Raw genomic sequence first — 288,358 nt, 5'->3', positions numbered from 1 at the left:
CAGCTGAGGGACATGACTGTTAGAAGGAAAACTAACAAACAGAAAGGAATAGCATCAACATCAACAAAAAGGACATTCACACCAAAACCCCATCTGTAGGTCACCAACATCAAAGACCAAACGTAGATAAAACCACAAAGATGGGGAGAAACCAGAACAGAAAAGCCAAAAATTCTAAAAATCTGAGTGCCCCTTCTCCTCCAAAGGATCGCAGCTCCTCGCCAGCAATGGAACAAAGCTGGATGGAGAATGACTTTGACAAGTTGACAGAAGTAGGCTTCAGAAGATCAGTAATAACAAACTTCTCCGAGCTGAAAGAGAATGTTCCAACCCATTGCAAGGAAGCTAAAAACCTTGAAAAAAAGATTAGACAAATGGCTAACTAGAATAAACAGTGTAAAGAAGACCTTAAATGACCTGATGGAGCTGAAAATCATGGCATTAGAACTACATGATGCATGTACAGCTTCAGTAGTGGATTCAATCAAGTGGAAGAAAGGGTATAAGTGATTGAAGATCAAATAAATGAAATGAAGCGAGAAGAGAAGTTTAGAGAAAAAAGAGTAAAATAAACGAACAAAGCCCCCAAGAAATATGGGACTAGGTGAAAAGACCAAATCTATGTTTGGTGTACCTGAAAGTGATGGGGAGAATAGAACCAAGCTGGAAAACTCTCTTCAGGATATTATCCAGGAGAACTTTCCCAACCTAGCAAGGAAGGCCAACATTCAATTCCAGAAATACAGAGAACACCACAAAGATACTCCTCGAGAAGAGCAACTCCAAGACACATAATTGTCAGATTCACAAAGGTTGAAATGAAGGAAAAAATGTTAAGGGCAGCCAAAGAGAAAGGTTAGTTTACCCACAAAGGGAAGCCCATCAGACTAACAGCAGATCTCTCGGCAGAAACTCTACAAGCCAGAAGAGAGTGGGGGCCAATATTCAACATTCTTAAAGAAAAGAATTTTCAACCCAGAATCTCATATTCATCCAAACTAAGCTTCACAAGTGAAGGAAAAATAAAATCCTTTACAGACAAGCAAATGCTAAGAGATTTTGTCACCACCAGGCCTGCCTTACAAGAGCTCCTGAAGGAAGCAATAGACATGGAAAGGAACAACTGGTACCAACCATTGCAAAAACATGACAAATTGTAAAGACTATCGAGGCTAGGAAGAAACTGCATCAACAAACGGACTAAATAACCAGCTAACATCATAATGACAGGATCAAATTCACACATAACAATATTAACCTTAAATGTAGCTGGGCTAAATGCCCCAATTAAAAGATATAGACTGAGAAAATTGGATAAAGAGTCAAGAGCCATCAGTGTGTTGTATTCAGGAGACCCATCTCACGTGCAGAGACACAAAGACGCTCAAAATACAGTGATGGAGGAAGGTCTACCAAGCAAATAGAAAGCAAAAAAAAGCAGGGGTTGCAATCCTAGTCTCTGATAAAACTGACTTCACACCAACAAAGATCAAAAGAGACAAAAAGGCCTTTACATTATGGTAAAGGGATCAATTCAACAAGAAGACCTAACTATCCCAAATACATATGCACCCAATACAGGAGCACCCAGATTCATAAAGCAAGTCCTTAGGGACGTACAAAGAGACTTAGACTCCCACACAATAATATTGAGAGACTTTATCACCTCACTGTCAATATTAGACAGATCAATGAGACAGAAGGTTAACAAGGATATCCAGGACTTGAACTCAGCTCTGCACCAAGCGGACCTAATAGACATCTACAGAACTCTCTATCCCAAATCAACAGAATATGCATTCTTCTCAGCACCACATTGCACTTATTCTGAAATTGACCACATAGTGGGAAGTAAAGCACTCCTCAGCAAATGTAAAAGAACAGAAATCACAACAAACTGTTTCTCAGACCACAGTGCAATTAAATTAGGACTCAGGATTAAGAAACTCACTCAAAACTGCACAACTACATAAAAACTGAACAACTACATAAAAACTGAACAACATGATCCAGAATGACTACTGGGTAAATAATGAAATGAAGGCAGAAATAAAGATGTTCTTTGAAACCAATGAGAACAAACACACAATGTACCAGAATCTCTGCAGCACAGCTAAAGCAGTGTGTAGAGGGAAATTTATAGCACGAAATGCCCACAAGAGAAAGCAGGAATGATCTAAAATTAAAACTGTAAAATAATAATTAAAAGAACTAGAGAAGCAAGAGCAAGAAAATTCAAAAGCTAGCAGAAAGCAAGAAATAACTAAGCAGAACTGAAGGAGGTAGAGACACAAAAAAAACCCTTCAAAAAAATCAATGAACTCAGGAGCTGGTTTTTTGAAAAGATCAACAAAATTGATAAACTGCTAGCAAGACTAATAAAGAAGAAAAGAGAGAAGAATCAAATAGACACAATACAAAATGATAAAGGGGATATCACCACTGATCCCACAGAAATACAAACTACCATCAGAGAATGCTACAAATACCTCTATGCAAATAAACTAGAAAATCTAGAAGAAATGGATACATTCCTGGAAGCGTACACGCTCCCAAGACTAAACCACGAAGAAGTTGAATCCCTGAATAGACCAATAACAGCAGACCCAATCCAGCAGCACATCAAAAAGGTTATCCACCACAATCAAGTTGGCTTCATGCCTGGGATACAAGGCTGGTTCAACATACAAAAATCAATAAACGTAATCCAGCATATAAACAGAACCAAAGACAAAAATCACATGATTATCTCGATAGATGCAAAAAAGGCCTTTGACAAAATTCAACAACCCTTCATGCTAAAAACTCTCAATAAACTAGGTAGTGATGGAACATATCTGAAAATAATAAGAGCTATTTATGACAAACCCACAGCCAATATCATACTGAATGGGCAAAAACTGGAAGCATTCCCTTTGAAAACTGGCACGAGACAGGGATGCCCTCTCTTGCCACTCCTATTCAACATAGTGTTGGAAGTTCTGGCCAGGCAATCAGGTAGAAGAAAGAAATAAAGGGTATTCAATTAGGAAAAGAGGAAGTCAAGTTGTCCCTGTTTGCAGATGACATGATTGTATATTTAGAAAATCCCATCATCTCAGCCCAAAATCTCCTTAAGCTGATAAGTAACTTCAGCAAAGTCTCAGGATACAAAATCAATGTGCAAAAATCACAAGCATTTATATACACCAATAACAGAGAACCAAATCATGAGTGAACTCCCATTCACAACTGCTTTAAAGAGAATAAAATACCTATGATTCCAACTTACAAGGGATGTAAAGGACCTCTTCAAGGAGAACTGCAAACCACTGCTCAATGAGATAAAAGAGGACACAAACATATGGAAGAACATTCCATCCTCATGGATAGGAAGAATCAATACTGTGAAAATGGCCACACTGCCCAAGGTAATTTATAATTTTAATGCCATCCCCATCAAGCTACCAATGACTTTCCTCACAGAATTGGAAAAAAATAATTTAAAGTTCATATGGAACCAAAAAAGAGCCCACATTGCCAAGACAATCCTAAGCAAAAAGAACAAAGCTGGAAGCATCACGCTACCTGACTTCAAACTATACTACAAGGCTACAGTAACCAAAACAGCATGGTTCTGGTACCAAAAGAGAGATGTAAACCAATGGAACAGAAACAGACCTCAGAAATAACACCACACATCTACAACTATCTGATCTTTGACAAACCTGGCAAAAACAAAAGGAGAAAGGATTCCCTATTTAATAAATGGTGCTGGAAAAACTGGCTGGACACATGTAGAAAGCTGAAACTGCATGCCTTCCTTACACTTTATACAAAAATTAATTCAATATGGGTTAAAGATTTAAATGTTAGACCTAAAACCACAAAAACCCTAGAAGAAAACCTAGGCAATACCATTCAGGACATAGGCATGTGCAAGTACTTTATGACTAAAACACCAAAAGCAATGGCAACAAAAGCCAAAACAGACAAATTGGATCTAATTAAACTAAAGAGTTTCTGCACTATAAAAGAAACTACCATCAGAGTGAACACGCAACCTACAGAATGGGAGAAAATATTTGCAATCTACCAATCTGACGAAGGGCTAATACCCAGAATCTACCAAGAACTTAAACAAATTTACAAGAAAAAATCAACCCCATCGAAACATCGGCAAAGGATATGAAGAGACACTTTTCAAAAGAAGACATTTATGCAGCCAACAGACACATGACAAAATGCTCATCATTACTGGTCATCAGAGAAATGCAAATCAAAACCACAATGACATACCATTTCACATCAGTTAGAATGGCGATCATTAAAAAGTCAGGAAACAACAGGTGCTGGAGAGGATGTGGAGAAATAGGAAGGTTTTTACACTGTTGGTGGGAGTGTAAACTAGTTCAACCATTGTGGAAGACAGTGTGGCAATTCCTCAAGGATCTAGAACTAGAAATACCATTTGACCCAGCCATCCCATTACTGGGTATATACCCAAAAGATTATAAATCGTGCTACTATAAAGACTCATGCACATGTATGTTTATTGCGTCACTATTCACAATAGCAAAGACTTGGAACCAACCCAAATGTCCATCAATGATAGACTGGATTAAGAAAATGTGGCACATATAAACCATGGAATACTATGCAGCCATAAAAAAAGGATAAGTTCTCTTTGCAGGGACATGGATGAAGCTGGAAACCATAATTCTGAGCAAACTATCACAAGGACAGAAATCCAATCACTACATGTTCTCACTTATAGGTGGGAATTGAACAATGAGAATTCTTGGACACAGGGTGGGGAACATCACACACTGGGGCCTGTTGTGGGGTTGAGGGAAGGAGGAGAGATAGCATTAGGAGGAATACTTAATGTAAATGACGAGTTAATGGGTGCAGCACACCAACATGGCACATGTATACATGTGTAACAAACCTGCACGTTGTGCACATGTACCCTAGAACTTAAAGTATAATAATAATAAAAAAAATGAATTTTATCTAAATAGAAGTGATGTGAGGAAGAAGTTGGAGGCAAGACTGGATTGTTAGTACCAACTTTATATGGAAAATATTTCATGAGATAAAATACCATAGAAGTTAGCAAATGAAGTGAATATTTAGTATAATATTTAATTTCACAGGATTTTTTTCCTTTGCCTTAACTACAGACTTTACTTGCAGCAATGTAACGAGCCTCAGATGAACATTCACCAAGCTAGCAAACTTTGTGAATCCAGCCTTTAACAGATTACTTTCCACCTCCACCTCTGCCCCAAGAGCTGCACTTTTCAGGAGCTTCAATTCAATTCGCTGGTTAATGTCAGTGGTTGACTTTCTTAGTGGCAATGCTAAGGTTTTAATGTTATAAAGTCTTTAACAGGAATTAGTGAAAATACATGACAGAATAAGCTATAAGTGGACAAAGAGAAAGAGGATCTTCTAAAGTTAGTAAGGGGGCACCAAAAATAGGTTTTCAAATTTCTCGGTTTTGCCATAATTAACTTAAATTAATACTGGTAAATGTTATGAAGACCCATAAAGTTCAATGTGTTATTTATCAATTAGTTATTTTTTAAGTTTTAGATGAATCCTCTAAATAGAACATTAGTGTTGGAAGTGAGTTTTTAAGGTCACCCAGTCCAGTAATTACCAAATGCCAGACTTGTCCTGGTCTATGCAAATTTTCCACCAAAAAATAAGGATATATTGAATTGTTCATAAAGCTGAATTTAATTAATTGCAATACCTATTTTTCCTATAGTTAAATATGTTTAAATTATCTGTTAAAATATATTTATGTACTGAATTAATAATAATGGTAGTAATATCAATAACATAAATGAAATATTCACTATGTATCAGGAAGTATTCCAGACACTTTACATATATTAACTCATTTAATCCTCACAACAAATCTGTCAGGTAAGTACCATTTTATCTTCAGTTAACAGATTATGGTAATAGTAGATGGTAGGCGATTTTTTAAGGTATCTCTTAAAGTATCGTTATTGCTAAAATAAAAATCAGGAAACCCCATATTGCCCCCCATCTTTTCATTTGGTCTGAAAAATACTAATAGAGAGGAAATCAATTATTTTAAAATTGAGGAAACTGAAGCCCAGAAAGGGGAAGTAAATTGTCCAAGAACACATAACTAACCAATAGCAGATGCTAGAACTAGAACTCAAACATTCTTTCACCTAGACTAGCTTTTTCTCCTGATACCCTATGCTGCCTTGCAAGTAAAGTTGTCAACTTTGTTCATAAGCATGTTTAAAATGCTAACATTTGACTTTTTCCTACTGCACAGCTCTGAGATGCCTGTCTCTTCCTCCTATAACAGTTAATTTAAATTCAGGCACGTAAGTAAAATGTCATAATGGAACCCTTTGGACTCTCAGCCAATTGTCATCTCCCTGTGGGTGAATTAAGAACCTCTCATTCTTTCTGCCTCCCTTAACACACACAGCTGCTCAGCGGGTATTTCTAATCATGTTGTCACCCAAATTGTATACCTGTCATCACTCAGGTTGTGAAAATGCTCTGTTCTTGAGCCAAAATAGCACATCTACCTTTGGAATTCCCTACTACAAAAAGGACTCTTCCTGGGGTCTGACCTTCAGAGAACTGTATAGGAAATATATTTTTAGTTCAGCTTCTGCCTGAGCCTGGTAAGTAAAGACACTTATTTGAGAGTACTCTGTCTTTGGCTTTCTAAACACCTACATACTTTACATATACACTCCTGCATGTATTTCTGATTTGGGGGAAAGTCAGGACAACCTTGTCATCAGTTTGATTTTGACCCCCCTGCTTCCTAAAAATGCTTGTCTTGGTTATATTTATTTCCTATAGTTAATAATTAAAGATAATTTCCTTTTGCAGAATGTCATACCGTCCCTGGAGAAAATTTGCCTCCCCAGGGCTAAGAAGCCCAAGGCTGTCTTTGAACCTATTACAGGAACTGTAGAAAAGAATGAGTAACATATTGACTATAGTGCTGTTTATTTGAAGTGGCTTCCAGTTTCTAATTTTCCATCTCAAATACTGTTTTTTAGCCAAGATATAAAGCAGGAAATTATATTCTTATGATAACAGTTGAATTATGAAGACATTCCCTGGCTCAGAATGGCTAGAACTGTCTACAAAGCAGCTACATAAGATAAAGATTAAAAGTCACATACCTTGTTAGTACTCTTGCTATTTAATTATCAGATGGTATCCATCCATAAAGACAGCTAATTAGCAGCATCCAGATTGGGGTGGGAATGAGCAAGATAGATAATAAATGATCCATGAGAGGCTATTTCAGCAATCCTAGAGGAAGTAGCAGGGAGATATGTGTGTTGGAAGGATGGGGGTAATTCAAGAAAAACTCAAATTAGTAACCTTCTTCTCAGTGAAACTACCACATCTAAAGCAAATCAGCTTTAGATGTTTATGCTCTGCATTATTAACTTATTAGACTATATCTATGGAGTACATAGTAGGAAGCTGTTTAGAGCATCTTTGCTGTTACCACTATTCAAGTGGTGCTCTATTACACCAGGCCAACCTTACCCATAGGGTGAAATATATGGCCAGTTTCATGTGGTGATGTGAAGAGCAATCAGACACATTCCATCCCCAAAATGTAACACCTTTCCTAGTTTACTACTTCCTTTAATAAAGGATTAAAGGGCGTTATCTGAGAGGGGAACATATTACACAGTCATCAGTCTCAACCAAGTCATCTAGTTCTTCCTCTAGGAGGTCCTGAGAAAATGGGACAGAGGACAAGCAACAGTTGGTGGTAGGAGAGGAAGGAGCAGATAGTAGTAGGAAGTAGGAAGAGGTAATTGAAATCGAGAGTATCACTCCCTAAGCCTTTTTGCCAATGGGGAAGAACTGAAATACGGGACATGGAAAACTTGGAGACAACGTGTCAAAAATAAGAAAGGTAACAGGCAACTATAATCTTGACCTCTTTCACTATATCTTATTTGGACACAATAATTTTGGGGATACATATAAGCATATCACTCTATAAGTCAAGACTTCCTGATACTCTGTTTGTGATTCTAATCATAACAGCAGCTGCTCCTAAATGTGAGAGTTACAGAGCTAGCTGCTTTCTTTTAATGACTTATTAACAATGGAAGACAGTGTTTCTTTTGCTGAAAAGCCACAAAGTCTTGCTTCCATCCTCATCATTTCTTTGTGCTTTGTGCTTTTATCATTGTTATTCATGGCCAGTCTGGTTACTTGGGTTCAAATTTAAATGAATTTAACCTTGGTTTAGGGCATGACAGGGGCTATTTCTGCTGCAATGGGAATCATAAGATTTACCGGCAAAGTGCTTAGATTTACAAAGGGATCTCTAGATCTCCCTTTGACCCTGCAGATCTAGGGAGCAGTGAGGTGAGAAGACTTCTAAGTTCCCCCTGCCTCCCTCTCACAATTGCTTATGCTACATGCATAAATCTTTTCTACATCAACACAGATGAGAGAGTGATATATTGAGAAAATATAAAGTTTTTGTTTGTTTGCCTGTTTATTTGTTTAGCAAGGAACAAATTGTCAGATACATGCTTTCAGAATGGATACAATCAGTTAGTTGTGTAAGGAGTAGAAATAATTCATCCCTAGCCTCCAACCTGACTCCCTCATTCTCCCTCATAAGTGCCCTGGCCTGGCTTCATGCTTTCTGGGGACATTATTCTTTCAGCAAATGCATTTTAAAATTATCTTTTAATTTTTTTAAGAGACAAGGTATTGCTATGTTGCTCAGGCTAGAGTGTAGAGGATATTTACAGGCATGATCATAGCCCACTGCAGCCTCGAACTCATGGACTCAAGTGATTTCTTCACCCATGTCAACCTCCCGAGTAGCTGGCAATAAAGGCACGCCACTGTGTGCTGCTGCATTTCTAGAATTTATAAGTCCTTTGTTCCAAAAGGAAAGCATTTGATTCTGAGGGAAAGGTGTGTAGGATGGTTATGAAGACTTTACCTGAAGAGATACAATGACAAGATAATTTGGCTTTTCTGTTGACGGTTTTGTTTCAGATTAAAGAATGATTCATCAGCCAATTACAGGCAGAAGAAAGGAGCTTATGAGTGGGTTTACTAGAATAGAACTTTAGTCCCATCAAAGTTAGCTAATAAATAACTGGCTACTTGCTGGCTGTCACAGAGTGCCTTGAAACTGTGCCTCTACCCATCTTCAATGTAAAACTTTATAATGAATATAGGAGGGGCACAGGGAAAGGAGAGCAGAATTGCAGTACAACTAAATTCTAGGAAGATAGGAGTCTGAAGAAGCCAGTATGAAGACTCCTGTGTCTGCAGTAATGTGCCTGACTGACATTACAATGCTTATTTAAAAGTTTTACAATGTTAGAGTAGATAAAGCACTAAACTGGGAGATAAGAGCTCTGTGTTTTGGCCCTACTGCTGCTGTGAACTTTGTGAGACCTTAGAAGAGCCTCTTCATTTTTTCCAGCAGCAAGATGAGGTGGTTGGGTAAGATCTCTAAGGCACCTTTCAAATTGAGTGGTTTGTGGGAATGAGTCTTCAGTTTAATGAACAATAATAATTTATAATAATCAAATTATAGCCCAATAATATGGCCTGTAACAAGATGTACAAATGTGCTCTATTGGGACATTTGGGGAGGGTGGTCTTTCATTTTTTTTTCTCCTCCGAGATTTATTCATGTTATTCTCTTAGCTTTCTATACCTGTTACCTCAAATTGTACTTGTGAAAATCCTACCATCCTTCAAATCCTAGCCTGAAAATTAATTTTTCAATGGCATTTTCCCTAACACTTCAAAGCAGGAACTAAACTTTTTTTGAGTGCCTGTAACACACTATCTGCCCCTCTCTTACAACACTGATCACAGCTGTTCATCTTAGTTGGGTACGTCTTTTATCACTGTTACAGAGACCTGAGTAGAGGTCTTTACTCATTTTAGTGTCTTCCACATCTTTTCATAGCTAGCATGTGAGATGGGTTCAATACAAAATGTACTGAATTTCCCCAAGCCAGTATTAGGAAGCAGTGTGAGAGCAAGTTAATAAAAGAGCAAACACATCTGTTGTGTTGAAAAATACAAGCCAGTATTTACATTTGTTTTTACTTTTTTGACTTTGTATCTTACAGTTTCAAGCTTATAAAAAAGTTGCAAAAATTATACAACCAATTCTTAAGTACCTTTCATCAAATTCTCCAATCATTATTAGCTTATGTAACCATGGTATGATTATCAACAAGAGGAAATTAATGATATAATAGTAGTATCTAAACTGCAGACCTTAAATTTCACCAATAGTTCCACTAATAGGCTTTTTCTGATCCGGAAAATAATGCAGGATCATATGTTACATTTAGTGTCATGTCTCCTTACTCTCCTTTAGACTAGAACAGTATCTTAGTCTTTCTTTGTCACCTTGACGCCTTTAAAGAGTACTGGCAGCTATTTTGTAGAATATTCCTCAACTTGGATTGCTATAAGATTATTTTGGTAGAAATACCATGGAAATAAAAATCTGTGCTTCTCAGTGCATCATTTCAGAAAACATACAATGTCCATTTTCCCCATTACTAGTGATATTAACTTTGATCATTGCGTTAAGGAATTCTACACTCTAAAGTCAGTATTTTTTCTCTTGACAATTATCTAATGGGTAAATACTTTGAGACTATGCAAATATCCTGATTTTCATAATACTTTTGTCCACTGATTTTAGCATATGTGAATGATTCTTATCTGAAAAAATTATTACTGTGGTATTTGTCAAATAGTGATTTTCTATTTTCATCAATTTTTTTTTCTACATTTACTACCTGTGTAGTATACTTTTCCTTACATTTACAGGTAGCTATAAACTTTCTCTTTTCTCTCGTGTATTTACCTAGTCAATAATTTCTTCATTTCAATATGGGCTCACGGATTCTTATTTTATATGTACAATGAGTTATAATCCAACATTTTCATTATTTATTTTGTTTAAGCCAAATTTTAAAGAGTAATTTTTAATTCTAGTTTTATTCAGTTCTGTGTTTTCTGATTTATGAGCACCCATGTGCAGCTCAAACACTTAATTGGAGGTTCTCTACTCAAAGAACAGGCGGCCTATTTTCCCTAAACAGCATCAAATCATAGAAACATTTAGCATAATGCCATGAACCCAGTGAGAACTGAAGAAGTGTTTTTTGTTATGGAATCAAGCAGCTCTGAAGCCGTGACAGAAAGAAAGCCCAAATTTCATTTACTACAAGTAATTTTCTTTGGGAACATATGTTCATGCATTATTCTGTTTGAAATTTTAGATATTGAGTTTTTTTTTTTTTTTTTCATTTAAAATTGTCTAGAGGCATTGCTCACAGGACTAAGGGTAAATAACTTCGTCATTGCTACAAGATGAGATTTGAACACTGGTGTGTTATTGTGCTAAATTGAGACTTGCATGAAGGCTACTTAATGCATTCATTTCAACTTAGGTCTTGATTAAATACTGTTAACTAGGACAGAAGAGAAAACAGAATTTGGGTATGGGTCATGACAGTTCCTTATGGTAGGGACGGAACTTAGAAACTGGAAGACCGGTGAAATAGAGTGCTATTTGCATGAGCCAGTTCTCTCCCTGTGACTCCAAAAGGAAGAAAATAACCAACAATTCCCATCAAAACAGTAAAATGAAGAAAATCATTCTTAAGATTAAACAAGGAGGAAGAAAATAGTTTCTTTCCTTTGCATTCTGGCCTGACCTCAAAGCTGCAGACTTGAAAATCACACTTCACGTAACTAAGGTTATTTAAGAAAATATGGTATAAAAAGTTTGTCTATTTAGAGCCTAGTCCATAGGTTCCTAATTACCTAAGAACTAAAAGATGTTTATGATATAGCAGACTTAGAACTAAATCCAGGTTTTTTAGGGCCTGAAATTTGTAAAATATGGCATGCCATTTTTAATAAAAATAATATGAATACTTTACTTTTGCACATTTTATACAAGCATGTATGTGTCCATGTGAAGACATTGCTAGGGTGACTCTCAGAGCCTTGGAAGGCACATATGCAAATCAGGGGCCCTGAAGCTTTAACTTTATTAATTTCACAGTAAATCTGCCTCTGGATGGATCCATAACATGGTCGCCAAGAACAATCTGATATGGGGCTCCAACAGCTTTTCTAGCCCGCTAAAAACCTGTAGCTTGACTGATAGAGCTGTAACTGGATCCAGAGATACTGAGAGAAGGCTATCTTATTTCTGTTGGGATTGTAGTACCATTGGATGGCTTTGGTAAAAGCTGACTACTCTGTGGAAGCTGCTGCTGCAAAACAATGATGTTGCAGATTTTCTGTGACAACGGAGTGGTGGGGGAGAAAAAGATATATAAGTCAATGATACAAACTAATTATATTTAAAAGTGTACTAACAAATACAATTCTTTGTGGTTGGTGTGTTTAGGGTACTAGCTACCTGAAGATTAAACAGGGAAAGTTTGCATCTCACAATTTTTGAATCTTAACCCTGCCTAAATCATGTATCTCTGTCTTCATAATCCTGAGTTTTGCATTCTTCTGAAACTACTGCCATTACAAATCTATTATAGGTTTTAGGAAAAATGCTGAAAGTTAGGGTGTGAACTCTGCTGGTTTTAACAGATTGTTAGCATTTAGCAGTTACTCACAGTCCTCATAAAATGACTGAAAACAACAGCATTTTATTTTACTTCATTTGAAGGCTACAAAGAGCTTTGGGAAAAAGAAATGAATAGACTTTGGCTTTCTGGGAAAAAATGAGTATTTCTGATAGAATCACATTCTTCCTGGTTGAAGGATGAGGACTGATAGACCTGCGATACCTGATATTTTCATATATTTAAGAAACTAAAAGGAGCACTGTTTCACATTGGGAAGTCTGGCTTGAGATAGGTGACCAGACTATGTCCACATATTTCTTAAATTGAGAGAACAAACCTAACCACTAGATAACCAGGGAGTGCCAACATATTTCTCAAATTGAGGAATCACTTAGAACATTTGTGTAACAACTGATTTACAGGTCCCAATCCTAAGATTCTGGTGTGTAAGGTTGGCTTGGGCCCAGGAAGCTTCATTTTTTAAAACCATCTTGGGTGATTCTGATACAAGTGATCCTTAGACAATACTGTAACAAACAATAGAGTGCCGTGGAGGGTTTGTTTGCCATGGGTAGCACCCTCTTTATAGCTGAAGAATTTCTTTTTCTCCCCAGTATGCTTTACTATAGTAAGACAGTGTAAAATAGTGGTCGAGTGCTAACAATGGTGTCAAAGTGACCTATGCTCCCATTCCTGCTGTGTGACCTTGAGCATATTATTTAACTCTCTTAGACTTCATTCCTTATCTGCAAAATGAAAAGAAAATATTATAGTCTTACATTTTGGGGGATTACTGTGAAAATTAAATGAGATATTGCATATAGAACATTTAGCAGAGTACCTTACATAGGTAATCTTATGTGTTGGCTTGTTAGTTGTTATTGATATTATTGCTGGTAGGTTGATTACTATATTTGATGACTGAGAGAGCAAAGAACTCCCCTAAATTGTTTTCCTGCGAAACCAGAAAGGGACTTGCTAATTGCTCCACTGGATGTAAAGGAGAGAATAGAGTTCATATCACATGGGACATTTGTCTATGTGAATTCATACAGTCAGGATGAAAACCTCATTCCCAATCTTGTTTTCCTACACTATATTTTAAAGTAAATCAGTAAATCATTCTTTTCCTTATCAATCGTACTCATAAAAATCATCTATACAATATAATAGAAAGTTCACAAATAGGCTGAAAGTGCTTTATGTATGTACTAACTAGGATTATAGATAAAAAGAACCAGGCTTCATACTGTCAGAGAAAAGTTACAAATAGGAAAAGAGGGAGGGCTAAAATTAATCTCATTGTGCTGAATTGGAATTAGAGATGAAAGTCAAAAACATCAGTATGAACTCTTGCTTAATGTAATATATATGCAGATGAATAAATACAGAAATCATGGATGTGTGTATATATCTGTTAGCATATATACATATACAGATGGTACCTGACTTATGATGGTTCAGCTTACAATTTTTTAACTTTACAATGGGCTTATCAGGGTATTGAAGGCATTTTCAACTTACGATGGGTTAACTGGAATGTGGCCCCATCATAAGTCTCAGAGCATCAGTACTTCTTATTTCAGTTCACCAAGAGAGCCTAGAAACAGTGACAACTTTGTAACAGTGAGTATACCTAGTATTCAGATGTTAGTTTCTAATTATCATTACCTTATAAAAGGAACCAAGACTCCATGATAAAATGTCTGATTCTAGGGCTAGGGTAGATAATATAAAAATGAGTCTGGGGCATCTTATTGTCCCAGAGAGTAATGAAGTGCTCAAAAAAGGAGGGAACATGTTAGAGGGATGAAGGAGTCAACCTGAAGGTGATCTCGATGACCAAAGCTGGAACAATTTGAACAAAAAAATTAAATAATGATAGTACTGGATTATAATCCATAGAATAAAATAAACATCTCTGTGTCCATACTTACAGAAATAATTGACTGAATATATAAATATATGGGAGAGAAGAAATAACTCTTTTTTATAAAAAAATTTCAATGAATATGAGTAGAAAGAATGAGGAAAACAGGAAACCACCTTTAGACAGTTGTAGAGTAATAACTGTTTCAGATAAAAATCATAGATGGATGTTAAAACTATTGGGCAAAATATGATAAGAAATATGATATTTGCAAAACCCCAAAGTATCTCCCCAACAATATATATGGTAATTACAGGGGTGAAATTATAACTTTAGAGTGTAAAAATCTAGCAGATGTTACCTTAACCAAATGATTAAAATTAACATGACCAACCATTATATATATTATATATATAACCATTATATATGTATATATATGGTGCACTGTGAAGGCTATGCCATCTCTGTGGTATTCATGCAACAAATTGATAATCTCAGTCTAATCATGACTACGTCATGAAAGACAAGGAAATAATAAGGAACTGTCACAGATCAGAGGAGACATAGAAGACATGACAACTAAATGGAAAGTTGGAATCATGGAGAGGAAAAAGGATATTCCTGAGAAAACTGGTGGAATTCGAATGAGGTCTATAGAATAGTCAATGGTATTGTACCAATGTTAATTAATTAGTTTCTCTAAAGAAATAACACTCTTTCAATAAAAATCAAAGCCATTTGCTTGGTTTCCTATGTGAACATTTGAAAGAAATCTGTTTAACTACTGTTTGAATAGTAGCCCCGGAGTATTATTGGTATCACTGCCTATTGGTTTCAGGAATATTATATAAAATACTGGCAAAACCAATGTAGGTCCCTGTGGAACTGTAGATGCCAACAACATATAATCAGTGATCTTTGAACTTATACAATGTGGTTCTCAAAAAAAATATATATATATACATATATATATATATATATATATATATATATATATATACACACACACACACACACACTCTAGGTAATTCTTTTCAGGAATTAGAAACAAATGAGTCCTGGAAAAAAAAACCCTTATAAGCAATGACAAACTATTTTTCTGCTCTCTTATGCTCAAAACAAGAGTGCTAAATCAGTTACATGCTAACAATATGGGTAGATATTGACTTACTGAATTAAATTTTATGTACCTTAAATGAATGCAATTCCTATTCCATAATCATTCCAAAGCTTTAAGTAATGAAATAAAACCTAAATATAAAATATTACTCTTTGCAGGATAATTTTATTCCACAACTAAAAAGGGTACTAGTTGGTCAAAAGCTCCAATCACCTATATTGAACTAGCTAATTGGAGCTGTAAATCAAACATATTAACAGTGCCATTAGCATCGCACTTGAGAAACCAGAAAAATCTGTTTCTGCTGTCTGAACCTTTTCTTCTCTTGGTGGTATCCTTTTTCTCATTCACCTTTCCCGTACTTTCTCCTGTACCATCTTCCACTACTAGTGCCTGGCACATGGTAGACACAGGTGTCTTTTGAATTAATGAATGACAGATATTTGGGAATTAGCAGTTTAGCAGAGGAAGATGTTTTGGAAGAATGGTACTTGAAATCACACCCTGAAATGACATTATATAGGATTATCCTTATCCTTTTACTTGCTGTACAGCTCCTGAAATCAGGAGAAACCTAAATGGATTTAAAGTCCCTTAATTTTATTTTGATTTTCCAATGGTTACTTCCTTTCAGAACATAGATTAGACCAAATATAGTTTTGTAGAGGAAAACGATACATTGCTATTCTTGGTTCTTGGTTCAGGTGCAAAATTTAAACTCATTGTGGAAAAATGGTGAAATGGTAACAGATAATACATCTTCATAGTCTCTCAGTCTATTTGTTGGTATGCCCATTCCACTGGGCTGGGTTTTTTTGTCACTCTGCCTAAAATAAGACAGTGAAAGACTTGGTTATACAAATCCACCTGACAAAAATGTCAGTTATAGAAGGAACTGCAATTTCCAACTTTCAGGGAAAGTCACACCTTGCTGGAATGACTAAAGCAATGAGAAACAGGCAGACAGGCTGTCCTCTGGCAGAAGTATCCAGTGACAAAATATATACTCAACACTCTTCTACTTCTGCATACAACAAATACCAAATCCCAGAGTGAGGCTTATTCATAGGCAGATGCCTGAGTGATATTATTTGACAGGTGCTAGGAAAATTCCTTCTTTTTAATGGGACTCTTTGATACCTCTAAAAATGATGAAAATGAATGCTATCAACCTAAAGAGGAATCAGAAACGTTATGCAAAGGAAGTAAAAGGATGTCTCACAGGACATAGGACTCCCAGTACTCCATATAAGATTCCCAATCCAATTAACTGTATTATGTGATGGAAACCCACAGGAGCTTCCCTCTTTTCCACATGTAGTTTTCACTACACTCTACACTCTGCTGGTGATGTTTGTACTCAGCTTCCACCCCTACATCAGAATTAGAGAAACTGGAGGTTAGAACTCTCCCTTACTTTTACTGTTATACCTACCTAGATTTTCCAGAGAATTCCAGTTCCACATATTGGGATTCATTTTAAGATTGTACCAAGGTCCATCTGGTTGTTAAAACAAACAAGCAAACAAAACAAAACAAAAACTTTAAGAAGAGTATTTGAGGTCAGGCATGATGGCTCAAGCCTGTAATCCCAGCACTTTGGGAGGCCAGTATGGGTGGATCATTTGAACCCAGGAGTTCAAGACCAGCCTTGAACTCCTTGGCAACATGGAGAAGCCCCATCTCTACAAAAAATATAAAATTAGCTGGGCACAGTGATGCACACCTGCATTCCCAGCTACTCAGGAGGCTGAGGTGGGAGGATCGCTTGAGTCTGGGAGGTTAAGGCTGCAGTGAGCTGTGATCGCGCCACTGCACTCATCCTGGGAGACAGAGTGAGACCATGACAAAAAACAAAAACAAACAAAAACAAACAAACAAAAAAACTCAAAGAAAAAGAAAGAAAGAAGAGGACAGAGGATTTGCTAAATAAGGTACAGTTATGCTCCTTGGAAGGGCAACACATTAAACAACCTACACCTTAGGGATGATTGGTTTGTTAAATGCTCAGAGGGGAGTTGGTATTAAAAGCAGTAAGAATTCTTTGGGGGAAAGAGTACAAGTGTTGCTTTAGACAAGCCACAGCTTTGCCTAAGGCTGGATTTGCTCTCCACCTCTCCACCCTTCTTAATTCCCTCCCTTTGTTTTACTAACCCCCACCCCTGCCCCATGGAGATGCCCTACACATCTTCCTTAATCACTGTGTTATGCTGTTTCTTGCCATGTGAACTAGAGATTATCCTCACAAGAGTTCCACAGGTAAGTATTAAAACTCTCATTTTATAGATGAGAAAAAACAAAACCAAGGCTCAGGGATATTTAGTAAATAATTTGAGGTCACACAGTCAGGAGGTGGTAGTTTTCGTCTTCAATCACACATTTTCGGTTCTAAAGTCCACACTTTTACCATGATGGCACACTGTCCCTGTTGGCAATCAGAAGACCTGCTTTGTATCTAGGCTTTGCTTCTACACACTGTGGTGCCCTGTTCAAGTCACTTTGTCACTTTTAGAATGAGAGGGTTGGGCTGAATGATCTCTGATAATTTTCTAATTCTGAAAGTCTATAGGATTCATCAGGTCATCTTTGTAGATACAGTAGTCTCCCCACTTTTCCTCAGGGGATTTGTTCCAAGACTCTCAATGGACCCCTGAAACCATGGATAGTACAGAACCTTATAGATACTATGTTATTTCCTATGCTGTATATTCAAGCCTATGATAAAATTTAATTTATAAATTAGGCACAGTACTTTTGCATTTGAGGCCATTATTAGGTAAAATAAGGTTTACTATGACACAAGCACTGCTATACTAACTGGTTATCAGACATTTGCCCCAGATGGCTAAGAAGTGACTAATGTAATCTAATGTAAGTGACTAATGTAGTAAGTGTATACAGTGTGGGTATACTTGAGGACTGAGTTCTATTTTTTTACCTCACCCAAATTCCTATCTAAGGGGTCTGGAGAGTCATGCCTTACAAACCATAAATTCTATATATTGTGACTTACTTTCCAATCTGACTCTGGTATAACATTATGTGACAAAGAAGAAAGTCAAAATGTTTTACCCCAAAACATGTTTATTTGCCATATATTGAAATGGCCCTGGAAAGTTGTCCTTTGTGTGGGAAAATTTTCATCTGCAAAGAATCTCTATTAACATAGCTAGATCTTTTTCTTCCAGGCCCTCCCAATTCTAAAGAGATTAACTAAGGGTCTAGCACCATTTAAAGATCTGAATAGGAAACATTTGTCATATATTGTCTCTAAGGGCAGTCACTATAAGACTTCAGAATTGTCAGTTAGCAAATATTTAAATTTACCTATAGCCTGGAAGCACCACTTCTCCCCACACCTTTGAGTTGTCATGCCTTTCTGGACCAAACCAATGTATTTCTTAAATGTATTTGATTGATGTCTTATGCCTCTCAAAATGTATAAAACCAAGCTGTGCCCCAACCACTTTGGGCACATGTTCTCAGGACCTCCTGAGGGCTATGTCACAGACCATAATCACTCATATTTGACTCACAATAAATCTTTTAAAATATTTTACAGAGTTTGACTCTTTTCGTTGACCCACTGGACAAAGTCATGATTTATATCTAGGGCAGGATGGAGCAGGACAGTGTGGGATAGTGAGAGATTTTAACTACACTACTCAGAATGGTGCACAATTTAAAACTTAAGAATTGTTTATTTTAGGAAGTTTCCATTTAATATTTTTGGGCCATGATTGACCTCGGGTAACTGAAACCTTGGGAGGTAAAACCATAGAGAAGGGGACTACTGTAATCGACCTTTGACCTTCATGTTGAAACATAAGATTTAAAGTTATTAAGTTTCTGCTTATTTTTCATGAACTTAGTGAAGAGCATCCTATTTAGGTACAAACATATGTTCCTTTTTCAGATAAGTAGCTATAAGGGCTGAGAGGGTTTTAATGAACATTAAGTTCTAAATATGTATATGTATATAAAGTTTATTGAAAATGGGGCTATCTGTCCTATGATACCTCTTTCATATAGTGGCTAAGATATTTCTTGAGTTTAGTGGAACTTGGTGACTCATCATTAGACTGAAATTTAGTGAACCTTTTCTTGACTGCCTACACAGGGATCAATATTATTGCTCACCCATCCCATTCTCTGCAAGAAAGTTGAAACTGCAAAAATTCTTTATACTTTTCTTTCAGTTATTCAACCCTATACATAAGCATTTAGATCCTGTGAGAATGAAATTCCTTTACTACTTCAGAACCAATGGGTGATTTATTGAACATTTATCATCAGATAGAACAGCTAAGAAGTCATTATCTAAATTTTTCCCTTGTCTCACATTTCCAATCAGAGTGCTTGCTAACAGCCAGTGTACTAGGAACTCAACTTTACCAGGAATTCAAGGCCTCAGGTCATATTGTGAAGCAAAAATGCTAGAATGTTAGCCTCTGAATAAATTTTGATATTATCTAGTCCATCCACCATATCTTAACCAATGAGAAAACTTAGCACCAGAGATATTATACCAAGAGTTATGGAAAATATAAACAAAGTGAAGTGACAATCCACAGAGTGGGAGAATATATTTGCAAACTACCCAGCTGAAAAGGAATTAATAACCAGAATATAAAAGGAGCTCAAAGGACTCTGTGGAAAAAATTATTGGTCAGTTATGGTGGCTCATGCCTGTAATCCCAGCTCTTTGGAAGGCTGAGGCAGGCAGATCACTTGAGGCCAGGAGTTTGAGACCAGCCTGGCCAACACAGCAAAATCACGTCTCTACTAAAAACACAAAAAATTAGCCAGGTGTGCCAGCACATGCCCATAATCCCAGCTACTCAGGATGCTGAGGCATAAGAATTGCTTGAATCTGGGAGGCAGAGGTTGCAGTGAGCCGAGACCATGCCGCTGCACTCCAGCCTGGGCAACAGACTGAGACTCTGTCTCAAAAAAATAAAAAAAATAAAAAATTTAAAAAATAAAAAAAAAGAAAAGAAGAAAAAAGAAAGAAAGAAAATATTGATTTGATTAAAAACTGGCAAAAATTTTGAATAGACATTTCTCAAAAGAAGACATACAAATGGCAAACAGGCACATGAAAAGGTGCTCAACATCACTGATCATAAGAAAAATACAAGTCAAAACTACAATGAGATACCTTCTCACCTCAATTAAAATGGCTTATATACAAAAGATAAGCAGTAATAAATACTGGACAGGATGCAAAAAAAAAGGGAACCCTTGTACACTGTTGATGGGAATGTTAACTAATAAAACCACTGTGAAAAACAGTTTGGAGGTTCCTCAAAAAAACTAAAAATTGAGCTACCATATGTTCAGCAATCCCACTGCTGGGTATATATGCAAAATAAAGGAAATCAGTATATTGAAGAAATATCTGCCCTCCTATGCTTATTGCAGCACTATTCACAGTAGCTAAGATTTGGAAGCAACCTAAGTGTCCATCAACAGATGAACGGATAAAGAAAATGTGGCACTTATACACAATGGAGTACTATTCAGTCATAAAAAACAATGAGATGCTGTCATTTGCAGCAACATGGATGGGACTGGAAGTCATTGTGTTACATGAAATAACCCAGGCACAGAAAGACAAACATCATATGTTCTTACTTATTTGTGGGATCTAAAAATCAAAACAATTGAACTCATGGAGATAGAAAGTAGAAAGATGATTACCAGAGGCTGGAATAGACAGCAGGGACTCTGGTGGGGGAGGGAGGGGTAGGTGGAAGTGAAGATGGTTAATGAACAGAAAAATAACAATTCGAAGGAATGAATAAGACTTTACCTTTGATAGAAAAACAGGGTGACTACAGTCAAAATAATTTAATTGTACACTTTAACTAAAAGTGTATAATTGGATTGTTTGTAACACAAAAGAAAAATGCTTGAGTGGATGGACACCCCTTTTTCCATGATGTGATTATTTCACATTGCATGCCTGTATGAAAATATCCTATGTACTCCATAAACTTATAAACCCACCTATAAAAATTAAAAATTAAAAGTTTTTTTAAAAAAATAAATGCAAAAAATTGTTTCAATAAACGAATTGTAGTGGCTCACATCTTGAAAGTAAAATAGCATAGAGCAGTACTCTGTAATTGAATTTAATTGGAAATAGTGATAATCTGAATCAAAATTTGGATTTTCAACAGCCTAACCATAAATCTTCCAGAGACTACACAAGTAAATATAAATAATTGCTGCCTCTCAAGCTTCCATATATCTTCTGGAGTCTAAGTTATGATCATGATCAACCTTTCCATCAGAAAGACTTTTTGTCTGTTTTTGTTGTTAGAGATGTTCAGCTCAACATAATCTCTGTGAAAATATATTAAATTACACCTATTTATTTTAATCTAATTTTGGTAAGTGTATACAACAAAATGCTCATCACTCTGCTAGGTACTGTTGGGGGGGGAAGACAACCTATAAAATATTCACCCTCATTTACACTGGTATAGCATTTTATCATTTATAATGTACTGTAACAGCTACTATCTCATCGGACCCTCTGATGATCTCCCTTATTCCAAGCTTTTAAGTTTAACAAAACACGTTTTGCCTTTATTTTACAGATATAAAAAGGGAGGCTATGAGAAGAAATGAGACTAGAGTCCAATAGCATTAAATGTTTGTTTCCCAGGGATATTTGAGTTTCTTAGAGGTCTCAAGATATCCTAAAAACAAAACAAAACAAAAAACTTTCCAGATCCTACAGAATTAATATTTAATGGTGTGATTTCCAGTTAACAGAAAAGACAGGTTCTGAGACAGAAGCTGTCTTTAGATTGCCATACTTGGGCCCAAGACCTAGCTTCACACCCTAACTATCAGTGACCTATGTGTCCTCACCTCAGACTCAGCGCTGCTCTCCTGTTGTTTTCCATCTGTTTAGGAGCCCCTTGTAATATACATTCTGGTTCAGCTTGTTCTCTAAACTTTGTTTGCTCCCTTTTCCTACCTAATCAATATTGCTCTGTCCTGTGCCTGTGACCTAGTCCCCTAGGGCACTTTGTTTTTTGATAATGTATCTCTCTAAGGTGTTAAGAAATGCTAACAAACTAATGCATCAGCGTCCCAGGGAAAGTAATTTTCATTTTAACTGGAGCTTTTTAGAGGATTGCTTTATACTGTTAATGTCACTCTCTGGGCAAAATCTTCAAAGGCTCTTCATTGTTAATCAAGTTAATTCCAAATGCTTCAATCCTAGGGAATAAGGCCCCCATGATCTCATCCCATTCTAAACTTTCTAGGCCAGTTCTCCCAGAAATCTACCCTGTGTGTTCAACGAATTAAACCATTCCCTTTGCCCTATATGTTTCCACTTCAAATGGTATCCTGTCTTCTCCATAAATACTTCCCTAATCTCTGACCACTGTCCCACTATCAGTATTTAAACTTTTATCAACTAACCTTTGAAGGACTTTAGATTAGCTGTTGAAGGATTGAGGGAGGAATTGAAACAAGCAGCAAGATGAGGAGTGCCCACCAAACTAGAAAGGTAGAAGGGTTTCAGAGATAAACTTTGCCAGTCATACTCTTGCCAGGGACTTTGCCTGGAAATGGATGTCTAGTAGTCACTACTTGGAAAACTTTGTCTAGATTCAGCTGACCCTGAAAAAGTAGGCCTATGGGTATCAGACTCAGTAATATAAAAAGTATGAAGAATATCCTTAGAGTGAGGAAAACTGAGGCCTCTTGAGAGGAAATGACATGTCTAGAATCATATAGCTAGCAAAGTGCCAGAATTGTCGCATAGTTCACTGCTCTTGAAGCTCCCTATTGGAAGAACTTTACCCTGTGAAAATATGCCTTGTCTGTGTACTTAGAGCCTTTGATCATGTCAACCTGGCCCCTCAACCTTTTGGTTTTCACCTATGCCTTAGAGTTTACCTTGTAACTACCTCTTAATCATTCTACTGCCAGCAATTCTTTTAAAGTAGTATTCCCTTTCATTCAATAACATCTTCTCAAATCACCTCCCTGATAGGTGGTAGTGCCACTAAAAACCCTTTTATTTATTGCTTTAGTGCACTGAAACATCTATTGAGTCAGATTTTTTACTTTTGTCCCTACTTTCCAGGGCCTGGTGAACTTATCAAGTTTTAGGAATACTTAGTAGTGGAAGCTGACGAATCAATAGCTGACCTTGACTCAGAAATCCACATATCTTACCTCTGTCTTCCAGTGCATATTCTTCCTTTGCTTTTCAGGTTGTGGATTGGTGACTGTCATAATCACACCATCAGTTGGGGAGGTGGGACTATGCATAGAATGTTTTATGAACAGCCAATATAAGAGAATTAAAAATAATGAGATTTTTGATTCAGAAATTGTTGAGCTTTATGCTTTAATTTTACATAATATGTATTGATTCTCTGTCTTGAAAGATGAAGAAAACAGCACTCTTATACTCCCTATACTGTCTTCCACCACTTCCTGATTTTTATGAGATTTATATTACTCATGTACATTATATTTTTATTGACACGAATTTAATATTTATCTTTTATGTGTCCATTAACATAGATTTATGATTATTGCTTTATGCATTTGTCTTTCATGTTATATAAGAAACAAAAAGAGGAGTTACAAACCAAAATATAATAATACTAGCCTTTACATTTACTTGCATAGTTACCTTTACCAGAGACCTTTTTTTTTGTATATTACTTTGAGTTATCATATAGCTTCCTTTCATTTCAGTCTAAAGGACTCTCCTTAGCATTTCTTGTAGGAGATATCCAGAGACAAATTCCCTTGCTTTTGTTTATCTGGGATTTTCTTAATTTCTGCTTCATTTTTGAAGGATGGCTTTTCCAGGTGTGGCATTTTTGGTGACATATGACCTAGTAATTCTTCCCCTAGATATATACCTAAATGAACTGAAAACAGGTATGTGATTTGCACAAAGTGAAGGAAACAAACTGAGAACAACAACAACTTCACTATTTAAAAATGAATAAACTAGAAATATCAAGGAATAGAGGAGAATTGCTTAAAATCAAATTAATAAAAGATAAAAATTTTGAGATAATCACAGTAAATGCAGAGGATAAAGACAAATTAGATTCAGGAGAAAATAGTAAAGATGGATAACAAAGATGATCTAGTAAGGAGAATGCTAACAGAGAATAACCTCTATTCTACAAATAGAATAAAGGAATTATTAGAAGGTATAACAGCAGGAAAATTCCTTGAACTGATGAAAAAATTAAATATGCAAATCTAAAGACTATACTTTGTGTTTCAGGTGAATCTGATAAAGATTGAAATTAAGTTGTATCCTGATTACATCCTTAAACTTTAAGGATAAAGAAGGCAAGTCATGTACATGTGGAAAAATAACTGGCTCACGTGAAACTTCTTCTAAGATATATGTGACGTCAGAAGACAATGGAAAAATATAATGTTCTAAAAAACAGTGTGATCCAAGAATACTAGCCAAGTTTACAGTGAGATCCAAGAATACTAGCCAAGTTTTAGATCAAATATGAAATTGACAGGCAGATATTCTAAAGCATTAAAGAACTCAGAATATATAACAACCATGAGTCTTCTTTGGGGGAGAAAAAAAAACTACTGAATAATAAAGTATTTAACATTTTTAAAAAACTGTGGGCCAGGTGCGGTGGCTCACACCTATAATCCCAGCACTTTGTGAGGCTGAGGCTGGTGAATCACTTGAGCTCAGGAGTTTGAGAACAGCCTGGGCAACATGGCGAAACTCTGTCTCTGCGGAGAAAATATTAAAAAATTAACTGAGCATGGTGGCATACGACTGTAGTCCCACCTACTTGGGAGGCTGAGGCATCTGAATCACTTGAACCTGGGAGGCAGAGGTTGCAGCGAGTCTAGATCGCACCACTGCATTCCAGCCTGGGACACGAGAGTGAGACTCTGTCTCAAAAAAAAAAATAAATAATAAATAAATAACTGTAAATGATGAATGACTGACTACCCAAAAAGAAAAATGGAGACATTGTAGAAAAACTGTTGTGAATATTTATCCCATTTATTCATAGCCTCAAGAATAAACTGGGGAGATTATGATTACATAATAGAGTATGAATATCACATACTCTGATAAAGTTGTAAATGTTATAAATTGTGATTATTATATATTTACACAAACTAAATCTTGCCTCACCAGTGTTCCATGTCTTTTGGTATGTTAACCAAAGGAATGAATTTCCCTTCTGGAATGTTACTCCCTGGAGGTAATTCATCATTTATGACACTGAAATTAATATACCAATTCTTTCTTTACTTGAAATTCAAGCCTTGTTGAATTATCCTGAGAAGATTCAGAGGTTTTTTCCTACATTGTTATTGGTTGCCAATCTGTGCGGGGCTCATCTTCTCTACTCTTTGAAGAGAACAATTATTTTTTCCTAATAGATTCCTGAACCGAGAAGCTGGAGATTTCTCTCAGATCTTTAGTTTCCTGACGGAAGTGTTATGCTTTTCTCTCCCATTGACTTAGTAACTCAAAACCTTATTGATGCTACACACTCCTGCTTCTTCCCAACATCATTAAGAAAAAGCAATGGCATGATAGATCTCTTTCCACGTGATGTGAGGGGAACAATTGATGCCTGGTTTTTGGCTCTTATTTGCCATTTCAGCTACTACTGGAGATCTCAATATTCCTTTGACATTAGACTCAATCTGTTAGAGCTAAAAGGTACTTCGGAGATCAATAGAACATCTTCATTTTTGTAGATGTGGGAACTAAGGATCAATAGAATGTGGTAAAGCAACAGCATTTCATATTGTTTAAAAGTGTGATCTCTGGAGTCAGACAGACCTGAGGTTGAGTACCAGTCTTGACTCTTATTAACTGCTTGGCCTTCAGTTCTGAAGCCTGCACAGCCCTTTGGCTATGTACAACATTGGGCATATTTTTTTTTTTGCCCGCTCTGAGCTGCACACCTAATCTATAAAGTGTTGATTATAATAGTTTCTACCATGTAGGGATGTTTTAAAGGTTATATGTTATATAAAGTACTCCTTAATCGCTCGGTTCATAGTAAATATATAATATACATTTACTATTGTTGTTGTTGTTTTACTGGGGAAGGAGAGTAACTTGTCTAAAGTTACACCAGAGTTAAATGAAATATTTGGGATTCAAATGTATTTCTCAACTCCTAGTTCAGTAATCTTTCTTCTACACTAGGCTGCTTCTCCATGAAGTACTTATTGAAAAAATATCTAAGCCCTCCACAACACAACTGAATTATAGTATTTTATGTTTGATATTGTTATTTAGAACGTTCTGAATAGATCTATCTTGCCACATAGTGCATAAAATACAGAAGAAGAAATGTCCTTCACATCTCCATAGTCCACAATTAGAATAAAGAAAAACACCATTAAGAAACTAGAAAAATATAAGATGAGCAGGAAAATTTTTCTCAACATTTGGATTTGATTTTCTTTCTGCTTAGTTTTTCCTGTCAAATTGGTATTTATGGGATTACAAATGAGCTATGAGCCAAGGACACTGAAAGATCCACGTTTAAAATGGCTTTAAAGAAACTGTCCATACCTCTGCAAGTCCAACACATTTCAGGGAGCCAAAAAAAAGGGCAATAAATTGAGTGGGGGTAGGGTGGGCAGAGAGGGCAGAAACACAGTAAAACAGTCAGTGGAAGAGGAACTGGGGCATGGAAAAAGCAGCAAACTTGGAAAAATAAAAAGAATGGATTCAGCAAAGAGATAGACCCCAAAAGTTGATACTAATATACAGGAGACTTTTAAGTGACTATTATTTTACACTTAGAGCAGGGACCAGATTAAAATAGAGAGGAGTGAGTCTACCATCTCTCTCCCTGGCTCTCTGATAATGGCAGAATACGCGTATAGGCTTTTTAATTTCTTTTAACTGTGATCCACACCTGTACAACCACACCCAGATAGTAGGTTAAAATCAAGCAGAACCAAATAGCTGCTGCCTTCATACTAAAACTAATTAGAACTGTACGTCCGTGATCCTCTTGATAACCTTCAGGCCTCTAAGTCTCTGGACCCTGCTTGCCTCCAGAACAAGGCTATACCTTAATTTAGGCCTGTACATTTACCCAGCAATCTTTTACTTCATCTAGCAGGGTATATTAAAGAATTAGAATGCCATAGACTGGAAACTGAAAATTTTCCTGCCCGTATTATATCTTTCTATAATTTGAATTGAATCATATCAAGGGGGTTTAGAAAAATAATTGTTGACTGGATAAATCCATGAGTATGTTTATTTTAAATTTTTTTAGCTATTGCTTTTTTCAAGAACAAATTTTATAGTCACATTAATGAGATGAGGGATAGTTCTCTCCCACTCTAACATGCTTGGATTCCTTCCTACCTTTCACTGGTTGCCTTCCAATTTCCTCCACCTCCCTCTAATCTTACTGGGTCTTAGATAATTTTCCCGATTACACCTAAGGAAATAGTTGTACAAAGCTGAGGCCTTAAAATCCTGACAGGAAAAATAAAACTTCAGCTAAGAAAACGTATTTATCAAAGTAGTTAATTCAATACACAGGGAATGTTACTACAATTTACATCCTTTTAACAGCTATGATTAAAGAGCTTGAAAAGTTTTGCCTGACTGTTTTAGTGTGTAATTTGTGATTCATTCAATCAACCACCATTTATTGACTGCCTACTATGTGCCAGGCTCTGTGCTAGGTAGGCACTGTGCCAGTTAATACAAGGAAAACTTCATGTGGGTATTATTATTATTGAATTTATTTCAACAGCTTTTGGGGAACAAGGGGCTTTTGGTTACATGGATAAGTTCTTTAGTGATGATTTCTGAGATTTTGGTGCACCTGTCACCTGAGCAGTGTACACTATACCCAATATGTAGTCTTTTATCCTTTATCCCATTCCCATCCTTCCCCTGAGTCCCCAGATTCCATTATACATTCTTATGCCTTTGCATCCTCATAGCTTGTCTCCCACTAATAATTGAGAACATATGATATTTGGTTTTCCATTCCTGAGTTACTTCACTTAGAATAATGGTCTCCAAGTCTATGCAAGTTGCTGCAAATGCCATTATTTCATTGCATTCTATGGCTGAGTAGTATTCCCTGTTGTATATATACCACATTTTCTTTATCCACTCATTGGTTGATGGGCATTTAGGTTGTGTGGTATGTAGGCATTATTTTAAATGGAGCTACTTGAGGAAAGATTTAGTTCTTTTCCTGTGATCCTCTTTACACAATCTATTGCAACATCTGGTCACCATTTCATACCTTTTGCCTTTGGCACAGTGTCTTGCTACCACCTGGGTCCTACTTTGTGAAATGTCTTTCATCTGTTCCTGTTTCTATGGACAACCAGGGATGCTTATTGTTGTTTTTATGAATGAGAATTATGTTCTACAGTGGATGTAGTCCCAAGACACCTCCAGTAGGGACTGGCTTAGTATGGGAAGTTCTGCCAAAAGTTAATGCCTTTTTATCCTGCAATTCTCATCCCCTTTGGCCAATTACATGTGGTGGGGAGTAGACTAACAGTAGCAGACCTCTTTCGTGGTATACTAATCCAAGCCCTGAGTTATATTTTGGGACGAATAAACCTGAAGTTGGAGTAAGTAATAAGGTAAATGAGCAAGAAGCAGTAGAGAGCATGAAGGGACAAAGAGAGAACTATTTTGCCTACCAGCCATGTCTCAAAGACAGAATATGAAATGAGATATCCCAATCTTCAAATCAGAAAGGCACACCCTATATTCTATTCCAATAGAGCATTTGCCTGAAGATTTAGTTAGATCCAGAAAAGTATCCCAGAATCCTGTACATTGCTTTAACTTCAGTTTTGATCCCTGTATAGTCTTACTCTCTTCTCTAAGGTTCTTGTTTTTTCATACCAGGTGAGGTGCTGAAAATTGGAAATCTTGGTCTAAGAATTTCAGACATATGAAATCCTCCTACTGTGGAGGCTTATCTGGGTGCATCAGAGCTTAGGGTACTATTCTTAGGCTCAGTTTCTACCCTCCGTTTGCCCCATGTCTTATCTATAGACCCCACTTTTGTCCATGACAGTTAGGATGTCAAGTTAACAAATTAAGCTTGCATGTTAGGACCCTGCTTTGGTATGTAGTCTTGTGCCAAGCCTGAATTAAACTCACTGCTTATTTTAACTCTGCCCATATCTCGTTTCCTCTGTTTTACTATGACACCGGGGTCTTTGACCTTGGTTTTTCCCTTTGGATCCATTATACACTTGAGCTCATTCTGTAGGACTTGATTTCTTTTTCTCCATTCTCCTCATGTTGCCTGTAAGATTTACTCTCCAGGGTATTCTTTCTGCCTTACTGACACACAGAGTTGTCTATTGGAATTGGGGAAGGCAGGTCCAGGGTCTGGACAGCAGGCACAAGACAGCAGCTTCTTGATTTTTGAGGCTAAGTCCTTCCCTCAGCTAGAAAGCTGACATCTTAGACAAGGTTAAATCAGAAATGGCCAAGAATTTGGGAGTTCTGACTTATGATTGGTGAGGACAGAGATTCCTGGAGTCCTGCCATTCTTATTAGGGTATAAATGGGCAGCACTGAATTAAAACCTTCACATGTGGTAGAGAGAAGACAGAGTGGCCACCATAGGCTCAGGAGCAAAGAGCAAGTATCAGGTAAGTCTTCTGATTGCTGTAGTATATAGACTGGCCTGAGTCTTTCATTAAGAGAATGTGGGAGGGAGGAAGGGAGAGAGAGAGAGAGAGAGAATTCTGGGCACAGAAAGCTCATCAAGAAAGTCTCACTGAAATCACAGATTTCTCTCCTGGAGCTGTATATTGCTTCCTTTTCCTTTCCCCCATGCATCACGCCTGCCACATGAGTATGTTGTGCCTGAAGAGTTGGTGTTTATAGAAAGGTGGATTCTTTTCCTGAGGAAGACTGGGTCTCTCTAGGAGAAATTAGAACTGATAAAGAATAATTACATTCAGCAGGCCCCATTAAGGAGAAAGCTGACAAAAGAAGGGAGGGTGAAAACTTCTGTTCCCAAGTCAGGAAGGAGCAACCAGAGAATTGAAAACCTTGTGCCAAAGCTGAAGAAGACTTGAGGGTGACACCAAGAAGGTTGGCAAGAAACCTACTTGGATAATAATCCCTTATACTTCTACAGTGCTCCATGCTTTGCAAAGTGTTTTTACATTCATTATTTCACTGAGTTCTTGAAGCACATTTGTGAGGTAGTTAGATGTGGTGTTAGAGGTATAGGAACTTTTGCAACGTCACAAAACAAGTCAGTGGCAGAGGTGTAACTAAAAAGCAGGGCTCCTGATTTCTGGCCCTATGCCCTCCCACTGCAGCAGGCTGCCTGCCTCTGGATGAAGGTGAAGGGCCAGCTTCTCTGTGGAGTAGGTTTTCAAGAATATTCTTAAAACATGCATGAAAGCAGCAGAATGAAAAACTAATTTGTCACTGGTTATTCTTGGGGGCTCGGGCTACTTTGTCTCAGTACACTTGATTAGCTTTCCAGAATTGAACTTTGCTTTCTTTTTATTTATTTATTTATTTATTTATTTATTTATTTATTTGTTATTATACTTTGAGTTCTAGGGTACATGTGCATAACGTGCAGGTTTGTTACATATGTATACTTGTGCCATGTTGCTGTGTTGCACCCATCAACTCGTCAGCACCCATTAACTCGTCATTTACATCAGGTATAACTCCCAATGCAATCCCTCCCCCCTTCCCCCTCCCCATGATAGGCCCAGGTGTGTGAGGCTCCCCTTCCCGAGTCCAAGTGATCGCATTGTTCAGTTCCCACCTATGAGTGAGAACATGCAGTGTTTGGTTTTCTGTTCTTGTGATAGTTTGCTAAGAATGATGGTTTCCAGCTGCATCCCTGTTCCTACAAAGGGCACAAACTCATCCTTTTTTATGGCTACATAGTATTCCATGGTGTATATGTGCCACATTTTCTTAATCCAGTCTGTCACTGATGGACAGACACATGAAAAAATGCTCATCATCACTGGCCATCAGAGAAATGCAAATCAAAACCACAATGAGATACCATCTCACACCAGTTAGAATGGCAATCATTAAAAAGTCAGGAAACAACAGGTGCTGGAGAGGATGTGGAGAAATAGGAACACTTTTTCACTGTTGGTGGGATTGTAAACTAGTTCAACCATTATGGAAAACAGTATGGCGATTCCTCAAGGATCTAGAACTAGATGTACCATATGACCCAGCCATCCCATTACTGGGTATATACCCAAAGGATTATAAACTTTGCTTTCTTTAGCAACAAATCTATCCTTTTTTTCCTAACAGATAGCTACTAGTTATCGGTTTCTTAAATTAGAAAATGCCCATTTCTGCTGTTCGAGCTGATAACCTTGCTAAACTCACACAGTTTTCTTCTTGCAGAGTTTTGGCAGTGAACAGAAGTCTCACACCCTTGTCAGGGCCACTAGGCTGGTTTCTGATCACAGCCAGTCATTTGAAGCATGGTTGCAATTTCTAGGGGACACAAGGATTGGCACTCAGAAACTCAGAGACTCAGATTGAGCCAATAATCTCTCTTCAAATAATTATCTTTAAGCTCTGCTCTGGTTGTTAAGATGAGCTGTAAAATGGGCACTTTCTCTCTCCAAGTCAATGGGCAGAGCTGTTCCTAGAATATAGCAAGTGGGACCGATCTCCCTGGGGTTCTAACTTTCAGGCACCTCTATGGGAGGATAGGGAGTGAAGAAGACATTTCATCAACCAATATTAAAAGACCCAAAGCTCATATATATTATATGAATTAAACTCACTGCTTATTTTAACTCTGTCCTTATCCCGTTCTCTGTTTTACTATGACATCTGGATCTTTGACCTTAGTTTTTCTCTTTTGCATACACGCACACACACACACACACACATATATGCAAACACATAAACATCCCATTCTTCTTCTGCAGCCATGCCTATCCTCTGTTCCAAAGCAAAACAGCCAGGGGTGGCCTTGTCTTTTCTCTATTTCATGCATGTACCATCAAGCTGACCTCTAAGTGATTCTTCTACTCTCAGACTTTCCATGTTATTCCCTATAATTCAAATGTTGAGAAAGAGAGAACACAGTGTGATTTCTCTCAGGTCTTCAACCTCCTAGAGATGACCCAGCCTTTAGGCAACTTACTGAGAACATACATACCTGAACAGACTCCGTCTACCCACTCTTCCCATTTACAGTTGTAATGTGGCCCTTCAATTTACCCACAACTGCAGGAATAGCTCAGATTCTCTCCAGAATCAAGCAACTGCCTGACTGAATGCAATTTGGCAGTTGCCCTAACTTGGACTTCCTCTAGCTCCTGAGATATATCACTATTGTGTAAAACTAAATGAGAGCATATTATCATAGTGCCTGAAAGAATAAGTGAAATTTCTTAAAAAGTGTATCATGTATAGTCGGGTAGTGACTTACACTCCAGGAAAACTGATTACATTACTTTATCCAACATGGGCTTCTTAGTTTAGTTAATGAAAACACTCAGTGCTATTAATTGAGATTTAGATACGTGCCTTATCAAAATGAGAATGAACCCAGTCTTCATTTTGCAGACTAAAAGTTTTGAAAGTTGCTACTGGGTCCTGTGTAACCCAACAGTCTCTTCCAAAAGGATGGTTTTCTGCCTTCCTTCACATACCAGTTTGTCAACGTCCTTCTTCAAATGTGCCCCTACTTCCAGATATTCGCACTCTGAATATGATATGTTACATTAAGAAAAATGTGTAACAATTTCATCTAGACACTGTACTGTTTTAAATGGCATTATCCTGGTTTTAAAATTTCATTGGCTTTGCTTTTTGGTGGTGGTGTTTTCCATTTTTGGGTTTTGCTTTTCAGCAGCTACCTTTCACTACTGACGTTCTGTGCTCGTGATCAACAAGAAAAGCTCCAGTGATCTCTTTATACATACTGTTGCTAAGACAGGTATCTTTCTATAATTAGTTTTTCAAACTAAATTCAGGTATTTTGTATTAATTACTTCTTAGAGTTCATGTGGCTATATTTTACCTATCTTTAGAGATTGGCATCAGACGAAGTTTCTCTCCCCTGCAGTTTTGTCATCTGCCAATTTAAAAAATGATTCTTTTTCTATTTTTATTTGAGACTGTAATAACAATGTGAATAAAATAGGAGAGGCTTATAATTTTCCACTGTTGTCAACACAGAATTAATTAATATATTTGGTGAGAATGGTTAGTCACCTAACTATAAATTCTCCTATTCCCTCAAGCCACATTTTGTCTATCCTAACAACAAGGAGATTACATTTTGTTCAATTCAGATATACTAGCAATTAGGCATTCATCTGCTCTTTTAGGCTATTCATGCTATCAAAAAAGGAAATGAAGTTAGTTTGGCCTGACTTGTTGTCTGTGAACCCATGCTAGTGTATTGAAGATGAAATAGTCTCTGGGTTGCCAGTTTAAGTTATTTGAATTTAACCAGGAGTAATTACATGTCCTCAGACTTCAGAGTGCTTGTACTTTCATGACCATACACAGAAGTGGAACTCAAATTCCAACAGGCAGAGCTCATGTTTCAGAAACAGTCATTTTTAACACAGAACTGACCCAGAAGTCAGTATAGAAGTCAGTATGATAGACAGAAATAAAAACTGGAAAATTGAGAGAATATAACCTTAGTCTGTTAGGAAAGAAAATGAGATGGACAAGAATTACATTAGTCTGTCATTTTTTCCTATTCCTTTAGAATTATCTTGTTTCTTTCTTTTCTGAAGTTTGAGTTAGAGACCAGGCAGAAATTTAAAGAATGTGCATTGATAGAATAACTGAAACAGTCTTAAAAACCAAAGGAGTCAAAAGGATTTAAGGCACCTGTGGTCTAGCTAAAAGAATATAACTCTAGGTCAAGACTTGGGCTCAAATCCGAGCTCTAGCACATACTAGCTGAGTGACCTTGGGCAAGTAATTTAATTCTTTCGAGCCTTGGTTTCCAGGTTTTTGCATCTTTTCTTCAGATGGATAATACTTCACAAAGTTGTTGTGAAGGTTAAAAGGGAATATGCCTCACTCTCAAATGCTTCCTTCACAAAATATAAAAGCCAAGAGAAATTGCTCAACAGGGACTCACTTTCCTGCTGTTCTTTTTTTGGAGCCTGTCTTTTGGGGGGAGTCTTAGCTTGCTATTTTGTAAGGTTTTATTAGTATAAGATGCCCATGTGAACCCAATCAAGTTTGTGGAAATCTCCCTGCCTTTTGAATTGATGCCAAAGTTTGAAAGATTGAGCATTATTAATGATGGAGATAGATAGATAGATAGATAGATAGATAGATAGATAGATACACACACACACACACATATATATATATAAAACCTAAGAAATGCAACATACGCTTTTTCCTATAATGTGGATTCCTTATCACTAACTTGGGTTAGGCAAATCAATATTGTTCTTCTGTGTTGCAAGTTGAAAAGCAAAGGTATAGCTAAATTGTTTAGTGATCTATGTGAACTATGCAAAACAAGCTATTGGAGTGTGGATATAAAAATAGCATAAAACTGTTGTTAGTTTTAACTTGTGTTTTACATTTTCTAATTTTGTAGATAGATACACACACACACACACACACACACACACACATATATATATATAACCTAAGAAATGCAACATACGCTTTTTCCTATAATGTGGATTCCTTATCACTAACTTGGGTTAGGCAAATCAATATAGTTCTTCTGTGTTGCAAGTTGAAAAGCAAAGGTACAGCTAAATTGTTTAGTGATCTATGTGAACTATGCAAAACAAGCTATTGGAGTGTGGATATAAAAATAGCATAAAACTGTTGTTAGTTTTAACTTGTGTTTTACATTTTCTAATTTTGTAGATAGATAGATAGATACACACACACACACACACACACACACACACACACACATATATATATAAAACCTAAGAAATGCAACATACGCTTTTCCCTATAATGTGGATTCCTTATCACTAACTTGGGTTAGGCAAATCAATATTGTTCTTCTGTGTTGCAAGTTGAAAAGCAAAGGTATAGCTAAATTGTTTAGTGATCTATGTGAACTATGCAAAACAAGCTATTGGAGTGTGGATATAAAAATAGCATAAAACTGTTGTTAGTTTTAACTTGTGTTTTACATTTTCTAATTTTGTAGATAGATAGATAGATACACACACACACACACACACACACACATATATATATATATATAACCTAAGAAATGCAACATACGCTTTTTCCTATAATGTGGATTCCTTATCACTAACTTGGGTTAGGCAAATCAATATTGTTCTTCTGTGTTGCAAGTTGAAAAGCAAAGGTACAGCTAAATTGTTTAGTGATCTATGTGAACTATGCAAAACAAGCTATTGGAGTGTGGATATAAAAATAGCATAAAACTGTTGTTAGTTTTAACTTGTGTTTTACATTTTCTAATTTTGTAGATAGATAGATAGATAGATAGATAGATAGATAGATAGATAGATAGATTAATATAATTGACCTACAAATTTGGAGGGTGAATACCCAACATGTATTGATGGGGTACACAAAATATAGAGATCACTGGTTTGAGGATGACAGAAACAAGATTAGAGAACTTTTGTTAGAAATTCATCATGCCAGGGCCGGGCGCGGTGGCTCAAGCCTGTAATCCCAGCACTTTGGGAGGCCAAGAAGGATGGATCACAAGTCAGGAGATCGAGACCATCCTGGCCAACATGGTGAAATCCCGTCTCTACTAAAAAATACAAAAAACTAGCCGGGCGAGGTGGCGGGCGCCTGTAGTCCCAGCTACTCGGGAGGCTGAGGCCGGAGAATGGCGTGAACCCGGGAGGCGGAGCTTGCAGTGAGCTGAGATCTGGCCACTGCACTCCAGCCTGGGCGACAGAGCGAGACTGTCTCGGAAAAAAAAAAAAAAAAAAAAAAAATTCATCATGCCTAAAATCAAATGCCTTTGTCTCCCCTATGAATCTGTTCCTCCCCTTGACCCAGCTATTTCTATCAGTGATTTGATCATTCTCTTAGTCACCCAAACTAGGAACTTGGGAGTCATCTTTTCCTCCTCCTTTCTCATATATCACATAAAATTAGTTGCCAAGTCTATTTCTGAAACATCTTTTATATGTGCCTCTTCCTTTCAAATTCTATTGCCACCACTCTAGTTCATGTTTTAATTAGTTTTTTTTTTTTAATAAAACATGGGTTACTGCAATATTGTAACAGCCTTCTAAGTGCCTCCTGTCTCTTGACCCAGTTTAACCTATCCATTATGTGTTATCCCTTCTATTAGAGTATGGGCTACTTAAAAACAAGCAGGCATGGGCAGTTTCTTTTATCTCTTCCTCCACAGTGCCCTTGCACATGGTAGGCATGCAAATGTGTCTAAATGGATAAAATTATATTGGGATTTGATTTTCTGTCTAGAATTGAGAGGATTATGGCCTTGGGGTTTGAAACTCACATAACCCTTCTCAATTTACACAATCAAGAAAGGTTAAAGTTAGACTAGCAGTCAACAAAAAGCAATGTTTTCTAAATTCATATTCAGATATTTATTGTTGTTAGTTACTCTGCAAATCTCACTTTACCTAAAAAAATTTTTATAAAGAAAATATTGTATTATGGATGAAATGCTACTTCTCTCTCCTAATACATGCCCATAGAGAGCATTTGCTCTCATTCTTTGTCTTTATCTGGAGAGTCAGAGTTGAATTCTTGGCTATTCTTTCTTACTAACTTATGATTACCTGGCTGAATTATTACAAATTATATAAACTTGCTGTGTTTATACAGAAATAATTGGGTTTTCCTTCCTTCTTATCCTTCCCCACTTTCCTCTAGCTAGTTAATAGGGATGGAAGAAATGTGATTCTACATCTGACATGACAGAAGTCTCAGAAGAAAAACTATAAATTCAGAGCAATGTGATGAAGCTGCATTTTGGGAAGAAAAAAAGAATGAAAATAAAATATAACAGGTTCATTCCTGTATAACTATGAACTTTTGTTGTTAGTTTGTTCAATGACTTTGAGAAATAGTGTATATCAAGTGGTCTCAATGTAAAAAATTTATTAAATAAATAATAATTCTTATATTCTTTCCCATTTATATTACAAGTACACTTGGTGAATTCTACCAAGTACTTACTATAAAAATAATTTTCTCCTTCTCCCATTTTCCTTCCCACCTGTAGTTTAAGGGAGCATATGGACCTCCCTTACATTCACAATTCTTCCAAATACCTATTACAGAAATATTCTTTATTGAACATTATCCCTTCACCTCACTGGCCACAAGCTCTAACATTTCCCTTTGAGTTTCTCTTAATAATTCCAATTCATTTCCGTATATTATTTAGAATATAAACCCATGTTCATTCTATAAACCTCTCTTGTTTTCATTTTGAGAACCAATTCACTAACGTATTTAATATATATGGTCTTTATTTCTAGCTGTGTGTTTCAAGGACTGAGGCTTCTTCCTTTTGTTTTTATCAGATTATTTCAACACCAAAAAAAAAAAAAAAAAAAAAAAAATCTGAGCTGAGTAGCTAATGCTGATATATTGGCAGCAGTGGATGCTTTTTTTTTTTTTTTTTTGCTTCAGACTGATTATAGCCAGCTCCTTTAGGTCAGCATGACAAAAAGGCTGCTGATATCATCATTGATTGCTCTGTTTTTCTCATGCCAAAGCGATCTGTTAAATCAGTGCAAAATTGATTTCTGCAACTTGAAGCTACAAGGATACAATTGCTTTCTAAGCTGCCACATCAATAGGATATCTTAAAAATCATTAGTGAACTTGAGTATAATGCATGAGTGTGCCCACCCATGTGATTAGATGATGTATTCTAACTACGTTCATTTTCCCTTGACGATCATTTAATATGTGCAGAAATTATAACACACTGTGTGGGCTACTTAATATAGGTTACTTGGTGTGAATAATCTCAGAGCAGTTACTGTAGCAAATTTCCAGGCAATACTTAACTGTTGAAAAGGATGTGTTCATTTGGTCATTTCAAGCTGATAAAATTCCAGAGGCACTTCTTTCACCGGCTTCTAATTTATGGGAATTAAGATTTTCCTTTGTTCTACTGCTTTGTATTGCCAGTTGAGTAAAGTATTCTCTGGAGTTGTGATGGTCTGTATAGTTATTACCATTCCATACTTTCTATTGAAGCTTATTATTTTAACAGGTTGCCTAAATTTTAACTCAGTCAAATGTACTTCAACACGGAATTAGCTTAGCTTTTTTACAAAGATGTATGAACAAATTTCTTTTTTTATATATACCTTAAGTTCTTGGGTACATGTACACAATGTACCGGTTTGTTACATAGTTATATATGTGCCATGGTAGTTTGCTGCACCCAACAACTCGTCATTTACATTACATATTTCTCCTAATGCTATCTCTCCCACAGCCCCCCAACCCCCGACAGGCCCCAGTGTGTGATGTTCCCCTCTCTGTGTCCATGTGTTCCCATTGATGAACAAATTTCTACAAGTGTAGTGTTTGTTAAGAAGTTTTAGGCCTTGAAGAGCACAAATAACTTCATAGTAGTAAGATGGGATCTTGGTTTCATTACTGAGATTTTATCAAACTTCTATGCATGTTGGAAATAGGAACTTGTTGCTTTTTAGATATTTTCCTGTGTATATAGAGAAGGAATTAGAAAGTAAACAACAACAACAACAAAAACAAAAACAACTTTGAACAACTAGTGAGTGAAGTTAATTTATTCCAAATTTTGGACCTCAAAATATTATGAGAATAGATCTACCTTTTGTGGCTGGTTTTGGAAAACAATAAACAAAACAAAAACCTAATGAAAGGCAGGTACATAAATTCGTTCTGATTGATACATTTTCCTGCTGGCTGCCTCATGGTTTCTGTATGGGTTCTTAACAGCAGAGTCCCAAATATAAGAGGACTAACACTTCATGTTATTTTAAGGCCAATTATATTCAATTCTGCTATGCTCACAATGAGAGGAAATGTCTTACTTCTACCCTCTTCTATCTCTTGTTTACAGTCAAGATGGTGTCTCTTTTCTGATCCACACACTAGTAAAAGAATTAATTTTATAAAAATGACATATTACATGCAAGGTATTTTCATATAACCTATAACCATTCATCCCCACTACAATCCCCATTTCACAACTGAGAGAAGTAAAGTTTACAGACATGAAGTCACTCATCTATGGTCACAAATTAGTAAAGGGCAGACTTGTTATTGGAGCACCTACTCCTCTTGAATTATCAATGATGAAAATGGAAGAATTTACCTTTACCTGGACCCAAATAGAAGTACCCAAGAAGAAGCTATCTCACAAAAGGGTGCAGTATTGCTCTCTATTTAACTAGAATGGAAAAAATTGGTGTTCTTTGATTTATGTTATTGTTGTTATGGTGACCAACACATAATCAAAACCCCTCAGATTAACCTGGTATAAATTTTTCATAACATAAAATCGGTTTCCCAATATTATTACAGTGATTTGTTTTTTGGACTAGAAATACCCTAATAAGATGAAAATATATCAATAATTGCCACGTTTTAGATTGTCAGTAAGGACAATGATTTGTTACCAGGATTTGTGAATCCTCTCTAGTTACCAAGGTAAGGTCTAGAAATGTATCCATCTTTTTGCCAAAGTTATATACTTAATTATTTGTTTTATAAGAGTTTTTTTTTTAATGTATCTATTGAGAGACACCTATAAAACATCAGAGTGAGAGGAACTTGGAGTCTGAAGGTCAGGTTTTATGTTCTAGCTCTGTTGCTGCGACCTTGTGTACACTACTTAACTCATGGGAAACCAATCTTAAACCAATGAACAGAGATGATGTTTGTGAAAGTGCTTTGCAGACTGTGAAAGTACTGTATAAAGTTTAGATACTAAGTGACGCAGCTACATCTGATTATTTCACTGTGTTAGAGATTGTGCTTAATGGCAAAATCCTTTGTCTCCTGACCAAACTTTATTGGTTTGTTGTTATAGTTTCTTCTCAGTGAATCATATGGTGATGATCAGACACAGTCATAGAATTCTTTTGTCAGCTTTGAAAGCTAATTGCTGGTGAACCAAATTTCGTGAGGTCTTGCCTCTTTTTTTAAATCAACCCTGTGTTTCTCATGTGTCATTCTTTCTTAATTTGCTGATGAATCTTAGGACCACTACCCTTATTTTGGCCAAATATAATTTAGAAATTTTCACATGTATATTTCAGTTAAATATGTGCCTCAATTATTTTACCTTTTGAAAGTAAAATGTAATCCTTTAGTTTTTCTAAAGAGTATAGATATTTTTCATGAATGTCTAAAGAATTTGGTCTTAGTGTAATTTTTAATGACTATCACTATTTTAACTCACCAAATCCTTCAGTGTCACTTAGCAATCTATCTGTTTTTAGCCTTAAGATAATTTGATGTTGTTTTACATTTAAAATCTTGGTTGAGTTGATATAATTCAGAACAGTGAAACTCAGTTTTCAAGGCTGATTTTGCTATTAGTTTGTTATAGTGTAATCAAGGAACTAATACATCATCTCCTGCTCTTTGTTTTAGTCATGTAGAACTAATCATTTTCCTAACATCCTCATACAGATTATAACCACACTTTCTTTAAAAGGTTTGCTTCAAGTGTGACAATTTGGGGAAAATTAAATTCTCAATATTATCTCTTTTCTGCCTTCATGTGAAAAACCATTGGTTCAATTACAGCTTTCGGGTGAAACATAATATATTTTGTCATTAGTAGACTGATTCTCTTGTATGTTTTCTCCATTCCTATATATAGGCAGTCAAGGGTCACCAGAAGAAGTTCAGATTCTTTGTAAACCTCTATCACATTTCCAAACAATTTCTAGTATCCTTTTCCTGTTTATAAAAGTAAGTGCAGCTCAGTGCCAGTGCTCATTTAATTTTACATAAACACCCTCTTTGAGGCTGAAGCAAATCTGCCTAATTTTCAATGTGAAAATAAAATATAAAACCTCTTCTTGGAGTTATTTCTAAACAGAACTAACATCAGCATTGTCTGAATCATCAGAATCATCCATTTCGGAAAAATCAGATTGATTAAATGGATCTTCGGCCAACAAATATTTGAGAACGATGTTAACATCATGTGTTAAAAATGCTACATTTTCTAGGATTTGACATTTTCAGTGACTGTGAATTACTATATTTTGTAAATGGAAATATCACCACTAAAACCAGAATGCTATAAATAGAATTATGTCTTTTGTTTCCAAAGTCCATATACTAGAAAGATGCGAAAATAATAATAAAAGTTAGATATTTTGTGACAAAGTTATCTCAGGGTAAACGATGCAGCCTCAAGTGCTGCCAGCGCATATTCTAAGGTCAAATGGGAAAAGGGTTAAGTCCCAAACTCCAATCTTATCCTTGTCATGTGTCCTCTCAGTAGTGCTTACATTGACATTGAGAAGAAGACGTTTGTATAAATGAGACACTTCAAATATTTATTCTCTCCACTCAAATCTCTATCTTTTCACCAAGTACCATTTCTACATTATCTTCTATGGAGTAAGTGTTCTTTTTTTAATTACAATGCTAATTCGTATACCACATCCTTAGTTCTACTCTTACTCTGCATTTACAAGAATTTTGCTTTATCTGTCGTCCATATCTATAAGCAGGACCAACTTTGGGCAAAATGACAAAGGAAGTAAGCAAAGTTTTCTTTCTCTCTTTTTCATTTTAATATCATTTCCAGTTGTAATCTTGCCCTAGGGGCACTTTCCAACATAGAATGAAGATCTCTTAACTAGTGGTCATATTTGTGAGTATTTCTGGTAAAGTACTACATATTAATAACTAATGACTGCAAAAAGATCAGCCCTTGGCCCTCCGTGGCAACAATTATATTTTAATTTAGGGCTAAGGGAAGTTTGGAAACATACCAGCTTTGAAATCCTTAAATTAAGGAATCGGTAAGATGAGACTTCAACCATTAGTGAAGGATGTAGTTTGGGTCATGTGCCTTTCCCAATGTCTCTTAAATCATAACACACAAGCAAGTGCCTATTTTGGCTACTTTAAAATGTCCCTTGTTTATCATTCATAATGTTAGTCTTGTCACAGTTTGAGGGGGTATTCTCTAGAATTCTTTGCTGGATGGTAAGTGTACACATGGTGAAATTTGAAGCAGTGCTGTCTAGCGCTGGTTTTTACAATATTACCAAGAAATATTTTGCTGTAACTCTGGGTATTGGCATAAGCACCTTGTATTACAAATTATACAGCAATTCAGAGCTCAATACTTTCAGATGGCTAGTGGGTTTGGATAGTAAACTCTTGTTCACATTCTCTAGTAGGTAATGTTTGAATAATTGTTAAATAACTTTCTATTTTGCTTAAAGCACATTGTTTCAGCACTATACTATTTTGCTGTTTCCCAAATTCTTGTCCTAAATTCCAAGATCTTATAATCAAGTGTATGTCCCCCCAATACTCAACTTGGAACAGTCGTAATCAGGATAGCTTTTATTTTGAGTCTTCTAGAGATCCTTATTGGAATTTCCATGTGAATAATATTTTAAAAAGATGGTTTGTTTTCCCCTTATTCCTAGTTTAGCTCCTGCCCTTTGAGGCTGGAGCTTGTGTAAAATCCCAATTTTTATTTAAAAGAATGATGTGTTAGGTTGGTGCAAAAGTAATGGCGGTTTCTGCCATACTTTTAATGGCAAAAACCGCAAATATTTTTGCACCAACCTATAAGAGTGGGGCAGTACAGGCCGGTGTGCTCTGCATGTGGCTGCTTGCCTTTCCCTGGGGCTTTTCACATCAGGGTAACTAAAATCTGTGTTCTAGTTAGCAATTAACCTTTGTTCAGACCCGAGGGAACCTGCTTCCAGGAATCAGTTATATCTGAGACCATTCAGATGTTGTGGACATTAACTTAAAAGAAACAGTCTATTCAAGACTCTTATAGAGACAGGAGGCAGAGCAAGATGGCCAATAGACTCCACCAGCGATCATCCTCCCCTTCTACCCCGACAGGAATACCTAATCAAAAAATCTATCCACACGGGAAAGCACCTAAGCACCTTCATGAGAACCAAAAATCAGGTGAGTGATCACAGTACCTGGTTTTAACATCATATGAAGGAAAGAGGCACTGAAGAGGGCAGGAAAGACAGTCTTGAGTTGCTGATGCCACCCCTCCCTCATCCGCCAACAGCAGCCAGCTCCTTGGTGCAGAGAGAGAATCTAGGTACTTGTGGGACTTCTCATTGGAACTCAGTGCTGCCCTGTCCAGCGGAAAGCAACACAGGGCAGGATTCAGCTGGTGTCCATGGAGGGAGCATTTAGAACAGTGATAGCCAGAGGGAAGTCATCTATCCCAGCAGTTGGGTTCCAACTAGCCTCACCAACGCTAGCTAAAGAGTTGTGAAGTCCTAAATAAATTTGAAAGGCAGCCTAAGTCACAGACTACAATTCCTTGGCAAATCCTGGTGCTGTGCTTAGCTCAGAGCCAGTGGACTTGGGGTACACGTGACCTAGTGAGACACCAGCTGGAGTGGCCAAAGGAGTACTTGTGTCACCCATACACCTACCCCAGGCAGCCTAGCTCACAACTCTGGGAGAAACTCCTTTCCCTTGATGACAGGAGAGGGAGGAGTAAAGAGGACTTGGTCTTACAACTTGGATACCAGCTTAGCCACAATATAATAAAGCATCAAGCAGAGTCCTGAAGCCCCCATGACAGTCCCTAACTCCTGGACAACATTTCTAGACCTGCCCTGGGTCAGAAGGGAATCTGCTGCCCTGAAGGGAAGGACCCAGTTCTGGTAGGATTCATCACCTGCTGTCTAAAGAGCCCTTGGGCCTTGAATAAACGTCAGTGATAGGAAGGCAGTACTCTCCACAGGCCTTGGGTGAAATCCAGTACCATGCTGGCTTCAGGTGTGACCCAGTGTGTTCCTGGCCATGGTGATCATGGAGAGAGACTCTTGCTTAAGGAAAAAAGAGGGAAGAGTAGAAATGACTTTGTCTTGCAACCTGGGTGCCAGTTCAGTCACAGTAAAATAAAACACCAAGTAGGTTCCTAAAGTTCCTGACTCCATACCCTAGCTCCCAGGCAGCATTTCTAGACCCACTCCGGGCCAGAAGTGAACCCACTGTCCTGAAGGGAACGACATGAGCCTGGGTAGATTCATCACCTGCTGACTAAAGAGCACTTGGGCCTTGAATAAACATCAGTGGGAGCCAGGTAATAATTACCATGGGCCTTGGGCAAGACCCAGTATTGTGCTGGCTTCAGGTCTGACCCAGCACCATCCTAGTGGTGGTGGCCACAGGGGTGTTTGCATCACCCCCAGATTTAGGTGACTCAAGATAAAGAGAGAGACTTCCTTTGTTTGGGACAATGTGAGGGAAGAATACAAGAGACACTGCTTGGTAATCCAGGGAATTCTCCCAGATTTTACCCAAGACCACCAACGTACCTCTAATAACCTGCAAGAGTCATAGAGTCATCAATAGGCTTGGGATGCTCCTTAATGCAGTATCAGCTGCAGTGACCAAAAATTTAGATCATAGCACTCATTTCCCTTTGTATACTTGGAAAGTATTCTCAAAAAGGATGAGTACAAATAAACCCAAACTGTGAAAATGACAATAAATACCCAACTATTCAATGCTCAGACATCAACAAACATCTACAAGCATCGAAACCATTCAGGAAAACATTATCTCACTAAATGATTTAAATAAGACACCAGGGTCCAATCCCGGAGAAATAGAGATGTATGACCTTTCAGATAGATAATTTAAAATAGCTGTGTTGAGGAAATTCAACAAAATACAAGGTAACACAAAGAAGGAATTCAGAATTCTATTAGACAAATTTAACAAAGACATTGAAAGAATTTAAAAGAATCAAACAGAAATGCTGGAGTTGAAACATGCAATTGGCATAATGAAGAATGCATCAGAACAGAAGAAAGAATTAGCAAGCTTGAAGATAAGCTATTCGAAAATACACAGGCAGAGGAGACAAAAGAAAAGAGAATAAAAAACAACGAAGCACACCTACAAGATCTGGAAAATAGCCTCAAAATAGCAAACTAAGAGTTACAGGCTTTAAAGAGAAAATAGAGAGACAGAGATATAAAGTTAATTCAAAGGGATAGTAGCAGATAACCTAGAGAAAGATACCAATATCCAAGTACAAGAAGGTTATACAACAACAAACAGATTTAACCCAAAGAAGACTACCTCAAGGCATTTAATAATCAAACTCCAAAATGTAAAGGATAAAGAAAGGATCCTAAAAGCATCAAGTAAAAAGAAACAACTAACATGCAATGGAGCTCCAATACACCCGGCAGCAGACTTTTCAGTGTAAACCTTACAGGACAGAAGAGAGTGGTATGACATATTTAAAGTGCTAAAGGAAAAACAATTTTACCCTAGAATAAAATATCCTGTGAAAATATCTTTCAAACATGAAGGAGAAATAAAAACTTTCCCAGACAAACAAAAGCTGAGTGATTTTATCAATACCAGACCTGTCCTACAAGAAATGTTTCAATCTGAAAGAAATGAACTTTAACAAGCAATAACAAATCATCAGAAGATACAAAACTCATTGCTAATAGTAAGTAGATAGAGAAGTGCAGAATATCATAATGTTGTAATTGTGTGTAAACTACTCATATCTTGAGCAGGAAAACTAAATTTGAACCAATCAAAAAATAATAATGACAGCAATTTTTCAAGATATAGACAGTATAAGATATAAATACCTTATACTGGCTGTGGTGACCCATACCTTTAATTCCAGCACTTTGGGAGGCTGAGGCAGAAGTATGGCTTGAGCCCAGGAGTTTGAGACCAGCCAGACCCCATCTCTACAAAAAATAAAGAAACTAGTCAGGCATGGTGGCATGTGTCTGTGGTCCCAGCTACTTGGGAGGCTGAGGTGAGAGAATCACTTATGCCTGGGAGGTTGAGGCTGCAGTGAGCCATGACCACACCACTGCAATCAAGCCCAGGCAACAGACCAAGACCCTGTCTCAAAAAATTATTTAAGGTTATTTATTAACACTTGTGGATAGTGCTGTGATATCCATAATCTCTACTAATATGGGACACAACATTCTGTTTGTAGGCTTTAGGCTAACCTGTACTTTCAAATTTCTGAACATAACCCTTAAATAAGTACTTAAACAGAGAATAACTAGAGTTTAAAATAGATTCATTGTGGTCTCTTTGGAAGTCTTTTCTTTTTTAATTTTTTTTTTTTTAAGTGGAAACAGGGTCTCTGTATGTTTCCCAGGCTGGTCTCGAACTCCGGGCCTCAAACGATCTTCCCTCCTTGGGCTCCCAAAATGCTGGGATTACAGGCATGAGCCACCGTGCCTGGCCTTGGAATACTTCTAATACTTGACAAATTTTTATCATATGTAGCTTTTGGAGGTTTATATCACAGGAATTGTTTCCAATGGAGCTTTAGTATCCCTAAATAAGTTCATGGTAAGATTAATATGGTTTTCCATTATGTCAAACATTTATATATTCTTTCTTTCACAGGAACTACTGGCTCTTTTCTTCCATCATTCCAAGCAGTAACTCCATCTTCTGATTAATCAGCTTTAGGAGCTTCTTTATTTACTGTTTGGTTAAATCCTCATTCTTCTGCAACCGCCTGTTTAATAGCATTGATTTTTCGCTGTAGTTAGCAAGTTTCCTTCTTCAGTGGCCTGCTGCCAACTGCAGCATTTTGTTCATTTTATCTAATTTTCTCTTCTTAATAGGGATGCAAAGAGGGTATTGAGGGAAGTTGTGGGGATCCTTTGCTGGCTTATCTTTTATTTTGCCATTTTCTACTTGAGTGGCTTAATAAGAATAGCATAATTCCATTCCTCTTGTCTATTTAATGTGAATCCTGGGAAATGTCACTGGGTGATTGGGTGACTTGTATTTCCCAAACCTCTTTGAGACTATTGTTGTGGTGGCACTTGAATTTTTTTGTGGTGCCTAATGACTGGATAGTAATGCTTATTTCACTGTCAACAATGTCAGATTGACTTTTGATTAAAGCAACAATTTTAATTTTTGCTTTGCCTTTTCTTATTTTGGTCACAGTAATCAAGACTTCCAACACATTCATTTTATTTTCTTGCTTTGGGGATTGTAAAATCATCTTAAAGGGAATAAAATGGCAACCATTCTATGATGAAGAGCCATGAGTATTTCACTAAAGTTTTGTGATAATTGCAGGAGTTCAGGGGAATATGAGTTGCTATGTTAAATGAGTACCTCCCTCCAACCAGATTGTTGCTTGCAGCCTCCCTCCACTGAGCCTATCTGTAAGCATTAGAGAGGACCATGTGATTGAGGAAACTGCCCTACATGTCAGTCCTTCACCCTTGATCTACGTGGCTTGGAGACCATCCAGGTGAGGCTTTGAAATCTAATGGTAGATATTATCTAACTGTGGGGGAGCGGTGAGCTGACCTAGGACAAGTGAACTACAGGATGTCATATTTTGAGAGGATGGTTATTATTAGTGTTATTATTAGCTTTATTAATGAGTAAGAACTCCATTAAGAAAGGAAAAGCAAAAGGGGAAAAGCTGTAGGAAAACAAAATAGCTCACTGACCCCTCCTGTTCTATTCTACCAGCTGTTATCTATAAGGGATTGTGAATGATGATGCAAGGTGAATAATATATCAGCCCCCCACCATAAAAGTTGACTAAGATAATATATCCAGAAATCTTTACCATCATTTTCCTTTAAAAAAAGGGTTCAGTCAAAACTTATACGGACAAAAGCATACTATTAAAAATTACTAGAAAGATTGTCTTTGTCTTCTTATTTTTAAATTGGTTCTCATTTTAACCAAACCAGTTTGCCTAGATTGAACATGTCAGCAAAGGAGACATGAAACTCTTGATTGGTAAACCATTAAAGCCTGAAGTTATAGGTTGCAAAATTGGTTAAAGTGATAGGATGGTTTTAAGAGTAGGACAAAAGGATAATAAGAGATAGAAGGGATTGTTGGAGAAATTGTAAAACTAAATAATATAAATTCCAAGAATAAAAAAGAAAATGATGGTCTATACAAGAAATGGAGATAAAAATTTATTACCAGGAGAGTTAGAAATTTATAATAGATAGATAGATAGATAGATAGATAGATAGATAGATAGATAGATAGATACATAGATAGATAGATAGACAGATAACCAAGAATAGAAAAGAAATAAAATATTGATGCTTCCTCTCTACCTACCTTTACTATCCAAAATAATTTTTTCTGGAAGAAAATAAAGAAAAAATACCTTCATAAAGAGGGGAAAAAGGAAATGAAGCATCTAAAAGCTCTAGGATTGCAGAGGAGATTGCAAAGGGACTTGAACGAGAAGACATTAAAATAAAAAGAGTATGGGGATGGGGGGAGATGTGAAAATGAAGGGACACGGAATGGAGTGGATGGAAAGCAGTATGTTAGGCAACACCATCTGGGTAAAAGTGAGTGAGGAAGAAGTTACAGCTTTGAAGTTACTGTTAGGTAAGATGGATTATTAAAACATCTGAAATCTTTGGGCTGAATTTCAAACTTTATACTACAAAAAAAGATTGATCAAAATTAACTACTGTTGAAGTTTTTGAGCTCTTGGTTTGAATTCACAGAAAAATAAACTCTCAATCTTATTTAACAGCAACCACCCACTCCAATCCAGCATTCATTTAGTACAGCAGAGTAGAGCAAGCACTGAATATGGATTGAGTAGTTTAGGTTTTCTAATGATTCAAACCACTGTTAATGAAAATGTGTCCCTTTTTAAGACTGCCTCAAGTGATGAATAATGAACTGCTTTATCTTCCTCCCTCTATACCTTCATATCTGGACACAGTGAATTGAGCATTTATGCACATTCAGAAACAAGGGTTTCTGGTTTGTGGACAGCTTTATCTTTAGATACTTTTGTTATTACTGCTTTACAAGTATGATCCCTTTGATTTTTCCCTACAGCTTTAGGGGATAGACCCCATTTGTAACTTGAGAAGACAAAGCCAGAGGAACAAAATGGCTATATGAGGATTCAGCTTGGAGTTTGTCATTTCCTTTGAAAATTGACACTCTTTTCAACAAGTATTTATTGATTATATAATGCATATTGGATATGTAAAAGTATCTAATTAAGATGTGGAGCACTTCTTTGGCCACTTTTATAGAGTGTGAAGTAGTAGGCACAGTGTAGTTAAGTGATTGTCTTCTCTCAGTCTGCAAGTAGGGGAAAGGAGGTAGGAGGTAGGGATTGTGCAAGAACTAGGTGTCTCTATTTTCAATCCAGTATTTCCTCTGAAACCTCTCTGCTTCTTACTTCAGAGTCCACCATTTAAGTCAGTCCAGGGACTATAGTCATGGAAACAATAAAATCTAGCGACTAATTAAACATTACATTTATCTCCAAAACAACTGTTGCTCCTAAAACCACAGCAGTTTCTGCCAGGCTGGATACCCAAAGCCTCCAACTAAAATGAAAGCTGAACTTCATCCGTTACCAAATAGAGAAGCCCTTGGAACACACGTTTGTGTTCTCACTGAGCTTATTGGTATTAAAAACTGAGCCAGGCAATTTGTATGTTTTCTAATTTAATTGTCAAATCAGGGATGACACCAGATTTATTTTTGTTTGGTTTTGTTTTTGTTTTTGAGATGAAGTCTCACTCTGTCACCCAGGCTGGAGTGCAGTAGTATGATCTTGGCTCACTGCAACCTCCAACTCCCAGGCTCAAGCGATTCTCTCACCTCAGCCTCACCAGTAGCTGGGACACAGGTGTGCGCCACCACATCTAGCTAATTTTTGTATTTTTGGTAGAGATAGGGTTTCCCCATGTTGCCCAGGCTGATCTTGAACTCCTGAGCTCAAGCAATCCACCTGCCTCTGCCTCCCAAAGTGCTGGGATTACAGGCGTGAGCCACCATGACCAGCCAGATTTCTAATTTGATTGCAAATCTAAGAAATTTTGCCAATTGTTGGAATATTTCTTCAAGGAAGATAATAACATAGCTTCATGGCCATATCATAATCTTCCTCAGGAATGTTGATGGATTATTAACTTTAAAGGAGTTTTCGGTTTAAATCAGTACATCCATCAGTAAATGATTCCACATATCCTGAGTTGGTATATACCACTCGGAGGAGAAAAACATTATTCCTGTGTGCATGAGCATTTTCATTTTTGCTGCAGCAGTGTATCGTTTCTTTTTTCTGGATTCTAAGAAATGCTGCAGCAAAATGCACCCCAGATTTCAGGTAAAAATCCGATGTCTGGCTTGTAAGAAGCTGCTCATTAAACATGTATATCAGCTAAAATCCAAAGGCAACATATTTCACAATCTCTGCCTATTTATTCACCCTCTCCTAAGAGAATTGACATTTTCTGTCTTCTATGTGATTACTTACTGCAATTTCTGATTCAGTGCTTGGTCAGTAATTAGGCAGATGGGCAGGAAGGGTTCTAGCACTTCTAGCTGACTCAGATGACTCAGCAGCTGCAAAGAATAATCATTTAGTCTCTGACAATGTGGACTGTGAATGAATGTGTAGGTGTGAATATGAAGGAGCAAAGAGACCTAGAGACAGAAAGGGAGATGGAGAGATAATAGTGATTCATGGCAAGTATAAAAACAGAAGTAATTTTTAAAGCAATGGGTGGCAGTCTATAAATAATTCCATTTAACTCGTCACTTGAGAAATTGTTGTGCTTGATGCTACCAAATATTTTTCCTTTAAAAACCCTGTTTGGAAGATCTGTATGACTTTTCATTTTAGAGTTTCTATGATTAGTGCTATGTCAATGAGATCTACAGCTAGAAAAATATAAGGTGAAGCAATAAAAATAATTATAAATATAATTTCCCATCCAGTATTAGAGTTAGCAACAGCAGATGGAAAATTGATTTTCTTCCCTTGAAATAAACAAAAAGAGCTTTCAGAATTATGTTTATGGGAAATAATTAAACATACTTTAAACTTTAGTGCTTTTAATAGTGCATTCGAGAAGTTCTCAAATGGCTTTGGATTTATCAGTGATATCAACATTTTAAAATGCCGTGTCTAGCATGTATGTAAGTTGTGGAGTGCAACCTAATGATCTGATTAGTGTAACTGTGAGTGGATCTCTGCAAGGGTTGTGCAGAGGCCTGACAAAACACATTCCCATTTGGTCTTTCTTTGCAATGCACATGCACTAATTGGGTATTTCCAGGAGTGTGGGATTGAAAGGGGCACTGAACCCAGAGTGTCTATTTGCCCCTAAGTGCTAACCAACATGATCCTTTTACTGGTTTACTTATTCTTTCAGTTTATTTTTTTTAAGCCCATTGCAGAGGCCCTTGAGTATACATACATAATTAATAACACAAGCCTCTTTGTTCAGGCACTTAAGCACTTGTCCAAACAGGGAGAATCACATTATTAGGGAGGGGAAGAAAGGGAGGAGAAGTCCTCGGGCAATATTTTATAAATTCTAAAGGTCCTTTTCTGTCATTGATCATATCTGACAGGGGATAGGGTTTGATAGGTAAAAATTAAAAGGGGAGAAAAATGAGAGTATGTGACTGCTATCAACCTGTAATAGAAGCTTAAGAGATTCCGGCTGCTGCTGCCTGTGGCATGTGATTTAAAGGGTACTGGAGCAAGCCCCAAATTTATCTCTCAAAATCTTCCATAGTGCCTGAAAGTGTCACACTCTGGAGTTAAGAAGATGTGGAAGGCTCCTGTAATGGTCCTCATTTGCTACCTCAGAACAGAAACTCATTAGGTCATTATCATTTATTAATATCTTAACCCGAGTTATTTTCTCAGATCAGTTTCAATCGCCTAGCAAGGCCTTGGGAGGAAAGAACACTATAATTGAGTGTTACTAATGAGATAGAGGAGGAGAAAGGTCCAGATTATAGATGGCTCTTTCAGCCAAATGGGTTTGGGAGGGAAACCTGGGCATTTGGGAGGATGATGCAAAGGCAATCTGGGCCCAGGCATCACAAGGGTAAGGTCCAGATGAGAAGAGGGAGAGAAAGAAGACACACACACAAGGCCAAAAAGCCTGTCTTCTTCATTTATAGCTTAGCTGAGCACACTAGCCTATTTCTAATGCACTGTCCTCTTATTTATGGTATCTATTTTTTTCAGCGCTTGTTGAGCAGAAGATGGTCATGATAGTAAAACACGCCATTTAGCTACCATATTCGCCTCCTCTCCCTTTTGAGTTCACTTCTTTTCAGGGTTATAGACAGGCAAAAAAGATAGAAAACAGCCTGGCTTACAGAAGGCAAAGATATTTGTCCTCTCCTGTGGGCACTGAATATAAATTCAAGGAGAAGTCTTGGGAATGAGTGGCGTATGATATAATATAAATTAATTGGAAACAATTTTATCAACCTTTTTGGGTTAGCAGACTGCTTAGTGAAAAGTCATGTGTAAGAGAGTTTATAAAGTGATGAGAAACTTTTGTCTTTACGGTCTAGGTAGCTATGGAAATTGAGGGGAAAATATCAGCCTCAACCAAGTACAGTGAATCAGCAGGATTAACTTGCAGAAATCTATTATTATTAAACTTTAAAATGTTGACTTTGCATGAAATCTGGCTGTGAAAAAGAGTGACATTGATTGACATTGATAAAGAGCTGGAAATTGTATACAGTGAGTAATTCACTGGTGTTTTTTAACCCCTGAACACCTCATTTTAGGCATGAATTAACAAGGAAAAAAGGACATTGCTTCTGTGTGGTCCTGAACAGAGGATTGAAAAAGAAAAAAGCATTCCTGGTGCTTTGTTAAAAGGCAGGTTCTCATCTTCTAAGCTGAATATGTCTTTTACTATTATGAAATGGCTCTTTAGTTTATTTACTTTTTGAAAATAGCATTCTATTTGGTTTAAGACTTGGAAAAACTGGAGGAACTTTCCTGAAAATGGACCCAAATACTCATCAAGAAGGAGACTAGCCCTAACATAATTAAGGCTATTCTGTTTGAGGAAGAGAAGGATAAGGAATTTCTGTCCACAGGAAAATGAAGGCAGTTTATGTAAAGAAAAGGGAGATACTCATCACTTGTCTTCTATGACCATGGAAAATTTGCAAAGGGAAAAAAAATCCTTAGTTTTATAGCAGGACAGATCTCGGTTGGCCAGAAACAACTTTTTAAACATTATGTTGAGAAAAAAGACACCCATGGGAATGAAAACTATGTGAGAAAGACTGTAGAGCCTCTAAGAGTTCTTTTTTTTCACAAACGAATATCACCTTTTATGCCAAGAGCCAGGAAAACCGCAATTTGAATGAGGTAACCACAAACAACTTAAGTTGACACCAGGAAAATTGAGACGTTGAAATTATCTGACAAGAATTTTAAAGCAGCCATCATAAATTGGATCCAAAAATCAATAACAAATTCTTTTTTTTTTTTTTTTTTTTTTTGAGATGGAGTCTCGCTGTGTCGCCCAGGCTGGAGTGCAGTGGCCGGATCTCAGCTCACTGCAAGCTCTGCCTCCCGGGTTTTTACGCCATTCTCCTGCCTCAGCCTCCCTAGTAGCCGGGACTACAGGCGCCCGCCACCTCGCCCGGCTAGTTTTTTGTATTTTTTAGTAGAGACGGGGTTTCACCGTGTTAGCCAGGATGGTCTCGAACTCCTGACCTCGTGATCCGCCCGTCTCGGCCTCCCAAAGTGCTGGGATTACAGGCTTGAGCCACCGCGCCCGGCCAACAAATTCTTTGAAACAAATTATAAAATAGAAAATCTCAGTAAAAAAATAGAAGTTATTTTTAAAATGACCAAATAGAAGCTACACAACTAAAAAGTGAATTTTTTTTTTTTTTTTTTTTTTTTTTTTTTTTTTTTTTAATTCACGGGATGAACTCAATAGCAGAGTGCAGATGAGAGGATGAAATCCTGGAGCTGCTGAGCGTGGCCATGCACCACCTGCTGTAATGGAAGCAGTGTCCATGTTCCAGGCAGGGAGCCACCTGTGCAGGTGTCAGTGTCAGCTCTGCCCATTCAAGTGTAAAATTATCATCCTTTACAATAGAACTGCATCACATTACTTCCAAGAATTAATTCACTAATTATAGGATCTTATCCAAATCCCTTCATTTGAATACGTGAAAACTAGAATTCAAAGAGGGGAGCTGATTTGCCTGAATTTGTACTGTAGCACTGGGCCTAAGCCAACATTCCACTATAATGTTGGCTTTGACACCCAATATGATTCCCCCACAATTTCATATGCTAATGCTTCTCATGTATGAGACACTGGGACACAACTTCACTGGGACAAAACTTCTTTTTGGGAAGAAATGAAAAAGGTATTTGAGGTGTTAACATGGTAACGCCATGAAGTTAAATCCTTCAGTAGGAGAACCAGATTTAGCTAAAATTTACCAGGATGCCCAGTTAATAAAGTTTGCCAGATAAAATACAAGATTCTCAGTTAAATTTAAATTTCATATAAAAATTATTTTAGTATAAATATGTCCAAAATATTTACTGTTGACATTGGATATACTTATACTAAAAATTACTCCTTTTATCTGAAATTCAAATTTAACTGGGAAGCCTCCATTTTTAAAAAAAATTAAAATTTTAATAAATTCATAAGAGTTGTGCATATTTATGGGGTACATGTGATATTTTGATACAAGCATACTATGTGTAATGAACATTCATCACCTCAAACATTTCTTATTTCTTTGTGTTGGAAACATTCCAAATCCACTCCTCAGTTATTTTGAAATATCCAATAAGTTATTGTTAACTTTAGTTGCCCTATTGTGCTACCAAACCACTAGATTATATTCCTCCTATTTAACTGTATTCTTGTACCCATTAACCACTGCCTCTTTATCCCTCCTCCTCAATACCCTTCCTAGCCTTTCTTTACCTCCATGATTCAAATATTTTACCTTCCACATATGAGTGAGAACATACAATATTTATCTTTCTGTACTTGGCTTATACTTCTTCCAGTTCCATCCATGTTGTTGCAAATGATAGAATTTCATTATTTTTTATAGATGAATAATATTTCATTGAGTGTATATACCATATTTTCTCTATCCATTTATCTGGTGATATACACATAGATTGATTCCATATCTTGGCAACTGTGAATAGTGCTGCAATAAACATGGGAATGCAGATATCTCTTCAATATACTGATTTCCCTTCTTTTGAATACATGTCTAGAAGTGGGATTGTTAAATTATATGGTAGTTCTACTTTTAGTTTTTCGAGGAACCTTCACACTGTACTGTATGAAGTGACTACACATCATGGCCGTACTAATTTACATTCCCACAAACAGTGTGCGAGAGTTCCTCTTTCTCCACATCTTCACCAGAATCCATTATTATTTATTTTTATGAAAAAAAAAAAACATTTTAACTGGGGTGAGATGATATCTCATTGTGGCTTTGATGCACATTATTCTGATGATTAGTGATGTTGACCTTTTTTCGTATACCTATGGGTTGTTTGAATGTTGTCTTTGAGAAATGTCTATTCAGATTTTTGGCCTACTTTTAATCGGATTATTTGTTTTTATTATTAATTTTTGTTCCTTTTATATTCTGGTTCATAATCCTTTGTCAGTTGAATAGTTTATAAATATTTTCTCCCACTTTGTAGGTTGTCTCTTTATTTATTGTTTCTTTGTTGTGAGAAGTTTTTTCAGCTTGATGGGATCTCATTTGTTCATTTTTGCTTTGACTGCTTGTGCTTTTGAGGTGTTACGCAAGAAGTCTTTGCCTAGGCCAATGTCATGAAACATTTCCCCAAATTTTAATTTAGGAACTTCATAGTTTCAGGTCTTACATTTAAGTCTTCAGCCCGTTTTCATTTGATTTTTGTATATGGTGTGAGATAGATGCCTAGTTTCATTCTTCTGCATATGAATATCCAGTTTTCCCAGCACTTTTTATTGAAGAGAGTGCCTTTTCCTCAAAGTATGTTCTTGGTGCTTTTGTCAAAAATGAATTGGTAACCCTCTTCTTCAGGTTCTACCTCCTTTGTTCCTGATCCCTGGTAGCAGGCAGACCAACTGTACAGGAAGATTTCCTTCACAAGTAACACAAGTATTTTACTTTTCCTTGTTATTATTTTTTCTGTTGTTGTTGTTGGGCTAATATCAAGATGGCAGCAGGTCTGTCTTTCATTCTAGAAGCTCTAGAGGAAAAACAGTTCCCTTGTTTTTTCCAACATATAGAGGCCTCCATAATCCTTGGTTCATGGTCCGTTTCCATCTTTAAAGCCAGTTACAGCAGGTTGAGTCTTTCTCACATTGCATCATTCTAACCTCCGCTTCTGACTTTCTCTTCCACTTTTCTAAGAGTTCTTGAGAAGTAATAATCATGGGATATACAGGAATTCGTTATAATATTCATCATAATTTTTCGTTATGAAGATATTTAAAAATAATCTGAAATGAATTATGATACCATTGTGGGACAATTTCTTTAAAGTTCATATGGAACTAAAACAGAGCCTGCATTGCCAAGACAATCCTAAATTAAAAGAACAAAGCTGGAGGCATCACACTACCTGACTTCAAACTATACTACAAGGCTACAGCAGCCAAAACAGCATGGTACTGGCACCAAAACAGAGATATAGACAAATGGAATAGAACGTAGACCTCAGAAATAACAACACGCATCACAACCATCTGGTCTTTGACCAACCTGACAAAAACAAGAAATAGGAAAAGGATTCCCTATCTAATAAATGGTGCTGGGAAAACAGGCTAGCCATATGCAGAAAGCTGAAACTGGATCCCTTCCTTACACCTTATACAAAAATTAATTCAAGATGGATTAAAGACTTAAATGTTACACCTAAAACCATAAAAACACTAGGAGAAAACCTAGGCAATACCATTCAGGACATAGGCATGGGCAAGGACTTCATGACTAAAACACCAAAAGCAATGGCAGCAAAAGCCAAAATAGATAAATTGGATCTAATTAAACTAAAGAGCTTCTGCACAGCAAAAGAAACTACCATCAGAGTGCACAGGCAACCTACAGAATGGGAGAAAATTTTTGCAATCTACCCATCTGACAAAGGGCTAATATGCAGAATCTACAAAGAACTTAAACAAATTTACAAGAAAAAATCAAGCAACCTCATCAAAAAGTGCTCAAAGGATATGAACAGACACTTTTCAAAAAAAGACATTTGCGCAGCCAACAGACACATGAAAAAATGCTCATCATTGCTGGTCATCGAGAAATGCAAATCAAAACCACAATTAGATACTATTTCACAGCAGTTAGAATGGCAATCATTAAAAAGTCAGGAAACAACAGGTGCTGGAGAGGATGTGGAGAAAGAGGAATGCTTTTACACTGTTGGTGGGAGTGTAAACTAGTTCAGCCATTGTGGAAGACAGTGTGGCGATTCCTCAAGGATCTAGAATTAGAAATACCATATGACCCAGCCATCCCATTACTGGGTATATACTCGAAGGATTATAAATCATGCTACTATAAAGACACATGTACGCGTATGTTTATTGTGGCACTACTCACAATAGCAAAGACTTGGAACCAACCCAAATGTCCATCAGTCATAGACTGGATTAAGAAAATGTGGCACATATACACCATGGAATACTATGCAGCCATAAAACGGATGAGTTCATGTCCTCTGTAGTGACATGGATGAAACTGGAAATCATCATTCTATGCAAACCATCGCAAGGACAGAAAACCAAACACCTCATGTTCTCACTCATAGGTGGGAATTGAACAATGAGAACACTTGGACACAGGGCGGGGAACATCACACACTGGGGCCTGTCATAGGGTGGGGGAATTGGGGAGGGATAGCAGTAGGAGAAATGCCTAATGTAAATGACGAGTTAATGGGTGCAGCAAACCAACATGGCACATGTATACATATGTAACAAACCTGCACATTGTGCACATGCACCCTACAACTTAAAGTATAATAATAAAAAAATTTATCTGTGTTTTCTGATAATCCTACAATTAGCACTATAGTTTAATAATTAGACTAAAATGTGATTAAAATGTGTTAATGTTGAGAGATGAAGAAAAAATCTCTGTTTTCCACAGATTGGACACTTCTACATCTTCTTACCAAAACCATTTTGATACTTTTCTCTAGTTTTTCTTTCTGTCTGCCTATTTTATTCTGATAAACCTTTAAAATGTTATTCAATAGCCCATTTTAAGTGTCAATGTTTTACCATATTAAGTGCATGGATACAAACATGACTAAAGCACAAGCCTCTACCTTCACATTACTTACAGTCTTATGGGGACCATAGAGAAGTGAAGAAAATCGGGTACATAGCACAGCAAAGTTTTGAGTAGGATGTTATGGAAACTCAGAAGAGTAAAGTCCTGGAGGGGTTCTTAATGTAAAGTCTTCAAGAAGAAATCTGGGTGAGATTAGTAGGAGGTGTCCTAGGTAAAGAGGAAGAAATTAGCGTATTTCAGGCAGAGAGGCATTATTTGCAAAAGGACTGTGTTGTGAAAGTGCTGACCATCTAGGATATGTTGAAAAGTTCAGTGAAGAAGAATAGTCAAAGTTGACATCTAGGTTTCTGGGTTAGGACAATGAGGTAGATGATGAGATCATTTACTGGCAATAGAAACAAAGTGGGAGGAGCAGTTCTGGAAATTTGAAGTTAAAGATAGAGGTTGACAAATGCAGTTTGGGATATGTTGAATGGAGTAGCCTGAGGGAAGTTTAAGTAGGACATATCTCATAGTTTAAAAGGGAGATTTGGGTCGGAGTTTAAATTTGTGATTTATTAGCATACGGGAATAGGACTACATAAGGAAGACAATGTAAAATGAAAAAAGTCAAGGACTGAGGATAGAACACTAAGAAACATCAACATTTAAAGGACTTTTGGGCCTGGTGCAGTGGCTTATGCCTGTAACCTCAGCACTTTGGGAGGCCGAGGCAGGTGGATCACTTGAGGTCAGCAGTTCGAGAGCAGCCCGGACAACATGGTGAAACCCCATCTCTACCAAAGAATACAGAAAATAGCTGGGCATTGTGGCATGTGCCTATAATCCCAGCGAGCCTGAGGCAGGAGAATAGCTTGAGCCCAGGAGGCAGAGGTTGCAGTGAGGCCACATGGCACCACTGCACTCCAGCTTGGGCAGTAGAGTGAGACTCCACCTCAAAAAATAAAAAAAGAAGGAAAAATAAGGACTGTTGAAGGAAGTAGAGATTCTCCCCTCAAAAAGACAGGGAAGCAGCAGCTACATAGCTAGGAGGAGAGGCAGGATAGTGTCTTAGAAACCAAAAGAATTTCAGTAAGAGGGAGAGGTCCATGTGACCACTGGATATTACATTGGTCATTACTGATTTTGGCAATGTCAATGAATCAATGGAGTGGATACAAAATTATAGTAAATTAAATAATAAATGATATGAGTGGACATTGAAACAATTAGGAGAGGCAACTCTTTAAAGAAACTTGGGTATTATGCATAATCAAAGATTGGTGCAGTAATTAGTGTGGGCATCAGATCAAGGGGAGTCATGTTCTTTTTTTTTTTTTTAAGATAGAGAGTTAAGTATATTTCAGTGCTGTTGGGAAGATATAGTAGGGAGGGAAAGGACAAAGATTCAGGAGAGAGAAAGAGAGCAGGCATACTTGGGGTGGGGGACTTGATGAAGTGATGGCAATCTGAGACATCAGGAAACAATAGGATCAAGAGTATATGTGGAAGTATTAGCCTTATATTAGAGTAGATCACCTTTTCTATTGTTACAGAAAAAGGAACAGAGACTGAGTGCTGAGCAGGGACGTTTATAGGTGGAGGGGCAGAACATTTGAAGGGTTCTCTTATGATAGTTTTTAATTTTTCCACATAGTAAGAGGTGAAATTATCTGAAGGGACTGTGGGGCAGAGGGGTAGTAGTGGTAGGAGAGTAGAAAAGGTTTGAAAGAGCTGTTATTAAGAGAGAACAATAGGAAGATTACTGGGTGGCATTGGAAGCAAGCTGAGATTAAAGACCAAGAACTTGCAATAGACTAATTTGTAATTTTCTCCAACAACATTCAGGAGCTCAGCATAGTAGGGCCAGAGAGGTGGACATTTGGATTGACACATGGCTTGAATTTTATCACGTGGATGCTACATAAGGACAATGAATAAGAAAGGTGAGGAAATGGTCAAAAGAATAATTGAAATATTTGATAGTGGGATTTACGCTGAATAGACAAGTTAAGACAGGAACAGTCTATTCCATTTTTCCCCTGATTGGGTTTCCAAGAGGGTTGTAGTTCAAGCAAGCAGGCAGGCAGTAGAATTACATAGTTTCTAGGTTCTTAAAACATGTCAAAACATCAGTAATTTTTATTACATGGCAGGGCCACTGGGTATGTTATACAGTCTTACCAGAAGGGAAAAGTTGGAAATCATGTCTTGGAAAGGAACAAATGTTAAATATAAAATGCTAAATCCTTGAAACTAATATTTTAGTAGAAGAGAACTGGGAGAGAAAAATGGCCAATATGCAAGTATCTAGGATGACAGAGCAAGTGGTAGAGCAAAAGCATGAGATCTAGACTTGGTAAATTCTGGAGCCATAATGCAAAGTGCCAGTAGTAGCTTTGTATTTTGGTCCAGCTCTAACTTGAACAGGTGTGTCCAATTGACTTAGAGGCATAAGAACAGTGAGAAAGAGAGAATTTGGTAGAACTTTGTAGCTGACTTGATGTAACAAGTGAAGAAAAGAGATAAATCATAGATGGGAGAATGTTACAAGTGATGAAGGTGACAGGGAAAAGATATTTACTTGGAAAATATGGTAAGTTCTATTTTGGACTTGACTAATCTATACTAATAATTAATAATCAAGTAAACATATTCAGCAGGAATTATGAGGCTGGAGGTAGTCTGAAGATTTAGCTTTGAGGAGGGAGGTCATTTCTCTTACTGTCTCCTGTCTCCAAAGAAAAGGAGGAAGTAAAAACTGAAAAATAACAGACTGATCAGCACCACTGGTCAGGCCTGTAGGTTAAAGATTAACCCCCACCCTAACCGCTTGTGCTATCTATAGATCACAGACAATGGTATGGAGAAATACTTGCCTTGCTCACCACCCTTACCTAGTCACATACTCCATGCTTGCTCAATCTATCACGACCCTTTCACGTGGACCCTTAGAGTTGTAAGCCCTTAAAAGGGCCAGGAACACTTTCTTCGGGAGCTTGGTTCTTGAGACGCAAGTCTGCTGATGCTCCCGGCCAAATAAAGCCACTTCCTTCTTTAACCTGGTGTCTGAGGGGTTTTGTCTGTGGCTCGTCCTGCTACATTTCAGCTGTCATCAACACAGATGTCATAGAAGTCATTAAAATGAATGAAATTTCTAGGGTAAAGAATGAAAAAAGAGCAAGAGCATTGGAAAATCAGTCCACAAAAAGGTGTAGAAGGAAGAGTAACCAGTGAAGTTAATAAAGAATAAGTATATGGGGAGAAAGGGAAAGAATAAAATTAGATAGTGGTATGGAGGTCAATGAAAAAAAATTCAAGGTGGAGGTGATGGGCAACATGCTGTGAAGCGAGAATGTGGATTTCTTAACAAGAAGGTCATTGGTAAACTGTGAGGAAGCAGTTGCCCTAGTGAGGTGGAGCAGAAATAAAACTGAAGTGGTATCTAGAGGGAGAGGTTATATAGAAAGAGGAGTAAGCTCATGTAGACTATTTGAGAAGTTTGACCATGAAACGAAAATAAAATAAGGTGATAGCTAGAGGGAGTAGTAAGATTAAATAATGGTTGTTTTTCAGGTTTGGAAAGACCTATGCCTCCAGGAAGTTGCTAAAGATTCAAATATTTGATTATTATTACATACATGCTCTGGCTGTAAAATTTTCTAGTTATTCACCAAATCCATCAAGTCATCAACCAATGTACAAAGCCAATAAAGACCTTTAGTCGATTGTGCATTGTGCATTGGTGTTAGGATACTAATGCTACATCCATGTCAGCTCATGTTTAATCATTTATAATTTACCCTCACAATGTTTTTCTTTAATTGTATTTTTTGGGAATAGGTTCCCAAGAGTTTATATGGCAGTATAAATGATTATATTACAAACACACAGGCTAGTTTGGGGACTTGAAATAGTAAAGATATTTAATGCTTTTAACTAACAGTCCTAAACCTCAGTACTTAGAATTCATTTTTTCAAACACTTATTTCTGAATGTGGACATGCAAAAATCTTCATCAATTTTTATAAACGCAATTCATTTAGAAGCAGTTCAGCTATGTAAATATACTTTGGCAGTTAATAGATAATCTATATTATTTTGTTTTATTGTTGGGGCAGAGTAGAAGAGCAGCAAGGAAAGGAATGAGTAGCCACTTTTATTGGAAATTAGTTTGTTTTTGTACCTCATTCTTCATTATGCTCTCCCTTTACCACAGTGGTGAGTAGTGATTAAGGGCACAACCTTAGAACTCAAACAGATTTCAATTCCACTTTGAGCTATGCCACTAAATAGTTGTGGGCAATTCACATTTTTGAACTTCAGTTTTCTTATCTGCAAAATGGGGATAATGATACCTATTTTATAGAATTTTCACGATTTAATTAGGTAACATATGAAGAATCTAGCATATTACCTAGACTAGATTTTTTCCTTTTCTTCCTGAATTTTATTTTTCTTCGAAATTAACCACTCTCATCTATAAAATTGGATGCTATTTTTATTGTTTTGATTCATATCAATCACAATGCTTATAGTCAACTATTAACTCAGTCAAGGGTGACTAACAATCGTGAGTTTGGAGTCTTGATAATTGATTCTAACAGCTAATGTGAAGAAATGTTTTCAAAGAGTACCTTTAAAAAATGAGAAAAAAAGGACATCATTATACAGTAGTAATGATTACTTACCTCTAATAGGAAGAACACTATTCTTCTATTACATTAAATTACATTACAAAATTGAAGAGAGTTGAAAAAGGAAAGAGATAGGGATACATTATTTTGATGGAGAAAAATGTTCTGTCACATATCCATTCCTTAGAACAAAGACCTGCCATTTCAGAAATATGCCTTGCGATTCCTCTCATCATTAAATGTTCCTTAAAAAAGATAAAAACTGTTTTTCAACCTAGCTATTTGGGGCATTTAAATAAAAATAGAAATGGTGCAAATATATTAGAGTCATTCATTTTTAAAATATTTGAATGAAATTATTTAATATATGATTGATTATAGCATACCTCCAATTCAATGCCAGCTGCATTGAATACTTTTTGGAATTAAGTATAAATTAGAAATGAATAAAATAAAAATTAAGTGTCAGGCTTCAGCTGTCCTCTGTCCCACACAAATCCAAGTGCTTAAGATTCCAAATTAACTTTGCTTACATCTATACTATGGAAATTAAAATTCCAAGTATCTTCTCAACACATAAATACTTTAATCTCCACAAACCCTAAATACTTTGATATAATCTATTTTTTTATTTTATCACAAACTTACACGGATATAATAATATACTAGTTTATTATTACTCAATATGTATTGAATGCTGTAAATTGGGTTCACAGTCCAAGTTAATTACTCATGTTGATATTTGTAGCATCTAAATGCTATATGATTAGGCACAATCTAATTATTGATAGAGGGGACATACACAATTGGCTGGTGGCCCAGAACATCCCGGCTGAGGTGGAAGGGTATATTTATGCTGATAACTGCCCAGGGATAGAGACAGTTCCAAGATGGAAATACCAGGAATTTAAGTAAGAAAGTATAAGTGAACATCCCAGGAGAAGATAGAGGAAGAGGGAATAAGTTGGCCTATTTTCCCTCCTGTGCCTGAGGGATATATAAGGCCTACACTTTGTAAGGGGTGAAGTCTCATTCACCCTTTCTTTTGCGTTTTCTTCCTCTTGTATATTACAGACAGCATAAAGCTATCTCTGAATCCCCAGAGAGCAAGAGTTAAGGTGATATCTCCTATTTTGGGAACTTGTTTCCCCATTCTGTCCCCTCCTTCCTCATGTACTCAGTTGCCTTGTTTCCCAGCTTTACCACTGTTCCGGCTGGAGTCACTTTTTTTTTTTTTTTTTTCCAGGTTGTACTCCAGGGGGAAAACACTTACAGATAGTAACTATTTTGAGGTGCAATAAGTTCTAGAAGAACACATTGTAGAGCATCTGGCTGTAGGGCTGACTCCAATTTAAGCCTGTGCTGTTGCATCCCATTCTTTGAACATTAGCAAAGACCTGGGAATCAGGTAAGAGCATCAATAAACAAGACTTTGGGTTTTATTAGGCAGTGAACAAGGGGCAGGAATGTTGAATGCCTTAGTGTCACGACTGTATGCAGACTCATCAAATAGGTATATCATTTTTGAGACTTTCTTTAAGGAATGCATACTCAAAGAATTCTGCTTTTGTCAGTATAGGGGTTAGGAGAAGTGAGATAAGATTGGGATGCTAAACAAGTTTGACAAGTTGAAACGGGTAAAAATAATCAAGACAAAGTCAATTAAAAGTAAGCCCACTGAGGGAGGAATACCAGATTTCAGAGGAGTACAAGATGGTCCTGGATTCATTATATATAAGTATAGCAAATAACTGCATTAGGCCTGTGGGAGTCATAGGTTTAAAAAAAAAATAGCCAGTAATGGAAAGCCCTATGGTTGTAAATGTGAACATTATCTTTTATATAGATATATTAATAGCATGAAGGAGCTGAGATGTAATCTTGGTATATTCTGTGTTAGGATTTTTTCATGTCTTCCAAGTGGAATAATGTATTCAGTTTCAGCATCTATGGTCTAACTGAGACGTGGAGTATTTATTTATCTTTTCACTTTAATCATTTCAACTTTTATTTTACATTCAGGGGGCATTTAGAGAAGGGCCAGGGTAAGCTAGCCAAAGTGATTCCTTTGAAAGTTTTAGAAAATTGCCCTTGTAAAAGAAGCCTAGGAGAACTGAAGGATTAGCTTAACCACAAGTCTTCATATAGTTGGAAAGGTATTAGGGGTAGAAGGGGTGGATCAGACAGCTGTTCAACATTTCCACCCAAGTCAGACTAGATGAGATAAGCTTTAATTATAGTGAGGCAAGTCAGAAGTTTATTTTTTATGTAACATTTCTCCTCACTCTATAATACTAAAAAAGTAGATGTATTTAAAAGTAAAGATAGGTTTAAAATTTTCCCCTTTGAGATTTCTCTGAATAATGTAAATAGCTAACTATGAAATGACTTTAGTACAGATTGGCCATATATATGGCTAAGTGGGTCTATTTGAATTTTGCAAAACCTTGTGAGTAATAGAAGGTTGTGAAATAAGGTTCATTCACCAGTTCAAAGGGGAAAATTGGACTCCTAAACGTTCATTTTGTTTCTCATAATTTCAACATCATTTGCCCTCAGGGATGTTTTTAAACCGTTTCAGAGATGTTAAGATTTCCGAGACCCTCTTTTACATTTGACATTATTTAACACCAACCTTTTTTTCCAGTTTTCAGTATGCCTATACATTTGTCATTTGTTTATCCTGACTTTCTAGGCTGTGTTCTAGCAAAATAGAAATGATATATGCGAAAATATTTCTAGTTAATCATCACATTTCAGATTTATTAGATTATTCTAGTTCTTGCTAAGTTTTCTACCTCTAGAGTCTTTCTTCATGTCCAAAGCAGATGTTTGTGAAAAATGACTCAAATAAAGTGAACTACTAAGCTGCTCTCAAGTCATTTTTTATTCTGTACTAACATAAATGTTGACAACATAAACTTACTTTAAGAAGTAAAATGAGAAATTGAAGAAAGGTATAATTTTGAATGTGCTACTAACTCTGAGTATATATGATTGAGCACTGTGGTAGGCATGCTAAAGGGATGTTTATTTTTCTTTCTTCCAATTTCACCATGGTTATATTTCAATAACCGAGACTGGTTAACTAAACAACTAGTGACTTCAGGCAATTACCTACTTGTTTGGGCTTGAAGATACTCAGCACTCATTTTTGACTATTTCTTTTCACTGAAATTTTCAGTGGAAATTTATCTCAGTTAATTACTTCATGCAAAGTAAACTGTAGAATTAGAGTAATTATCCACCTGATTTAACAAAAAGGTGACCTCTTTGGCCTCAATTATAGCACCTGGATATTTTAAGCAAAATTCAAATTTTGCTTGAAACTAGGAAAATATTGGTGTTAAACATTTACAAATGTAACGTTTGTTCAGAAAACTGCCTAAATCCTCAACTTCTATGTTGTCTGAACATTAACAGCCATAGTGCTAATTAATGAAAAACATAGTATACTGTAGATTTTTGAATAAATAAAAGGCATTGTTTGAAGACGATTGGCAAGGATAGTTTAGTATATCCTTGTGAAAGCAAGCTTATTAGGAAAGGGGAAAAGGTGACAGAAATTCTAAGCTGGTTTTTGTAGTTACTGATGTAAAATGGTACCAAAAAATGTGTAATAAGGAAAAAAAAGGACTCTAAAGTTAACATTTGAAATGTCAGCAAGTCAAATAATACAGAGCATATGAAAAAGTAGCTACAAACAGTGGTGGCTGAGTAATTAGAGGGGATTTTCTCAAATACAGACATGCATCTTTACTCCAACATCAGTGTATATTCCTTTGGGTATATACCCAAGAACGGGATTGCTGGATCAAGTGGTATTTCTGTTTTTAGGTCTTTGAGGAATTGCCACACTGTCTTCCACAATAGTTGAACTAGTTTACATTCCCACCAACATTGTATACATGCTCCTTTTTCTCCTCAATCTCGTCATTATTTGTTATTTTTTTGACTTTTTAGTAATAGCCACTCTGTTGTGAGATCGTATCTCATTGTAGTTTTGATTTGCATTATTCTAATGATCAATGGATTAAAAACATAAATATAAAATCCAAAACTATAAAAACCCTGGAAGACAACCTAGGTGATACCATTCTGAACATAGGAATAGGCAAATATTTCATGACAATGATACCAAAAGCAATTGAAACAAAAGCAAAAATTGACAAACGGAATCCATGTAAACTAAAGAGCTTCTGCACAAGAGAAACTATCAACAGAGTGAACAGACAACCCACAGAGTGGGAGAAAATATTTGCAAACTATCCACCTGACAAAGGTCTAATATCCAGCATCTATAAGGAGCTTCAACAAATATAGAAACAACAACAACAACAAACAACCCCATTAAAAAGTGAGCGAAGAACATGGACAGACACTTTTTAAAAGAAGATATACATGTGGCCAACAATCATATATGTAAAAAGCTCAGCATCATTGATTATTAGAGAAATGAAATGTGTCAATACTCGATATTTTAAAGCATTATCTCCAAGAAGAGTGCTGTAGTGACACACATTTAATAAAATTTACACCTGTCGGACTAGCACAGCACCCCCCAGTAGGGCAGTAGGGGCTAACGAGTATCAATTATGCAGGAAAGGCTCAGGTGAACACAGCAGAATCAAAATGAAGCTCTTAAGGATTCTTATACTCATGCACACTGAGGACATTGTGAAAGAAAGATCTCATAAACAATGGGGCTAAAACAAGGCTGTTAGCAGCTAACCTGTTGTTACACCGAATAACTATAGATATAACAGGGGCTTGCACCAGGATGGTTACTTGGATCTTTCCTGGTGGAGTTGGCACTAGGATAGTCAAGAAAGAGAATAATTTAAATGAATAATCAAAAGTAGTAGGCTTGATTAAGTCTGATAGAGATTATGTCTGGAGGCAACAGATAGTAAATAAATTCCCATGGCAATATGGTTTTCTCAGGAGAAATGGGCTGGAAGTGAAGGTAAAGGGATAGAAGGTGGGGTTTGGCAGAGGTATCTTTGCTCGACTGAGGTTTTTGCAAAAAGAGCAGATGATTCTGGACCAAATGTTGCAATAAGGGTATTTCCCAAATAGAAGAGTTATGCTGAAAGAACTTCGTAGCCAAATGTTGCTGGCAACAGGATGGTTAAGATCCTTTCCTTTATACACTATGCACCAAGTGAGCTGTTCTGGTTATAAAGAGTCCCAGCATTTGGGGACAAGAGTCCGTGCCTTCCTTAGTCCAGTAGTTCCTGCCTTGACCCTACCCTTAAATATGACATAGTGAAAAAAGATTCTGAAAATTCTAACAGGAACTGGACAGGAGTCAAAGCAGGTGGAAGTTGTCACTTTGTTATCCTTTTGAGTCAAGTCAAATTCCTTGCAGGATCACATCTGAGCATGACACTAACAACTCAGGCTCAATGGGGAAAAGTACTGACAATGTAAACTGAGTTTTATATTCTGATATTTTAATCATAATTTTGTTTCTATAAATTATACCTTTTCATTTTATTTAGTTAGCTCCAGAGCAGACTAAAGCATGAAATAATCATAAATATGTTAGCTATAAGCAAATTCTTCCTCCCAATGATTGAAAAAAAAAAAAAGATGTGCCAGAGCACGCATCAGTGATAATACAGAGTTCATTTATATAAGACTTATAAAGTCAGCTTAAGTAAATGTTTTCTGGCAGCTTGATTTTTATCTCTGAAAACAAGGTGGAATTATTTATCATGATGAATTAATATTTCTAAATCAGAATCTTTATTCAAGTAAGTGGGACACACTATATACAATGTATCTAACTCTCATCTGTTCATTAGGTGTGTAAATCAAAATGCAGATTATTTTCGAAGTACAAGTAGAAAAGTAAAATTGTTTTTAAAATTGCAAGCATATTAGCATCTATGCTAGATGAAAATCATCTAATCTAAACAGAGCCCTGTGCTCCCGATAAAAGTTTGAGTGTTGCTTCTGATTAAGGTGAGATCAACAGTGCATTGTTACCTTTCCATAGTACACATGCAATGAATGGGTGATATTAATCAAGCCTGAGTAGACAGATAGTCGTATCAGAGTAAGACAATTAGGAGTGATAAGTATCATTATTTGAGAAGTTAACAGAGATGCAAGGATTGAATAAATAAATTCTAATGACTCCATACAATATGTTCTAAATAATTCCTTAGCATTTTTATTAAACATACTCAGCTGTTCTAGCACCACATGTTTATATGATATTCTATTGTAAGGGAAATGACAATCAGCACATATGATTATCACTGTTTATGTAAGAATGTGAACTTAGTCAAAAGCACCACGGACCATATGCCATGAGAGGTGAGTAGTTGGAGGTTTAACATTCTCAGTAAAGTGAGATGGCCGCTTTGGAACAAACTTAGCTGCATATAATAAAAGACTGGAAGGCAGGTAAAACTGTCCAGAGGGCATAGTGGTAACTAGTAGGTGGTAATCCAAGTAGTATTAGGGAGGTAGTAGGTGAGTGTTCCCTGAAACCGAGGGTAGACTAAAAGTAGAAGGGCTGGGAGACAGGAGATCAGGGATGATATAAGGCATGAGTGAGAAGGGGACAAAGGGATGGGGGCTGGGCCTGGTATGAAGGGAATGAGGGTGTTAAGGAGAGGGTGCAAAGGAGGGAGAAGGGCAGTTTTATTGAGGGGGCAACAATGAGATAAGAGAGTCAATAGGGAGTGCAAAGGGGCTAATGGAGTCTGAATCCAGAGTGGGGAGAGAAGAAAGTGGGAAGGCAGAAGTGGGAGGGAATATGGAAAAGAATAAAGGGAGGTTGAAGGAGGTGGGATGTTGTGAAGGCAACCAGCTGGATATTACAATTAGATGTACTGCAAATAAAGGGAATGGATAGCATCTGTGGATAATTTAACTTCTATTAATTTAAGTCATTTATTTAATGCCCATTTCTTTGCTCCAGTGAATATAATCAATGTGGTGCCTCAAATTGTTTTTGGGTATAGGCAGGGTAAATAAATTATAAATGTAAAAATATATTAATAAATAATTCTCTTTCACTATTAATTTACTTTCCCCCCCTCAAAAAAGATGTATAATTAAGATTAAGCAACAGGATAACTTGCAATGGCATAAAGCCACCTGGTTGGTAGGGGTGTTCGTTACTGAACAGACTGGTATTATGGCTATCTTTTCTCTTTGAAGAAGTTTAAAATGTTGCTCTTTTTCTGAAACATGTTCATCTGCAAATTGTGATAATGTGAAAATGTAATAATGTAGTAATCAGAAACTCAGTAGCACAGACCCAAGTGATCATAAGGAACTCAAAATAGCAGCATTTGAGAAGCAGTATAACCTTTTACTTTAAGCAAGTGTTCTCAACATTAGTATTTGTTGTATCTACACATATGTTCATTTCTATGATACTGAACATGAATATTACATTTTAAATATATTACATTTCCCAAATATACGTTTTTATCACATATATTTTAAACACATTCCAAATAAAAGGAATCTAAGAGCACTCAAATAATGATTTCCACTCCTCTTGTATATGTTAACCGAATGTGAGTAAAATGTATTTAAGAAATGTAAGTCACTTTTCTGCCATTTACTAAAACAATCTAAGGTATGTTGTGGCCACCTCCAAATAACACATATAGATATTAAAATTTTCAAATTTGCATGTGCTTCTTTCTGAGAGTATTGATCAAAATCTGTTTAGGTGGAGCAATTGACCTTAGGGTATAGCATATCAAGACAATCACTCTGGACTCCCCATTTTCACAAGCTCTGCACTATTGCAGGGAATATGTTGCATAGATACTCTAGAATGACAGTACTCAGTATTTTCAAGGGAGGAAAAATCAGGTGAAATTATAGGCTATTGGTAAACAAGATATGAGATACTATTCTATAATTGGCACATAAACACTCCCACCCATAACAAAGGGAACCAGGGCTGGTTTGGTCACAAAGTTTCCTCACCTTTAAATATTCTCCTTGAACCTCGAAATGTCCTTTTGCAAAATCTACTATTTGTGCTTCTCCACCTTCAAGTCTTTTACCATTACCCTTCACTTTTGTTCATAATTTGTGCATTTATGTGTGTTTTTCCATACTTTTTGCTTGTTTGATGTCCTATTTTATAAGTGAGGTTTACTGAAGAATATTTTTTGTAGAATAAAACACATTTTTAGGATACAGTTATATGTTTTGATAAACACATACAATCATGTAACCACAACCACAGAACATTTGTATCAACCCCAAAACATGTGGCCCTTTGAACAAAACCCTTGCCTTTTATCTGCAACCCTTGACAACCACTAATCTGTTTTCTGGCCCTACAGTTTACATTTTCCTAAGATGTTATACAAATGATATCGTAGAATATCATAGAACACATGAAAAAAATAATACACCATTATAAAGTGGGATTTATCTCAGGGATTCAAGGATTTTTCAACATACGTAAATTTTTAAAAAGATACATCACATTAGCTGAATAAAGGACATAAACTATGTGATCATCTGCATTTTAGATGGAGAAAATGTATTTAACAAAATCCAATATTAATTCATGATAAAACCTTCCAACAAATTAGACATAGAAGGAACATAACATAACAAAGGCCCTATATGACAAACCCACAGCTAATATTATACTGAATGTGGAAGAGATGAAAGCCTTTTCTCCAAGAAATGTAACAAAACGAGGATGCCCACTTTTACCAGTCTTATTTAACAGAATATTATAAGTCCTAGACAGAGCATTCAGACAAGAGAAAGAAAGAAGGGGCATCAAAATTGGAAATGAGGAAGTCGAATTGTCTCTATTTGTAGTTGATATGATCATATATATAGAAAAGCCTAAAGGCTGGCTGGGAGCAGTGGCTCCCTCCTGTAATCCTAGCACTTTGGGAGGCCAAGGCGGCGGATCACCTGAGGTCGGGGGTTTGAGACCAGCCTGGCCAACATGGCGAAACCCCGTCTCTACTAAAAATACAAAAATTAGCCAGGCATGGTGGCGCATGCCTGTAATCCCAGCTACTCGGGAGGCTGAGGCAGGAGAATTGCGTGAACTTGGGAGGCAGAGGTTGCAGTGAGGCAAGATCATGCCACTGGACTCCAGCTTGGGGGACAGAGTGAGACTCTATCTCAATTGGGAAGGGGGGAAGCCTAAAGGCTTCATCAATAAAGTCTTAGAAATGATTAAAATTTCAGTAAAGTTGCAGAATACAAAATCAATATTAAGAAATCAGTAGCATTTCTATGCACCAATTGTGAACTATCTGAAAAAGAAATCAAGAAAGCAATTCCATTTATAATATCTACAAAAAAATAAAGTACCTAGCAATAAATTTAACAAGGAGGAGAAGGAGCTCTACAACAAAAGCTAGAAAACACTGATAAAGTAAACTGAAGAGGACACAAACAAATGAAAATACATCTCATGTTTACAAATTGCAAGAATTAATATTATTAAAATGACCATACTATTCAAAGCAAGCTACGGATTGAATGTAATCCTTATCGAAATACCAATGATATTATTCACAGACATAGAAAATAAAAACAATTCTAAAATTTATATGGAACCACTAAAGACCCCAAATAGCCAAAGCAATACTCAACAAGAACAAAGCTGAAGGCATCACAAAACCTGACTTCAAAGTATGCTGCAAAGCTATAGTAACCCAAACAGCATGTTATTGGTATAAAAACAAACAGTAGACCAATGGAATAGATCAGCAAGTGGAGAAATAAATTCACGTTTTAAAAATCAACTGATTTTTGACAAAGGTGCCAAGAGCATCCATTTAAAAAAGGACACTCTCTTCAAAAGAGGGTGCTGGAAATACTGTATATCCATAATCCATATACAGAAGAGTGAAACTAGATCCTTATATTTCACCACATACAAAATTCAACTCAAAATGTGTTACAGACTTAAAAATAAGACCAAAAACTATACAGCTACTAGAAAAAAATATAGAGGAAACACTTCATGACCTTGGTCAAGGCAAAGATTTTTATGGCAAAGACTTCAATAACACAGACAACAAAAACAAAAATAAAAAACAGGACTATAAAGCCTCTGCAAAGCAAAGGAAACAATTAACAGAGTGAAGAAACAAGCTTTAGAATGAGAGAAAACATTTTCAAGGTACTTATCCAACAAGGAATGAATATTTGCAATGTATAAGGAACTCAAGAGCAAACCGACAAACAGTCCCACTGAAAAATGGGCAAAGCATCTGAACGGACATTTTGCAAGAGAAGACATGCAAATGGCCAACTGGTATATGAAAAAAAAAAATGCTCAACGTCACTAATCATCAGGGAAATGTAAATGAAAACCATAATGAGATGTCATCTTACCCCAGTTAGAATGGCTATTACAAAAATATAAAAATTAACAGATGCTGGTGAGGATGGAGAGAAGAGGGAACTCTTATTCACTGTTAGTGGAAATATAAATTAGTGCAGTCATGGAAAACAGTATGGAGGTTTCTCAAAAAATAAAAATAGAACTACCTTATGATGCAGCAATCTTACTGCTGGGTACTTACCAATTGAAAGGAAATTAGTATATCAAAGGGATACATGCACCCCTATTGTATTTCTTATTGTAGCGCTATTCACAATAGCCAAAATACAGAACCAACAAAAGTGTCCATCGATGGATTAACAGATAAAGAAAATACGGTGCATATATACAAAGGAGTACTACTATTAAGCCATAAAAAGACAAAATCCTGTGATTTTCAGCAACATGATGGAATTGGAAGCCATTATGTTAAGTGAAATAAGCAAAGGACAGAAAGACAAATAGTGCACATTCTCATTCATATATGGGAGCTAAAATTTTTATTTCTTGGGGGTAGAGAGTCCAGTGATGGTTTTCAGAAGCTAGGAGGGGTGGTGGTGTGAAGGGGTGTTGGTTAATGGGTACAAATATGCAGATAGATAAAGGGTATAAGTTCTAGTGTTCAATAGCACAATAGTGTGACTATAGTTAGTAATTTGTTGTATACTTCAAAGTAGCTAGAAGATTTGAAATGTTCCCAGTGCAGAGAAATGATGAGTCTTTGAGGTGATGGATATCCTAAATATGCTGATTTGATAATTAAACACTTTATGCATGTATCAAAATATTGTATGTACTTTATAAATATGTACAATTGTTATGTATCAATAAAAGCAAGAAAACATTTTTAAGATAAGTAATGTCTTTGTTGGACCTTCAAATAAGGGTAGGTTTTAATTTTGTTTTAATTAAATTTCCATTTGAGTATACTAGATCATACTCAAAGATGTAAATAGCAGGCAAGTTAGGTAGAAGCTGTGTTGCCTTTGGATAATTTTCATGGTTATATAAGATCAAGGTTTTTGAAAATGTCAAGAGATTATAAGATTATTTTGAACAACATTTACTTTTGAAACTTTTTATATAACATTTACTTTTAAAACCTTTCAAACCTAGTAGGTTGACTCACAAAACAATTTAGTATCCAAATGAACTTTGAATTACTAAATGCAGAATGAAAATAATGAAAGTAATTCTGAGTTTTAGTATGGAAAACCAACACTTGGTTTTAAACATCTCGTTTTGTATAAGGACTCTATCGTAGGCCTACTTGGAGAATATGTATACTCCCACATTGCTCCAAACTAGGCCAAAATATGTGCCCCTTTTATGTAATGGAGGTCCAAATGTTACTTGGGATATTGAAATAACTCTCCATTTTCTATTTTTCAGAGACTCAAATTTACATAAATGTGTGGGCTCCCTTAATATTCAGAACCCTAGCAAGGGGTGGGACTCTAAGTCCAAAAAAGGCTCTCTTTTTGAAACCAGGCTTAGACTCAAATCATCTTATCTTCCAGGGAGCTATCCAGGGTACTAGACCATGTGTACCAAAGGTGTCATGACACCCTGGGCAAAAACTCTGCCTATTTCAATGTCTATCTATTTTCCTAATTTCAACCTGCTTATATCTGACTTATTGACCACACGTAACCTAGAAGTCTATCACCTGCCGCTTGTGTTCTCGGTCTAAACGAATACTCTGCCTCTCTGTTTCCCTTTCTCTGTCTCTCTTTCTCTCTATGGTACGTGTGAGATATATATATATATATATATATCTATATATATATATATTCTCTTATCGACACCTCCAAATTTACCCATTTTCATAGTCTGATTCCTTAACAGGGCATCAGAATAAAAGGCATTTTAATTATGTTCAACTATATAGACTAGTAATTTGTTATTGGCATGCCAACTTTTCTTTGTATATAATGAGGTTTTAAAGTGACATGCCCTAGGGACATTTTCCCCACTATCTTGGCGATTAACATTTGGCTTCTTGTTAATTATGCAAATTTCTGCAGCCAGCTTGAATTTCTTCTTAGAAAATTGGTTTTTCTATTCTATCACATCGTCAGGTTGCAAATTTTCCAAACTTTCATGCTCTGCTTCCCTTTTAAACATAAGTTCCAAATCCAAATCGTCTCTTTGTGAATGCATAAAATTAAATGTTTCCAAGGGCACCCAAGTCACCTCTTGAATTCTTTGTTTTTTAGAAATTTTTTCCACCAGGTACCCTAACATATCTCTCTCAAGTTCAAAGTTCCACAGATCTCTAGGGCAGTGGCAAAATGCCACCAGTCTCTTTGTTAAAGCATAGCAAGAGTTACCTTTATTCCAGTTCCCAACAATTACTCATCTCCATCTGAGACCACCTCAGCCTGGACTTCATTGTATCACTATCAGCATTTTGGTCAAAGCCATCTAACAAGTCTCTAGAAAGTTTCAAACATTCCCACGTCTTCCTGTCTTCTTCTGAGCCCTCCAAGCTGTTCCAACCTCTGCCTGTTACACAGTTTCAAAGTCGCTTCCACATTTTCAAGTATGTTTATAGCAGCACCCCACTACCTTGGTACCAATTTATTGTATTAGTCTGTTTTCATACTGCTACAAAGAACTGCTCAAGACTGGGTAATTTATTTAAAAAATAGAGGTTTAATTGACTCACAGTTCATCATGGCTGGGGAGCCCCAGGAAACTTACAATTAAGGCAAAGGAGAAGCAAGGTACCTTTTTCACCTGGCATCAGGAAGGAGAAGTGCCCAACAAAGGAAGAGCGCCTTATAAAACTGTCAGATCTTGTTAGAACTCACGCACTATCACAAGAACAGCATGGTGGAAACCATCCCCATGATTCACTTACCTCCACTTGGTCCCTCCCTTGACAAATGGGGATTATGGGGATTATGGGGATTACAATTCATAATGAGATTTGGGTGGGGACACGAAACCTAACCATATCAGGTCTGGATGGGATACGGGAATACCTAGAATGCTGAAAAAGAAAGAGGGTGGGACTGAACCTTGAAGTTCCAACAGGTAGCGATTGGGAAGAAGAGGGATGATCCAGTAAAGGAGACAGAAAGATGTATAAGAGAAACAATGATGTAGGAGAAAAACAAATATTAGTTTGTTCCAGAGGCCAAGTAAAGAAAATGTTTAAAGAAAGAGTGAGTCATGAACTTCCATCAAATACCACCAAGTGTTCAAGCAAGCTGTCAATAACATGTTTTTGCTGACGGGAGAGATTCAGTAGAGAGAAAAAAAAATACATGATGTTAGTGGGGGGCACGGGTTGCAGAACAAAGCCTTTGAGTAGGCAAGAGGAGCTGGAGGAGACCCAGCGCTCAAAAGGTTGGCCCTGCCGGGCGCAGCGGCTCACGCCTGTAATCCCAGCACTTTGAGAGGCTGAGGTGGGTGGATCACAAGGTCAGGAGTTCGATACCAGCCTGACCAACATGGTGAAAGCCCCTCTCTACTAAAAATACAAAAATTAGCCAGGCATGGTGGCACACGCTTGTAATCCCAGCTACTCGGGAGGCTGAGTCAGAAGAATCGCTTGAACCCGGGAGGTGGAGGTTGTAGTGAGCTAAGATCGCGTCACTGCACTCCAGCCTGGGCAACAGAGAGAGACTCCATTTCAAAAAGAAAAAAAAAAACAACAAAAAAACCCAACATTGGTTGGACCTAGTTAATACTGTCAGTTCAGCCAAATATGAGTTTATGCGTGTGTGCGTGCACACACACACTCTCACACATTTTTACGATTTATAGCCCCGTGCACCCACTACTTTCAAAGCTTTGGCTTTTAGAGAACCCTGTTCGTTAAGCTCACTTTCCCCTTGAGATTTTCAGCAGAGTAAGTGGGAGGACACTATCAGTTATCCTTGTTTGTAATTCAGTGCAATCTCTGTGGCCAGCTTTGCTTCATTAGCTCTTGAGACCAGATGATGAAATAAACGGAGGGCGTAGTTCAATAGCCCTAGGTGTAGAAGGGGAAAGGGGGTGGTGTGCCTTTTACGAAGAACGTTAGAAACCTCTCCAAGGTCCTGAGTTGGTTTAGCCGCTGTTACAGTTGCTCTTTTAAGTCTTTGAAGTGTCAAATGCGGAATAACTTTTAAACTTTCAGCTCTGAAGTGTTTTGATGAGAGGCATCTTGATCATCCCCCGTGTAATATTGTACTTTATCTCTGTTATATCGCCAGCTCCCAATACAGTGTGTGGCTTAGAGTAGCCAAGTAGTAAAGCTCGCTTTGAAGAAAGTAGTAAAAATTATGATTATTGTTACTACAGACGCAATATTCTCAGAGGGGACTGGAGGATGGGCAAGCTTCGGAATCATGCCTTTGTTGCCACAAGTGGAGTCCATTAAGTGGCATATGTTTGCCTGTGTGTGTGCATGTGTGAAGAAGAGTAGCATTGTGTGTCATCAATAGTGTGAGGGTAACCAGCGGGAGCATCCTGAGAGGGACAAGTGAGGTGGGGGGTAGGGAGGACAGGCATATTTATTCTTTTTTAAACGGGGGTTATCCTGCCTTTACCTCCTAGGAGGATAATGTATGATGTACTAAAATCCCCGCCCTAGTATTTGTCACTAAGTATTGAAATGGGCGTGGTTTGGCATATAAGACACCTGCTTTTCGTAAGCCCTGCAAAGAGATACTCTTGGAGTCCTACCCTGCCTCTGACTCCTCAAGTGCTCGGGAGGGTCCTCCAGTTCCAGCATCCTTTTTGAGAATCCTACCGCCCGCCAGCAGCGCTGCTCCGTGGACTCGAGAGGGCCTGCTGAGCATGTGTGAAGAGTGCTGCGCATGCTCCGTGGAGCGGGCCGGTTTACCGAGGCGCTACCAGGGGCTTTTACTACTCTTCAGCAGTCTCCCCAGCCCAGCACCCCCCCCCTCTATCCCACCACCCACCACGCGGTCCTCCGCATCCACCCCGCCCCTCTATCCCGCCCCCTTCACCCCAGGCTGGGGAATCTCCATTGACGTTTGGGTGACGCCGCTTTGCCGCCGCCGTGGGGGGGGGTCCAGGCGCCGCACAGGTAACGCCGCCGCTGCCGCCATATTGACAGAGCAGGGAGCGGGGAGGGGACCCGAGGAAGCGGGGTGTTGGGGGGAGTCACCACCGAGCGGCTGTCGTGGTGGTGGCAGTGGTGAGCGCGAGCCGAGCGGCAGCTCTCGGAGAGGCAGCACAGAGTTGTCTTCTCTATGGGAATCACCGGGCGGCGGCGGCGGCGACCCCCTGCTCCCAGCCTCTGAGAGACCCGGCGGCGAGGGCAGCGGTCGCTGAAGGCGGGGCTGGGGGTCGCTGCTGCGGCGGCGGCGGGCCAGTTCAATAGACAGGATGCGCGGCTGCGCCAGCGGTAGGCGGCAGCTCCTGTTCGAGTGCTCCTGAAGGGGAGATGCTACCATTCGCTCCTCAGGACGAGCCCTGGGACCGAGAAATGGAAGTGTTCAGCGGCGGCGGCGCGAGCAGCGGCGAGGTTAGTGTGGTGGCCGAGACGGGCTGGAGCCAACCCCCGCCTCCTTCCCCTCAAGACCTTGGCTGGGGACCGAGAGAGGAGAGGCGTGGGGCCGGGAAGCGGGCTCCCGGGCAAGCCCCCTAGATGCTGCCTCCACTGCCCTTTCGCTGGGGAGCGGGCGGGGATGAGACGGCGGGCTCGGGCATGCGGAGTGAGTGCAGCCTGGGCCCGGGCTCGGCCTTGGGCGGAGCGCCTGCCTGGCGGGCCACGCCAGAGTTGTTGTGACTAAGTTTCTTCACTTTCCGACCCGAAGGGGAACTGGGGGACTGGCGGGGTGCTGTGCCTGACTCCGCGCGTCCCTTTTTCTCCGCCGCGCCTAGTTTGCTGGCTGGGAACATTTTGGGGGACAGCTGCGGACTCCAGCTCGCTGTTGAACCCCGGGCGCTTTACGAACCCAGTGCAACAAACACACCAAGGTGACTAAGTAACTCTGGGGACATTTGCACATAGGCACGAGTGTTCCCTGGTAACAGCTTTCTCGTTTCTCTGTGGCTTGTTATGGTTCCTTGTAATGACCCATGTCGAGATACACTGGCGACCTATCTCCAGTCGCCAGGTTTCAGGTGATGTTCTACTGCTTCCTCTCAGGTCCCCTTGATTCTACTGCACTCTTGCTCCGCCCCTTCTCCTTTCCACAACCCCTGTCCCCGCCCCGTTGGTCTGTAAAAGAAGACGCAAAGTAAACCCCAGCCCTCATAAATAAGTCGAATCTTTGGTAAGACTTAGCGAGGTTCAACCAAAATATTTTGGTTCACCTCTCTTCCCACTCTTCTTACCTCTGAAACTGTTCTGGTTGGGCTTTGGTCAGCTGTGCAGTGAGAACTTAGATGTACACAGGTGCTTTGTTTTAATTGTTATAAAAGCGGGCAGCATTTAAACACAAAAACGTGTCTTTTGTGATAGAAAGTTGGATCCTTTTCTGATAACTTAATCGACTGCGTACTACTCCAGTAGAGGCCACCATACACCTCCTAAAAATAGTTGGTGAAATTGATTCACAGTAGGATATTTTGAGGTAAGACTCTCAATCCTCGACATCTAAAGGGTGCAACTTTTCTTCAAGTACTTGGTCCATTAAAAAAAAAAAAAATACACATTTGGCTGTTGTATGATTACCTTTTTTTTTTCTTTAAATTTTTTTGTTGTTTATCAACTAAACTGGGGTAAAGATTACATGCTAGAATAGGATGTGGTAAGGAATGTAGTGGAAATAAATTCAGAAATACCCTAAATCTGAACCCTCTATACTTATAGGAAATATTTTACTAGTAAACCAAGCAATTCCAATATACATTTTAATATTTTACATCTCGTAAGAACAAGATAAATGAATAGGTGTTCCTTTCTTGTTGAAATGTGGGAATGCTAACTGCACAATTGTCTAGCAAGTCTATTGAAGGGGAGAGGAACTTTGTTTTATTCATGTATGTAACTTACAGAACTTAGAGTTATAGGCATTTAGTTTATAAAAACAGTTAAATGCTTTGCCCTATAAGGATGGGATGGGAGGTGGGAAGCCTTTTGCATGCCTACTATTTTATTATTTCTGTTAACTTTGAATGTAGTATGTTTTAAATTGTAATTACCACATATGGTTTTTTTATTGTTTGCAGTATGTTTTAGGTATTGTAGAGATTTAACAATGGGTCTCTCTACCTCAGCAATTTGGAAAAATACTCGAGTGGAAATTGTTAATCCCTATGAAGTAAAACGAAAGGTGAAGGTAATGTGGTGAAGATAGTATTTCTGCCTTCTTTCTCTAAAACAGTTATGATTGGTTAGATTTAACCCTGCAAGTTACTTAATAAAAAATATTCTAGGTGAAAACTAAATGCTACATTTGAACAGACCCACTTAGTACTTAGAAGAGTTTGTTTGTTTTTAATTATATTCTTTTGATAAGAAGTAAACAAGTTTACTTTTGATAATTCATATTTATTTTAATTACAAATTTGTTGATGTTGGCTTTAGAAATGCTAATTTTGAGTACAAGGTCTACAACCCTCAATCGTGATAATTTTAGGACTAAGAGTGTTTTTGTTGTAGAATATATATTTTTAAAATGTGTTAGAATCCTTAAAGAAAATGTAGGTAAGAATCTGTTAACTTTAATGTCAAAAGAAATAATTTCCGTCCATTTCTGTGTGTGTTGAATCTGGTAAGATTAAAGATTATAGACAATACCATATATTTTGGAGTCTTTTTGTATCTTTTACCTGTCTTGCTTGCATGGACAGTTGTTAACCTTTGAATTACCATTCAGAAGTGTGTAAATTGGTTGTTTGAGACTCTTAACATGTTTTCCCACAGGAAAAACTTATCAAGGCTACTTACATTTTTAGATCAGTACACAATAGCGAGGTATAATGATGCCGAGCCTAACCACTGTTTGTAAAATTGTTCTATGGTGAAATGTGTCAGGTTTCAACCAATAATTAGCTTGATCCCAGTGAGAGGAGGAGAATGGGCCTGAGAAGGGGAAACCTGGAATCTTTTGGTTTCTGGGAAGAGAGTTCTTAGAAGAGGGGAAATAGGGTAAGCAAGAAACTGGTTGTGAGAGCTCTTGCAGGGACTGTCTCAATCAAGTCTACTGGGAATAGGAACTTCAAAGGGCATCACCCCTCATGCAGTCACAATTTTAGCTTTTGACTGGATTCTGTCAGGATCAAGAAAGAGATTTTACTTGAGATGGGATGGGTCATTCCTGGGCAAGGATCATAAAGAACAACCTATTTGACTAATGTGAACTTTTCATGATTTAATGCCATGCATGTTACAGTTTGTTCGCTTAGTTGTTTTTTGGTGAGGAACTAAGTGCTTCCTTATCGAGTTGATTATAGAATTTTCACATTTCATATCATAGTAAACATCTAGTACTTTTATATTATTTCTTTAGCAATGCTGTTTTTGTTTAAGCAAGTTAGTTTTTATTTATTTATTTATTTTTCGAGTCAGGGTCTTTCTATGTCATTGCCCATTGTCCAGGCTGGCCTCGAACTCCTGGACTCAAACAATCCTCATGCCTCAGGTTCTCGAGTAGCTGGGACTACAGGTGCTCAGAACCATGCCTGTCTAAGCAAATTAGTTTTGAGAGTATGTAGTTTACTGATAAAACCAATTTGGGAAAAACTTCTAGTTTTAATTAATTCTCATGAGACCCTATAGTGATAGAGGAAAGAACAGCTTTGAAGGCAGGTAAATCTGAGTTCTTGTCTGAGCTCCATGCCATACTCATGGTGTGACACAATCCACGTTACCTAACCTTTCTGAACCTCACTTTTTTTATCTATAAGTTGGAGAAAAAACCATCTTCAAGAGTTGTTTTGTAAAGAAAATTCAGTGCTGGGTTTAATAAACTTAGCAAGATGTTTTGCACATAGTCTCTAGTACACAATAGTTCCTCCTCTTTTCCCACAGCCATCATGCCTCTTTCCATGCCCCTAAACTCTGAACTATTGTTATCTATGTTAAAATCCTGGGATTCAGATAACCATGGCCATGACTTTCCGTTTCGTAAGCAGTTTTTCTTAAGAACCCTTCCTAAATTTGATCATTTCATCTAAGTATAGTGGTGTTCTCACTGTGAATGTTTGTAATCACAGATAGGGTGATCCAGGGATTAAATACAAAGTTATATTTAGAAACACTGGAAGGATAAGAAGAGACAGATAATTTCATTTATTGTATCTGGCTGATGAGGTGTTTCATTGAAAATTTTAATATTTTTAAAAATTCTGAACTCTTGTCATGGTAGGAATTGGTTCAATTCATGAAGCATTTATTGAGTACAAGGCAGTGCTGTACATAGTGCTGTAATGTGAAATGCTTACGTTACCCCCACAGGTTTACATTCAGGTAGTTAGACAGGCATGTATGGAAATTGTTATTGTAGAAGGCACAAGATTATCAACAATGGGGTGGTGGTGGTGGTGATGTGGTGGTGGTGGTTTAGGAATGGATCTGGTAAACCTTTGTGAAGGAGGTGGAATTTGAGCAGGGCATTAGAAAGTGGTAATATTTTCACAGATGAAAGGAGCATATTTCACGTGGATGGGGACAATATAAGAAAAGGCATGGAAATGTTCTGAAAGAAGGAAGAGTCTGATACTGTTACAAGTCTGTGATATGGGAGGGGGGATATAGTGAGAAATAAGATAAGGAATGTATTGAAGGTAGGTTAGGCCCAGGTTGAATGGGACTTTTTAAGCAAGTTTAAGGGTTCAATTTTATCTCATAAATAGGAGTCACTGAAGGTTTTTGAGAATATGAGTGACATTAGATTTGTGCTTTGAAAAATAATTGATGGTAGTGAAGAATGGGGGAGATATGGAAGGTGGGGAATTCCAGCTAGGAGGCTATTGTGTTAGTAGAAGTAGTAGTGAGATTTTTGAACTAGTACAGAAAGGGTAGAAAAGAGATGACTGATGGGAGAGACCTGGCAGAGGTAGAATAGTTACAATTTGGTAAATGATTGGATGTTGGAGAGTAAGAAGAAATAACAAACAACTGAGATTAGAAGCGTCCTGGTAGGAATTAATTCAATGTAACAGGTATTTAATGCATGCCTGCCAATATAAGTCTCTATATTAGCCACTAGACTAATACAAAAATCAATTGATCTTTGTAGTATAGGGAGATAGAAAGCTAAAATGAACTCTCCCCTTTCTAATATTGTATTGAATAATAGCACTCCACTCTGAAGATTTCTGATCGTGCTTAGAATGCTTAAATTCTTTACTACCGAAGGTGAATACGCTTATTACTAGCTAAAACTTTTTTTTATTCTTTTTAAATGGGCCTTAGGCCTGTAATTCTTGTTTCACCAATGTTCATCTTAAATAGTCAGCAGCCGTGAGTACAGAGTCCTATTCTGAAAATAGTGACCATTACTTATTTCTGGAATGTAGAAAGAGAGCAGGGACATCTGTATTTTTTGTATGCTTTCACCAGGTTTATTTGGAATAGACAAGCAGGGAGGAGTCAGAGGACAGTGGCCCCTCCCTGCCACAGGTGCCTTCTCAGTTCCTCCAAATCAATCTTTCTTTAAACCAGTCTGATCTGGAAATATTCAGGTCAGTTCCTCGGGGCAGGGCCTCTGTATTTCCCTACCTTGATTAGTTCATCAAGAGAGCTAATCATTACCTCTGTGTTCCATAATAAGACCTACTGATAGTGTAGTTGCTTTTCTGGGCCATATTGTTTTAGTACCTACTCTCTCGTCTAGAATTTTGATGAGGAAATGCAAGATTTTTTTCCCTTCCTGTAATTTCTTTCTTGGTGCCACCATTGTATGTAGCAACACTTCTTAAGATTTGGTAAGCACTGGGAATCTTGAGGTATAAGCCTTTCAGTACTTTGTCAGATTTTGCTATGTAATGTTTATTCATTTATGTTATTTCCAAGGATTATTTACTGTTCCTGCCGATAATTTTTGTGTGTGTGTGTGTATTTTCTTTATTTTTGTTTGTTTTTAGGTGGGAAAGGAGTTGAATGGGAGAGAGATTTAGAGAGCTGAGCTGAATCTGGCTTTTGCAGATAAGAGATGTTTTCTAAATTGCCCTGGGAGACATTCTGTAACTGATTTCACTGCTAGATTTTAATCTGTATCTCTACTTTAGAAACATGTCCTGCTGTAATTTTGTGTGCACGTGTGTGTGTGTGTGAGAGAGAGAGAGAGAGAGAGAGAGAGAGACAGAGAGTGGGGAAGAGAAGAGACAGAGAAAGAGGGAGGGTGGAGTAGAGTGCATGTGTGTTACTTGTCATTTGCTTCATTTCACCAAGTATTTGAGATAGTATATGGGAAATATAATCTGATAACTATTTTGATATTGAGGATAAGGGAAAACAAAGTAGGAGATATATGAAAAGGCTGGAGGGTAGGGAGTGAAGAATAAAATAGAACACAAATAAGCAGGCCGTAAGGGTCTACGACATGTTTAAAATACAGTTGAATTATAAATTTGACCCTGAGTTTCCTTAGCTGGTTTTTCTCAACTCTGACTGTGTATTATGTGTTTACCTGGGGGTTTAAAAAAATTATCCATGCCAGTGTTCCACTCAGAGATTCACATTTAACTAATCTAGATTCCCCAGTTGCTTATGATGCACAGCCAGGGTTAAAAACCACAGCTCTAGGCCAAAGTAAAAAGAGAAATAGTCACATAGTTGTCACTATTCAATAGGAAAACAAAGAATATTAATTTTTAAGCTAGCAATTAGCTCTACAGTAAATTATCTGTGAATTGTGATATTTTTCTGTGTGTTTTATTTTGTTGTTGTTTTAAGATATGACTGGAGCCAAATGGGGTTGTTTGAACTGTCGTGTATGTTCTTGCTGTTTAGTTTTGAGGAATTTGCTTTTCCAGTAGCATTAAAAACAAAATTTTAGCACCGTAGCTAATTTGCATATAGTTTGGCCATAAAACTAAGAGGTTAAATTACTTGTTCACCCATTTTAATAGCTAAGTAAGGAGATAGTGACTGTTTTGAATGACAAATATCCCATTACATCTCTAACAAAAAATTTCAAAACCCATGGGTAATTATTACTATGGATCCCTCTGCCTCTCCTGTAAAGTGATTAAAGACAAACTTTAAGAGGAAATATAGCAATTTAAACACCCAATACAAATTATTTTAACCTGAAAAAATGTTGGAATCCATTCCATTTAAAAGTATCGAATCTTAAGGGAGAAAGAGATATAGCATTTATTGAGCATGAACTATGTACCAGCTAGTACTAGATGCATCATAGATTATCTCAGTTTTATTCACTCTTCGAAACATCTTGGTAAGACAGTTGTGTCTTTTTAACAGAATAGAAAGATACATGCAAGTTAGTGGGAAGTATGTCTGGAATTTGAAACTAGATTATTTTAAATTCATGCTTTTTCCTCTATACATTGCTATCTCCCCACTAAGGACAATATTGAAAATAAGGAGAGAATATAGATAAGTTGTTAGCAACCATATTAGATCAGCAGTCAGATGTGCTGATTCAATAGCCATGCCTGTCTATTTAAGTTAAATAAATGTCAACAAAATCCCAGCAAATCTGTTTTTTTGTTTTGTTTTGTAAACAGACAAGCATATTCTAAAATGTGTATGTAAAAGTACAAGACCTAGAAACTCTGGAACAGTTTGGAAAAAGAAGAATAAAATAAGGAATTACTCTATTGGATATTAAGTTTTACTATGTAACTATAATAAAGACAATGTGGTATCAATGGAAGAATAGATGCATAGATCAGTAGACCAGAATAGAGTACACAGAAATGGAGCCACACAAATACACTCAACTGAATTTTGAGAAAAAATGCAAAAACTAAAAAAATAAAGATGAAGATCAGTTTCTAAAATCTAAGGAAATTTTAGGGGGAAATTTGCTACCGTTTTCAAAAAAGCAGAACTTAAAATTTACACTTTCTGAAGATTCTGGGGAAATTATTACATAAAACATTTTTGCTATTTTCAATTACTACAGTTGAAATTAGTCATTAAGGCATAAGTGAAAATGGAACATGAATTATCCTAAAAATCATAAGCTTGATGAGAGTTGAGGTATAGGGATTTATTACTCTACTTAAAGGATCAGAGTGGACAAAACTTCAGAAAACAAAGGAGAAAAATGTCATATGAGGGGAAATGTGGACTGAATGTTAGGTTTCAAATGACTTTTAGTTTTTCTTAAATACAGCATCATGAGAGGGGTTTGGTGTATGTGTTAAAGAAATTGTACTAATTGAGAATAGTCAAAATTCAAAATTAAGGGAAATAGATAAACCATTAGGTCTGATTTGATAAAAAATATTTTGCATTCCTGATTGTTCACCTGGAGTAGATGCTGTGATAAATGAATGCTGTTGGAAACAATTCCATTTCAAACTTACATGGGCATATACAGAAAACCATATGTTGATTATAGAGACATATACAAGAATGACAGAACATATGTAAAATAATTTGTGTTTGATTTTGTACTTTATTTTACAGATGGAGAAGAGTAACTCTAGACCTGGCACAATCAAAACATTTATTGTGTTTATCATGTGTAGAGAAATTATGTTGGAATAAGTGAATACTTATAGAATCTCTTAAGGGAGGTCAGTCAATATGGATTTTCAAAAAAGACATGGTCATTCAGCAACTTCACATCTATAAACAATATTAATTTGATTTTATTTGGTCTTTATTCATGATGTTGTATATATCATTAGTTCTTTCTTTTTTATTGCTGTGCACTATTCTGTTATGTGAATGTACCACAGTTGATTTGTTCATTAATAAGTTGAAGGACATTTGGATTTGGGTTGTTACCAGTGTTTGGTGATTATGAATAAAGCCATTATACACATTTGTGTGAAAATTTCGGTTTGGACATAACTTTTCGCTTATATTGGGTAAACACTTAGGAGTGAGGTTGGTGTATGAGAATTCCAGCTGCTCTGAATACTTGTTAGCACTTAGTGTTGTCAGAGTAAGTGAAAAAAATTGGCTATTCTAATTGGAGTGTAGGGGTATCTAATTGTGATTTTAACTTGCATTTCCCTAATGACACATGTTGCTAAGCATATTTTCATATGCTTATTTGCCATCCGTATATATTCTCTGATGAGTTGTCTTTTCAAAATTTTTGAAATTGTTCAAATTGGGTTGTTTTCTTATTATTGAATTTTGAGAATTCTTTATATTCCAAATGCAAGTCCTTTATTAGATATCGATTTCCAAATATTTTTCCCATTCTGTGGTCTGTCTTTTCATTCTCTTAACAAAGAGTCGATGTTTTTCATCTTAGCAAAGTCCAGTTTATCAGTTTTTTTTTTCTTTTATGAATTGTGTTTTTGGTGTTGTATCGAAGAAATCCTAGCCTAATCCAAAGTTACAGAAATTTTCCCTTAAATTTTCTTCTAGAAGTTTTTTAGTTGTATGTCTTAATTTAGGTCTTTGATCCATTTCTAGTTAATTTTTGAATATGGTGGGTAGTGTGGTAGAAGTCTACTTTTTCCCACAGGTATGTCCAGTTGCTCTGCCACCATTTGTTGAAAAGACTACCTGTTCTCCATTGGATTGCCTTTGTACTATATCAAAACTCATTTTGTCACATATGTGTAGTTTTCATAATAATTTTAATGAATTAGTCCTGTGGAACTTCAGAATTGCACTTACTGAGCATAGATATATGGTGTTAATAAAATTAATTAACAAAATTAGTTAATAAATTCTTGAGGTTGTTTCTGTATCGGGTTTAGTGAAATATTCTTTATTAAAAAACAAAATAATTTCTGTGGTATATTTTCTTTGCCGTCATTAATTTTCAAAACTTTAAGTGACTATTCTTAGACCCTTTTATAGATGAGCAAACCTAATAGTGCTAGAAGTTTTGTGTGAACTTTCTCATTCTACAGTGATACTTCTCTGTTTATCTCCTCCCCCATATCTGTATATTACCCCTAACATTTTTTATGTAGCAGTTTGTGACCTGTTAGTTGCTTAGTACTAGACATGAAAACTACAAGACTGAATAAGCTTCAGTTCATATTCTAGAAACTATCTATTTGCCAAGAAAATGGGAGCCTGGATTGTTGGAGCTTTGTTAACCATCGTTAACATAGATTTAATTTTGCTCTTTTTAAATCAAATTATTTTGGCTTGGCATGGTGGCTCATGCCTGTAATTCCAGCACCTTGGGAGGCAGCATGAGAGGAATACTTGAGCCCAGGAGTTTGAGACCAGCCTGGGCAACATAGTGAGACCCTGTCTCTGAAAAGAATAAAAAATTAGCTGAGTGTGGTAGCGCATGCCTGTGGTCCCAGCTACTTGTGGAGCTGAGGTGGGAGGATCACTTGAGCCTGGGAAGTCAAGGCTGCTGTGAGCCATGACTAGGCCACTGCACTCCAGCCTGGGTTACAGAGCGAGACCTTGTCTCAAAAACAATTTATTTTAGTTTTTAAATTTGACAAATAGTAGTTGCATATTCCTTTTGGTTTTAAGATGAGAATGACATTCGTTCTTTGAGAAACATTTTTAAACTACTTTCTTTAACCTTGGTTAATGATACTAAGTGCCTCATGCCTTCCTACGTGAAAGAGGAAATATGAGAATAACGTAGGTTGGGTTTGTATTGAGAATATTGTGCTAATTAAGTTGATTGTTAAACTTAAGGAAATATAAACAGTTGGTTAGCCATCTCAGATTCTTTAGAAATTCGGAATAGCATAGAGGATAAGGGCTGGTTCCCTAGAGCTAGAATGCCTGGAGTTTAAATTCTGGCTCTTTATTTATTTACTGCGTGACCTTGGACAAGTTACTTCTCTGTACTTTACTTGGTCGCTCTATCTGTAAAATGGGGATAACAGTAGCATATAATATATATAAAGCACTTAGAAGAGTGTCTTTTCCATTGTAAGTACTCAGTAAATATTATTTTTAAATATATCACATCTGCAACCTGAGTTATTGAAGATTAACAGGCTTGGAAGTTAAAAAAAATCAACTATTGTATAATGATATTTAAGTATATCTAATTATGCAGTTATTAGAATTTCATCTTATTTAAAGGTATTTATATACAAATACACATTTCTCCTTTTTGACCATCTGCTTCTACATGTGGCTTGAGTTTTGAAACATTTTATTCTTCCTTGATTAGCTGTAGTAAGGCTGCTTTTTCTTTTTTGTATTCATTTCTCAGGAGGATGGTACTGCTTTTACTGAGCTTATATTTTCTGTATTCACTGAGCTTCTGTTTTCTATAGTCTATTGACTTGTGATTTTCTCTGAGCAGTTTTTTGAGAGCAAAAATTTATTAATGGAAAAACCCCCACACATATCAGGTAGAATTTGACCTCAAGCTAAGGTTGTGTAATAGCTGTCTATTTTTGACCTTCTTCCACATAGAAACCCATTTTAGATTTTAAATTTTTTCCTTTATTCTCCATTGTTTATGAAGTGATGAAAGAATAGAGTAATATGGTGTAGGATGTTTAGGAACTGTGACTCACTGGGACAAACGAATTGCTTTATCTTGTCACTAGCTTGCTGTATGTTTTAAGGTAAATATTAATCAGTTCTTCACATATAAAATGTGAATTAACATGTTTATGATTGTTTTGAGAAGTAACACAATTGTACTTTATATATAATGTTTGTCAAGAATAATAAAGTTATTTTTCCTTTCAAAAAATAACTAAAGATTTAGGTTTTCTAGACAAAGTACTTCTTTAACCCTGATATATAACTCAGTAGACAATTTAAACTTAATTCATACCCCAAAGGCAGTATTTTAATGTGATTATATAGACTTCATATCTTGAAGAGGTTACAACAGTGAGAATTACTACCTCAGAATGTCATGTGTGTATGTAGGTTGTATATATATGGGACTTCATTTATACCACATGAATACTTATATTTTTGGAAACTAAACTTCCCAAATTCATGTGTTGTAGCCCATATGAGACTGGCCAGACAGCCAGTGCCTTTGCATTGGGAACACTTTAGAGCTATTCAAAACCAATAAAGTCATTAGCTCTGATTTCAACTAAGCAGAGTAAACAAATTCCTGCCTGAATAGAAACTAGGGAGCTGCTTTTCTGTCATTGAAACAAGGTTGTAAAAACTCAAATGTTCTGGAAATACCTTCTAATGTTTATGTAATATTGATGTACTTAGTTTAACTCAGTAGTAACAGTAGTTACTCAGTGACTCAGTAGTAACTCAGTAGTAACTCAGTAGTAATAGTAGTAGTACAACTACTATTTTTAAAAAATAGTCCTTTTTAAAAGCATGATGATAATTGGATTTGTTTTAATTGGTTCTAAATATTATTTTGCATGCACTCACCAAATTATGATTAAATATGTATAAAGTGTTGTGTTACTAGATAGGGTTCATTTGGTTATTACTCTCAATTTCTGTCTTCATAACTGAAAACTAATTAACTGTGTATCTACCCATTTTTCCGTAATGCACAAAGAAATGTCTGAACTGAAGGACAAAATTTTATGTCACAAATACCAACAAATTTAGCCTTATAGAAAGATTTTAAGAAATATTTTGGTTGTTAATGTTTTAATTCCATACTCCTGTGGCATTATTCACAGATTCACTAATAGATCTTTCCCATTCTTTTGCTTTTCTAAAATATAATACCTGATTTCCTCCTACTCAAATAAGCTGTCAAGAAAGTAGAGCCTCGATATGTATGGCAGTTCAGTTTGTGCCATATTCTTGCTTTGCATAGCTCCCCTTACTCTTGGCTATGTAATAGCTAGCATATAAATGCTATGTAAATAGCTGTTAATAGAGATAATATTATTGCTATGTAATATCTAGCAATATAAATGCCATTTAAATAACTGTTAGTCGAGATAATTTAAAATACAGAGGAAGAGATATAACAGATAAATAATAGAATTTAAAGTGTAGAGGAGGATGTGCATAGTTATATGCAAAGACTACATCATTTTATATACAAAACTTGAGCATCTGTGGATTTTGGCATCCACGAGAGGTCGTGGAACCAATGTCCTATGGATACTGAGGTTCATAATGTGATTGCCATGCAAGATATGAAATACAAAGAATTTCTAAGATTTTTTTCTTGAAAACAATTTTATGACTAACCCAAACAATATCTTTTAATGTGATTTTGAAAAAGCTGAATTCCTCTTTGCTGTTAGCATTTAAGAGTCAGAAATGAGAAGTAAAATGACTTACTGTAACTTCTTCATGAAATTATGTTTTAAAGTTCGTTTTAAACATTTTTAGTAAGAAAACTAATAAAAATCTAAGGAAAAATAATGGCCTTTACTTATTATTGAAGTTATTTTATAAATTTTATTCATTTAGATCCCAGATTTTAGTCATTCCATTTTGTAAATATTTTTCCAGTGTCTATTATGTTCCAGATATTATGCTAGGTACTGGGGTAACCAAGAGTAATATGATGTGATCCCTTTCCTCCAGGAGTTTACAGTCTGATAGAGAGATGGAACAGATACTTAACAAGTAACGCAGTGTTTATTGATAGAAGTCTGCGTAGGGTAAGGTGGAAGGAAAAAGGGAAAGTGTAACGTGAGTCTTGATAAAGATGAGTTGACATTCAAAAGGACAGGTAATTCAAAATGACAAATACTCCAAACATCATTCATATTTAACTTTGGACTTGGTTTTATGCCTTAATTTGAACATGGATATGTTTTATCAGCTAATACTTTTACAACAGAGCCTCATGATTGCATTTAAATACCTGACTAAAGTAATCGCTTGGAGGCTCTATACTCTTGTCCCATTCTGAGACTCTTTAAAAAAAAAGACATCTCTTTTAAATTGATTTGAAACAGAATTGCCCTTCCTTAAGTCCTCCCTGAAGCAGTGACAATAATTAGGTGGGTATATTTCAAACCTTTTGAGGTACAAACTACAGGAATATTGTATAATTAGAAAGCCAGAAAGGATCAAAGTAGATAATTTAAAATGATTATTGTAGTTGTCATCGGATTTCTCATAAGCAGTATGTTGATAATATAATTTAAAAGTTCAAAAAGATTAAAGTGTTTTGGGGAAATGACCATAGATATTAATAAACCTTTGAAAATATTTGGTAGTATAAAAGACAGAGTACAAATTAAAATTTGCCTAGTGAATCCAAAAAAACAAACCAACTAAATCTTATTTTTGGAAATGTCTTGCTTAAAAGACTGTTAGATAAATTGATAAAGTATGTTATAGTAAAAATATACAAAGATACTTTTTTATTTCTCTCCAATTTGTATTTCTTAAAGCAAGGAGTATGTTCATGAATATGTATGTACCTTTATGGGTTGGTTTGGTAGATTCATTTCACATTGACCAAAAGTGATTCTATCATAATTTTAAAAGTGATCTTTCCACAACGGTATGACATATCAAAACTAAACTAGGGCTGGGCACTGTGGCTCATGACTGTAATCCCTGTGCTTTGGGAAGCTGGGGCAGGAGGATTATTTGAGCCTAGGAGTTCGAGGTTACAATGAACTGTGATCGCACTGCCACTGCACTGCAGCCTAGGGCGACAGAGTGACATCCTATCTCAAAAAATAAATAAATGAAATAAAAAACTAAACTAAAACTATTGAGTCAATACTATTATGATAATGATATGGCAGTAAGTTTTGATTCACAGATTTATTATTCTCTATACAGGGATCATTATTCACCTCTGATGACTTATTAGCTAAAATGTTTTTATATGTTTTTTTCTGTGTTCTGTTTTTGTCAGAAAAATATTCCCCCATCAGGCATTTATTGAGCACATGTCAGACACTGTGCCAGCTGCTTTAGGAACATTGTATGAATCCTGACAATCCTAGGTTGCTTATTTTACAGATGAAGAAATCGCAACTAAGAAAGCTTAATAAACTTTTCAAAGGCAGTAAAAGTAGAGCTTTAGAGTTTGAATCTTGGTCTGCTTGACACTGAAGAATTGTTGTTTTCATGACATACTATGCCTGCCTAATGAATGAAACACAGCATCATTCCTCAAGGAGCTTTAAGTCTAGATGCACATGACAAGAAATTTACCTGATACAGTGTATTACTAATCTTATTTTTAGCATTACAATTTTAAATTGTCATATATGTAAATATATATATATGAAACATAAAATTTACCATCTTAACCATTTTAAAGAAAACAGTTCAAAAGTGTTGAATACATTCACATTATTGTGCAGCCAATCTACAGTACTCTTTTTATCTTGCAAAACTGGAACTCTTTACATGTTACACAAAAGCTTTCCATTCTCCCCTTTCTGCCAGCCCTAGCAACCACCTTTCTACTTTCCATCTCTATGAATTTGACTATTCTAGATACCTTATATAAATGGAATCATATAGTATTTGTCATTTTATGACTGGCTTATTTCAATTCATATAATATCATCATGGTTCATGTTGCAGTGTGCGTCAGAATTTCCTTTCTTTTTAAGGTCGAATGATATTCCATTGTATGTATATATCACATTTTGTTTAACTTGTCATCTGTCGATAAATACTTGGGTTGCTTTTACCTTTTGGCTATTTGTAAATAATGCTGCTATGAACATAGGTGTACAAATATCTTTTTGAGACCCTGCTTTTGATGTTTTGATTCTATACCCAGAAGTGGGATTACTAGGTCATATGGTAATTCTATTTTAAATTTTTAAGGAATTGCTATACTGGTTTTCATAGCAGCTATACCATTTTACGTTGTCACCAACAGTGCACAGAAGTTCCAATTTCTCCACATCCTTATGTATGGTGGAATTGTTTTGAAAAAGTAAATTCCAAGATATATTCTGCATTTAGTTTGCATTTCATCTTTCATGGCAACAAAGCCATGCTGTTGATAATTCATGTTGAGAGGGTTAGTTCTTAAGATATTAAGATATCCCTGATTGTTAAAGGAATATGAAGTTATGTTCTTGTGGTGATTCCTCAAGGATCTAGGACCAGAAATAGCATTTGACCTAGCAATCCCATTACTGGGTATATACCCAAAGGATTATAAATCATTCTATAAAGACACATGCACATGAATGTTTATTGCAGCACTATTTATTGCAGCATTATATGTAAACACTATATATAAATACACATGTTTGTTGCAGCACTATTTATTGCAGCAAACACTTGGAACTAACCTAAATGCCCATCAATGATAGACTGGATAAAGAAAATATGGCACATACATGCCATGAAATACTATGCAGACATAAAAAGAATGAGTTAATGTCCTTTGCAGGGACATGGATGAAGGTGGAAACCATCATCCTTAGCAAACTAACACAGGGACAGAAAACCAAACACCGCATGGCCTCACTCATAAGTGGGAGTTGAACAATGAGAACACATGGACACAGGGAGGGGAACATCACGCACTGGGGTGTGTCAGGGGTTGGCGGGAAAAGGGCGGGGAGAACATTAGTACAAATACCTAATGCATGTGGGGCTTAAAACCTAGATGGTGAGTTAATAGGTGGAGCAAACTACCATGGCACATGTATACCTGTGTAACAAACCTGCACGTTCATCACATGTATCCCAGAACTTAAAAAAAAAAAAAAAAAATTATGTTCTCTATACTGTACTTAAGTTAGTGATTGATTTTTTCAGAAAGCAGGATTAAAGGACAAAAATAGAACTGTTCAATTTTAAGTTTATTAAAACTAAAATTAAAAATTTGGCCCCACTTAAACATTTGTCCTAGGTCACTTACTGGTGTATAGTTTATAGTTTTATTTCTACCAGATGAGAACAAATATGTGAGTTTAATAAGAAAAGATCTGTTTTAAAACAATTAAACTGTAAAATATGTCTCTAGAAAGTCTGTTTCAGGGGAGAATTTTCTGTCATTGACACTTTTGATTGTATTAGCTAGTGCTGCAAAAAATTACCATAAATTTAACAGCTTTACCAAGACACATTTATTATCTCACAGTTTCTATGGATCAGGAATCTGGGCATGGCTCAACTAGATCCTCTGCTTAGGGCCTCACAAAGCTGTGATCAACACATGGGTCAGCTTGGTCCTCTGCTTAGATTCCCACAAAAATGTAATCAAGGTTTGAGCTGTTCTGCATTGTTATATAGAGGCTTGACTGGGGGAAGAATCTACTTTTACACTCCCTCAGATTCTTGGTAGAGTTCCTTTCCTTGTGGTTGCAGGACTGAGGTCCCTGGCTTCCTGCTGAGTGTTGAGTGGAGGCTGCTTTCAACTCCTAGAGGCTGCCTGTAGTTCCTAGAGGATGGCCACAGTCCCTTGTTATGTGGACTGTCTCAACATGGTCACTTAATTACTTCAATCAAGCCAGCAAGGAGAGCCTCTAGAGTCTTATATGACATAGTGTAACCATATATGTAAAATCTTATCGCCTTTGCCATATTCTATTGGTTGGAATTCAGTGATAGGCCATGTTCACATTCAAGGGGATGGGGATTATAGAAGGGCGTAAACAGCAAGAGGTGAGGATCATGGGGACCCATCTTAGAGTGTCCAGCACATTGCTCAATTGGTAGCTTTCTTTCTGTGTTTTATTTTGTCCTGGGCTTAATATACAGGCATAGTTTTTTTTTTTTTTTTTAAGCCTTTGAGCTGGAGTCTCACTCTGTTGCCCAGGTTGGAATGCAGTGGCGTGATCTTGGCTCACTGCAACCTCCACCTCCCGGGTTCAAGCAATTCTCCTATTCTCCTGCCTTAGCCTCCCCAGTAGCTGGGATTACAAGTGCACACTGCCACACCTGGCTAATTTTTGCATTTTTAGTAGAGATGGGGTTTCACTATGTTGGCCAGGTTGGTCTTGAACTCCTGACCTCAGGTGATCCACCTGCCTCGGCCCCCCAAAGTGTTGGGATTACAGACGTGAGCCACTATGCCCAGCCAGATCTTTATTTTAGGTAGATATGGACCCACCTTTATGTTTAGCTCTAATTTACTTATGTTATTTAAATAAAGTGAAAAAATTGAATAGAAGAACTCTTCTTTACAAAAGCTATCAGTGACTAATATGTAAATGTAAAGCTTATTTGAGAGATACATTTTCTTTAGAATGTCACCTTCTTAAGTATATTTTTAACATTAGGTACTAAATAACTATAGTGGTGTTTTTTTTGTTGCTGTTTTTGTTTTTTGTTTTTAGAAGGATTCTCACTGTGCCATCCAAGCTGGAGTGTTGTGGCACGATCTCGGCTCACTGAAACCTCCACCTCCTGGGTTCAAGCAGTTGTGCCTCAGTCTCCCATGTAACTGGGATTACAGGCGTGTGCCATTGCGTACAGCTAAATTTTTATATTTTTAGTAGAGATGGGTTTCACCATGTTGGCTGGGCTGATCTCGAACTCCTCATTTCAGGTGATCCACCTGCCTTAGTCTCCCAAAGTGCTGGGATTACAGGCATGAGCCACTGTGCCTGGCCAATATTTTTTTTTAATAGGTTGATTTTGGAGATCCTGGAGAATACCTGAAAATATATAATCCGGTCAAATGTATTGTGGAAACTGCTGTCCTGTGTATGTTTTGTTAATCATTTACATCACCTATATTTATTCTCGCTTTCTGTCTAGTTCTTATTTGTGTATCTCTCTACTATCTTCTTCAGAAAGGTGTACCTCTCCACTTTATTCTTCAGAGGTGCACACAAATAAGGAAAAAGTAGATTTTATTCTTGTTAGATGTGGACCTACTTCTAAGTTTCAATATATCTTCCAGCACCAAGCTATTAGCTCTGTTAAATTCCTCCTTTTGTGTAACACTAAGGAACAGGTTTATGTATCATAGATAACAGTAAACTCTTTTACTAAACTATATGTATTCATATGTTCACTATCCCATACCACCTCCAATTCCAAGGATCTGAAAGGGATTTTTTTTTTTTAATTTCTCAGTTCAGTTTTCCTTGATGAGTTGCTTTGATCAATAGTAGTAAGAAAGCAATAGATTCGAACTGCTATGCGATTTTCTGAGATCAGATGAGTACAGCAACTCAGTTTAGTATTTCTGTTTGTCCAGCATACTTGGAAGTGATTTAAGTCTTTTCTGATAAAATGTGAAAATAATATTTAAAGTATTATTCTCTAAGCCCTGGTATGAGAGTCTGTTCACTCAGATTTTGAAATATGTGAGTAAACTATTACTACCTTTATTATTGCTGGTAAACATTCCAGAATCATATGTAGATTTTTTTTTCTTACCATTTGGCACCAAAGGGGAAAGCAGCATGTCTGCTTATCTTTTTAAATTACAAATTTTATTTTTGAAATAAAGATTTATTGTCCCAGAGAATTCAGAAATTATTTTTGTTTTTATGTGGATGAAAATGATTTAAATTTTAGTAAATATCAATGAATATCCAGTGTGGTTCTCCGTAGGATGAATGTTCTTATACTGAAAACCTGGTACCTTGAGGGTAGATGAGATGGGAGTAATGGAGTGTTCTGTTTCTAAAGGCCATTTCTGACTGAAATAATTTCCAGGATAGAGTGATCTTCTTGACTCATTCACATTCATTTTATTTCTAGTTCCTTCAGACCCACAGCTTCATGATAAATTAGTCATAAGATGGTATGAATAGGAAGTAACCAGTAACTAAGGTAACAGAGGAAAGCAATATTTTTCTTTTTTTATGGATAATCCTCTTTCTATGCATAATCCTTTTTTCTATGGATAATTCTGAAAATCATTTTATGGCAAAAATTTAATTATCACAATTCTGTCTTAATATTGATTTCTGCACTGTTTTTCTGAATGCTCTTCTTTCTATATGCTTACGATGAATCTGTCACAGTTTTTTTTTTTTTTTTTAAATCTCACATAATCTGTTTTGTTGAGCTAAGGTGGTAGATGGTGTTATCATTTAATGAAATGGGAAACCCTGAAGAAAGAGCAGATATGATGCAGGGGTCAAGAATTCCTTTTTGTATTGGTTATTTTTGAGAGACATCTGAGATAAACATGTGGAAATGTCAAATATGCAGTTGGATATATGGATCAGGAACTGAGAGTTAGTCACTGAGTAAACGTGAATCATGTTAGTAAATTAGCTGCCTGGGCAAAGAATGTGGAGTGGGATGCGAAGGTGATCCTAGTCCATTTCCTGAGGAATTACAGTGTTTCCAGGGTATTGACAAAAAGCAGCAAAGGAAATTGGAGTAAAATAAAATGAGTGTATGGTGTTACAGAAGCTAAAGACTCAAATAGGAGAGTGGTCACCTGTGACATGCTGCAGAGAGATCAAATAAGATAATGACTGATGGATCTGTTAGCAAAGTAGACACCATTACTGACTTTATTGACCATTGCTGGTTTTCAATGAGATTTTTTTAGAATAAAGATGCTAGTTGAGTAAATAATGCTAATTTACTTTTTAATAAATTGGTTTCTAATTTTTCATATAGTAAAATTCGCTCTTTTTTATGTAGAGTTCTGAGATTAAAAAATGTATAGAGTTGTGTAACCATCACCACAATCCAGATAAAGAGTAGTTCGATAACCCACCCTCCCCAGCACACACACACACATACACACACTCTTCCCATGTGATGCCTCTTTGTAGTCAGCCTCTCCCCTATCCCTAACTCCTTGCACCCACTAATTTCTTCTCCTTTCCTTTTAGTTTTACCTTTTCCAGAATAACATATAAATGGAATCCTACAGAATGTAGCCTTTTGAATCTTGCTCCTTTTCTTTACAATGTGTTTGGGATTCATCCATGTTGTTGAATGTATCAATATATTATTCTTTTTAATTGCTGAGTGATATCTTCCTTTACCCCCAACCAGTTGAACCAATTATCTTAATTCTTTCCCTACAGTTTTGCTTTATTCAAAGTATCTTATACATGAAGTCATATAATATTTAGCCTTTTGGATTTGTCTTCTTTCAGTTAGCAGAAATGCTTTTAAGATTCATCGATGTTGTTACAAGTATCAACAGTTCTCTTCTTTTTATTGATGAGTAAAAAGTAGTATTCTATTTATCCACTCATCAGTTGAAGACCATCTTGATTGTTTCTGATTTATGACAATGATAAACCTGCTGTAAAAATGTATGTACAGATTTGTGTCTTAATATGTTTCCAATGATTTCAGGTTAATGTTCTCTGTTTTCTGGTCTCCATGATTTCTTATGAGAAATCTGCAGTCTTTCAGTTTGGTGTTCCCCTTTGTGTAATGTGTGGTTTTTCTCTCACTCCTTTCAATATTTTTTACCAATTTTTCCTTTGGTTTAAAGTAGTTTACTTAAGACGTGTCTTGGGGTGGATTTCTTTAATTTTATTCTGTTTGGGGTTTACTGACCTTCTTGAAACTGTATTTTTTTTTCCAAATTTGGAAAATGTTCAGCCATTATTTTTCTTGAAAATACAGCTTTAGTGAGATAAAATTCACATAGCATATAATTCACTCATTTAAAATATACAGTCCAATACTTTTTATTATATTCACAAATATATACAACTATCACAACAGTGAATTTTAAAAGTTCATCACATCAAAAAGGAACATTGTACCCTTTAGCTATGACCTGTGTCTCCACATACCTCACCCCTAACCAAACATTAGTCTGCGTTCTGTCTCTATACATTTCCCTGTTTTCATTATTTCATATGAATGGGATTGGCTTTATTTTGTTAAGTGATTTTTTCAGTATTACTCTGTTATTTTATGGGATGTTAATGACATGGATTTTAGAATGTCTGATAGTGTTTCATATGTCTCTGAGGCTCTGTTTATTTTTCATCATTTTCACTGTCTTCATATTGGATGACATCTGTTAATCTGTCTTAAACTTTATTTCCTCAGCCACCTCCATTCTTTTATTGAGCCTATCCATTATTTTTAAAATTTTTCATATATTATGATTTTTAGTTCTAGAATTACTTTTTTTTATAGTTTTTATTTCTCTGCTGAGAACCTTTTATCATTTCATTCAGGTGTGTTTATTTTTATCCAGAAAAGCATAGTTATAATAGCTGCTTTAAGATTCTTGTCAGATAGTTCAACTTTGGAGCCATCTTGGAGTTGATACTTGTTGATGATTTGTTTGTTTGTTTCAGCAGGCAGTCTACCTAGTTAGGTTGACTCCAAAGTTATGTCTTGTCCTCTCTGGATAATGGTTCCAATGTTAATTCAGTTTTCGGAGAGTTTGGGTCAGCACTCTGCATGTGCCACTCATTGGATGTGCTAATTCAGTGGTTAGTCTGAGACGAGCAATTATCGGTATTGTAGTTCAGTACTCAAAGACTTTGTTATGTTTCTTTAGGCTTTTCTGCACACATACAGTTTGTTGTTGTGACCAGGACTTGTGTTGGTTCATACACAGAATTAGGGATCTGCTGTCTTCATTCTGTCGTCTCTGATTTCTTTCAGATTCTTCAATTCCCATGGGCCCTTTATTCTGTTCTGCTGGCCAGAAATATGAGTTTCTCTCAGAGTCTTAGCCTTTTATGCTGTAATATAACTTTACACTATTGGAGCTGCCTTTTGGATGAAGTAAAGAAGAGAGTGAAAAAAAAAATTAACAGGGATTACCCTCACATTTTTCTTATAATAGGGACCTCTTTTCCTGCTTCCTCTGGCCAAAAAGATGGATTTTCTGTTGATCAGGGCTTGCCTTGGAGTTGGGCTCAGCATCAAAAAAGAGAAAGTGTGTACATGGAGAATCCTGGATTCTCCTTATGTTTACAGGCTCAAAAGTACGTCTTTTCCTGGTCCTTTGTATAGAAAATGGGATTTTCCTTGGAATTTTTGTTGATGTCTACTGTGTAATCTTGTGACTTATTCTCTCCTCGGGTCAAATTCAGGAGATAAAGGTGGAAAATAAACCTAGAATTCATCAGAGTTAGTTTTCAAATTTTGATTTTCCCTAATTAATTTGTTATTGTTTCATTTTAGGAATTCTTAGGTAGTTTCTTTTTGTATTCTATATAAGGATTTTAGTTTATAATCAGGGGAGAGATAGGCTTATGAGCTTATTTCATTTTGACTGTCACAAGAAACTCTAATTTACTTTTTAATTTTTTTTTCTGTTGACTTACAAATAGGCAGTGGTAAAAATCCTTTTTATCTAGGTCGTCTTCCTGTTACCTAATTTTCAAACATCTCAGGTCAGTGTTTGGCAGATTGTAAGGGTGCAGATAGGAAATATTTTAAGCTTTGCAGGCATAGGGTCTCTGTCACAACTTGTCAACTCTGCTGTTGTAGTGCAAAAGCAGCCATAGATAAGATGGAAAAAATGGGTCTGGCTGTGTTCTAGTAAAAGTTTTACAGAAACGGACAGGAGGTCAGATTTAGCTCGTGGGTTATAGTTTGTAGAACCTTGATCTAAGTCCTCTACTGTTTCTTGAATTAGTGGTTAAAAAGTGAGTAGTATTACCTACTGAGCTCTGCATGTTGAATTATTTTGTTTCCATGATTACTTATATCTTTCTCCTATAGTTTATTCTTTCTTCTTTATAGTATCTTATGATGTTTAATTAACTGAATGAAAGAGGAATTCACAACAGTGCAATTATATATAACTCTTCTTATTATAATTTGCTTTGAATATACCCCCATGGTAGGTAGATTTCTGTGGCTTTTTTTTCCTTTCATAAATACTTGGTTGGGGACAATTTAATGAAAGTACATAGGTTATATACTTAGTGTATAGTTATCTGTTATTGCAGATCTGTAAACAATATGAAATTAAGCATAAAGCTCTGAAAATCAAAGTTTCTCAAGGAGAACCTGGGAACCATGTTAATAGTGTTCCTTTTCTAAGTACTTCTATGTGTCCTTTGTCCTTTTGTTTTTCAGTAAGTGTGGATCTTGTTAGATTGTGGAAGGAAATGCCTAGGGTTATATTTTTCTTAGTTATCACTCTTGTTTTAATACTCTTGAACCTCAATTTTTGAACAATGTTTTTCAGGTAAATGGTCTTAAAATGGTTGATGAGCCAATGGAAGAGGGAGAAGCAGATTCTTGTCATGTAAGTATTTATGTTAATTTATTAAGCCTCATTTTTAGCATATAAGGAAAAAGAATAAAGGGAAAGGAGAAAAGCTCCTATCAAACAAACATATTCAGGTAAGTTGGTAATAGGCAAATGGAATTATTAATAACTCAACTGCAGTTTAAAATATAGGACAGGTTTTCCTGACAGAAATACTTATGCATGCATTTTTTAAAATAAACAGCTTTATTGAGACATAATTTACATGCTATTGAATTTTTAAGTGTAATGGATAAAATTTTCACTTGCCAGTGTATGAGTAACTGAATTATTATACTTAAATATAGAATCCTTTGAGAAGATTATCTTCAACCTCAGGGTAGAAAGGATATCTGACTTGGAAATACTGAACTATATAAGCATAACTTGAAATCATTTAAAATCCATTTCCTGGCTTTTAGAAAGGATTACATGTAAATTATTTCAGAAGTTTCTAACTAGTTTTAAAGACTGCTTAGCCATTGGACCATTCTATGTAATGCCTATATACTAGAGTCTTATTTTACAAGATCTAGTTTTACAGAGAGTATTCTTAAGACTTTTAGGGAGAGTCTGACTAAATCAGCATCTCCATTTGTGTTGTTATTTCATGGTTGTTATTTCTATAGATAGTTTCATAGAGTTACAGATTTTTTAAGCTGGGAAGAACCTCAGAGATATTATGTAATACTTCATTGTATGAAACCTGGAGAGTCTGTGATTTATACTAGGTGATAAAACTAGCTAGTAGCGGAATCAAGACTTAGGGCAGTGTGCTTCCTTTTTGGTCAGATATGTTGTGTAGACCCGAAGAAGTAGAAGATAAGGAGAACATTATCCTTTTTTTGTTTAGTTGTGGATGAAATCAACTTTGATGACCCCTCCACCAAAACTTGTTCATAATTGGAATTAGCTCAGTAGAAACCAGCAGAAGGATTTAAATTGGGTTTGTCTAAAACTATCCTTTGAAATGTTCTATGTAACTATTTCTGCAGATAGTAACCATGTAACAACACTTTTAATTTTGATTGACAAGATGAGAGATGCAATGTTGTCTTTGTAGCTTTTGCATTTTACTTAATATTAATAATATATTGTAATTTTGAGTATAATTAAATGTAAACTATCAAAACCATTATCTAGAGATTTGTCTACAGATCATACGGACTAATAGGCATAGTAATATTAATGTTGCCAGTTTATAAAAGATAAAGGAGTATAAGGAACTATTAAAGACAGTGGAGAAGGCTGCTTATTATATTTTAGCATTAATAAATTCACAAGGACATCATGCCTCACACCACAGGGGAACAGTGTGTGTGGTGCATAAACTCAAGGACACATACACAGGATGATTGGCAAATATTTACCTTTATAATTTTAACAGAAGATAAGTCAGGAAATTCAGTTTTCAGTGGAAAGGCAGTAAAAGTATACAGTGCTAGTTACTTATATGATCTACCTTATGCAATCAACTTCAGTGGCTAAAAGGTAGAGTGTGAAATTTTGGAGAGTAAAGGACCTAGAATCACTTCCAAGGATTTGATTTAGTTTGTGGCCTGAGTTATCTGGACTTGAAACCATGTACTTTGGGTGTGTGATGGTTAAAGTACTCAATTTGTGTTGATAAAACTATATGAGTGATTAAAAACACCATATATATTTATCCCTTAAAATTTTTAAATATATAGCTAGGATTTTTTTTTTCTTCGTGATTGCCGTGTTTTTTTTTTTTTGTGGTTGGCCTTTTTTTTTTTTTTTTTTTTTTTTTTAACCATTTTAAAATAGTGTAGGATTGTAGAGACTGCTCTGTGATGGTATTTGGTAACAGGCCGCTGGTAAACTATATCTAATACCACATTTCACCACCTAGTCTCCTGCTTCTTTCAATGTCAAGGTTAGAAAAAGTATGTTATGATTTGTGTCCTTTAGTAGTTGGCTGACATGAGTTAATTTTTTATTTGTTGTCAAAATAAGCATAGCTGTCTTATATTTGGTAGTTTATGATCCATTTGTATTTTTTTTAAACTCTACCCAGTATCTGTTTTTCCTGAAATAAAATACATATTTTTAATGCTATCAGTATCTTTAAAATTTCAAAGAAGATTCAGTTAGCAATTAGATTCTTTGTTGATTACATTAGTGCAAGGTCAGCAACATGTTTAGTCTCTAAAGTGATTTATAGTTTTATTATGCATAGATATAAGTGTCATAGTTATCTGAAAATGTATATTTTGAAAAACAAATCTGATATCCTGATAGTTTTAAGCCGTGAATTTCTTATTTTAAAAACTATTCTTGACATATATCTCTTAAGAATTATTTCAAAAATACTTTTTTACAAGTGTGTTTTACTTAGACTCAGTGGAACCACGGGTAGGAACTATTTCAAGCTGAGAATGCCTGCTTCCTGTATGGTGTATATTTTTTTCCTCTATTTGTCTTTCTATTCTGATGCACATTTAGCCTTACTATGCTTCAGTATTTTTTCTCTTGCAATGCTGGTGTTTACTTCTAATTTCTATTCAGTTACTTAAAAAAGTGGAACCTTTGTCCTATAGGTATGCAAAACTCTCAGATGAATAATTATTGTTCAACTAAAAAATGTTGGTTAGCCACTATAAAGTGGAGTTATGCTGCACCATCAGGTATGCAAAGATAAGTGGTACAGAGGGTCTCTGACTCAGGATGGTTCAACTTATGAGTTTCAACTTTATAGTGATGCAAAAGTGATATTCATTATGTTCCTCAACTTAAAATAGGATTATGTTTGGATAAACTCACTGTAAGCTGAAAGTGCATTTTCAACTTACAATAGGTTTATTGGGACAACACTGTCATAAGTCCAGGAACATCTGTACAAATAAGTTCAGTAACTTCAATTTTTATGGATGTTTTGTGGGTTTCAGAGTTCTCAGTTGATCCGTATGACTGAGATCTGAAGTAGAGTAGGTATTATTGCCAATTTGTAGATGAGGGAACTAAGGAGCTGACCGTCGTAAGTAGAATAAACCAAACCAAGTGGGAACTAGTTTGCCAGCATTCTTTGGTTTTCAGTCATCAATGCAAACTTTTACAAACCTAAGTCTTCTGCAGATACCTTCCATTGTGTACATAATTTTGATGTGCTTAGTTCACCCTGGTGGCATTTTGGCATTTATATTGATATTACCCTTAGCTTTCTTTCAAAGTTTGCTAATATTTGACATGGTTTTCACTGACCCGATATTATTCAGTGAATGAGAAGGGTATATCAAGCTGCTCTTCTGGGTCTTTGCATATATGTTTCAACAAATCCACAACTAAATGATTCTTGGATTTTTAGGGTGATCTTTTCAGCAAACTGGCCTGTGTACCTACAAATAAAGCAGATGTTTGAATAGATGAATGTTTTATTATTAAATAAGAATGAACAAGTTCAGGCTTTAAAAATACTTCTTTTGTTTTGATTTGTTTTCTGGAGGTTAGTTCCACAGTCATATGAAAACTGTTGTAATTGAGCTATAGTGTATTGCTATTAGGTTGTCATCAGCTTTTTCTCTTTTCAATTAACAGGTGATTTCATCTTCCTAAACCAATCAGTTATCAAATGAATGGAGCAATAGTAGATTTGACAGTTCATTTTGTACTTTAACAGTGTGTTTTCCCAGTGTTACAGCACTGTTGGCCCTCTGGATTAAAAAGATGATCACAGATTATAGAGGTCAGAGCATACTATTTTGGTTGTGGTTGAGCCTTCATACTTCTTCTATATATCACTGATTACTTTATGGTTGCGAAAAAATAATAAAACCTAATTCATAGTCTTCCTGGCCTCAGATTCAGATTTGTTATTTGATATAGAAAGACTAGGGGTCCTTATTTGGAGATTATTAAATCTTCATTTCACAGTAGCAACATTGTTTTCAAAGATCAACTAAGATTATGTACCGTGTGTAGGTTTGCTAGGGCTACCCTAACCAAATAACCACAGATGGGTGGCTTTAACAGCAGAAATTTATTTTCCCAAGATGCTGCATTCTGTAAGATTGAGATCAAGGTGTTGGCGGGGTTGGTTTTTCTGAATCGTCTCTCCTTAGCTTATAGATGAGTCTTCTCCCTGTGCCTTTACGTGGTCATTCCTCTGTGGGTGTAGGTATTCTGATTTCCTCCTCTTATAAGGATGTCAGTCATATTGGATTAGAACCCACCCATATGGCCTCATTTTACCTTAATTACTTCCTTAAGGGTCCTATCCCTAAATACAGTCATGTTCTGAGGTATTGGGAGTTAGGACTTTAATATATTAACTTTTAGGGGACATAATTTAGCCCATAGCATACTTGTAGCTTTTTGTTTCTTTGATGGATGTGATGTTTCTGACAAAGTTGTCTGTCCTCAAATTCACAGTTTATTTCTGTATCCCCAGTGTGCAGCACAGTGTCTGATAATAGGATATGTGCTTAACGAATGTTGATTTGCTGGGTGAATAATAAGAGTGTATATATGGGAAGATAAGGTGATATAGCACAACTTTATCATATCAGGATAGGGAGATTTTTCAAGGATGATTTATTCTTAGGAAAAAAGAAATAAATAACTTGTAAGTACATTACCACCTATTTCAGGCTAGATTGTTGTTACTGTCAAGCTTTTGGAATGGTGCAGAACCTGAAGAAAGGGAGGTGGAGGGAAGAAAGAGAGTTTCAGTTGACAAAAAAGGACATTATAATAGTAAAAAATCAATAAACATAGCCTCGGGATGGCTGAGAAATTTTAGGCAATAGACAAGAATGGGGCAGGGAGCAGATGGAGTAAGACAGAATAAGTATTGGAAATGGCGACACAGGAGGGTATCACATACTTTGAGAGTAAAAAAGAGCTATTGGCATAGAAATGATAAAAGTAATAAGTCACTATATATAAACACATACACATATGTGTATATGTGTGTGTGCACACATGTATGCACATATGTGTATGTATTTGTGTGTATATCTATTATATATCTATATAACTATGAATCTTAGAAGCACCCAAATATTGTTTTTCAATCCTGGCCATGTGTCTGAATCAACTTGGGAGGCTTAAAAAATACACATGCTTACGTCCTCCTATAGTTCTACTGAACCACAATCTCTGAGGGTGGGACCCAAACAAGTGTAGTAAATAAATATTTCTGCTACAGGTGATTCTTATGGGCAACCAGGGCATTACAAATTGTCTGTGTGAAGGCACAGTAGTCATAATTCAGGGATATAATATGTAGTAGTTGTTGTCCTAGGAACATATGTCTTTATTTAAAAAGGCAAATGGCCAAGCATTAAGTTAATATTCAGGGGTTATTGTATCCTTTATTTGTGTTGAGTACAACACATACTCAGCACAGTGTAATAAAAATACTGACAGTGGATAATATGGAAAAAGTTTATATTCTTCACAGTGTATGGGAAGATTTGCTTATTTTATTTAGAAATATCGTTATCACAAAGTTAGTTATATTCAAAGCTGACACAATTTCATTAGCCAGAATCTCCTGTTTCCTTGTTTCCTTTATATATTTAAAAAAAGAAATTGTGGGTATATATATATTTTGTTTTGTAGACTGTATTTAAGAATAATTTTGAGATTTCTTATTAATTTTAACTTTAAAATCTTTCTTTTCTATTGTATATATTTAAGGTGTACAATGGGGTGTTTTCACATACATTGTAAAATTATTATTATTGTTAAGCAAATTAACATCCATCATCTCACAGTTGCCCTATTTGTTGGTGGTAAACACTATCTTCCTTTTAAAAAGTATGTATTTTTTCCTGTTTCTTTTATAACGTTGAGCAGATTTCTTTGTCTTTCTCTGCTCTCATGAGATCAAAAAAGTATTGTGCTAAGCATTAGGAATAAAGAGATCAATGTGGTATAATACCTGAATTTAAGAAGCCCATAGTCCAGTGGGAAAGAAAGACACAGTAATTAGTTGTTAGGATACAGTGTAACATTTTATGTTGGCTGTCTCCTGGGAAAAGTGATTTTTCTCATCTAGTTGCATTTTCATATTGGGAACTTTTTAGGGTACTGCTGCTGAAAATTGAAAGACGTTGCATTTTAGAGAATGGGCATGTGTGGATTATTAATAAAAGGTAAAAGGGCATTGGACAAACATTTTCATTTGGAAAACCTGCTTAGGTTTGGTGAAACTAACTAGAGTACAATTCGTTTCCTAACTCTGAACACTTATAAAAAAACTGATGCCATTATGATCCATGCTTATAGTGATAATCTAAACATAAGCAGGGACCTGAAGTACCTTCTTGAACATAAAAAATATTATATTGTGTTCAATATAGAGTCACAGACATTGAGGGGACCTTAGAGACCCATGTAACAAAACCCCTTTGTCATGTGAGAAAACTGAAGGAGAGAGTGGTTTGTGATTTAGCTAAGGTTTCTTAGCTTATAGGCACATACAGGTATATTATACTTTAATATAGTCCGCAGATGTCAGCTAGAAAGCACATATATTTGCATTAAAAAAAGTTGTTGACTTTTTAAAACAGGGACCCTTTCAAACAGGGAAATTCACTTCCATAGCAGATTGATTTTAATTTAATTTTTGTTTTCAGAAAACATTTATAAATTGCCATCACTATTTAAAAGGGTCTGGTGGAATACTATTTTGATGTGTCAGAAACACATGATAAACTCTCAGAATCAGTTATTCGTCATTTCTTGTTGATTTGCTAGTGGTTCCTGACACCTACAATTAAAATTTCTTTGCCTAGGTACCCCTCTTGAGATAGTGAATGTCTGACTACCTATATTCCATGGACCTTATTTTAGCTGCCATGAAGTCTCGCTCATTTGGGACCATGCTCTTGTTCACTTTGGCTACAATCACCATTGACTAATCAGTTAATTGAAGAGTGAATAGATTGAGAACATTGTTGGCATCCAGGCTAAAATTAGTATGCTCTAATGGAATGCTACCAAGATTTATAGACATTGTGATTAAGTAGTCATGTAAACTTAAATTCTGTGAGTCTTAGTTTTCTTCTTTATACAGTCAGAGAGTTGGATAAGATATCCCTTCCAACTCTGTTATTTTGTGATATACATCTGTCATCTTAGCTATTGTGCTTCTCTAGGGACTGGAATTAATTACAGCTCACTTGAATGTAGTCATCACAGCTGAGTGGAGTCCTGCATCAAGGGGAAGAACCACTCACTGGGTGGCATCCTTTCTGCTTCACCCAGGTGGTACGAAATCTGGCATATAATTTATATATAAAATTTCAGTAAACGGGACATAGCCTGGAAATATTTGTTTGGGCTGTGCAGATTTTGTTGGTCTATGCCAGGTTCTTTTTCATTGATGTGGTTAGTTGACCATTTAAACATTTAAAATAGTATAGTGAAATACTATTTAAAGGAGCTCTTGAGGTCACGTTTTTTGGTCATGCCCCACAATTTACAAGGTTTTTTCTTGACTTTTCCTGCCTCTACCTCATTAGTCACAGTCCAGTGAAGGGTCTTGAGACTGTTGTTAATAATTTTATTTTATTGCTTCCAAGCTGGAAGGGAAAGCTGAAGCATAGATTTCTTTTTACATTTTATTTACATGAAATTATGTAGTAGGGAAGGTGGTGGTAGTGCATCTGTATGTGCTGTATGTGTTAGAAAACAAGGAAATAAGGATACTGGTAGCCCATAAAACTCTCTGCTACATTGAGGAAGTTGGGTATATTATTCCTATTATGACTTCTGATTTTAAATGGAACTAATCAGAAGATGTTGAAAATGGATTCAAATATTGTTTGGATTTCTTTTTACAGGATGAAGGAGTTGTTAAAGAAATCCCTATTACTCATCATGTTAAAGAAGGCTATGAGAAAGCAGATCCTGCACAGTTTGAGTTGCTCAAGGTTCTTGGTCAGGGGTCATTTGGAAAGGTAATGAATACTTTTTTTTCCCCATTTGTTTCTCTTCTAAACATTTAGCGAAAAAAAAGTGAACACACACGTAGAAATCTGATTAATGATTTGTTTCTAAACTTCTGAAAGGATGCACACAAAGGTAATTCTTTAATTTTATTCCTTTCATTTCTGTTGTACTTTTATTACCATTTCTTTGTACTTCTCTATAACAATCAAGGTTTTCCAATTCCCTAGGCTTACTGATTTTTCTAGGGAAAAATATAGCATACTCTATTAGCTGCCTAAATCAAAGTAGCTTGATTTTTGTAAAAAATGGTATTCCTTTCTCCTTGCTCACATGCTGGCATGAATACAGCTTGTTCTCTCCTGGTAATTTAATCTACATTTCTTAGCTGTGTCACAGAAATCAGAATTTATATCTTAATTCATGTATGAATTTGTCTATCATCTGTTAAAATAAAGTAGAACAAGGGTGTGTAAAGTAGAACGAGGGTAGTTACTGGGTGATATGTGGTTTGTGTCAAATTTAAGTCTTCAGAGAGCTTACATTTCAAGGCAGAAAGCAAAATTGGGTAAGATTAACTATTATAGTCATTACTAAAGTTGTTTATTAATCACTTAATAACATGGTTTTAGAAAAGAAGTGTATAGGTCTGGTTCCTAACCTTTATATACCTAACATCTAATACATGAAAAATATTACATACACATAGTAACAGCCTTGAGAAAAACAGCACCAACCACAATTTAAGGGGAGAAAGATGAAGAGAAACTACTAATTTCAAGTGGCTGAGATTTAGTTTTAAAGGGGGAAAATAAGGCAGTTGAACATAGATTATTTATAGTGCTCTGGAACATTTTAAAATAAATACATTTTTATTTTATTATTTTATTGGGTTTTAGAGATGGGGTCTTGCTCTGTCAGCCAGGCTGTAGTGCAGTGGCATGATTGTAGTTCACGATAGCCTTGAACTCCTGGGCTCAAGTGATCCTCCATCCCCAGCTTCCCAAGGAGCTGTTCCTACAGGCATGCACCACCACACCCAGCTAATTAAAAAAAAAATCTGGACACAAGGTTTTGCTGTGTTGCTCAGGCTGGTCTTGAACTCCTAGCCTTAAGTGATCTTGCCACTTTAGCCTCCCAAGGAAAGACATTTATTGAATGCTCGGTGTGTTCACCAACAGTTGTATAAGCAGTATTAGTGACTATAAAATAGATGTCGTCTTAAAGAAACCTAATATTTATGCATTATAGAATATAAAGTGAAATATAAAGAAACATTTTTAGGGCACAAAAAGGACAAACTGAGATGAATTATGGCTTGGCAGTGAATTGGTACAGGAGATATATAAGACAAGGAGATGGGACTTGAACAGTGTTCTGAGGAGAGAAAAACTAGAAGGAACTGTTAATAGATTGGTGGTGGTGGTGGTGGTGGTGATCATGATGTCGGTGGGGAGTGTTTGTAGAACTGATCTCTAGAGTAGGCATGTATATTATATACAATTTTATTTTAGAGTTTCTAAAAGTGCAATATTCTTTTAACTATTTTGCACTTTATAGCTATTTTTATGGTGTTAATTTTAGAAGAACAGAGATGAAGTTGTTTTATATTCCAGATGTATAAATGCTTAAATATTTCACTTAAATAAAATATCACCAGGCAAACATTTCAAGCTATTAAAATTACCTACTTTGTCTTTTGGTGTATGTATTTACTCATACATGCTTTTGTTTATCTCCAGCTTTGTTCCAGAAAGGATTTAAGGCTTTCATAGATGAATACTAAATAAAATTAAAAATAAGTAGTGAAGATGATGGAAACAGAAAACGCAGAGCAGGAAAGATTAGATGAAGCCAGGAGTACACTCTGTTCACAAAAGCATGACATAAGGGTCTGTAAGTCTTTTTCTAGTAGGTCAAAAATTAAGACTTAAGTTTTCCAGCAGCCATTATAAAGAAGCTAATATATTTGAGTGTATTATAATTGACAGTATTTTAAAGGTGGAAACAGATTAAACAGACCAGAGAAATTTCTCTCATGGGTTTTCGTAAAGAAAATACTGTATAACATAATGAAATATATTCAGTAACATCTTCATGTTAAATATAGCAACATGCTGAAAAGTTGTCAATGTAGTCCTTAAATTCAGGGAAATCTCAGCTGTGTCTGTGCTGGGATTTAGTTTTAAGAAGAGTATCATTGAAACCTTTTAATTCCTAATATTAAAATACAAAATAGTGATCTTTATGTAGTTAATCAACCAAAGAAATATTAAGGAGGTGGCTTTTTTTCTCCCTAGGATGTGAACATACTTGCTTGTCAGTGTTACATCATTTGCGTAGGCATTGTGTAGGTGTGACTTGTTATATGCTGAACCTATTCAGGAATTTGGCCAAGACCGTGAATCAGATAAGTGTAGGAGCAATTCCAAGAGACTCTGAGCTGCAGAGTCTTAAGTTTTTCTTCAAAAGTTCTGTTGTTAAAATGCAGTAAATGGGATTTTAGCCCATATAAAGCCTTAAAACATTAAATGCTTTTATTGTCTATTTAACAGTGGGGGAACCCTGCTAAAGTCAACTTAAAATTGTAATTTAAGGAAGCATGCATTATTACCATGAAAGGTGCATGTAATATTCCGTCCTAAGCACACCAAGTATAATGCTATTAATGATCATTAATGTATGGGTTGAAAGGTATACTAAACAACTTACATTAATTATTTTAAAACACAAACACATGAAAATACCTTTGAAATTGTCTGATTAGTCATCGTTATATATCATGTGCCAAATAATATTTATACAAAACATACATTTTAACATTTGTGGATTATTAAAAAAAATTTGCTTTTGTGATAGTAAAGACTTTAACTACACTTAAAAATGAATTTTTGAAAATATTGAATACTTGTACTCTTAAATAAGTGATCGACTCTCAAGTGATAGTTTTTAAAAACATTTGCTTACATCTTAAAATTTCCTGAAGTTGGTTCTTTCTCTTCAATCAGCATTTAAATATGTGTGATCTTCTAGTTCACTACAATTACTGAATATTCTTATAGGAAAATATAAACGTCCGTGTGATTGAGAGAAAAGTACATTGGAGTAACTCACCCATTCTTCTGGACAATATCCCATGATTGGATTAGGGTGACTGAAAAGAAGCCTCTTTTATCAATATAGATACGGTTTTAGGTACAGTAGTTTGAAGCCATGCAACAACTTTTTTACTTTAATTATTTCTTTAAGCACCGTATCCCCAAATACAGTCATGTTCTGAGGTACTGGGAGTTAGGACTTTAACATATCAACTTTGAGGGGACATAATTTAGCCTGTAGCATACTTGTATTTGTTTCTTTAAAGGACATGATGTTTCTGACAAATTTCTCTGTCCCCAAGTTCACAGTTTATTTCTGTATCCCCCAGTGTGCAGCACAGTGTCTGATACAGAATATGTGCTTAATGAGTGTTAATTTGTTGATTGAATAACTAATGAGTACATATATGGGAAGATAAGGTGATATAACACAACTTTATTATACCAGGTTAAGGATTTTTTCAAGGATGATTTATCTTAGGAAAAAAGAAATAGATCACTGATAAGTATAATATCACCTTATTTCAAATTAGATTGTTACTACTGTTAAGCTTTTGGAATGGTGCAGAACCTGAAGAAAGTGAGGTGGAAGGAGGAGGGAGAATTTCAGATGACAAAAAAGACATTATAATAGTAAAGATCAATAAACATAGCCTTGGGAAGGTTGAGAAATGTTAGGCAATAGATAAGAATGGGGTGGAAAAAGAACTACTTTTGTAGTTGATTTTGGGAAGGGGGCAGTGAGATATGATATTTTCTCACGCTAGGAAAGTCACTCATAAGACCTGAGGAAAAAAAAAAAACAGATCAGATGATAAACAGGTTACTTCTCTAGACTGTGAATGATGCATCCTGTTAAATGCCATATTGGGATACTAGTGAATGTTAGAAGAAGTAGGGGGAAAAAGTGGCTCCTTAATGCAGCAATGTCTTCAGAAAAACTAGACTATCTCTTTCTTTCTTCCTTGCTTGCCTCTTCTCACTCTTCATACTCCATTCTTTACAGTCCCACTGAGGGCTATGTTTTGTAAGAGTGGTTCTGAAATTTTAGTCTGCATACCCCTGCACAATCCCAGGACCTTTTCAGGGAGTCCTCAAGTCAAAGCTACTTCACAATCATCCTAAGATACTATTTGTACAACTGCTGGCATGTTGGCCAATCAAGGCAGTGACTTCAAATGGTACCAGTAGTCATTGTATTCTTCATTTTCTTACATATACAGTTTAAGAATGTCCTTGATGAGACATTAACAGTTATTACATTTATTAAATCTCAGTCCTTGAATACCCTTTTTTTGAATAATCTGTGATGAAATAAGAAGTACATGTTAAGCCCTTTAGCCACATAACAAAATAGAATGATTGTCTCAAGGCAGAGGACTTGTGCAAACTTTTTGAGTTGTGAGCTGAACCAACCATTGTTTTCATGGATCACCACTTTTCCTTGAAACGACAATAAACTGTGGTTACCTAAATATGCTTATTTGGTAGGTGTTTTCTCAAAAATGAATGGAGTGAGCCTGTTCATAGAAAAACAACTGATACTCTTTTTGTCAATGGTAGAAACTGAGCTTTCCAGCAAATAATTGAATTTAGGCAGATGTTTATTTGCCACATTGACGTTGTTATCTTCTTAATGCAGCTATACTTCTTTTTATTATGCTTCACTTCATTGCACTTCACAGATATCCTTCACTTCATTGTGCTTCACAGATATTATGTATGTGTGTGAATATATATGTGTGTGTGTGTGTGTGTGTGTGTATATATATGTGTGTGTGTGTGTATAGAAGGTTTGTGGTAACCCTGTGTTGAGTAAGACTTTGGGTGCCATTTTTCCTCCAGCATATGCTCACTTTCTGCCTCTGTCTCATATTTTGGTAATTCTTGCAGTGTTTTAAATGTTTTCCTTACTGTTACATCTGTTATGGTTCTTTGTGACCTGTGATCTTTGATGTTAGTGTTATCATTGTTTCAGGGTGCCGTGAACCACACACACATAAGACAGTGAGCTTCATTGATAACCGGTGTGTGTGTTCTGGCTGCTTTACTGACCAGCTGTTTCCCCATCTCTCTGTCTCCTTGGGCCCCTCTATTCTTTGACCTACAAGAATATTGAAATTGATCTAAATAGTAACTCTACAGTGGCCTTGGAGTGTTCAAGGGAAGGGAAGTGTTCTGCATTTCTTACTTTAAATCAACAGCTACAAATTATTAAGCTTGGTGAGGAAGGCATGTCAAAATCTGAGATAGGCTAAAAGCTAAGGTTCTTGTGCCAAACAGATAGCCAAGTTGTGAATGCAAGGGAATGTTCTTGAAAGAAATTAAAATTGCTACTCCAGCGAACATATGAATAATAAGAAAATGAAACAGCTTTATTACTGATATGGAGAAAATTTTAGTGGTCTAAATAGAAGATCAAACCAGCCACAACACTCCCTCAAGCCAAAGCCTAGTCTAGAGCAATTCCCTAGCTCTCTTCAATTCTGTGAAGGCTGAGAGAGGTGAGGAAGCTACACAAGAAAAGTTTGAAGCTAGCAGGGGTTGGCTCATGATAAGGAAAAAAGCCATTTTTGTAACATAAAAGTTCAGGGTAATGCTACAGATGCTGATATAAAAGCTATAGCAGGTTAGCCAGAAGATCTAGCTAAGATAATTGATAAAGGTGGTTACACTAAACAACAGGTTTTAATTGTAGAAGCAGCAGCCTTCTATTGGAAGAAGATGCCATCTAGTCTTTCATAGCTAGAGCGAAGTCAGTGCCCAGCTTCATAGCTTCGAAGGACAGGCTGCCTCTCTTGATAGAGGCTAGTGATCCTGGAACCTTTAAGTTGAAGCCAGTGCTCATTTGCCATTCCAAAAATTCTAGGGCCCTTAAAAATTATGTTAAATCTACTATGCCTTTTGTCTATAAATAGAACAACAAAGCCTGAATGACAGCACATCTGTTTATAGCATGGTGTGCTGAGTATTTTAAACCCACTGTTGAGACCTACTGTTCAGGGAAAAAAAAAAAGACATTTTTCAGTATATTACTGCTCATTGGCAATACTCCTAGTTACCCAAGAGCCCTGATAGAGATGTACAAGGAGATTAATGTTGTTTTCATGCTTGCTATTACAATATCCATTCTGCAACTCATGGAACAAAGAATAATTTTGACTTTCAAGTCCTATTGTTTAAGAAATACATTTTGTAAGGCTATAGTTGCTGTAGATGGTGATTGCTCTGATGAGTCTGGGCAAAGCAAATTGAAAACCTCTGGATGGGACTTGCTATTCTAGATGTCATTAAGAACATTTGTGATTCATGGGAGGAAGTCAAAATATCAACATTAACAGGAGTTTGGAAGAAGTTGATTCCAACCCTCATGGATGACTTGGAGGGGTTCAAGACATCATTGGAGGAAATCACTGCAGATGTGGTAGAAATAATAGCAAGACAACTAAAATTAGAAGTGATATACACCATGGAATACTATGCAGCCATAAAAAAGGATGAGTTTGTATCATTTGTAGGGACATGAATGCAGCTGGAAACCATCATTCTCAGCAAACTATCGCAAGAACAGAAAACCAAACACCGCATGTTCTCACTCATAGGTGGGAACTGAACAATGAGATCACTTGGACTCGGGAAGGGGAACATCACACACCGGGGCCTATCATGGGGAGTGGGGAGGGGGGAAGGATTGCAAATGATGAACAAACTTCATCATTGTCTTATTTTAGGAAATTGCCACAGCCACCCTAACCTTCAGCATCCACCACCCTGATCACTCAGCTGCCATCAACATTGAGGCAAGGCCCTCCACCAGCAATAAGATTATAGCTCACTGAAGACTCAGATGATTGTTAGCATTTTTTAGCAATAAAGCATATTTAATTAAGGTATATAGGGTCATAAGATTTGTTTGCTCTTTATTAAGGTAACAAAAAGTGGGCCTGGGTCTTAAAAGGAGGTATATAGCTCAAGTTTGTCTTTCATTGTGTTGTTTATCTCTTACATCATTAAATTCTCCAAGTTCAGGACCAGGTCATCCATTTTAAAAATTTTCCTTTCTATAGTAGTACTTATATACATTATGATTTATTAAATCTAAGGAAAGTGAGAAAATATTAATAATGTAAATTACAGCATAATTTACAGGAGAAAGTATAACTTTTTTCATTTTTTTTTAAATTGACAAATAGTTGTACATATTCATGGGGTACATAGTGAAGTTTCGATACATATAATGTATGGTGATCAGATCAGGGTAATTTTGCATCCTTCAACAAATCTCTCACTATCTCTCCTTTCCCTCTATGGGAAGGCATATGTTTATAAAATTAGAGAAAATACAAGGATACAAGTGTATGCTGGTGTGTTTGTATAGAGCAAGAATGACTAGAAATGTGAATTTTCCTTTTTTTTTTTTTTTTTTGTTCAATTTTCTATTAGGTTTTTCTTGTTAGAAAGAAGACCGGTCCTGATGCTGGGCAACTCTATGCAATGAAGGTGTTAAAAAAAGCCTCTTTAAAAGGTAGAAAATTAGAAAGTTTATTAAAATAGAATTTGGCAAAGCGTATTTTAAGAAATATGCTGTGTATTACTTGCATAAGGTGAATAGATGTAGCTATTTTTAACATTGGTATTTGTGACAGTTTTTCTAGCCAGTAGGTAATATTACTAGATATTGATATTGGCATATGCCTTAACTTAGTGAGAGTGCACCCTAGTAAAAATTTGATGCTAGAAAAAGTGACATATTTCATTTAATTTAAGCTTATTAACTTAATTGGGCTATACTCTTTTCTTTCAAGATTCTTGACTTTTCCTTTTCTGTCTGTGTCAGTATTTTGAGAAAGCACAACCATTTGCACGCACTATCTTTTAGGGTCTGATAAAAATACTGCTTATGATCACTTTTAATCAGTAAACTCATTTGAACAATTAAAGACATCAATAGTCCAGGCATGGTGGCTCACACCTATAATCCTAGCACTTTGAGAGGCTGAGGCGGGCTGAACCCGTGAGCCCAGCCCAGGAGTTCAAGACCAGCCTGAGTAACCTGGTGAAACCCTGTCTCTACAAAAAATACAAAAATGGGCCAGGTGTAGTGGCACGCACCTGTAGTTCCAGCTGCTTGGGAAGCTGAGATGGGAGGATTGCTTCAGCTTGGGAGGTGGAGGTTGCAGTGAGCTGAGATTTTGCCACTGCAGTCCAGCCTGGGCAAGAGAGCAATACCCCGTCTCACCACCAACAACAACCAAAAAAGATGAACACATAATAAATGCATATTCGCTACATACCTATTTATGCCACCTTAACCTGTCTCTAGATGTAATGAATATTTTTGCTTTCTGAGAATATGGTCATTATCTAGGAATATGAAAACTGCAAATTTAGGCATTTATGAAGTTACATTTTATATATTTATATTTGTTGTTTGGTAAATTATTGATGGACTCTTAATTGAAATGATATGAGAGTAAAAATTGTACCTTTATGTAATTTTTAGTTCGAGACAGAGTTCGGACAAAGATGGAGAGGGATATACTGGTGGAAGTAAATCATCCATTTATTGTCAAATTGCACTATGGTATGTAATCTTTCTTTTATTCTTTTATTTATTTTAATCCTTATTTATTAATATGGAATTAGAGAATTATGATTTCCTTTCACACAATACTATAACAGGAAATAAGTACTTTAGACTTATTTAGTATATTCAACTATGTAAAATGTATTTTTCTGAAATAAATACCAGTATTTAGTTATTTGTTGTATGTCCTTCATTTTTCCAAGTTGGTTAACTTGTTTAAAGTAACAAGATAGTGTTTTCCACTTACTTGTCTGGTAGTATTTATGTACTCTACTAGGCTGTAACTTCATAGTCTTAGACTATAAAGTATTGTGATAATTTACGTAAAACATTCAGTTGCTTGTTCATAATGACCACACTTATCTATTTCCTGGTTATATTCTAGAGGACCGTGTAGTTATGTTAGTCTGCTTGAGTTATTTTTTATACTTAATGGAAAAGAACTACTAGTAAGAAGCAGTAGATGTAATGGAAAGAACATGAGCTTTGGAGTTAGACATTTCTCAATTTGAATCATGGCTCCATTGCTAATTTAACATATGGATGAGATCAACTTTATCTATCTATCTATCTGTCTGTCTGTCTGTCTATCTATCTATCTATCTATCTATCTATCTATCTATCTATCTATCTCAGATATAGTGTACTTTGTCACTTCCATTTTTCTATATTTAAAAAAAGTAGCAGTCGTTGATTTTATTCTTAGTGTAATTTCGACAAATGATGCATTAAAATATATACCCAATTATCACTATTAAAAACCGATAAGAAATTTCCACCCATTATTCTTTTACTCCTTGTTATACTAACAGAATAAAAAAAGTAACATCTAAAGACCTTCCCGAATCTGTAGTAGGTCAATCAGTAAACGCTTATTGTGTGCAAAAATAGTGTATTAAATTCAGTGGACACTCTTTGACCTCAAGAAATTTATAACCTACAGAGAGCACAGAGGTGTAAAGAAATTAATTGTACAAATCAAAATTGAATAAGTACTATTAAAGAGGTATAAATATAATAAGATTTCAAAAGTAGCAGCAAGTAATTTCAGTGAAGAAGAGGTTAAGGAAGCTATGGAAAAATGTGAAAAGGGAGACATCCTGGAAAGTTTAATAGAGGAAGTGGCATTTTTCTTCAGCTTTATAGAATTCGTAAATTTTCAGTAGGTTTGATAGGCTAAGTTTAGGCAATTGCAGTAGAACATGCTTCATAAATTAGGAAATTTTTGGTGGTAGAAGTTCTGTGTAAAGCCACATTCAGGGGTGATTATGTTCTGGGAAGGGGTTTATAGCTATTTCAACACTGGATTAAACACTGGGTTTAATTTTGTGATGTTATCCATTAATGGACCATGTGAGTAAATACTGTGAAATTCTAAACATATATTAATTTAAAAACATACTAAGCTTTTTAAGCCTTTGAGATTATCCTGTTACTACATTCTAATTTTTAATTAGCCTTTCAGACTGAAGGGAAACTGTACTTAATACTGGATTTTCTCAGGGGAGGAGATGTTTTCACAAGATTATCCAAAGAGGTAAGTAGCTGTACATTTTTACTGTATTTTCTTGAAACAAAACTAAGAAAAATATCACTTTTGTTCTTCCACTAATTACATTTTTCCTATTGAAATTTTAAATGGTAACTACTCTGTTTGTTTCATTGCATAGTATTTGGTAATGTGCCTGATAATGGCATTTTCTATCATCTCAATGTGCTACTCATTTTCTTAGGCAGAAGAGCAATATGAATAACTGGATAAAGTAGATACGGGCAAGCCTAGGACTTTGGCTACTCAAGCTACCTAAACACCTCTGGGAGTAGTGTTTATTCATTTTAAAATAGCTTTATGGAGGTATAATTGACATACAATAAACTGTACATACTAAAGTATACAATTTTATAAGTTTTTACATTTGTATATAACTGTGAAACCATCATTACCATAAGAATAATTAGCATATCTGTCATTCCTTAAAGTTTTCTTGTGTCCCTTTGTGATACCGTCTTCCTGCCCTAACCCTGCTGAATCTGCTTTCTGTCACTATTTGGTTTGTATTTTCTAGGAGTTTATATAAATGGAATCATATAGTATATTCATTTTTTTTTGTCTGGCTTAACATAATTATTTTGAGATTCATCTATGTTGTATGTACTAAGTATTCATTTTTATTGATGGGTGGTATTATTGATTGTATGGATACGTCATGATTTGTTTATCATTCACCTGTTGATGGATTTTTGGGCCATTGCAGTTTTTGATATTACTAATAAAACTGCTGTAAACATTCATGTACAAGTGATTGTATCATATGTTTTCATTTCTCATGGGTAAATACCTAAGAGTATAATGACTGGGTCATGTGCTAGGTGTATGTTTAACTTTTAAAGACACTGCCAAACTGTTTTCCAAAGTGATTATATAAATTTTACATTCCCACCAGCAGCGTAAGAGAGTTTCAGTTGCTCCACATCCTTGCCAACATTTGGTATGGTCAGTCTTTTAAAATTTTTGAACATTAGATTAGTTTTTAGTGGTATCCCATTGTGGTTTTGAATTACGTCACACTAATGACTAATGATATTGAGCATCTTTTCATGAGCTCATTTGCCATCTATCCTCTTGGTAAAATGTCTGTTTAAATGTTTAGCCTGTTTTTTTAGTTGGAATGTTTGTTTTCTTATTGAGTTTTGAGAGTTCTTCATATATTTTGGATGTAAGTCCTTGATCATATATGTTATTTGGAAATATTTTCTTCTGGTCTATAGTATGTCTTTTCATTCTCTTAACACTGTATTGAAAAGCAGAAGTTCTTAATTTTGTGATAGTTTGCTAAGAATGATGGTTTCCAGCTGCATCCATGTCCCTACAAAGGACACAAACTCATCCTTTTTGATGGCTGCATAGTATTCCATGGTGTATATGTGACACATTTTCTTAATCCAATCTGTCACTGATGGACATTTGGGTTGATTCCAAGTCTTTGCTATTGTGAATAGTGCTGCAATAAACATACGTGTGCATGTGTCTTTATAGCAGCATAATTTACAACTTAAAGTATAATAATAATAAATTAAAAAAAAAAAAGAAGTTCTTAATTTTGATGAAGTCTGATTTATAGGATTTTTTTCCTTTTATTAATTGTGTTTTTAGTGTTCTATATAAGGAATATCTGCCTAATTACAGGTAAAGATTTTCTGTTATGTTTTCTAGAGGTTTTGTAGTTTGAATTTTACATCTAGATTTAGGATCCGTTTTGAGTTCATTTTAGTATATGGTTATAGGTATGTGCAGAAGTCCTTTTCTTTTGTTCACATAGATATCCAGTTGTTCTAGCATCATTGTTGGAAAAGTCTGTCTTTTCTTCCCTGAATCACCTTACATTTTCCTTGAAAACCAATTGATCATATATATGAAGGCCTATTTCTGGATATTCTATTCTGTTCATTGGTCCATTTGTCTATCTTTATTACAATTATACACTGTCTGAATTACTGTATCTTTATAATATGTCTTGAAGTGAGGTAGTGCAAATCCTTGAGCTTTGCTTTTCTTTTTGAAAGTTTAGCTCTTCTAGGTCCTTTGCATTTCCATATCAATTTTTTAATCAGCTTTTCACTTTGTACAAAAATGCCCTGCTGGGATATTGGTTGGGATTTTATTGAACGTATAGGTCAATTTGCAGATAAGTTACATTTTAGTAATATTGAGTCTTTTAATTCATGAACATGATATCTTTCTCAGTTTATTTAGGTCATCTTTAATTTCTCGCAGTATTGTTTTCAGTGTAATTCTTGCACTTCTTTTGTCAGATTTACCTCTAAGTAAATCCTGTTTTTAATGTTATTGTAAATAGAGTTGACTTCCTAATATCAGTTTTAAATTGGGTGGAAACACAGTCAATTTTTTGTGTATTGAGCTTGTTTCCCACAGTCTAGCCAAACTTAATACTTCTAGCAGCTTTTAGAAATAGATTTCAAAGGTTGAGAAAGATTTCTATAACTGTTTTTTGAGAGTTTTATAAAAAATCAGAAATCAATTTTAGATTTATTCAAATGCTTTTTCTTCATTTATTGAGATTATAATTTTTTTAGTCTTACTTTGATGAATTACATTGATTGATAGATGTTGAACCAACCTTGCATTTATGGATGAACCCCACTTCATCTTGATGTATTAACCTTTTTATAAAGTTGGATGGTATTTGCTGAAAATTTGTTAAGAAGTTTTGCATCTATTTTTATGAGGGATATTTGTGATTTCCTTGTATTATTTTGTCTATTTTTGGTGTTAGAGTAAATCTGACTCCATAGAATGAGTTGGGTATAGTTTTTGCCTCTTTAACTTTCTAGGAAAGTTTGTGTAGATTCAATGATAAATTGCCCTTAAATGATTGATAGAATTCACCAGTGAAGGCATCTGAACCTGAAGTTTTTCTTACAGGAAAATATTTAACTACAAAATCAATTTATATAATAGACTTGCGTTATTTCTTTTGGAGTGAGCTTTGATAACTTATGTCTTTTAAGGAATTTGTCTATTTCATCAAAATTACTAAATTTATTGGCATAAAAATGTTCATAATATTCCCTTATTGTCCTTTTTGTAGTTGTGGAATTGTTAGTGATGTCACTGCTCTCATTTTTGATGTTGGTAATTCATGTTTACTCTGTTTTTGTTCTGCTTAGCCTCACTAGAGATTTTATCAATTTTATTACTCTCAAAGAAACAACTTTTGGTTTCATTAATTTTTCTGTATTCTATTTCTGTTTTCTATTACATTGTTTTCTGCTTTAATCTTTTTTTCTGCTTATTTTGTGTTTCATTAGCTTTTCTTTTTCTGGTTTTTAAGATGGGAGCTGAAGTTATTAATTTGAGGCCTTTCTTCTTTTCTAATAACGTAGATGTTTTGTGTTATAAATTCCCCTCTGAGTACTGCCTTAGGGTCATCCCACAAGTTTTGATATGTGTCACTTTTATTTTGTCTCAGTTCAATGTACTTTATCATTTCCTTTCTATTTCTTTGACCCATTGGATATTTAGAAGTCCACTTAATTTACAAGTATTTGGGCATCCTTCCACATATCTTTCTATTGTTGATTTCTACCGTAATGTTGTTGTGGTCATAAGACATACATTGTATGACTTTAATTCTCTTAAACTTACTTTTATTTGCTTTATGCTTCAGAATATCATGTATCTTGGTAAATGTTGCATGTCCACTTGAGAAGAATGTGTATTCTGCTATTTTTGGGTGGTGGAAGGTTCTGTAAATGTGGATTTTTAGTTGTTTCAAGTTGTTTGATAGTGATATTAAATTGCCTATATTCTTTCTAATTTTATGCCTATTCTACAAATTTTTGAGACAAGGATTGACACCTTTTACTTTAATTATGAATTTGTATATATCTTCTTGAATTTCTGTCAGTTTTTGTTTCATGTGTTTCAAAGTTCTGTTATTAGGTACATAAGCCTTTAGGGTTATTATTCCCTCTTGATGAATTGACCCCTTCATCATCATGAGATGACATGACTGACTTTGTCCCTGGTGATGTTCTTGTCTTCAAAATCTAATTTGATACTTATATGGTCACTCCAACTGTTTTCTAAAAAAGTATTGTTAGTTTGGTATATCTTTTTTCATATTTTAACTTTAGCCTATTTGTGTCTTTATATTTAATGTGTGGTACTTAAGGAAGCATAATTTCCTTGTTTTTAAATCCAGTCTGAGAGTGTGTCTTCTAATTGGGATATTAGACCTGTTACATTTTACGATTATTTTTGCAGTTGTATTTAAATCTACCATCTTGCTATTCGGGATTATTTTTGTCCCATTTGTTCTTTGTTCTTTTTTCCCTCTTCTCCTGGCTTCTTTTTAATTACTTTTTTTTTTTTTTTACAATTTCATTATTATCTCTGCTGTTGATTTATAAATATTATCCATAACACTTTATTGTGTAATTTAATAGTTGCCTTAGGATTTGTAGTATAAGTTTTAACTCAGAGGTCAGGAAAATATGGTCTTCAGGCTAAATTTGGCCACTTTTCTTTGTAAATAATGTTTCATTGGAACATAACCATACTCATTTGTTTAAGTATTGTCTGTTCCTTATGTTGTACTTCAATGGAATCATACTTGCATAGTCATTTTTACTGGATAGCAGGCATGGTGGATTTAATTTTCTTACATACTGGATACCTTTATTTTCATATAAGTAGCATTTAGCTTTTTTCTAGGATGCAGTTCATTGTCTTGTAAACACTTTGATCATTTTGGGCCTTGTATTTAAGCTTTAGTCATGTGGGACTAGGGAAGTATTTCGTTTAAGATTAATTTTTCCTCAGTATTGAAGCATGTCCTTTCTTATACTCTAACAAACACTCTTTGAATTATGAGGCTTTTCACTCTCCCTTTTGGGAAGAGGAGCTATCTCAGTCGTTTGTGAGCTGAGTGGGCTCTTTCTTTTAATCTTTTAAGGTTTTTCTCTTCCTGGACTTGGGCTTGGGTAGTTTCCTCGGATCCATGTTTGACCATGTATATGTATATATATGTGTGTGTGTGTTTTGAGATGGAGTCTCAGTCTGTTGCCTCGGCTGGAGTGCAGTGGCGTGGTCTCAGCTCACTGCAACCTCTGCCTCCCGGCTTCAGGTGATTCTCCTGCCTCAGCCTCCTGCATAGTTGGGACTACAGGTGCACAATTAGCCTGGCTAATTCTTGTAATTTTAGTAGAGATGGGGTTTCACCATGTTGGCCAGGCTGGTCTCAAACTCCTGACCTCAAGTGATCTGCCCGCCTTTGCCTTCGAAAATGCTGGGATTACAGGCATGAGCCCCAGTACCCGGCCCATGATTGACAATTTTTTTTATTGGATAGCAGGCATTGTGACATTTAGCTTGTTAAGGTGATGAACATTTTTGTATTTCTGTAACTATTATTGTTCTCTGTTCTGAGACATAAAACTAGTTTGATCCCTATAGGTCTTACCTTTAAAGTTTGTTAGATTGGACCAACACAGCTTTCAGTCAGGGGTTAATTTTGCTCCACTACTGAAGCAAAATCCTTCTGATTACTTTGTCTGATGTCCTATGAATTATGAGATTTTCTGCTCTGGCCGAAGGCAACAGGAACTATTCCTGGCCATGGTGAGTTCATGGATTGGTTCCTCTAACCTTTCATTCCTTTCCTGGTTTAGGGTAATGTCCTCACTCACATGTGCTGAATATTTCTCTGCTGAATGCTTGAAGGAGACTGTCTGCATATCTACAGAGTTCTCTTTGTGCAGTTTACTCTTCTCTAATACTCGATCCTGTGAATTTTGTCCTCCTTCTCCAAGACTCTCTGTTCTGGCTTATCTACTCAGGAAGTCTTTCAGGCTCCACCTGACTTAGCCCTCCCTGTACTACCACTTGGAAACTCTTTCCAGGTAGTAAGCTAAGGCAGTTGTGGGGCATACTTCATTTGTTCCCTGTCTCTCAGTATTCAGTGTCCTTTGTTGCCTGATGTCCAGTGTCCTGAAAAGTATCATTTCATATGTTTTGTCCTGTGTTTTAGATTTTTCAGGCATGAGATTAAATCCTGTCTTTGTCTGCTTCATTTTTTCTTTAAGTAGTAGTCTGGGAGTAGCATTTTAATTGGGTGATAGTAGTTCAATGTCTTACTTCCAGAATTTACAGTGTAGAATGTGGGAGAGCTACTGTTGATTCCCAGAGCTTTGGAACTTGCTGTGATAAAGGAACAGTGTGTTTCTGGTATGCTAGCCAGTGCTTAAGTGGCTAAGGTCTCTGGCTTATATCTGTCTACCTCCAGTGTAGAATGTGCCATGCGTGAGCATAGGGTGTGTTATTGGTATATTATTAACTATAGAACATAAATCAATATGTGAAAGGGATTGTCTAGGACCCCCTTCTAAGGAGGGTCTTTAAAGGACCTTGTTAAAAACTGGTACCAAGGCATAGAAGGACAACAGTGTAATAAGGCTCCATTATTCATGATTTCTTGCGTTAGATTTTAGAAGTGTCACAAATATGTTTGAGAAATTCTTGTAGTCATTTCTAATTTTCTTTTAAACTCTTCAGACCTCCATTCTCGATGTGGGACTATCTAAACCCATACTAGCACAGAGATGCAGTCAGTAAGTTTTGATTCCTAAGTCTGGAATATTAGGTAAGAGCAAGCATTTTAAATGCATTACCCGAAAGATAATAAATTAGTACATTGATTGAGCAGCCTTTTAAAAAATGATTCAATGGTTACTTCTGTAGACAGCTTATTAATAATCAGATGTTTGTTGGTTATACTTCACTTGTGTGTACAAAAAATTGTTAAATAATCCAAAATGAGGACATGTTTTTATACCTTAGAAAAAGACTTTTTAAGTATATTTTTGTATGTTTTAAAGAATTTTATAATGTATGTCATTTGTATTTTAAAGGGAAAGATACCTATCCAAATTTCCCTTCCTCAAAATGTACACACACACACACACACACACACACACAAATACACAGGTAAACAAAGAGAACTCTTAAGCTGTGCTTTATTTTGCTTATATCAAGAAAATGTAGTAGAATGAATGGCTGATTATTGTAACGCTGTCAGTTCTTCTAATGTTAATTTATTGGCTTAACAAAATTCCAAATAAAGCCACAATAGGGATTTTTGTTTGATGTTGACAGAATTATTGTATAGTTTCCTTGGAAAAATAAACAAATGCAAAGAAATAACATTTTTTGTTTGTTTGTTTGTTTTTTGAGACAGGGTCTTGCTCTATCCCAGGCTGGAGTGCAGTGGCACTATCCTGGCTCATTGCAACCTCAACCTCCCAGGCTCAGGCAATCCTCATGCCTCAGCCTCCCGAGTAGCTTGGACTACAGAAGCATGCGCCACTATACCCGGCTACCTTTTTTTTCAGTAGAGATGAGATCTTGCTTTGTTGCCCAGGCTGTTCTCAAACTCCTGGGCTCCAGTGATCCTCATGCATTGGCCTCCCCAAATTCTCTTGTTTAAAACTTTATAAAGTGTGCATAAGCAAAACATTATAGTATCAACACGAGATTAGAAACATACTGTATATCCCCAAAATATCCTGTTATAGATTACTTACCATATATCATTATGATAAAGGAAGAATCACAAATTGCGGCAAAGAGATTTTTCAATAAATAGTATTTGAGAAATCGCTTAAATATTTCAAAAAATCGTTTTAAAATGCCGTCTCTACCATATACAAAAATAAATCTTACTTACATAAAAGAGCTAAATCTTGAAAACCCAGCTAAATATTTTGTTGACCATTGGATGGTGAATGTCTCCTTAAATCATCTATATATTTGACTAGCAAAAATTAAGGATTACTGAGCATAAAAAACTAGCACAAAACTGGATAAGTATTTGCAGCTAATATGATAGAAAACTGACATTTTTAATATTTAAGTGACTCGTGCCAATTGACAAAACAGTAAGTCAGTAATAGAAAATAAGCACAAACATTACTGATAATTCACAAAAAAAGTAGAAAGACTACTAAACATGAAAAACAGTGTTCAGCCTAAAAATCAAAACTTAAATTTAAAAAATAATGCCATTTTCGCACACCAAATTTGAAAAGGCTTTTACAGGGTATATTCCATGCTATCAAGGATGTGGTAAGACAAATGCTTTCATAAACTGCTGATGGGAGTGGAAATTACTATAACCTTTTTGGAAAATAATTTTGTTGTGTATGTCAGGAATCTTTGACTATTTATGCTCCTTGACCCAGCATTTCATTTTTTAAAAAAAATTCTTAATTCATTTTGAGAAAATAATCATAAATATCAGTAATATGTACATATGCATATTGCAGAGTTATTTCAAATAGTGAAAAACTGGAAATAACCTAAATGTCAAGAAGGGGAATGTTTAGGTAACTTACAGTAAATTGGTATGGTTATATTGTACAGCTATTGGAAACTATTTATAAATAAATTTTAAAGACATAGAATGCTTATTATATAATATCAACTGGGGATAAAGGAGGCCACTAAATAGTACTTATACGGTAGTCTGATTTCAACTCTATTAAAACACACATTCATAGACACATTCAAACACAGATATGCACAAAAAATTGAAAAGCAGATGACAAAATATTAAAAGTGCTTAGCTCAAGAGTACTGGAGTTTAGGATGATTTTCATTTTGTTGGGGGGGAGGGCAATTTATGAGTAGGACGATTAGTGGTTTGGAAAGCATTATTGGCAGTGAACCTAAAATTTGTTTTTAGAAAAGCAAACATTGCAGCATAGCATGTGGCAGAAGTGGCTTCTAGGGAAAAGTTCATTCTTATGGACAAGTATCCCTGAGTTCACATCTTGGGCCTCCTTCTTACTAGCTGTGTTATTTTGGACAAGTTACTTAATCACTCTGAGTTTCTTTCTCCATTTGCAAGATGTTCCTAATACCTACCTCATAGAGTTTGGAAGCTATAATAACATAATGATTGTACGGTGCCTGGCACATAATTTCTACTTAGTAATGTTTTATTTGCATCTATCATGAGGCTTTCCACCAAGACAACTTCATGACAAGGTGATAGGCTTGCATAACTATAACTAGGCAAAGTTTTTTCTAATTTAGTTCTAAATAGTTTTTATTTAGCCTTTTCTTATGTATTAGCTTTCAGAGAACTTTCTTATTATCCTTGGTTAGAAGTTGAATAGGCAACAGTTATTTTTATTCTTAATAAAAAGTCAAGTGAAAGTGATGTTTTTATACTTTTACCATTATAATATTCAAATTAATGCTCCCAAAACTTAGATAATAAACAATCTTTGTTTTTCTGTTGATCATTTTAAAAAGTAGTTAGCATATCAGAAGTTATTAACTGCTCATTCTCTGCAATTTTACTAGTAACCTGGATCTGCATTGTGAAATGCAGGGGCCCTAAATGGGCAAGCAGGTTGTAAGCTATTATGACATGTACTTTATGCAGTTTTGAGCCTTCTTAATAATCCAGAGGTTTCTTTATGAAAATAACCCATTTTGAGAAAAATATTTGATTTCACCAATCTGGAGTTCTTGCTAAACCTTAAAAATTACATCTCATGGCTGATTAGTGTCCAATTCTATGTGTAAATGAATACTCACTAGTGAATGGATTTAGATATAAATCTATAATAATAATACCTTATGGTTATTTAAAGTTTTTTATGTTTAATATGGTTTTAAGTTTAATATGGTTATATTAAAGTTTTTTAAAGTTTACGAAGCTTTTTTTCCACATAAACTGATTTGATTCTTAAAACAACCTTGTTAGGTATATACAGCAGATATTATTGTTCTGTTTTACAGATTTAGAAACTGAGGCCCAAAGGGCTAAGTGACATGTCTGATATTACACTGCCAATTCTGATTCAAGTTCATTACTCTTCACTTCATCATAGCAGCCGTATTTCCAGGCACAAAATGATTGAGTAATACAGTGCCATTACACTCATATACATTACTAACAGAAGAGGCTTGGATCCACCCCTTAGGTCAGAGATGAGTTCACAATTGTGTGTAAGATAAGAGTTACTAAATTAACAACTTGTGGTAGTGTAGTAAAAGCTTTGGGTTTGTAGAGCCCCTAAAAGTGAAATTTCTGAGAAATGATAGTAGACAGTAAAAGAGAGAATGGTAGAAATAGTGGAATTCCCAGAGCTAAAACAAAATACCTTCTATATTTCAAATACCCTAAGGGTAACTGTATTATAGCAGAGTACTAAAATTAATATTGGTATTATGGGACTAAGTCACTTTCAAAAAGGTGAATCTTGTGCTGTGCATTTAGTGTGAGAAGACATACAAACAACATAATGTTTTGGAAAGATTTACATTAAAATGGTTAATATTGAAGAGACGCATTCTTAAAGAGTTTCGTTTCATTTATATAGAAATCTTATTTCTCTGGTATTGCCAATAATTATGCCAGTCAAATAAGAATTGACTATGCTTATTATCTTATTATTTTCCTAGATTTGTCTGTCTACTCATTTTGAAAGAAGTATTTTTAAATATACTGAATACTGAAAGAAAGATCAAATGATAATTCATTATTTTGTTCTAGGTTCTGTTTACAGAGGAAGATGTGAAATTCTACCTCGCAGAACTGGCCCTTGCTTTGGATCATCTGCACCAATTAGGAATTGTTTATAGAGACCTGAAGCCAGAAAAGTAAAGTTGTATTCTTCTTTTGTATTCATGTTGTCTGTGTTTCTGGAAGTACTTTTTGTCAAACTCTATTAGGTCTTTTAAATATTATAGGGAATTCTATATGAATTACATGAAACTTGTTTGTAAAAAGTAATCTTTGTAAGACATACATTGACTTTAAGTTAATCATTTAAATTTTTTAAATATATTAAATAGATACTGACCTATCTTAGTTTTATGATTTTTATGTAAATGTTTTATGTAAAATATTTTATTCCATCTTGTTGAATGTGAATTTTGATTTACAGCATTTTGCTTGATGAAATAGGACATATCAAATTAACAGGTATGCAGATTTTCTTATTATACCCTTAGCTGCTTGATTCATATTTTTTATTATTTTAATATAAATTTGTCTAAGCCTGTTTTTTTCTCTTTCTGAATTTGATTTGCAATTTATTCGTCTCTTTAGTGAATTAAATGTTATTTGATGGTTAGACTGCTCTCAATATGTTCTAATTGTAATATTAAAAAATTGTACATTAGATACAGTTATTGTAAATAATTAATGATAGTTTTTTAGGTAACAATACGTCATCTGAGTTTCAGTCTAGACAGAATGATGTATCACAAGTAGTCATCACATTTGAAATATAGTGACAACCTTCCCTCTGCCTTCCCTGACTCCTGGCAACCACTTATATGTTCTACATGTCTATAATTTTGTTATTTTGAGAATGATATAGAAATAGAATCATACAGTTGTCACACTACTGAGCATTTATCCTAGAAAAATAAAAACCTATGTTCACATAAAAGCCTATATATGAATGTTCATAACAACCCTACTTGTAATAGCCCGACTGGAAGTTACCTAAATGTTCTTCAAAAGGGGAATGAATAAATATAAATTGTCATACGTCCATGTGATGGCATGCTACTCAGCAGTAAAAAGGAAAGACCTGTTGAGACATCCAGCAACTTGGATGGATCTCAAGGGCATTGTGCTGAGTGAGCCAGTCTCAAAAGGTTACATGTGTTTTCAATAGATAGTAAATTCTGTATTTTATTATTTGAATGTTAGAACAGAGGTAAAATGAAGATGTGGTCTTTACAGATAATTTTAAATAGGTACAGTTTAAAGGTAAGTTGCTTTAAATTCCTGTGCATACTGCATCAATGCAAAAATAAAATATCAGTTACCTCAAAAGCGGACATAAATATGAAAAAGTTCAAATAAAGTTTAGTAACTCTTACTGAGTCACAGCCTGATTATCTTTTTCATGTACAAAAGAAATGATGTGGGTTCGAAGATATTTAAAGAGAAAAAGGAAAGGAAAATAACAATCGGGAACAGTAGAGTTTTGAGATTTTTATATAATACATAAATTTGTATTTTACAGCAATTAAAAAGATAATTAAAAATTAATTCCTCTTTTCATTTTTGCTTAATAAAGTATACCTGTTTTGTCAGAGATGAGAAAGAGAGGTGGGAAAGAGTAGAAAAAAACCCTATTTTTCTCTCTCTACGTTAAGGTTAGTTACGTAAATAATGATGCCAAGTTGATTTGTATTTAGTATTCTCATTTTAATTCTGCTTTTGATAGATTTTAGAGACTTAAACTGTCTGAGGAGGGAAGAATAGATAGAATCAATATTAATTTATAAGCAAGGGACACAAAGCATGTAACAGGAAGAAATGTGATTCATAATTTTTTTGACAACTCAATTTATTTTCCTTGCAATGGCACAAACATTTCTGTTAAAGACTGTGTACAATAATAAATATTAGATAATTTACAGTTTTGTGATTATAACCTAGGTCAAGGTTTTATAATGACTACATTTATGGATTTACCCCGACAGCATTCCAATGAGGTTGGCTAAAGTATGACCACTCACAGCAAGTATTTTAACCCATTTATGCCGGAGGCTGCAATTTTTTGAATTTTTGCAGTCAGACTTTGATGATGACCTTGAGCAGTAGGATATAAATAACTCCCACATGCTTAGCGTTCCAATAATGGAACACTAGGCATAAATTGGTTTAAGAATTCTTTTATAATGTTTCTTTTAATTTATGTTCTTTATCTCTCTTTCTCTTTAATTTTTCTTGTTTACTTTCTTTCTTTCTTAACCTCCTGTGTATCTTTCCTCCCTGCTATACGTCTCTTCCTATCTCCTTCTTTCCTTCCATATTGAATAGTACAGTAAAAAATACCAGATTGATTGCTATTTGCTGTTGACACCAGGGAGCTGTGTGCATGTTGTTATGATTTAGCAATGTCTCACCTAGGGAGGGTCTTTGCTAGCATTCTGTTTTCCAAGAATAATTGCAGGAGAATGACAATACTTTTTTTTTTTTCCACCAGTCCACTTTAGAAATTCTCCAGACATGAGGAATGGACCTAATATCTGAACTGACAGGCTACTGTGAAATTACAATGGACTATAGAAAGTTTCGTGTTATAACTGTGCTTTGAGTCTGATTGGCCTCATTCTGAGTTTATGATTTTTATAGCGGATCAGTAGAATGAGAGTGGATGAGAGTGGATATCCCCAAATATCTACATCCTTGCTAATATATTATTTATATTATATATTATTATAAGATTTAAGTTTTTTTTTTCTGAAATCCTGCATCCTTTTCATACTCTGTACAAAATCCCTCCCATAGTTTATATAAAAATAACTTTATAATATGACTTGCCTCTTTAGAAAAATTATTTAAATCATAATATCCCATTAAAAAGTATAGCTTGAATACAGAATCTATTTGAACTGTGATTAATCTGTTGCACTTTTTAAATTTTTTTTTTTTTTTAAGAGACAGAGTCTTACTCTGTCACCCAGGCTGGAGGGCTGTGGCATGATCACATCTTATCACAGCCTTTATTTAACTCCTGGGCTCAAGCCATCCTCCCACCCCAACCTTCTGAGTAGCTGGGACTTCAGGAACGTGCCACCACATCCAGCTATTTTTTTTTTTTTTTTTTTTTTTGTAGAGACAGAGTCTTGCTATATTGCCCAGGCTGGTCTTGAACTCCTGGCCTCAAGCAGTCCTCCTGCTACGGCTCCCCAAAGTGTTGGGGTAACAGTTGTGAGCCACTGTGCCCAGCCTATAATGTGTTTTCTGAGAGACGTAATTCAGAAGCAACTTCTACAAAGAGAGGGAAGAAAAATATACAGTGGTCAGAGATGTAAATCACACAGTACTTAAGCTGAGTATTTAAGAGAAGAATGTATACTTGAGAAAATAATTCTATGTAGTTTTTATAGTTACTTGCAAACTAATCACTGAGATTGCTTTTATTTATAGTAAATATTCATCAAATTATTATATTCTGAGTGTGCTTTTAAAGTTTAAAGTCTTATAAAAGAGTCTTTTAGATTACAAAGATGTGAAACACTGACACTCAAACCTACCCCCCAAAATAACCCTTCCATTATATAGTTGAATTGTACATTTTCTTTTATTTTCAAATTAGTGATTTGGAAAAACCACTGTATAACATATGGCTTATCTAATCTTGTAGCTAGTTTTATAGTTGTACAATTTTTGTTAGTTGATTGCTGAACAAATTATACTTGTTAAATAACAGTTTAGTCAGAAATAGTATGGCAAAGGAACTCTGTGGATTGGCATAAATCTCTGAAAGGTTAACAGGTGAATAAGAAAATTCTTCTCTCCCCACTTCTCTCTGGAATGGCCAAAGAAACCAGTGTTCTTCTCCACAAGCTATGTTATATTCAGCTGAACTGACCTGGAAGACTAGATGTAATTATATTTACTTTTGTAAATGGAATGTGCAGAGTTTACAAGTTTCAATATACAGAGAAAGAACATAGTAGCACAGTGAAAAGATTTTTAAAGATTATACTGAAAGTTAAAATACATTAAGCTATTATCTCAGGATAAGTGATTTTTTAAATGAAAATATTGAGCAGAGTTAGAAAATCAGTTTTGAGGGGACCTAAAATTAAGAGTTAATGTTGATGTTTTGTTGTAAACGAGCAATATAGGGCTTATAGATTTTTAATTTTTAAAATGAAAGTATACTTTACATATGTTAAAACTCATCCTTCTGATGTCTTTTGGTGATGGAACTATCCTGTGTCTTGACTGCATCAATGTCAGTGTCCTGGCTGTGGTTATAGTACTATAGTTTTGCAGGATTTTAGCATGGGGGACACTGGATAAACAGAATCCCTGTAGTTTTTCATGTAACAGCATACGAATCTGCAATCATCTCAAAATATAAAGTTTAATTTTTAAAAATCACTTTTTTGTGTATAGTTCTGCAAGTTTCGACAAATGCGTACAGCGTTGTAACTATCACCAAAATAAAAATATGGAACAGTTCCATAACCCTCCTCCTCCAAATTCTCCCCTTATAAGTCAATCCTCCCTTTACCCCAAGCCAACTACCAGTCTACTTTCTGTTCCCGTATATATGCTTTTCCCACAATGTAATTATGAACAGAGGCATACAGTATACAGCCTTTTGAGACTGGCTTCATTTAATTAGCATAGGGCATTTGAGATTCATCCATATTGTTGGCTGTATCAATGAATATTTTTTTAAATTGCTAAGTAGTGTTTCATTTTATGGTGGTACCATAATTTGTTTATCCATTCCTCAATGAGGAGGCATTTGAGTTGTTTCCTCTTTTGGGCAATGATGAATAAAGCCACTGTAAACCTTCATGTATAGGTTTTTTGACCATAAATTTTTATTTCCTTTAAGTAAATACATAAGGAGTGAGATTAGTTGATCATATGTTGAGTGTATTTAACTAAGTGAGAAAACTTCAAACTGATTCCCAAAGTGGTTGTAATATTTCATATACCCACCTGCAATGTCTAGTGGATCTGTATCCTCACTAGCATTTTGTATTGTTAGTATTTTTTATTTTATCTATTCAAATAGGCATTAGGTAGAATTATCATGGTTTTATTTTGTATTTTTCTAAAACTAATGACACTAAGCACATTTTCATGTATTTATTTCTTTGAAGAAGTGTCTATTCAGATCTTTTGCCCATTAAAAAATGGATTGTTTGATTTTCAACCTATAATATTTTATATTTTTTAAATTTAAATTTTAATTTTGTGGGTACATACTTGTATATATTTATGTGTTGTATGAGATATTTTGATACAGGCATGCAGTGCCTAATAATCACATCAGGGTAAATGGGGTATATACATCATCTCAAGCATTTATCCTTTGTGTTACAAGCAATCCAGTCATATGCATTTAGTTATTTTAAAATGTATAATTATATTATTTTGGACTATACTCACCCTGTTGTGCTAGCTAATATTAAGTCTTATTTATTCTCTCCAACTGTTTTTCACACCCATTATCCATCCCCCATCCTCTAAGTCCCTTCCCCTTGTACCCTTCCTAGCCACTGGTAACCATCCTTCTACTCTCTATTTCCATGAGTTCAATTATTTTAATTTTCATCTTTCATAAATAAGTGAGAACATAAGTTTATTTTTCTGTGCCTGGCTTATTTCAGTTAACACAATGATCTCCAGTTCCACCCACAATGCAGATGAAAGGTTCTTACTCTTTTTTATGGATGAATAGTACTCTGTTGTGTTTAAGTGCCTCATTTTCTTTATCCATTTGTCTGTCAGTGGGCATTTAGATTGCTTTCTTATCATGGTTATTAAAAACAGTGCTGCAGCAAACATGGGAGTACAGATATCTCATCATTGTACTGATTTCCTTTCTTTTACATATGTACCCAGCAGTGGGATTAATGGATCGTATGGTAGCTCTATTTTTAGTTTTTTTGAGGAACCTCTAAACTGTTCTCCATAGTGGTTGTGCAAATTTACATTCCCACCAACAGCGTATGAGATTTCCTTTTTCTCCGCATCCTCATCAGCATTTTTTTATTGCCTGACTTTTGAATAGAGGCCTCATTTTAGGGAGAAATTATATCTTACTGTAGTTTTGATTTGCTTTTCTCTGGTGATCAGTGATGTTGAGCACCTTTTCATATGCCTGTTTGCCATTTGTATGCTTTCTTTTGAGAAATGTCTATTCAGATCTTGTGCTCATTTTTTAATTGGATTATTAGACTTTTTCCTGTAGAGTTGTTTGAGCTCCTTGTATATTCCTGTTATTAATCCCTTGTCAGATGGGCAGTTTGCAAATATTTTCCCTTATTCCGTGAATTGTCTCCTCATGTTATTGATTGTTTCCTTTGCCATGCAGAAGCTTTTTAACTTGATGTGATCCAGTTTGTACATATTTGCTTTGATCACCTGTGCTTGTGGGCTATTACTTAAGAAATCTTTGCCCAGTCCAATGTCCTGGCAAGTTTATCCAATGTTTTCTTGTAGTAGTTATATTGTTCAAGGTCTTAGATGTAAATTTTTAATCTATTTTGTTTTTATTTTTGTATATAGCAAGAGCTAGCGATATAGTTTCATTCATCTGTATATGCATATCCAGTTTTCCTAGCACCATTTATTGAATACGCCGTCCTTTACCCATTGTATGTTCTTGGCACCTTGTCAAAAAGGAATTTACTATAGATACATGGATTTATCTCTGGGTTCTCGATTCCATTCCCCTGTCCTATGTTTCTGTTTTCATGACAGTACCATGTTACTATAGCTTTGTAGTATAATTTGAAGTCAATAATGTGATTCCTCCAGTTTTGTTCTTTTCTCATAGGTAGCTTTATCTATACTGGGTATTTTGTGGATCCATATAAATTTTAGGACTTTTTTTTCTATTTTTGTGTAGAATCTCATTCTATTTTGAAAGGTATTCTATTTTGAAAGGTATTGTGTTTAATCTGTAGATTGCTTTGGGTAGTATGGACAATTTTAACAATACTGATTCTTTCAATTCATAAACTTGGAATACCTTTCCATTTTTTGTGTGTCTTTCTCAATTTCTTGCATCATTTTAGTATGTTCCTTTTTACATGTCTTCTTTAATTTCTTTTTATCAATGTTTTGTAGTTTCATTGTAGAGATACTTTACTTCTTGTTTAATTACTAGGTATTTGATTTTCTTTTTAGCTATTATAAGTGGGATCACTTTCTGGATTTCATTTTCAGATTGTTCTCTGTCGGCCTGTAGAAATGCTACTGATTTTTGTATGTTCATTTTGTATCCTGCAACTTTGTTGAGTTTGTCAGTTCTAATAGTTTCTTGGAGGAGTCTTTTGGTTTTTCCAAATGTAAGATAATACCATCTGTAAAAAAGGATAATTTGACTTCTTCCTTTCTCACTTGGATACCCTTTATTTCTTTCTCTTGTCTGATTGCTCTGGTTAGGACTTGCAGTACTATGTTGATTAACAGTAGTGAAATCAGGCATCCTTGTTGTGTTCCGGGTCTCAGAGGAAAGGATGTCAGTTTTTCCCAATTCGTTATGGTACTAACAGTGGGTTTGTCATATATGGCTTTGATTATGTTGATGCATGTTCCTTCTATACCCAGTTTTTTGAGGTTTTTTTTTTTTTTTTTTTTATCATGAAGAGATGTTGAATTTCATCAGGTGCTTTTTCAACATCAGTTGAAATCATCATGTGGTTTTTGTCCTTCATTTTGTTGGTATGATGTATCATATTATGTGATTTGCATATGGTGAACCATCCTTGCATACCTGGGACAAATCCCACTTGGTCTTGATGAACAGTCTTTTTGCTGTATTATTGAATTCAATTTGCTAGTATCTTGTTGAGGATTTTTGCATTATTATTCATCAGAGATATTGGCCTGTAGTTTTTTGTTGTTGTTGTATCTTTGTCTGGTTTGGGTATCAGGGTAATACTTGCCTCATAGAATGACTTTGGGAGTATTCCCTCCTGCTCTATTTTTTGTAATATTATGAGCAGGATTGGTATTAATTCTTCTTTAAATGTTTGGAGGAATGTAGCACTGAAGCCATCAGGCCCTGGGCTATTCATTACTGAGAGACTTTTTATTATTGTGTTGATCTTACTACTTGTTATTGACCTCTTCAGGTTTTGGATTTCTTCGTAGGTTTTACGTGACAGGGAATTTGTCCATTTTCTTTAGATTTTCCCATTTATTGGCATGTAGTTGCTCATAGTAGCCACTAATGACCCTTTGAATTTTTGTGGTATCAGTCATAATGCTTCCTTTTTCATCTCTAATTTTAATTATTGGGGTCTTCTCCCTGTATTTCTTTGATAGTCTGGCTAATGGTTTGTCAATTTTGTTTATTTTTTCAAAAAGCAAGTTTTTATTTCATTGATGTTTTATATTATTTTCCTCATTTCAAATTCATTTATTTCTGCCCTGATATTTATTACTTCTTTTCTCCTATTAATTTTGGGTTCAATTTGCTTGCTTCTCTGGTTCTTCAAGATACATCATAAAGCTATTTGAAGTTTTTTTTTTTTTTTTTGATATAAGCACTTTCAGCTATAAATTTCCATCTTAGTACTGCTTTCACTGTATTCCATAGGATTTTTTATGTTGTATTTCTATTATCATTTGTTTCAAGAATTTTTAAAATTTCTTTTTTAATTTTTTTATTGACTCTCTGGTCATTCAGGAACATATTGTTTTATTTCTATGTATTTATATAGTTTCCAAAATTCCTCTTGTTGTTGATGTCTAGTTGTATTCAATGTGGTCACAGAAGATACTTGATGTTATTTCAGATTTTTGAATATATTAAGACTTGTTTTGTGATGTAACATATGGTCTATTCTTGAGAATGATCCATGTGCTGAGGAGAAGAGTGTGTTTTCTGCAGCCTTTGGATGAAATGTTCTGTAAGTATCTATTAGGTCCACTTCTTCTATGGTGCAGATTAAGTCTGATGTTTCATTGTTGAGTTTTCTGTCTGGGAGGTCTGTCCACTGCTGAAAGTGGGGTGTTGAAGTCACTGGCTGTTACTGTATTGAGTTCTATATCCCTCTTTATCTATAATATTATTTGCTCTCTATATATGGATGCTCCAGTTTGGGGTACATAGATATTTATAATTTTTCTGTCTTCTTGCAAGATTGACCCCTTTATCATTCATTATATAATGACCTCCATTTCCCTTCTTGCAATTTTTGCCTTCAAATCTATTTTGTATGATATGACTGCTCTTGCTCCTTTGTGGTTTCCATTGGCATGGAATATCTTTTCCCATTCCTTTATTTTCAGTCTGTATGTGTCTTTATGCGTGAAGCGTGTTTCTTGTAGGCAACAGATCATTGTTTCTTGTTTTTTCATGGGTTCATCCAGTCTATGTATTTTTATTGTTTAGTCCATTTATATTCAGTGTTGTTATTAATGAATAGGGACTTATTCCTGCCATTTTTTTAGTTGTTTTCTGGTCCGCTCTTCCTTGTTTTCTTCCTCCCTGCCCTCCTTTTACTGAAGGTGATTTTCTGTGGTGCTGTGATTTAGTTTCTATTTATTTATTTATTTATTTATTTATTTAGAGATGGAGTCTCACTCTGTCGCCCAAGCTGGAGTGCAGTGGCACGATCTCGGCTCACTGCAAGCTCCACTTCCCAGGTTCATGGCATTCTCCTTCCTCAGCCTCCCAAGTAGCTGGGACTCCAGGTGCCTGTCACCACACCTGGCTAATTTTTTGGTATTTTTAGTAGAGATGGGGCTTCACCGTGTTAGGCAGGATGGTCTCGATCTCTTGACCTTATGATCCGCCTGCCTCGACCTCCCAAAGTGCTGAGATTACAGGCATGAGCCACTGCACCTGGCCTCTTTCTCTTTATTTTTTGCATATTGTATGTTTTTCGGTTTGAGATTACCATGAGGCTTGCCAATATGATCTAATACCCCTTATTTTAAACTGATGGAAACTTAACACTGATTGTCTAAACAAACATGCAAAAAAAAACTGCTGAAAAACACTACACTTTGACTTCGTCTCCCCACTTTTCAACTTTTTATTGCTTCTCTTTATGTCTTATTGTACTATGTTTTGAAAAGTTTTTGTAGTTATTGTTTGATTGGTTCGTCATTTAGTCTTTCTACTTAAGAGGAATTTACATCCCACAATGACAATGAAATAATATTCCCTGCATTTTTCTTTGTGCTTACTATTATAGAGAGTTTTGTACCTTCAGATGATTTCTTCTTGCTCATTACATACTTTTCTTTCAGATTGAAGAACTCCCTTTAGCATTTCTTATAAGACAGGTCTGGTGTTGATGAAATCTCTGTTTTTGTTTTTCTGGGAAAGTCTTTATTTCTCCATCATGCATGAAGAATACTTTTTGCCAGTTATAATAGTGTAGACTAATTTTTTTTCAGTGCTTTAAATATGTTATGCCCCTCTATCCTAACCTATAATGTTTTCACTGAAAAGTATGCTGCCAGGTGTATTGGGGCTCCATTATGTGATTTGTTTATTTTCTCTTGCTGTTTTTAGGATAATTTATCATTGAACTTTTGGAGTTTGATTATTAAATGCCTTGAGGTGGTCTTCTTTAGTTTAAATCTGTTGGGTGTTGTATAACTTTCTTGTACTTGTATGTTTATTTCTTTCTCTAGGTTTCGGGAGTTATCTGATAGTATCCCTTTGAATACACTTCTTACCCCTCTTTCTCTCTCTACTTTCTATTCAAGTCCAGTAGCTCTTAGACTTGCCCCTCTTAGGCTATTTTCTAGATCTTGTAGGCATGCTTTATTCTTTTCCTTTTTTTTAAATTTTGTCTCCTCTGTGTATTTTCAAATAGCCTGTCTTGAAGCTCACAAATTATTTTCACTTCTTGATCAGTTCTTCTATTAAGAGACTGTCATGCATTCTTCAGTATATCAAGTTGCATTTTTCAGCTCTAGAATTTCCACTTGATTCTTTTAAATTATTTTAATCTCTTTATTAAAGTTATCTGATAGAATTGTAAATTCCTTCTCTTTGTTATCTTTAGTTTTGTTGAGTTTCCTCAACAGAGCTATTTTGAATTATCTGTCTGAAAGCCTGCATATCTATCTCTGTTTCTCCAGAATTGATTCCTGGTTCCTTATTTAGTTCATTTGGTGAGGTCATGTTTTTCTGGATGGTCTTGCTGCTTGTAGATGCTTGGGAGTGTATGGGCATTGATGAGTTAGATTTTTAATTTGGTCTTCGCACTCCAGGCTTATTTGTACCTGTCCTTCTTGGGAAGACTTTACAGGTATTCGCTGGGAGTTGAACCCCAAGCCCAATAATGCTACAGTTTTATAGGCTCCTAGAGGTAACCCATTGGTGGCCTTGGATAAATTCTGGAAGAATTCTCTGTATTACCAGTTGGAGAACCTCATTCTTTTCCCTTATTTTCTCCCAAACAAATGGAGTCTATCTCTGTGCTGAGCCACCTGGAATGGGGATGTGGTTATGCAATCACTCCTATGGCTGCCACCACTCAGACTGTATTAAATCAAACTGCAAGCCAGCACAACACTGGGTCTCGCCCTTGGCTCACTATAACTATTACCTGGGTAAAACCTATTTTCACTCAAGACCATAGTGCTCTACAATCAGCAGATGTTAAGGCCAAACAGGTTTGTGTCTTTCCTTTCAGGGCAGTGAGTTCCCCCTGGCCCCAGGTAGGACCAGACATGCTGTCTGGGAGCCAAGGATTAGAGTCACATACCTTAGAAATTTACCTGAAGTTCTATTCTACTGCAACTAAGGTGGCACTCAGACCATAACCCAGAATCTTTGTTGCACTTCCCTCCCCTTTCCACAGGCAGAGGAACCTCTCCCTGTAGCCATCAGCACCAGCAGCCCATAGCAGGGGTTCTCCCAGGCCACTGGCAACGTTCACTTAAAGCCCAGTGGTTCTTCAGTCAACATCTGGTGAATGCTGCCAGGCTGGGAATTCACTCTTCGGAGCACTGGGCTCCCGTATGCCCCAGGGCAGATCTAGAAATGATATTCAAGAGCCTAGACTTAGACTCAGAGATCTCAAGAGCCTGCTTATTGGCCTACCCCACTGTGGCCAAGCTGGTGCCTAAGGTGCATTACCTTTCTGTCTGCTTTTCTCAAACAGAAGGATTTTTTTTTTTTCTGTAGCTACCACAGCTCTCAATTTTTGGGTCACACCTGAAGCCAGCATGTCTCAGAGCCCAAGGTCCATGGTGTACTACCTGGGTATATTGCTGCTGGTGGTTGTTCGTGGTGCAAGAGCTCTTTAATCAGCAGGCAATTAATCCTGCCAGGACTGGGTTCTTCTTTTCAAGACAGTGGGTTTCCTTTTGGCCCAAGGTGTGTCTAGAAATATCATCCATGAGCTAGGGCCTGGAATGGGAACCTCACAACTCTGCACAGTGTCCTGTCCTACTATGGCTGAGCTGATATCCAAGATGCAAGACAAAGTCCTCTTTACTTTTTGCTCTTTCCTCCTTAAGCGGAAGGAAGGAGTCACTTTTGTTGCTGTGCTGTCTGGGTTTGGGGGAATGGTGGCACAAGTACTCCCTTAGCCACCCTGACTGGTATTTACCTAGGTCACATGCCACCCTAGTCCACTGGCTCTAATTCCAGTTCAACACTAGTAGTTGCCTAGGAATTGCAGAGTTTACATCTTAAACTGCCTTTTAAGTTTACCTAGGACCCCAGAGCACTTTGGCCCAAGATGGTGAGGTTTGCTGAGGAGTTCAAATTTAGACCACTGGGATGGGCAATTCCCTTCTGTCTAGTTCTTGTCCAAAAACTTCCTCCGGCCGGGTGCAGTGGCTCATGCCTATAAACCCAGCACTTTGGGAGGCTGAGGTGAATGGATCATCTGAGGTCAGGAGTTCGAGACCAGCCTGACCAACATGGTGAAACCCTGCCTCTACTAAAAGCACGAAATAAATTAGCCACCCATGGTGGCAGATGCCTGTAATCCTAGCTAGTCAGGAGGCTGAGGCAGGAGAATCACTTGAATCCGAGAGGCAGAGGTTGCAGTGAGCAAGACTTTGTCTCAAAAAAAAAAAAAAAAAAAAAAAACTTAAAAAATAAAAAATAACAAAACCTTCCTCCATATGTGGGTGCTGGCTGAGGCGAGCATGACTTTGCTCTCTGCTGTAACAGGGCAGCACTGAATTCAATGTAAAGCCCCCCAGTTGCTGAGTTTTCCCTCCCCTATCTGCAAAGACTCTCCTCATTGCATGACTGCTGCTGGGGCATGGGGAGGGGGTGTCATCAGTGATTCATGACTGTCTCTTCTACCCTCTCCAATGCCTCTTTCAGCAATATGAAGTTACAACTAAGTACTGTGATCACTCACCTAATTTTTGATTCTTGTGATCGTGCTTTTCTGTGTGCAGAGAATTGTTGAACTTTGGTGTTCCTGCAGAAGCTACAAATGGTATAGGCTTCTATTTCGCCATCTTGCTCCATCCTCTCCTCCTGTAGCTTCCTTTTCATTTTCTTAATACCATTTTCTGAAGAACAGTTTTGTTTATTTCGATGATATCTAGTTTATCATTTTTCTTTTATGGATTATACTTTTCATGTATAACCCAAGATCACAAAGATTTTCTATTCTTTTTGTAAATTTTATATTAGGTTTTACATGGTTTACGATCCATTTTGAGTTAATTATTTATGGTAAGAGGATGAACTTTTCTATATCTCTATCCTACTTGTTCTGGTACCATTTGTTGAAAAGACTGCTTTTTCTCCATAGAATTGTTTTTGCACCTTTGTGATAAATTAAGTGACATTGTAGAGCCAGTTATAATGTGATGTATGTGATCTAAATCACTGCAGTATGCATAAATCCATAGTATATAAACCACAGAACTTATGGGGAAAATGGGGCAAGGGGCATAACTTTAAAATGTTTAATCAGTGATACTCAAAAGAGAAGAAAGTAAAAAGGGTAGCATTGTTTTATATGTTCTAAATGATTAAGAAATACATAAAGACTGCAATAAATACAGTTCCTTACCTTGAAAAAGACCTGAAGTTTGCTTGTGGAAGTGGGTGTCAGAAAAGTTACAGTTTGTAAATTATAGTGATGTAGTGGAAGTTAGATTATCTGGAACTGGAAGGAAAATTTTAACACTAGAGGTGGACAGGAGTGGCTCATAACAAATACAGTGAAGTAGCTGGTAGATGTTTGAGGTGTGTGCATATGTGTATTTTATGTATTTCTACTTTCTTAAGCTCAGCTGGTTCAGTTTTCTGTGCTCATATGATGTTTCCTGCAGACAAAATCACCCATAAGCCAGTGTGAAATTCATGTTATACTTAGATTGTTTGCTAAGATATCAGTTGCATTAGAACAAATTTGCATTTTCAAAAGAAGCATTATAGCAAAATTAACTGTATATGTTAGTCTATTATTGTACACTCTTCTGTTCCGTTGATATATATGTCCAACCTTTTTCTGGTACCCCACTGTCTTGATTACTGTAGCTTTATAGTAAGTGTTGAAGTCAGGTGTAGTAGAAGTCCTTTAACTTTCTTCTGACTTTTCAAAATTGTTTGGACTATTTTATTTTCTTGACTTTTTTATACAACTTGTAGAATCAGCTTATTGATTTCTACAAAAGAAATTTTGCTGGGATTTTATTAAAGTTTCATTGAATTGGTATATCAGTTTGGGGAGAATTCATACCTTAACAACATTAAATCTTCCAATTCATGAACATGGTATATCTTCCTATTTATTTAGGTCTACTTTGATTTGTTTCATCAGTGTTTCCAGTTTTCAGCATATGATTCTTGCATATATATTTTATAGCTGTAGTTGTATATTTATACCTGTAGATTTCATGTTTGATATTTTTGGTGGTATTATAAATGGTATTTTTAAAATTTCATCTTCCAGTTGTTCATTAGTAATACCAGGAAATAAGATTGATTTTTATATATTGATATCTTTAGCTCTTTGAAGGCTTTGAACAAAAATGGAAGCTCACCAAAGCCAAAGCAAAATTTGTTTTTTTAGTATTTTAAAAAGTATAAGTTACTATTTCTGTTTTGTCTTAGTCTATTTTAAAACTTAGATCAATATGGCAGCTTTGATTTAATTGTTGTTCCCTCACATTTTTTGCATTGTATTCTAGTGCAGACCTGAAAGCATGTATTTTGAGGATGAGATTTAATGGAGGGATCTTTAAATGACCTTAAAGAGTATTGTTATGAAATACAAGCTACTTTCTCTTATTGATCTCACAGGAACTTTCTTAAGAATAATTGTAGGCCATCCATAAATAATTGTAATGTTTAATACATTATTTTGTTTCTTTTGATGTTTTCTGTTTTCTGAAGTTTTTCAGACACATTTTTTGGTAATACTGTTATTATAGATTTTGGACTCAGCAAGGAGTCAGTAGATCAAGAAAAGAAGGCTTACTCATTTTGTGGTACAGTAGAGTATATGGCTCCTGAAGTAGTAAATAGGAGAGGCCATTCCCAGAGTGCTGATTGGTGGTCATATGGTGTTCTTATGGTAAGTAGCAGTATTTGTTTTAATTATACCAACCTGTGATTGATATATAAATTATTTTATTTTATTTCAAAATATAAAAATAATTTTATTTCAAATTTTGGGACTTAGCAGGTCAGAAAGGGGTTCTGATAATTTATAATTAACACCAAAAACCTTGTGATTGGCTAGCTGTTATACAATAAAAATTAAGGTTTTGGTGTTCTGATTTATTTTAAAGTTGCTAGTAAAAAGGTAAATGGCAGCATTGTTATTATAAACTATTCATATTTGATACTTATGAAAAGGTCTGTCAGATTCTATATTTCAGAATGATGAGTGTATCAGTTACATGGTATTTTAATTGAATGTTACAGAACTTAGCACCTTACCATATAGTGTCCTATTGTCAGATTGTTCCGTGCATTCCCTGGAAAGGTTATAAACCTGTTGAACAGAGGAATCATGTCTTATACTACTTTTCATCTCCCATAGTACCAAGCATAGTGAGCATTTCAGTAGATGCTTAATACAGAAGATGCTTAATGACCATTGGTATGAGATTAAGCATAGAATTTGCAGTAGTCAGTAGGATGATAGATAAATAGCTGTTGAATTAGATATAATTTGCTTTTGAGGGCTGATCCATTTTGTCCATTTATCACTGAGTAGCATACCAAATGACACATCAGCATGTTAAGTGCCTATTATAAGCCTGACATATTAGGAGGCCTGTGGGGTAAGGACTGATTCTAAGTACAATATTTGGTCTTTTTCAATTGGAGTAGCTAAATAAACTCTCAAGAAGTACCTTAGGAGTTCAGGGAAGATTTAATGTAAGCTGATGTAGGCAAACTGGAAGAGTTGGAACTTAAATTAAGCCCTGAAGGATGGATAAAATTTAAATAGTTGTGTGTCAAGAAGGAGAGTATTGTGATCATATTAGCAAAGACTTGGAGAACCAGTTTGACTAGAGAAGTGGAGAAAGAGGGCAAAGGTGGAGGAAGTGAAGCTATAAACCTATAAGCATTTACACATGATTCTTTGGGTAGGAAGAAACTTTTAGATTCTTAAACAGTATGGAAATTAGAGAAGATTGTATTTTAGGAAGATTAGCCTTGACAGAATTATGTAAGTGGATTGTATTGGAAGAAACTAGAAATAGGAAGACAAAAGAGATCTTAAAAGACAATTGTAAGATTATAGAGATTTCAAAGTAATCTGTTACTAACCTTGGTAGCAAATTAGATGACACAGGTGAAAAAGAGATGAATTGTCAAAGATAAAAATGCCTATAAAATTTGTGAGTTTTAGGGGGATGAAAGAATGGTAAGTTAATAGAAGAGATAGCTGAGGAGGACAGCTGATTTTGGAAGTGGGAAAAAATAATTTCTAACATGTAGCATAGGTTACTGTCGGTTAATGACTCACCACTGGGTGGTGATAAACTAGAAGGGGTAGTGGAGAGAGAATCAGAATCATTTGGAGACCTTAATATGTATATATTAACTACCCAACCTATAGTTTCTTTGAGGGAAGATGTGAGTCCTGTATATGATCCTTCATTCTCTCCCTGAAGTTGTCACCTCTACTCCTCCAGTCTTTGGTGGTCTACCATTACTTAAGATTTGGGAAGGAAAGCTGGAGTTTGAGAAAGATTAAGGCTTGAACAGCAGATTTTGGGAGACATTAAGATACAGGGAAGACTTGAACGTATAAGCTCACTTAGATTGTGAGTTCAGATAAATGAGTAGAAGACTAAAGGACAAATCTATTATTGAATCTAAGTTTGAGATTTAAATACTGGAGATACAAAAACTTCTCTTTAATGTACTATAATGATTTTTAGAGGTAGTCTGTGTATACCATTATTTAATGTTCTAGTTAGTCACATTGCAGTCAGTTCTCTATGAGAAAATGTTTTCCTTCTTCTGTGTACAACTAAGGTGTATGTTTCTTTTTTAAAGCTATTGGCATGCGTGTCGGGGGGTGGGGTAGTGGTGCTGGTGTGTTCTGCTGCTTCTACCTCTTTTTTGGGTCCTGTTTTGGGGGACGTGGAGGGAATGAGAATGTTTAAATCTTTGTTGGGCATGTATGAATTCGAAATGCTTTTCTGCTTATTTTTCCTTTTCCTTTATTATTAAACATTTGCTTCAAAAGAATATCTTTGTTTTAACAGAAAATGCATTGTGTGTATTTTCAAATTGCTTTGGCTTTGAGAACATAGCCAAATTAGAACTGAGGAAGAATTGGTTGGTTTCATCTGCTACAAGTCACCATCAGTTGAGCTATATATATAGAGAGAGAGAGAGAGTGGGATACCAGAAGTATATTTCTTTAAGTAACCGAATTTTCTGGTCCCATTTTGATCTACTATCATGTAGATCTTACAGTTTGATGATTATATAGTAGAAGTCTCAATTTTTTTCTAAAGAATCTTACTATATATTCTAAGGTGTTCTAATTGTGTGGTGATGTTTTGTTTGTTTGTTTTAGTTTGAAATGCTTACTGGTACTCTGCCATTTCAAGGTAAAGACAGAAATGAGACCATGAATATGATATTAAAGTAAGTGTAAACAGTATGTTTTTCTTTTGGGAAAAAAATCTCTTGCTTTCAGTTTTGAGAAAATTATTGCGGTTTTAAAATAACACGAGAACATTTTTCTCACTGTCTTGTTCCCTTCTACCATATACAGGACTTTATTTACCCTTGTAAAAGCACTTTTAAAAATTCTTTTTGAGATTTTTCAAATCAAATGTGTGGCTAAATTGAAGTGAAACTTTCTAAAATCCTCTGTTTCAGAGCAAAACTTGGAATGCCTCAATTTCTTAGTGCTGAAGCACAAAGTCTTCTAAGGATGTTATTCAAAAGGAATCCAGCAAATAGATTGGGTATTGCTTATTTTCTTAGCTTTTATAGAAGTAACTGCATGTTTTGGGAGGATAATTAAATCTTTATGTTTTCTTGTTTGATTTGAGCACATTACTTCTATACATAGAATTCTTCATTTTGTGTATGCATTTCAGATGAAGTAAACTGTTATGTCCATGATTTAAAACTGAAGTAGTCTAGTTAATGAAAGCTTCTGTTCAACCTATTATTAGGTATATATTATGGGTTACTTCTTTTGAAATAATACACAGATTCTCCCTTATACAGGTAGTCTTTTATATATTTGAAGATAGATATTTTGCCCCTCCCAATATTCTTCGAAGTAAGCATTATGTTTCTGTAACTACTTTTTTTGACCCCTTTCTGGTAGCCTTTCCCTGTATCCAGATGCGATCCTATTATTTATGCCCTCGTGTGAAAATTTCGGTGTCCGTTTATTCCTTTGTACCTTTTTTTTTTTTTTTTTTTTGAGACGGAGTCTTGCTCTGTCGCCCAGGCTGGAGTGCAGTGGCCAGATCTCAGCTCACTGCAAGCTCCGCCTCCCGGGTTCACGCCATTCTCCTGCCTCAGCCTCCCGAGTAGCTGGGCCTACAGGCACCCGCCACCTCGCCCGGCTAATTTTTTATATTTTTTAGTAGAGACGGGGTTTCACCGTGTTAGCCAGGATGGTCTCGATCTCCTGACCTCGTGATCCACCTATCTCGGCCTCCCAAAGTGCTGGGATTACAGGCTTGAGCCACCGCGCCCGGCCTCCTTTGTACCTTTTAATTTGGCATATAAATATAAGGTCATAAGATAAATTGGAAGTGAAAAAATATGTATTTAAGTTTAAGTATTATGTTTAATACTATTTTGATTTGAGAGACAGTTTAATATTTCATGATACTCTTTGTAGTTCAGTATGAACATTAGTTATTTTTTATCGCAATAAAATGAAAGGACCAGCTAATAAAATGCCAGATAAGAAATCAAATAATTTTCTTTTCAAGGAATGTATGAAATATGTGTGTTCCTGTTTACGGATAGCAGTCTGGAAGCCAGTGAGCAAGATTTTAAAAAAATCATAAAATTAAAATATCATTTCTTTTTTTTATAGGATCAGAAGGAGTTGAAGAAATCAAAAGACATCTGTTTTTTGCAAATATTGACTGGGATGTAAGTTAAGTAGAAAGCTTGTTATTGAATAATTTCGTATGACCAACACAGGAGAGTAAAGGTTTATTGCTTTTAATTTAAATAACAAATCAGTGGAATGTTTACATATGTATTTATTTTTCTTTTTCTTAAAAAAAATTTAGATCTGGGGGTGCATTTGTGGGTTTTTTACATGGATATTGCATAATGGTAGGTTTGGATTTCTAATGTATCCATCAACAAAACAGTGACCATTAGGTAATTTTTCAACCCTCAACCCCCTTTTAACTTCTCCCTTTTGGAGTCCTTGGTGTCTGTTATTTCCATCTGTATGTCCATGTGTTTCCATTGTATAGCTCCCACTTATAAGTGAGAACATGGGATATTTGATTTTCTGAGTTATTTCACATAGGATAATGATCTCCACCTCCATCCATGTTGCTGCAAAGATAATGATTTTGTTCTTTCTTACAGATGTGTAGTATTCCATGGTGTCTATATACCATATTCTCTTTATCGAATTAACCATTGATGGACACTTAGGTTGATTCCATGACTTTGCTATTGTGAACAGTGCTGTGATACATACAAGTGCAGGTGTCCTTTTTATATAATGATTGATTTTCCTTTGGGTACATTCCTGTTAGTGGGATTGCTGGGTCAAATTTTTTTGCTTATTATACCTTTGAGAAATTTTCATATGGTTTTTCATAGAGGTTGTACTAATTTACATTCCCATCAACAGTGTATAAATGTACCCATTTTTTTCCCACATCCATGCCAACATCTGTTATTTTCTAACTTTTTAATAATAGCCCTCCTGACTGATATAAAATCATATTTCATTGTGGTTTTAATTTGCATTTTTCTGATGATTAGTAATATTGAACATTTTTCCATGTTTGTTGGCTGCTTTATGTCTTCTTTTGTAAAATGTGTGTTCATATCCTTTGCCTACCTTTTAATAGGTCTGTTTGTTTGTTTACCTGTTGAGTTGTTTGAGTTCCTTGTAGATTCTGGATATTAGTCTTTTGTCAGAGACATAGTTTGCAAATATTTTATCCCATTCTGTAGGTCATCTTTTTACTCTACTGATTATTTCTTTGGCTGTGCAGGAAATTAATTAAGTCCAATTTGTCTACTTTTGTTTTTGTTGCATTTGCTTTTGGGATCTTAGTCATAAATTCTTTGTATAGATCAATGTCCAGAAGAGTTTTGCCTAGGTTTTCTTCTAGTACCTTTGTAGTTTCACGTCTTATGTTTAAGTCTTCAAACCATTTTGAGTTAATTATTGTGAATAGTGAGAGATAGGGGTCCAGTTTTATTCTTCTTCATGTGGCTAGGCAATTTTCCCAACACCATTTATTGAATAGAGTGTTCTCTCCTCATTGTTTATTGTTGTTGATTTTGTAGAAAATCAGATGGCTATAGGTATGCAGCTTTATTGCTGGGATCTCTGTTTTGTTCCATTGATCTATGTGCCTATTTTTGTACAAGTACTGTGCTGTTTAAGTTACTATGGCCTTGTAGTATAATTTGAAATTAGGAAATGTGATGCCTCTGGATTTGTTAATTTTACTTAAGGTTGCTTTGGCTATTCAGGCTATTTTTTTGATTCCGTGTAAACATTAGGATTGTTATTTCTAATTCTCTGAAGGATGACTGATGTTCATAGTTTGATAGGAATTGTACTGAATGTGGATATTGCTTTGGTCAGTATGTTTTTTTGTTTGTTTGTTTTTGGGTTTTTTTTTTTTTTTTTTTTTTTTTTTTTTTTTTTTTTTTGACAGCATCTCTCTCTATTGCCCAGGCTGGAATGCAGTGGCACAATCACTGCTCACTGCAGCTTTGACCTCCTAGGCTTAAGCAATCCTCCCACTTCAGCCTCCTGAGTAGCTGGGGATACAGGTGTATGCCACCATGCCTGGCTAATGTAAATTTTTTTGGTAAAGATGAGGTCTCGCTATGTTAACTAGGATGGTCTGGAATTTCTGGGTTCAAGTGAGTCTCCTGCCTCAGCCTCCCAAAGTACTGGGATTATAGGCGTGAACCACTGTGCCCGGACTGGTATGGTCATTTTAATGATATTGATTCTTCCAATTCATGAGCATGAGATATTTCTCCATTCGTCCATTTGATCTAGTTTCTTTCATCTGTGTTTTATAGTTCTCCTTGTAGAACTCTTTCACATTCTTGGTTAAATGTATTTGTAGGTATTTTACTTTTTGCGGCTGTTGTTAATGAGATCGTTAATGATAAACTTCATTTGGTTTTCAGTTAGAACATCATTGTTGTATAGAAAAGCTACTGATTTTTGTATGTTGATTTTATTTTTTGAAACATTACTGAATTTGTTTATCAAGTCTAGGAGTCTGTTGGAGGAGTCTTGGTTTTTCTCAGTATCTTATATCATCAATGAACAGAGGTACTTTGACTTCCTCTTTTCCAATTTGGATGTCTTTCGTTTCTTTCTCTTGCTTGATTGTTCTGGCTAGGACTTTCCAGTACTATGTGACTAGGAGTGGTAAAAGTAGACATCCTTGACCTGTTTCAGTTCCTGAAGGGAATGCTTTCAACTTTCCCACATTTGGTATGATGTTGGAGTATGTTCTTTCTATGCCTATTATATGGAGGGTTTTTATCATCAAGTGATGTTGAATTGTCTCTAATGCTTTTTCTGCATCTATTGAGATGATCACATGATTTGTGTTTATAATTTTATGTGGTGATTTGCATTTATTGATTAGTAAATGTCGATCCATCTTTTCATCCCTAGAATAAAATCCACTTGATCATGATTAACTATTTTTTTGCACGTGCTGTTGGATTTGGTTTGCTAGTATTTCGTTGAGGATTTTTGCATCTATGTTCATCTGGAATATTGGCTGGCAGTTTTCTTTTTTGGTTGTGTCCTTACTTGATTTTGCTTTCAGGATGATACTGGTTTTGTATAATTAATTAGGAAGGATTCCCAACTCCTCAATTTTTGGGAACAGTTTTAGTAAGATTGGCACCAGCTCTTCTTTGCATGTCTGGAAAAACTTGTTTGTAGACTTATGTGATCCTGGCTTTTTTTGATGGAACATTTTTTATTGCTGGCTCAGTTTCACTATTCCTTTGGTCTGTTTGTATTTTCTGTTTCATCCTGGTTCAGTCTTGGGAGACTGTATGTTTCCAGGAATTTGTCCAACATCTAGCTTTTCTAGTTTGTATGTATATACATGTTCATAGTTATCACTGATCATCTTATATATATTTCTGTGGTATCCATTGCAATGTGTGCCCTTTTCAGTTTCTGATTGTACTTGTTACAGTCTTCTGTTTTTTCTTCTTAGTTAAGCCATCTAGTGATCTATCAACTTTATTATTTCAAAGAACCAGCTTCTCATTTTGTTGATCCTTTGTGTCTTTTTTTGATCGCAATCTCATTTAGTTCAGCTAAATGAGACTTAGTTATTTTTTGTTTTCTGCTAGCTTTGGGTCTGGTTTTTCTTGTTATTCTAGTTTCATGTAGTGTAACAATAGGTCATTGATTTGAGATCTTTCTGTGTTTTTGATTTAGGCATTTAACACTAAAAACTTTCCTCTTGGCACTGCATTGGCTGTATCTCCGACGTTTCGCTATGTTGTGTCTCTATTTTCATTCATTGCAGTTTTTTTTATTCCTGCCTTGATTTTGTTGTTCACCCAAAAGTCATTCATGAGCAACTTGTTTCATTTCCATGTACTTGTGTAGCTTTGAGAGTTCCCCTTGGTATTCATTTCTAATTTTATTCTACTGTGGTCCAGTGGGATACTTGATGTGATTTTGATTTTCTTGAATTTATTGAAATTTGCTTTATGGTTAAGCATATGTTCAATTTTGGAGAGTGTTACATGTGCAGATGAGAAAAATGTATATGCTGTAGTTGTTGATTAGAATATTCTGTAAAAGTCCATTTGGTCTAGTGTCCAGTTTAAGTCCAGAGTTTCTTTGTTGGCATTTGCCTTGATGACCTGTCTAGTATTGTCATTTGGTATTGAAGTCCCACACTATTATTGTATTGCCATCAATCTCTTTTCTTAGGTCTAGTAGTATTTGTTTTTGAATCTGAGCACTCTGGTGTTGGATGCATATATATTTAGGATAATTAAATCTTTTGGTTTAATTGAGCCCTTATCATTTCATTGTATAATGCCCTTCTTTGCCTTTTGTTACTGTTGCTGGTTTAAAGTCTGTTTTATCTGATATAAGAATGGCTACTTCAGCTCTGCTGTGTTTTTTATTTGCATGCTATATGTTTTTCCTCCCATTTACTTTAAGTCTGTAGATGTGCTTACTATTCTATGGGTCTCTTTTTGGTAGCAAATGGTTGGTTTTTGTCTGTTACCCAACTTGCTGGTCTACATATTGTGGATGGGACATTTATGCCATTTATGTTGAAGGTTATATTGATATATGAGGTTTTAATCCTGTCATAATGTTGCTAGCTAGTTGCCTTGGATTCTCAATTGTATGATTGTTTTATAGGATCTTTGAGCTTTCTACTTATGTGTGCCTTTATGATGGTGAGTGACATACTTTTGTTTTCATTTTTAGAACTTCTTTGAGCATTTCTTATGGGGTCTATTTAATGGTGATAAGTTCCTCTAGTGTTTTCTGTTCATGACTTTATGTCTTCATTTTATGAAGCTGATTTTGGCTGGATATAAAATTCTTGGATGCCATTTTTTAAAGGAAGCTAAAATTAGGTCCCCATTCTCTTCTGGCTTGTTAAAATTTCTGCTGAGAGGTTCACTGTCAGTTTGATGAGGTTTCCTTTATTCGTGATTTGATGCTTTTCTCTAGCTTCTTTTATGATTTATTCTTTCACATTGAACTTGGATAGTCTGGCGACTATATCCCTAGGTCACGTTTGTATTCTATAGTGTCTCCTAGGTGTTCTCTGAATTGCTTATATCTAGATATCTGCATCTCTAACAAGATTGGGGATATTTTCCTGAATTAGTTCCTCAATTATGCTTTCCAAACTTCTTTTCTTTTTTTCTTTCTGTCTATAAGTTGTAAGTTTGGTCACTTTACATTATCCCATATTTCTCAAAGACTTTGTTCATTTTTTTAAAAATTATTTGTTATTTAATTTTATCTGATTTAATTCAAAAGACCAGGCCTCATGCTCAAAATTATTTCTTATGCGTGGTCTAGCATGTTGTTAAAGTTTTCAACTCTGTTTTGAAATTCCTTTCATCTTTTTTTTCACTTCCAGAATTTTAAAATATATATATATTTATCTTTTATCTCCTGAATTGTTTTCTGATTTTTTTGTTTGTTTGTATGTTTTTGACTTTCTTTTGGATTTCATTGAGCTTCCTTACAATCCATATTTTGAATGTTTTATCTGCCATTTCGGAGTTTTCATTTGATTAAGATTCATTGGTAGGTAGCTACTATGACCCTTTGGGGATGTCATTACATTCTTTTTCTTCATAGTCCTGAAGTTCTTATGTTAGTTCCTTCTTATCTGTAGAAGCTGTCACATATTGCTTTTGAATTTGTTTCATTTAGATGTGGTTCACCCCCTGCTGCCATCCCTCTTGGGGGATGTGACTGTAGAGTAGGTTGGGAAGTAGCCAAAAGTCTCTTGGCTTTGTTTCTGTAGGCCCGTGCACTTCTTATCAGGTTTTTACGTTGGGTTTTACAGTTCAATCTATAGGGCAGTAGGTGGCATTTACCAGTAGAAGCCAGCTGTGGCAAAAGCAGATCAGTATGCAGTTGATATTTGTTTATTGTGTGGTGATCTCTGTTGTTTCAGATGATGGGCTGGACAGTGGAATGCCAGGTTCCTTGACCTTCTTGTCCCATGAGGGGTGAGGGGAAAGAGAGCTAGGCAGAGCTTGACTGCCTGGCTTGCACACAAATACCCCAATGATGAACTGGGGAACCAGCCCTGACAGGCATGGTTGGAAGAGTACCTGGTAAACAGTGCCAAGGTCTCAGCAGAGAGTAGGGGGACTAGCTTCACATCCTAGACGGGTAGCAATATGTTCTATTTACCTGTCACACCCCTAACTCAGAGTTCATGGCTCTCAGTTCAGATGCACAACTGCCGTGTATCTCTAGACCACAGTATAGCTGATAGCCACAGAAGACACTTGTCTTGCAGTTGTCTATGGGAGTGGTTTCTGGGTGGAACCTCTTGAATCAGTCCAATACACACAGCTTTGTGACTCACCTGTTTGCCAGTGGGTAATGCTACTGCTTTCTGTAGATATCACAGAGGGGCTCCACTTTCTAGCACACACAGTTGGGTATTAGCTGTGGGAGTATCGTCTGGTTGGGTCCATCTGAGCTCAGACTCCAGGTTGGGGCATGGTCATGTACTAGCAGTGGTGGATAGGACTAGGCAAACTTCCAATTCCTTATCCCCCGGATTGCCCAACGGACAGCATGTATGAGTCCTGTAAGAAGTGGACCAGGACCAGGACAGTGGACTTGTTAAGTCTCTAGAATCCTGCTGCTGGCTATGATAGGGAGTGATGGGCTGGTTCTCGGAGTCACAGGCAGAACTCTCAAGCAGAGGCAGGGAAAGTACTCTGGAAGTGGGAGTCCTAGAGTACATCATGTGCCTGTGGGGGCTGGGATCTCAGAAGGGCCTACAAAACGCTTAGGCAGTTGCAGAATGCTCAGGCAGTTGGCGCATCAATGCATATTGCAGACCTGTGGTGACTGGGCTCTCAGAAGCACCCACAGAATGCTCAGAATATAGCAAAACACTCAGGTGATTGGGTCCCTATGGCTGATCACAGGCCTGTGGGAGCTGGTCTCTTAAAAGGGCCCACGGGATTCTCAGATTACGGCAGAATGCTCTGGTGGTGGGATTCCCATGGCTGATCACATGCTTTGGGGTCTGGGCTCTCAGAACAGCCTGTAGAATGCTTATGTGGTCGAAGTCCCAAGGCCCGTCACAGGCCTATGGGGGCTAGGCTCTCAGAAGGCCTCCAGGTAACAAGTGAAATAGTCAGTTGGGAGCAGGGCTGCTGGCCTTTCACTGGGGAAGGCAGACCCCTTCAGCTGAAGCAATGAAGGTTGGCAGCTATGGGGTGCTTGGCCCACCTGCACTTCCCTCCTGATGGAGCGGCAGTGGATTTCACTTTGGGGGGCACACAGAGGTGCCCAGTTTCCCCACTGTCTCCTTGGCCCAGGAGTGACAAATGTGATGGTGGTGTCGGGCACAACTATTGAGGGAGCTTAAGAGTGGGTCACCAGCCTCTGGGAGCTGAGCTGTAAGAAGAACACCAGGCTATGGCCAGTATATACACGTAGGGGCAGGGCAGCTGTGCTGTAGACCCAACACTGAAGAAGGGAAGCCTCATTTAGAAGGGAACAGCTGAGGTCAGCAGTCTTTGCAGCGTGCATTCTGCTCACTCTTCTGTACTGCAGCTGCAGTATCTGTCTTTGAGGTGTGCACAAGTGCCGACCTACCTGCTCCCTGCCTAGTGGGGTGGCAGCAGACGGTGCCAAGCTGCTCAGGGATCAAAAGTTCATGGGATTCCACATGGGCTTGAGCAGTACCTTTGCACAGATTCCAGGCAGCTCCATGTATTAAACTGGAGGCCTAGGGGATTCAAGGGGCTTACCTATAGTTAGTATTGAAAGTCTGTGACAGAATCGTGAATTGTGGAATCCTGGAGGTCTCTCACTCAATCTTCCCTTCCCTGCATCAAAGATCTCCTGGCTCCACACCAGTCTCAGTTAACCTGATGGCATGGCTTTGTTCTCTTCTTTTTGTGATTCCCAATTCCATCGCTTCTCTGATGAATTCCAGTGTGGCCTCTTAGAAAATATACTTGAAGTGTCAATATTTACTTGCTATTTGGATTACTCATCATGAGAGAGGCACCCACTAGCTGTTTCTAGTAAGCTATATTGAACCAGAAGTCGTGTTTACATATTTAAATAAATGAAAATTACTCAAAAGTAATTCCCTATTTATTTTTCCCCACTGTGGAACTGTAAGCTTTTTAAAAAATAGATTTCAAAAAAAGTGGCTTTTTATGTATTATTAGAAACTTTCTATGCCTTTCAAAAGCGTAGATTTTAGCAAGGTAGATTGTTAAACAAGACTAAACTTTTCAATTATCTGATACAAGCCTAAACAGTACATTTAATGTATGTTTTTATGTGAAAATATTTTAGATGAAATATGTACTTCTTAAAAATAATCTATTGATTTTGAAAGCCTTGAGCATTTTAGTTGTTATTGTGCTGTATTTGCATGGCTATATTATCAATGAGCATTCAAAAACTTCTGATATCCAAAATTGACCTTTCCTTGTGAATTCAGCTTGTGGCATCATTGCTGTGTTTCTTGGCCTCATTACATTTTGAACATTAGCTCTCAAAATTTTAGAATTTGGTTAACAGGTATCTGAAACCTGTTGAAATTTATTTTATGAAATCGTTAGTCGTCTATTATGTACTGTGAATATTATGTTCTGCTTTCTTTTACAAAGTATAATAATTTTTAAAGTCTTAATATGTTTTGTGTTATCTGGTTGCCCCTTCTAGAAGTTATATAAAAGAGAAGTTCAACCTCCTTTCAAACCTGCTTCTGGAAAACCAGATGATACTTTTTGTTTTGATCCTGAATTTACTGCAAAAACACCTAAAGGTAATGCATGTTTATCTGTAAAATCAGAGATTTTAAGTAGATAGTTTAAAAATAAACTGTCTTCTGAAGTAAAAACTAAAAGAATGGTAAATTTGCAGAGAGTTGGTTTGTCCATGGGAAATATGGATCCTATACAAAACATTGCTTGGGCAGCTGTCAAGTAGATGTTTTAAATGGGAAATATTTATTAGGAAGGCAGGAACTTGGTCAAAGGGTGGCAAGTTTCTTTCTTTCTTTGCATTATAAGTCCTTTGGTATGCTAATGATTTACAGGATGGGGTAGGAGGTAAGACATCAGATATTTTACTCGGTCTTTTACAGTTTCATATATACATTCAAGAAATATTGAATACCTACCATGTACTAAGCAATGAGTATGCAGCAATGAAAAGAACAGACAAAAATTACTGACTAAAATGGAGCATGTATACAGATGGGAGGAGACAGATAATATATAATAAATCAAATATGTAATATGTTAGATAGCAGCATTGAATGGTTTCCTTTATAGTTAAAGAAATTCTGACACTTTATATCATAGAATTCTGCGTGTAGTTATAATTAAATGTAATTATTTGGACATTAGATTCTCCTGGTTTGCCAGCCAGTGCAAACGCTCATCAGCTCTTCAAAGGATTCAGCTTTGTTGCAACTTCTATTGCAGAAGAATATAAAATCACTCCTATCACAAGTGCAAATGTATTACCAATTGTTCAGGTAAATTCCACTTAATCACATTATTCAGTTTTGGGATAATTATTTCTCTGTTATTGCTGATGTATTTTTAATAGTTTTTTTCAGTGATTTTTAACTACTTTGTTTATCTCTTGGTATAAATCATGAATTAAATATGTCCCTGTATGTTTTGGAAAAGAGCAGACAGTGGTAACTTTTAAATTATATTTATGTGGCCTCTTTTGAATAAAATAGAAAGGTGATGTATAAGCTAGCTGATTTATTATATTGCCTGTGGGTATCAAGAAAGGATTGGTTCACGCCATTTATAAATGTTGATAAAACTTTTGTAGAATGAATTATTCTAGTTAAAGATTTAAGATGAATGTATATTTAGGACAAAAGACAGAAAATGTGAAAATATTTCATTCTCCTTAGTATTTTACTTTTTAAAAATAAACAGATAAATGGAAATGCTGCACAATTTGGTGAAGTATATGAATTGAAAGAGGATATTGGTGTTGGCTCCTATTCTGTTTGCAAGCGATGCGTACATGCAACTACCAACATGGAATTTGCAGTGAAGGTATTGTCTCTGAGCCTAGGTTTCTTGTTTGTTTTATGCATGTAATTTAAATTATGAGTCAACTGACAAACATTTTCAGTTGAGTAAATGAAGATAGGAAATATAAGATGATGAGAAAGAACTCTGAGACTTAATATTTTCATTTTTGAATTTCTTTTCAAGCCTTTATTATGTAGGAACAGTATATTTCATGAATTTTTGCATTTGAAAAATTTTGTTATACATGTATTATGTTAAGATTGAGCAATTGTGACAATTATAATTACGTCATCATTGGTACAGTTTCAGTGAAATAGGATATAATGTTAAAATGTTCTTTTCTTTTGTTAAGTTTTTAACTTATAAGATGTTTTTAAATGTTAAAATAATATGAGGTAAGCATTGTTCTTGAGGTTTTAAGCATTTCTTCAAAAATATAACCAAATTGAAAATATTCATTTTTAGACAAAATAATTTGTTTGCCTCAGATATTTTTTGTTCTTATTTCTTAGATCATTGACAAAAGTAAGCGAGACCCTTCAGAAGAGATTGAAATACTGATGCGCTATGGACAACATCCCAACATTATTACTTTGAAGGATGTAGGTATTTCTAAATCTAGGTATCAGCTAAGCTAATGAAGTTATGAATTGGAACTTTATTTTTCTTATTGAAACTTTTAATGTCTTTAGCATATTTAATTTCATGCCTCAAAAATCTCAAGACTCTTAAATTGCCACTTTAATTTTTTTTTTCCCCATGATTCTATACTCCTGGTCTTATAGAATATCAAAAATAACTGTGATGATTGGTAAATGAGAATTTCTGGATTACTTGAATATATTCTGGCTGGTTAACTAACATTGTAACTAACACCATTTATTATTCTGTAGTGCTATCAATATAGAAGATACAGGACATTGGGGATCTGCCAAATTCTTGAATATTTTACTTTCTTTATTGTATGGTAATTGGCTATAGCGTTATGGATTGTTTCTGGAGTGAAATAGTGTTAGTCTACAGTTTTGTAAAATGAATATATAACTCATTAATATGTTACCGAATGCTCACTTTTCACATAAGGAGATAATGTTCTTTTCTCTTTATACAAGACAGAAAAAACTATCACCTTGATCACTTTGTGTCAGAAAATGATATGCACTTTGATTTGTAATCTTTAAACTACCGTGTGGTGTGTGTGTGTGTGTGTGTGTGTGTGTGTATCATACATGCCCTGAGTGAAAAGTGTATAAATACTTTTCTTATTTGTTTTCTTTGGTATACTATTGGAATTCAACCAATATTTAAGATACCACATCAGATAATGGCCTGAGGGAAGGATATAAAATTAAATAATACATTTACTTCCAGAAAGAAGCTTACGTTTGGGGAAGAGAAGTAGCTATAATACAGTAAAAAAATGAGATAGAGGTCATTTGAGAGGCACAGAGTTCTATTTTTTTAATTTATATTCTTTGATGAACTGCAACCTGTAACTTCAAAAGGTAATACAATTATATGTTTAACATGGTTTCATGGGACTGTGTAGGTGATTGTTTAGCCAATTCAACCTTTAGTACAGCCTGTACTGCATTAACAGTAAAGGAATAATGTCTTTTTTGTTTTTAATACTAGAGGCAGGTTTAGTAGAAAGGTAAATATAACTAAAATATAATTTAAGAATTATAGAATTGTAATTATAAATAATAACATTTTAAAACTGCGTTCTTTCGTAGGTCTTTGATGATGGTAGATATGTTTACCTTGTTACGGATTTAATGAAAGGAGGAGAGTTACTTGACCGTATTCTCAAACAAAAATGTTTCTCGGAACGGGAGGCTAGTGATATACTATATGTAATAAGTAAGACAGTTGACTATCTTCATTGTCAAGGAGTAAGTTGTAGTTAACTTTTTTCTTTCTATTCTGGGACCTATATCTTCATAAAAATATAGGAGATGATGCCCCCTAAAATAAACTGCTTTTATTCACATATATGTCTATAGAGAATATCCTAATAGAACTCACAATGTAGTGAAGTTTATGGATTTAGGAAATAATTATTTTCTCTCTGCCAATTGGCCCTGATTTAATAGCATATTCATTTAAAAAGTGGTTTGAATTACATAAAGGTACCTAACTTTGACCTGGAAATTATGAAACTTAATTAGACTTAAAAGTCAAACATAAAAGAATTAACCAAAGACATACAGTGACTATTATTCAAGTTACCTAACATAGAGAGTTCAGGTTACCTAACATGTATCTTGAACCTTGCCAGCTCCTCCCCTAACTACAGTAAGAAATGTGTATTCTAAACATTTGAAGTATTACTATATTAAATTTTGTGGTGAAGGGGCAGGCTTGTTATTTTGCTTCCTGTCCTTTCATAAAGAAAGCAAATGAACTGAGTTACCAAAAAAGGCAACTTTTAATATATATAACTGTATAAAAAAACAAAGTAGGAAGTAATTTAAAAATTTAAGTTTGAATCAGTTGTGATAGTAGATATGTACCAACTTAATAAATTAAAAATGGCAATTGAGAATTGACGTAATGAAAACTCTGCATGAAGCCCTTATAATTAATAAAAATAAACTAGTACTCCATTTTGTGTGTGGTTTAATAAAGTATATTTTCAGTATTTTGAAATATATGATGCTAAAGCAGTAGCTTTTTGATAATTTAATTATTTGATTGTCTTTGCCAGCACTCTCTAAAGTAAAGCATGAAGAGAATTTTTGAGAAGAGAATCATAGGCATCTCTTCTTTATTATTGTATGAACCTTCCGGTTCTTACATCAATTAACTAAATTAATAAGACACATATCAAGCATTTCTACATGCCAGGCATTGTAAAAAGTGTTGTGGATTCAAACATGAGTGAGACTTGGTCCTTGCCCTTAAAGAACTTTAGCATAGTAAACTCTGATTAAAGGTAAGAGTAACTTACATGAAGTAGATAGTACTAGTAGGAAACTTATCACATGGGGGAATTTCAGCATTTTTTTTTTTTTTTACCAGTCCTACATTTTATTTGTTTCTTCTTTATTGTTTCTATTTTTCTGCTGAGACTTCCCTTTTTTTGCTGAGAGTTTAATGCATTGAAAGTATGTTTTGTTTTCTTTGTTGAAGATCATTATAATAGTCACTTTAAAATCCTTATCTATTTTAGCATGATTCATCTTGGAATCAGAATTCATTGATTTTCTTAAGACTGTGTTCCATTTTCTTGGTTCTTTGTATATTACATAATTTGGGATTGTATCCTAAGCATTATGATAATCAGTTATAGAGATTTTCATATTTTGTTATTTTTCTCCAATAGTTATTATTGTTTCATTTGTTTAAGTGAGTAATTTTCTTGGCTGAGCTTGAACTGAAAACTAGTTTTGGGGCCAGCAGCTCTGGTTTTTGTTCATATTATTTGTCTTTATACAAACTATTTTGATCCTGTTCCATACATTTTTGATTCAAGGATCAGTTCTGGCTCTTTCCTTTATAATGTTTCTCCACTCAGCATTCAGAGTTTTCCAGCATCTCCTTTCTGGTCCTCTAAACCAGAAGGACTGTGGGTTTTTCCACATGTCTTTACCACCACTGTGTACCATAGGGATTGCAATTAAACCCAGGCTAAAAGCCACAGATATGGATACGTCCTTGTATAGGTTCCTGTGTTCCCTCCTTCAACAAAGTGCGTACTCCTCATCAGAGTATATCTGCTTCTGTTCATTATCCAGTGCCTCCAGATAGTTGATTTTTGTATTATATCCAGGTTTTATGGTTGTTTGCTACAAGGAGGAGGGTGTTGAGTAGGGTCTTAGTCCATTATGGACTAAGTCCAAACTTAGTTTAGTTTGTAAGTCAGGAACTGTTCTTATATGTTAAGCATAATGCTAAGTGATATAAATTATGGCATGTCCAAAAGTGGATCTGAGAATTGAGCTTAGATATATTGAGATTAGAAATGGTTAACAAAACTAGTGGCTTGAATAGAAACTGGAACATCTATCTGACAGAGATAATTTCCTGTGTATATTTTAGGCTCTTAAGCTTGAGCAAAATGTCATTTTCAAAATTTTGTAATTCAGAAAGTTTCTTTTTATCAGATATTTAGTTAATTATGTAGATATAATGTTTTATTTCTCAGATATTTAGTTAATTATATAGATATAATGCTTTTTTCCTTTATATTCAAGGTTGTTCATCGTGATCTTAAACCTAGTAATATTTTATACATGGATGAATCAGCCAGTGCAGATTCAATCAGGATATGTGATTTTGGGTTTGCAAAACAACTTCGAGGAGAAAATGGACTTCTCTTAACTCCATGCTACACTGCAAACTTTGTTGCACCTGAGGTATTCCTTAAAAACTTCACCATTTGCCTTTCATTCTTTTCCTTTAGTTGAATCTATATGATGCCATGTGTATGTTACGGTAGGCAGATAAAAGCTATTATCTTGCCCTTTTCAGTTTTAAAGTTCTTTAAATCCATGAATTCTCATAGCCCCTAATATAAATATTTACACTGGTAACTAGCATCTAAAATCAACCAGAATGTAATAATCAGGCTATTCTGTTCTCTTGGCTTATATACTAATTTCAGAATCATACCATTTTAGAGTTGGGTGGTAGGGTAAAGATAGCCACAGCTTCAAGGTATTATGTATTCTAAATGAGGAAACTGTGGCTCGAGGTACTTCAATGACTTATTCAAGACCCAGCATTCACTTAATAACAAAACTAGGATAGATTCATCAGGTATGTTAAATTGTACTGAACATTAGGTAATTTATCGATTAGCATTATAAATAACATATAAGGGCAGTGCCATCCTTGATTGTCTTTAGGATCTTCTAACTCCCGGAGAAAATAGCCACACAGGGGTTTTTGTAAGCTGTGTGGATTTTTCTCAGAAAATAATATTTGTATCTAAATCTTAGGGTGAAGAGTCAGGAAAGGTGATGCTCTTAGGGAGAAGAGTAAGGAAAGGGGAGGCTCTGGTACAGATTTCACATTTGGGAAACTGTAACATTCATTCTAACCCTGGGGATGGGAGTTTTGACAGTAGCAATTTCCATAGCAGTGAAAGTAAAGTTGGGGAAAAATGAATCAACAGATGGCATTGGCCATATAAGTTCTAGATAAGCTTTCTTTGTTAAGTCAATAGCTGTTCTTATATGTTATGGATAATACCAACTGACATGTAATTACATATTCAACAAAAATCAAAATACCTAAAACTCTTTAGGTTTGAAAAAATAAAATGTGTCTAATCAAAGGAGAAGCAGAGTAAAATAATTTGAGAAGAATTCCTCTCTTCTATATATTTTATAATTTTACTTTTATATCAAATGCTAGCTTTTTCAGGGAAATATTGCACATCAGATATATTAACAATAAGCTATTTGTATTTTAATGTAAATCAGTCTATTTTAAAGTAGCTACTATAAAAATAACTTTCATAATGAAAGTAGAAATATAGAAAATACTGTACTGATATTGAAGAACAGGCAGAACATCTGTTTTATAAGCTTTTTATGATAAGAGATTTGACTAATAAGAAATTATGTATATATCCAGAGAATGTGATTTAATCTATATTTTAATAAAATTCATAAAATAATATACAAGTTTTTATCTCTTAAAAGATATTGTACTGCCCTAAGGTGTATGAGATAATAGCCTGAACATACAAAATATTAGCCTTTTTAGGACATTTCAGTGGTTTTACTGGATAGGAGGACAGAATATTTGAGATAGTGCTCTTCTGTTATGTATAGCATATATGGTCATCATAAAGGTCATCATAAATATTGTAACAGATTTATACAATAGACATAAGAGCAGAGTATAGAATAACCATTTTAATAGCCAAATATTTAATGTTGACTTAATCTTGTGAACCTAAACTACTTAGTATTATGGCAACTTCTCACTGGAAAAGGGTTAGAGATGAATATGTACCATATGAAAATATCAAAAATGGACATTAAAATGAAAAATATGTAATATGTCCGTGTTTAGATTAATGGTTAGGTAAACAGTTATAGATTAATGGTTAGCTAAGCAAATCCAGAGAGTAGAATACAGCTCATTGATGTTTTTTTTTTTTCCCAACAGACGTACACTGTAGTAAGACACTATTACCATTGTAGTAGTGAGGGTTTTCAGGTGGGCATCTGGAGACCACTTCTCTCTAGTGCTTGAGCTACCTTTGACTAGTATTTGTATTTTCAAAATACTTTGAAAGTTTTATTTTTGAGTGATGAAGCCCATGCTAGGAATCAATAATATATTTGTACATTGTTATTAATGAACCACAGAGAGTACTTTTAGTGCAGTTTGTTTCTAAAATTTCAGACGCTTTCAAAAGGTAAAATATAAAAATGCATTCTTTTTTAAACTAGAATCAGAAAGATTCAAGTGTTAGTACAGACATTTCAATAAAAAATGGCATTTATGGGGGTATACATTCATTATTTCACAATGCATAAACAGTTTTTGTTTGCTATGAGGTACACTGATTATTGCAATTTTAGCTTAATAAGGAGAGAATATTCTTTTAGTTTTTAGATTATGCATCAGTTTGATCAACATCTTAGGGTTTATTAGGTAGATGTGCTTTTCTACTATACCTGTGTTGCCAAAAGTGAATATATCTCTAAAATATTTTATTCTTTGATAAAGGCAAATCCACTATGTTATATTATTCAACTGATATTATAAACCTACTGAGGCTAAAGAATGCTCCTGAATTAATGGGGCTTACAAAAAAGTTGAGGGATACTGTGTGTGCAGCTTTTTATAAACTAATTTTGAAGTTAACTCTCCTTTGCTCTTTTCTCTGGGCTGTCAAATAGTTTGCCCCAAACGTTAATTGATTTGAGCAACAGGAATGAGGAGCTCTGTGTATGTTACTTTCTGCTGACTTGGGAAGCCAAGTGAGAGAGAGACTTATGCCACTGACTACTTTAATTGTGACTTCTATCTTTGTATTTAACTTGATACAAGTAAAAAGGTGTGAAACATACCCTCTGTACTCTTTCATTCATCCTACCACTCTGCCTTGTTTCTTTTATGATTATATGCTCACTTTTATAAGGGCATTGAAACTAGCGCTAGAAAAAAAGTGGACCATTTCTTCTTTACCTAAAACAAGTTTTTCGTGTTTGGCCCTAATTAAGCAATATGACACCTCCTGCGCAAGACTGTCCTCATAACTAGGAAGGTTATAGGAGTATACGGTACCTACAGCCGAATTGATTAACTCTCACCTGTCCACGTGGTTTCTACGCAGTGACCCTCAACCTTAGCTATGCATTGGATCACTTGAGAAACTTTAAAAAGCTTCCTAAGGGAATCAGGGAAAACATGGTGATGTCTGGAACTGTAAGATGTAATGAGAAAAATAAACAGATGAGGAAATAAAATCAGTAGAAGTCTGTGTTTTACTAGAGTATGCCAACTTAATATTTACCATGATGTGAGTGGTTTAGCTATACCTTATTTGTTAAGTACTTCATAGTTCCCTACTTGTATTATTTATATAAGCCAATTATATTTTTATATCCTCTTTACCCTCTTAATTTTGCACATATGTGTGTTTTTATAAATACACTAAGACTAGAAAAAAGCGTATTTCAAATTTTAAGTTTGTTACATACTCTTTATTCATGTTTGGCAGTTGTCAAAGCCAAACACTAACATTTTTAGCCTTTTATAGATGAGAAATTCGTGCTGGTGGTTATATAATCCCCAGTGTTAATGCATTAATAATGTTTCTATTTTGTTCCTATGCCTAGAGGCTGTAGCAGTGGGCTTGTTTTTCTAAATGAAAAGAAAATGGCCTTATTTCATCTCTTTATTTTTCTAATGAACTCAATAATTTTTTAGCTAAATCTCACATGAATACATAACAAACATATTGTTTGATTTTTATTAACACTGGCACCAAAAAACAGCTTCCTAAATTGTTGTATGAAAAATTAATGAAGCCATTCAGTATTTATCGAATGTATACTTGTGGTCCAGAAATATACTGCTCTTTTCAAGACATTGGCCTTGTATGGTAAAATATAAATTCATTCTGCTTTTGTGAGATCATATATTATCTTGCCATATCTTGTGTAGTAAAGAGGCAGTTATAGATGTTAAAAACACAGGCTTAAGTAAGACTTCGTGTTCTGCTACTTACTAGTTTTGTAATGTTGGGTAAGTTACTTAACATTCACTTCAGTTTCCTCATCTTCAAAACTGGAATATTATCTACCTCATAGAATCAGTGACAGAATTAAAAGCCTCAGTACTGTATATAGTATACATTAAAATCACTGTGCATATTAATCTTAAGTTTAGATTTCTCTATATCTGGTTTCCTAAGAGGAGGAGACAAAACTCATTGAGGTGTCAGGGATTATGTCTTTACGACAAGTGCATAAAATGGTTGAAGTTTTTATATAATGAACTTTTGTGAGATTATTAGAAGTAAAACAACTTCTTTAGGAGAAAATTGAGTTTATACTAACACCATATAATGAGTATTTCTTTCTTAGGTTCTTATGCAACAGGGATATGATGCTGCTTGTGATATCTGGAGTTTAGGAGTCCTTTTTTACACAATGTTGGCTGGGTAAGAAACATATATTCAAAAGCATTAACATTGTTATTTGAATTTCATCTGTATATCTTCATCTAGAAAGAGAATAGATTAAAATAACTTTAAGGAAAATGCCATTTACATTTCAAAATATCTATATTGATTGTTACTTATAAAATTAAAAAAACATAAAGCAAGGTGTAGAATGAGGCACTACTAATTTATGACATAATAATTTTAAAAGGCAATTGTCACCCGGAACTAAAACTTTTAAAAATAAAGTGCATTTCTATTTTGATCTTGAAAATATTTACTTAATCATAAAATAATTTCATGTTTCACCAACAACTTGCCCCCTGAACTTGTTGATACTGTGTTGATTTTTTTCTAAGCACTTGAATTCTAACTATTCTGGCACTACAGGTTTAGTAAGATTGTGCAAATCTATATAGTAACAATAATAAACTGCAGAAACACACACAACTACCTTCCCTTGAAATCATAAAGAAAAGCTCACAACAAATGTAATAACAATTGGACTATGTTAATGTTGATACTTTACGAATAATACGAGTACTATTTTATTCTCAATAATGAGCAGCACTTTTATTTAGAAGTGAAAACTTATGACTGTAGAAATTATTCTCTGAGGGTTGTGATAGAAAAAATGGCCAAGTTTAGCAAGTAATTATAATGTACTTAGACATAATATTTTAAAGAGTGCATTTAGTGTAATTTAAATATGCTTGACATACCAAGAACTCTATGAATATGTTATAAAAATGGTGACTCTAAATTGTTTAATGGCTTGGTGATAATTACACATCTCAGTACATTTAATATACTTTTAGGTATTACAAATTTATGCAGAATATTTAGTTTTAGACCACAGTAAATTTAAGGGTAGCTAAAGTTTGCATATCAAATACAATTAATCTACATGATTCATCTACATAATAAATGTAATGGCTATGGAGTTTTGTGTCGATATAAATATTTACGCAACCAAGTTTTCATAGATATTAATAAAAAGTAATGATAACCATTTCCACTGATGATAATGATGAAATGTTAATGACTACATTGAAACAAAACAATAAATACATTATGAATATGTGAAATTAATATTTTCTTTGTACTAGGTATATTTGTTTGCTAACCTATGCTGGAATATGTGTGTTTTAGTATTGTCTAGTTTTAAGACTGAAGCTTTACATGAAAAGCCACCTTTATTTTATTTTACATTGATTAGCTGATCAATGACAAAAGAAAGAATTGATATAAGCAATATTCTCCATTTTATTAAAAATTTTATTAAGGTTAGATTTATGGTTTGAAATATAAAATTTGACCTTAACAGTGAAAGAAAATGTGAGATGATATTCTTACTCGCTGAAGTAAATATTTGCATGTAGTAAATATTTGTATCTCTTTCATTCTTGGGGTATGTTACCCTCTAGTGTCTATTAAAATCTGTTTTATTAATAGCTACACTCCATTTGCTAATGGCCCCAATGATACTCCTGAAGAGATACTGCTGCGTATAGGCAATGGAAAGTTCTCTTTGAGTGGTGGAAACTGGGACAATATTTCAGGTGGAGCAAAGGTATAAATTATAACGTTTTGTTTTGTTGCACTCATGTTAAATTGCTAAAATCCCTAAGTTACAGCTTGTGTGTGTTTGCAGGGTATCTAATGGTATCATATGTGTTTTTAATTAACACATCTATGAGTGAATTGAACAATGTACAAAGGATAACTTTTGGTTTTACCATGTTTCTGGGCCACCTTCCTTTCTGATCAGTTTACATATGTGCAGGGAATATTAACTAGTTCCTGTATTAACCAAAACCAAAAATATAAATTTTGGAAACAGGATATATTTAAAGCCAACTAAAATTTATTTCTAGATTTACCATGTATTTCCATATCATTTTCTTTTCACTCAGAAATTGACTTATGTAGACAATTTTTATAATGCTAACAACTTCTTAGAGAATGAATGGACTATGTATCTGTAGCATCTGGATATTCATTCCTGATGTCTTAGAGTGGTCCAATAGAAATATAATGCAGGTCAAATACATACTTTAAAAATTTCTAGTAGCCACATTAAAATTTTTTTAAGTGAAATTAAATTTAATAATATATGTTGTTTAATCTAATATATCCAAAATACTATTACTTCAACATCTAATCAATATAAAAATTTAGGTATTCTATATTTATTCATACTAAGTCTTCAAAATGTACTATATATTTTATACTTATAGCCGTGTGAATATGGACTACCCACATTTTAAGTACTTAATAGCCACATATGGCCAGTGGCTGTCATGGTAGTGAAGGTTCAACATAACTGGCCTTATTTATTTTGGGGAAAAAATAGTCAATCAAGGCTTGAAAACTAATTTCTTACATTTGTAATTTTTAAATTTTAAGTTTTAAATGAAAACTCATCGCTTGTCACCATGTGGCTTTTAGGTCCCGGAAGCTTTTAAGCTACAATTTGAAGTAGAACACATTTTATGACAAAAGTAATTGCTTATAGTTAATATGTGCTAATTATCTCAAGAACACTAGCCAATTTGTAGAATATATTGCAAAGTAACTCCAGCATCCTGATCATTGTCAGGATAAATAAACTGGGGATTTGTCACTAAATTGTAAACATTAGAAAAACAAACAAGGGATTCTGTTTGGATCTTAACCTTAGTACAAGTATGCCGTGTGGTATAGTAGAAGGAACACTTGAATAGAAGCCAGGAAAACTGAGTGGTAATCTTTCTTTGGTTCCTTATAACTCCAAAATTCATTTCTATTCAATTTGGTTTATTTGTAATTTGCAAAATTTCCCCATGTAATGTGATTAGAACTATTAGTATTATTCATTAAATATGTATTTTCTAGTCATCCAGTTTATGCTTCAGAAAATACAGTTTACCAAGGATCAATTTTAATGTTTAAAGCCATGCATATGATTCTCCTGTGTTCCTTTTAAAAACGTCTGCTGAGATCAGGCTGTTGACAGTTCCTGGTTGGCCCACAGTTACCCATGTCAGTTACCCTCCGTTAACATTTCCAAGAATCTTTGTCGGACAAGTTCTGCACTTGCAAGGTCTTTTATTTATCTATCTATCTATTCATTTATTTATTTATTATATATTTTTATATATACACATATATTTACTATATATTATATATTTACATATATTTATATATATATTTATATATATATATATATATTTTTTGAGACAGAGTCTCACTCTGTCGCCCAGGTTGGAGTGCAGTGGCGCGATCTTGGCTCACTGCAAGCTCCGCCTCCCAGATTCACGCCATTCTCCTGCCTCAGCCTCCCGAGTAGTTGAGACTACAGGTACCCACCACCACGCCTGGATAATTTTTTGTATTTTTTTTAGTAGAGATGTGGTTTCACTGTGTTTGCCAGGATGGTCTCGATCTCCTGACCTCGTGATCTGCCCACCTCGGCTTCCAAAGTGCTAGGATTACAGGCGTGAACCACTGCGTCCGGTCTCCACTTGCAAGGTCTTTAAAGTAGAACTCTTTTTTTATTTTTTATTTTTCTTTAAGGGAGTTAGCCCATTGCCAAAAGGTTTACTGACTTAAAGCTGGAAATGTCTTTCTAAGATCTAGTTCCAAGGACTTCTCCACAGCTAGGTGAGACTGCCTCACACCAGTATTAGGTGATTCTTTGTTTGGATAGAATAGAGCATTTTCATCTTGTGTTTAAAGCAATTTGTTTGCCTCGGCTCCTCACCACTTTCTATACCAGTCTCCCATTACTAACCTAGTTATGCCTATGCAAAACAAACAAACAATCAGAAAAAGAAAAAGCTGATGGTGATTCCTATAGGTTTAAGGGCTTAAATCTCAAACTTTGGGTTAGGAGTAATGGGAGTGTGCTGAAAGGGCAAGCAATAAAACAAGTCATACCAAAAAGCCACATTGTTCTCTCCTAAGCCCCAACCTCACTCCACTCCTGTGGCCAGTGGTCCCAACAGAAAATAACTGGAGAAATTGAGCAGGTCAAAGGATTAGGGAACTAAGCGTTATGTGAATTCACTAGCAAGATGTACAGAATGCTTGTGTTTACATTGTTTTTTATGGAACTAGCAGAATAAAACTGATCTATTTTAAAAATGCAAAAACAATCTGCTGAAATAGATGGGGACTTAAATGCCAATTGTGCTCAAATTTTCAATTTTCTATGTTCCATGAATTTTAAGTTTAGGCCTGTCTGGTGTTTAAGTAATAATGCATATTAAAACTTAGTTTTATTCTTATGTCCTCTTTTAGCCTGGTAATCTGGAAAACTTCTCATAGAAAAAGATATTAGGGATATTGTTTACATATTTCATAAGGTCTCTTAGATAATCCCTTTTTATGGATTCGGTGACTTTAGTTCTGTCTTTGAAACTTTTCTAGGAGCTATGAGGACCTTTTAAGAAACTATCTCATGTACATTTTAACAGTTCTACTGCTTACCTTTGTTTTAAACTAGCCATGAAAGTAAACTGTTGTTCAGTTTCCCATAACCTCTTAAACTAGTACCCTTTAGTTGTGAGAACTGTGACATTTGCTGTCCATCAGACATAAATTATTTATTGCCTCTTCGTTTGTCTCTTTTAAAAAGATTAACTTCTACCCATTGAACAATCTCTCACCATCTCCTCACCCACCACTCCCCATCCTCTGGTAACCACTATTCTACTCTCTATTTCTATGAGAACAATGTTTTAGATTCTCCATATAAGTGACATCATGTGGTATTTGTCTTTCTGTGCCTGACTATTTCACTTAACACAGTGTCCTCCAGGTTAATCCATGTTGCCACAAATGACAGGATTTCATTCTTTTTTATGGCTGAACGATATTTCATTGTGTATATACACACCATATTTTCTTTATCAGTCCATGTGTTGATAGACACTTAGGTTGATTCCATATCTTGGCTATTGTGAATAATGCTGCAGTGAACATGAGCATACAGATAGCTCTTCTACATACCGATTCCATTTCCTTTGAATATATATCCAACAGTGGGATTACTGGATAATATGGTAGAATTTTTTGAGGAACCGCTCTACCGTTTTCCATAATAACTGTACTAATTTGCATTCTCACCAGCAGTGTGTAAGGGTTCCCATTTCTCCACATCTTTGTCAACACTTATCGTTTGATTTTTTTGATAGTAACCACTCTGATTGGAGTGAGGTGATGTCTCATTGCATTTTTTTTTTTTTTTTTTTTTTTTTGAGACCGAGTTTCACTCTTTCTCCAGGCTGCAGTGCAGTGGCGCGATCTTGGCTCACTGCAACCTCTGCCTCCCAGGTTCAAGCAATTCTCCCACCTCAGGCTCCCAAGTAGATGGCATTACAGGCAGGTGCCACCACACCCAGCTAATTTTTGTATATTTAGTAGAGATGAGCTTTCACCATGTTGGCCAGGGTGGTCTCGATCTCCTGACTTCGTGATCCGCCCACCTCGGCCTCCCAAAGTGCTGGGATTACACGCTTGAGTCACCGTGCCCAGCCCCCATTGCAGTTTTGATTTCCATTTTCCAGATGATTAGTGATTTTGAGCACCTGTTCATGTAGCACCTGATGCTTTATTTTGTCTATTTGGTGAGGTCATGGTTCCCTGAATATTTTTTTTTTTTTGAAAAGTATAATGTTTTTATAAATTTTAAGTTCTGGGATACATGTGCAGGATGTGAAGATTTGTTACATAGGTAAACGTGTGCCGTGGTGGTTTGCTGCACCTGTCAACCCATCACCTAGGTAATAAGCCCTGCATGCATTAGCTATTTATCCTGATGCTGTCTCTCCTCCCGCCCCTCCCCCAACAGTCCCAGGTCCTGGTGTGTGTGGTTGCCTTCCCTGTGCCCATGTGTTCTCATTGTTCAGCTCCCACTTATGAGTGAGAACGTGGAGTATTTGGTTTTCTGTTCACCTGCGTTAGTTTGCTGAGGATAATAGCTTCCAACTCCATCCACGTCCCTGCAATGGACATGATAGTTTGTTTTTTTTTTTTTTTATGGCTGCATAGTATTCCATGGTGTATATTTACCTCATTTTCTTTAGTCTACCATTGGTGGGCATATGGGTTGATTCCATGTCTTTGCTATTAATAGTGCTGCAGTGAACATACACGTGTATGTATCTTTATAATAGAATAATTTGTATTCCTTTGGGTATATACCCAGTAATGGGATTGATGGATCAAATGGTATTTATGGTTCTAGATCCTTTAGGAATCACCACACTGTCTTCCACAATGGTTGAACTAATTTATGTTCCCATCAACAGTGTAAAAGCATTCCTGTTTCTCCACAGCCTCACCAGCATCTGTTGTTTCTTCTACTTTTCCTCTACTGTTTTCCCATTACTATTTGGTATGTACTTTATAACAGCACTTACCACATTCTGCCTGGTCATATATTCACTTGGGTACATTTTTGTTCTTCACACTTAGGGAGCCTTAAATAACATATTTATTTTTGCATTTTCTATCACATCTAGCATAATGAGTACTCAATTGGATACACTTTCATAAGCTAATCATTTCTTCTGGTATATCTTGCATTGTTAATTTACACAGCAAGTGTTTTTGATATATTTTATACAGCCGTTATCCTATTATGAGTGACTATAATTTGCAGTAAGCAGTGAGGTTTTACATAAATACTTATTTTTCATTTTGGCTTGAAGTTGCTTTTAATAGAAGATGCTTTTTTCGTGTATTTACAGGTTATAGATTTATAGAGCTAGAAGGCAAATAGTCCATCACCTCATCATTTTGCAGATAAACCAAGGCATATAGAATTTAACTTACACATTAATGAGTGGCAGAGTTGGAACTGATTTTCAGTTTAGTACTCTTTTCAATCCACTCACATTAGGGAAAACTTCCTAGAGGAAAAAAGGATTTGTTAGCTTTTTTCATGCAGATTAAATGGAGGAATGAGAGGTCTGTAACCCTTTAACAATTGAAGGCTCGAAAGAAAGGTATTATTGTTGACTCACTTTGTTTCTGTAGTAATGGACATGAAGTATACAGAACCTTATTACCTGATACATTTTGGCTGTGTCCAAACTCAAAATCTCATCTTGAATTGTAATCCCCATAATCCCCATGTGTCAAGGGAAACACCAGGTGGAGGTAAGTGAATCATGGGGGCAATTTCCCCCATGTTGTTCTCATGATAGTGAATGAGTTATCATGAGATCTGATAGTTTTGTAAGTGTTTGGTAGTTCCCCCTGCATCCATTCCCCTTCCCGATGCCTTGGGAAGAAGGAGCCTTGCTTGTTCTTCTCCTTCTGCCCTGATTGTAAGTTTCCTGAGGCTATCCCAGCCATGCAAAACTGTGAGTCAATTAAACCTCTTTATACATTTCCCAGTTTTGGGTCTGTCTTCATAGCAGTGTGAGAATGGACTAATACATTATCCTTTACATGATCTGTACTACAGAGCAGTTTTCCAGTTAAAATAATACATTGAAGTTCATCTAGAACTTATAGTAGTACCATAGTTTTCAAATGCCTCATGCCAAATTATACTCTTGAAAGACTACACTATCTAAACCAAGCTAGGAAGGTACATTAGCAAATACAATAATTAGAAATCTACCCTTGTTTTTTTCTGAGAGATAATTATTTATTATTATTCATGATCAAAGCAGGCATTGCTTAAGTAGGTATGGAAGTTATTCATTTATACTGAGGATATATGAATTGTTACACATTTGACCAAATAAACATGCTTACAGTAATAATAATAAAGAAGTTTTACCTCAGACACATGATTACATTGAAAATAGAAGTGATTAATTATTAATCAGTATTTTCCAAACTTCGATTTGGAATTAAATTTGAATACTGTGAGAATAGGAAAATTGCTATGCTCCTATATTCATGTGTGTTCAAAGTATTTGGAGTTTTGCTGGCTTTTATCCACTTAAAATGAACATTAAAAATAAGAAACCTGAGTACATTGAGAGGGGCCAAGATGGCCAACTAGAAGTAGGTGCAGTCCACAGCTTTCATGGACAGGAATGAACGTGGTGTGTAAATTCAGCACCTTCAGCTGAAATATATAGTTTCTTGTATTGAGACTGATTAGGCAGACAACTCGACCCATGGAGGACAAAGAATAGCAGGGTGGGATGATGACCCACGCTCAGAGTGGCACGGAGACAAAGGAACCCCCACCCCCAGCCAAGGCAAGTGGTGAGCAATTGTGTGACCCCACCTAGAGAACCGTGCTTCTCCCATGGATCTTTGCAACCCATGGATCAGTAGATCCCCTCATGAGCCTATGCCACCAGGGCCTTTGGTTCGATATATAGAGCTTTCAGGAGTCTCAGTGGGGTAGCTGCTCAGGCACACACAGAGACCCAAGACCCAAGAGTTTTGCATACTCTGGCTCCTGGAATTCTAGCAAGGCAGAAGACTCATCCATACTTCCATCCTAGAAAGGTAATTGAATCCAGGGAGCCAGGGAGCATCATTCTGTGGGACCCACTTCCATGGCACCTCACAAGTTAAGACCCACTGGCTTGGAATTCCAGCCAACCAGCAGCAACAGGCTGGAAGTGGCCTGAGGTGGACCAAGTTCTGGGGGGAGGGGTGGCTACCAACTATCTGGTTTGGTTGGGTCAGTCATTCTAACCTGCCAGCTCCAGGGAGTCGAGGCAGTCCAGACGAGGAGGAGTCCCTGATGAAGCAGCACAGCAGCTGTGACAGATTGTGGCCACACTGCTTCTTTGAGTGGGACCCCAATCCATCTCTCCTCACTGGGCAGGTCCTCCCTGGAGGACTTCAGCACTTCCAGCCAGGGTTATAGAGGAAGAAATTTGATGTTTCCCTAGGATGGAGCCCCTTGGGGGAGGGGTGGCGCCAGTTACTGCAGTTCAGTCAACAGCCATTCTAGCCTGCCTGCTTTGGGAAGTCCAGGCAGTCCAGAGGAGGAGGAGTTCCCCACAACCCAGCACAGCTGCTGTGCCAGATCATAGCCAGACTGCTTCTGTACCTGGGACCCCTATCTATCCCTCTTCACTGGGTGGGGCCTCCCTATGGGAATTTCAGCCACTCCAGCCAAGGTTATTGGGACAGAACTCTTGATTTCTCCCTGAGATCAGTCCCCAGGGGGAGGGGTAGGCAACATCTCTGCAGGTCGTTGGACTCAGTCTTTCCAGCCTGGTGTCTCTGGGGAGGCCAAGCAGTCAGGACAAGGAAGGGTTCCCCCAATGCAGCACACCTGCTCTACCAAAAAGCAGCCAGACTGCTTCTTAAAGTGGGATCCTGATCCCATCCCTCCTGACTGAGTGAGACCTCCCAACAGGGATCTCCAGACACCTCCTACAGGAGCATACAGGTCAGCAACAGGTCAGTATCCCCATGGGACAGAACTCCCAGAGTAAGGAGCAGATTGTCATCTTTGCTATTTCACAGCCTTCACCAGTGATATTTCCAGGCAAGGGAAAATCAATGAAAGCTAGGGTGTGGAGCAGTACCCCAGCAAACTGCAGCAGCTCTATGGAAAAGTGGCTTAACTTTTAAAAGAACAACAAACAGAAAGCAACACAAAACAACAGCATAAAAAAAAAAAAAACAAAAAAAAAACCACAAAAACCTCACTCGAAAGTCAGCAACCTCAAAGATGAAAGGTAGATAAGCCCACAAAGATGAGAAATAAGGCAAAAATGCTGAAAACTCAAAAATCCAGAGGACCTCTTCCCCTTCAAATGACTGAGATGGCTGAATTGACAGAAGTGGGCTTCAGAAGGTGGGTAATAACAAGCCTTGTTGAGCTACAGGAGCATGTTGTAACCCGATGCCAAGAAGCTATGAATCATGATAACGTAATAGCTGGTAACAGGAGCTGATAACTAGAATAGCCAGTTTAAAGAGGAGCATAAGTGACCTGATGGAGCTGAAAAATACAAGAACTTCACAATGCAATCACAAGTATCAATAGCAGAGTAGATTAAGCAGAGGAAAGAAAACTCAGAGCTTCAAGACTATCTTTCTGAAATAAGACAGGCAAAGAAAAATAGAGAAAAAAAGAATGAAAACAAATGAAAAATACTTAAGAGAAATATGGGACTATGTAAAAAGACCAAGCCTCCAACTAATTGGGGTACCAGAAGGAGATGGGGAGATTGGAACCAAGTTGGAAAACACACTTCAGGATATTATCCAGGAGAAATTCTCCAACCTAGCAAGAAAGACCAACATTCAAATTCAGGAAATCCAGAGAACCCCAGTAAGATACTCCACCAGAAGATCAGCTGCAAGGCACATAATCATCAGATTCTCCAAGGTTAAAATGAAAGAAAAAACATTGAGAGTAACCAGAGAGAAAAGGCCAGGTCACCTACAAAAGGAAACTCATCAGACTAACAGCTGATCTCTCTGTGGAAACCCTACAAGCCAAAAGAGCTTGGGGGCCAATATTTAACATTCTTAAAAGAATTTCCAACCCAGAATTTCATACCTGAGGAAAATAAACTTCACAAGCGAAGGAGAAATAAGGTCTCTTTCAGATGAGTAAATGGTAAGGGAGTTCGTCACCACCAGGCCTGCCTTGCAAGAGCTCCTGAAGGAAGCACTAAATATGAAAAGAAAAAACTGATACCAGTCACTATAAAAACACATTGAATTACGCAGACCAGTTACGCTATGAAACAACCACATAAACAAGTATGCAAAAGAAACAACTAGCATCATAATGACAAGATCAAATTCACACATAACAATATTAACCTTAAATGTAAATAGGCTAAATTCCTCGATTAAAAGACACAAAATGCCAAGCTGGATAAACAGTCAAGACCCATTGGTATGCAGTCTTTAAGAGACGCATCTCACCTGCAAAGACACACATAGACTCAAAATAAAAGGATGGAGGAAAATTTACCAAGCAAATAGAAAACAGAAAAAAGCAGGGGTCGCAATCCTAGTTTCTGACAAAATACACTTTAACAAAACAAAGATAAAAGACAAAGAAGGGCATTATGTAATGTTAAAGGGTTCATGTCAACAAGGAGAGCTAACTATCCTAAATATATATGCACCCAATACAGGAGCATCCAGATTCATCAAGTTATTAGAGACCTATGAAGAGACTTAGACTCCCACACAATAATAGTGGGTGACTTTAGAACTCCTGTGACAATATTATACAGATTATCAAGATAGACAATTAACAAAAACCTTCAGGACTTGAACTCAGCTCTATATCAAGAGAACCTGATAGGTATCTTTGGAACTCTCCACCAAAAAACAACAGAATATGCATTCTTCTTATTGTCAGGTGGCATTTCCTTTAAAATTGATCACACAAATGGAAGTAAAACATTCCTCAGCAAATGCAGAAAAAAAAGAAAAACTAAAATCATAACAGTCCTCTGACTACAACACAATCAAATTAGAACTCAAGATTAAGATGTTTACTCAAAACCACATAACTACACAGAAATGGAACAAACTATTCCTGCATGACTCCTGGATAAATAATGAAATTAAGACAGAAATCAAGAAGTTCTTTGAAACTAATGAGAACAAAGAGACAATGTACTAGAATCTCTGAGACTCAGCTAAAACTGTGTTGAGGGAAATTTATAGCACTAAATGTCCACATCAAAAAGCTAGAGAGATCTCAGATTAACAACTAACATCACATCAGAAAGAACTAGAGAACCAAGGGCAAAGACACACAAAGCTATGAGAATACAGGAAATCACCAAAATCAGAGCTGAACTGAAGGATATAGAAACACAAACCCTTTTGTCAACAAAACCAGGGGCTGATTTTTAAAAAAACAAAATTAATAAAATAGACCACTAGCTAGACAGAAGAAAAGAGAGAAGAATCAAATAGACAGTAGACACAATCAGAAATGATAAGGGGGATATCACCAGTGATCCCACAAAAATAAAAACAACCATCAGAGAATACTATAAACACCTCTATGCACATAAACTAGAATGTCCAGAAAAATGGATAAATTCCTGGAACATGCACCCTCCTGTGACAACCAGGAAGAAATTGAATCCCTGAATAGACCAATAATGAGTTCTGAAATTGAGGCAGTAATAGCCTACCAACCAAGAAAAGCCCAGGACCAGATGGATTCACAGCTGAATTCTACCAGAGGTACAAAGAGGAGCTGGTACCATTCCTTCTGAAACTATTCCAAAAAATCAAACAGGAGGGACTCCTCCCCAACTCATTTTATGAGGCTAGATTCATCCTGATATCAAACCTGGCAGAGATATAACAACAACAAATAACTCCAGTTCAGTATCCCTGGTGAACATCAACACAAAAATCATCAGTAAAAACTGGCAGATTGAATTCAGCAGCACATCAAAAAGCTTATCCACCACAATCTAGTTGGTTTCATCCGTAGGATGTAAGGTTGGTTCAATATATGCAAATCAATAATTGTGATTCATCACATAAACAGAACTAAAGACAAAACCACAATTATCTCAATAGATGCAGAAAAGGCCTTTGATAAAATTCAACATCACTTCATGTTAAAAAAAAAATGCTCAATAAACTGGGTACTGAAGGAGCATGCCTCAAAATATTAAGAGAATAATATGAGAAACCAACAGCCAATAGCATACTGAATGGGCAAAAGCTGGAAGAATTCCCCTTGAAAACAGGCACAAGACAAAGATGCCCTCTCTCACCACTCCTATTCAGCATATAATTGGAAGTTCTGGCCAGGGCAGTCAGGCAAGAGAACAAAACAAAGGGTATTCAAATAGAAAGAAAAGTCAAATTTTCTTTCTTTGCAGATAACTTGATCTTATATCTAGAAAACCGCATCATCTCAGCCCAAAAGCTTCTTAAACTGATGCAACTTCAGCAAATCTCAGGATACAAAATCAATCTGCAAAAATTGCTAGCATTTCTATACCCCAACAAGAGGCAAGCAGAGGGGCAAATCATGAATGAACTCCCATTCACAATTGCTACAAAAACAATAAAATATCTAGGAATACAGCTAACAAGGGAAGTGAAGGACCTCTTCAAGGAGAAGTACAAACCACTGCTCATGGAAATTAGGACACAAACGAGTGGAAAAACGTTCCATGCTCATTGTTAGGAAGAATCAAAATCAAGAAAATGGCCATACTGACCAAAGCAATATATAGATTAAAGGGTATTCCCACTAAACTGCCATTGATGTTCTTCACAGAATTAGAAGAAACCATTTTAAAACTTATATGGAACCAAAAAATAGCCCAAATATCTAAGACAATCCTAAGCAAAAAGAACAAAGCTGGAAGCATCACACTACTTGACTTCAAACAATACTACAAGGCTCCGGTAACCAGTACAGCATGATACTTGTACAAAAACAGATGCATAGACCAGTGGAACAAAATAGAGAACTCATAAATAAGACCACATCTACAACCATCTGATCTTTGACAAAACTGACAAAAACAAGCAATGGAGAAACGATTCCTTCTTTAATAAAGAGTGCTGGGGAACTGGCTAGCCATATGCAGAAAATTGAAACTGGACCCCTTCCTTACACCTTATACAAAAATTAACTCTAGATGGATTAAGGACTTGAATGTTAACCCCAAAACTATAAACACCCTAGAAGAAAATCTAGGCAATACCATTCAGGACATAGAAACAGGCAAATATTTCAATGACAAAAATGACAAAAGCAATTGCAACAAAAGCAAACAATTGACAAATGGGATCTAATTACACTAAAGAGCTTCTGCACAACAAAATAAACTATCATCAGAGTGAACAGAGAGACTACAGAGTGGGAGAAAAATTTTTCAATCTATCCATCTGACAAAGGCCTAGTATTTACAATCTACAAGGAACTTAAATTTACAAGAAAAGAAAACATTCAAAAGTGGGCAAAGGACAAGAACAGATACTTCTCAAAAGAAGGTATTTATGTAGCCAGAAATATAGATAAAAAAGCTCAACATCACTGAACATTAGAGAAATGCAAATCAAAACCACAATGAGATACCATTTCACAGCAGTTAGAATAGCAATTATTAAAAGGTCAAGAAACAACAAATGCTGGCAAGGCTGTGCAGAAATAGGAACACTTTTACGTTGTTGGTTGGAATGTAAATTAGTTCAACCATTGTGGAAGACAGTGTGGTGATTTCTCAATGAACTAGAACCAGAAATACCACTTGACCCAACAATCTATTACTGGGTATATACCCAAGAGAATATAAATAATTTTCTTATAAAGATACATGCATGCATATGTTCACTGCAGCACTATTTATGATAGCAAGATCATGGAATCAACCCACATGCCCATCAGTGATAGACTGGTTAAAGAAAATGTGGTACATATATACCATGGAATACTCTGCAGCCATAAATGGATGTTCTTTGCAGGGACATGGATGTAGCTGGAAGCCATTATTTTTGGCAAACTAACTCAGGAACATAAAGCCAGACACTGAGTATTCTCACTTATCAGGGAGCTGAACAATGAGAACCCATGGACACATATTGGGGCACAATACACACTGGGGCCTGTTACAGGGATCAGGGGAGGCAGAGCCTCAGGATAAATAGCTAATGCATGCTGGGCTTGATACCTAAGTAATGGGTTAATCTGTGCAGCAAACCACCATGGCAGCCATTTACCTATGTAACAAACCTGCACATCGTGCACATGTACCCCAGAACTTAAAATCTGAAGAAAAAGAAATAAATCAATGGAACAAAAATAAAGTCAAGAAATGGACCAACTTAAAATATTTGAGGTCCAAGTTAGATTAAATTAGTAATTTTGGGTAATAATGGTTTTCTTCCAATTAGGTCATCTAACTAAATGTCTGATTATGTACAAGTGATTATTTTTGTCATAGCTCAGTATATTTCTTTTTTAACTGGCCAGCACTAACATATCTACTTCAAAAAAAAAAGTTATTCATATGAAAATGACAAATTTTTTTAAAATATAGATGAGCTTATTTTTCTCTTATTTACCAAGAAAATTTAGGGAGTATTATTTAATACCTCAGATAATGGCACTTTCTCTTTCATTTGTCATTCATCCTCTGCTTTTCATTCAGTGAAGGAGAGTTTGTTATATAATATTGAAGGAGGTTAAAAAGAAATATATTATGTACTCTTAAAACTAGCCTCCATTAAAGAAAGTAACAAAATATTGATACTTTTGCTATGAAGTCATTTGATGAGTTCAACATTCTTTAATAATATCTTTGAACTAATCAGCATTCTGTTAATATCTTAGGAAACAGTGATTATAAAATTTTGTTTTGTATTTATGACAGGGTGACATTTACTACATTATCATTTTGAGCTACACATCAGGATAATCTACTTTGCTTTTGTAAGTCAGTCTTTTTTGACCAGTCTAAATTGACCGTCTTGTAAGTTAACGTACCTGTAGAACATCTGTAAATGTAACTTAGTCATATATAACTTAGCTGAATTTTACTCCAAGAGTAATTATATCCCCTTTTTTTTTTTTAACAAAAATGACCATGTATCACAGTTTGCCTGGGAGAGTCCTGGTTTATGCCTTTCACTATTTAAATGACAAATTTTATGGCCATCCTAGCATTAACTGTACCTAATTTATTTTAAGTGCATTTAGTGGATATATAATAAAATTTAACATTTTATACTTCATCATCATTGATTTTTTTCTGGAACAGGGATTTTTATATTTTCCAAGAATGCTGTCTTAATGCTACAAACATTGAGCACTTGCTGTGTCTGTGTGATAGTGGTTACTTTAAAAAGAAAGTAATAATTATATAAAGTTCAGGCATCATATTTGAGTTTAATGGGGGAAGAATGAGAGCTGGTATAGTTTACCAATTAAGATTATGACTCAGGAGTCGGACTGCCTGGATTTATAGCCTGACCCTGTTACTTATGAGCCATGTAAGCTGTGTGACCTTGGGAATGTTGATTAAGCTTTTGTACCTCAGTTTCCACATCTGTAAACTGAAGATAGTATACTACCAACTCAGTGTTATTAGAAAGATTAAACAGCTTGTCTGTAGTATATAAATGTGTATGTGTATAAAAATAGATTATATATGTGATGCATAGTAAGTGTTCAGTAACTGTTAGGTGATATTGTTAAAAATGTATAAAAGCACTCTAATAGACAATCAAATGTTACTTTTTCAAATTCTCATTACCAATAGACACCTCCAGGAGTAAAATTTAAGACATAGAAGTACATTTTAATATTTGAATAGGCCCATCTCATAAAACTCTTATTTATTATCTCACTTCTATCACTAACTATACTTTTCAAGAATCCCTCAGAATACTCAGGCAAATACATAGAAAAAGTCAGATAAGGTTTAATGATGAGCAGAGTACGACTTTTTTCCTTACTAAATTTTAGTATGTATAGGTGATATATGTTGAAACATATTTTTGATGAGTGGAAGTGTAGGAACTTACACTTATTCTTTTTTTTTTTTTTTTTTCCTTTTGGTGAGGACCTCCTATAATTCATTCGTTTTTTATTATTATACTGTAAGTTCTGGTATACATGTGCAGAACATGCAGATTTGTTTCATAGTTATACACATGTTATAGTAGTTTCCTGCACCCATCAGCCCGTCATCTACATTAAGTATTTCTCCTAATGCTATCCCTCCCCTAGTCCCCCACCCCCAACCGGCCCCGGTGAGTGATGGTTCCCTCCCTATGTCTATGTGTTCTCATACTTATGAGTGAGAACATGTGGTGTTTGGATTTTTGTTCCTGTATTAGTTTGTGGGGAGTGATGGTTTCCAGCTTCATCCATGTCCCCGCAAAAGCCATGAACTCATTCTTTTTTATGGTTGCATAGTATTCCATAGTGTTTATGTGCCACATTTTCTTTATCCAGTCTATCATTGATGGGCATTTGGGTTGGTTCCAAGTCTTTGCTCTTGTGAATAAGGCTGCAATAAACATACATGTGCATGTGTCTTTATAGCAGAATGATTTATAATCCCTATAAACCCAGTAGTGGGATTGCTAGGTCAATGGTATTTCTGGTTCTAGATCCTTGAGGAATTGCCACACTGTCTTCCACAGTGGTTGAACTAATTTACACTCCCACCAACAGTGTAGAAACGTTCCTATTTCACCACATCTTATCCAGCATCTTTTGTTTCCTGACATTTTAATGATTGGCATTCTAACTGGCGTTAGATGATATGTCATTGTTGTTTTGATTTGCATTTCTCTAATGACCAGTGATAATGAGCTTTCTTTCATATGTTTGTTGGTCACATAAATGTCTTCTTTTGAGAAGTGTCTGTTCATATCTTACACCCATTTTTTGATGGGGTTGTTTTTTCTTCTAAATTTGTTTAAGTTCCTTGTAAATTCTGGATATTAGCCCTTTGTCAGATGGATAGATTGCAAACGTTTTCTCCCATTCTGTAGGTTGCCTGTTCACTATGATGATAGTTTCTTTTGCTCTGCAAAAGCTCTTTAGTTTAATTAGATCCCATTCGTCAATTTTGGCTTTGGTTGCTATTGCTTTTCGTGTTTTTGTCATGAAGTCTTTGCCCATGCCTATGTCCTGAATGATATTGCCTAGGTTTTCTTCTAGCGTTTTTATGGTTTTCAGTTTTACGTTTAAGTCTTTAATCCATCTTTTTTTTGTTTGTTTGTTTTTTGTTTTTTGAGACAGAGTCTCGCTCTGTCGCTCAGGCTGGAGTGCAGTGGCGCGATCTCGGCTCACTGCAAGCTCCGCCTCCTGGGTTTACGCCATTCTCCTGCCTCAGCCTCCTGAGTAGCTGGGACTACAGGCGCCCACCACCGCGCCCGGCTAATTTTTTGTATTTTTAGTAGAGACGGGGTTTCACCGTGGTCTCGATCTCCTGACCTTGTGATCCGCCCGCCTCGGCCTCCCAAAGTGCTGGGATTACAGGCGTGAGCCACCGCGCCCGGCCTTTAATCCATCTTGAGTTAATTTTTGTATAAGGTGTGATGAAAGGATCCAGTTTCAGTTTTCTGCATATGGCTAGCCAAATTTTTTAACACCATTTATTAAATAGGGAATCCTTTCCTCATTGCTTGTTTTTGTCAGGATTGTCAAAGATCAGATGTTTGTAGATATGGATATGTTGTTTCTCTGCCAGGTTTGCTATCAGGATGATGCTGGCCTCATAAAAAGAGTTAGGGAGGAGTCCCTCTTTTTCTATGATTTGGAACAGTTTCAGAAGGAATGGCAGCAGCTCCTCTTTGTGTCTTTGGTAGAACTTGGCTGTGAATTTTTCTTGTCCTGGACTTTTTTTGGTTGGTAGGCTATTACTGCCTCAATTTTAAAACTTGTTGTTGGTGTATTCAGGCATTTGACTTCTTCATGGTTTAGTCTTGGGAGGGTGTATGTTTCCAGGAATTTCTCTATTTCTTCTAGATTTTCTAGTTTATTTGCATAGAGGTGTTTATAGTATTCTCTGATGGTAGTTTGTATTTCTGTAAGATCAATGGTTATATCCCCTTTATCATTTTTTATTGTGTCTATTTGATTCTTCTCTCTTTTCCTGTTTAATAGTGTGGCTAGCAGTGTATTTTCTTAATCTTTTCAAAAAACCATCAGAGAAAATTCAACACCCCTTCATGCTCAAACTCTCAATGAACACAGAGCCAATGGGCATCACTTATAAGTTCTTGTAACAACACATCCCAGATGAACATCGATGCAAAAATCCTTAATAAATACTGGCAAAACAAGTCCAGCTGCACATCAAAAAGCTTATCCACCACGATCAAGACAGCTTCATCTCTGGGATGTAAGGTTGGTTCAACATATGCCAATCAATAAACATGATCCATCACATGAACAGAACCAATGACAAAAAACACATGATTATCTCAATAGATCCAGAAAAGACCTTCAACAAAATTCAACACCCCTTCATGCTAAAAACTCTCAATAAACTAGGTATTGATGGAACATATCTCAAAATAGCAAGAGCTATTTATGACGAACCCATAGCCAATATCATACTGAATGGGCAAAAGGTGGAAGCATTCCCATTGTTATGTGTGAATTTGATCCTGTCATTATGATTCTAGCTGGTACTTTTGCCCATTAGTTCATGCAGTTGCTTCATAGTGTTGGTGGTCTTCACAATTTGGTATGTATTTGCAGTGGCAGTTACTGGATTTTTCTTTCCATATTTAGTGCTTACTTCAGGAGCTCTTGTAAGGCAGGCCTGGTGGTGACAAAATCTCTCAGCATTTGTTTATCTGTAAAGAATTTTATTTCTCCTTCACTTATGAAGCTTAGTTTGGCTAAATATGAAATTCTAGGTTGAAAATTCTTTCCTTTAAGAATGTTGAATGTTGGCCCCCACTCTCTTCTGCCTTGTAGGGTTTCTGCAGAGAGATTTGCTGTTAGTCTGATGTGCTTCCCTTTTTGGGTAACCCAACCTTTCTCTGTGGCTGCCCTTAACATTTTTTCTTTCATTTCAACCTTGGTGAATCTGACGATTATGTGTCTTGGGGTTGCTCTTCTCAAGGAGTATCTTTTTGGTGTTCTCTGTATTTCCTGAACTTGAGTGTTGGTCTTTCTTGCTAGGTTGGGGAATTTCTCCTGGATAATATCCTGAAGAGTGTTTTCCATCTTGGTTCCATTCTCTTCATCTCTTTCAGGTATACCAATCAAACGTAGGTTTGGTCTTTTCACATAGTCCCATATTTCTTGGAGGCTTTGTTGGTTACTTTTCATTCTTTTTTCTCCAAACTTGTCTTCACACTTTATTTCATTAAGTTGATCTTCCATCTCTGATATCCTTTCTTCCACTTGATCAGTTCGGCTATTGATATTTGTGTACGCTTCACAAAGTTCTCACACTGTGTTTTTCAGCTCCTTCAGGTCACTTATGTTCTTCTCTAAACTAGTTATTCTAGTTAGCAGTTCCTCTAACATTTTTCAAGGTTCTTAGGTTCCTTGCATTGGGTTGGAACATGATCCTTTAGCTCAGAGGAGTTTGTTATTACCCACCTCCTGAAGCCTACTTCTATCTATTTGTCAGGCTCATTCTCCATCCAGTTTTACTCCCTTGCTGGCGAGTAGTTGTGATCTTTTGGAGGAGAAAAGGCATTCTGGTTTTTGGAATTTTCAGCCTTTTTGCACTGGTTTTTCCTCAGCTTCATGGATTTATCTACCTTTGACCTTTGATGTCGGTGACCTTTGGATGGGGTTTTTGTCTGGACGTCCTATTTGTTGATGTTGATGCTATTCCTTTCTGTTTATTAGTTTTCCTTCTGACAGTCAGGCCCCTCTGCTGCAGGTCTGCTGGAGTTTGCTGGAGGTCCACTCCATACCTTGTTTGCCTGGGTATCACCAGTGGAGGCTGCAGAATAGCAAATATTGCTGCTTGTTCCTTCCTCTGGAAGCTTCCTCCCAGAGGGGCGTCTGCCAGACGCCAGAGCTCTCCTGTATGAGGTGTTAGGGGCACTTGCCAAATGCCAGCCAGAGCTCTCTTGTATGAGGTGTTTGTCGACCCCTGCTGAGAGGTGTCTCCCACTCTGGAGGCATGAGGGCCAGGGACCTACTTGAGGAGGCAATCTGTCCCTTAGTAGAGCTCGAGCACTGTGCTAGGAGATCTGCTGCTCTCTTCGGAGCAGGCAGGTAGGAACGTTTAAGTCTGCTGAAGCTGCACCCACAGCTGCCCCTTCCCCTAGGTGCTATGTCCCAGGGAGATGTGAGTTTTATATATAAGCCCCTGACTGGGGCTGCTGCCTTTCTTTCAGAGATGCTCTGCTTAGAGAGGAGGAATCTAGAGAGGCAGTCTGGCTACAGCTGCTTTGCCAAGCTGCAGTGGGCTCTGCCCGGTTTGAACTTCCTGGTGGCTTTGTTTACACTGTCAGGGGAAAACTGCCTACTCAAGCCTCAATAATGGTGGATGCCCCTCCCTCCACCAAGTGTCCCAGTTTAACTTCAGACTGCTGTGCTGGCAGAGAGAATTTCAAGCCAATGGATCTTAGCTTGCTGGGTTCTGTGGGGGTTGGCATCTGCTGAGCTAGACCACTTGGCTCCCTGGCTTCAGCCCCCTTTCCGGAGGAGTGAATAGTTCTGTATCGGTGGCGTTCCAGGCACCACTGAGGTATGAAAAAGGAAAAAAAAAAAAAAAAACTGCAACTAGCTCAGTGTCAGCCAAAAAACGACTGCCCAGTTTTATGCTTGAAACATAGGGCCCTGGTGGTTTAGGCACCCAAGGGAATCTCCTGGTCTATAGGTTGCAAAGACGGTGAGAAAACTGTAGTATCTGGGCCGGAATGCTTCGTTTCTCCTGGCTCAGTCCCTCATGGCTTCCCTTGGATAGGGGAGGGAGTTCCCTGACCCCTTGCCCTTCTTGAGTGAGGTGATGCCCCATCCTGCTTCAGCTCGCCCTCTGTGGGCTGCACCCACTGTCTAATCAGTCCCAATGAGATCAACTACGGGTACCTCAGTTGGAAATGCAGAAATCACCTACCTTTTGTATTGATCTAGCTGGGAGCTGCAGACTTGAGCTGTTCCCATTTGGCCATCTTACCAGCCCTCAAGAACTTATTCTTATATGCTAGACTGTTGAGTTTTTTTGTTTTGTTTTGTTTTTAAGCAACTATAGTGGGGTAGAATTGATACCAAATGAAATGCATGTAGAGTATATAATGTTAGGACATATATACACACCCATGAAACCACCATGAAAATCAAGATAATGAACATATCTATTACCATAAACATTTCCTCATGCTGTTTTGTAATTCCCTTCCTCCTGCCCTATATCTTCCATTTATAATCTTCCACGCCCCTCATTCTCTGGCACATAGTTGTGCTGTCTGCCACTACAGGTTTATATATTTTTTGAAATGTTTATAAATTAAATCATAAGTCTGCAGTCTTTTGATCTCTTTTATATATGATAATTATTTTGAGATTTATCTATGTTGAAGTACAGCAACGGTTAATTATTTTTGATTGCTGAATAGTATTTCTTTTTATGGATACATCATTGTTCATCTATTCACCTGTTGATGGACATTTGTTTTGTGTTGTTACCAATAAAGCTGCTATGAATATGTGCCAGTGGTTTTATGTGTGTATATCTTTTTATTTTTTTGTATAAATACCTAGGAGCAGAATGATTGAGTCATGTGTTTAACATTTTAAGAAACCACTCAATTGTTTTACAAATTACCTGAACTATTTTACATTTTCACTATTAGCATATGAAAATTTTAGTCTTCCACATCTTCAGCAACACTGGATATGGTCCTTTAAAAAAAATTAGCTATTTTGAAAGGTGTGTAATACTATTTGAAAGTAGTTTTAATTCTCATTTCCCTAGATGTTCAGCATTTTTCATGTGTTTATTTGCCATCCATTTATCTTTTACCTTTCTCTTTTTCACTGGGTTTTTGAGTGTTCCTAAAATATTTTAAATGCAAGTTCTCTGTCAGATCTATGCTTTGCAATTATTTTCTTTTTATGGATTGTCTCTTAATTCTCTTGTCTTTCAAAGAACAGTCCTTTCTAATGTGATAGAGATTATTCTTTTTCTTTCGTATATCATGTTTTTGATATTAGAGCTAATAAACTTTTGCTTTACCAAAGATTTCAAATACAGAAGTTTCCCAACTTAGGATCGTTTGATGATTTTTTGACTTATGATAGAGCGAAACCAATATGCATTCAATAGAAACTTTACTTTGGACTTTGAATTGTTATCTTTTCCTGGGCTAGCAATGTGCAGTAAAAATACTCTTTGGCAATGCTAGGTAGTTGCAGCCAGCCACAGCTCCCAGCCAGCTATGTGATTATGAGGATTAACAATCAATAGTCTGTATTTTTCAAGGCCGTAACCCCTTAATAAATTAGAGCATGTGTATTTTCCCCTGTGTTTTCTTTTTGTTGTATCATTTTAGGTTTTATCTTTAGGTCAATGTTCTTTTTTGATTTAACATATGTATATGGTACAACATATGGTCAAAGTTCATTTTTACATGTGAATATGCAGTTGTTCCAGTACCACTTTTTGAAAATAATATCCTTTCTTCACCAAATTGCATTTGTATTTATATCAGTTGTTCAAATATCCATGGTTCTCTTTCTACACTTTTATTCTGTTTCACTGATCTACTTGTCTATCTTTACACTTTTACCATACTATCTTAATTACTGTTGCTTTATAATTAAATTTTGAAATCAGGTACCATGAGTGTTTCAGCTTTTTTCTTATTCAGAGTTTTTTGAGGTTTTTTTGTTGTTGTTTTGCTATTTGGGGTCCTTTGCCATATGAATTTTATAATCAGCTTCTCAATTTCTATCAGAAAAAAAGTCCTCTAGTATTTTGAATGAGATGATGATGGAGCTATAGATCAATTTGGGAAGAATTGACATTTTAACAGCATTGACATTTCTTATCTATAAACACAGTATCTCTTTCCAATTAGGTCTTTACTTTCTCTCAACAATGTTTTATATGTTTAAATATACAGGTCTTAAACATCTTCTATCATATATTTTCCCCAAATATTTTGTTTTTAATCATATTAATGGCATTAAAATTTTATTTTCTATTTATTGTTGCTAGCATGCATAAATATTTTTATTATATTGATCTTATATGTTATAAGCTTGCTAAACTCACTTATGAATTCTAGTAGCTTTTTTCTAGATTTCATCAGTTTTTCTACATAGATGGTAATATTTTCATAAGGAAGTTTTAGTGCTTGATTTCTAATATGGATGTCTTTTTTCTTAATTTTCAATGACTAGAACTTCCAGTATAGTGTTGTAGAAGTGGAAGGAATGGATATTCTTGTTTTGTTCCTGATCTTGAGTATAAGCATTTATTTTTCACCATTAAGGATGATGTTAGCTGTAGGTTTTCCATGGATGCTTCTAATTACATAGAGGCAGTTCCATTTTGTTTCTGGTTTGATGAAAATTTGTATTGGAGATGAATGTTGGATTTTGTCAAAGGCTTTTCCTATGTCTGCTGTGATAATCACATAATTTTCTCTATTGTTGTTGTTACATTGATATACATTTGAATTACCTTTATTTTCAAATGCTAAGCCAACCTTCTATTCCCAGGATGAGTACCACTTGATTGTAATAGACTGTATATAGCTAAATTTGATTTGCTAAAATTTTCTTGACAATTTTTGCATCTGTGTTCATGAGGGATATGAATGTACTATTATAAGTATCTTTGTCTGATTTTGATTTCAGTGTAATACTGGCCTTAAATGAGTTGAGAAACATTGCCTCCTCTTCAAATTTCTGAAAAAATTATTTAGAATTAGAATTTCTTATTTTTAAATGTTTATTGGAATTAATCAGTAAAGCCGTCTGGACCTACAGTTCTCTTTGTTGGAAATATTTAACTATAAATTCAATTTCTTAAAAACGTATAAGGCTATTTAGGTTGTTTCTTCTTGAGTGAGCACTGGCATTTTTTTTATTTCAAAGGATTTGTCCATTGTCAAACACATTGGCATGAAGTTTTTCTTATAATATTTTCTTACTAACTGGTTAATATCTGCTGTTAACCACTGTAATCTATACTGATGTCTACTTTCTCATTTCAGCTATCATTATGGATTTGTGTATTTCTCTTTGCAGTTATAATGGTTTTTGCTTCATGTGTTTTGAAGCTTTGTTTTTACATGAATAAACGTTTATAATTTTCTTCTCTTGATTACTTATCCCATCTATGTTATGAAATGACCTTCTTTATACCTTGTAATATTTGCCATTATTTTTGAAAGATATGTTCATACAATATAAAATTCTTGGTTTACTTTTTTTTCAGTATGTTAAATATATTGCTCCATAGTCTTCCCATTCAAATTTATTTTTTTCTGACAGGAAATCTGTTGTTATCCTTATCTTTGTTTCACATCTAACATGTCCTTTTTTTCTCTAGCTACTTTTAATGTTTTCTGTGTGTCTTGGGTTTTGAGTGATTTGGTTTTGATGTTCCTTGATGTAGTGTTCTTGATTTTTCTTGTACTTGGATTTTATTGACTTTATTGTATCTGTGAATTTATGGTTTTCATCAAATTTGGACATTTGGGGGCAATTATTTATTTAAATATTCTTTTCTAATCCCAATTTTCTTCTGGGACTCCAACTGCATGTATATATTAGACCATGTGAAGTTGTCTCACAGCTCACTCAAATAGCTCTTTTGTTGTTTTATACTCTTGTTTCTTTTTGGAAAGTGTCTGTTGTGTCTATTTGATTTAGTTTCATTATTTATTATCTCACATTTTAGTTTTTATCTCTAGAAGTTTGAGTCTCTCTCTCTTTTTTTTTTTTTTTTTTTCTGAGATGGAGTCTTGCTCTGTCTCCCAGACTGGGGTGCAGTGGCACAGTCTTGGCTCACTGCAGCCTCTGCCTCCCGGGTTCAAGCAATTCTCCTGCCTCAACTTCCTGAGCAGCTAGGATTCAGGGGTATACCACCATGCCCAGCTAATTTGTGTATATTTACTTAGTAGAGATGGGATTTCACCATGTTGGCCAGGCTGGTCTCGAACTCCTGACCTCATGATCTGCCAGCCTTGGCCTCCCAGAGTGCTGTGATTACAGGCGTGAGCCACCATGCCCGGCTTTCAGTCTTTTTTTTTTTTTTATATATCTTCTCTATCTCTACTTAATTTTTGAACATCAGGAATACAGTTGTAGTAACTATTGAATATCCTTGTCTGCTAATTCTGGCATCTGTGTCAGTTCTGGGTCAGTTTTGATTGATTGTTTTCTTTCTCCTCATTTTTGTGCTTTTTGCCTGCCCACTAATTTTTGAGAAGACACCAAATGTGGAGAATTTTACCTTGGTGGGTGCTAGATACTTTTATATTCCTATAAGTATTCTATTTTCTTTCTTTATTTTTTATTTTATTTTATTTTTTTTTATTTTTGAGACGGAGTCTTGCTCTGTCGCCCAGGCTGGAGTGCAATGGCTGGATCTCGGCTCACTGCAAGCTCTGCCTCCCCGGTTCACGCCATTCTCCTGCCTCAGCCTCCCGAGTAGCTGGGACTACAGGCGCCTGCCACCATGCCTGGCTAATTTTTTGTATTTTTAGTAGAGATGGGGTTTCACCATGTTAGCCAGGGTGGTCTAGATCTCCTGACCTTGTGATCCGCCCGCCTCGGCCTCCCAAAGTGCTGGGATTACAGGCGTGAGCCACCACGCCCAGCTCTATTTTCTTAATGTCAAATGTGTTTTTCTTAAGATTTATTTTTAATTAACACATAAAAATTGTACATATTTATGAGGTATAGTGTGATGTTTCAATACATGTGTACATTAAATGATGATCAAATCAGGGTAATTAACTTATCCATCACCTTAAACATTTAGCATTTCTTTGTGATGAGAACATTCAAAAATCCTCTTTTTTAGCTGTTTTGAAATATATAATACAGTATTGTTAATTATATTTACTCTACTCTGCAATAGAACACCAGAACTTCTCCTGTCTGTAATTTTGTACCCATTCAGTAATCTCTCCCCATCCCTCCCTCAGCCCTAACCTCCTCAATCCCTAGTAACCACTGTTCTACTCTGTACCTCTATGAGATCAGCTTTTGTAAATTCCACAAATGAGTGGATCATGTGGTATTTGTATTTCTGTACCTGGCTTATTTTATTTAACATAATGTCTTCCAGGTTTATCTATAGTGCCACAAATGACAGCATTTCTTTTGGCCAATAGTATTTCATTGTTTGTATGTACCACATTTTATAATCCACTATCTGTTGGTGAACACATAGGTTGCTTTTATATCTTGTCTATTGTGAATCGTGCTGCAGTAAATATAGGAGTGCAGATATCTTTTCAATATACTGTTCTCATTTCGCTTGGGTAAACAGCCAGTAGTGGGACTGCTGGATCATATGTTAGTACTGTTTTTAATTTTTTGAGGGAACTCCATACAGTTTTCCATAGTGGCTGTACTAGTTTATGTTCCCACCAATAGTATAGCACATTTCCCAGTTCTTCACATCCATGGCAGCATTTGTCATTTTTGTACTAGCCATTCTAATTGGGGTGAGATAATATCCCATTATGGTTTTGATTTGTATTTCTGTGATAATTAGTGATATTGAGCATTTTTCCATATACCTATTGGATATTTGTATTTATTCTTTTGAAAAATGTCTATTTAGATTTTTTGACCATTTTTTAATCAAATTATGTATTTTTTTGCTATTAAGTTGTTTGAATGTTTCATATATTCTGGATATTAATCCCTTTTCAGATATATACTTTGCAAATATTTTCTACTATTCTATAGATTGTTTCTTTCCTCTGTTGATTATTTCCTTTGTTGGGCAGTAACTTTTTTGTTTGAGGTAATCCCATTTGTCTGTTTTTGCTTTTCTTGCCTGTATTTTTGAATTCTTACCCAAAAATTCTTATCCAGACCAATGTCATAAAGCATTTCCCCCATGTTTTCTTCTAGTAGTTTTATAGTTTCAGGTCTTACATTTAAGTGTTCAATCCATTTTGTGTTGATTTTTATATATGGTAAAAGATGGTGGTCTAGTTTTATTCTTCCACATATAGATGTCCAGTTTTCTTGGCACTGTCTATCGAAGAGACTGTCCTTTACCCATTGTGTGTTCCTGGTGCCTTTATTGAAAATCAGTTGGTTGTAAGAGCATCAATACATTTCTGTGTTGTTTGTTCTGTTCCATTCGTCTATATGTTTATTTTTATGCCAACACCATCCTGTTTTCGTTACTGTAGCTTTATAGAATACTTTGAAGTCAGTGTTATGCCTCCAGCTTTGTTCTTTTTGCTCAAAATGGCTTTGGCTATTTGGAGTCTTTTGTGCTTCCATACGAATTTTGTAATTGTTTTCTGTGTCTGTGAAGAATTCCATTGATACCTTGATAGAGATTGCACTGAATCTATAGATTGATTTGGGTAGTATAGATATATCAACAATATTAATTATTGCTATCCATGAAAATGGAATATTTTTCCATTTATTTGTATCCTCTTCTGTTTCTTCCATCAGTGTTTTATAGTTTTCATTGTAGAGATCATTCACATCCTTAGTTAAATTTATTCCTGTCTACTTTATTTTTTTGCAGCTCCTAAATGGAATTGCTCTCTCGATTTCTTTTTCAGACAGTTCGCTATTGTCATATAGAAATGCTAGTGATTTATGTATGTTGCTTTTGTATCCTGCAACTTTACTGCACTTTGTTTATTCTAACAATTTTTGGTTGCATCTTTAGGGTTTTCTATAAATAAGATAATGTCATCTGTAAACAGTAACAGTATTACTTCCTTCTTTCCAATTTGCATGCCCCTTACTTCTTTTGCCCAATTATTCTGGCTAGGACTTCCAGTACTATGCTGAATAAAAGTGGTAAAAGTGGGCATATTTGTCTTATTCCAGATCATACAGGAAAAGCTTTCAACCTCCCCCGATTCAGTATGATGTTACTTGTGGGTTTGTCATATGTGACCTTTATTATGTTGAGGTATGTTTCTTCTATACCTAATTTGTTTAATTTTTTTTTTATTATGAATGGATGTTGAATTTTATCAAATGCTTTTTCTGCATTTTAAATTTATCCTATGGAGTTTGTCCTTGATTCTGTTGATGTGATGTATTATGTGTATTCATTTGCATATGTTGAGCCATCCTTTTATTCCTGAGATAAATTATTCGTGATAATGTTGAATGATGTTTTTAATGTGCTGTTAAACTTAGTTTGCTGGTATTTTGTTGGGGATTTTTGCATCTATGTTCTTAAAGGCTATCGGCCTATAGTTTTTGTTGTTGTTATGTTCTTTCTGTCTGGTTAGAACAGTAGGGTTAATCTGGCTTCATACAATGAGTTTGGAAGGATTCTCTCCTCTTTAATTCTTTAGAATCGTTTGAAAAGGATTGGTATTTGTTCTTAAGTATTCATCAGTGAAGGCATCAGATAACGGAATTTGCATTGATGGGAGACTTTTTGTAACTGATTTAATCCTGCTACTTGTTATTGGTCTGTTCATATTTTCTATTTTATCGATTCGATTTTGATAGATTTTATTTATCCAGAAATGTATCAATTTCTTCTAGGTATTCCAATTTGTTGGCATATAGTTGTTTGTAATAGTCTCATAATTCTATTTCTGTGATATCATTGTAATGTCTTCTTTTCCATTGGATTTTATTTATTTCAATCATCTCTCTTTTTTCTTAGTCCCATTAAAGGTTGGTCAATTGTGTTTATCTTTTCATAAAACCAACTCTTTTTCATTTATCATTTGTTTTTTTCTCTATTTTGTTTATTTCTTCTGTGATGTTTATTATTTATTTTCTTCTAATTTTTGGTTTAGGTTGCTCTTCATTTTCCTGTGAGTATGCTTGAACTTTATTCTGGGCAGCAGTTAAGTTATTGGAAACAGTTTCATACTTTTGAGTCCTCCTTTTAAATTTTTTTAGGCAGGGCCAGACTAGTGTTTAGGGCTACTCACTATTTAGGCAAAATGCTTCGAAATACTCTGTAATATACTTCATGAATTATGATGTTTTCCATTTTGGCGAGTGGAAACAGGCAATACACCCCACCTCTGTGAGTCCTGATTTTCATCCAATCCTTTCAGATAGTTCTTTCCAAGGTCTTGGGTTGTTTCCTCACATGTCTTTATTAGTAGTAATCTGCTAGATACTTTAGTGAGACCTTTTATAGAGCCTTGTAATTCTCTCTCTCTGCTCCTCTCATCCCTTTCATACCCTGTCCTGCTAACTATGTCTGCCTTGGTCTCCCCTGAGTCTCAGTTCTATCTCCTCAGCTCAAACCAACCAGGCTTCACCTGAGTTTCCCTTACCTGCACAGCAGCTAGAAAACTCTCTCAGGTTGGTAAGCAGAAGCAATCACAATGCTAACCGGATTGTTTCCCACTGTTAGGAATCACTTTCTTTTATTACCTAACATCTGATAACCTGAAAACTATTGACATATTCTATATTTTATGTTCTTTTTTTAATTGGTTGTTTTGGGCAGATAGGTACATCCAGTCCTTGGCATTTCATCTTGCCCAGAAGAAGAAATCCTCGGACTATTGAAATTTTATCATTTTTCCTATAACCATTTAGGTTTGTTTCATTGAAATCTTGGTTATCTTCTTTTTAGTATTAATTGTCCATTTATTTTTGCACATTTTTCCCCAGTATGGCTTTTGATTGGTTGCCCTAGTCCCTTACATGGTTTCAACCAATTACATTATTCTTCAGAATCTGATAGTACTACTTAGAGTCTTTAGTTTCACTGCTTCTGCGATTGATGAAACATTTGCATACAATGATTTTGTTTCTATATTAGAACAGTTTTTTTTTTTTTTTAATTTTACTTTAAGTTCTGGGATACATGTGCAGAATGTGCAGATTTGTTATGTAGGTATACATGTGCCATGGTGGTTTGTTGCACCTAGCAACCCGTCATCTAGGCTTTAAGCCCTGCAAGCATTAGGTATTTGTCCTAATGCTCTCCCCCACCCGTCTCCCTCCCCTTGCCTCTAACCCCTGATAGGCTGCAGTTTGTGATGTTCCCCTCCCCGTGTCCATATGTTCTCATTGTTCAACTCCCACTTATGAGTGAGAATACCCACTGTTTGGTTTTCTGTTCCTGCGTTAGCTTGCTGAGAATGATGGTTTCCATCTTCATCCATGTGCCTGCAAAGGACATGATGGCTGCATAATATTCCATGTTGTATATATGCCATCTATTCTTTATCCAGTCTGTCATCGATGGGCATTTGGGTTGGTTCCAAGTTTGTACTATTGTAAATAGTGCTGCAATAAACATACATGTGCATGTGTCTTTATACAAGAATGATTTATAATCTTTGGGTATATACCCAGTAATGGGATTGCTTGGTCAAATGGTATTTCTGGTTCTAGATCCTTGAGGAATTGCCACACTGTCTTCCACAATGGTTGAACTAATTTACACTCCCACCAACAGTGTAAAAGCATTCCTGTTTCTCCACATCCTCGCCAGCATCTGTTCTTTCCTGACTTTTTAATGACTGCCACTCTAACTGGCATGAGATGGTATCTCATTGTGGTTTCAATTTGCATTTCTCTAATAACCAGTGATGGTGAGCTTTTTTTCATATGTTTTTGGCCACATAAATGTCTTCTTTTGAGAAGTGTCTGTTCATATCCTTTGCCCACTTTTTGATGGGGTGGTTTTCTTCTTCTAAATTTGTTTAAGTTTCTTGTAGATTGTGGATATTAGACCTTTGTCAGATGGATAGATGGCAAAAATTTTAGCCCCTTCTGTAGGTTGCCTGTTCATGCCGATGATAGTTTCTTTTGCTGTGCAAAAGCTCTTTAATTACATCCCATTTTTCAAATTTGGCTTCTGTTGCAAGTACTTTTGGTGTTTTAGTCATAAAGTCTTTGCCCATGCCTGTGTCCTTAATGGTATAACCCAGGTTTTCTTGTAGGGCTTTTATGGTTTTAGGTTTTATATTTAAGTCTTTAATCCATCTTGAGTTAATTTTTATATAAGGTATAAGGAAGGGGTCCAATTTCTGTTTTCTAAATATGGCTAGCCAGTTTTCCCAGCACCATTTGTTAAATAGGGACTCCTTTTCCCATTGCTTATTTTTGTCAGGTTTGTCAAAAATCAAATGGTTGTAGATGTTTGGTGTTATTTCTGAGGTCTCTGTTCTGTTCCATTGGTCTATATATCTGTTTTGGTACCAGCACCATGCTGTTTTGGTTACTGTAGCCTTGTAGTATAGTTTGAAATCAGGTAGCCTGATGCCTCCAGATTTATTCTTTTTGCTTAGGATTGTTTTGGCTATAGGGTCTCTTTTTTGGTTCCATATGAAACTTAAATTAGTATTTTCTAATTCTGCAAAGAAAGTCAGTGGTAGCTTGATGAGGATAGCATTGAATGTATAAATTACTTTGGGCACTATGGCCATTTTCACGATATTGATTCTTCCTATCCATGAGCATGGAATGTTTTTCCATTTGTTTGTGTCCTCTAATTTCTTTGAGCAGTGGTTTGTGGTTCTCCTTGAAGAGGTCCTTCATATCCCTTGTAAGTTGTATTCCTTTATTCACTTTATAGCAATTGTGAATGGGAGTTTACTTACGATTTGGCTCTCTGCTTGTCTATTATTGGTGTATAGGAATGTTTGTGGGTTTTGCACATTGATTTTGTATCCTGAGACTTTGCTGAAGTTGCTTATCAGCTTAAAGAGTTTTTAGGCAGAGACGATGGGGTTTTCTAAATATACAATTATGTGATTTGTGAACAGAGACAATTTGACTTCCTCTCTTCCTATTTGAATACCTTTATTTCTTTTTCTTGCCTGATTTCCCTGGCCAGAACTTCCAATACTATGTTGAATAGGAATGATGAGAGAGGGCATCCTTGTCTTGTGTCGGTATTCAGTGGGAATGCTTCCAGCTTTTTCCCATTCAATATGATATTGGCTATGCGTTTGTCATAAATAGCTCTTACTATTTCTAGGTATGTTTCATCAATACTTAGTTTATTGAGAGTTTTTAGCATGAAGTGGTGTTGAATTTTATTGAAGGCCTTTTTTGCATCTATTGAGATAATCGTGGTTTTTGTCATTGGTTCTGTTTATGGAAAGCATTTAGCCCATTTACATTAAAGATTAATATTGTTATGTGTGAATTTGATCCTGTCATCATGATGCCAGCTGGTTATTTTATACATTAGTTGTTGCAGTTTCCTCATATTGTCATTGGTCTTTATATTTTGGTGTGTTTTTACAGTGGCTGGTACCAGCTTTTCCTTTCCATATTTAATGCTTCCTTCAGGAACTCTTTTAAGCAGACCTGGTGGTGACAAAATCTCATAGCATTTGCTTGTCTGGAAAGGATTTTATTTCTCCTTTGCTTATGAAGCTTAGTTTGACTGTATATGAAATTTTGGTTTGAAAATTCTTTTCTTTAAGAATGTTGAATATTGGCCCTCACTGTCTTCAGGCTTGTAGGGTTTCTGCAGAGAGATCTACTGTTAGTCTGATGAGCTTCCCTTTGTAGGTTAACCCGACCTTTCTCTCAGGCTACCCTTAACATTTTTTCCTTTGTTTCAAACTTGAAGTAGCTGATGATTATGTGTCCTGGGATTGCTCTTCTCAAGGAGTATCTTAGTGGTGTTCTCTGTATTTCCTGAATTTGAATGTTGGCCTGTCTCGCTAGGTTGGGGAAGTTCTCCTTGATGATATCCTGAATTGTGTTTTCCAACTTGGTTCCATTCTCCCCACCATTACTTTCAGGTACATCAGTCAATCGTAGATTTGGTCTTTTCACATAGTCTCATATTTGTTGGAGGCTTTGTTCGTTCCTTTTAATTATTTTTTCTCTAATCTTCACGTTTTGTTTCATTAATTTGATTTTCAATCTCTGATATCATTTCTTCCACTTGATCGATTCAACTAGATCCATTCAACTATCCATACTTGTGAATGCTTCACGAAGTTCTCATGCTGTTTTTCAGCTCCATCAGGTCATTTATGTTCCTCTCTAGACTGATTATTCTAGTTAGCAGTTCCTGTAACCTTTTATCAAGTTTCTTACCTTCCTGGGATTGGGTTAGAACATGCTCCTTTAGCTCAGAGGACTTTATTACCACCCACCTTCTGAAGCCTACTTCTGTCAATTCATCAGTATCATTCTCTGTCCAGTTTTATGCCCTTGCTGGAGAGGAGTTGCGGTCATTTGGAGGAAAATAGGAATTCTGTTTTTTGGAATTTTCAGCGTTTTTGTGCTGGTTTTTCCTCATTTTTGTGGATTTTTCTGTCTTTGATGTTTGAGGCTAATGACTTTTGAATGGAGTTTTTGTGTGGGGGTTCTTTTTGTTGATGTTGATGTTGTTGCTTTCTGTTTGTTAGTTTTTCTTCTAACAGTCTGGCCCCTCTTCTGCAAGTCTGCTGCAGCTTTCTGGAGGTCCACTCCAGCCCCTGTTCACCTGGTTATCACCAGTGGAGGCTGCAGAACAGCAAAGATTGCTTCCTACTCCTTCCTCTGGAAGCTTCGTCCCAGAGTGGCACCAGCCTGATGCCAGCTGGTGCTCTCCTGTATGATGTGTCTGTTGATCCCCTGTTGGGAGGTCTCTCCCAGTCAGGAGGCACAGGGGTCAGGGACCCACTTTAGGAGGCAGTCTGTCCCTTAGCAGAGCTAGAGCGCTGTGCTGGGAGAATCCTCCTTGTCAGGATCAGCTGCTCTCTTCAGAGCCGAGGGGCAGGAAAGTTTAAGTCTGCTGAAGCTGCGCCCACAGTTGCCCCTTCCCCCAGGTGCTCTGTCCCAGGGAAAAGGGGGTTTTATCTATAAGCCCCTGACTGGGGCTGCTGCCTTTCAGAGATGCCCTGCCCAGAGAGGAGGAATTTAGAGAGGCAATCTGGTCACAGCCGCTTTGCTGCGCTGTGGTGAATTCTGCCCAGTCCAAACCTCCTGGCCCCCTTAGTATTGTCAGGGGAAAACCGCCTACTCAAGCCTCGGTAATGGTGGACACCTCTCCCCCCACCAAATTCAGTTGTCCCAGTTTGACTTCAGACTGCTGTGCTGGCAGTAAGAATGTCAAGCCAGTGGTTCTTAGCTTGCTGGGCTCCGTGGGAGTGGGACCCACTGAGCGAGACCACTTGGCTCCCTGGCTTCGGCCCCATTTCCAGAGGAGTGAATGGTTCTGTCTCGCTGGGATTCCAGGCACTACTGGGGTATGAAAAAAAAAAAATGCAGCTAGCTCAGTGTTTGCCCAAACAGTTGCCCCGTATTGTCCTTGAAACCCAGGGCCCTGGTGGTGTAGGCACACCAGGAAATCTCCTGATTTGTGGATTGCAAAAACCGTGGGAAAAGCATAGTATCTGGGCTGGGTAGCACAGTCCTTCAAGGCTTTGCTTGGCTAAGGGAGAGAGGTCCCCTGGCTCCTTGCATTTCTCGTGTGGGGCAATGCTCCCACCCTACTTCTGCTCACCCTCTGTGGGTTGGACCCACTGGCTAACCAGTCCCAATGAGATGAACTGGGTACCTCAGTTGTAAATGGAAAAATCACCCACCTTCTGTGTTAGTCTCGCTGGGAGCTGCAGACCAGAGCTGTTATTTGGCCATCTTGCCAGATTCTCCGAAAATGCTTCTTAAGGAGTTTACTTCTCATTTCTCTAAAAGACACTTTGGAGAGACAGTTTATTTAAAAGTATTACATCTCTTAATATACTGAAAACTTCCTGTGTGGTTGTATTAAATTTACAACTTTTTTTGTTACAACAGAGATAACATAAGCAAACTCACACTTACTCTGATGAAAAACTTACAATGCTCTGAGCACTGCTATGATAGAAGCCAGTTGCTAACATTGGATTTATGGTTTGCTTTCTTAATATGTTATATAGTAAGCCACCATTTATTGAATGGATTAACTACATGGGGCCCTCCCTTCTGTGTTTTATCTGTGTACACGTACCCTTACACCTTGGGGTCCAGCTTAACAGCAAAGTTCAGTAGCTGCTGTCTCCTGCTGAACATTTAGCATATTCCAGGATAACTTCTGCCATTTTACGTTTTCCTCCTCCCTCATTAATCACACATCTAATTCCACAGATTTGGCATCTTCCGATTTAAAAGTGTTGTATAGGGATTTAATATATATTGAAAAATCTCTCTCAAGATTCTCTTGAGAGTTAACTGTGTAGAGTATAGATTTTACTTTGCATAAATGTAGGTAAAATAAATAGATCGCAAGGCTATCGATGCTGTCACATTTTCAGTAAATGTAAAATTATATGTATGTATGTATATGTGTGTGTATATGTATATACACACACGCTTTTTTAAATTTTAATTTAGGATTTGCTTTCCCATATGCTTCATATGGACCCACGTCAGCGGTATACTACTGAACAAATATTAAAGCACCCATGGATAACTCACAGAGACCAGTTGCCAAATGATCAGCCAAAGAGAAATGATGTGTCACATGTTGTTAAGGTAAAACAAACATACTTTTATGTGCCTTCAAAATATCAGATACATAATAAACCCATTGTGTGCCACTTGCTAATGATACTTAAATAATTCCTTAAAATATCTTTATTTTTTAAAGATAGATTTTTTTATATTAACAACCATGTGCTTTTCTTAGCTTACTTTACCACTGCCTTTCAGATGAAACAATAAAAATTTCTTGATTGTACCCGCCTTGCTTTTGAGAGATGCTGGAATTAGGATTGGGCTAAATGCAAGTTTCATATTGAAACAAAAGATTGCTGTTCTTAATTTATAACTGTTCATGAAACCATTCCTATATCTATATACATTGAACCAAGGTTTTAAATATTAGTGTTTTAACAATTTTTTGTAAAATGCATAGTTATTGAAATGAAAAACATACAAGTAATATTGATTCATCAGTGCACAGATCTAGTATATTCAATTATTTTCCTAGGAAAAGACATTTTGTTCTAGATGTATGTCTCATAATATCATGTGAATGGTTTTTTTTTAACTCCAGAATTTGTACTTAGTTTGTGACATTTTCTCATTACTTTAGGGAGCAATGGTTGCAACATACTCTGCCCTGACTCACAAGACCTTTCAACCAGTCCTAGAGCCTGTAGCTGCTTCAAGCTTAGCCCAGCGACGGAGCATGAAAAAGCGAACATCAACTGGCCTGTAAGATTTGTGGTGTTCCTAGGCCAAACTGGATGAAGATGAAATTAAATGTGTGGCTTTTTTCCTAATCTTATCAAAGGCATCGTTTTCTGCTTAATTACTTGAATATTAAGTAATATTAAATCCCCATTTTTAGGGGAAGTGAGATTTAAAAAACCATGCACAGGTCCACAATATTCATACTCTGTGTTTGCAGTAGTGTTCAAGTGTTTATTTAAGCATATAATTGGTGTCCACCAGGTCCTCACAACTTCTCTGCACACTAGCTTCTAAAATTCCTTTCAAATAAAGTTACTTTAATATTTTTTTCTTGTTTCATACAATTATGGTTTGGGGTGTCATTACCAACAATCAGTATATATATATATAGTAGTATAATGACAAGCAATGTTAGTATTTTTTAACATCAGATCCTGAATGATAGACTTTTTTAAAAAAAGAAAAACAATAAAAACATATTATAAAAGCTAGTTATTCTGTAAAACCAAAGGACTCCATTCATTTGACTCACTGTACTAAAATGTAAACATAGTGGTTTGGTGCCAGAGCAAAATACATTTGTGCTAATATATGAATTCTTGATATAGTTGGTGCCAAAGTTTTTATAGAAGAATTACATCTCAGATAATGTGTGCAGGCAGATCTGTATATTATCCATAAGTGGCCTCATTTAGAAATAAAGGTTTTTATAAGGCTTCTGTAAATTTTACATCACATGGAAATTTAGTACAAGTGAAGCTTTTTTTTTTTTTCCAAAGGCTTTATACTGTTGGTGTAATCTTATAAATAGGTCATAGTTAAGCCTTTGAAAATAAAGTATGTGGTGTTGACACTATCCTGGTGTTATATAAACCGACTTTCAAGTTAACCAATTGGATTTAATCATCATCTATCCCCTTTATAAATGAACTACACTGTTGTTTTTCTGACTTCGATGTGCTTTGAAGTACAGTGTAGCATATTATTCTACCTTGAATCCTATGATAATACAGTTGACATCTTACTGTAGTGGACTTGTGCATATAGCACACATGATATAGTATATTGTATTACAGTAAATTTTAGACAATGCTACTTAATCATTTTACTTCATAAAGATAAACTAACATTTTAAATATGAATAATAATAATGGTCTACATAAAATTTGAGCACATTTCAAAATCATATTTATAAAAAAAACTGGCCAAATTGGTCTTATTTAATGTATAATTCAGAACCACTGTGTAGTATGTATTCTTTTCTCTAAATGATGAAATGCTAAAGAATAATTTCACGTTGTTGAAGAAAATACCATTACTACAACAACAGCAGCAGCAACTACTACTACTACTACTACTACTACTACTACTACTACTACTACTACTGCTGACAGAAAGAATTCATGAATGTAAACTGGAGGATATCACAGTTTTCTTTAGTGAATATAAGTGAACTACTTGTGTGCGTTAGGTGTACTATTTGCTATGTATTTTACTTTGCTTCATTCAGAGAGAAAGTTGATTACTGAGTGCTGAATTATACAATTTAGACTAGGAAACTTGTAACTTTGGTATTTAATAAAAGAAACTATACATATTCTCTTTGTAATGTAAATAATCTATACCCCATGCACAAAGATCTTTTTCCTGGGTGTGATATATAAAAGTATGTATTCTTATTTTGAGGTATCTTTTGGAAATAATTGAAAGAGATTAAAGAACAATTTATGCCACATGAAAAATAATTACTTAGAAGTAGGTATCATGTCTTATGGCTTTTTATGTTCCATTTGGCTTTTTTTTTCTCATTTGCTTTATTACTATATGTACTTGCATGTAACAGTTTGTATGTATATATTCTGACTTATTTTCCTTCTGTCATTATTTTGTGCTGTTATACCTTCTTCCTATCAGAATTGATACGTCAAACTCAGAGGTGTGAATTTGGTGTTGAAGTTTTCAGGACAGAGCTACTATTTCCATCGATGTATTTTAAGTAATAAAATTAGGGGAAGTGAAATTGGAAAATGAAAAATGATTACAAAATAACTTCCAAGTTTTCTATAATCAATGGCTTTAAAAAGTAGACAGTCTTAATTAATTTTAAATTAGCTTGCTCAGAAAGATCATGCCATACAGTCCTATCATAAAAGGAACACTATAAGAATTAAACAATGAACAGCATGATTTCTGATCACCCAGTGAGGATCGACAGTGTATAAAAGACACAGATATGCTACTGGATGTACCCGATAATTGTTTGAGGGTTTTCTACTGAAAAACTCAAATATGCTAGCTTAACAACAGTAGTAGGGGGAAACCTTATTATATGGGAAAGCTTCAAAATATACTGCAATTTTGTAGAAGGAGCCCAGGTAAGGATGCCTAATCCTGTCCAGTTTGGCTAGAATTCTATAGCCAAAAATGCAGATTTGAACATTTTTTGATGGGCCTTCTATCAATGCTTAACTAGTAAAAACACATCTTTTCTATAAGACTTTAGAATACTGTGGTTTCTAATGGGTTCTTGAATAATTATTTTGCGTTGTGTTTTTCTAGTTAATGGTTTTTGGTAGTATTTAATGATAGCACAGTTTGGGGTTTTATTGTTCTTGAAGGGGGAGGATATTGAATTTGTTTTTCTTAGAGAAAACATCAGGTTTGCTCAAATAGACTAACAACCTGTTGTCCTTAAGCACATACTACCAGGAATAAACTCAGGAAACAATTTTCAAGAAAATTAGAATGCAGTGCTGGTGATGGGGATTTTTGTGGGGGGAAAAAAATGGTTTCAAGTCCTTTCACAAAGATCAAACTTCAGCCTATTTTGTTAGACTCAGCAATGTCTAAACATTGTTTTTTGTAATTTATTGTCATTGGTAATTCAACACAATAAAGCAGTTTTGATAGCACCTGTGTTTGGCTCAAAGGGATTCCATATGTTTAGGCAACCCACAACCTTAAGAACAGATGCTTGGTATTTATAATGTCTGCCCATTGGAACAACATGTTAAAATAGTGCCCAGAGAAACTTGCATACAGATTGACTAGTATTTTCTAGATAGAAGTCTTTCATATATGAAGAAGGAAAACAACCATTTATATTGACCCGAAGGCCCACGAGAAAACTTAGGCTTTAAAGTAGGCAAACCATATTTGTGGTATTCTGTACATTCTCTTTCTGCTGGCTTTCCAGCCCCTTCATGCTATCCATCCTCCCTGAGCACCTCACGGCAACACTCCATCAACGAAGTTTACCCTATCCCCAGAAAGATTCTGTGTGGTTGTGGTCATTACTCCTTGTTCCTTACTCTTCCTCTTCCCCAAATCAGGATATCCATTCTCTCAGAACAGATATTTCCAGCTAAAAAGTTGAAAGGAAAACTATCCTATTAAATTAATTTACATTTTTCTGTCAGTGGCTAATAGTTAATTGGCATTTTTAAGGAAGTTGTGCATTAATCAAGTTTCTAGTTGCTGGATCTTCAGGCAATCTAACAAGGTGAGAATAATTTTAAATTCAGTTCTTATCAGGGAAGATATTTTTGGGGAAAGGAACAGTGTGTCCCAGGGTCAGAGTATCTAATAAACTGTTTCTTTTTTTTTTTTTTTTTTTTTTTGCACAATTTCCTTCCTACTTCCTTTCTACTTCTCAAACTACCTTTTCTCTTAAAATCTTTTAAGCTTTTTAATCACAATTAATGAACTTCTATGATAAAGTGATGTGGAGGTAGACAGAGATTGGTGGTTATTTCTGCATATGTTGTTTTTAAATCCATAGTTTTGTGTTATTTCTCACAGTACATGACCTATATAGCATAAGAAGTTTTATTCCCCCCAACTGCCATCCCATTCCTGTTATAAAGAAAAAAAAAGCACAGAAAGATTGAATCCAAATTAATCATGGAGTCCAAATTTTTCTAGATCCCTTTTCCAGATTTTAGGACCTAGAAATCCTTTAAGTCACAATACTATTTCAAAATAAAAATGCAAACCATATTAAATATATATTGGCCAACTGCAATTAAACTTCTTCAAAACATTTTTGTTTTACATTTCAAAGCTTATTCAGGCATTTTTGGCATGTACCTCAAGATCAATGATTGTTGAAATTAGCAGAATAAATCAATAGTGGGCTATTTGCCTTTTTATGTGGGAATATAGTGGCATTGATAGTGATTATTCACAACATATACTAATGGATGCACTGTTCCTGGTTTTAGTCTTACAGTATAGTGAATTCCATCATATACTTTGAATAAAATGTTATGCTTGATCACCTAAAATTCAGTTTGGTTGCTAATACATAAGAGAGAAAGGAAATATACTTGAAGATATTAAATTATAGACATAAGTTTCTTTGAAATATTTAGAAAAACATAAAAGTACTTTTAGAATATGGAAATCCAAGCTTACATTATATTGGCAAATTATGTATGTTTCAATTATTCACTAAATAAATTTTAGCTAAATGCTTACAAATATATATATATATATATATGTAATTGCCAAGTTAGGGTTTGCTTTGTATTCGCATTTCTAAACGCTGGGCAATAGAGCTTCTGTGGATGACTGTTTTGCTGTAATTCCAACTGTCTAGTTATGGGAACTAACTTATTCTTCAAAAGATATTAAGCATCTAATTTTAGGTGGACAATTATAGAGAATGTACTAACTGCATTCGTTTCTTAAAAATTGTCAAAATGTTACCAATTAGGTTATTTACTTTTATGTTTCCTATGAACTAATATTGCTCAGGTCACTTTTTCTTTCTCTTTCCAAATTCATTCTCTCTGAAGTTGCTACCATTTATAACAAATATGTAGGTTTGCTTTTTAGTATGATAAAATTATTTTTAGCAGCAGGAAAGCAGTCTATCAAGAAACAGCCGGCCGGGCACAGTGGCTCATGCCTGTAATCCCAGCACTTTGGGAGGCTGAGGCGGTGGATCACCTGAGGTCAGGGGAATTTGAGACTAGCCTGACCAACATGTAGAAACCCCGTCTCTACTAAAAATACAAAATTAGCTGGGGGTAGTGGTGCATGCCTGTAATCCCAGCTACTCGGGAGGCTGAGACAGGAGAATCATTTGAACCCAGGAGGCAGAGGTTGCAGTGAGCCAGGATTGCGCCAATTTCACTCCAGCCTGGGCAACAAGAGTGAAACTCCGTCTCAAAAAAAAAAAAAAAAAAAAAAAAAAAAAGAAACAGCGATTTAAAAAGTTACACATGAAACCTTAAATATCCAAATGCCAGCATGGTTTGTAAGTTAGAATTTATCTTGCATTAAATTCCGTAGTACAAAAAAGGGAGAAGGTGATTTTTCTGTTTGATTAAAAAAAAAAAAAAAACAGGAAGTACTGTTGGTAGTGGAGAGTTACATAGGCTTTATGAAGCGACCACAGTTTGCCGTAGCCACATTTTTAAAAAATTAGTTTGCCAACACGTCCCAAGCACTTTTGAATTCCTAAACTTATTTCTGATATTATATAGTATATATATATACACACTATATATATACACACTATATATACACACACTGACATTTCATTGCATTTCTGAAGACTGAAATGGCATTAAATAAAAGTTGTGTGTAAATTTGATTTACATGTACTTAAAAGCTGCAGTTAAACAATCCCCAATGTTCAAAAACTATTTTATTTTTCTGACTATATTATGAATTTTATGTTACCATTTATTTTATTAATGTTTTCTTTAAACCATTGGGTTTTTTGACATTAAAGTTTTCATTTATTATACTACATTTTTTATCATGTAAGACCAAATCCAGTAGTGCATTTTACAATGTTTTTTTTCTCACAATGCTGCTAAAGAAATGGCTATCATTCTGAATTTACAACATGCCAAAGAAGGCATAGAAGTTATATTTATTTTTGTTCTTGTCAAAACTGTGAGCAACAATTATCAAGATGTGTTAAATTACTGGCATTCTCTGGGTACTAAATAAAAAGGCTGCAACTTTCTAACATTTTTACCATTGACCTTGCTTGATCATTTTTGGATATAAAATTTTGTGTCTGCTTTTATTAAACACATAACATCTAATTGCAGAATTCATTGGAAATGATATACCTTGTTCAGGGGCCAGATGTAACAGGTGTTTCAGGATATTGGTTTTTTATGCCTATACGCTGATATGTCCTAAACTCTAGTATTTTTCCCACTTTTCTAATATTCTCATAAGGCAAGGAAATTCAATAAAATGAACATTAAAGCTTACAGTATTTTTAGGACTTATCAGGAAAATGCATTTGTTTGCAAGTTAAATAAGGTGACAACCTTTTCTACACCAAAAAAAAAAAAAAAAAAAAAAAATAGCCTAAAGATTGGCAAAAATTTTTAAAGCTCAGAATCAAGTAGAGTAACAGAAATTTATGAAAAAAGTCACATGTGTATGCCATGTTAATTTATAACAGCTGTACATATACACAGAAATTTTATTTCATATGCGGGTCAAAAATGCGTTTGGAGCCTGGTGATTGAGAGTGCCATGTACTTCTGCTTCTCTCAATCAACTTCTTAAGGTAAACAGGACTGACACTAGGCCAACTTTGGTAAGTGCAAAAATTGCTTTCCTACTGGCCACCTCTTTTTAATCTCTTTTCTGCTTTTGCTATGTCTTCCATCTCACAACCCCTTAATAAAATATCTGATCACCATTTATACCTAATAGTTTAAGAAACTTATTCTTACAAAAGTATGACTACATTCTGCAGTTTTATTTTAAGCATTAGCTACCAAAATAGGTAATGCAATTTTTTGGTCAATGAGACCCTTAAATAATTTAGGTTTACCAAACTAAGCATGATACAGGGTTTTTGTTTGTTTGTTTGTTTGTTTTTTCTTTTTTTTTTCTTTTTTTTTTTTTTTTTTGAGACCGAGTCTCCGTCTGCCGCCCAGGCTGGAGTGCAGTGGCGCGATCTTGGCTCGCTGCAAGCTCTGCCTCCCGGGTTCACATCATCCTGCTTCAGCCTCCCGAGTAGCTGGGACTACAGGCGCCCACCACCACGCCCGGCTATTTATTTATTTATTTATTTATTTATTTATTTATTTATTTGTATTTTTTAGTGGAGACAGGTTTTCACCACGTTAGCCAGGATGGTTAACTTTGAGGTACCCTCAAAGTACCTCAAAGTGAGAGATAGAAGTATCAGACCACAATTTGCTTCTCCCATGATTCCCCACGTGTCCTCTTGAACAAACAGATTGAAACTGCTGGGGACATATTTCTGAAGATGGAGTTTACATTCTTTTACTATTGGCTTCTTCTAGAACTAGAACCTACTCTACCCAAGCACAAAACAACCTATTTGTAGGTCTGTTATTTCCTCATCCCTCTGGCCCACCTCCATGCCTAAGCATAGGTTAGAACCCAGGTTTTGCCTTTTTCTTTCCTTTTGCTTTAAGACTCTCAGATACATTTGGTATATTTTCCGAATGTAGGTACGGTGATCTCCACTTTTTTTTTTTTTTTTTTAAAGAAAGTATTGTAAAGTACACCACCATATGTGACATCTCTGATTGTTCCATTTCTGACAGAAATACTTTGCTAATAGATGCATTTTTTTTTTTTTTTTACTGAACAAATGTGTATTCTGTTTCTGTGCCAGACACTGATTTTATTCTCTTTCTAAAAGAGATTTAAGGTTGTTTATGGTAACAGCCTTATATACAATAAGGTTGCTAAAGTGAAACATAAAATCATGAAAATTAAAGGAAAAACAAAAAGTATGCCAAGAGCCAGGGATAATAAGGAATTTACTTGAACATTAATTTAACTCTGAGCTTCCTGACAGGAAAGGCAAGAAGAGAAATTTAGCAGGTTACATAATTATGTGAGAGGAAGAATGCTAATTCTTCAACAGATACTTTTTGCTGATATTAAGATTTTTAAAGCATTTAACAAAGAAGAACCTTATACAAGGGGCATGGAACTGGATAATGTCTTTAACCATGATTTTGCAACAAATCCATTAGGACTTTTTTGGTTGCAAGTACTAGTTCCATAGCTGAACTGGTTTAAAAAGCATAGGGGATTACTGGCGGATTCATATCTTAGTCAAAATCATGGGGACATTTTCTTCTCCATCTCTCAGATCTGTTTTCAATTTGGCTGGCCCATTCTCAGGCATTACAATGGCAAGATGGAAATAGCAGGTCAAAACTTTACCTCCCCTCTCATGTGTAGCTCCTCGGGGTTGAGTCAACACTGAAGAAATAATTGAACTGAAAGGGGGGAAAGGGGTGATCCCTCTGAAGGAAAGTAATGCATTGTAACCAGAATAAGGGCAAATAGGTGGTGGATAGCAAACTAAATTTCCGATTCTCTTTTTGGCTACTCAGTGTCCTTCCCATATGTACAATTTTTAAATGCCTATGCCTACATATAATGCATATACCACCATTACCCAAAAAGAATACCTGAATTATGATCCATCTCTGTAATGTAACTTCAGAACAAAGAACTAGGTGATTTATAGTTCCCTCAGGGAGGGATGATGGCTGACTTATAGATAAGTTTTGTTGTAGTTTCTCTTCAGTATCATTGTGTTTTCCATTTGAAATTTAGTTGGGTTTATTTGTTTACATTTAATTTCAGTTTTAGCCCCATTTTTCTATTCTTACTGATTTGTTTTTTTGAATATGTAGAAGATATTAACATATTTTCAAAAGTAAAAACCATACAGAAAGGTATACTCCTGTCACTTTCTTCTTTGTCTTCCCCACCCCATTTTCCCACACTCCTTGTAGGTAACCAACTTCATTGTTTTGGGGTTCATGCTTTATGTGTTAATCCAAAGATAAGCAAATGTATATGTATACTTCCTTATACATTTCAAAAGCTGCATAGTACTTCATTGTGTATATGTGCTATAGTTTATCCAACCAAACTCCTGTGCTTTGACAGGTAATTTCCAGTATTTCACAATTACAAATAATGCTGCAATAAATAACCTTATGTGTATACATTTTCATACTGCTGATGTATCATTTTAAGAAATTTCTGAAATTGAGATTGCTCTATTGGAGAATAAGTACATATGTAATTTTGTTAGCTATTGCCAAAATCCCCTCCATAAATATTATGCCATTTTATATCTTTCCCAACAGTATATGAGAGCACCTGATTTTCCCTAGCCTCACCAACAGAGTGCATAGACAGACTTTGATATTTTTGCCAACTTGCAGAGTAAGAAATGGCACCTCATTGTAGTTTTAGTTTGTATTTTTCTTATTATGAGTGAGATTGAGTATGTTTTCATATTTTTGTGTCTATAAGATGTGGCACCGTTCACAGTAGCAAGGAGTTGGAGCCAGCCCAAATGTCCATCAATGATAGAATGGAATAAGAGGGTATGGCTCATGTTCACCATGGAATACTATGCAGCCATGAGAGGAAATGAGTTCGTGTCCTTTGCAGGGACGTGGATGAAGCTGGAAACCATGATTCTCAGCAAACTATCACAGGATCAGAAAACCAAACACCACATGTTCTCACTCCTGAGTGGGAGTTGAACAGTGAGAACACATGGACACAGGGAGCCTGTTGGGGGGATGGGGGCTAGGGGAGCGATAACATTAGGAGAAATACCTAATGTAGGTGACGGGTTGGTGGGTGAAGTGAACCACCATGGCACGTGTATACCTATGTAACAAAACTTCACGTTCTGCACATGTAACCCAGAACTTAAAGTATAAATTAAAAAAAAGATTTTGGTCTCTTTTCCTCAACTTTGAGAAGTCTTTTCTGTAAATTAGGGCTGTTAACCATTTATCTCTGATATATGTTGCAAATTTGTTCTCACAGATTTGTCATTTTTTTTTACTTATGGTACTTTTACATGCAAATTTTTCAAACTTGTTTTATGTAATCAAAACCATATTTTTATTTTATTCTATCCGGATTTTTACTCATAGTTAGAAAGCTTTTCTCAATATGTAAATTATATAATAATATGATTTCTTCTACTATTTGTATAGTTTTATACTTTACATTTAGCTCTATCATGTTTTGGTTTTATTCTTGTGTGGTGTTAGGAATGTATCTAATTGTATCCTTTTCCAAATGGCTATCTAGTTTTTCCAGCACCAGTTGTAAAAACACTAACTTTTCCAAAGTGATTTGAGAAATACTACCCTTCTTATACACTACATTTTTATATGTAGCTGGCTTTTTTTCCCTTGAACTTATTATTCTATCACATTGATTTATCTGTATAATGTTCCAATGCTATTCTGTTTGACTTATGGAGGCTTTCTGGTAGTGTGCTTAAATATCTGACGGGGCTAGTTCTCTCCTGCCTCAAGACCTTCCTTTTCAGTGTTTTCTTAGCCATTCTTCTGTGTTTATTTTTCTATATGAACTTTAGAATCAACTTGTCTATGCCTCATAGAAAAGGAGCAAAATTTTAACTACCTCAACATGCAGTGGTGGAGAGAGAACAAAAGTATTGCAATAAAATTTATCATTTGGATTATGAGACAATGGGAAACAACACTCCGTGGTCCTCAGTCCATAAAACATGACACACTTCTGGACTGGAATAGGATATATTGCCCTAGCAATAAGAATGAGACCCTCAATCACCTGACCTGTGAGCCTCTGGTTTTGCTTCCTTGGAGTATGTTCGTTTTCCTCCATGGGCACATCTGAGATAGGCATTTGGATTATCTTAATAAAGCTGCTCTCATTAGCAGCGTGCTTTCTCTCGGTGCCTCTAGGAACTAGAGATTGACTTAGGTCAGTGGTTCTCGAAGTGTGGCCCCTGGACAAACAGCACCAATATCATCTGGGAACTTGTTAGAAATGCCGATTTTTGAGCCTACTTCACACCTACTGAATCAGAAACTCTGGTACCTAGGGATCCGTAGTTTAACAAGGTAATTTTGATGCATGCTCAAATCTGAAATTTACTGGTTTAGGGATTGAATAAGTACATGTTACTTACCAAGTCTGAGAATTCTCTGATAATATAGCAGCTTTAAAAGTTCCACCTTACTTTTCTTATTTGTATTTGACAGACACCATGAATTAGTAACCCAACCAAGATAGTTTGTTAAGTCATTGTATTAGTCTATTTTCATGCTGCTGATAAAGACACACTCGACTGGGCAATTTACAAAAGAAAAAGCTTTAATGGACTTACAGTTCCATGTGGCTGGGGTGGCAGAAGGCAAGGAGAAACAAGTCATATCTTACATGGATGGCAGCAGGCAAAGAGAGAAGCTTGTGCAGAGAAACTCCCATTTTTAAAACCATCAGATCTCATGAGACTTATTCACTATCAGGAGAATAGCATAGGAAAGAACCGCCCCCATGATTCAATTACCTCCAACTGGGTTCCTTCCATGGAACATGGGAATTGTGGGAGTTACAATTCAAGATGAGATTTAAGTGGGGACATAGCCACACCATATCATTCCACCTCTGGTTCCTCCCAAATCTCATGTCCTCACATTTCAAAACCAATCACAAGTTCCCAATAGTCCCACAAAATCTTAACTCATTTCAGCATTAACTCAAAAGTCCACAATCCAAAGTCTCACCTGAGACAAGGCAAGTCCCTTCCACCTATGAGCCTGTAAAATCAAAAGCAAGTTAGTTACTTCCTAGATACAATGAGAGTACAGGCATCGGGTAAATACAGCCATTCCAAATGGGAATAATGTAGACTGATTGAAAGTAAAATGATTGAAAAAAGATATATTACGTATAAAGTAATGAAAGTAGGAATGGCTATATTAATATGAGGTAAAATAGACTCCAAAGCAAAGAAATAGAATGGACATTACACCACAATTAAGAAATCCACCAAGAAGACATAGCAATCCTAAATGTGTATGCACCTAGTAACAGAGATAAAAAATATGTGGAGCAAAAATTAATAGAATTTAACAGTGAAATAGAAAAATTTATAATTATAGTACAGTTTTAGTTGGATATTTCAACATATATCTCTCGATAATTAAGAAAACAACTAAAAACAAAATTTGCAGCATTATAAAAGAACTCACAAATACCATCAACCAACATGATCTAATCTACATTTATACAGCATTCTTTTCAAGTGTTCACAGAACATAAATAGATTATATATTGATCTATGAAACAAACTTCAACACATTTTTAAAAATTAAATCATACAGAGAGTGTTCTCTGACCACAATGAAATCAAACTAGAGTTCAACAAGACCAATATAACAGAAAAATATACAAACACTTGCAAAGAAAACAGCACATTTCTAAGCAATTTATGGGCCCAACAAAAGTCTCAAATGTAATACAAAAATTCGGTAAACTTAATTTTTTAAAATGTGACATAAAATTTGTGGGACACAAATAAAGCATTACTTAGAGAAGAAAGAATAGCATTGAATGCATACCTTAAAATAGAGAAAGTCTCAAATCCTTAAGCTTGTACCCAAATAACCTGTAGAAAGAAGAGCCTAATAAGATAAAACCAAGCAGACAGAAAAATAATAAAAATAAGAGTAGAAGTCAGTAAAATTGGATCAGGGAAACAATAGATAAAATCAGTGAAATGAATAGTGTATTTTTTGAAATGATGAATAAAATTGATTCACCTCTAGCAAGGCTACCAAAGAGAAAAGAGTGAAAACACAAATTATCAACATTAACAGTGATAGAGGGAATATAAATACATACCCTGCAGGCATCAGAATAATAAGGACTACTAAAAACAACTCCACACACATAAACTTGACAATTTTGATGAAATGGATGAAGTCCTTGAAGAACACAAACTACCACAACCCACTCAATATGTAATAGATAATCTCAACGGTTTTATAACTATTCAGTGAATTAACCACATAATTTAAATCACACAACTCAGTTCCTTTTATGAAGGTAGAATTACTTTGTTACCAAAAGCAGACAAGGGTAATACAAAAAAAGAGAAAACTATAAAATTTATAGTTGAAAATAAGTCCAAAATACCAAAACTACATGAAGATTGAAGAAAATTGCTTACCAAAATATTAACAAAATTTGGCAACGTATGCAAATAATTATACACCATGACCAAGTGAGGATTATTTTGTGAGTGCCAGGTTGGTTCAATGTTCAAAAATCAATCAATGTAATTAACCGTTTTAACAAGCAAAAGAAGAAAAATCACATGATAATATAAATTGATGCAAAGAAAAATTTGACAAAATTTAATACATTTTTATGAATAAAATTATCAGAAAAATAGTAATGGAGGAGAACTTTCTTAATCTGATAAAGAGTATGTACAAAAACTATAACATACTCCCTAAGATTGGGATTAAGACAAGGATTTTTATGTGTTCACTCTCACTGTTGTTATTCAACATAATGAAGGAAGTTTTAATCAGTGAAATAAAACAAGAAAAAGAACATAAAACTGTCAATTTGAAGATGACATTATTGTTTTCATGGAAAATCCTAAGGAGTCTGCAAAAGAAAGTACTCCTCTTGGAAATAGTAAATGAGTAGCACTATGGCAGATACAATATCAACATATAAAAATCCATTGCATTTCTATATACTACTAATAAACATATGCACATCAAAATTAAAAGTATAATACCACTTATAATCTCTCAAAAGTTGAAATACTGAGTTGGAAATCTAACAACATGTACAAGTGTGTACGCTGAAAACTACAAAAGAACAATAAAAGAAATAAAATGGTCAAATAAATTAAGAGAAATATGGTGTTTATGGATTTAAAAACTAAAATAATAAAGACTTTAGTTCATCCCAAGTTTATTTACAAGTCTAATGACATGCCTATCAAAATTCCAGCAAAATCTTCACAGTATAGATGAAATTATTCTAATATTTATGTGGAAAATCAAAGGAACTAGAATAGCAAGAACAATTTGACAAGAAAGAATAAAGTAAGAAGGACCCACTCACCTGATTTCAAGACTTATGTAGCTACAGTACCAAAGACTGTTGGTATTGGTGGAGGGATAGACACGCAGATCAATGGAATAGAATAGAGAACCTGGAAATAGAGCCACACGTATATGTTCAACTGATTTTGACAAAGATGTAAAAACAATTAAATGGGGGCATGATAGACTTTTCAACAAATGGAGCCAGAACAACTAGACATCCCATCATGAATGAAACCCTCCACAAACTAGGAATGAAAGGAACATACCTCAAAATAATAAAAGCCATATATGATAAACGAAAGCTAGCATCATACTGATTGGGGAAACTGTGAAATCTTTCCCTCTAAGAACTAGAACAAGACAAAGATGCCTACCTTCAGCTCTCCTATTCGACATAGTACCAGAAGTCCTAGCTAGAGCAATTAGGCAAGAGAAAGAAAGAAAGGGCATTCAGATCGAAGAAGTCAAATTATCTCTGCTCACTGAAAACATAATTGTATTCTTCAAAAACGATAAAGACTCCTATAGAAGACTCTGAGATTTGATTAGCAACTTCAGTAAAGTCTCAGGATACAAAATAAATGTACAAAAATTGGTAGCATTTCTATACACCAATAACATTCAAGCAAATAACAAAATTAAGAACTCAGTCTCATTTGTAATAGCTACCAAAAAAAAAATACCTAGGAATATAGCAAAAAATATAAAAGGTGTCTATAAGGATAACTACAAAATACTGATAAAAGAAATCATAGATGGCATGGTTTGGGTCTGTGTCCCCACCCAAATCTCATGTCAAATTGTAATCCCCAATGTTGGTGGTAGGACCTGGTGGGAGGTGATTGGTTCTCATAATATTGAACGAGTGCTCATGAGATCTGGTTCTATAAAAAGTGTGTGGCACCTGTCTGTTCTCTCTTTTTCTCCTGCTACAGCAATGTAAGACATGCTTTCCCTTCACCTTCTGTCATAATTGAAAGTTTCCTGAATCCTCCCCAGCCATGCTTCCTGTACTGCTTGTGGAACTGTGACCCAATTAAACCTCTTTTCTTCATAAATTACCCAGTCTCAGGTGTTTCTTTATAGCAGTGCAAGAACAGACTAATACAGAAAATTGGTACCAGGAGTGGGGCATTGCTGTAAAGATACCTGGAAATGTGGAAGCAGCTTTGGAACTGGGTAATGAGCAGAGGTTGGAACAGTTTGGAAGGCTCAGAAAAAGACAGGATGATGAGGAAAAGTTTGGAACTTCCTAGAGACTTGTTATGACCAAAATGCTGATAGTGATATGGACAGTAAAGGCCAGACTGATGAGGTCTGAGATAGAAAAGAGGAACTTATTGGGACCCGGAGAAAAGGCTACTTTTGTTGTAGGTTAGCAAATAAGTTGGCTTCATTGTGCCCCTGATCTAGGGATCTCTGGAAATTTGAAGTTGAGAGTGATGATTGAGATCATCTGGCAGAAGAAATTTCTAAGCAGCAACACTCAAGATGTGGCCTGCCTGTTTTTAGCAAACTATGCTCATATTCATGAACAAATAAGTGACATAGAACTAAAACTTATATTTAAAAGGGAAGTGCAGTGCAAAAGTTTGAAAACTTTACAGCCCAGTCATGTTGTAGAAGGAAAAACTCATTTTCAGGGAGGAATTCAAGCAGGCCGTGGAAATTTGCGTAACTAAATGGAAGGCAAATGTTGATAGCCAAGACAATGGAGAAAAGACCTTGAAGTCATTTCAGAGACCAGCGTGGGAGCCCCTTGCATCACAGGCCCAGAGGCCTAGGAGAACAGTATGGTTTCATGTTCTGGGACCAGGGCCCCACTGCCCTGTGCAGCCTTGGGACCCACATCCCAAGCAATTCAGCTCTAGCTGTGGCTGAAAGGGGCCAAGTACAGCTCAAGCCACTGCTTTGGAGGGTGCAAGTCATAAGCCTTGGCAGCTTCCATGTAGTGTTAAGCCTGCAGGTGCACAGAGTGCCAGAGTTGAGGCTTGGAAGCCTCTGTCTAGATTTCAGAGGATGTATGGAAAAGCCTGGATGTCCAAGCAGAAGCCTGATGCAGGGGTGGAGCCCTCAAGGAGAACTTCCTCTATGGCAATGCAGAGGGAAAATGTGGTATTGAAGTCTCCACACAGTCCCCACTGAGGCACTTCCTAATGAGGGTGTGAGAAAAGGGCCACCATACTCCAGACCCCAGAATGGTAAATACACCAGCAGTTTGAACTCTGCACTTGGAGGAGCCATAGACACTAAATGCCTGCCCATGATAGCAGCTGTGGGGGCTGAACCTTATGAAGTCACAGGAGCAGAACTACCCAAGACTTTGGGAGCCCACTCCTTGCATCAGTGTGCTCTGGGTGACAGACATGGAGTCAAAGGAGTTGTTCTGGAGCTGTGAGGTTTAATAACTGAACTGCTGGTTTTCAGACTTGCATGGAGCTTGTTGCACCCTTCTTTTGGCCATTTTTCCCCTTTGGAATGGTAGTATTTACACAATGGCTATACACCCATTGTATCTTGAGAGTAACAAACTGTTTTTGATTTTATAGGTTCATAGATGTAGGGGATTAGCCTTATCTCAGATGAGATTTTGGACTGAGGACTTTTGAGTTAGTATTGGAATGAGTTAAGACTTTGGGGGATTGTTGAGAGGGGATGATTTTATTTTGCAATGTAAGAAGGACATGAGGTTTAGGAGAGGAGAGGAACACAATGATATGGCTTGTATCTGTGTCCCCACACAAATCTCATGTCAAATTACAATCCCCAATGTTGGAGGTAGGGCCTGGTGGGAGGTAATTGGATAATGGAAGTGGATTTCCCCCTTAGTGCTGCTCTCATGATAGTGAGTCCTCAAGAGATCTGGTTGTTTAAAAAGTGTGGCACCTTTCCCACTCAATTTTCCCCCTGTTCTGGTCATGTAAGGCATGCCTGTTTTCCCTTCATCCTCTGCCATTATTGAAAGACTCCTAAGACCTCTCCAGCCAAGCTTCCTGTACAGCCTGTGAAGCCATGCACCCATTAAGCCTCTTCTCTTTATAAATTACCCAGTCTCAGGTATTTCCTTATAGCAGTGCAAGGATGGTCTAAAACAATAGATGGCACAAACAAATGAAAAAACATCAAATGCTCATGGACTGGAAGAATCAATATCACTGATATATCCATACTGCCCAAAGTATTCTACAAATTCAATGTAATTCCTGTCAAACTACCATGTGATTTTTCTCAGAATTATAAAATGATTCTTAAATTTATATGGAACCATATAAGAGCCTGAATAGCCAAAGAAAATCCTAAGCCAAAAGAACAAAGCTGGAGGCATCACATTAGCTGAATTCAAATTATAGTATAAGGCTACATAATAACTAAAACATTATGGTACTGGTATAAAAGTAGACATGTAGACCCATGGAACAGAATAGAGAACCCAGAAATAAAGCTACATACTTACAGCCAACTCACGTTTGATGAAGTAAACAAAAATATACACTGGGGAAATGATATCCTATTCAGTTAATGGTGCTGGAAAAATTAAAATAATAAAACTGGACCCCTGTCTCTCACCATATAAAAATTAACTAAACAGGCCGGGCGCGGTGGCTCAAGCCTGTAATCCCAGCACTTTGGGAGGCCGAGGCGGGCGGATCACGAGGTCAGGAGATCAAGACCATCCTGGCTAACACGGTGAAACCCCGTCTCTACTAAAAATACAAAAAAACTAGCAGGGCGCGGTGGCGGGCGCCTGTAGTCCCAGCTACTCGGGAGGCTGAGGCAGGAGAATGGCGTAAACCCGGGAGGCGGAGCTTGCAGTGAGCTGAGATCCGGCCACTGCACTCCAGCCTGGGTGACAGAGCAAGACTCCGTCTCAAAAAAAAAAAAAAAAAAAAAAAAAAAATTAACTAAACATTTATTAAACTTACATGCATGACCTAACACTATAAAAATACTGGAAGAAAATCTTGGGAAAGCTCTTCTGAACATTGGCCTATGCAAATAATTCATGACTAAAAGGGAAATTTATGTCCTCAAAAGGAAATGCAACAAAACCAAAAATAGACTAATAATGGGACTTAATTAAACTAAAACTTTCTGCACAGAAAAAGAAGCAAATAATTTATGACTAAGTCTTTAAAATGAAATGCAACAAAACAAAAAATAGACAAATAAGACTTAAACTACAAATCTTCTGCACTGCACAAGAAATAATATCTTGCAGAATGAAAAAAAAAATGCAAACAATTCATCAACAAAGGGCTAATCTCCAGAATCAATAAGGAACAAAAACAAGTCAACAAGCAAATGAACAAATATTTTATTACAAAGTGGGCAAAAGACACAAACAGATATTTTTCAAAAGAACAAATACAACTGGCCAACAAACATATAAAAAATGCAAATCATCACTAATTATCAGAGAAATGCAAATTAAACCCACAATGACATACCATTTTACACCAGTTAGTATGGCCATTATTAAAAAGTCAAAAAACACATTTGTGAGGGTGCAAAGAGAAAGGAACAATTAAACACTTGTTAGTGGGAATTTAAATTACTACAACTTTTTTGAAAATCAGTACAGTGATTTCTCAAATAACTAAAAATATAACTACCATTCAATTCAGCAATGCCACTACTGGGTAACTACCCAGAGGGAAATAAATTATATCAAAAAGACCCCTGCATTTAAATGTTTATTGCAGCACTATTTATAATAGAAAAGTCATGGAATCAATCTAAGTGTCCATCAATGGATAATTGGATAAAGAAAATGTGGTACATATACACAATGGAATACTACTCAGTCATAAAAAATAATTAAATCACGTATTTTGCAGCAACATGGATAGAGCTGAAGGCCATTATTCTAAGTGAAACAGCTTAGAAATGGAAATTCAAAAACCATGTGTTCTCACTTATTAGCGGGAGCTAAACAATGGGTACATATGAACATGCAGAGTGGACCATTAACCATTGCAGATTCCAAAAGGTGGTAATGTGGAAAGGGGGTGAGGGATGAAATATTACCTATTGGGTACAATGTATACTGCTCAGATGGTGGGTACACTAAAAGCCCAGACTTAACCACTATACAATATAGCCATGTAACACAACTGCATTTTTACCCTTAAATCTGTTTTTAAAAATCCCAATGACATATTACTACACATACCTATGAGAACAGGTACAATAAGAAGGTGTTATGCAGAGAAGCTGGAACTGTCATATATTGCTGGTAATAATGTAAAAAGATACAGAAACTCTTAAGAACAATTTGACAGTGTTTTTTTTTTTTTATTTCATGAGGGTAATGTTTAATATTTAACAATCAATGCAATTCACCACATTGAGGTTAAAGGAAAAACATTAGACGATCTTCTTTTTTTTTTTTTTTTTTGGTAAAGATGCCTAATTTTTTTCTTTTTTTTGATTATACTTTAAGTTCTAGGGTACATGTGGATAACATGCAGGTTTGTTACATATGTATACTTGTGCCATGTTGCTGTGCTGCACCCATCAACTCGTCAGCACCCATCAACTCGTCATTTACATCAGGTATAACTCCCAATGCAATCCCTCCCCCCCCACCTCCCCTTGATAGGCCCTGGTGTTTGATGTTACCCTTCCCGAGTCCAAGTGATCTCATTGTTCAGTACCCACCTATGAGTGAGAACATACAGTGTTTGGTTTTCTGTTCCTGCGATAGTTTGCTGAGAATGATGGTTTCCAGCTGCATCCATGTCCCTACAAAGGACACAAATTCATCCTTTTTTATGGCTGCATAGTATTCCATGGTGTATATATGCCACATTTTCTTAATCCAGTCTGTCACTGATGGACATTTGGGTTGATTCCAAGTCTTTGTTATTGTGAATAGTGCCGCAATAAACATACGTGTGCATGTGTCTTTATAGCAGCATGATTTATAATCCTTTGGGTATATACCCAGTAATGGGATGGCTGGGTCATATGGTACTTCTAGTTCTAGATCCTTGAGGAATCGCCGTACTGTTTTCCATAATGGTTGAACTAGTTTACAATCCCACCAACAGTGTAAAATTGTTCCTATTTCTCCACATCCTCTCCAGCACCTGTTGTTTCCTGACTTTTTAATGATTGCCATTCTAACTGGTGTGAGATGGTATCTCATTGTGGTTTTGATTTGCATTTCTCTGATGGCCAGTGATGATGAGCATTTTTTCATGTGTCTGTTGGCTGTATGAATGTCTTCTTTTGAGAAGTGTCTGTTCATATCCTTTGCCCACATTTCGATGGGGTTGTTTGTTTTTTTCTTGTAAATTTGTTTGAGTTCTTTGTAGGTTCTGGATATTAGCCCTTTGTCAGATGAGTAGATTGCAAAAATTTTCTCCCATTCTGTAGGTTGCCTGTTCACTCTGATGGTAGTTTCTTTTTCTGTGCAGAAGCTCTTTAGTTTAATTAGATCCTGTTTGTCAATTTTGGCTTTTGTTGCCATTGCTTTTGGTGTTTTAGACATGAAGTCCTTGGCCATGCCTATGTCCTGAATGGTATTACCTAGGTTTTCTTCTAGGGTTTTTATGGTATTAGGTCTAACATTTAAGTCTCTAATCCATCTTGAATTAATTTTCGTATAAGGAGTAAGGAAAGGATCCAGTTTCAGCTTTCTACTTATTGCTAGCCAATTTTCCCAGCACCATTTATTAAATAGGGAATCCTTTCCCCATTTCTTGTTTTTCTCAGGTTTGTCAAAGATCAGATGGCTGTAGATGTGTGGTATTTTTTCTGAGAATTCTGTTCTGTTCCATTTGTCTATATCTCTGTTTTGATATCAGTACCATGCTGTTTTGGTTACTTTAGCCTTGTAGTATAGTTTGAAGTCAGGTAGCATGATGCCTCCAGCTTTGTTCTTTTGACTTAGGATTGTCTTGGCAATGTGGGCTTTTTTTTGATTCCATATGAACTTTAAAGCAGTTTTTTCCAATTCTGTGAAGAAACTCATTGGTAGTTTGATGGGGATGGCATTGAATCCATAAATTACCTTGGGCAGTATGGCCACTTTCACAATATTGATTCTTCCTATCCATGAGCATGGTATGTTCTTCCATTTGTTTGTGTCCTCTTTTATTTCACTGAGCAGTGGTTTGTAGTTCTCCTTGAAGAGGTCCTTTACATCCCTTGTAAGTTGGATTCCTAGGTATTTCATTCTCTTTGAAGCAATTGTGAATGGAAGTTCATTCATGATTTGGCTCTCTCTTTGTCTGTTACTGGTGTATAAGAATGCTTGTGATTTTTGCACATTAATTTTGTATCCTGACACTGTGCTGAAGTTTCTTATTAGCTTAAGGAGATTTTGGGTTGAGACAATGGGGTTTTCTAAATATACAATCATGTCATCTGCAAACAGGGACAATTTGACTTCTTCTTTTCCTAACTGAATACCCTTGATTTCTTTCTCTTGCCTGATTGCCCTAGACAGAACTTCCAACACTATGTTGAATAGGAGTGGTGAGAGAGGGCATCCCTGCCTTGTGCCAGTTTTCAAAGGGAATTTTTCCAGTTTTTGCCCATTCAGTATGATATTGGCTGTGAGTTTGTCATAAATAGCTCTTATTATTTTGAGGTATGTTCCATCAATATCGAATTTATTGAGTGTTTTTAGCATGAAGGGCTGTTGAATTTTGTCAAAGGCCTTTTCTGCATCTATTGAGATAATCATGTGGTTCTTGTCTTTGGTTCTGTTTATATGCTGGATTACATTCATTGATTTGCATATGTTGAACCAGCCTTGCATCCCAGGGATGAAGCCCACTTGATCATGGTGGATAAGCTTTTTGATATGCTGCTGAATCCGGTTTGCCGGTATTTTATTGAGGATTTTTGCATCGATGTTCATCAGGGATATTGGTCTAAAATTCTCTTTTTTTGTTGTGTCTCTGCCAGGCTTTGGTATCAGGATGATGTTGGCCTCATAAAATGAGTTAGGGGGGATTCCATTTTTCTATTGATTGGAACAGTTTCAGAAGGAATGGTACCAGCTCCTCCTTGTACCTCTGGTAGAATTCAGCTGAGAATCCATCTGGTCCTGGACATTTTTTGGTTCATAGGCTATTAATTATTGCCTCAATTTCAGAGCCTGCTATTGGTCTATTCTGGAATTCAGCTTCTCCTGGTTTATTCTTGGGAGAGTGTAAGCGTCCAGGAAATTATCCATTTCTTCTAGATTTTCTAGTTTATTTGCGTAGAGGTGTTTATAGTATTCTCTGATGGTAGTTTGTATTTCTGTGGGGTCGGTGGTGATATCCCCTTTATCATTTTTTTTTTTTTTTTTGCGTCTATTTGATTCTTCTCTCTTTTCTTCTTTATTAGTCTTGCTAGCACTCTATCAATTTTGTTGATCTTTTCAAAAAACCAACTCCTGGATTCATTGATTTTTTGGAGGGTTTTTTGTGTCTCTATCTCCTTCAGTTCAGCTCTGATCTTAGTTATTTCTTGCCTTCTGCTAGCTTTTGAATGTGTTTGTTCTTGCTTCTCTAGTTCTTTTAATTGTGATGTTAGAGTGTCAATTTTAGATCTTTCCTGCTTTCTCTTGTGGGCATTTAGTGCTATAAATTTCCCTCTACACACTGCTTTAAATGTGTCCCAGAGATTCTGGTATGTTGTATCTTTGTTCTCATTGGTTTCAAAGAACATCTTTATTTCTGCCTTCATTTCGTTATGTACCCAGTAGTCATTCAGGAGCAGGTTGTTCAGTTTCCATGTAGTTGAGCGGTTTTGATTGAGTTTCTTAGTCCTGAGTTCTAGTTTGATTGCACTGTGGTCTGAGAGACAGTTTGTTATAATTTCTGTTCTTGCACATTTGCTGAGGAGTGCTTTACTTCCAATTATGTGGTCAATTTTGGAATAAGGGTGATATGGTGCTGAGTAGAATGTATATTCTGTTGATCTGGGGTAGAGAGTTCTGTAGATGTCTATTAGGTCTGCTTGCTGCAGAGATGAGTTCAATTCCTGGATATCCTTGTTAACTTTCTATCTTGTTGATCTGTCTAATGTTGACAGTGGGGTGTTGAAGTCTCCCATTATTATTGTATGGGAGTCTAAGTCTCTTTGTAAGTCTTTAAGGACTTGCTTTATGAATCTGGGTGCTCCTGTATTGGGTGCATATATATTTAGGCTACTTAGCTCTTCCTGTTGAATTGATCCCTTTACCATTATGTAATGGCCTTCTTTGTCTCTTTTGATCTTTGATGGTTTAAAGTCTGTTTTATCAGAGACTAGTATTGCAACCCCTGCTTTTTTTTTGTTCTCCATTTGCTTGGTAGATTTTCCTCCATCCCTTTATTTTGAGTCTATATATGCTTCTGCATGTGAGATGGGTCTCCTGAATACAGCAAACTGATGGATCTTGACTCTTTATCCAATTTGCCAGTCTGTGTCTTTTAATTGGAGCATTTAGTCCATTTACATTTAAGGTTAATATTGTTATGTGTGAACTTGATCTTGCCATTATCATATTAACTGGTTATTTTGCTCATTAGTTGATGCATTTTCTTCCTAGCCTCGATGGTCTTTACATTTTGGCATGTTTTCCAATGGCTGGTACTGGTTGTTCCTTTCCATGTTTAGTGCTCCATTCAGTGTCTCTTGTAAGGCAGGCCTGGTGGTGACAAAATCTCTAAGCATTTGCTTGTCTGTAAAGGGTTTTATTTCTCCTTCACTGATGAAACTTAGTTTGGCTGGATATGAAATTCTGGGTTTAAAATTCTTTTCTTTAAGAATGTTGAATATTGGCCCCCACTCTCTCCTGGCTTGTAGAGTTTCTGCCGAGAGATCTGCTGTTAGTCTGATGGGCTTCCCTTTGTGGATAACCTGACCTTTCTCTCTGGCTGCTCTTAACAGTTTTTCCTTCGTTTCAACTTTGGTGAATCTGGCAATTATGCGTCTTGGAATTGCTCTTCTCGAGGAGTATCTTTGTGGCGTGCTCTGTATTTCCTGAATTTGAATGTTGGCCTGCCCTACTAGGTTGGGGAAGTTCTCCTGGATGATATCCTGAAGAGTGTTTTCCAACTTGGTTCCATTTTCCCCCTCACTTTCAGGCACCCCAATCAGACGTAGATTTGGTCTTTTTACATAATCCCATACTTCTTGCAGGCTTTGTTCATTTCTTTTCCTTCTTTTTTCTTTAGGTTTCTCTTCTCCCTTCATTTCATTCATTTGTTCCTCAATTGCTAATACTCTTTCTTCCAGTGGATCGAGTCGGTTACTGAAGCTTGTGCATTTGTCACGTATTTCTTGTGTCATGGTTTTCGTCTCTGCCCATTCATTTTTGGCCTTCTCTGCACTAATTATTCTAGTTATCAATTCTTCCACTCTTTTTTCAAGATTTTTAGTTTCTTTGTGCTGGGTACGTAATTCTTCCTTTTAGCTCTGAGAAGTTTGATGGACTGAAGCCTTCTTCTCTTATCTCGTTAAAGTCATTCTCTGTCAAGCTTTGATCCGTTGCTGGCGATGAGGCTGCTTTCCTTTGCAGGGGGTGATACGCTCTTATTTTTTGAATTTCCAGCTTTTCTGCCCTGCTTTTTCCCCATCTTTGTGGTTTTATCTGCCTCTGGTCTTTGATGATGGTGACGTACTGATGGGGTTTTGGTGTAGGTGTCCTTCCTGTTTGTTAGTTTTCCTTCTAACAGTCAGGACCCTCAGCTGTAGGTCTGTTGGAGATTGCTTGAGGTCCACTCCAGACCCTGTTTGCCTAGGTGTCAGCAGCAGAGGCTGCAGAAGATAGAATATTTCTGAACAGCGAGTGTACCTGTCTGATTCTTGCTTTGGCAGCTTCGTCTCAGGGGTGTACCCCACCGTGTGAGGTGGGGAGTGTCAGTCTGCCCCTAGTGGGGGATGTCTCCCAGTTAGGCTACTCAAGGGTCAGGGACTCTCTTGAGCAGACATTCTGTCCTTTCTCATATCTCAACCTCCGTGTTGGGAGATCCACTGCTCTCTTCAAAGCTGTCAGACATAGTCGTTTGCGTCTGCAGAGGTTTCAGCTGCTTTTTGTTGTTGTTGTTGTTGTTTAGCTGTGCCCTGACCCCAGAGGTGGAGTCTACAGAGACAGGCAGGACTCTTTATGCTGCTGTGAGCTCCACCCAGTTCGAGCTTCCCAGGGCTTTGTTTATCTACTTAAGCTTCAGCAATGGCGGGCCCCGCCCCCAGCCTCGCTGCTGCCTTGCCGCGAGATGGCAGACTGCTGTGCTAGCAATGAGGGATGCTCCGTGGGCATGGGACCCTCCCGGCCAGGTGTGGGATATAGTCTCCTGGCATGCCCGTTTGCTAAGATCCTTGGTAGAGCGCAGTATTGGGGTGGGAGTTACCAGATTTTCCTGGTGTTTTGTGTCTCAGTTCCCCTGGCTAGGAAAAGGGATTCCCTTCCCCCTTGCGCTTCCCAGGTGAGGCGATGCCTCGCCCTGCTTCAGCTCTCACTGGTCAGGCTGCAGCAGCTGACCAGCACTGATTGTCAGGCACTCCCTAGTGAGATAAACCCAGTACCTCAGTTGAAAATGCAGAAATCACCTGTCTTCTGTCTTGCTCATGCTGGGAGTTGGAGACTGGAGCTCTTCCTATTCCACCATCTTGCTCCGCCAAGATCCTCCACAGTTTCTTAAAACAACTAAATATGCTACTACCATGTGACCCAGCAATTTCACTCTTGGGGATTTATCCCAGAAAACTTATATTTACATAACAATTTGTATGCAAATGTTAGTAGCAGCTTTATTCATAATGGCCCCAAACTGAAGACAATCCAGATGTTCTTCAGTGCATACATTTTTGTAAACAAACATCCATACCACGGAATACTATCCAGCAATTTTAAAAAGGAAATGAAATGATATGTACAACTTTGATGAACTTCCATATAATTATGTTGAGTCAATAAAACCAATTCTAAAATGTTGCATAGTCTATAATTTAATTCCATTTATATAACATTTTTATTTATTTATTTATTTATTTTGAGATGGAGTCTCGCTCTGTCGCCCAGGCTGGAGTGCAGTGGTGCTATCTTGGCTAACTGCTACCTCCACCTCCCAGATTCAAGCAATTCTCCGGCCTCAGCCTCCCTAGTAGCTGGGACTACAGGCGTGCACTATGCCTGGCTAATTTTTGTATTTTTAGGAGAGACAAAGTTTCACCATGTTGGCCAGGCTGTTCTAGAACTCCTGACCTCAGTTGATCCACTTGCCTCAGCCTCTCAAAGTGCTGGAATTACAGGCAGAAGCCACCAAGCCTGGCCCATTTATATAACATTCTTGAAATAAGAAAATTATAGAGATGGGAAATATATCAATTGTTTCCAGGGATTAGAGATGGTACTGGCAGTAGGCAGGAGAGATGTGACTGTGGCTATAAAAGACCAACATGGGAGGCCAAGTGCAGTGACTCATGCCTGTAATCCAAGCACTTTGAGAGGCCGATGCAGGCGGATCCCTTGAAATCAGGAGTCAAGACCAGCCTGGCCAACATGATGAAACCCTGTCTCTACTAAAAATACAAAAATTAGCTGGGTGTGGTGGCGTGTACCTGTAATCTTAGCTCCTAGGGAGGCTGTGACACAAGAATCACTTGAACCAGGAGGCAGAGGCTGCAGTGAGCCAAGATAACACCACTGCACTCTGACCTGGGGGACAGAGTGACACTTCATCTCACACAAACAAAAAAGCAACTGGTATGGTACTTTAAGTGTTCTCTATCTTGACTTTATCAATATCAATTTCTTGGCTGTGATGTACCATAATTTTACAAGACGTTACTATTCAGGGAAAATGGTAAAGGATACATACAATTTATCCATATTATTTTGTACAACTGTGTGTGAATCTACAATAATCTCAAAATAAAAAGTTTAATTAAAAATTTGCCTTATAAGTGCTATAGAGCTGTACATGTTATAAAATCAGAATCAAAAATTACTTTAAGAAGTGACATAATTTTTGGAGAGTTCATACTGGAGAAACTTTCCATTGAGAACTTTCTCATCAAAGTTTACTGAACTAATTGGTAGCAATAAACAAAGCAGATTAAAAACTGCTAGTAAAATCGTGTAAGACTATGTGCCAGAGTACCGACTCTGTGTGCATGGTGTTGTGGCCACAGAGAGATTGGTTTAACATAATTGTTAATGACAAAATACCCTGATATTTCTCCTTCCTAAGTAACACCCCTACAGTTTACTAGAACAGACAATGGTCAGTGTGGAAGAAAGATTCACGGTTATAATCACGTTTTCTTGAATGCATTCTTCTTTCCTCCTCATCACAGGAAAATAAAAACAGTACAAAAATTAAAGAAATTAGAAAAAGAGAGAAGAAATGAACATGAGAAAAAAATTGAGCATCTTTTTGAGCAAATAAAACTTTCTTTAAATTTGAGGATTGGGGAAAGTATACTCAGCTCTGTTTGAGAAGCAAAATTCTTCATTCTTAGGCACCAGTGAAAGTCACTGCAAAGTAGGCATTGGCTCAGGACACTGAACTTGGAAGCGTAAGTTATCCCTCATTAATCTAATAAGCAAAACAGTAGCTTTTATGGGAGAGGGAAGGGAAAATTATCTGTATTTTTTTTTCTGAGGAATAAACCAGTAATCAGAGTTTCCCCTTCAGTAGTTAGTGCCCTTTACTACATCTCCTGGGTGTGTTTTTGCTTTTGGAGAAAAGGTTGCATTTTAGAAACAATTCCCTTTAACTTTCTTACTATATTTGAGAAATAAATAATTTCAGTGGTAATTTAAGAAGAATGAAACCCCACTTACCTCTTCCTGCTTGTTTTAGCTTTCCCTGGCTCTGAAACTTAGGCTAGGGTAAGGTTCGGGAGAAGTGCAACCATGTGCATGGAGGCTCTCCATACCAGAGAAGTGAGTTCTACCAATTATTTCCAACATATATCCTTTAGCTCCCCAATCCTAAACAGCAGAATGTTTGGCATCCCCAGTGCCCCTTCACCCTCTCTTTTAACAATCCTATACTTTTAATATTTTTCTCTCCACTCCTTCAGGTCTCTGTCCCCAAAACCTTGCCTTAGTCTATTCTCTCATGAAGAAGGGAGGTGGTTTGATTGTCCTTTTTTTTCTAAAGGAGACGTTTGACACTTGCTTGGGACTTCTAGGGTGCTCCACAACCTAGGGGACCAAAGTGACAAATGAGGTTACTTAGATTGGCCCGGGGTAAAAAAGGGAATCTAGAAAGGTGTTGAGTACATTGATGAAATTGTAAACCTTGATATATAGACTGAACAGGAGGGAAAAACAAGGCCAGAAGCAGAATAATCTGGTGGGAAAATAAGGAATGTGCAAGGCACTAGATGTAAATATGAGGGTGGAGTGGGAGTGAGGGTGGTTAAGAAAGAGAGACAGGAGGGAGTGGATTGAGTGTGAAAATAACAAGTTGGATATCTTGGAGGTGTGATGTGAATGCTTCAAATTTCTTCACAATGTGAAAAGATATTGGTTTAACTCAAGATTCTGACTTGAGATTTTTATGATACTCATTATAGTGGTTTTACTAAGCAAGTGAGCTATGGATTATTTTTCAGAGTCACAAGTTCTGGAAAACATCATAAGGGCCAACCCTTTGTAAAACTGTGAAACACCATTGTTTTCAATGTCCTTTCTAATCTGTGCCTCACCTTGAGCGGTTCCCATCCCTTTAATCCCAGTGCCCTCAGCTAGTAGGACCACCTTCCTAGAAACTCCATTCTATTTACTCAGTTCCTCAAATTAGGCCTAGACTTATCTCTATCTATTCTTCTAACTAAACCATGAGTTTCAGGTTCTAGTCTTATTAAACAACAGATTAATCTGATAAATGCGCCACTGCAATTTGTTTCTCTCCAGCAATCACTCTTACTTCAATCTTAATAACCATTTGTATTTCAAGCACCTGGTTTGGCCAGTGAAGGAATTAATTTTTTCATTAGGGTGTGGTCTTTCCTTTTCCCTCTGTCATTCCATCACACCACTTACATAGTCATTTTGTGCAAATAAAGCTATCTGAAAATCATTATCTAGGGCTTCCAGGTATCATCAAATGTAGCAAAAATGTTTACCTGACCCTGATGACCCATATGCATTCAGCAAACTTTAAGACTCTGTGTACTAAATTGTTCTTCTCCAGGTACTTTGCTCCTGATTCTCCTTTCCCCAAGATATTTGCAAAGTTCAAGCTTTTGGAGCCTTAACGAAGTAAGGATATCTAGCAGGTAAATGCATTCTTGTAATTTCAAGGCCAGGTATACAAATGAAAACAGTACTTACCTTCCCTGTAGCCATTACCCTGGCAAAATTATATGAATATGTTTGTTCATAGTCTGTGAGTTTCTTCTCAGATATTCCTTGGTTAAGACCTTACAGCCACTGGATTGCTGCCAGGCCAGAAAATACACATTAGTTATTAATTGATAGTGTTTTCCTTAGAAGATTTCACATTAAAAGATAGATGACACGTAAGGAAAACATATCCAAATTTTGTCATTAAATATTGGCTTATGTGACCAATTTGTACCTTCCTGGATGTGTCAGAAGTAAAAGCCCTATTACAACTTCATTTAGACAAAAATTTTTGAAAGATTATATTAACACAGGACATAGAAGATGATGCAAGACAGAAAATATAAAATAAATTGTATTGAAAAACTCGTAAATAGGAGGCCTGAATGAGTAGAAACCTTCAAAAAAAAACCTATAAACCTATAACTTGAAATGGGTAACAATAATGCTGACCATTAGTAAGTGCTTTTTATATAAAAATGTGAGATACCATGGAATCTAAAAATCAAAACAATTAAACTCATGGACATAGTAGAAGGATGGTTATCAGTGGCAGGGAAGGGCAGTGGGGCAGGGGTGAGGGGGTGATGGTGAGAAAGGTTAATGGGTATAAAAAAATAGAAAGACCAAATAAGATATAGAATTTACTAGCACAACGGGGTAGCTATAGTCAATAATAATTTAATTGTACATTTTAAACTATCTACAATAATATAGTTGGATTGTTTTTAACACAACAGATAAATTGAGACGATGGATAGTCCATTTTTCATTATGGCTTATTCTACACCGCATGCCTGTATCAAAACATCTCTTGTACCCCATAAATACATATACCTACCATGTACCCAGAAAAATTGAATGTTAAAAATTATACAAATAAAAAATATTTAAAAATAAAGTGTGGTATTGAAAAATAAAGTACCATTATACCAGCTGCAAGCAAGGATAATTTGACTTATTCCTTTCCAATTTGTATGTCCTTTATTTCTTACTCTTGTCTCATTGATCTAGCTAGGACTTTCAATACTATGTTGAATTACAATGATGAAAGTGGGCCTTCTTGTTATGTTTCAGATCTTAGAAAAAAGCCTTTCAGATTTTCCCTATTCAGTATAATACTAGCTGTGAGTCTGTGGTATACAGCTTTTATGATGTTGAGATATGTTCTTTCTCTACCCAGTTTTTTTTATTGCTTTTATCGTGAAGGAAGTTGAATTTTATCAATTGCTTTTTCAGCATCAATTGAAATACTCATATGGCTTTTGTCCTTCTTTCTGTTGATATGATGTACATATTAATTGATTTGTATATGTTGAACCATCCATGCATCCCAGTGACAAATCACACTGGGACGTGATAATAATTGTTTAATGTATTGTTGAATTCAGCTTCCAAGTATTTTGTTGCGAATTTTTGCAACAATATTATTTGGAGATACAGGCCTGTAGTTGTCTGGGTTTTTGTTGTTGTTGTTGTTTTGTTTGTTTGTTTTTATGAGTTTTTGATTTTGGTATCACGTAATACTTGGTTGTACAACGAGTTTGGATGTATTCCCTCTTCTGCCATTTTGGGAATACTTTGAGTAGTGTTTATATGAGTTCTTCTTTAAATGTTTGGTAGAATTCAGCAGTGAAGCTATCGGGTTCCAGGCTTTTCTTTACCTGAAGGTATTTTATTGCAGTTTTTATCTCACCACTTGTTACTTGTGTGTTCAGGTTTTGGATTTCTTCATGGTTTAATCTTCGTAGGTTTTATGTGTCTAGGAGTTTGTACATTTCTTCTAGATTTTCCAATTTATTGGCATATTGTTCACATTAGCCACAAATGATCTATTAAATTTTTTCAGTATCAGTTGAAATGTCTTGTTTTTCATCTCTGATTTTATTTATTGGGATCTTCTCTGCATTATTCTTGGTCTGGATAAAGGTTTGTCAATGTTGTTTAACTTTTCATAAAACCAACTTTTTATTTCATTAATCTTTTGTATGAATTTCTTCATTTTAATTTCATTAATTTCTGCTCTGATATTTATTCTTTTGTTGTTTCTACTAATTTTGCATTTACTTTTTCTTGCTTTTCTACTTCTCTAAGATGCATTGTTAGGTTGTTTCTGTGATGCTTTTCTTTTTTTGATGTAGGCTCCATAGCTTTTAACTTATCTCTTAGTACTCTTTTTGCTGTATCACATAGGTTTTGGGATGTTGGGTTTTCTTTCTCATTTATTTCAAAAAAATTTTCACTTTCCTTCTTAATTTCTTCATTGACACACTGGTCATTCAGAAGCATATTTTTAAATTTCCATGTATTTGCATAGTTTCCAAAAGTTTTGTTCTTCTTTAATTTCTATTTTTATTCCATCGTGGTCAGAGAAGATGCTTGATATTATCTCATTTTTTTTTGAGTGTTTTAAGACTCACTTTATTACCTAACATATGCTCTATCCTTCAGAATGATCCATGTACTGAGGAAAAAATGTGTATTATTCAGCTTTTGAATATAATGTTCTGTAAATACCTACTGAGTTCGTTTGTTCCATAGTATAGATTAAGGCCAAATTTTTGTTGTTGACTTCCTGTCTGGGAGTTCTGTCCAACTCTAAAAGTGGGATGCCAAAGTCTCCAGCTATTATCACATTGGAGTCCTTCTCTCTCTTTAGTTCTACCAATATTTGCCTTACATATATGGATGATCCAATGTTAGGTGCATAGATATTAAAATTTCTTATAACCTCTTGTGAAATTGACTTCACTAGTGAATTCTACCAAACATTTTAATGATACTTCATATAAATTCTTTACACACTCTTCCAAATAATAGAAGAGAAAGGAGCACTACTTAATTCATTTAGTATTATCCAGATGCTAGAGCCAGATAAGAAAAAAAAAGCTGCAAACCAATATCCCTCATGTATACACACATAAAAATCATAAACAAAATTATAGCAAACAAATCCAAAAGCATATATATAAAAGATTGTACACTATTACCATGCAGTATTTGTTCCCGGATTGCAAGGTTGGTGAAACATATGCAAATCAATTAATGTTACATAACATATTATGATCATCTCATTAGGCACAGAAAAAGCATTTGGCATAATCCAACATGCTTTAATGGTAAAAGAAAAAAAAAACATAAACCTCAACACACTAGGAATAGAAAGAAACTTTATCAATCTGATATTAATAGCATGTACAAAAAACCCAAAGCTAACATTATATTTAACAATGAAAGTCTGAATGCTTTAAAAATAATTTCCAGAACAAGACAGGATGTACACTTTCACCATATTTATTAAACATTGTACTGGAGATTCTGGCTAGACCAATTATAAAGTAAAATGAAATTTAAAAAATGAAAAAATAATGTTTATTAAACATTGTACTGGAGATTCTGGCTAGACCAATTATAAAGTAAAATGAAATAAAAATAATTTAAGATCAGTAATGAAGAAAAACTACCTCTATTTGCAGATCATGTGATCTTGTATATAGAAAAGATTATAGGATCAACTAAGAAACTCTTAGTGCTAACAAGTGAGTTCACCAACATTCCTCAATAGATCAAGATACAAAAGTTAATTTTATTTCTATATATTAGCAATGAACACTCCAAAAAATTTTTTAAAAACAATTTTATTTACAATAACATCAACTGAAATCATATGAACCAGAAGAGATTGAGGGGCTATATTCAACATTCTTAAAGAAAAAAAAAATCTTCAACCAAGAATTTTATATCCAGCCACACTAAGCTTTCTCAGTGAAGGAGAAATAAGATTCTTTTCATATAACTAAATGCTGAGGAAATTTGTTACCATCAAACCTGCCTTACAAGAGATCTTGAAAGCAGTAATAAATATAGAAAGACCATTACCAGCTAATACAAAAACACACTTAAATACACAGACCAGTGACACTATAAAACAACCACACAAACAAGTCTGCCCAATAACAAGCCAACAACACAATGACAGGATCAAATCCACACATATGAATAATAACGTTGAATGTAAATGGGCCAAATGCCCCACTTAAAAGACACAGAGTGGTAAGCTGGATAAAAAAGCAAGAACCAATGGCATGTTGTCTTCAGGAGACTAATCTCCCACATAATGATGCCCATATGCTCAAAATTAAGGAATGAAGAACATCTATCAAGCAAATGGAAAACAGGAAAAAGCTGTGGTTGCAATCCTAATGGCAGACAAAACAGACTTTAAATGAAGAAAAATTTTGAAAAAAGACAAAGAAGGGTATTATATAATTCAACAAGAAAGGGTAAAGGGTTCAATTCAACAAGAAAATGTAACTTTCCTAAATTTATATGTACCCAACACAAGAGCACCCAGATTTATAATGCAAGTTCTTAGAGATTTACACAGAGACACAGACTTCCACAAAATAATAGTGGGAGACTTCAATGATCCACTGACAGCATTAGACAAGTCATTGTGGCAGAAAATTAACAAAGATATTCAGAACCTCAACTCAATACTGGACAAATGGATCTGATAGACTTGTATGGAACTCTCATCCTCAAAACAATAAAATGTGCATTCTTCTCATCACCACATGGCACATACTCTAAAAAATTGTCTACATAATTAGACATACAACAATACTCAGCAAAAGAACCAAAATCATACCAAACATACTCTTGGACCACAGCAAAATAAAAATGACATTAATACTAAGACAATCACTCAAAGCCATGCAATTACATGAAAATTAAACAATCTGCTCTTGAATAACTTTCAGGAAAATAAAGAAATTAAGGCAGAAATCAAGAAGTTCTTTGAAACTATTGAGAACAAAGATATAACAAATGAGAATTTCTGGGATGCAGCTAAGACAATGTTAAGAAGTGAAAGTCATAGCTACTAAACCTGTCAGAAAACAAGAAATAACCAATATCAGAGCTGGATTTAGGGAATTCAAGACACACACACACACACACACACACACACACACACAGATTCAAAAGATCAATCAATCCAAGAGTTGGTTTTTTGAAAAAAATAACAAGATAGGCTGTTAGCTAGAGTAATAAAGAAGAAAAGAGAGAAGATCCAAATAAACACAATTAGAAATTAGGAAGGAATGTTACCAATGACCCCACAGAAATAAAAATAACCACCAGAAACTACTATGAACACCTCTATGCACACAAACTGGGAAACCTAGAACAGATGGAAAAATTCCTGGACACATACACTCTCCCAAGACTGAACCATAAAGAAACTGATTTCCCAAACAGACCAATAACCAATAACAATCTCCAAAATTGAATCATTAATAAAAAGTCCTCAACAGAAAACTTGCAAACTAAATTCAGCAGTACATCAAAAATCTAATCCACCATGACCAAGAAGACTTCATCCCTGTGATAAAAGGTAGATTCAGCACACATAAATCAATTATGATAATGTGATTTATTACATAGAACTAAAGACAAAACCAAATGATTATCTCAATAAATGCAGAAAATGCTTTTGATAAAATCTAACACCCTTTGTGTTAAAAACTCTCAATAAACTAGGTATTGAAGAAACATGCCTTGAAAAATAACAACCATCTATGACAAACCCACAGCCAACATACTGAAAGTGCAAATGCTAGAAGCATTCCATTTGAAAACTGAGAGAAGACAATGATGTCCTCTCTCACTACTTCTTTTCAGTTCATATTGGAAGTCCTGGCCAGAGCAATTAGGCAAGAGAAAGAAAAAAAAAAGGTATCCAAATAAAAAAAGAGGAAGTCAAGATATCCCTGTTTGCAGACAACATGATTCTATATTGAGAAAACCTCATAGTCTTGGCCCAAATATTCTTCAGCTGATAAACAACTTCAGCAATTTCAGGATGCAAAGACACAAAACCAATGTAGAAAAATTACTAGCATTCTTATACATCAACAACAGCCAAGCCAAGAGCCAAATCAGGAAGGCAATCCCATTCACAGTTGCCACAAAGGAATAAAATACCTAGGAACACAGCTAACCAGGGAGGTAAGCAATCTCTACAATGAAAATTACAAAACACTGCTTAAAGAAATTAGAGAAGGCACAAACCAATAAAAACAATGATGCTCACAGATAAAAAAGAATCGATATTATTAAAACAGTCATACTGCCTAAAGCAATTTACAGATTTTATGCTATTCCTCTCAAACTACCAACAACATTATTCACAGGACTAGAAAATAACTATTTCAAAATTCTTATGCAACCAAAAAAAGAACCTGAATAGCCAAGGCTACCCTAAGCAAAAACATCAAAGCTGAAGCCATTATGTTATCCAACTTCAAACTATACTACAGTGCTTTAGTAACCAAAACAGCATGCTACTGGTACAAAAACAGGCACATAGACCTGTGAAACACAATAGAGAGCCCGAAAATAATGCTACCAACCTATGATCATCTGATCTTTGACAAATTTGACCAAAAAAAAAAAAAAAAAAAAAAAAAAAGGCAGTGGGAAAAAGAGTAAAAGAGTTCCTATTCAATAAATGGTGGTAAAATAACTGGCTAGCCATATGCAGAAGATTAAACTGGACTCCTTTCTTACACGATGTAAAAAAAATCAACTCAATATGGATTAAAGACTTAAATGTAAAACACAAAATTATAAAATCCCTGGGAGACAACTTAGGAACTACCATCCTTTATATAGGAATGGGCAAAGATTTCTTGACAAAGACAGCATAAGCAATCACAACTAAAACCAAAAAATGACAAATGGGATCTAAGTAAACTTAAAAGTTTCTGCACAGCAAAAGAAACTATGAACAGATTAAACAGACAATCTACATATTGAGAGGAAATATTTGCAAACTATGCATCTGAAAAAGGTCTAGTATCTAGTATCTATAAGCTACTTAAATTTACAAGAGAAAAATAAACAACCCCATCAAAGTGGGCAAAGGACATGAACAGACACTTTTCAAAAGAAGACATACATGCAAGCAACAGCATATGAAAAAAGCTTAATATCACTGATTATTAGAGAATTGCAAATCAAAACCACAATGAGATACAGTCTCACACCAGTCAGAATGGCTATTACTAAAAGTAAAAACAAACAAACAAAAGAAAACAGATGCTGGTGAGATTATAGAGATGAGGGAACACTCATATGCTCTTGGTGAGTGTATAAATTAGTTCAACCATTGTGGAAAACAGTATGGTGATTTCTCAAAGACCTAAAGACAGAACTAACATTTGGCCCAGCAATCTCGAGGTATATACCCAGAGGAATATAAATTATTCTACCAAAAAGACATATGCATGTGAATGTTCATTGCAGCACTATTCACAATTGCAAAGATATGAATCAACCTAAATGCCTGTATATCACAGATAAAATGAGGGAAATGTGGTACTTAATCACCAGGGAATACTTTGCAGTCATAAAAAAGAATGATGTTGTGTATTATGTATCAACATGAATGGAACTGAAGGCTATTATCCTTAATAAACTAATGTAGGACAAGAAATCCAAATACCACATATTTTAACTTAGAAGTGGGAGCTAAATAATGAGAACTCATGAGCACAAAGAAGGGAACAACAGACACTTGGGTCTACTTAAGGGTGAAGTATGAGAGAAAACAGAGGAGCAGAAAAGATGACTATTCTGTACTAGGCTTAATATCTGTGTGAAAAAATCTATGCAAAAAACCTTTGTGACATGAGTTTACCTATGTAAGAAACCCTCACACATACCCCAAACCTAAAATAAAAATTTTAAAAGAACAACATACTTAATCATAAATTTAAGAAAAGAAGTGAAAGACAGGTACACTGAATAGTACAGATTTTGTTGAAATAAATTAAATAAGACCTACAAAAATGGAAAAGCAGCCCATGCTCATGTATTGAAAGACTTAATATTGTTAAGATGGCAATCTTCCCCCAAATTCATCTGCAAATTCAACACAAGACCTATTAAATCCCCAGCTGACTTTTATTCATAAACTGAAATCTGATTCTAAAATTTATATAAAAATGAATGAAAGCCAGAATAGCCAAAGCAAACTTGAAAAGTGAGAATAAAATTATAGCATTCATACTTTCTAGTTTCAAAACTTAATACAAAGCTATAGTAATGAAGACAGTGTGGCACTGGCATAAGAATAGACATACAGATGAATGCAATAGAACTGAGAGCCCAAAATTTAACTCATATATTTGTAATAAATTTGAAACAAGGATGCTCAAACAATTCAATGGAGGAAAGAATAGTCTTTCAATAAATGGTGCTGCAGCAAGTGGATATGAAGTACTAATACATGGTACAATAAAGATGAACCCTAGAAACACACTAAGTGAACACAGGCAAACACAAAAGGCAACACATTATTTGGTTTTATTTTTGTGAAATGTTCAAAATAGATAACTCCATAGAAACAGAATGTAGATCGATGTTTGCCAGAGAATGGGGGTCGGAAAGAATGGAATGTGCTGCTAATGGTATGGGGTTTCTTTTGGGAATAATAAAAAATGTTTTCAAATTAGATAATGGTTATGATTACGTAATGGGAATTACATAATGTGATTGTATATTGTGAATATACTAAAAACCACTGAATTTTACAGTTCAAATGGGCAAATTATATAATATGGGAATCATATGTCAATGAAAAAAAAGCATTTTGGGCATCTACTTTATGACAGACATTGTACTAAACTTAGTCTAGCATGATTGGCTGAGAAAGGTCTCAGACATTTGGGGTTCACATTTTGGTAACCACAAAGGGGTTCTGAATGGAGGTGCCCCTGACCTTTCACAAATCTCCTATCAGTGCTTGGCATGAGGTTGAGCTATCTTTATGGCTCAAATCAACAGGACAATTTGCTAAGGCCTGAAGGTTTCGCCTTCAGAGAATCCATGACCTCTCCAAATTTGGTTGAGATCTAAAGTTTATTTTGCTGTACAACTCTTTTTTTTTTTTTTTTTTTTTTTTTTTTTTTTTTTTTTGCAATGTTTCTTGCTTTCAATACAAGGAAGGCAAGTTTTCCGGCTTCCATGATAATGGAAGGCAGATAACTCCTTTATGGAATTTGAGCTCACTTCCAATAAAGAAGATGAGTTTGTGTTTTTTCCTTCTAGGATGGTAGGGAGCAGTCTTCAGCCTGAGACTTATCCCTAGGTAAGTAACTGAATTGAGATTTTTCTTGGCTAAAGTTCAGATTAAAAATCTGCTAGTCTTAATTTCACTTTACCGTTAACAACACTCAGTAATCATATAAGTTGTGTGATTGTTTTGCTTAACTGCTTTGTTTGTTTCTGTTTTTGATGTTGTTTCAGTCTTTTTTTCCATTGGTTTTGACCAACTCTATTTGACTTAATCAAATCCAAAAGAAAGTTCCAAATTATGGGGAAGAAGGCCTCTGAAGTGGCTAAATTCCACCTTCTCCCCTCACACAAAGGTGATGTGGTAAGGGGGAGAAAAACAGCTAGCAAAAGAAAAAATAAGAAAGTTATTTTATTTTGACTACTTCAAGGGTTTTACTTACATAAGAAGTGCACCTTTTTGCTAGCACACGTGGTCTAGGCTCATATTAATTCTCCCATTTTGAAGACCGATGGTTTCAGTGTGGGCTTTTCCCAGATCTCAGACATTCAGTTGTAAGATAGGTAGTTCCTATCTAAATAAAATTGGGCTCCTTATACAATCCTATGATAGATTTCTATAATTGTATATTTGATTTGGTATCCACCATTAACCTCTCCAGCACTACCAGACTTTTCTCTGTACCTTGAGATGCAACTTTTGCTATCTGATTTTTCACCTAAGAGTTGTTTCCTTCAATATGAAGATTTAAGGTTATTTAGCTAACAACTGCTAGGGTAATGAAACAGGTTATCAAGAGTTTGCAAGCCTATGATAGAAAAAAACAAAAGGCTGGACACAGTGGCTCATGCCTGTAATCCCAGCACTTTGGGAGGCCAAGGTAGGTGGATCACCTGAGGTCAGGAGTTTGAGACCAGCCTGGCCAACATGGCAAAACCCCATCTCAACTAAAATTAAAAAAACATTAGCTGGGCTTGGTGGCAAATGCCTGTAATTCCAGCTACTTGGGAGGCTGAGGCAGGAGAATTGCTTGAACCTGGGAGGCAGAGGTTGCAGTGAGCCTAGATCATACCATTGCAATCCAGCCTGGGTGAAAGAGCAAGACTCTGTCTCAGTAAAATAAAATAAAATAAAATAAAATAAAATAAAATAAAATAAAATAAAATAAAATAAAATAGGAGGTCTTATGAACCCATACGATGTACTTCTATCGGTATGCCTAGTATGTCTATGTATTTATGTGTTGTGTACAGAATGTTTCACTACCCAAAATATATAAAAGAGCTCTAATTTGCTTAAGAAAAAGAAAAGCTCTTAAGTCAAATGCTTTATCAGAAAAAAGGAAAGACTAGTCAAATGCTTTTTCAAGTTTATGTAACTTAAGTAAAATCTTTAATAAATGAGCTGTCTTTAAAATTATTGGTAAAGTAATATTAGAAATGTCTTAAAAATTGTCAGCATATATTTTTGCTTGCATTTATTGATCAAGCAATTTTATTCTTATACTTGCCAAATACTATGAGGTGTCAAAATTTGGCATAAGGGTTACAAAACTATAAACTCAGCCCGTAACAGAATGATCTCTGCTTGTGTAATTTTTAATAAATAAGACATTGATATTGGTTTAATGGAAATAGCTACATCTTGAATTATTTAATAAATTACTATAACTTCTAATCTTTTGGCTTTAGGCAGTCTAGTCCACAGGAAGAAAGGAGGTTTGTTTTGAGAAAGGACTGTTATTGTCTTTGTTTCAAAACTAAACTATAAACTAAGTTCCTCCCAAAGTTGATTCAGCCTATGCCCAAGAATGAATAAAGACAGCTTGGAGGTTAGCAACAAGATGGAGTCAGTTAGGTCAGATGTTTTTTACTGTCTGAGTTATAATTTTGCAATGGTGCTTTTATAACTTTAAATTATGACTATCACAGTTTTCATAAATAATCTAGGTAAATGATTAAAATGAAATAATTAGGTAAATGTAATGGGATAAATACTTGTAGATAAATGTCATAATTTAGAATCTAAAGTAATTTAAATAAAATAAAAGAGACTTTATTTTGGGGGTATTTTCTGATAAAGCATATATTATGGAATTTTTGTTGTTGTTGTTGTTGTTTTGTTTTTTGTTTTTTGAGATGGAGTCTTGCTCTGTCACTCAGGCTGGAGTGCTGTGGCACGATCTCGGCTCACTGCAACCTCCACCTCCCGAGTTCAAGTGATTCTCCTGCCTCAGCCTCCCGAGTAGCTGAGACTACAGGCGCCTGCCACAATGCCCAGCTAATTTTTTGTATTTTTTTTTTTTTTTAGTAGAGACATGATTTCACCGTATTAGCCAGGATGGTCTTGATCTCCTGACCTCGTCATCCGCCCGCCTCAGCCTCCCAAAGTGCTGGGATTACAGGCATGAGCCACGGCGCCCAGCAGGAAATTTTTTTTTCTAAAATAAAATGTGTCCTTTTTAAAAAGGTGAATTATTTTTGTATAATTCAAAGCGTATTTAAAGGTTATGTATAAAACAATGTAAAAGGAACCAGGAAATAAGGGAGATATAAATAAAGTTATAAAAATAAAGAGGTATGTTTTGATAAAAAAGCTTGAAGAAAAATAATTTTATATTAGACAGAATCTTGTATGGGGCTGGGCGTGGTAGCTCACGCCTATAATCCGATCACTTTGAGAGGCCGAGGTAGGTGGATGACCTGAGGTCAGGAGTTTGAGACCAGCTTGGCCAACATGGCAAAACCCCATCTCTACTAAAAAATACAAAAAAAAAAAAAAAAAAAAAGTACCTGGGTGTGGTGTTGTGCACCTATAATCCCAGCTACTCAGGAGGCTGAGGCAGGAGAATCACTTGAACCCAGGAGGCGAAGGTTGCAGCGAGTAGAAATCATGCCATTGCACTCTAGCCTGGGTGACAAGAGTGAAACTCCACCTCCATCATTTATATGATCAAGTTGTCTATAATTAAAGGGAAATTATAATGGTCTTTCTAGAGACTGAGTTTGATGTAACAAAGCACTTATATACTAAAGAATTGGTTAGAACAATAAAATTTTCTTAAGGGATTTCTTTACTCTTAATTAATTATAAGAGTTTAATTTTTTTAACCTAAAGTTCAAGTTTCATTGAATCTCACTGTTTTTTGTTTTCTCTCCCCTTTTAAAGGTATAAAACACTAACACTCTCTTTCACCTCATTTTCAGTTCGTATAAGGTTTTGTTTTGTTTTGTTTTTCCTCAGGTTCTGTTTTTTTGTTGCCTGATGCTAACAATGTTTTTTTAAAGGTCTGAAGGTGCAACATCATACTCTGTGCACTGCAGAAGGTCTTTTCTTTTGCCTTTTGGTAATTGGCCTAACAGATTACATGTGTTATCAAAATAATTCATATGCCATTATTATTACATTTTTGTTTGCTTAGAAAATCACTAGATTAAACAATAATTAATTAAGGTTATTACATCAGTATATCTTTCTGTATGTGCTTTTAAATCTTTGTGACATTGAATTACAGAGATTTGGCTCATGAGTATCAAAAGGACATTAAGTACTGCTAAATCTTAAACACTGACAGCAATTAAAGTCTCATCATCAGGCTCAGTAGGAGATGACAATCAAGATAAACTGAGACATAGGGCCAGAAATTAAAGCTATTCAACACCTTGAGACCAAGAGACTATTGTGGAAAAGGTCAGCATGTGAGGCTGTAAGGGCTGATCTATAGGAATACAATAAGTTCAGTTTTTCTATAAATTAACTATTAATGTCAAAGGCACACTGATGCAAGATCAGTATTTGATCCCCAGTGTCAGATTAAAAAGGTTTTCTTGAAGCATTAACTGACTCCTTAATAAGGATTATAAAGGTTATAAAAGGCTTATGAGAGTTATATCTTATAGTCAAGATTAAAATTTTATAGATTATAAAATTTTGAAAAACAAAATTTAATTTGCTTCATGCTGTTTTTATTAGGGCTTATTGTTTGGAAAAGTATGTCTGCTCTCTAAAGAATGAAGTTTTTTGCCTTTTCATTGAGATCTTTGAGCTATCTCTTTGGTTAAATAAATGACTTATTTTATAATGACTTGTGATTCTATTTTGTGATATCAAGTGTTTTAAATCTTTGATATTTGACAAACTTTCCAAAATCAAATTATAAATTATGTATTTTTCTGACCTAATTAATCCTTTATTAGGATTCCTAAAGTCCAAAAATGACATATTTGGCTTATTTGGTTTAAAAATCTTACAGGAAACATTGTCAAATATGAAATGGTGTTTTGTTTCCTTTGGGCTATATTTGCATAAATATGTTATTGCTATGTGTTCCACAATCATGAGAAACTCCTATAATTCTAGTATAACTTAGTGTGTGATATCAGTAATAATTATAATCATTACATTAAATTATTGTGTGCCACAGAAGTAACAAATTTACTTGCAAATTGTGTCTTTGACTATGGCTGCCCTAAAACATTTGTCATCCACAGACAGTTGTCTTATTTTGGTCCTCTTTAGAAATTGGTTTTATAATTAGCTATAAAACTCTAACAAGTGTTCTTGAATGCAGGTTTCTGATAATTTTGGAGATTGTGACAACAGAATAGAGGAGAAACTTTCAGGACTCATGGAGAGTTAAAATGTTCATGAATATCAAGCAGAACAGGAATTAACTTCATGGATTGAACTAATATAAGACTGAAGTAATCTTTTTAACTTTTGTCTTAAAACGTTGCTCATCCCTTGTTTTGTTTTTCAGAGCCAAGAAAACTTTCGAGTTGTTGACAGTTTTTAACAATTAAGTAAAGTATACTCCTATGAACAACATTTGGAGCATATTTCTCTCTACCTGATGTCTCCAGAATTTGGAAACTATCTGAGTATTCTTAACTTATGGCAATAAAGTTATTTGCACAAGTGCAATAAGAATCTGTTTTTCTTTGTAACAGGACACAATTGGAAGAACTGGTTATTTTACTAAGGTTTTGACTGGAATGGTGTTCTTTCCTTTAAGGAATCAAATTTGATTTATAGAGCCAATAAAAGCCCATTGGGAAAACTGACCTCACACCTTATCTACACAATTCCTGTACAGGGTTCCTGATCTGTGGTTAGTAAAAATCATCACTTTCTGATAGGCCCAGGAGCCCCAAGTTTTCCTGGGACCCCAAGAGAAGAGGAATTTACCCAACTCATAGATACTCAATGGTACAAATCCATGGCTGGGCTCAACTTTAAAAAGTCTTATCTGAAATTCTTTCTATGGAACAAAGTTCCATCAAAGCCAATTTAAAAAGCCCATGTGAATAATAATTATTCTTGCTGCAATGTATACAAATAATTTGGCCAAGTATAATAAAGCAAATCAGTCCTACTATGACTTGTCTTCCATAAAAATAAAAAACTGGAGAGAGAAAAAATGTTTCAAAAATTATAGTATATCTGTTGTTAGATTCTAGTCTTTTCTAATGTTTTTCAATTGTTATTATTTTCTACAATTTGGACTTCATTCTAACTTTAAATGCAAAAGTATCCAAAATAATGTTTTTATTTTTTTCTTCTTTCATTTTTTTCCCTCATTTATTCTAATATTAAACCACTGAAAACTAAGCTGTGCTTTCTTAAAGCCCTGCAAACTTAAGCCAGACAAATTAAACTTCAGAAGAAAATAACAGCAACCTATTTACATATATAAGCCACTTTTATACCTGCCTGCTTGTGTACGGACCCCAGAGTAATGTGGCTGATATCAATTTTCCAGGGTTGTTCTTTTGTTTGTTGTTGTTTTTCTCTCTTCCCCTAATTTCTCTTCATAGGACGTAAGACTTCACATCCTGCTAAAATGAGCTTTTCTAATAACTTGCTACATACCCAAGTCAATCAAGAAAATAACATGACAAGTCTCAATCATTTTTGGAGATTTCTTTGCAAAAGTTAAGGATGCATCTGGGAGACAAGTCTATGGCCTTTCTTTGAAGATGATTTTGAGGGCTCCAAATTTAAAGGGGAAAGGGAAGGATATTGGGAAGCACAGAGTTTTCACATAAACAAAAGGGGCAAAGGAAAAATGTGTGGAATCTGCATTTTACATAAGATGACACAGACAAAATGGGGTAGGGAGCAATCAGATATGCATTTTTGTCTGGCAGGCCAGGATGACTGTACCTGTAAAGATAAGCTATCGGTTTGCATTGTCCTGGTGAAGTTTTGAACAGCTCACCAGGAATTTCCTTGTGGGCAAAATATGGGAGAGGCAGGTCGCTTTTCATCTTGTAGTCATCTTATTTAGGAACCAAAAGGTGGAGGCAAGTTTGCGTGACCCAGTTCTCAGCTTGACTTTTCCCTTTTGAGAAATGAGTTTGGGGTCCCAAAATGTATTTTCCTTTCACATTCTGCCCCCCAACCGTTTTCTTTAGAATCTTTTGGAGAAAAGCATTTTAAAATGAATATGGGTTATTCGCCTCAGGTTTTTTTTTTTTTTCTCCCTTTTTGCTAGTTTCTCATTGCTAGGATGGCTTATTCCTAGAAGTTTAGGTCCCATGTCACTAGGAAGGCTCATTCCTAGAAGTTCAAGTCCCACATTGCTAGGAAGGCTTATTCCTATAAGTTCAGGTCTCATGTAACTAGGAAGGCTCGTTCCTAGATGTTCAGGTCCCACATCACTATGAGGGCTCGTTTCTAGGAAGTCTTGTCCCATGAAGGTAACAAAACAAACAAACAAACAAACAAAAAAAAATAGGGGGAGAAAAAAGGAAAAAAGGAAGGAAAGAAGAAAGAAAGAAAAATTATTATATAGGAACCTAGGTCAGATTTATGGCAATGAAAGGAAAGCAAACCTAGAAGTTGGGTTAGGCTATATCACTGCCTCCTCAGAGCAATTTTCTGGGCAATTATTACCCTCGCCCTTCCAGTTGCACATCGACTTATTTGCAAGCACATACAATAACAACATTGTAAGTAAAAACAGGACAGAACACAAATCATTATTATTATTCATATTATAAGCAAGAGTTTCTGTCACTGAATTCCCCAGGGTTCAAACCAACTGCTCAACCAATCAATTAGTAATGGTTTTTGATCTGGCAGTTTGGTTTTCTAGGTTTTCATATCAGTCGTAAGTTGGGTTATATTCTTCGATTCATCTGGAATATACACACAACATTCAGTTTTTATAATGGCACAATTCCCCCCTTGTGTTGTCATTAGTATATCTAAAGCCATACAGTTTTGTAGATCAGCTTTCCTCATAAGCATAACCTCATCATTTAGCAAAGAGATAGATACTCATGCAACTATCATTCAGGGCCTTTTGAGTATAATTCTTTAAGGCCTCTATATGCCATATAACATCTTAAATATCTATCTGTGGTATAAAGATTGAAACAAAATGATTATACCGTTGGAATACCAAACATGTCCAACAAGATTTTTAAATGAAAACGGTTTGCTGGTTTTGGCAGGGTTTGAATTATTCATTCTCATACCCAAGCATAACCTAGGGAACATTATTCTAGTCACCCTGGAGGTAACCACAGCCATAAATTAGTGCCACAAAACCAACATATTTCGTTTGGAGCTAGCCAATAAATACTTGGTCACTGCACCAAATTGATGGCATGCCAGTCAGTGTCTTGTGATATGATAATGTGGTCACAATGTCTTTTAGATATCCACCTCATATCTCACGTAGTGTTTGGGCATAGGTCCTTGGTGTGATTTCTTTGATCCCAGCACAAAAGAGCATTTTGGCTGAGTTGGCCAAACAAAGGGGTGAGCCAGTAAATCCATCTCACATTTGCATTATTCCATTTTGAAAATGGGCCATTGTTTGGGGTGTGGTTACCACCTTCTGTTTTAGTTGGGAGAATGCTAAAGTGAGAGCTAATGAGATGGTCCTTTACACTGAAAATCTTTTCCCATGTCCCTTCTCCTTAAGAATATTTTTTATGAGCCAACTATAAATATTGTCTTTTGTTATGCCAGCACTAAGAATACCAGACCATTTTATATATATATATATACTTTAAGTTTTGGGGTACATGTACACAACGTGAAGGTTTGATACATAGGTATACATGTGCCATGGTGGTTTGCTGTACCAATCAACCCGTCATCTAGGTTCCAAGTCCTATATGAATTAGGTATTTGTCCTAATGCTTTCCCTCCTCCAGGCTCCCACCGCCCAACCGGCCCTAGTGTGTGATGCTCCCCACACTGTGTCCAAGTGTTTGCATTGCTCAATTCCCACCTATGAGTGAGAACATGTGGGGTCTGGTTTTCTGTCCTTGTGATAGTTTGCTGAGAATGATGGTTTCCAGCTTCATCCATGTCCCTGTAAAGGACATGAACTCATCCTTTTTTATGGTTGCATAGTATTCCATGGTGTATATGTGCCACATTTTCTTAATCCAGTCTACCACTGATGGACATTTGGGTTGGTTCCAAGTCTTTGCTATTGTGAATAGTGCTGCAATAAACATACATGTGCATGTGTCTTTATAGTAGCATGATTTATAATCCTTTGGGTATATACACAGTAATGGGATGGCTGGGTCAAATGGTATTTCTAGTTCTAGATCCTTGAGGAATCACCAAACTGTTTTGCACAATGGTTGGACTAATTTACACTCCCACCAACAGTATGAAAGTGTTTCTATTTCTTCACATCCTCTCCAGCATCTGTTGTTTCCTGACTTTTTAATGATTGCCATTCTAACTGGTGTGAAATGGTATCTCCTTGTGGCTTTGATTTGCATTGTTCTGATGACCAATGATGATGAGCATTTTTCATATGTCTATTGGCTGCATAGATGTCTTCTTTTGAGAAGTGTCTGTTCATATCCTTTGCCCAATTTTTGATGGGATTGTTTTTTCTTGTAAATTTATTTGAGTTCTTTGTAGATTCTGGATATTAGCCCTTTGTCAGATGGGTAGATTGCAGAAATTTTCTCTTATTCTGTGGGTTGCCTGTTCACTCTGATGGTAGTTTCTTTTACTGTGCAGAAGCTCTTTAGTTTAATTAGATCCCATTTGTGAAGTTTGACTTTTGTTGCCATTGCTTTTGGTGTTTTAGACATGAAGTCCTTGCCCATGCCTATGTCCTGAATGGTATTACCTAGGTTTTCTTCTAGGGTTTTTATGGTATTAGGTCTAACATTTAAGTCTCTAATCCATCTTGAATTAATTTTCATATAAGGAGTAAGGAAAGGATCCAGTTTCAGCTTTCTACTTATGGCTAGCCAGTTTTCCCAGCACCATTTATTAAATAGGGAATCCTTCCCCATTTCTTGTTTTTGTCAGGTTTGTCAAAGATCAGAGGGTTGTAGATGTGTGGAATTATTTCTGAGGCCTCTGTTCTGTTCCATTGGTCTATATATCTGTTTTGGTACCAGTACCATTCTGTTTTGGTTAGTATAGCCTTGTAGTATAGTTTGAAGTCAGGCAGCATGATGCCTCCAACTTTGTTCCTTTTACTTAGGATTGTCTTGGCAATGTGGGCTCTTTTTTGGTTCCATATGAACTTTGAAGTAGTTTTTTTCCAATTCTGTGAAGAAAGTCATTGGAAGCTTGATGGGGATGGCATTGAATCAATCAATTACCTTGGGCAGTATGGTTGCTTGCACTATGTTGATTCTTTCTATCCATGAGCATGGAATGTTCTTCCATTGGAGTGTTCTTCCAATGTTGTTTGTGTCCTCTTTATTTTGGTGAGCAGTGGTTTGTACTTCTCCTTGAAGAGGTCCTTCACATCCCTTGTAAGTTGGATTCCTAGGTATTTTATTCTCTTTGTAGCAATTGTGAATGGGAGTTCACTCATGATTTGACTCTCTGTCTGTTATTGGTATATAGGAATGCTTGTGACTTTTGCACATTGATTTTGTATCCTGAGAGTTTGCTGAAGTTGCTTATCAGCTTAAGGAGATTTTGGGCTGAGATGATGGGTTTTTCTAAATATACAACCATGTCATCCACAAACAAGGAAAATTTGACTTCCTCTTTTCCCAATTGAATGCCCTTTATTTCTTTCTCTTGCCTGAGTGCCCTGGCCAGAACTTCCAACACTATGTTGAAGAGGTGTGGTAAGAGAGGGCATTATTGTCTTGTGCTGGTTTTCAAAGAGAATGTGTGCAGTTTTGCCCATTCAGTATGATATTGGCTATGGGTTTGTCATAAACAGCTCTTATTATTTTGAGATATGTTCTATCAATACCTAGTTTATTGAGAGTTTTTAGCATGAAGAGCTGTTGAATTTTGTTGAAGGCCTTTTCTGCATCTATTGAGATAATCATGTAGTTTTTGTCTTTGGTTCTGTTTATGTGATGGATTACATTTATTGACTTGTGTATGTCGAACCAGCCTTGCATCCCAGGGATGAAGCCAACTTGTTCGTGGTGGATAAGTTTTTTGATGTGCTGCTGGATCCGGTTTGCCAGTATTTTACTGAGGATTTTTGTATTGATGTTCATCAGGGATATTGGTCTAAAATTCTCTTTTTGTTGTGTTTCTGCCAGGCTTTTGTATCAGGATGATGCTGGCCTCATAAAATGAATTGGGGGGATTCACTCTTTTTCTATTGATTGGAATAGTTTCAGAAGGAATGTTAGCAGCTCCTCTTTGTACCTCTGGTAGAATTTGGCTGTGAATCTGTCTGGTCCTTGACTAGTTTTTGGTTGGTAGGCTATTAATTATTACCTCAATTTCAGAACCTGTTATTTGTCTATTCAGAGATTCAACTTCTTCCTGGTTTAGTCTTGGGAGGGTGTATGGGTCCAGAAATTTATCCATTTCTTCTAGATTTACTAGTTTATTTGTGTAGAGGTGTTTATAGTATTCTCTGATGCTATTTTGTATTTCTGTGGGATTGGTGGTTATATTCCCTTTATCATTTTTCATTGCATCTACTTGATTCTTTTCTCTTTTATTCTTTATTAGTCTTGCTAGCAGTCCATAAATTTTGTTGATCTTTTTAAAAAACCAGCTCCTGGATTCTTTGATTTTTTGGAGGGTTTATTGTGTCTCTGTCTCTTTCAGTTCTGCTCTGATCTTAGTTATTTCTTGCCTTCTGCTAGCTTTTGAATGTGTTTGGTCTTGCTTTTCCAGTTCTTTTAATTGTGATGTTAGGGTGCCGATTTTAGAATTTTCCTGCTTTGTCTTGTGGGCATTTAGTGCTATAAATTTCCCTCTACATACTGCTTTAAATGTGTCCCAGAGACTCTAGTACATTGTGTCTTTGTTCTCATTGGTTTCAAAGAACATCTTTATTTCTGCCTTCATTTAGTTTTGTACCCACTAGTCCTTCAGGAGCATGTTGTTCAGTTTCCATGTACTTGTGCAGTTTTGAGTGAGTATCTTAATCCTGAGTTCTAATTTGATGGCACTCTGGTCTGAGACAGTTTGTTGTGAGTTCTGTTCTTTTACATTTGCTGAGGAGTACTTTACTTCCAATTATGTGGTCAATTTTAAAATAATTGCAATGTGGTGGTGAGAAGAATGTACGTTCTCTTGATTTGGGGTGGAGAGTTCTGTAGATGTCCCTTAGGTCTGCTTGGTGCAGAGCTGAGTTCAAGTCCTGTAAATCCTTGTTAATCTTCTGTCTCATTGATCTGTCTAATATTGACAGCGAGGTGTTAAAGTCTCCCATTATTATTTTGTGGGAGTCTAAGTCTCTTTGCAAGTCTCTAAGAACTTACTTTATGAATCTGGGTGCTCCTGTATTGGGTGCATATATATTTAGAATAGTTCGCTCTTCTTGTTTAATTGATCCCTTTATCATTCTGTAATGGCCTTCTTTGCCTCTTTTGATCTTTGTTGGTTTAAAGTTTGTTTAATCAGAGACTAGGATTGCAACCCCTGCTTTTTATTTTTATTTTTTTTTTTTTATTTTATTTTTTTTTTTTTTGCTTTCCATTTGCTTGGTAGATCTTCCTCCATCCCCTTATTTTGATCCCATGTGTGTCTCTACACATGAGATGGTCTCCTGAATACAGCACACTGATGGATCTTGACTCCTAATCCATTTTGCCAGTCTGTGTCTTTTAATTGGGGCATTTAGCCCATATACATTTAAGGTTAATATTGTTATGTGTGAATTTGATCCTGTCATTATGATGTTAGATGATTATTTTGCCCATTAATTGATGCAGTTTCTTCATAGCACTGATGGTCTTTACAATTTGGCATGTTTTTGCAGTGGCTGGTACTGGTTGTTCCTTTCCATGTTTAGTGCTTCCTTCAGGAACTCTTGTAAGGCAAGACTGGTAACAAAATCTCTCATCATTTGCTTGTCTGTAAATCATTTTATTTCTCCTTCACTTATGAAACTTAGTTTGGCTGGATATGAAATTCTGGGTTGAAGATTCTTTTCTTTAAGCATGTTGAATATTGGCTCCCACTCTCTTCTGGCTTATAGGGTTTCTGCTGAGAGATCTGCTGTTAGTCTAATGGGCTGCCCTTTTTGGGTAACCTGAACTTTATCCCTGACTGCCCTTAACATTTTTTCCTTCATTTCAACCTTGGTGAATCTGACAATTATTTGTCTTAGGATTGCTCTTCTTGAGGAGTATCTTTGTGGTGTCCTCTGCATTTCCTGAATTCGAATGTTGACCTGCCTTGCTAGGTTAGGGAAGCTCTCCTGGATAATATTCTGAAGAGTGTTTTCCAACTTGTTTCCATTCCCCCCATGACTTTCAGGTACACCAATCAAACGTAGATTTGGTCTTTTCACATAGTCCCATATTTCTTGGCAGCTTTGTTTGTTTCTTTTTACTCTTTTTTCTCTAACCTTGTTTTCTCACTTTATTTAATTAATTTGATCTTCAATCAGTGATACCCTTTCTTCCACTTGATGAAATCAGCTATTGAAGGTTGTGCATGTGTCATGTAGTTCTCGTGCAATGGTTTGCAGCTCCCTCAGGCCATTTAAGGTATTCTCTACAATGTTTTTTCTAGTTAGCCATTCATCTAATCTTTTTTCAAGGTTTTTAGCTTCCTTGCAATGGGTTCGAACATCCTCCTTTTGCTCAGATAAGTTTGTTATTACCAATCTTCTGACGCCTACTTCTGTCATCTCATCAAAGTCATTCTCTATCCAGCTTTGTTCCATTGTTGGCAAGGAGCTGCTTTCCTTTGGAGGAGAAGAGATGCTCTGGGTTTTAGAATTTTCAGCTTTTCTGCTCTGGTTTCTCCCCATCTTTGTGGTTTTATCTACCTTTGACCTTTCATGTTGGTGACCTACAGATGGGGTTTTGGTGTGGATGTCCTTTTTGTTGATGTTGATGCTATTCCTTTCTGTTTGTTAGTTTTCTTTCTAACAGTCAGGTCCCTCATCTGCAGGTCTGTTGGAGTTTGCTGGAGGTGCACTCCAGACCCTGTTTGCCTGGGTGTCACCAGCAGAGGTTGCAGAACAGCAAATATTGCAGAACAGCAAATATTGCTGCCTGATCCTTCCTCTGGGAGCTTCTTCCCAGAGGCGCATCTGCCTGTATTAGGTGTCTGTTGACCTCTACTGTGAGGTGTGTTCCAGTTAGGTTACATGGGCATCAGGGACCTACTTGAGGAGGCAGTCTGTCTGTTCTCAGAGCTCAAACGCCATGCTGGGAGAACCACAGCTCTCTTCAGAGCTGTCAGACAGGGACGTTTAAGTCTGCAGAAGTTGTCTGCTGCCTTTTATTCAACTATGCCCTGCCCACAGAGGTGGAGTGTATAGAGGCAGTAGGCCTTGCTGAGCTGCGGTGGTCTCCACACAGTTTGAGTTTCCCAGGTGCTTTGTTTACCTATCAGGCCTTAGCAATGGTGGACGTCCCTCCCCCAGCCAGGCTACCGCCTCACAGTTCAATCTCAGACTGCTGTGCTAGTACTGAGCAAGGCTCCGTGGGCATGGGACCCACTGAGCCAGGCACAAGAGAGAATCTCCTTGTCTGCTGGTTGCTAAGACCTTGAGAAAAGCACAGTATTTGGGTAGGAGCATCCCATTTTTCCAGCTACAGTCTTTCATGGCTTCCCTTGGCTAGTGAAGGGAAATCCCCTGATACCTTGTGCTTCCCGAGTGAGGTGATGCCCTGCCCTGCTTCAGCTTGCCCTCTGTGGGCTGCACCTACTTTCCAATCAGACCCAATAAGATGAACCAGGTACCTCAGTTGGAAATGCAGAAATCACTCATCTTCTGCATTGATCATGCAGGGAGCTGCAGATCAGAGCTGTTCCTATTCTGCTATCTTGGAACGGAGGCTCACACCATTTCTGTGATGTAATAAATTTTTGGTATTCTATCCAGGAGCCCCTGGAAAGAGGCATGATTCTGTGTATTTAGCAGGTGTCCTTTTGTAATCTGTCTGCATAATCCTGAGCCCATTGTAGAAACAGGTGTGTTTCATGGGCATCAGTGGGTGACACTGGCAAGAAGGTGTAGAAATACATGATTAAGAATAGCAAGGTTGTGAACTTCATCTTAGTTACTAAAGGATGTTAAATCAGACAAGTGGAGTGCCCTGTTCCTTATGAGAAAGTAGTAGACAGTATATCTAGAACAATACTTATCATAGTTATTGTACAATAAACATAAGCATTTACTTGTATACAGGCCTGGTCCTGTGTCTTGGGTTTAATTAGTCCACATCAGCTGTCATTTGCTTCTAATTCTGGGCTGAAGGTCGATGTTTAGTGGACTGGAGGCAAAGGTCTTTGGTGGGAGTTACAGTCCATTCAAGAGGGTGTGCCTTTATAAGATGAGAGATGTGAATCCATGAGTATATACCCTCTAATTTTGCAGCACAGGGATTAGTCAATAGTACCTGGTATGGGTCCTTCCATTGAGGCTGAAGGGAATCCTTTATTAGATGTCTTTTCCAATAGACAAAATTTCTGCGTTGCAGCTTGTGACCAGGTACCTTATTTTCAGGAAGCACACTGTGAAATAAATTCTTTACCAAGCCTTGGCTTTTTTTTAAGGTGATAAACAAGTCCTTCACAATATTGCAATATATCTCTCTTGAGAAAAGTTGGATTGGTTATGTTTGTTCTCACACACATGGGCCTTCCCGTTATAATTTCAAAAGGGGGCAGCTGATGTTTTCTGAAAGGGGTGGATTGGAGTGTAAGTAGCACTAGGGGAAGAGCTTTGGGCCAGGAGAGATAAAATCTCTCTGTGAACTTAGCCAATTGTGTCTTAATTATTCCATTGTTCCTCTCCAGCAGGTCTGAGGATTGCGGATGGTAGGCACAATGGAAATGTTGAAATATGGCTCAAATTTTACAAATATTTTGAAAAACCTGGCTAGTAAAGTGAGTTCTCCTGTCACTGTGACAGTTATGACACAGTTCACAGGGGACTCCCCACAGTGGGATACTTTTTTTTCTAGTAGGATTTTTTTCAACTGCCATGGCCATTGTTTACCTGCAGGGAAAAGGTTCAACCCAATGGGAAAACACGTAGACCATTACTAAAACATACTTGTAAACTTGAGATGATGGCAACTGGATAAAATCAAGCTTCCATACCTCAGAAAGTTCAGCCAGGAGGGAAAAATGATCCTGGGCCACATGGAGGGGATTTCCTGGGTTATATTTGGGACAAATAACACATTGAAAGTAAACTTTTTGTGCCACTGTGAAGGATGATTTCCAAGTAATTTTGTTTACACCAGCATATCATTTTATCTGGATTCCAATGGTTTAGATTATGGACATATTCCGTAAGGGGCACCTGAAATCCCATTGAAATAATGGGTTTATTATTTGGTCCACACCATATTTGTTTCAGGAGACAAGTATCCAGCTGCCTGTTTCCAAGTAGATTTCTCTTTTGTAGGAGCTATGTTCTTGGTTTCTTTCAATGTGTTTCTAAGTGTCTCAGGTTTTATGGCCATTTCTTGGATTGGGTCTGGTGGCTTGGATGCTGCTCTTTTAGCAGTGCCATCACCCAATTTGTTACCATGACTTTCTGTGGTGTCTAATTTTGAGTGACCTGGAATTTTTTTAATTGCCAAACATTTTGGTTTTAGAATAGCTTCTAACAGCTGCGATACTGTTGTCCATTTTTATGGGTTGCCCTGAGGAGGTTAAATATACTCTCTCTTTTCATAACATCCCAAAGTCATGAGCAACCCCATAGTGGCTGTCAGTATAAATGTTTGCAGTCTTGTCTTTTTCCAGTTGACAAACTCGGGTCAGGGCCATCAATTCAGCCACTTGAGCTGATCTGGTTTGGGGAAGAGGACTGACTTCAATTACCTCTAGTAATAAAACCACAGCATATCCTGCTGTAATATTTCCATCCTCTCCTCTTATATAAGACCCATCTGTATACCATTCTATCTTAGCATTATCCAGTGGTGTCTCTTGTAGGTCTGTCCTGGGGGTGGGAACTCTGTCAGTCATCACAACACAGTCATGAGGGATTTTGTTGGCAGGACCCAGAAAGAGAGTGTCCAGGTTAATATTACAATAGCAAATAGTAATATTGGGAGATGATAAAAGCAAAATTTCACAAGAGGCTAACTGTTCAACAGACAGATGTTACTATAATGAGAGTTCAAAGGGTCTCAAGAGAATGTAGCACAAAAATGGTGAGGGGGAAACCCATAATTATTTCTTCAACAGACTTGTACAGAAGGCCTGTGGCTGCTATTGCTCTCACACAAGGAGACAGCCCTCAAGCCACAGGGTCCAGCCATTGGCTACAATAGCCTATAGGTCTCTGATGATCACCATGCTTCTGGGTTGGTACCACAGGTGCAGTACCTCCAATTTTGTATATAAAAAAGGAGAAAGGCAATTTGTAGTTTGGGTGCCCTAAGGCTGAGGCATTAGTTAGAATTTCCTTTATTTGTTGTACAGTTGATTGTCTCTCTGGAGTCCACATGATGGGACCAGATGGTTCATTTTTTAGGTATGCAGACAGAGGTTAAGCCATAAGGGAGAAATTTGGTATCCAGATTCTACAATAGCCTGCCAGGCCCCAAATTTCTCTAAGTTATTTTCTAGTGATGGGCACTGGCGGAGCTACAATTTCTCTCCCTCTGTCAGGGTTAATACTCAGTCCTTTGACTGAGATAATATAACCCAAATATTTAAATTGCGGTAAGCATAGCTGAAGTTTGTCTTTTAACACCTTGTGTCCCTTGGTGGCTAACTGAGTAAATATAGACTATCTTCCTGGGAGGAAGATAGTGTGTCTGAACAAATAAGAAGGTCATTCATGTACTAAATGATTGTTGAGCCCTGGGGAAAAATTATATTACCTAAATCAGCTTTTAATATTTGGAAAAGAGGGGGTGGAGCAAGATGGCCGAATAGGAACACCTCCAGTCTCTAGTTCCCAGCGCGAGCGACATAGAAGACAGGTGATTTCTGCATTTTCACCTGAGGTACTGAGTTCATCTCATTAGGGAGTGCCAGACAATCGGTGCTGGTCAGCTGCTGCAGCCCGACCAGCCAGAGCTGAAGCAGGGTGAGGCATCACCACACCTGGGAAGTGCAAAGGGGAAGGGAATCCCTTTTCCTATCCAGGGGAACAGAGACACACAGCATCTGGAAAATCGGGTAACTCCCACCCCAATACTGTGCTTTACCAAGGGTCTTAGCAAATGGCACATCAGGAGATTATATCCCACACATGGCCGGGAGGGTCCCATGCCCACGGAGCCTCCCTCATTGCTAGCACAGCAGTCTGTGATCTAAGGGCAAGGCAGCAGCAAGGTGGGGGGAGGGGCGTCCATCATTGCTGAGGCTTAAGTAGGTAAACAAAGCCACTGGGAAGCTCTAAATGGGTGGAGCCCAAAGCAGCTCAAGGAGGCCTGCCTGTCTCTGTAGACTCCACCTCTGGGGACAGAGCATAGCTAAACAAACAAACAAAAAAGCAGCAGAAACCTCTGCAGACTCAAAAGACCCTGTCTGACAGCTTTGAAGAGAGCAGTACATCTCCCAACGTGGAGGTTGAGATCTGAGAACGGACAGACTGCCTACTCAAGTGGATCCCTGACCCCTGAGTAGCCAAACTGGGAGACATCCCCCACTAGGGGCAGACTGACACCCCACACCTCACATGGTGGGGTACACCCCTGAGACGAAGCTTCCAAAGCAAGAATCAGACAGGAACATTCGTTGTTCAGCAATATTCTATCTTCTGCAGCCTCTGCTGCTGATACCCAGGCAAACAGGGTCTGGAGTGGACCTCAAGCAATCTCCAACAGACCTACAGCTGAGGGTCCTGACTGCTAGAAGGAGAACTAACAAACAGGAACGACACCCACACCAAAATCCCATCAGTACGTCACCAGCCTCAAAGACCAAAGGCAGAAAAAACCACAAAGATGGGGAAAAAGCAGGGCAGAAAAGCTGGAAATTCAAAAAATAAGAGCACATCTCCCCCTCCAAAGGAACACAGCTCATCGCCAGCAACGGATCAAAGCTGGATGGAGAATGACTTTGATGAGTTGAGAGAAGAAGGCTTCAGTCCATCAAACTTCTCAGAGCCAAAGGAAGAATTATGTACCCAGCGCAAAGAAACTAAAAATCTTGAAAAGGGAATGGAAGAATGGATAACTAGAATAATCAATGGAGAGAAGGCCATAAACGAACTGACAGAGATAAAAACCATGACACGAGAAATACGTGACAAATGCACAAGCTTCAGTAACCGACTCGATCAACTGGAAGAAAGAGTATCAGCGATTGAGGATCAAATGAATGAAATGAAGTGAGAAGAGAAGTCTAAAGAAAAAAGAGGAAAAAGAAATGAACAAAGCCTTCAAGAAGTATGGAATTATGTGAAAAGACTAAATCTGGGTCTGATTGGGGTGCCTGAAAGTGAGGGGGAAAATGGAACCAAGTTGGAAAACACTCTTCAGGATATCATCCAGGAGAACTTCCCCAACCTAGTAAGGCAGGCCAACATTCAAATTCAGGAAATACAGAGAACGCCACAAAGATACTCCTCGAGAAGAGCAACTCCAAGACACATAATTGCCAGATTCACCAAAGTTGAAATGAAGGAAAAACTGTTAAGGGCAGCCAGAGAGAAAGGTCGGGTTACCCACAAAGGGAAGGCCATCAGACTAACAGCAGATCTCTTGGCAGAAGCTCTACAAGCCAGAAGAGAGTGGGGGCCAATATTCAACATTCTTAAAGAAAAGAATTTTAAACCCAGAATTTCATATCCAGCCAAACTAAGTTTCAGAAGTGAAGGAGAAATAAAATCCTTTACAGATAAGCAAATGCTTAGAGATTTTGCCACCACTAGGCCTGCCTTACAAGAGACCCTGAAGGAAGCACTCAACATGGAAAGGAAAAACTGGTACCAGCCTTTGCAAAAACATGCCAAAATGTAAAGACCATCGAGGCTAGGAAGAAACTGCATCAAAATGTAAAGACCATCGAGGCTAGGAAGAAACCTCATCATCTCAGCCCCAAATCTCCTTAAGCTGATTAACAACTTCAGCAAAGTGTCAAGATACAAAATTAATGTGCAAAAATCACAAGCATTCTTATACACCAGTAACAGACAAACAGAGAGCCAAATCATGAATGAACTTCCATTCACAATTGCTTCAAAGAGAATAAAATACCTAGGAATCCAACTTACAAGGGATGTAAAGGACCTCTTCAAGGAGAACTACAAACCACTGCTCAGTGAAATAAAAGAGGACACAAGCAAATGGAAGAACATACCATGCTCCCCAAGGTAATTTATAGATTGAATGCCATCCCCATCAAGCTACCAATGAGTTTCTTCACAGAATTGGAAAAAACTACTTTAAAGTTCATATGGAGCCAAAAAAAAGCCCACATTGCCAAGACAATCCTAAGTCAAAAGAACAAAGCTGGAGGCATCATGCTACCTGACTTCAAACTATACTACAAGGCTAAAGTAACCAAAACAGCATGGTACTGGTACCACAACAGAGATATAGACAAATGGAACAGAACAGAGCCCTCAGAAATAATACCACACATCTACAGCCATCTGATCTTTGACAAACCTGAGAAAAACAAGAAATGGGGAAAGGATTCCCTATTTAATAAATGGTGCTGGGAAAATTGGCTAGCCATCAGTAGAAAGCTGAAACTGGATCCTTTCCTTACTCCTTATACGAAAATTAATTCAAGATGGATTAGAGACTTAAATGTTAGACCTAAAACAAGAAAAACCCTAGAAGAAAACCTAGGTAATACCATTCAGGACATAGGCATGGGCAAGAACTTCATGTCTAAAACACCAAAAGCAACGGCAACAAAAGCCAAAATTGACAAATGGGATCTCATTAAACTGAAGAGCTTCTGCACGGTAAAAGAAACTACCATCAGAGTGAGCAGGCGACCTATAGAATGGGAGAAAACTTTTGCAATCTACTCATCTGACAAAGGGCTAATATCCAGAACCTATAAAGAACTCAAACAAATTACAAGAAAAAAACAAACAACCCTATCCAAAATTGGGCAAAGGATATGTACAGACATTTCTCAAAAGAAGACATGCATACAGCCAACAGAAACATGAAGAAATGCTCATCATCACTGGCCATCAGAGAAATGCAAATCAAAACCACAATGAGATACCATCTCACACCAGTTAGAATGGCAATCATTAAAAAGTCAGAAAACAACACGTGCTGGAGAGGATGTGGAGAAACAGGAACACTTTTACACTGTTGGTGGGATTGTAAACTAGGTCAATCATTATGGAAAACAGTATGGCGATTCCTCAAGGATCTAGAACTAGAAGTACCATATGACCCAGCCATCCCATTACTGGGTGTATACCCAAAGGATTATAAATCATGCTGCTATAAAGACACATGTACACGTATGTTCATTGTGGCACTATTCACAATAGCAAAGACTTGGAATCAACCCAAATGTCCATCAGTGACAGACTGGATTAAGAAAATGTGGCACATATACACCATGGAATACTATGCAGCCATAAAAAAAGGATGAGTTTGTGTCCTTTGTAGGAACATGGATGCAGCTGGAAACCATCATTCTCAGCAACCTATCGCAAGAACAGAAAACCAAACACTGTATGTTCTCACTCAGGTGGGAACTGAATATTGAGATCACTTGGACTCAGGAAGGGGAACATCATACACCGGGGCCTATTATGGGGAAGGGATGGGGGAGGGATTGCATTGGAAGTTATACCTGATGTAAATGACGAGTTGATGGGTGCTGACGAGTTGATGGGTGTAGCATACCAACATGGCTCAAGTACACATATGTAACAAACCTGCACATTATGCACATGTACCCTAGAACTTAAAGTATACTAATAATAAATAATAATAATAATATTAATAACAATATTTGGAAAAATAAGTGGGACTTTCTGTATACCCTTGGGGAATTACAGTCCACACATTTTGCCATTCTTTCCAAGTAAAAGCAAACAAATACTGACTGTCTGAATCTACAGGAATATTAAAAAGGGCACAGCAGAGATCCACAACTGAGAAATACTGGCTGGTAGTAGGTATAGCTGATAGAAGGGTGTGTGGGTTGGGGACTACTGGGAGCCTGGGTATCACGATATAGCTTATTGCACTCAAGTCCTGCAAAAACCTCCATCCTCTCCCTCTTGGTTTCTTTGCAGGGAATATAGGACAGTTGCAGGGGCTTGTGCAGGGAATAATGAGCCAGCCCATTTTTCAGATAATCTTGTATGATAGGGGCAATTCCATTTATGGTGTTCTTCATAGAAGATATTGTTTAAGGTTGGGCAGGGGTTTCTTTGGGTTTATCTCTACCTTTACTAGAGTGGGTGAGAATATTTTTCCTATATCTGTATTTGACTGAGACCGTAAGTGGGAGGGGACATCCTTGAGCAAGTATTCCACTTCTGGTGTTAATAGGAAAATTGGGAAGCTAAAAGAAGTTTTATTGTTTTCCGATGTTTATTCCATTGTTTCTTATTCTCTCCTAAAATTTCCTTCTCTGTCTCCATTTTATTTTCCTGGCCCCAAGATGATGTTTTAACATTAGTAGTATTAAACTGTGGAACAATGTCAGGACATTTTTGAATTTGGTATTTTTGGTCTCTTGGCTCAAATTCTAATAAAAGTTCACCTTTTGATGAAAAAGAGACACGGGCATTATGGATTTGAGATCATGGCCCAAAATATTGACAGGGGCCGCAGGGCATATAAGAAAGATATGGAGGCCAGGCGTGGTGGTTGACACCTGTAATCCCAGTACTTTGGGAGGCCAAGGCGGGCAGATCATCTGAGGTCAGGAGTTCGAGACCAGTCTGGTCAACATGGTGACACCCTATGTCTTCTAAAAATACAAAAATTAGGCAGGCACAGTGGCGGATGCCTGTAATCCCAGCTACTTGGGAGGCTGAGGCAGGAGTATTGCTTGCACCTGGGAGGTGGAGATTGTGGTGAGCCAAGACTGTGCCATTGCACTCCAGCCTGGGCAACAAGAGTGAAACTCAGTCTCAAAAAAAAAAAAAAAAAAGATATGGGACCTACTGAGCCTGTCACACTTAGAACCCGGGGGCGGGGGGTGGCTGAACCTGATGAAATGGTAAGGTATAGGTTTTGACTTAAAACATGAGATTGTTTTATTAGACACACCAACCATGTTAATTCTTTCATTACTCCAAGGAATGGGGTTTCTTAATAAGGTGGAATTTATCAGAGATATAGTCGTGCCTGTGTCAATAAAGGCATTTGTAAGCTCATGGGTTATTATTATATTAATCTCTCCCAATTTGTTTGTCAGGGTAGAATATTTGGAGAAGTGAAACCCCTGTACTTCCTCGGAGCACACCTAGTCTTCCTGAGTTTCATTCTCCTGCCTTTTCTTTTGTTTCAACCTAAGACCATCTGTTTTAAGGTGTCCTGGTCTTTTACAGTAGTAGCAGACTGGGAGGGAAGGGTTCTCAGACTGAGGGAGCCTAAAATCTATCTGAGGCTCAGCGGTTTGAGAAGTTAATTGCTTTAGTTATAAATGCATAACCTGGGCAATCTTCTGTTTTTTCTTTTTTATTTTAGTGCAGGATAATTGGTCAGCTAAGTTAACTTGCTAATTAGTTCTGGCTGTGGCCCAATTTGTCATGTTTCATTTTATAAGGGTTTTCATTTTACATTAATCTAGTCCATGTAAGAAATTCGCATTTAATAACGTATCGTTTTTCTTGTTTTCAAAGCAATCAGCTGACATCCTGCAATACTGTCTTAAAGTTTTATCAAAACATGTGAAATAATCTAAAATTGATTCGTTTGTGTTCTGGTGGCATTTTTGGATTTTATTCCAATCCACAACTCTTTGGAACACTGAAGGAATAATATTTAACAGAGTGGCCGCTCGTTCCTGCACATCTTTGCGCCTGTCTCCTGGATTTTGGCGGGGACTGGTTATTGGGGCCCTATTGGACCTTCAGGAGTCAAATCTGCTATAGGGTCTGACCATTGTGCTTTCTCCAGCCATTCCTTAGCTTTAACTTCTAAGACCAACATATGGACTAGCTGATAAAGGTCAGAATGACCTGAGTCATAGGTTCTAATCAGCTCAAATTCTCGGGCAAACCCAATTGGATCTTTATGGTGGTCAGGAGATGCTTTAACTATGCCGTGTAATTCAGCCTTTGGCCAGGGTTGGTAAACAATCGCTGGGGTTCCCCTATCTGTTACCAGTTGTTCTCAAAAAGGGGCAATCATGAGAGAAATCCCTGTGGAATCCCCCTTTTCCATATCTCCTGGATAAAACTGGCCACTGGGGCTGTCAGGGAATCGTCAGCAGATGGGGTCTTTGAAGTTAGATTCCCAACTGCCTCCTGTTGAGCAAGTGTTAAACATGGAGGAGAAGGGGAAAACAAATCTTGCCCCAGAAGTTCAGAGAGGTCATGATAGAGTGCGGGTATAGGTGGAGGCGGAAGAGGTGCCAAGGGGGAAGTAAGGGACTCTGAGGATTTCTTTAAGAGAGATGAAAAATTAGGGAGTTCTTGATTAGCATTTCTAAGTTGCTTGTTTGCCTCCTGTAGGGAGATGACGCGGCCTTTGCCTATACTACTCTCCAAATACCACTGAAAATAACTCTCCCATTCTGATTGCTTAGTTTTTGTGCCTGCGTTGTTATCCATACTGGTTCACAGGTACATTAATTTGGGCATCTCAAAAGATCCCCATTTAGGCCATTGTAACTTAGAATCTGCTTTAGCTATAGTGGTCCACTTGGTTAAACATTTGCATAACAATTCGCCTAAGTATTTTGCATATACCTGGCCAGAGGTTCTAAAGCGGAAACCTTATGTTCCACAGCTGTTGGGGTCTTAGAGGCCTTGTTCCCCGTAATTTAGAGGCCCTCTTTGGATTTGACCAAGGCAGGACATATGTCGAACCCAAAATGTGCTGCTTGAGAACTTAGCTTTTCAAGGTCATTCCCCGCTGAACAGGTTTGGTCCACCCGTGTCATGGCTACCTGGCACCATTGTGCCAGGAGCTCAAGGTGTGAGAGGGGCTGGCTCCTTATATGCACCTGCTGGCTGAGATTAGACCCTAAATATGTTCTTCTGAAAGGGGAAACTTATTTAGAACTGCTGCATGTCTTAGGGAGCATTTCTCCTAGACACCCTCATGAGATTCTCAGTTACTTGAGAATGCCCCGAAAGGCTGAATGAAGGGAGTAAGGTGCTCTACTTCTTTGGAGTAGATGATTCCACACTCATGAGCTAGAGGGTTCTGAGTTGGTCAAATTTGATAGGGGAAGGGACCGAAACATACAAATATACACATACACAAAAACAGAAACAAACAACAAAACTGTTAAGCAAAACTTATAATAACCACACAAAATGTATAATTTCTGAGCACTCTAAGTGTAAGCAGGAAATTAATACCAGCTGGTTGTTAATGCTAATTTTAGTCATTTAGGGAATTTGCAAGACAGAATCTCAAACCAGTTTCTTACCTAGTGATGGGTTCCAAGCTGGAGACCACTGTCTGCCGATGCAGAAGCAGATGAGTTTGCCTTTCTTGGTGGAAGCGGGTGGGAAAACTCCCACAAAAAAAATGATTTTTTTTAAACAGCCAATAAACTTCAGACCCCCAACCGAAAAACGTTGGAAGATCAGGAATCCCTGGAGGAAATAGGTCCCAAACTTCAGGAAATTCATCCTGTTGGTTCAAGGTGTCCAAGCCAGTACCAAGCGCCAATAGGGTAATTGCTGCAGGCCAGGTCAGTTTCACTCAGGATCCCTCCGTGGTTACCAGATGTCAATCAAAGAAAATGACGAGCCAAGTCTCAGTCATCTTTGAAGGTTTATTTGCCAAGGTTAAGGACATACCTGGGAGACAGATCTATGCCTTTCTTTGAAGATGATTTTGAGGGCTCCAAATTTAAAGGGGAAAGAGCGGGATATTGGGAAGCAAAGAGTTTTCATATAAACAAAAGGGGCAAAGGAAAAATGTGCAAAATCTGCATTTTATGTAAGATAACACAGACAAAATGGGGCAGCGGAACAATTAGATATGCATTTGTGTCTAACAGGCCAGGGTGTCTGTAAAGATAAGCTATCAATTTGCATTGCCCTAGTGAAGTTTCAACAGCTCACCAGGAATTTCCTTGTGGGCAAAATATGGGGGAGATGGGTAGCTTTTTATCTTGTAGCCATCTTATTTAGGAACCAAAAGGTGGAGGCATGTCTGTGTGACCCAGTTCCCAGCTTGACTTTTCCCTTTGGCTAAATGAGCTGGGGTCCCAAAAGTTAATTTTCTTTCACACCGTCTAGGAATAAACCTTTCTAGACTTGAGAGATCAGACAAAACCTGAGACCAGTGACTCATTTTCTTTTTAAATGCTTTTTCCAAAAGATTTTTTTTAATGGGGAAAATATGAAAGGAAAATAAATCTTGGGTCCCCCAAATCACTAAGCTAAAGGGTAAAGTCAAGCTGGGAACTGCTTAGGGAATACCTGTCTCCCATTCCATTCAAAGTCATCCCTCTGCTCACTGAGACAAATGTATATCTAATTGCCTCCTTTGGAAAGGCTAATCAGAAACTCAAAAGAATGCAACCATTTGTCTCTCACGAACCTGTGACATGAAAGCCTCCTTTCTGCTTTTCTCGCCTTTCTGGGGGCAACCAATGTACATCTTACATATATTTATTGGTGTCTCATTTCTCTCTAAAATGTATAAAACCAGGGTGTGCCCTGACGACCTTGGGCACATGTCATTAGAATCTCTGAGGCTTTCATGGGTGTGTGTCCTCAACCTTGGCAAAATAAACTTTCTCAATTAACCTGTCTCAGATATTCAGGGTTCACAGCTATATCTGGACAGAGGAACAGGGAAAATATGGGAGGTTTATCTTTCAGGATAAACTCTTTTGAACTGCTTAATATTTTTTACCATGTTTGTGTATTTTAAGAAATTATTTCTATTACATTAGTTTAAGGCGGTCATCAGTGCTATCATATATAGAATCAAATGGGCAGGCTTTAAAATGCAGTTTTGACAGCACTACTGCTAGGGGGTTTCATTCAGTAGGTCTGGGGTGGGGTCTGTGCATTGTCATTTTAACACGCTCTTAGGTAATTTTGATACAGGTAATGTTAAGACTACATTTTGAGAGGCAATTTTGTCAGAAATGCACGGAACATATGAGAAACTTTGCCCCAGGAGCAAGGGACAGAATGACAGAACACTGAAAGTTTCCTGAATGGCTGTTAATTTTAGGGTATGGAAGGAAAATAAATTACTAAGCAAAAGGAAATGTCAGACTGGGAACTGTGAGGTTGGGCCAACCTGCCTCCCACTCTATTCCTAATAAGATAGCTACAAATATTTTAAAAAGCTACATGCCTCTTTCACAATTTTCCCACAAGGAAATATCTTGTGGACCTCAAAATCTTTACCCTAAAGCAATTCTGTTGAATTTTACTCTGGCAATGTAACCTGATAACTTATCTTCCCAGGTGTGAGACAGAAAGTCATCACTCTGCTCACCTGAGACAAATGCATATCTGATTGCTTCCTCTGCCCTATTGTTTATGTAAAAATACAGATTCATTGAGCTAGACTAAGTTGTGTATTCAGTGAAAGGCTGATCAAGGGCTGAAAAGAATGCAGCTTTTTACTCTTATCTACATATGACCTGGAAGCCCCCACCTCAAGCTGTCCTGTCTTTCTAAACTGAACCAATGTACGTCATGTGTTGATTAATGTCTCATGTCTCCCTAAAATGTGTAAGAGCAAGCTGTACCCCGACCACATTGGGCACATGTCATCAGGACCTCCTGATGCTGTGTCATGGGCATGTCCTTAACCTTGGCATAATAAACTTTCTAAATTGATTGAGAATTTTGGGTTCATAACTTAGAGGAAAAAATGGCCTGAAATTCAAACTTTTCCAATAAATGAAGTGTTTAAAACAGTGATTGACATTCCAGACACTTACGCATACCCCTCGATTATCCTCCCCAGCACATACACAGGGCAGCTGATATCTTCATTAAGCTGTAAAAGCATTTTCATCAGCAACGACAGCAAGTTTGACTCATTCTATTAGGAAATAAATTTAGTAGGGGAGAAGCCTGACTAAGGGCACTTTCAGAATCGCAATTACCAGATAGCTTCCTTGTAATTCTAGAAGCACTGTTCAGCATTCAAATAATAACATCTTACATTTCCATGCGCACTATGGTTTTGCAGAGTGCTTTTTAATTCTCTCATCCATTTTGCCCTGGAGCCTTCCCAACATTTTAAGATAAGTAGTTGACATCTTCTGACTCCTAAACGCTGTCTTCTTTGAATCTTATGAAAAGAGTCAGAAGGAAGATAACTCATGCTTGTTGGGTACACACTCTTCCATGCACTTTATATTCATGCCATTAAACTTTCAAAACAATCTTATGAAGCAGGTGTTATTATTCTCTCCATTTTGCAGATTGGGAAAGTAAATTATCCAAGGTCACAGAGCTAATAAATGACAAAAACACCAACAATGAAGCAAAAAAAGCTGTGCAGTGTATAAAAATATATTTTTCTGACTGACTACCATTTTATAATTGGGAAAATCAGAGAAGCAGGAAAAACATGGCCAAAAAATATAATGAATTCAAATTTAGGAATGAAAGCAACAACAAAACTAAAATGCTATCTCCAATGCTTTTTACACCACTTTGGAGAACAATTAACAGGACAATAGATGGCCAAAAGGTTCAGAAACTGCATAAATGCCAATTGGAGGTGCCTCTAATAAATTCTAGAACTCCCACGGTGAGCAGTGTGGTAGCAAAAAGGACCTTTATGATTTACTTTTCCCTGTGATTTTGCTATAGCTCAGTGACTCCTGCTTCTCTTGACCTCCCAGAAAACACACTCTTTATGCTCTCTACCTTGTATGATCGTTATTAATGTAGCTATCTAAGCTCCCAGACCATGAGCTCCCTGTCTTTCCTACCCACTAAGCACAGCTCTCCACATAATAGTCACCCAGGAAAGGTTTGTTGAATAGCACAAATGAATAAATAATAGTTGAATGAGTGATTCAGGCTAGGCTTCCACAGTGGGAAAAAAAAGGGGGAAGTTTATGGTTTTCTCTGTATCTGGGCATCTCAGTAACATTTTTGTTTTGTGCTTGTTTTACTCCAACTCTATTGCATTTTTGTAAAACTTTTGGCAATTTTTAATTCTTTCTTGTCTGCTTACTTGTTCTTTCTCTCTTGTCTGTTGAATGAAAAGAAACATATTAGACTGGAAACCTTTAAGCTCCTAGGACAAAAGACTATGCTTATGAAAGAACCACCTTATACATACATGGTAGGTTCTCCATAAACATTTTTGATCAAAGAAATACATATCTCAAAATATTTTCAACAAGCTTTCTATCTTCTTTGTTCTAGGACACATTCAACAGTCCCCTGCCTCCAATCAAAGTACCTTAACAATAAAATTCTAAGAAATAAGCTTAGGAATTAGTCTAGTATTCTAGTTGTAAATATCAGGGCTTCAATTTAACAAGTTGATATTGATCACCTATTAAGGGCTTAGCACTGTAGAGAAAAAAAGACAATGTTCCTGCCTTAAGCAGCTTATTGTCTCATAAAGGATAGCACACATATGCAAATACTGCAATTTTACTTTAGGGGAGGCACTAAGCACATCCATCCATTTGGGGAAACCAAGAAACTTTGCTTGAAACAGATGGCATTTGAGTCAGACTTGCATAAATTTTGCTAGGTAGAGATAAAATGAGAAGTATTTCAAGCAAGAAAGAATAGTTTAAGTAAGTGTGTACAAAAGGGAAAGTGACAAACACATTCACAAAACAGCAAGGAGCCCAAGCTGTAGGAGTAGGCATTCATGTAGACAAGGCTGAAAGGGTAATTTGTAATAAGAGAGTTGAAAGCCTTAAAATGCTATGCTGAATTTGGACTTAATTTTGTAGTGATGGGGAAATACAGAAGATTATTTAGTAGAGATGGAGAAAGAGAATGAGCAAATCTATCATTCGGAAGATGAGTCTCAAAGCAGTATAGAAGACGAAGTAGGGACGGAGAGTGATTTGGAAACAGAAGGAAGATCACAGTTATCTTGGTGAGAGGTGAGAATAACTAGAATTGATTAAGCCATTAATACATATTTGGAACTTCTAACAGTGCTTTGTAAGTATGAATAATTTAACAATTACAAAAACCTTTTGAGGTAGACATTCTTACAATCATCTTAATAGAGATGACATAATGAAGACACAGAGTGTTTAGTTAACTCTCTCAAACTCACAAAGTCAGTGGTACAGTCAGAATTCAGACTCAGATTCTCTGACATGAGAGCCCAAGTTTTGTTTGCTTGATTATTTAAAATGAAGAATTTATACAAATCACTAAGAGAAACCCTAAGATAATGTTTTGTTTTCTACAGGAAAAAAAGATATAGGCATAAATAGATTATTCACAAAATATATATTGGAAATATACATTGGTGAACGTATACATACACACATGTATTAATATGTATTAATAGATTAATACAAATTCTAACCTATTAATCCTTACAACAACCCCATAAGGTTATATTATTAATATTAGCTCCACTTTATAGATAAGAAAACTAAGACAGAGAAAGGTCAAGTAACTTGCTTAAAGTTATCAGCTAATATCAAGCAGAGGAGAAATACCATCCATGTAGACTGTCTCCAAAATACACCTTCAACTATTCAACCACATCATTTGAAAGAAAAATGAGATAGCCATTTTCTTATGGACTGCTAATGAGATTTTGTTCATTTATTAAACAAACAAGTATTAACAACCTCATATGGGACAGGCAGTATCTCAGGTGGTGGAAATGTAGTGATATAATAAGAATGACATGATATCTCCCTGTGTAACTTGTACAAGCTCATAAAAAGATGCAGCTTTTGTAATGAGATATTTGGCAATTTATATTCAAACCTTAAAATACTCATATCCTCTAACTTTGGAATTCCCCTTTTAAGTAGCTATGCAAAAGAAATACTGAGACATGGCAGAGGCATATTTATTCCCAAAGTTGTTTGTTGCAGCGTTATTTATAATAGCTTGAATTTAAGCTTCATGAAGTCCACATACATGCATGAATACACACACAAACACACATGTACATGTGTGTGTATATATATATATATATATATATATCTGTTGTATTTGCAGTGACATGTACAGGAACTGGCACTTGATAAATAATAAATATTTGTTAAATGAATGATTGAAGAGCAAACATTACGAGAAAACTGAATGCTCAACAAGACAGCTTAATTAAGTATATTGTGGTATATTTATATAATGAAGACAACTATTATGATACCTATTAAGGGTTAAAATATGAAGAGGAATATTTATAATACAAAATTTAAAAAGCAAAATATAAATCTGTATGTATGTTATAATCTCAACTATAATTTTTTTAAAAAAAGCAAATTGTAGAAGACTAAATATAGAATAATCCATTTGATATAAAACATGATAAATATGCTTATGTATGCACAGACCAATTTTTGAGGGACAAACAATACAATGCTCATAGTAATTATCTCTGACAAAAGAAAATTGAGGAAGATATTAACTTTTCACATTTCATTTTCTGTACCACTTGAAATTTTTCTATGAGCGCATTTTTTTGTACTTAAAAAATAAAGTTTCTGACCAGGAATAGTGATGGATCCCTGTAGTCCCAGCCATTCAGGAGGCTGAGGTAGGAGCATCACTTGAGCCCAGAAGTTTGAGGCTCTAGTGCACTATGATCACACTATGAGTAGTCACTGGACTCCATCTGGGGCAACACACATCTCATCTCTAATAAGTAAGTAAGTAAGTAAATAAATAAATAAATAAATAAATACATAGATAAAGCATGCTTGAAACATTTACCAAATAAGGAAAGGTTTACAGTTATTTTGTGTTGGGTGTTTGAGCCCAGTTTTTTCCAATTTTTTTGAAAATAAACATTGTTTTTAAAATAGAAAAAACTGTTAAAATGTACAATGGGTAAGGTGTGAAATGCAAAGGGCTTGAAAGTTGTCACTCCTCTTCTCACAACAAGCAAACAGCTGAAAAAACCAGATGTCAGCAACTCTTCTTAGATTTGTCAGAGAATTGAAGTTATAGAGTAAGTTATGACCTCCAAAACTGGAGAAGCTGGTTTATACAGACTATACTGGCTTCCTTGAATAAAAAGCTGCTGCTGGATCCTGGTAGGAGCTTTTAAGGCACAGTTGACTAATTGCTGGAAATTGAGCATGGACCACCTTGAGAGATAAAAACTTCTAGGTAATGGGTCTTAGGAGGTCCCCACACTTTTGTGAGTTTTACCACCAGGAACCCCACCTGGTGTTCAGCATTAAGATTAGACTAAAAGCTTCTTATGCTTTGGTCAGAAGAAGGGGAAAAGTAACCATTTTTAAAATGCAATCTGTTTTTCTTGAAAAAGGCTGTCCTCAAAAAAAGGTATTTTATCAGCGCCTAACCAAGGTGGGTTTTGCCAGAGTATAGCCAACATGGGAGAAAGAAAATACTCAACTCTAATTCCTTCTAGCCTTTCGTCTTACTTAACTTGAGGCTGGATGTTGGGGAACAGTCAAGAAGAACTTGTGAAGGAAACAGTCCAGAAGCACAGGCTTACTAAAAGATGGAAAGATGGAGACCTAATCATAGGATTATAGACTACTTTCTCTCCCCTACACTTTACCATCATACCAATAAGCCTCTCATATAATAATAGGGAATTATAAACGAAAGAACTGTAAGGCTCAGATGCTATTTAAGAAGGCATCTTTAGATAAATCCAAATACAAAAAAGGGGGGGGTACAAAAACTAGAATACCAGAGGAAATTTTAGCATCTGACCCTTCCAGGTAAAGAAAACGTTAAACACAGCTTTACTCTTAGACAGATGAACATAAAACCCCACACTTAAATATTATTTAACTCAGTTCCTTTTACCCAATGCATTATGTCTAGCTTTCAACAACAATGAAATTACAAACTGTGTTTTACCAGAAAAAAATCGTTTGAAGAGAGAAAGTAAGCATCAAAATCAGACTCAGATATGGCTGAAATTTTGAAAACATTACATTGGAAATTTCAAATAACTGTGATCAACATGCTAAGATCTCTAATAGAAAAAGTAGACAACATGAAAAAACAGATAGGTAATGTGAGCAGAAAGATGAAAACTCTAAAAATAATGTAAAAAAAAAGTTACAAACTGGCATGCACCTGTAATCCCAACTACTCAGGAAGCTGAGGCACGAGAATTGCTTGAACCCGGGAGATGGAGGTTGCAGTGATCTGAGATCACGCCATTGCACTCCAGGCTGGGTGACGGAGCAAGACTCTGTATTAAAAAAAAAAAAAAAAAAAAAAAGTCAGGCATGGTGGTTCCCACCTGTAATCCCAGCACTGCACTTTGGGAGGCCAAGGCAGGTGGATCACCTGAGGTCAGGAGTTCCAGACCAGCCTGGTCAACATGGAGAAACATGGAGAAACCATGTCTCTACTAAAAATACAAAAATTAGCCGGGCATGGTGGTGCACGCCTGTTATCCCAGCTACTCAGGAGGCTGAGGCAGGAAAATCGCTGGAACCCAGGAGGCAGAGGTTGCAATGAGCCAAGATCAAGGCACTGCACTCCAGCCTGGGCGACAGAGAAAGAACCCACCTCAAAAACAAACAAGCAAACAAAACAAATAAACAGATCTTACAAAAACTCACTATCATGATAACAGCACCAAGTGGGATTGTGTTTAACTATGAGAAACCATTTCCATGATCCAATCACCTCTCACCAGGCATCAGCTCCAACATTGAATATTACAATTCAACATGAGATTTTGGTGGGGACACAGATCCAAACCATATCAAGTAGTATGTGAGATTTCATCTTCCTTACTGTATTGGTAAATACATTTGTGGTATTGATATTGGTAGTATTGGTGGTATTTTTAAAAACTTTTCAAAAATGAATGATAAAAATAAGTTGTTTTATTGATTTTTGGATAACTAATAATGTTTAAGAGTTTTTAATGTATTTATATTTCTTTGGTATTTTCTCTACTAAAAATTATCTGTGATCTTTTATATATTTTTATTGGGCATCTTTTTTTATTTTATTTTTATTTTTTTAAAAATTTATTTATTATTATTATACTTTAAGTTGTAGGGTACATGTGCATAATGTGCAGGTTTGTTACATATGTATACTTGTGCCATGTTGGTGTACTGCACCCATCAACTCGTCATTTACATCAGGTATAACTCCCAATGCAATCTCTCCCCCTCCCCCCTCCCCATGATAGGCCCCGGTGTGTGATGTTCCCCTTCCTGAGTCAAAGTGATCTCATTGTTCAGTTCCCACCTATGAGTGAGAACATGCGGTGTTTGGTTTTCTGTTCTTGTTATAGTTTGCTAAGAATGATGGTTTCCAGCTGCATCCATGTCCCTACAAAGGACACAAACTCATCCTTTTTGATGGCTGCATAGTATTCCATGGTGTATATGTGCCACATTTTCTTAATCCAATCTGTCACTGATGGACATTTGGGTTGATTCCAAGTCTTTGCTATTGTGAATAGTGCCGCAATAAACATACGTGTGCATGTGTCTTTATAGCAGCATATTTTATAATCCTTTGAGTATATACCCAGTAATGGGATGGCTGGGTCATATGGTACATCTAGTTCTAGATCCTTGAGGAATCGCCATACTGTTTTCCATAATGGTTGAACTAGTTTACAATCCCACCAACAGTGTAAAAGTGTTCCTATTTCTCCACATCCTCTCCAGCACCTGTTGTTTCCTGACTTTTTCATGATCGCCATTCTAACTGGTGTGAGATGGTATCTCATTCTGGTTTTGATTTGCATTTCTCTGATGGCCAGTGATGATGAGCATTTTTTCATGTGTCTATTGGCTGTATGAATGTCTTCTTTGGAGAAATGTCTGTTCATATCCTTTGCCCACTTTTTGATGGGGTTGTTTGTTTTTTTCTTGTAAATTTGTTTGAGTTCTTTGTAGGTTCTGGATATTAGCCCTTTGTCAGATGAGTAGATTGCAAAAATTTTCTCCCATTCTGTAGGTTGCCTGTTCACTCTGATGGTAGTTTCTTTTGCTGTGCAGAAGCTCTTTAGTTTAATGAGATCCCATTTGTCAATTTTGGTTTTGCTGCCGTTGCTTTTGGTGTTTTAGACATGAAGTCTTTGCCCATGCCTATGTCCTGAATGGTACAACCTAGGTTTTCCTCTAGGATTTTTATGGTATTAAGTCTAACATTTAAGTCTCTAATCCATCTTGAATTAATTTTCGTATAAGGAGTAAGGAAAGGATCCAGTTTCAGCTTTCTACTTATGGCTAGCCAATTTTCCCAGCACCATTTATTAAATAGGGAATCCTTTCCCCATTTCTTGTTTCTCTCAGGTTTGTCAAAGATCAGATGGCTGTAGATGTGTGGTCTTATTTCTGAGGACTCTGTTCTGTTCCATTGGTCTATATCTCTGTTTTGGTACCAGTACCATGCTGTTTTGGTTACTGTAGCCTTGTAGTATAGTTTGAAGTCAGGTAGCGTGATGCCTCCAGCTTTGTTCTTTTGACTTAGGATTGTCTTGGAGATGTGGGCTCTTTTTTGGTTCCATATGAACTTTAAAGCAGTTTTTTCCAATTCTGTGAAGAAACTCATTGGTAGCTTGATGGGGATGGCATTGAATCTATAAATTACCTTGGGCAGTATGGCCATTTTCACGATATTGATTCTTCCTATCCATGAGCATGGTATGTTCTTCCATTTGTTTTTGTCCTCTTTGATTTCACTGAGCAGTGGTTTGTAGTTCTCCTTGAAGAGGTCCTTTACATCCCTTGTAAGTTGGATTCCTAGGTATTTTATTCTCTTTGAAGCAATTGTGAATGGGAGTTCATTCCTGATTTGGCTCTCTGTTTGTCTGTTACTGGTGTATAAGAATGCTTCTGATTTTTGCACATTAATTTTGTATCCTGAGACTTTGCTGAAGTTGCTTATCAGCTTAAGGAGATTTTGGGCTGAGACAAGGGGGTTTCTAAATATACAATCATGTCATCTGCAAACAGGGACAATTTGACTTCTTCTTTTCCTAACTGAATACCCTTGATTTCTTTCTCTTGCCTAATTGCCCTAGCCAGAACTTCCAACACTATGTTGAATAGGAGTGGTGAGAGAGGGCATCCCTGTCTTGTGCCAGTTTTCAAAGGGAATTTTTCCAGTTTTTGCCCATTCAGTATGATATTGGCTGTGGGTTTGTCATAAATAGCTCTTATTATTTTGAGGTACGTTCCATCAATACCGAATTTATTGAGCGTTTTTAGCATGAAGGGCTGTTGAATTTTGTCAAAAGCCTTTTCTGCATCTATTGAGATAATCATGTGGTTCTTGTCTTTGGTTCTGTTTATATGCTGGATTATGTTTATTGATTTGCGAATGTTGAACCAGCCTTGCATCCCAGGGATGAAGCCCACTTGATCATGGTGGATAAGCTTTTTGATGTGTTGCTGAATCCGGTTTGCCAGTATTTTATTGAGGATTTTTGCATTGATGTTCATCAGGGATATTGGTCTAAAATTCTCTTTTTTTGTTGTGCCTCTGCCAGGCTTTGGTATCAGGATGATGTTGGCCTCATCAAATGAGTTAGGGAGGATTCCCTCTTTTTCTATTGATTGGAATAGTTTCAGAAGGAATGGTACCAACTCCTCCTTGTACCTCTGGTAGAATTCAGCTGTGAATCCATCTGGTCCTGGACTTTTTTTGGTTGGTAGGCTATTAATTATTGCCTCAATTTCAGAGCCTGCCAATGGTCTATTCAGGGATTCAACTTCTTCCTGGTTTAGTCTTGAAAGAGTGTAAGTGTCCAGGAAATTATCCATTTCTTCTAGATTTTCCAGTTTATTTGCGTAGAGGTGTTTATAGTATTCTCTGATGGTAGTTTGTATTTCTGTGGGGTGGGTGGTGATATCCCCTTTATCATTTTTAATTGCGTCGATTTCATTCCTCTCTCTTTTCTTCTTTATTAGTCTTGCTAGTGGTCTGTCAATTTTGTTGATCTTTTCAAAAAACCAACTCCTGGATTCATTGATTTTTTGGAGAGTTTTTTGTGTCTCTATCTCCTTCAGTTCTGCTCTGATCTTAGTTATTTCTTGCCTTCTGCTGGCTTTCGAATGTGTTTGCTCTTGCTTCTCTAGTTCTTTTAATTGCGATGTTAGAGTGTCAATTTTAGATCTTTCCTGCTTTCTCTTGTGGGCATTTAGTGCTATAAATTTCCCTCTACACACTGCTTTAAATGTGTCCCAGAGATTCTGGTATGTTGTATCTTTGTTCTCATTGGTTTCAAAGAACATCTTTATTTCTGCCTTCATTTCGTTATGTACCCAGTAGTCATTCAGGAGCAGGTTGTTCAGTTTCCATGTAGTTGAGCGGTTTTGAGTGAGTTTCTTAGTCCTGAGTTCTAGTTTGATTGCACTGTGGTCTGAGAGACAGTTTGTTATAATTTCTGTTCTTGTACATTTGCTGAGGAGTGCTTTACTTCCAATTACATGGTCGATTTTGGAGTAAGTACGATGTGGTGCTGAGAAGAATGTATATTCTGTTGATTTGGGGTGGAGAGTTCTGTAGATGTCTATTAGGTCTGCTTGCTGCAGAGATGAGTTCAATTCCTGGATATCCTTGTTAACTTTCTGTCTCGTTGATCTGTCTAATGTTGACAGTGGAGTGTTGAAGTCTCCCATTATTATTGTATGGGAGTCTAAGTCTCTTTGTAAGTCTCTAAGGACTTGCTTTATGAATCTGGGTGCTCCTGTATTGGGTGCATATATATTTAGGAGAGTTAGCTCTTCCTGTTGAATTGATCCCTTTACCATTATGTAATGGCCTTCTTTGTCTCTTTTGATCTTTGATGGTTTAAAGTCTGTTTTATCAGAGACTAGTATTGCAACCCCCGCTTTTTTTTGTTCTCCATTTGCTTGGTAAATCTTCCTCCATCCCTTTATTTTGAGCCTATGTATGTCTCTGCATGTGAGATGGGTCTCCTGAATACAGCAGACTGCTGGGTCTTGACTCTTTATCCATTTGCCAGTCTGTGTCTTTTAATTGGAGCATTTAGTCCATTTACATTTAAGGTTAAGATTGTTATGTGTGAACTTGATCCTGCCATTATGATATTAACTGGTTATTTTGCTCGTTAGTTGATGCAGTTTCTTCCTAGCCTCGATGGTCTTTACATTTTGGCATGTTTTTGCAAAGGCTGGTACCAGTTGTTCCTTTCCATGTTGAGTGCTTCCTTCAGGGTCTCTTGTAAGGCAGGCCTAGTGGTGGCAAAATCTCTAAGCATTTGCTTATCTGTAAAGGATTTTATTTCTCCTTCACTGATGAAACTTAGTTTGGCTGGATATGAAATTCTGGGTTTAAAATTCTTTTCTTTAAGAATGTTGAATATTGGCCCCCACTCTCTTCTGGCTTGGAGAGTTTCTGCCGAGAGATCTGCTGTTAGTCTGATGGGCTTCCCTTTGTGGGTAACCCGACCTTTCTCTCTGGCTGCCCTTAAGATTTTTTCCTTCATTTCAACTTTGGTGAATCTGGCAATTATGTGTCTTGGAGTTGCTCTTCTCGAGGAGTATCTTTGTGGCATTCTCTGTATTTCCTGGATTTGAATGTTGGCCTGCCCTACTAGGTTGGGGAAGTTCTCCTGGATGATATCCTGAAGAGTGTTTTCCAACTTGGTTCCATTTTCCCCCTCACTTTCAGGCACCCCAATCAGACGTAGATTTGGTCTTTTTACATAATCCCATACTTCTTGCAGGCTTTGTTCATTTCTTTTTCTTCTTTTTTCTTTTGGTTTCTCTTCTCGCTTCATTTCATTCATTTGATCCTCAATCGCTGATACTCTTTCTTCCAGTGGATCGAGTCGGTTACTGAAGCTTGTGCATTTGTCACGTATTTCTCGTGTCATGGTTTTCATCTCTTTCATTTCGTTTATGACCTTCTCTGCATTAATTACTCTAGCCATCAATTCTTCCACTTTTTTTTCAAGATTTTTAATTTCTTTGTGCTGGGTACGTAATTCCTCCTTTAGCTCTGAGAAGTTTGATGGACTGAAGCCTTCTTCTCTCATCTCGTCAAAGTCATTCTCCGTCCAGCTTTGATCCGTTGCTGGCGATGAGCTGCGCTCCTTTGCCGGGGGAGATGCGCTCTTATTTTTTGAATGTCCAGCTTTTCTGCCCTGCTTTTTCCCCATCTTTGTGGTTTTATCTGCCTCTGGTCTTTGATGATGGTGATGTACTGATGGGGTTTTGGTGTAGGTGTCCTTCCTGTTTGATAGTTTTCCTTCTAACAGTCAGGACCCTCAGCTGTAGGTCTGTTGGAGATTTCTTGAGGTCCACTCCAGACCCTGTTTGCCTGGGTATCAGCAGCAGAGGCTGCAGAAGATAGAATATTTCTGAACAGCGAGTGTACCTGTCTGATTCTTGCTTTGGAAGCTTCCTCTCAGGGGTGTACTCCTCCCTGTGAGGTGTGGGGTGTCAGACTGCCCCTAGTGGGGGATGTCTCCCAGTTAGGCTACTCAGGGGTCAGGGACCCACTTGAGCAGGCAGTCTGTCCCTTCTCAGATCTCAACCTCCGTGTTGGGAGATCCACTGCTCTCTTCAAAGCTGTCAGACAGAGTCCTTTGCATCTGCAGAGGTTTCGGCTGCTTTTGTTGTTATCTGTGCCCTGTCCCCAGAGGTGGAGTCTACAGAGACAGGCAGGTTTCCTTGAGCTGCTGTGAGCTCCACCCAGTTCGAGCTTCCCAGCAGCTTTGTTTACCTACTTAAGCCTCAGCAGTGGCGGGCGCCCCTCCCCCAGCCTGGCTGCTGCCTTGCCGGTAGATCACAGACTGCTGTGCTAGCAATGAGGGAGGCTCCGTGGGCGTGGGACCCTCCCGGCCAGGTGTGGGATATGATCTCCTGGTGTGCCTGTTTGCTTAAAGCGCAGTATTGGGGTGGGAGTTACCCGATTTTCCAGGTGTTGTGTGTCTCAGTTCCCCTGGCTAGGAAAAGGGATTCCCTTCCCCCTTGTGCTTCCCAGGTGAGGCAATGCCTCACCCTGCTTCAGCTCTCGCTGGTCGGGCTGCAGCAGCTGACCAGCACGGATCCTCCGGCACTCCCCAGTGAGATGAACCCAGTACCTCAGTTGAAAATGCAGAAATCACCGGTCTTCTGTGTCGCTCGCGCTGGGAGTTGGAGACTGGAGCTGTTCCTATTCGGCCATCTTGCTCCGCCCCCTATTGGGTATCTTAATGTTATTACTACTGGTTTGTAAAAACTGCTCAAATATTTTTCTGTTTTATAATTGGCTTTTAACTGTATATATTTTGACAATAAAATTGGTAATTTGAATTTTAATTGGTAATGCATAGGCTAAAAGTATTAACATATTTAAATTTCAAAAAGAACAAAAGTGTGTCTATTGAAAAGTCTCCATGGCAAATGTGTCTCAAATTATTCAGTTCCCCTTGCCACAGGCATCCAGTGTTAAGTTTCTCATAATTCCTTTTACATACATTGTACATATACATGCATCCATATTATAAATACATGTATGTACATGTTTCCCAGCCCACTTTTTCTGTCAAAATTCTCTGCACTTTAAGTTTTACACTTAATGCATTTTGGACATAATGTCAATATAAAAATAATTTCTCATTCATTTTTATGGATGCTTAGTATTTCACTGTATGGCTGTACAATAATTTATTAATTTTTCCTCTGAATATTTTAACTGTGATATAATTCATACATCAAAAAAAGAACCTTTAGAATGGTATTATTCAGTGGTTTTAGTGCATTTAAAAAATTATCCAAGCATTACCATTAATTTGAGAACATTTTATCACCCCAGATAGAAACTTCATACTCAGTATTTTTTTTTCCATTCCCCTGCCCCTGCAGTCCCTTGAAACCACCAATCTACTTTTTGTATTTATGATGTTACCTATTTTGAACATTTTGTGTAAATGAATTCACACATAAATGGCTATTTTTATTTTTCCCTTAGTGTAATATTTTTGAGGTTTATCCATGTTGCAATTAATGCATATTATAACTCATTTATTTTTATTGCTGAATATTATTCCTTTGTATGGATACTTTTTGCTTACCCGCTTATTAGTGTTTCAGCATTTAGGTTGTTTTCTTTTTCTGGCTATTATGAATAATGCTATAATAAGCATCAATGTGTAAATATTTCTGTGTAGACATGTGTGTTAAATTATTGTGGGTATATAACTAGGTGTGGAATATGGTAACTCTATGTTGAATACTTTGAGGAGCTGCCAACATTTTTTCCCAAAGTAACTGTGCTGTTTTATGTCCCTATCTGCAATGTATGAAGGTTTCTGTTTCTCCACATCTCTGTCATTGGAATTTAGATAGGGATTGCCTTGAATATACAGATTAATTTGGGGACTGATGCCATTTTAACTAGATTTGTAGACACAGTTTTCTTTAGTCCTTTAGAAATATTTACAATGGCTAATTTAAAGGTATTTCTTGAATAAACCCTCCCAAAATTGCTTCAAGTCTCTGATTAATTTTTAGAATTTGGAAAAAGTTTATTCTGACAAATTTTGCCAGTTTCTTATAGCTTTTACTGAGTGGAGACTTTTTAGAGGTCTTTACTCCATTAATTTTATTGGCATGTGGTACCACCATATTAACTAGTTCACCATTCATGGTAATTTAGGTTGTCTTTACTATAAAAATACTATAGTAAATAATCTTATAAATTTATAATTAATACCATGACAGTATATCTGTAGAATATATTTTTATAAGTTGGGTTTGTCGAAGGGCATGGTGATTTGTAATTTTGTCAAACATTTCTTTCAGGAATGAAGGTTTTTCAGAAGTGAAGTTTTGTGGCACCCCATCAGGTAAAGAGCCATGGCCAGCTGGGATGCTTGCTGAGTTAAAAAGGGAATATGGATTGTTTAGTGGAAGAAGGAAATTATAAACATCAGTTATGCCTATGTCATTAGTTACAGAAAGAACTGTAATTGTCATGAATATTTCTTTCCTTAATTTGTTGTGAATACATGTGCATGCATATTAGAAGATTTTTGAATTTATATATAGTATGTAAGTATTGTTAACTTTACATCACAGTATATAATTTATAGACCATGAAGTAGAAGAATGAATGTAACTAAAGGACTTTTCATCCTTTCCTAGAGTAGAGGCTAGTGTATGTTCAGTTGTGTATATAATGGTTGTATAACATTAGGTGGTAGCATGATCTTGCAATTATCATTATTCTATGTTAAATATAATTTAATATGATGTATATAAGTTCCAGGTAGGCAAGGGATGAACTTGTGATTTTTGACGTCATGTATCACCTTGGCTAGGAAACAGCATCCAGATATTTGTTTAAACATGTCTGGAAGTTGCTGTGAAGGTTGGTTTTTATGCTTATTTATTATTATTATTATTTTAACTTTTAGGTTCAGAGGTACATGGGCAGGTTCATCACGCTAGTAATGTGTATGCCATGGGGAATTGGTAAACAGATTATTTTGTCACACAGATAATAAACATAGAATCTAGTGGGTAGTTTTTCTATCCACACCCTTGTCCCACCTTTGGCCTCGAGTAGGCCCTGGCATCTGTTTTCTCTTCTCTGGGTTTAACTCCAACTTATATGTGAGAACATGTGGTATTTAGTTTTCTGTTCCTGTGTTATTTCACATGGGATAATTACCTCCAGCTCCATCTATGTTGCTGCAAAAGAATTGATCTTGTTCTTTCTTATGACTGTGTAGTATTCCATGGTGTATATGTACCACATTCTGTTTATCCAGTCTACCATTGATGGGCCTTTAATTTGATTCTATGTCTTTGCTCTTGTGAATAGTGCTGCAGTAAATCTATGATTGCATGTGTATTTATATAGAAAAATTTATATTCCTTTGGGTAAATACTCAATAATGAGGTTGCTGGGTTGAAAGGGGAATCTGTTTTAAATTACTCAAAAAATTGTCAAACTGCTTTCTGCAATGACTGAACTCATTTTTATTCCCACCAGCAAGGTATAAGTGTTCCCTTTTCTATGCAAACTCATTAGCATATGCTATTTTTTTAAAATTTTAATAACAGCTATTCTGACTGTTGTGATATGGTATCTCACTGTGTGTTTTTTAAATTATTATTATACTTTAAGTTCTGGGATACATGTGCAGAACAGGCAGTTTTGTTACATAGGTACACATGTGCCATGGTAGTTTGCTGCACCCATCAACCTGTCATCTATATTAGGTATTTCTCCTAATGCTATCTCTCCCCTAGCCCCCAACTCCCTGACAGACGCTAGGGTGTGATGTTCCCCTCCCTGGGTCCATGTGTTCTCATTGTTCAACTCCCACTTATGAGTGAGAGCATGCGGTGTTTGGTTTTTAGTTCCTGTGTTAGTTTGCTGAGAATGATGGTTTCCATCTTTATCCATGTCCCTGCAAAGGACATGAACTCATCCTTTTTTATAGCTGCATAGTATTCCATGTTGTATATGTGCCACATTTTCTTTATCCAGTCTGTCATTGAAGGGCATTTGGGTTGGTTTCAAGCCTTTGCTATTGTGAATAGTGCTGCAATAAACATACTTGTGCATATGTCTTTAGAGTAGAATGATTTATAATCCTTTGGGTATATACCCAGTAATGGGATTGCTGGGTCAAATGGCATTTCTGGTTCTAGATCCTTGAGGAATTGCCAAACTGTCTTCCACAGTGGTTGAACTAATTTACACTCCCACCAACAGTGTAAAATCATTCCTATTTCTCCACATCCTCTCCAGGATCTGTTGTTTCCTGATATTTTAATGATTGCCATTCTAACTGGCGTGAGATGGTATCTCAATGTGGTTTTGATTTGTATTTCTCTAATCACCAGTGATGATGAGCTATTTTTCATACATTTGTTGGCCGCATAAATGCCTTCCTTTGAGAAGTGTCTGTTCGTATGCTTCATCCACTTTTTCATGGAGTTGTTTGTTTTTTCTTATAAATTTGTTTAAGGTTCTTGTAGATTCTGGATATTAGCCCTTTGTCAGATGGATAGATTGCAATTTTTTTCTCCCATTCTGTACGTTGCCTGTTCACTCTGATGATAGTTTATTTTGCTGTGCAGAAGCTCTTTAGTTTAATTAGATCCCATTTGTCAATTTTGGCTTTTGTTGCCATTGCTTTTGGTGTTTTAGTCATGACATATTTGCCCATGCCTATGTCCTGAATGGTATTGCCTAGGTTTTCTTCTAGGGTTTTCATGGTTTTA

General features: G+C 36.3%; 1 protein-coding gene across 8 annotated transcripts; it reads left to right on the top strand.

The window, feature by feature from the left end:
• The first annotated feature begins 78,988 nt into the window (after nucleotides 1-78,988).
• On the top strand, nucleotides 78,989-216,029 carry RPS6KA6 (ribosomal protein S6 kinase A6). 8 transcript variants are annotated; one of them, XM_005594037.5, is made up of 23 exons: nucleotides 78,989-79,401; nucleotides 81,054-81,163; nucleotides 102,866-102,925; nucleotides 110,740-110,856; nucleotides 118,387-118,468; nucleotides 119,447-119,527; nucleotides 120,988-121,067; nucleotides 131,620-131,726; nucleotides 132,014-132,051; nucleotides 146,959-147,101; nucleotides 149,574-149,644; nucleotides 149,882-149,970; nucleotides 151,068-151,126; nucleotides 159,654-159,756; nucleotides 160,343-160,473; nucleotides 160,895-161,017; nucleotides 161,509-161,598; nucleotides 162,733-162,891; nucleotides 165,196-165,357; nucleotides 169,555-169,631; nucleotides 171,087-171,204; nucleotides 205,480-205,620; nucleotides 206,183-216,029. In XM_005594037.5, the coding sequence occupies exons 2-23, from the start codon at nucleotides 81,083-81,085 to the stop codon at nucleotides 206,306-206,308; spliced, it is 2,238 nt and encodes a 745-aa protein (XP_005594094.1). In that variant the 5' UTR covers nucleotides 78,989-79,401; nucleotides 81,054-81,082; the 3' UTR covers nucleotides 206,309-216,029. The 8 variants fall into 8 exon arrangements, with proteins under 8 accessions (XP_005594094.1, XP_005594095.1, XP_005594091.1 ...); XM_074029304.1 differs by lacking the exon at nucleotides 78,989-79,401 and adding an exon at nucleotides 80,344-80,455; XM_005594038.5 differs by lacking the exon at nucleotides 81,054-81,163 and having other exon boundaries at nucleotides 205,519-205,620.
• Nucleotides 216,030-288,358: the final 72,329 nt, after the last annotated feature.

This window comes from Macaca fascicularis, chromosome X, assembly GCF_037993035.2.
Source record: "Macaca fascicularis isolate 582-1 chromosome X, T2T-MFA8v1.1".
Lineage (NCBI taxonomy): Eukaryota > Metazoa > Chordata > Mammalia > Primates > Cercopithecidae > Macaca > Macaca fascicularis.
Note: the sequence above shows the minus strand (reverse complement) of the source record. Positions and strands in the feature narration are given on the sequence as shown.

Coding starts and splice junctions, on each gene's coding strand:
- RPS6KA6 (XM_005594034.5), top strand. CDS start 79,321: ATGCTACCATTCGCTCCTCAGGACGAGCCCTGGGACCGAGAAATGGAA. Junction 118,469..119,446: donor AAAAAAAGCCTCTTTAAAAG/GTAGAAAATTAG, acceptor TGTAATTTTTAG/TTCGAGACAGAGTTCGGACA. Junction 159,757..160,342: donor TACTGCAAAAACACCTAAAG/GTAATGCATGTT, acceptor TTTGGACATTAG/ATTCTCCTGGTTTGCCAGCC.